The sequence below is a fragment of the Salvelinus namaycush genome, chromosome 2 (genome assembly GCF_016432855.1).
Source record: "Salvelinus namaycush isolate Seneca chromosome 2, SaNama_1.0, whole genome shotgun sequence".
In the NCBI taxonomy this organism is placed as follows: Eukaryota; Metazoa; Chordata; class Actinopteri; order Salmoniformes; family Salmonidae; genus Salvelinus; species Salvelinus namaycush.
Window position 1 is genome coordinate 7,079,609 of NC_052308.1, and position 288,358 is coordinate 7,367,966.

General features: G+C 43.3%; 9 protein-coding genes and 2 long non-coding RNA genes across 17 annotated transcripts; 1 reads left to right on the plus strand and 10 right to left on the minus strand.

Annotated features, from left to right (window-relative positions):
• Nucleotides 1–46,886: 46,886 nt before the first annotated feature.
• Nucleotides 46,887–48,385, minus strand: LOC120058374 (zinc finger and SCAN domain-containing protein 22-like). The gene is made up of 2 exons (XM_039006999.1): nt 48,145–48,385; nt 46,887–47,896 (listed from the first exon to the last, which is right to left on the minus strand). Exons 1-2 carry the CDS (start codon nt 48,317–48,319, stop codon nt 46,950–46,952), a joined length of 1,122 nt encoding a protein of 373 aa, XP_038862927.1. The 5' UTR covers nt 48,320–48,385; the 3' UTR covers nt 46,887–46,949.
• A 9,662-nt stretch (nt 48,386–58,047) lies between these two features.
• On the minus strand, nt 58,048–59,977 carry LOC120058367 (zinc finger and SCAN domain-containing protein 22-like). Its single transcript, XM_039006986.1, has 2 exons — nt 59,739–59,977; nt 58,048–59,475 (listed from the first exon to the last, which is right to left on the minus strand). The coding sequence occupies exons 1-2, from the start codon at nt 59,911–59,913 to the stop codon at nt 58,529–58,531; spliced, it is 1,122 nt and encodes a 373-aa protein (XP_038862914.1). The 5' UTR covers nt 59,914–59,977; the 3' UTR covers nt 58,048–58,528.
• Nucleotides 59,978–60,294: 317 nt separating this feature from the next.
• On the minus strand, nt 60,295–70,709 carry LOC120058351. Of its 3 annotated transcripts, XM_039006964.1 has the most exons (13): nt 70,353–70,709; nt 69,434–69,828; nt 67,919–68,123; nt 67,430–67,543; nt 67,256–67,309; nt 67,021–67,144; nt 66,849–66,910; nt 63,522–63,570; nt 63,323–63,384; nt 62,924–63,123; nt 62,753–62,817; nt 62,583–62,680; nt 60,295–62,388 (listed from the first exon to the last, which is right to left on the minus strand). In XM_039006964.1, exons 1-13 carry the CDS (start codon nt 70,519–70,521, stop codon nt 62,195–62,197), a joined length of 1,791 nt encoding a protein of 596 aa, XP_038862892.1. In that variant the 5' UTR covers nt 70,522–70,709; the 3' UTR covers nt 60,295–62,194. The 3 variants fall into 3 exon arrangements, with proteins under 3 accessions (XP_038862892.1, XP_038862901.1, XP_038862883.1); XM_039006973.1 differs by lacking the exon at nt 67,256–67,309; XM_039006955.1 differs by having other exon boundaries at nt 67,021–67,309.
• Nucleotides 70,710–81,391: 10,682 nt separating this feature from the next.
• Nucleotides 81,392–87,943, minus strand: LOC120058389. Of its 2 annotated transcripts, XR_005478006.1 has the most exons (4): nt 87,507–87,943; nt 85,900–86,163; nt 83,985–85,151; nt 81,392–83,237 (listed from the first exon to the last, which is right to left on the minus strand). It is a non-coding gene; the product is annotated as an uncharacterized LOC120058389 (long non-coding RNA). The 2 variants fall into 2 exon arrangements; XR_005478005.1 differs by lacking the exon at nt 81,392–83,237 and having other exon boundaries at nt 83,246–85,151.
• A 3,679-nt stretch (nt 87,944–91,622) lies between these two features.
• On the minus strand, nt 91,623–94,165 carry LOC120058383 (zinc finger protein 112-like). The gene is made up of 2 exons (XM_039007012.1): nt 93,897–94,165; nt 91,623–93,473 (listed from the first exon to the last, which is right to left on the minus strand). The coding sequence occupies exons 1-2, from the start codon at nt 94,075–94,077 to the stop codon at nt 92,557–92,559; spliced, it is 1,098 nt and encodes a 365-aa protein (XP_038862940.1). The 5' UTR covers nt 94,078–94,165; the 3' UTR covers nt 91,623–92,556.
• Nucleotides 94,166–94,335: 170 nt separating this feature from the next.
• Nucleotides 94,336–96,528, minus strand: LOC120058399. The gene is made up of 2 exons (XR_005478007.1): nt 96,083–96,528; nt 94,336–95,867 (listed from the first exon to the last, which is right to left on the minus strand). It is a non-coding gene; the product is annotated as an uncharacterized LOC120058399 (long non-coding RNA).
• Nucleotides 96,529–99,256: 2,728 nt separating this feature from the next.
• On the minus strand, nt 99,257–115,075 carry LOC120020250. The gene is made up of 4 exons (XM_038963793.1): nt 113,639–115,075; nt 112,624–113,256; nt 99,499–99,855; nt 99,257–99,274 (listed from the first exon to the last, which is right to left on the minus strand). Exons 1-4 carry the CDS (start codon nt 114,236–114,238, stop codon nt 99,257–99,259), a joined length of 1,608 nt encoding a protein of 535 aa, XP_038819721.1. The 5' UTR covers nt 114,239–115,075.
• A 1,588-nt stretch (nt 115,076–116,663) lies between these two features.
• ccdc66 (coiled-coil domain containing 66) lies at nt 116,664–128,209 on the plus strand. 3 transcript variants are annotated; one of them, XM_039007051.1, is made up of 19 exons: nt 116,664–116,973; nt 117,219–117,280; nt 117,398–117,423; nt 117,533–117,929; nt 118,063–118,174; nt 118,286–118,392; nt 120,089–120,219; nt 120,310–120,417; nt 120,558–120,689; nt 120,855–121,078; nt 121,173–121,257; nt 121,460–121,621; nt 121,871–122,036; nt 123,487–123,606; nt 123,827–124,048; nt 124,134–124,497; nt 126,126–126,346; nt 126,541–126,662; nt 126,900–128,209. In XM_039007051.1, the coding sequence occupies exons 1-19, from the start codon at nt 116,963–116,965 to the stop codon at nt 126,972–126,974; spliced, it is 2,847 nt and encodes a 948-aa protein (XP_038862979.1). In that variant the 5' UTR covers nt 116,664–116,962; the 3' UTR covers nt 126,975–128,209. The 3 variants fall into 3 exon arrangements, with proteins under 3 accessions (XP_038862979.1, XP_038862970.1, XP_038862988.1); XM_039007042.1 differs by having other exon boundaries at nt 116,665–116,973; nt 123,824–124,048; XM_039007060.1 differs by lacking the exons at nt 120,310–120,417; nt 120,558–120,689 and having other exon boundaries at nt 116,666–116,973; nt 123,824–124,048.
• Nucleotides 128,210–128,288: 79 nt separating this feature from the next.
• On the minus strand, nt 128,289–154,838 carry LOC120058419. The gene is made up of 23 exons (XM_039007072.1): nt 154,447–154,838; nt 146,783–146,928; nt 146,592–146,684; nt 146,433–146,505; nt 146,041–146,132; nt 145,698–145,832; nt 145,355–145,485; nt 144,796–144,827; nt 144,514–144,619; nt 144,270–144,373; nt 142,087–142,190; nt 141,924–141,996; nt 141,579–141,847; nt 138,533–139,100; nt 137,979–138,292; nt 137,677–137,806; nt 134,039–136,518; nt 133,744–133,866; nt 132,342–132,501; nt 131,977–132,085; nt 131,174–131,352; nt 130,769–130,924; nt 128,289–130,510 (listed from the first exon to the last, which is right to left on the minus strand). Exons 1-23 carry the CDS (start codon nt 154,676–154,678, stop codon nt 129,288–129,290), a joined length of 7,032 nt encoding a protein of 2,343 aa, XP_038863000.1. The 5' UTR covers nt 154,679–154,838; the 3' UTR covers nt 128,289–129,287.
• Nucleotides 154,839–156,336: 1,498 nt separating this feature from the next.
• Nucleotides 156,337–219,427, minus strand: arhgef3 (Rho guanine nucleotide exchange factor (GEF) 3). 2 transcript variants are annotated; one of them, XM_039007093.1, is made up of 11 exons: nt 219,211–219,427; nt 211,887–211,946; nt 171,759–171,866; nt 170,737–170,913; nt 169,431–169,493; nt 168,570–168,666; nt 168,277–168,353; nt 164,801–165,058; nt 164,077–164,247; nt 160,002–160,188; nt 156,337–159,261 (listed from the first exon to the last, which is right to left on the minus strand). In XM_039007093.1, the coding sequence occupies exons 1-11, from the start codon at nt 219,241–219,243 to the stop codon at nt 158,834–158,836; spliced, it is 1,659 nt and encodes a 552-aa protein (XP_038863021.1). In that variant the 5' UTR covers nt 219,244–219,427; the 3' UTR covers nt 156,337–158,833. The 2 variants fall into 2 exon arrangements, with proteins under 2 accessions (XP_038863021.1, XP_038863012.1); XM_039007084.1 differs by lacking the exons at nt 211,887–211,946; nt 219,211–219,427 and adding an exon at nt 183,598–183,911.
• A 48,104-nt stretch (nt 219,428–267,531) lies between these two features.
• LOC120020257 (interleukin-17 receptor D-like) lies at nt 267,532–278,389 on the minus strand. Its single transcript, XM_038963807.1, has 10 exons — nt 278,269–278,389; nt 275,413–275,457; nt 275,011–275,162; nt 273,526–273,591; nt 273,309–273,363; nt 272,012–272,122; nt 271,602–271,786; nt 271,026–271,200; nt 268,796–269,665; nt 267,532–267,665 (listed from the first exon to the last, which is right to left on the minus strand). The coding sequence occupies exons 1-10, from the start codon at nt 278,384–278,386 to the stop codon at nt 267,532–267,534; spliced, it is 1,911 nt and encodes a 636-aa protein (XP_038819735.1). The 5' UTR covers nt 278,387–278,389.
• Between the last annotated feature and the right edge of the window lie 9,969 nt (nt 278,390–288,358).

Genomic DNA, 288,358 nt, shown 5'->3' on the forward strand with positions numbered 1-288,358 from the left:
ACACACACACACACACACACACACACACACACATTACCACACACACACACACACACACACACACATTACCACACACACACACACATTACCACACACACACACACACACACACACACACACACACACACATTACCACACACATTACCACACACATTACCACACACACACATTACCACACACACATAACCACACACATACATTAGCACACACAACCACACACACATTACCACACACACACAACCACACACACATTACCACACACACACATTACCACACACACATAACCACACACATTACCACACACACATTACCACACACACACACACACACACACACACACACACACACACACACACACACACACACACACACACACACACACACACACACACACACATTACCACACACCCACATAACCACACACATTACCACACCACACACATTACCACACACACGAAACCATACACACATTACCCCACACATTACCACACACACATTACCACACCACACACATTACCACACACACAACCACACACCCATCTCAACACACATAACCACACACACATAACCATACACACATTACCACACACAATACCAAACACACATTACCACACCACACACATTACCACACAAATCAAATCAAATGTATTTATATAGCCCTTCTTACATCAGCTGATATCTCAAAGTGCTGTACAGAAACCCAGCCTAAAACCCCAAACAGCAAGCAATGCAGGTGTAGAAGCACAGTGGCTAGGAAAAACTCCCTAGAAAGGCCAAAACCTAGGAAGAAACCTAGAGAGGAACCAGGCTATGAGGGGTGGCCAGTCCTCTTCTGGCTGTGCCGGGTGAAGATTATAACAGAACATGGCCAAGATGTTTAAATGTTCATAAATGACCAGCATGGTCAAATAATAATAATCACAGTAGTTGTCGAGGGTGCAGAAAGTCAGCACCTCAGGAGTAAATGTCAGTTGGCTTTTCATAGCCGATCATTCAGAGTATCTCTACCGCTCCTGCTGTCTCTAGAGAGTTGAAAACAGCAGGTCTGGGACAGGTAGCATGTCCGGTGAACAGGTCAGGGTTCCATAGCCGCAGGCAGAACAGTTGAAACTGGAGCAGCTGCACGGCCAGGTGGACTGGGGACTGTAAGGAGTCATCATGCCAGGTAGTCCTGAGGCATGGTCCTAGGGCTCAGGTCCTCCGAGAGAGAGACAGAGAGAAAGAAAGAATTAGAGAGAGCATACTTAAATTCACACAGGACACCGGATAAGACAGGAGAAGTACTCCAGATATAACAAACTGACCCTAGCCCCCGACACATAAACTACTGCAGCATAAACACTGGAGGCTGAGACAGGAGGGGTCAGGAGACACTGTGGCCCCATCTGATGATACCCCCACACAGGGCCAAACAGGAAGGATATAATCCCACCCACTTTGCTAAAGCACAGCCCCCACACCACTAGAGGGATATCTTCAACCACCAACGTACCATCCTGAGACAAGGCCGAGCATAGCCCACAAAGATCTCCGCCACGGCACAACCCAAGGGGGGGCGCCAACCCAGACAGGAAGATCACGTCAGTGACTCAACCCACTCAAGTGACGCACCCCTCCTAGGGACGGCATGGAAGAGCACCAGTAAGCCAGTGACTCAGCCCCTGTAATAGGGTTAGAGGCAGAGAATCACAGTGGAGACAGGGGAACCGGCCAGGCAGAGACAGCAAGGGCGGTTCGTTGCTCCAGAGCCTTTCCGTTCACCTTCACACTGCTGGGCCAGACTACACTCAATCATAGGACCTACTGAAGAGATGAGTCTTCAATAAAGACTTAAAGGTTGAGTCTGCGTCTCTCACATGGGTAGGCAGACCATTCCATAAAAATTGAGCTCTATAGGAGAAAGCCCTGCCTCCAGCTGTTTGCTTAGAAATTCTAGGGACAATTAGGAGGCCTGCGTCTTGTGACCATAGTGTACGTGTAGGTATGTATGGCAGGATCAAATCGGAAAGATAGGTAGGAGCAAGCCCATGTAATGCTTTGTAGGTTAGCAGTAAAACCTTGAAATCAGCCCTTGCCTTAACAGGAAGCCAGTGTAGGGAGGCTAGCACTGGAGTAATATGATCAAATTTTGGGGTTCTAGTCAGGATTCTAGCAGCCGTATTTAGCACTAACTGAAGTTTATTTGGTGCTTTATCCGGGTAGCCGGAAAGTAGAGGATTGCAGTAGTCTAACCTAGAAGTAACGAAAGCATGGATACATTTTTCTGCATCATTTTTGGACAGAAAGTTTCAGATTTTTGCAATGTTACGTAGATGGAAAAAAGCTGTCCTTGAAACAGTCTTGATATGTTCGTCAAAAGAGAGATCAGGGTCCAGAGTAACGCCGAGGTCCTTCATAGTTTTATTTGAGACGACTTTACAACCATCAAGATTAATTGTCAGATTCAACAGAAGATCTCTTTGTTTCTTGGGACCTAGAACAAGCATCTCTGTTTTGTCCGAGTTTAAAAGTAGAACGTTTGCAGCCATCCACTTCCTTATGTCTGAAACACAGGCTTCTAGCGAGGGCAATTTTGGGGCTTCACCATGTTTCATTGAAATGTACAGCTGTGTGTCATCCGCATAGCAGTGAAAGTTAACATTATGTTTTCGAATGACATCCCCAAGAGGTAAAATATATAGTGAAAACAATAGTGGTCCCAAAACGGAACCTTGAGGAACACCGAAATGTACAGTTGATTTGTCAGAGGACAAACCATTCACAGAGACAAACTGATATCTTTCCGACAGATAAGATCTAAACCAGGCCAGAACTTGTCTGTGTAGACCAATTTGGGTTTCCAATCTCTCCAAAAGAATGTGGTGATCGATGGTATACAAGGCAATACTAAGGTCTAGGAGCACAAGGACAGATGCAGAGCCTCGGTCTGACGCCAGTAAAAGGTCATTTACCACCTTCACAAGTGCAGTCTCAGTGCTATGATGGGGTCTAAAACCAGACTGAAGCATTTCGTATACATTGTTTGTCTTCAGGAGGGCAGTGAGTTGCTGCGCAACAGCTTTTTCAAAAATGTTTGAGAGGAATGGAAGTTTCGATATAGGCCGATAGTTTTTTATATTTTCTGGCTCAAGGTTTGGCTTTTTCAAGAGAGGCTTTATTACTGCCACTTTTAGTGAGTTTGGTACACATCCGGTGGATAGAGAGCCGTTTATTATGTTCAACATAGGAGGGCCGAGCACAGAAAGCAGCTCTTTCAGTAGTTTAGTTGGAATAGGGTCCAGTTTGCAGCTTGAAGGTTTAGAGGCCATGATTATTTTCATCATTGTGTCAAGAGATATAGTACTAAAACACTTAAGTGTCTCTCTTGATCCTAGGTCCTGGCAGAGTTGTGCAGACTCAGGACAGCTGAGCTTTGGAGGAATACGCAGATTTAAAGAGGAGTCCGTAATTTGCTTTCTAATGATCATGATCTTTTCCTCAAAGAAGTTCATGAATTTATTACTGCTGAAGTGAAAGCCATCCTCACTTGGGGAATGCTGATTTTTAGTTAGCTTTGCGACAGTATCAAAAATAAATTTCGGATTGTTCTTATTTTCCTCAATTAGGTTGGAAAAATAGGATGATCGAGCAGCAGTGAGGGCTCTTCAATACTGCACGGTACTGTCTTTCCAAGTCGGAAGACTTCCAGTTTGGTGTGGCGCCATTTCCGTTCCAATTTTCTGGAAGCTTGCTTCAGAGCTCGGGTATTTTCTGTATACCAGGGAGCTAGTTTCTTATGACAAATGTTTTTAGTTTTTAGGGGTGCAACTGCATCTAGGGTTTTGCGCAAGGTTAAATTGAGTTCCTCAGTTAGGTGGTTAACTGATTTTTGTCCTCTGATGTCCTTGGGTAGGCAGAGGGAGTCTAGAAGGGCATCAAGGAATCTTTGTGTTGTCTGAGAATTTATAGCACGACTTTTGATGCTCCTTGGTTGGGGTCTGAGCAGATTATTTGTTGCGATTGCAAACGTAATAAAATGGTGGTCCGATAGTCCAGGATTATGAGGAAAAACAATAAGATCTACAACATTTATTCCATGGGACAAAACTAGGTCCAGAGTATGACTGTGACAGTGAGTAGGTCCAGAGACATGTTGGACAAAACCCACTGATGCGATGATGGCTCCGAAAGCCTTTTGGAGTGGGTCTGTGGACTTTTCCATGTGAATATTAAAATCACCCAAAATGTGAATATTATCTGCTATGACTACAAGGTCCGATAGGAATTCAGGGAACTCAGTGAGGAACGCTGTATATGGCCCAGGAGGCCTGTAAACAGTAGCTATAAAAAGTGATTGAGTAGGCTGCATAGATTTCATGACTAGAAGCTCAAAAGACGAAAACGTCATTTTTTTTTTGTAAATTTAAATTTGCTATCGTAAATGTTAGCAACACCTCCGCCTTTGCGGGATGCACAGGGGATATGGTCACTAGTGTAACCAGGAGGTGAGGCCTCATTTAACACAGTAAATTCACACAACCACACACCCATCTCAACACACATTACCACACACACATAACCATACACACATAACCACACACACATAACCACACACACATTACCAGACACACATTACCACACACACACAACCACACACATTACCACACACACATAACCATACACACATTACCAAACACACACACACATAAGCTTACACACATTACCACACACACATAACCACACACACAACTATACACACATTACCACACACACATAACCATACACACATTACCACACCACACACACAAAACCATACACACATAACTATACACATTACCACACACACAACCACACACATTACCACACACACATAACCATACACACATTACCACACCACACACACACACATTTGTCAGATAATTTCATTACTATTAATAGATGTTTCAGAATTAGGTTACGTCATTCACTTTATTAATTTGTCATTACTTGACAATGAGTATGGATTCTCTCTACTACTCTCTGCTTGCCCAATCACCGTTAAAATACAGAGGTGAACATCATCCATTCTGAGGCTATCCAGGAAGCTAAATAAAAACCAAGGGACTGGACCATGATTGGACGATGATTAGATTAAAACATAAGAGACCTTACCCTCTCCTTCATCTCTGTCCATCAATAATTTATTCTCTCTCCTTTTCTCCTATCTCTCCTTTTCTCCTCTCTCTCCTTTTCTCCTATCTCTCCTTTTCTCCTCTCTCTCTAATTTTTCTCCTCTCTCTCCTTTTCTCCTCTCTCTCTCCTTTTCTCCTCTCTCTCTCCTTTTCTCCTCTCTCTCCTTTTCTCCTCTCTCTCTCCTTTTCTCCTCTCTCTCTCCTTTTCTCCTCTCTCTCCTTTTCTCCTCTCTCTCTCCTTTTCTCCTCTCTTTCTCCTTTTCTCCTCTCTCCTTTTCTCCTCTCTCTCTCCTTCATGTGTCCCTGATGTACCTCTCTTTCTTCCTCTCTCCTCTCCATGTCCCTTCTTTCTTCTTCTCCTGTCCATTCTCTATTCTTCATGGGATATCCCTTTCTCCCTCTCTCCTCTTATCCCTCTCTCTCTGTGTTCTTTGTTTCTTTCCCTCCCTCTCCCCCTCTCTCTCTCCTCTCCCCCTCTCTCTCTCCTCTCCCCATCTCTTTCTCCCATCCCCTCTCTCTCTGTGTTCTTTGTTTCTGCCCCTCCCTCTCTCTCTCCTCTCCCCACCTCTCCCTCCCTCTCTCCCCCTCCCTCCTCTCCCTTCCCCACTGTGACTTTGAGCCGACTCCTAGAATGAAGCCTTATTGAGATGCAGCTCAGAGAGAGTTATAGTGAGCCAGAATAAAGTGCTGTTTCCTTCCTACCGGGAGTTCCACTGAGGCTTGTTGCCTGAAAAAGACCTCCATGTTGAAAAGCAACACACAAACCGTTCCACCTAGAGGTCACACACACACACGCTTACACACACACCAGACACATACACTAACACACACTTGCACACACACCAGACACAAACACACACATTGCTAAATGTCAATTCTGGCTTGCTTTGCAAGGCCTTTCTAAAGCACTCCATGACAAATAATTTGCATGAACACAAGAATAGGGAAACACATTTGCATATAATTTCACAGAGAAATTCACAGAGACATATTACTCTTCACAGTCGCCAAGTCCAGAACAGACCGCTACAAATAGCCATGACCACGTGGAACTCTATTCCACATCAAGTAACTGATGCAAGCAGTAAAATTTGATTGAAAAAAAACCTGATAAAAATAGAACAACAGGACTGTGAACCAACACAATTATAGGCACAGACAAATTCATACACACACACGATAACATACACACTATACACACACACGATAACATACACACTATACACACACACGATAACATACACACTATACACACACACGATAACATACACACTATACACACACACGATAACATACACACGATAACATACACACTATACACACACACGATAACATACACACGATAACATACACACTATACACACACACGATAACATACACACTATACACACACACGATAACATACACACTATACACACACACGATAACATACACACTATATACACACACGATAACATACACACACACACACACACGATAACATACACACTATACACACACACGATAACATACACACTATACACATACACACAATAACATACACACACACACACACGATAACATACACACTATACACACACACGATAACATACACACTATACACATACACACAATAACATACACACACACACACACGATAACATACACACTATACACACACACAATAACATACACACTATACACACACACGATAATATACACACACATGATAACATACACACTATACACACACACAATAACATACACACGATAACATACACACTATACACACACACAATAACATACACACTATACACACACACAATAACATACACACTATACACACACACGATAACATACACACTATACACACACACTATACACACACACGATAACATACACACTATACACACACACGATAATATACACACACATGATAACATACACACTATACACACACACGATAACATACACACTATACACACACACGATAATATACACACACATGATAACATACACACTATACACACACACGATAACATACACACTATACACACACACGATAACATACACACTATACACACACGATAACATACACACTATACACACACATGATAACATACACACTATACACACACGTACACATGGATTTTGTGTTGTAGATATGTGTTAGTGGAGTAGGGGCCTGAGGGACCACACTTAGTGTGTTGTGAATTATGTAATGAATATACTGTAATGTTTTTAAAATTGTACAACTGCCTTAATTTTGCTGGACCCCAGGAAGAAGAGCTGCTGCCTTGGCAGGAACTAATGGGGATCCATAATAAACCTCAGGAAGAGTAGCTGCTGCCTTGGCAGGAGCTAATGGGGATCCATAATAAACCCCAGGAAGAATAGCTGCTGCCTTGGCAGGAACTAATGGAGATCCATAATAAACCCCAGGAAGAGTAGCTGTTGCCTTGGCATGAACTAATGGAGATCAATAATAAAAACAAATATTACACTGACAATGGCCACAGAACAACGCATAATGGCTCTGTGTATGATTAATAAGGCATCAGATGTGTCTTTGTGCAGTCCTTAGAGACACTCTCGTGCTATCAACTCATCTAAGGTAGACAGAGACTCTCCTCAATGTCACAGCATTGTGTGTGTGCATTTGTGTGTGTGTGTGTGTGTGTGTGTGTGTGTGTGTGTGTGTGTGTGTGTGTGTGTGTGTGTGTGTGTGTGTGTGTGTGTGTGTGTGTGTGTGTGTGTGTGTGTGTGTATTTTCGTGTGCATGCATTTATGTTTATGTGTGTTTACATTTCTGTTCGTGTGTGTGTGCATTTCTATGTGTGTGTGCATTTGTGTGTGTGTGTGTGTGTGTGTGTGTGTGTGCATTTGTGTGTGTGTGTGTGTGTGTGTGTGTGTGTGTGTGTGTGTGTGTGTGTGTGTGTGTGTGTGTGTGTGTGTGTGTGTGTGTGTGTATTTTCGTGTGCATGCATTTATGTTTATGTGTGTTTACATTTCTGTTCGTGTGTGTGTGCATTTGTGTGTGTGTGTGTGTGTGTGTGTGTGTGTGTGTGTGTGTGTGTGTGTGTGTGTGTGTGTGTTTGCCGCTTTACATCACCATTTCCATAAGTGCTCTAGTCAGTGTTCTAATCAGTGCTCTAGTCCGTGCTCGCTCTAGTCCGTGCTCGCTCCAGTCCGTGCTCCAGTCCGTGGTCTAGTCAGTGCTCTAGTCAGTGCTCTAGTCAGTGCGCTAGTCAGTGCTCTAGTCAGTGCTCTAGTCAGTGCTCTAATCAGTGCTCTAGTCAGTGCTCTAATCAGTGCTCTAGTCAGTGCTCTAGTCAGTGCTCTAGTCAGTGCGCTAGTCAGTGCTCTAGTCAGTGCTCTAGTCAGTGCTCTAATCAGTGTGTTAGTCAGTGTGTTAGTCAGTGCTCTAGTCAGTGCTCTAGTCAGTGCTCTAGTCAGTGCTCTAGTCAGTGCTCTAGTCAGTGCTCTAGTCAGTGCTCTAATCAGTGTGTTAGTCAGTCCTCTAGTCAGTGCTCTAGTCAGTGCTCTAATCAGTGCTCTAGTCAGTGCTCTAATCAGTGCTCTAGTCAGTGCTCTAGTCAGTGCTCTAGTCAGTGCTCTAATCAGTGCTCTAATCAGTGCTCTAGTCAGTGCTCTAATCAGTGCTCTAATCAGTGTGTTAGTCAGTGCTCTAGTCAGTGCTCTAGTCAGTGTGTTAGTCAGTGCTCTAGTCAGTGTGTTAGTCAGTGCTCTAGTCCGTGCTCTAGTCAGTGCTCTAGTCAGTGCTCTAGTCAGTGCGTTAGTCAGTGCTCTAATCAGTGCTCTAGTCAGTGCTCTAGTCAGTGCATTAGTCAGTGCAAAAAACAACACAGTGGTAATATTCATTCTCCTTTACAAGTAAAACAATTGGCCTTTGCTTCTCTTCTCTTGTGGTAAGAGGATGACATTTTTATCACAACATTGGTTTTATCGCTCTGACGGTGGAGCTGAGAGACCCAAACGCCAGCCAGCTTCCAGTCATGCGCCATTTGACACAAAATGGCCGCTGGCGGTGTGGTGCCTCAGCTCAGAGTAGCCCAGTCATGTTTCCTGTGTTCTGCCGTAATGTGGCAGGCTGATTTATGACGCTGTTCATGAGAAGTGCAGGGTAGGAGGTTAGACTGTTACAGATGGATGTGGACAGTAAATGTATTTTGGTGTTAACAGTTTTGTTGTTGTTTGTTTGTTTATTTGTTTGTCTCTAGGTGCCGTGAGCTATCGTCAGTCTGATTTTGTATATTTTTTAATTCAACAGTCTCCTCGGGTTGAGGGTCAGCGTGGCGGATGTGTTGTTGCCTACCCTCATCACCTGGGAACGTCCCGTCAGGAAGTGCAGGATCCAGTTGCAGAGGGAGGTGCTCTGTCCCACGGTCCTTAGCTTAGTGATGAGCTTGGAGGGCACTAGGGTGTTGAATGGTGGGCTGTTTTCAATGAACAGCATTCTCACATAGGTGGTCCTTCTGTGGACCTGTTGGAGCGGTATGAGAATTGGAGTGGGTCCACAGTGTCTGGGATGATGGTGTTGATGTTAGCCATGACCAGCCTTTCAAAACTTTTCATGGCTACAGATGTGTGTGCTACGGGGCGATAGTCATTTAAACAGATTACCTTTGCCGTTTTTCGGCACAGGGACTATGGTGGTCTGCTTGAAACATGTAGGTATTACAGACTGGGTCATGCAGAGGTTGAAAATGTCAATGAAGACACTTGCCAGCTGGTTGACGCATGCTCGGGGTACGTGTCCTGGTAATCCTTCTGGCCTTGCGGCCTTCTGAATGTTAACCTGTTTAAATGTCTTACTCGCATTGGCTATGGTGAGTGTGATCACACAGTTGTCCAGAACAGCTGGTGCTCTCATGGATGGTTCAGTGCTGCTTGCCTTGAAGCAAGCATAGAAGACATTTACCTCATCTGGTGGATCGCGTCACTGGGCAGCTCGTGGCTGGGTTTCCTTTTGTAATTCATGATCGTTTGCAAGCCCTGCCACATCCGACAGAGCTGTCAGACAGAGTGTCAGAGTTGGTGTAGTAGGATTCGAGCTTAGTCTTGTATTGACGCTTTGCCTGTTTGATGGTTCGTCGGGGGGCGTAGCGGGATTTCTTATAAGCATCCAGGTTAGTGTCCTGCTCCTTGAAAGCAGCAGCTCTAGCCTTCTGCTCAGTGCAGATGTTGCCTGTAATCCATGGCTTCTGGTTTGGATATGTACATATGGTCAGTGTGGGGATAACGTCGCCAATGCACTTATTAATGAAGCCAGTGACTGATGGCCACGAGGATCGCTGCCTCTGGATGAGCATTTTCTTGTTTGCTTATGGCCCAATACAGCTCATTGAGTGTGGTCTTAGTGCCAGCATCGGTTAGTGGTGGTAAATAATCATCTACGAAAAATTTGGATGAAAACTCTCTTGGTAAATAGTATGGTCTATAGCTTATCATGAGGTATTCTAACTCAGGCGAGCAGAGCCTCGAGACTTCCTTAATATCAGATATCGCACACTAGCTGTTGTTAACAAAAAGTCACACACCACCCCCCTTCAGCTTACAAGATACAGCAGTTCTGTCCTGCCAATGCATTGAAAAACGAGCTAGAATGTTATCCATGTCCTTGTTAGGCAAGTTTCCATCTTGAACATCTTCAAAGATATGTGAAAATCTATGAGACACCATGTTTCACCATATTCCCTTCAGATGTGCATCATGCACTAGTTGCGTAGGCCCTGATTCCATCCTTGTCGCTGAAGTTCAGTGTTATAGCACGATTTAAATTGAAAAGGGATTTCCGATTGAACCGACATATGCACCGTTTACCATGAATGCAGTCTCTGCTAACGTGGGAACATTGCCTTTACATTTTCATCTCGCTGTAGCGCAGCTCTTCGGTGCTACGGATTAAATTGAGCCCTTAGTCATGTCAACACACATTCATGATTCAGAGGGGTTGGGTTAAATGCGGAAGACACATTTCAGTTGAAGGCATTCAGCTGTACAACTGACTAGGTATCCCCCGTTCCCTTTATTAGGGAGAACATTAACGCTATGATATCAGCCCAGAGGGTTATCTTGTTGCTCTTGGCTTCAGTTTACAGCTAAATGTAGTAAAATGGATCCAACAGCTGTTTGTTTGGAGCTGCTCTGGATTTCCTGTCAATCTCGATTCCCTTCCCTGCCTCCCCCAACACACAAACCTACCACGTAGCGCTTCCCCAAAGGGGAAGGCTTGAGTCCTGTAAAAGGAGAACAAAATCAATATTGAATGTGACTCCTCCATTATACAGGCCATATACCATTGCTTCAATACACCACCACACACATACAGTACAACCCAACAGATCAATTTAGGACAGTAACAAGGGTTCAAGTCATCGAATTGCTGAGCACCTTGAAGGATGAAGAATGGATGGAGGAATGGAGGGTGGGAGTTATGAATGTGTTCATTAGTATTCCATTGGGGTACCAGAATTGTTGCTCAATCAGAAAGGGGAACTAACAAAGAGTCACTGACAACAACCCAAACAAAACAGGTGGGGTTTTAGGAGGGGTTCTGAAAGTTGCATAGCAAAAACAACTGGGACCTAAAAGACTAACGAGATGGACAAGCCAGCACAGGTGTAACACATACTGACTAACGAGGTGACACCAATAGATGCGCCCAATGCGCTAAAAGTCCAACCTCAAAACATAAATGGAAAAAACAAAACCTGCAATACCAGTCTACTGGTGCATCATTACAGAAAAGTTTAGCGATCAGGTCTGGTCAAATTAAATAATTACTTCACAATCAGATATTACGTTAACTGATCACACTCGTGCGCACACATACACTTTTCTACCACAAGTCGCCACAACTGTAACAGCAAGATGAAGTCTGTGTCTGTCACAATGACTAATGTGTTCTAATCAGTGTTGTATTATTGTAGACCCTTAACAGATGAGTTAATGTGTCTCAGCATGAAGCTTTCTGTCGTCTCCTTCCCTTTACTAACAGCTGATGTGTGTGTTTTGGTCCTGACTGACTAGTGGGAGATGAAACCTCTGGGTGCCAATTAGCCATGAATGATTGTCCTGGATGCTGATGATGCACAATTCCCCTGGGACATTTATTTTTGTATTTCACCTTTATTTAACCAGGTAGGCCAGTTGAGAACAAGTTCTCATTTACAACTGCGACCTGGCCAAGATAAAGCAAAGCAGTGTGACAAAAACAACAACACAGTTACACATAAACAAACGTACAGTCGATAACACAATAGAAAAATCTATGTACAGTGTGTGCAAAGAGGTGAAATAATTACAATTTAGCATTAACACTGGAGTGATAGACGTGCAGATGATGATGTGCAAGTAGAGATACTGGGGTGCAAAAGAAGAAGAAGATAAATAACAATATGGGGATGAGGTAGTTGGGTGTGCTATTTACAGATTGGCTATGTACAGGTACAGTGATCGGTAAGCTGCTCTGACAGCTGATGCTTAAAGTTAGAGAGGGAGATATAAGTCTCCAGCTTCAGTGATTTTTGCAATTTGTTCCAGTCAATGGCAGCAGAGAACTGGAAGGAGAGGCGGACAAAGGCTTTGGGGATGTGAAATATACCTGCTGGAGCACGTGCTGCGGGTGGGTGTTGCTATGGTGACCAGTGAGCTGAGATAAGGCAGAGCTTCACCTAGCAAAGACTTATAGAGGACGTGGAGCCAGTGGGTTTGGCGACGAATATGTAGCGAGGGCCAGCCAACGACAACATACAGGTTGCAGTGGTTGGTAGTATATGGAGCTTTGGTAACAAAACGGATGGCACTGTGATAGACTACATCCAGTATGCTGAGTAGAGTGTTGGAGGCTATCGCCAAAGTCAAGAATCGGTAGGATAGTCAGTTTTACGAGGGTACGTTTGGCAGCATGAGTGAAGGAGGATTTGCTGCGAAATAGGAAGCCGATTCTAGATTTAATTTGCAAGATCTCTCTCTCTTTTTCCTCATCTCTCTATTTCTAGCTCTATCTGTCCTTCCTCATCTCTCTATTTCTAGCTCTATCTGTCCTTCCTCATCTCTCTATTTCTAGCTATATCTGTCCTTCCTCATCTCTCTCTCATATATATATATACAAATGTACAAAACATTAAGAACACTTTCCTATTATTGACACTTTACAAGGTGTTGAAAGTGTTCCACAGGGACGCTGGCCCATGTTGACTCCAATGCTTCCCATAGTTGTGTCAAGTTAGCAAGATGTCCTTTGCGTGGTGGACCATTCTTCATACAGACTGTTGAGCGTGAAGAACCCAGCAGCGTTGCAGTTCTTGACACAAACTGGTGCGCCTGGCACCTACTAACATACACAGTTCAAAGGCACTTAAATATTTTGTATTGCCCATTCACCCTCTGAATGGCACACATTCACAACCCATGTCTTAAAGGAAAGGTTCACCCATTTTAAACGTTATATTTTAGTGCATCTCTGAGTGATGTTCTATCGATTCCCAGCGTCATTTCATGTTTTCATGTGAGTTATTTATGTTCCAGCAGGCAGAAACCCGTGATAAAGTCGCTCTCACTACACTCTCACTATTAGGATTATCATTTTTTTTTTAGCTCGCGAAAACGTCTATAATACACGTCAGATTTTAATACTGGCCGATGTCATAAGTCGGGAGGATGTCTTCTCTCGAATGATCCATTGATCATATATATTTTTTGTTGTTGATATTCCTACCTCCATAAATGTGTAATTTAACAGAGGGTCTAGCACATTTTTTCCTATTTGTGTGCCTCTTTAGTCCAGGGTGCATTGCAAGGTGCCTTTGCCAGAGATATTACAGAAAGGAGATAGGAATCCAATGAAGGAAGAAACGTTTATTGCCCCACCCCAGCATACTGCCGACCAATCGTGTTTACGTTGTCATGCTGCGTCACGTGGCTGCTAAGCTAATCGTCACGCAATCCCTTCTCAAAGTCAATGTATATGTTGAGGAACGTGCCTATTTTCCTCGAAAGTACGTAATGTCACAATTCCAAACATATACGATATTACAGCTAACAAGATAATTATCTCAAATCTCGGAAAATAAGTGTTGTACTTCTTGTTGACGACATTTTTGAGCTAGCGCCCAATAGACTCCAATTCACTCCTTGAGGGAGAGCGCTCCTTGTCCCAGAATCAGCCAGAATGCAAAGCACCTCCATTGCCGTTTTCCATCTCTTCAAAAGTATTGCCGTTTTCCATCTCTTCAAAAGTATATCTGCCGTTGCGAATGTTAGACTACGCTCTGTGAGACACATCGATCTGCAGGTTGAACATGGTGAGATTGTAAAATCCTACATTGATAGTGCAGTTTGTTTAGGTGATTTTACAGCTAACTAGCTACGTTACATGCTGAAATTGCCTTTAATGTTATTGTGTGTAGCTACGTTTGCTAGCTACCTAGCTAGCCCATAGAGAGAGCATTGCATTGTGGGTTTTGTAGTCTGCTTGATCTCTAACAATTTTCCACAACGATTTTCCATGTTCCTACCAACCTTATTATAACGTCAAAATGAAACATTTGTTCACAAAAAAAGTTGTCTCACATATTAGTGTTATTTAACACTGTACATTAAAGATATTAGTGGTTTTTGGTAGATTTTTCCATGAATTGTCTTTAGGCTTAAAAAGCAGTGGTGTAAAATAATGAAGTAAAAATACTTTAAAGTACTTCTTAAGTAGTTTTTGGGGGGGTACCTGTACTTTACTATTTGTCGAACTGCTTTGCTTTATCTTGGCCAGGTCGCAATTGTAAATGAGAACTTGTTCTCAACTTGCCTACCTGGTTAAATAAAGGTTAAATAAAAATAAATAAAAACTACATTCCTAAATAAAATAATTTACTTTTTACTTCATACATTTTCCCTGACACCCAAAAGTACTCGTTACATTTTGAATGCTGAGCAGGACAGAAAATTGTCACATCACACACTTATCAAGAGAACATCCCTGGTCATCCCTACTACCTCTGATCTGGCGGACTCAGTAAACATAAATGCTTCATTTGTAAAATATGTCTAAGTGTTGGAGTGTGCCCCTGGCTATCTGTAAATTTAAAAAACAAGAAAATTGTGCTGTCTGGTTTGCTTAATATAAGGAATTTGAAATTATTTATACATTTACTTTTGTTTCTTAAGTATATTTAAAACTGAATACTTTTAGACTTTTACTCAAGTAGTATTTTACTGGGTGACTTTCACTTTTACTTCAGTCATTTTCTATTAAGGTATCTTAAAAATACTTCCTTAACCTGTCACCTCCACTGATTTAAGTGGATTTAACAAGAGACATCAATAAGGGATCATAGACTGACTGAAACCTATGTCATGGACAGATCAGGTGTTCCAAATGTTTTGTTCACTGTCTATAGATATATGTTTCTCTCTTACATACAGTTGGCCTAAACACTTAGTCGGAAGTTTACATACACCATAGCCAAATACATTTCTCATACTCAGTTTTTCACAATTTCTGACATTTAATCCTAGTAAAAATCCCCTGTTTTATGTCAGTTTTTTTAACCTTTATTTAACTAGGCAAGTTAGTTAAGAACAAATTCTTATTTTCAATGACGACCTAGGAACAGTGGGTTAACTGCCTTGTTCAGGGGCAGAATGGAAGATTTTTATCTTGTCAGCTCGGGGATTCGATCTTGCAAACTTCCGGTTACTAGTCCAACGCTCTAACCACTTGGCTACCTGCTGCCCCACAGTTAGGATCATCACTTTATTTTAAGAATGTGAAATGTCAGAATAATAGCAGAGAGGATTATTTATTTCAGATTTTATTTATTGCATCACATTCCCAGTGGGTCAGAAGTTTACATACACTCAATTAGTATTTGGTAGCATTGCCTTTAAATGGTTTAACTTGGGTCAAATGTTTCGGGTAGCCTTCCACAAGCTTTCCACAATAAGTTGGGTGAAATTTGGCCCATTCCTCCTGACAGAGCTGGTGTAACTGAGTCAGGTTTGTAGGCCTCCTTGCTCGCACAAGCTTTTTCAGTTCTGCCCACAAATTTTCTATAGGATTGAGGTCAGGGCTTTGTGATGGCCACTCCAATACCTTGACTTTGTTGTCCTTAAGCCATTTTGCCACAACTTTGTAAGTATGCTTGGGGTCATTGTCCATTTGGAAGACCCATTTGCGACCAAGCTTTAACTTCCTGACTGATGTCTTGAGATGTTGCTTCAATATATCCACATAATTTTCCTCCTCATGATGCCATCTATTTTGTGAAGTGCACCAGTCCTTCCTGCAGCAAAGCACCCCCACAACATGATGCTGCCACCCCCATGCTTCACGGTTGGGATGGTGATCTTCGGCTTGCAAGCCTCCCCATTTTTCCTCCAAACATAACCATGGTCATTATGGCCAAACAGTTCTATTTTTGTTTCATCAGACCAGAGGACATTTCTCCAAAAAGTACGATCTTTGTCCCCATGTGCAGTTGCAAACCGTAGTCTGGCTTTTTTTATGGTGGTTTTGAAGCAGTGGCTTCTTCCTTGCTGAGCGGCCTTTCAGGTTATGTCGATATAGGACTCGTTTTACTGTGGATATAGATACTTTTGTACCGGTTTCCTCCAGCATCTTCACAAGGTCCTTTGCTGTTGTTCTGGGATTGATTTGCACTTTTCGCACCAAAGTACATTCATCTCTAGGAGACAGAACACATCTCCTTCCTGAGCAGTATGATGGCTGCGTGGTCCCATGGTATTTTATACTTGCGTACTATTGTTTGTACAGATGAACGTGGTACCTTCAGGCGTTTGGAAATTGCTCCAAAGGATGAACCAGACTTGTGGTGATCTACAATTTTTTTCTGAGGTCTTGGCTGATTTCTTTTGATTTTCCCATGATGTCAAGCAAAGAGGCACTGAGTTTGAAGGTAGGCCTTGAAATACATCCCCAGGTACACCTCCAATTGACTCAAATAATTTCAATTAGCCTAACAGAAGCTTCTAAAGCCATGACATCATTTTCTGGAATTTTCCAAGCTGTTTAAAGGCACAGTCAACTGAGTGTATGTAAACTTCTGACCCACTGGAATTGTGATACAGTGAATTATAAGTGAAATAATCTGTCTGTAAACAATTGTTGGAAAAATGACTTGTGTCATGCACAAAGTAGATGTCCTAACCGACTTGCCAAAACTATAGTTTGTTAACAAGAAATGTGTGGAGTGGTTGAAAAACAAGTTTTAATGACTCCAACCTAAGTGTATGTAAACTTCCGACTTCAACTGTATACACACACACTCTTACTGAAAACCATAAATAACTGGCCAGACATATTTGAGACTGACTTTGTGTATAGGGCTCAATGATTACACTGACAGCCTGTCAGGTGAATTCCCCTATCGTAGTGGAATGCCAACATAACTTAGGGAGATTTATGTGCATACATTACAGTACCTGTGAGTAACGTTAACTAATTCATAAGCATAGAGCTGTCATGAATAAAGAAATACCTGACAACTCTATTTTCTGTCAGTGTGATGATGAAGGGCTCCCAAGTGGCTCAGTGGCCTAAAGCACTACAGACACTGGTTAGATTCCAGGCTGTATCACAACCGGCCGTGATTAGGAGTCCCATAGGGTGGTGCACAATTGTCCCAGCGTTGTCCGGCTAAGGGTTTGGCCGGGTTAGGCCGTCATTGTAAATAAGATAGCATTGCCTTGGCATTTAAAGATTATGGGCTCTGCTCCAAATAGAAACTTGGGAACACTTGTCTTCGAGCAAGCTGGAAAACCCAGTCTTAAACTCAATTGCCCCTAAGTGGATAGATAATTGTTATTGAATCTAATTCAAACTTGGCTAAGCGGTTTTCCTGCTCTTGAGCAGAGCAATGGCTTTCTGTCACAGACAGCGATGCATTATTTTACTTATTATAAGCAGTCTTAATAGAAACTGGCCACTTGAGACAGCCTTTATTTATTGATGTAAAAAGGCCACGAGTGCATTAATGAGGTCTAAACAGAGAAGGTTTTACAGAAGGTTATTGACATACTAATAGTCTTCAGCAGTGCTACAGTATACCACTGACTATGAAACATGATCTCTAACTTACCAGTATATTGTGAACACCCTGCTGTCTGAGTACATTCCATATCTAAGTGTAAAACTGTGAGACGTGTAAACCCACTAAGTGAGCCACGTTGAAGATAAACATCTTTCAGGCCAAGAAAAGACCTGGCTGTAACTTCCCGTTAATGTCTCACGTGGAAGTTGAGACAAGGTTTTTAAAGAATGAACAAGAGGGTCTATGGAGACATGACTGTCTGAAGACAAAAGGATCATTTAGTAAAATTATCTCCCCCATATCCAGAGTCTCTCCCTGTATGCCTTCATTTGGGGCTCAGGGGCCTGGAGTAGAGTAGAGTCTCTAGTACTCCCACAGTGAATACTTCAGATGTTTTTGTGTGAGGCGGAACATATGGTGGATTTTTATTTGTCGGTAATGATTCTTATCAATTTTATAGAAAATAAACAACCCTTTCTGTTGTAGTATATTATAAACAAACACAAATGATTTACGGGAAAGAAAGTTTTTAAAAGGATTAGAATATTTTAGAGTTCATACCATAAACAGATGCGAACTTGTCCTCATGAGTCATTGTATAACTTCAAACATTCTGTCTTGCGTGCGTGTGTACACACACACACACACACACACACACACACACACACACACACACACACACACACACACACACACACACACACACACACACACACACACACACACACACACACACACACACACAGTGCCTGACTGACCTCTCATTCTCCATGCCACACCCCAGTGCCCCTGGCTGTTAGCCCTGGCAGACCTGTCTACTTGGCAGACATGTTTTGGGGGAGGCTAGAAGCCTTGAAACCAGATTGCCCAAAGTTACCAAGGTAAGGTTGTTGTCTCCTTGGGCACATGTACACTACCATTCAAAAGTTTGATGTCACAATGTCTACACTGTATTTCCAATCAATTTGATGTTATTTTAATGGACAAAAAATGTTGCTTTTCTTTCAAAAACAAGGACATTTCTAAGTGACCCCAAACTTTTGAAATCTTAAAATCAAAAATGTTCTGGCCTTACTGCTATTAGCCCAAACAAACGCTTTGAATGACAGATTAACTACATGGAACAATAGTCCCAAAAACAAATCTAAAGGAAATGTATTCTGTCCTATATCTGAGAGATATAATAAAGATCAGGATGGTATTTCTTAGATGTATTTAACCCCATATTTTTGGCACTAAACAGTCTCCATATACACACTACTGGTCTAAGGTTTTACAACACCTACTCATTCAAGGGTTTTTCTTTATTTTGACTATTTTCTACATTGTAGAATAATAGTGAAGACATCAAAACTATGAAATAACACATATGGAATCATGTAGTAACCAAAAAAGTGTTAAACAAATCAAAATATATTTTATATTTGAGATTTTTCAAAGTAGCCACCCTTTGCCTTGATGACATCTTTGCACACTCTTGGCATTCTCTCAACCAGCTTCATCTGGAATGCTTTTCCAACAGTCTTGAAGGAGTTCCCACATATGCTGAGCACTCATTGGCTGCTTTTCCTTCACTCTGCGGTCCGACTCACCCCAAACCATCTCAATTAGGTTGAGGTCGGGGGATTGTGGAGGCCAGGTCATCTGATGCAGCACTCCATCACTCTCCTTCTTGATAAAATAGCTCTTACACAGCCTGGAGGTGTGTTGGGTCATTGTCCTGTTGAAAAGCAAATGATAGTCCCACTAAGCCCAAACCAGATGGGATTGCCGTCATTGAAAATAGGAATTTGTTCTTAACTGACTTGCCTAGTAAAATAAAGGCAAAGGTTGGCTATTTGAAGAATATAAAATATATTTAATTTGCTAAACACTTTTTTGGTTACTAAATTATTCCATATGTGTTATTTCAGAGTTTTGATGTCTTCACTATTATTCTACAATGTAAAAAATAAAGAAAAACCCTTGAATGAGTAGGTGTTCTAAAACTTTTGACCGGTAGTGTGGGGCGGCAGGTAACCTAGTGGTAAAAGTGTTGGACGAATTACTGAAAGGTTGCAAGATTGAATCCCTGAGCTGACAAGGTAAAAATCTGTCGTTCTGCCCCTGAACAACGCAGTTAACCCACTGTTCCTAGGCCATCATTGAAAATAAGAATTTGTTCTTAACTAACTTGCCTAGTTAAATAAAGGTCAAATAAATAAATAGTGTACTTCCATTAATCTTTTAAACTGGTACCGGGGGACCTTCAGACGAGTCTTGTGAGGCCTGTGGGCTTCCTAGAGCAAAACAACCGACATGTATGTGTCCGTGAGAGTCTTTTCTTTCCATAGAGGGGATAAAGTTTGTTAGCCAAACCATTCGAATGCTACAGATGATTTTGTGAGAAGACCGATTTTCAGGATGTCTCATGGTCTGACAAACACCACTCGAGCTCTGTCACCTTTCACCTCAGATGCTGAAGTGTGACATTGGCGGATGTTGTGGATTGAGGCCCATCCGATGCAAAAAAAAAAATGTATATCTAGCTTAGACTGACAGATTTTTATGGGATTTGTTTTATTATGCTAATTAGATTGTCATGGGGGCGCAGATATCGACTCTAGGGGGTTAAATCAGGTTACAGACTAATAAACTAGGTCTAAGACCCATAGACATAGCAAGTGCAACAATATTAGCAGGCTAGTTATTGGTTTGGTATCAGATGCTCTATGGACGCTTTGACTCTCTTTTCTCTAGCTGACATTTTGACAGGTTTCTCTCAGAAAAGCGTCTCAAACCCCAACCTTTCTGGTAAAGCTAATATCAACAAAAACGTATCCTGTTCTCTTCTGTTTTTAGTATTGACAAATAGCTCTAATGTTAGCTCTTGTGAATCACTCATACCAAAGCTTATAGATTGCCACTGTAATGAATAGCACTACATCATAATAGGCCCATCATCAGTTCTTTCTCTCTTATGGTAATAGCCCTCATTTTGATTCCAATGTAAAAAGCCTAATGATATCCTCTAAGTAGTCTGGAGCTCCTGTGAAAGTAGATGACTCATCTCAGAGGATGTATTCCATTCTAAATAAGCCTGGGTTTAAGTGTCATCGTTGAAATTGGTAGAATTACAACAATTCAATGAATTAGTAGTTTCAATTACCGACTTGAGGACACCTGAACTGCCGAGACAGAAACACAGGGAGAGAGAGAGACACACAGACAGAGAGAAAATGTTAGAGACAAACACCAGTGTATTAGATGACCCGTACACCACCCACACAGTGAGAGTTCTATCGATCGTATCAGTGTTAATGTGTTAATGGATTTTTGAACGTCTCCGGATTGCTTTCCCTTCCGCTCCTCCTGGTCCGTCGGTCCGCCTCACACATCACTTCACCACACATCCCAGGTATTGCTGCCTGTCAAACCACCTGACAAGGATGCATCACTAATGAAGTTTTAGGAACCTACTTTACATAAATAATATATTGCATAGAACTTACAATAGAAGGCGTTTCTTTGTGTTTAACTAAGTAGGACTTAAATAATTTCTGTAATTAGAACCCCTAATTGATTATTCCGTGTGTGTGTGTGTGTGTGTGTGTGTGTGTGTGTGTGTGTGTGTGTGTGTGTGTGTGTGTGTGTGTGTGTGTGTGTGTGTGTGTGTGTGTGTGTGTGTGTGTGTGTGTGTGTGTGTGTGTGTGTGTGTGTGTGTGTTGTTGATCCAGAGCGCTTGTGGCCTCATTAGGATCAAAGCATTGTTAGATGGTGATTGTTTTTATGAACTCTGTCTCTAATGAGAGAGACCCACTGTCCAGTAAACCCAGTCTGCTCCTTCTATGCTTCCCTCCATCCCTCCGCTTTCTCTTATCCTTCTTTCTTTTTCCCGCTGTCTTTATCTGTCACTTTTCCTCACACTTGGTCCCTGTCTGGCGTCGACCTTTCTCCCAACATCTCTTCAAACATTTCTCTCTCTCTCTCCCGCATTCTCTCTCTCTCTCACTCCCTCTCTCACTCTTCTTGTGTGGGATGTCCTCATTAAATCCTGGCCTTCTGTTTTTGATTGATTTCCATGTCCTTATAGACAAACACACACACACACACACACACACATTCTAAAAGTGCTGCACACATTTTCCAGTACAGCAAAGGATACAGCCTGTCCCTCAACATCAGCAAAACCAAGAAGCTGATCGTAGACTACAGGAAACGGGGAGGAGCACGCCCCTATTGTCTTCGACTGGGCTGCAGGTTCCTCAGCGTCAACCTGACATGGTCCAATCCAGTGGCGGTCGGTGCTGTTTAAGATGAGGGAGGACAATGATTGTTTTCATGAGCATGGCCTTATTTCTATTACAGCATATTGGATGACTGCCATTTATATTCCATTCACCCAGTTCAATGTAACATCGATAGGTTTAGGTTACTACATGATACTCAAATGTTCCCTCTACCCATCATGAGGTTGCAACAACCTAGCCTATGAATGAAAGTTTACAACAGAGGTGCACAGGTTGAGAGACATTTGAGTAATCAAGGTGACAGACGGACACATTTATTACCACCTTCCACAGTCTTGCCTGCATCTAGCTGATCTAGGGTGTAATCACTAGTCCAACAGTTGCAAACGAGAGTTTCTTTATGGACAAATTCAGGTATGTTTATCCCCGTTTTGTTCCGTTTTAAGAAACGTTTTTCAACAGAATCAAAAGCTTACCTTGACTTGGAAGAGTTCCAGTGATAGATAGCCATAGCCAGCTAGCTAACATAGCATCCCTCTCTGTTTGAGATGGGTGTTTGAGTAAGCCAAACTAGCTAGCTGCATTCGCTAACTAAGTGAAAGTTTTAAAAAAATACAACAAAATATTGCTCTCTCTCTCTCGCGTCTCCTTGATTTTTTAATTAATTAATTAGTTAAAAACTGTTCAACTATTGTCTTTATCTCGCTTTGAGTCAACTACTCACCACATTTTATACACTGCAGTGCTAGCTAGCTGTAGCTTTTGCTTTCAGTACTAGATTAATTATCTGATCCTTTGATTGGGTGGGCAACATGTCAGTTACACCATGGTGCTACCCTACAGAGTACTGTTGAGGCTACTGTAGACCTTCATTGCCAAACAGTGTGTTTTAATCAATTATTTGGGGACGTGAATATATTTAGTATAGTTTTATCTAAAAAGGATCACTTTTAATGGTTCACTATTTTTATTTTTATGAAATTCACTGAGGAGGATGGTCCTCCTCTGATGAGCCTCCACTGGTCCAATCACAGCACCACCTTGGTGAAGAAGGCGCAGCAGCGCCTCTTCAACCTCAGGCTCCTGAAGAAATTCTGCATGGGCCCTCGGATCCTAAAGTTCTACAGCTGCACAATTGAGAGCATCTTGACCGGCTGCATCACCGCCTGGTACGACAACTACACCGCCCTCAACCGGAAGGCTCTATAGAGGGGGGTGCGAACTGCCCAATACATAACTGGGGGCGAGGTTCCTGCCCTCCAGGACATCTACACCAGGCTGTGTCTGAGGAAGATCGTCAAGGACTCAAGCCACGGACTGTTCACTCTGTTACCATCTGGCATCGGTATCGAAGTATCGGGTCTCGGACCAACAGGCTTCTACCACAAGGACATCAGACTACTGAAAAGCTCAAACTAGCTGTCTCCCTGCACAGACCTGCGCCTTAGAGACTATCCAAACCATATAAATGATTTGCACCGACTACCCACACATCCAACCCTTTACAGACAAACACCCATAAACACACACACGGTCTTGTACACACACACACTCAGAACCCGTGCACATACACACACACACACGCTGCGGTTGTATTATATAGTATTACTCCACTACCCACTCTATACTTGTTCATCCAGTCCATTATAACTATGAGGACTATCTCTTCTATTATTTCTGTAGCTTCACTGTTATTATTGATTAATGATTAATGTACTGCATTGTTGAGGAAGCTTAACACATCAGCATTTCACTGCACCTTTTGTACCTGCTGTAAACTGTGTAATGTGACGAAGACATTTGATTTGCTTTGTGTGTCCACTGCAACCAGAGAAACAGTCAACTTAAGGCTCTAGACCAGGCTTCTCAACCTGGTGGTGATTTTATTTGATTTATTTTTGGACATCATAAAATACTGTAAAAACACCAGCAAATCAGCTCTAAGTGATTGTAATTAGGGAAATATGTTCCAAAGTATTCACACACACAATAGAGAGGTTGGTTGGACCTCTTTAAAGTCATGTAGATCACATCATTACACACTTTTTGTTTACAAAGCCCTGCTGTAAATAAGTGATCGTTAACAAATGTAAGCAAGGTTTGAAATGATTATGTTTTAGTCAAATATGATATCTGTTTGGATTTCTTGCGGTCAATTTGCAGTCTACAAAATATTTGTAATTATGTTCCGGCCAATTGACCATCTGCTCAAGAAGAAAATAAATGTCCCGCGGCTGAATCAAGATGATCCCAGGTCTAGACGTTACTGCGGTGAGAGAATTTACTTGGGTATAATTTCCTCCAGCCTTAAATAATTTAATCTGGAATAAAAAAAAGTGTGTTCCGTTAACTCTAATCAAGACTAGTTCTGCCCAAAAAAACAAGCAGCTAAAGTTGCGTCAATGAAATATGGAGATCAAGTAAAAGTTCAATTCTCATCTGAACATTTTGTAGGTCTTCACAATGCCAGAGCAAACTATCACAGAAGATATCTCCATCGCCCCGATGACTGTGTTGTCCCGTCTCCCTAGAGGGTGTCGTGGTTCTCCCAATGCTGTGCCATAGAGCACTGCAGCCCTGTGAATCCTCTACCCACTGTGTCCGTCTGTGGGAGGAAACACACACACTCGCACACTCACACACTGATTTCCCTGTCCTCCACAGAGACAGAGTAAGCTGTGGAAATATGAGTCTGAGTGTAATCCAAGAAAAGTACAGTCTCTGGGAGAATGTATGGTGTCCACACTGCCAGGCCAGGATCACATTAAAAGGCTGCTATAAATTATGGAGGGAGATAAATGGCTAAGAGAAGGGTAGGAGGTGTGGTATGGAGAGAGGGAGGGAGAGAGAGAGGCAGATATGTGAACGCTTCCCTGGACACGGAGGGAGAAGATGGAGAGAGACAGGTGCAAGGAGAGTTGGAGAGATAAAGTTGGAGAGAAGGAAGATAGAGGGTAGAGTTGGTAAGATAAGAGTAGAGGGTAGAGTTGGTAAGATGAGAGTAGAGGGTAGAGTTGGTAAGATGAGAGTAGAGGGTAGAGTTGGTAAGATAAGAGTAGAGGGTAGAGTTGGTAAGATGAGAGTAGATGGTAGAGTTGGTAAAATGGGATTAGAGGGTAGAGTTGGTAGGATGAGAGTAGATGGTAGAGTTGGTAAGATAAGACTAAATGGTAGAGTTGGTAAGATAAGAGTAGAGGGTAGAGTTGGTAAGATAAGAGTAGAGGGTAGAGTTAATTGGTAAGATGAGAGTAGATAGTAGAGTTGGTAAGATAGGAGTAGATGGTAGAGTTGGTAAGATGAGGGTAGAGGGTAGAGTTGGTAAGATGAGGGTAGAGTGTAGAGTTGGTAAGATAAGAGTAGATGGTAGAGTTGGTAAGATGAGAGTAGAGGGTAGAGTTGGTAAGATGAGGGTAGAGTGTAGAGTTGGTAAGATGAGAGTAGAGGGTAGAGTTGGTAAGATGAGGGTAGAGTTGGTAAGATAAGAGTAGAGGGTAGAGTTGGTAAGATGAGAGTGGAGGGTAGAGTTGGTAAGATGAGAGTGGAGGGTAGAATTGGTAAGTAGAGGGTAGAGGGTAGAGTTGGTAAGATGAGGGTAGAGGGTAGAGTTGGTAAGATGAGGGTAGAGTTGGTAAGATGAGGGTAGAGGGTAGAGTTGGTAAGATGAGGGTAGAGGGTAGAGTTGGTAAGATGAGGGTAGATGGTAGAGTTGGTAAGATGAGAGTAGAGGGTAGAATTGGTAAGATAAGAGTAGAGGGTAGAGTTGGTAAGATAAGAGTAGAGGGTAGAGTTGGTAAGATGAGAGTAGAGGGTAGAATTGGTAAGTAGAGGGTAGAGTTGGTAAGATGGGAGTAGAGGGTAGAGTTGGTAAGATGAGAGTAGAGGGTAGAATTGGTAAGTAGAGGGTAGAGTTGGTAAGATGGGAGTAGGGTAGAGTTGGTAAGATGGGAGTAGGGTAGAGTTGGTAAGATGAGAGTAGAGGGTAGAATTGGTAAGATAAGAGTAGAGGGTAGAGTTGGTACGATGAGAGTAGAGGGTAGAGTTGGTAAGATGAGAGTAGAGGGTAGAATTGGTAAGTAGAGGGTAGAGTTGGTAAGATGGGAGTAGAGGGTAGAGTTGGTAAGATGAGAGTAGAGGGTAGAATTGGTAAGTAGAGGGTAGAGTTGGTACGATGAGAGTAGAGGGTAGAGTTGGTAAGATGAGAGTAGAGGGTAGAATTGGTAAGTAGAGGGTAGAGTTGGTAAGATGGGAGTAGGGTAGAGTTGGTAAGATGGGAGTAGGGTAGAGTTGGTAAGATGGGAGTAGGGTAGAGTTGGTAAGATGAGAGTAGAGGGTAGAGTTGGTAAGATGAGAGTAGAGGGTAGAGTTGGTAAGATGAGAGTAGAGGGTAGAATTGGTAAGATGAGGGTAGAGGGTAGAGTTGGTAAGATGAGGGTAGATGGTAGAGATGGTAAGATGAGAGTAGAGTTGGTAAGATAAGAGTAGAGGGTAGAGTTGGTAAGATGAGAGTAGAGGGTAGAGTTGGTAAGATGAGAGTAGAGGGTAGAGTTGGTAAGATAAGAGTAGATGGTAGAGTTGGTAAGATGAGAGTAGAGTTGGTAAGATAAGAGTAGAGGGTAGAGTTGGTAAGATGAGAGTAGAGTTGGTAAGATGAGAGTAGAGGGTAGAGTTGGTAAGATGAGAGTAGAGGGTAGAGTTGGTAAGATGAGAGGGTAGAGTTGGTAAGATGAGAGTAGAGGGTAGAGTTGGTAAGATGAGGGTAGAGGGTAGAGTTGGTAAGATGAGAGTAGAGGGTAGAGTTGGTAAGTTGTGGGTAGAGGGTAGAGTTGGTAAGATAAGGGTAGAGGGTAGAGTTGGTAAGATAAGGGTAGAGGGTAGAGTTGGTAAGATGAGGGTAGAGGGTAGAGTTGGTAAGATGAGGGTAGAGTTGGTAAGATGAGAGTAAAGGGTAGAGTTGGTAAGATGAGGGTAGAGTTGGTAAGATAAGAGTAGAGGGTAGAATTGGTAAGATGAGGGTAGAGTTGGTAAGATAAGAGTAGAGGGTAGAATTGGTAAGATGAGAGTAGAGGGTAGAGTTGGTAAGATGAGAGTAGAGGGTAGAATTGGTAAGATAAGAGTAGAGGGTAGAGTTGGTAAGATAAGAGTAGAGGGTAGAGTTGGTAAGATGAGAGTAGAGGGTAGAGTTGGTAAGATGAGAGTAGAGGGTAGAATTGGTAAGATGAGAGTAGAGGGTAGAATTGGTAAGATGAGGGTAGAGGGTAGAGTTGGTAAGATGAGGGTAGAGGGTAGAGTTGGTAAGATGAGGGTAGAGGGTAGAGTTGGTAAGATGAGGGTAGAGGGTAGAGTTGGTAAGATGAGGGTAGAGGGTAGAGTTGGTAAGATGAGAGTAGAGGGTAGAGTTGGTAAGATGAGGGTAGAGGGTAGAGTTGGTAAGATGAGGGTAGAGGGTAGAGTTGGTAAGATGAGGGTAGAGGGTAGAGTTGGTAACATGAGGGTAGAGGGTAGAGTTGGTAAGATGAGAGTAGAGGGTAGAGTTGGTAAGATGAGGGTAGAGGGTAGAGTTGGTAAGATGAGGGTAGAGGGTAGAGTTGGTAAGATGAGGGTAGAGGGTAGAATTGGTAAGATGAGGGTAGAGGGTAGAGTTGGTAAGATGAGGGTAGAGGGTAGAGTTGGTAAGATGAGAGTAGAGGGTAGAGTTGGTAAGATGAGGGTAGAGGGTAGAGTTGGTAAGATGAGGGTAGAGGGTAGAGTTGGTAAGATGAGAGTAGAGGGTAGAGTTGGTAAGATGAGGGTAGAGTTGGTAAGATGAGAGTAAAGGGTAGAGTTGGTAAGATGAGGGTAGAGTTGGTAAGATAAGAGTAGAGGGTAGAATTGGTAAGATGAGGGTAGAGTTGGTAAGATAAGAGTAGAGGGTAGAATTGGTAAGATGAGAGTAGAGGGTAGAATTGGTAAGATGAGAGTAGAGGGTAGAGTTGGTAAGATGAGAGTAGAGGGTAGAATTGGTAAGATAAGAGTAGAGGGTAGAGTTGGTAAAATGAGGGTAGAGTTGGTAAGATAAGAGTAGAGGGTAGAATTGGTAAGATGAGGGTAGAGTTGGTAAGATAAGAGTAGAGGGTAGAATTGGTAAGATGAGAGTAGAGGGTAGAGTTGGTAAGATGAGAGTAGAGGGTAGAGTTGGTAAGATAAGAGTAGAGGGTAGAGTTGGTAAGATAAGAGTAGAGGGTAGAGTTGGTAAGATAAGAGTAGAGGGTAGAGTTGGTAAGATAAGAGTAGAGGGTAGAGTTGGTAAGATGAGAGTAGAGGGTAGAGTTGGTAAGATGAGAGTAGAGGGTAGAGTTGGTAAGATGAGAGTAGAGGGTAGAGTTGGTAAGATGAGAGTAGAGGGTAGAGTTGGTAAGATGAGAGTAGATGGTAGAGTTGGTAAGATAAGAGGGTAGAGGGTAGAGTTGGTAAGATGAGAGTAGATGGTAGAGTTGGTAAGATAAGAGGGTAGAGGGTAGAGTTGGTAAGATAAGAGTAGAGGGTAGAGTTGGTAAGATAAGAGTAGAGGGTAGAGTTGGTAAGATAAGAGTAGAGGGTAGAGTTGGTAAGATGAGAGTAGAGGGTAGAGTTGGTAAGATGAGAGTAGAGGGTAGAGTTGGTAAGATGAGAGTAGAGGGTAGAGTTGGTAAGATAAGAGTAGAGGGTAGAGTTGGTAAGATAAGAGGGTAGAGGGTAGAGTTGGTAAGATAAGAGTAGAGGGTAGAGTTGGTAAGATAAGAGGGTAGAGGGTAGAGTTGGTAAGATGAGAGTAGAGGGTAGAGTTGGTAAGATGAGAGGGTAGAAAGTGAACCAAGGGCATGTAGGGAAGGAGATGGGACATGGAGAGAAATAAAGGCCTCGGTTCAAACAGATCCATTATTAACCGGTGATAGTAGGCAAAGCAGATGTTTTGGCAGTGTTGGATGTGGAACTTCGTTGGAGCCGCCAAATAGGTGAGCAACTGCCAAGAAGCCAAACCCGCCTATCTCCTGTTAGAAGTTCAGAACAAGAAAGTTTAGACTATATAGAAATAATTACGCTCAAATTGAAAAATCATTCATCTAAATAATGATGATCACTATCATCCTATTTGCGGTGTAGATTACATCTCACATTCCAGTGTTCAAACTTTTAAACAAGGCTGCATGGGATTTCTGTTAATGCGACTCCTGTGCAGCCAATGGCAATGTCCGCTATAGGGGTAATGCCGGGAGCTACTTGTGAATCTGACAGCTCTAAAGATGCATGCACACAGGTAATTGCCATACATACATTTTATGCAGTCATCACAATCCATGCGCCACCTCCCAACAAAAAGAATCATACTACTCATTAACAACTTCTTTGGTGTTTTGCGTCTGAAACTGCACAGCAAAGCAACACACAAGTTGGAAAATCCAACGCATGCGATACACTGCATGCGGTGCCACACACACAGCAACCTAGTCCGGCAGATGAGTCGCAGCTGTGTGGATTGCCTCCCAATGAGAGTAGAGGGTAGAGTTGGTATGGACTTCTGTCAGAACACATACAGTTTGATGCAAACGGTCTGCAGGAAATGAAAAGCAGTTCCACCCCTGACACCGCCAAAACAACCGCTATGCTGATGTCAGCTAAAGCAGATCTGATTGAATCGAGCTCAAAGAAGAAAGAGGAGATGATAGGCAACATGGAGTAGGCTGTATAGAGGAGAAGAGATGAGGCAGAATTACAGAGGGGAAGAGGAGACTATAGATTGGATAGAGACTCAGGGGAAGAGGAGACTATAGATTGGATAGAGACTCAGGGGAAGAGGAGACTATAGATTGGATAGAGACTCAGGGGAAGAGGAGACTATAAATTGGATAGAGACTCAGGGGAAGAGGAGACTATAAATTGAGTTTTGATCGAAGGTGCACTGTTGTGTTTGGAGCTTTTTTAGGTACACACTTAGAAAAAAAGGGTTCCAAAATGGTTCTTCAACTGTCCCCATAGGAGAACCATTTTTGGTTCCAGGTAGAACCCTTTTTGGTTGCCGCTAGAACTCTTTTGGGTTCCATGTAGAACCCTCTGTGACAGTTTTCTCCCTCAAAAACAGACTCGTTTGGGTTCCATGTAGAACCCTCTGTGGCAGTTTCTCCCTTAAAAACAGACTATTTTGGGTTCCATGTAGAACCCTCTGTGACAGTTTTCTCCCTTAAAAACAGACTCTTTTGGGTTCCATGTAGAACCCTCTGTGACAGTTTTCTCCCTCAAAAACAGACTCTTTTGGGTTCCATGTAGAACCCTCTGTGACAGTTTTCTCCCTTAAAAACAGACTACATTCTTAGGCAACCTATTAGTAGTTTCTACTCAAAGCATGGCTGTCTCCAGGGGTTATGTCTTGTGCTTTCACCAAGTGTCACAGCAAATGTAATGGCACTGTCAAGCCTTTTCTCTTCTGACCAAAAACAAAAGTCATTCCTTTGACAGAATTGCAACTTGCTGAATTTTCTTGACGTCTCAGTTTCCTAAAAAAAAAAAAAAAGCAACTGCCTGTACTTTTTTTTGGCGTAATGTTCTCTAATGTTATAATTAATTTCCCCTAATCCCAATAGTGGATTATACAAGAGATGAAAGATCTGAATTCAACAGTATTACAGTATTAGAGTAAACCCACAGGGAGCACTGGTTGGTATTACACAAGCACTGGTTGCATATACTGTACTGTACAGAGAGGGAGAGGAGAATGGGAAATACAGAAGGCTGGGATTTAAAGATTGTTAGAGCAAGCCTATGAATGCTTATAGAAAGTGATTACCTACAGCAGAGACTTACAATGAATATACAAAACATTAACAACACCTGCTCTTTCCATGACATAGACTGACCAGGTGAATCCAAGTGAAAGCTATGATCCCTTCTTGATGTCACTTGTTAAATTCACTTCAATCTGTGTAGATGAAGGGGAGGAGACATGTTAAAGAATCATTTTTATGCCTTGAGACAATTGAGACATGTATGTGTGCCATTCTGAGGGTGAATGGGCAAGACAAAAGATTGAAGTGCCTTTGAACGGGGTATGGTAGTAGGTGCCAGACGCACTGGTTTGTGTCAAGAACTGCAACGCTGTTGGGTTTTTCACACTCAACAGTTTCCTGTGTATCAAGAATAGTCCACTACCCAAAGGACATCCAGCCAACTTCACACAACTGTGGGAAGCATTGGAGTCAACATGGGCCAGCATCCCTGTGGAACGCTTTCGACACCTTGTAGAGTCCATGCCCTGACGAATTGAGGCTGTTCTGAGGGCAAAATGGAGGGTACAGTTCAATATTAAGAAGGTGTCCTTAACGTTTGGTATACTCAGTGTATATATTTACTTTATTAGTGTTGTTAGAAGATTGAGTTTCTTAAGATTGTCATTCTGCACACGATGAGGCTCAGGAGGCAAACAAAAAGCAATCATCTTCGGTCAAATTCACAATTAATTAATTGTTATTTATTACACAATGTTAGAGACAAATTATGAAGCAAATGTTAAAATGTATTTTCAGCTCAACAAACCTGAGATACTTCAGTGACACCACAGAACTTCAGATGCTTGTTTAGATGCTTGTCCCTCTCTTTTCAGATATACAGCCCTCGTAATATCACCATATATAGCTCTCATAATGTCACCACAACTGGGATTTATAAACCATTCCCAGTGGGAACATTATGCATTCCATCTCAGCCAGACATAAATATTATTCAAGGGCTTTTTTTTAGGACACCGTATTATATTACAGCCTTAATATCTGAGCTTTACCGATCTACTGAAGAGCAACACACACCTTGTGACAATTCATCGTGAAAAAAAGTTCTGGGCTTTGAAAAGTTTCTGTTTGAAAAGTTAGGCTTTGAAATGTGAAAGTATTGTATAACTCCAAAGACCCACAACAAGAAACCACACACGATTGATGATGATGATGATGATGGGTGACAAAGCGCGCTGTAGAAAAGGGCTCTCAAATAACATTATGAAAACATTATGAAAAGTCATTGCCGATCATAACAAAATGAGTTTTTACACTATAGCCGTCTACAGCAAAGTACTTTCAATAAATAACTGGTAATGATGAACATACATGACAGGCCTTGTAGTATTTAGATTGGTTGGACAAGCCAGTACTTTCCCACTGTCAGAATACTATGATGATCAGCAGTAACTCATACTATCTATCTACAGCCAGGATTTCTCCCAAATGACACCCTATGGGCCCTGGTCAAAAGTAGTGGATTGTATAGTGAATGCCATTTGGAACGCAGACTCCTTCTTGGTGTTGGTTAACATATCATATTAATGACTTACACTACAAAACATGAACTAACCCCAGTGGTGGGAAAAGTACCCAATTGTTTAACTTGAGTTAAAGTAAAGATATCTCATTAGAAAAAAACTCAAAAGTCACCCAGTAAAATACTACTTGAGTAAAAGTCAAGAATATTTAAAACCAAATACTTGTAAAGTATCAAAATTAAATGTAATTGCTAAAATATACTTAAGTGTCAAAAGTAAAAGTATAAATAATTTCAAATTCCTTATATTAGTCAAACCAGACCCATTTTCTTGTTTTTTATTTTACTGACGAATAGCCAGGGGCACACTCCAACACTCCACCACTCCAACACTCCACCACTCCAACACTCCACCACTCCAACACTCCACCACTCCAACACTCCACCACTCCAACACTCCACCACTCCAACACTCCACCACTCCAACACTCCAACATTATTTACAAACAAATCATTTGTGTTTAGTGAGTCGGCCAGATCAGAGGCAGTAGGGATGACCAGGTATGTTCTCTTGATTCGTTTTCCTGTCCTGCTAAGCATTGAAAATGTAACAAGTACTTTTGGGTGTCAGGGAAAATGTATGGAGTAAAAAGTACATTACTTCACTATATTCCTAAAGGAAATAAAGTAAAAGTTGTCAAAAATATAAATAGTAAAGTAAAGTACAGATACCCACAAAAAACGACTTGAAAGTATTTTTACTGAAGTATTTGACACCACTGACTAACCCTAATTCCACTAAGCATCATGCACAGAGTGTTCACATAGGAAGTGTAACTGAATCTATTATACCTGAAGCAGACCTGAACAACTAACCAACCGTGTAGAAGGAGAAAGATACTGAATTCTCCTCCTGATCAGAAGCTGGCCACCCATGAAGGAACAAAGGGAGGGGGGATAAACCCATGGAGAAAGAGAGGGAGGGGGGATAAACCCATAGAGAAAGAGAGGGAGGGGGATAAACCCATGGAGAAAGAGAGGGAGGGGGATAAACCCATGGAGAAAGAGAGGGAGGGGGATAAACCCATAGAGAAAGAGAGGGAGGGGGATAAACCCTGGAAAAGAGAGGGAGGGGATAAACCCATGGAGAAAAGAGGAAGGGGGATAAACCCATGGAGAAAGAGAGGGAGGGGGATAACACAATAGAGAAAGAGAGGGAGGGGGGATAAACCCATGGAGAAAGAGAGGGAGGGGGGATAAACCCAAGAGAAAGAGAGGGAGGGGGGATAAACCCATAGAGAAAGAGAGGGAGGGGGATAATCCCATAGAGAAAGAGAGGGAGGGGGGATAAACCCATGGAGAAAGAGAGGGAGGGGGATAAACCCATAGAGAAAGAGAGGGAGGATAAACCCATGGAGAAAGAGAGGGAGGGGGGATAAACCCATGGAGAAAGAGAGGGAGGGGGGATAAACCCATAGAGAAAGAGAGGGAGGGGGATAAACCCATAGAGAGAGAGAGGGAGGGGGGATAAACCCATGGAGAAAGAGAGGGGGGATAAACCCATGGAGAAAGAGAGGAAGGAGGGATAAACCCATGGAGAAAGAGAGGGAGGGGGATAAACCCATAGAGAAAGAGAGGGAGGGGGATAAACCCATGGAGAAAGAGAGGGAGGGGGATAAACCCATGGAGAAAGAGAGGAAGGGGGGATAAACCCATGGAGAATGAGAGGGGGGATAAACCCATAGAGAAAGAGAGGGAGGGGGGATAAACCCATGGAGAAAGAGAGGGAAGGGGGATAAACCCATGGAGAAAAGAGGAAGGGAGGATAAACCCATGGAGAAAGAGAGGGAGGGGGGATAAACCCATGGAGAAAGAGAGGGAGGGGGATAAACCCATAGAGAAAGAGAGGAAGGAGGGATAAACCCATGGAGAAAAAGAGGAAGGGAGGATAAACCCATAGAGAAAGAGAGGGAGGGGGATAAACCCATGGAGAAAGAGAGGGAGGGGGGATAAACCCATAGAGAAAGAGAGGAAGGAGGAATAAACCCATGGAGAAAGAGAGGGAGGGGGGATAAACCCATAGAGAAAGAGAGGGAGGGGGATAAACCCATGGAGAAAGAGAGGGAGGGGGGATAAACCCATGGAGAAAGAGAGGGAGGGGGGATAAACCCATAGAGAAAGAGAGGGAGGGGGATAAACCCATGGAGAAAGAGAGGGAGGGGGATAAACCCATGGAGAAAAAGAGGAAGGGGGGATAAACCCATGGAGAAAGAGAGGGAGGGGGGATAAACACATAGAGAAAGAGAGGGAGGGGGGATAAACCCATGGAGAAAGAGAGGGAGGGGGGATAAACCCATAGAGAAAGAGAGGGAGGGGGGATAAACCCATAGAGAAAGAGAGGGAGGGGGATAATCCCATAGAGAAAGAGAGGGAGGGGGGATAAACCCATGGAGAAAGAGAGGGAGGGGGGATAAACCCATAGAGAAAGAGAGGGAGGGGGATAAACCCATGGAGAAAGAGAGGGAGGGGGGATAAACCCATAGAGAAAGAGAGGGAGGGGGATAAACCCATAGAGAGAGAGAGGGAGGGGGGATAAACCCATAGAGAAAGAGAGGAAGGGGGGATAAACCCATGGAGAAAGAGAGGGAGGGGGGATAAACCCATGGAGAAAGAGAGGGAGGGGGGATAAACCCATAGAGAAAGAGAGGGAGGGGGGATAAACCCATGGAGAAAGAAAGGGGGGATAAACCCATGGAGAAAGAGAGGGAGGGGGGATAAACCCATGGAGAAAGAAAGGGGGGATAGACCCATAGAGAAAGCGAGGGAGGGGGATAAACCCATGGAGAAAGAGAGGGAGGAGGGATAAACCCATAGAGAAAGAGAGGGAGGGGGATAAACCCATGGAGAAAGAGAGGGAGGGGGGATAAACCCATAGAGAAAGAGAGGGAGGGGGAATAAACCCATGGAGAATGAGAGGGGGGATAAACCCATAGAGAAAGAGAGGGAAGGGGGATAAACCCATGGAGAAAGAGAGGGAAGGGGGATAAACCCATGGAGAAAGAGAGGGAGGGGGGATAAACCCATAGAGAAAGAGAGGGAGGGGGGATAAACCCATGGAGAAAGAGAGGGAAGGGGGATAAACCCATGGAGAAAGAGAGGGAAGGGGGATAAACCCATGGAGAAAGAGAGGGAGGGGGATAAACCCATGGAGAAAGAGAGGGGGGATAAACCCATGGAGAAAGAGAGGGAGGGGGGATAAACCCATAGAGAAAGAGAGGGAGGGGGGATAAACCCATGGAGAAAGAGAGGGGGGATAAACCCATAGAGAAAGAGAGGGAAGGGGGATAAACCCATAGAGAAAGAGAGGGAGGGGGATAAACCCATGGAGAAAGAGAGGGGGGATAAACCCATGGAGAAAGAGAGGGAGGGGGGTTAAACCCATGGAGAAAGAGAGGGAGGGGGAATAAACCCATGGAGAAAGAGAGGGAGGGGGGATAAACCCGTAGAGAAAGAGAGGGAGGGGGATAAACCAATGGAGAAAGAGAGGGAAGGGGGATAAACCCATGGAGAAAGAGAGGGAAGGGGGATAAACCCATGGAGAAAGAGAGGGAGGGGGGATAAACCCATAGAGAAAGAGAGGGAGGGGGATAAACCCATGGAGAAAGAGAGGGAGGGGTTATACACCCATAGAGAAAGAGTGGAAGGGGGGATAAACCCATGGAGAAAGAGAGGGAGGGGGGATAAACCCATGGAGAAAGAGAGGGAGGGGGGATAAACCCATGGAGAAAGAGAGGGAGGGGGGATAAACCCATGGAGAAAGAAAGGGGGGATAAACCCATGGAGAAAGAGAGGGAGGGGGGATAAACCCATAGAGAAAGAGAGGGAGGGGGGATAAACCCATAGAGAAAGAGAGGGAGGGGGATAAACCCATGGAGAAAGAGAGGGAGGGGGATAAACCCATAGAGAAAGAGAGGAAGGGGGGATAAACCCATGGAGAAAGAGAGGGAGGGGGGATAAACCCATGGAGAAAGAGAGGGAGGGGGGATAAACCCATAGAGAAAGAGAGGGAGGGGGATAAACCCATGGAGAAAGAGAGGGAGGGGGATAAACCCATAGAGAAAGAGAGGAAGGAGGGATAAACCCATGGAGAAAAAGAGGAAGGGAGGATAAACCCATGGAGAAAGAGAGGGAGGGGGGATAAACCCATGGAGAAAAAGAGGAAGGGAGGATAAACCCATAGAGAAAGAGACGAAGGAGGGATAAACCCATGGAGAAAAAGAGGAAGGGAGGATAAACCCATGGAGAAAGAGAGGGAGGGGGGATAAACCCATGGAGAAAGAGAGGGAGGGGGATAAACCCATAGAGAAAGAGAAGGAGGGGGGATAAACCCATGGAGAAAGAGAGGGAAGGGGGATAATCCCATGGAGAAAGAGAGGAAGGGGGGATAAACCCATAGAGAAAGAGAGGGAGGGGGGATAAACCCATGGAGAAAAAGAGGAAGGGAGGATAAACCCATGGAGAAAGAGAGGGAAGGGGGATAAACCCATGGAGAAAGAGAGGGAGGAGGATAAACCCATAGAGAAAGAGAGGGAGGGGGAATAAACCCATGGAGAAAGAGAGGGAGGGGGATAAACCCATGGAGAAAGAGAGGGAGGAGGATAAACCCATGGAGAAAGAGAGGGAAGGGGGATAAACCCATGGAGAAAGAGAGGGAGGGGGGATAAACCCATGGAGAAAGAGAGGGAGGAGGATAAACCCATGGAGAAAGAGAGGGAAGGGGGATACACCCATGGAGAAAGAGAGGGAGGAGGATAAACCCATGGAGAAAGAGAGGGAAGGGGGATAAACCCATGGAGAAAGAGAGGGAGGGGGGATAAACCCATAGAGAAAGAGAGGGAGGGGGATAAACCCATGGAGAAAGAGAGGGAGGGGGATAAACCCATAGAGAAAGAGAGGGAGGGGGAATAAACCCATGGAGAATGAGAGGGGGGATAAACCCATGGAGAATGAGAGGGGGGATAAACCCATGGAGAAAAAGAGGAAGGGAGGATAAACCCATGGAGAAAGAGAGGGAGGGGGGATAAACCCATAGAGAAAGAGAGGGAGGGGGATAAACCCATGGAGAAAGAGAGGGAGGGGGATAAACCCATAGAGAAAGAGAGGGAGGGGGAATAAACCCATGGAGAATGAGAGGGGGGATAAACCCATGGAGAATGAGAGGGGGGATAAACCCATGGAGAAAAAGAGGAAGGGAGGATAAACCCATGGAGAAAGAGAGGGAGGGGGGATAAACCCATGGAGAAAGAGAGGGAAGGGGGATAAACCCATAGAGAAAGAGAGGGAGGGGAGATAAACCCATAGAGAAAGAGAGGGAGGGGGAATAAACCCATGGAGAATGAGAGGGGGGATAAACCCATAGAGAAAGAGAGGGAGGGGGGATAAACCCATGGAGAAAGAGAGGGAAGGGGGATAAACCCATGGAGAAAAAGAGGAAGGGAGGATAAACCCATGGAGAAAGAGAGGGAGGGGGGATAAACCCATGGAGAAAGAGAGGGAGGGGGATAAACCCATAGAGAAAGAGAGGAAGGAGGGATAAACCCATGGAGAAAAAGAGGAAGGGAGGATAAACCCATAGAGAAAGAGAGGGAGGGGAGATAAACCCATGGAGAAAGAGAGGGAGGGGGATAAACCCATGGAGAAAGAGAGGGAGGGGGATAAACCCATAGAGAAAGAGAGGAAGGAGGGATAAACCCATGGAGAAAGAGAGGGAGGGGGGATAAACCCATAGAGAAAGAGAGGGAGGGGGATAAACCCATGGAGAAAGAGAGGGAGGGGGGATAAACCCATGGAGAAAGAGAGGGGGGATAAACCCATGGAGAAAGAGAGGAAGGAGGGATAAACCCATGGAGAAAGAGAGGGAGGGGGGATAAACCCATAGAGAAAGAGAGGGAGGGGGATAAACCCATGGAGAAAGAGAGGGAGGGGGATAAACCCATGGAGAAAGAGAGGAAGGGGGATAAACCCATGGAGAAAGAGAGGGAGGGGGGATAAACCCATAGAGAAAGAGAGGGAGGGGGGATAAACCCATGGAGAAAGAGAGGGAGGGGGGATAAACCCATAGAGAAAGAGAGGGAGGGGGGATAAACCCATAGAGAAAGAGAGGGAGGGGGATAATCCCATAGAGAAAGAGAGGGAGGGGGGATAAACCCATGGAGAAAGAGAGGGAGGGGGGATAAACCCATAGAGAAAGAGAGGGAGGGGGATAAACCCATGCAGAAAGAGAGGGAGGGGGGATAAACCCATGGAGAAAGAAAGGGGGGATGAACCCATGGAGAAAGAGACGTAGTGGGGGATAAACCCATGGAGAAAGAGAGGGAGGGGGGATAAACCCATGGAGAAAGAGAGGGGGGATAAACCCATGGAGAAAGAGAGGGAGGGGGGATAAACCCATGGAGAAAGAGAGGGGAGATAAACCCATGGAGAAAGAGAGGGGGGATAAACCCATGGAGAAAGAGAGGAAGGAGGGATAAACCCATGGAGAAAGAGAGGGGGGATAAACCCATGGAGAAAGAGAGGTAGTGGGGGATAAATCAATCAGTGTGTTGGCCCCCCACGGGCGCTGGTGTGTGGAGAAATAAAACACATCGTGACAGAGTCAGACAGAGTCGGCAGATCTGATGTGACTGGCCACCATGTTGAGTAAGGAGAAATAAAGATGCAGTGGGTTTTAACCACGGAGGCTCACACACTGCGGGTTTTGGATGGACAGCTATCTCTCTGGCTTTGGTTCTCTGTGTGTGTGTGTGTGTGTGTGTGTGTGTGTGTGTGTGTGTGTGTGTGTGTGTGTGTGTGTGTGTGTGTGTGTGTGTGTGTGTGTGTGTGTGTGTGTGTGTGTGTGTGTGTGTGTGTGTACACATGACAGAAGGCAGAATAATAGAAACATTTCAATTCATTAATTAAATCAAATTCCAATTCCATTGAAAAGCATTGTAGAGTATTGGAATGTCTGTGTATTTCCTGAATTGGACCCAACATTGCTAAAAGACCAACAGAATATACTTCCCCACATCATAACAGGAGCACAATGTCCTGTTTCCCGTTTGGTATTCTGTTTGCTTCTTGTTGTTCTGAAAAACCAATCAACCTTACATCCAGCAATTATTTATCCACATTAAACTTCACATAAGAGTAAAAACATATCACTGGCTCTTATCTTCTATTGAGGTGAAATATTGTACTAAGAACAAAGAACAGAAGCCTCACTACATTAAACAGGTGTACTGTACATGGTCTTGTGTCCATTCAATTAGCAGATTATTTTCTATCTGGACTGAGTATACTAACACAGACAAAAATAATTTGTGTGCTGCTCCATGCAGCTTGGTGCACCTCAGTAAGTCAAACTGCAGTGGGCTTTGAGCTGCTGCTGTGAGTCAGAAAGACCAAGACAGACAGACACAATGAGTACTCAATAACCATTACTCTGTTCTCTCTGTTCTCTATGTTCTCTCTGTTCTCTGTGTTCTCTCTGTTCTCTATGTTCTCTGTGTTCTCTCTGCTCTCTATGTTCTCTCTGCTCTCTATGTTCTCTATGTTCTCTCTGTTCTCTATGTTCTCTCTGTTCTCTCTGTTCTCTCTGTTCTCTCTGTTCTCTATGTTCTCTCTGTTCTCTCTGCTCTCTCTGTTCTCTGTGTTCTCTCTGCTCTCTATGTTCTCTATGTTCTCTATGTTCTCTCTGTTCTCTATGTTCTCTCTGTTCTCTCTGCTCTCTCTGCTCTCTCTGTTCTCTGTGTTCTCTCTGCTCTCTATGTTCTCTCTGTTCTCTGTGTTCTCTCTGCTCTCTATGTTCTCTCTGTTCTCTATGTTCTCTCTGTTCTCTATGTTCTCTCTGTTCTCTCTGCTCTCTCTGTTCTCTGTGTTCTCTCTGCTCTCTATGTTCTCTATGTTCTCTCTGTTCTCTATGTTCTCTATGTTCTCTCTGTTCTCTATTTTCTCTCTGTTCTCATTGTTTTCTCTGCTCTCTCTGCTCTCTATGTTCTCTCTGTTCTCTATGTTCTCTCTGTTCTCTATGTTCTCTCTGTTCTCTCTGCTCTCTCTGTTCTCTGTGTTCTCTCTGCTCTCTATGTTCTCTATGTTCTCTCTGCTCTCTCTGCTCTCTATGTTCTCTCTGTTCTCTATGTTCTCTCTGTTCTCATTGTTTTCTCTGCTCTCTCTGTTCTCTATGTTCTCTCTGTTCTCTGGTGGTAAAGGAGATATGAACTCTCCAGGGGCAGTTAAGCTCTCTTCCTTTCTCTCTTTGTTATTTGTTATATTTTTCTGCCTTCTGTCATTTACACACACGCACGCACGCGCGCGCGCGCGCGCACGCACACACACACACACACACACACACACACACACACACACACACACACACACACACACACACACACACACACAATTTAAAGGTGAAATAAATAATTCTCTCTACAATTATTCTGACATTATTCTGACTCTTAAAATAAAGTGGTGATCCTAACTGACCGAAGACAGGGAATTTTTACTAGGATTAAATGTCAGGAATTGTGAAAAACTGAGTTTAAATGTATTTGGCTAAGGTGTATGTTAATTCCCGACTTCAACTGTATTTGAAATTATTTCAAATACTATTTGAACCCATGTCTGCAGCTCACAGCACACAGTCAGCTCCCAACCTACACAGCTGCAGCTGACCACATAATACCATCAGATTTATACCTGACTCTAACTGAAAGGCTATAAACTGACTGTTACAAAATGTTTCAGTTTGTTCTGGATAGAATCTGGGGGGTGGAACTGAAAAGACATCTGTAGGGACAGTATTTTCATTTGTGTTCAGGTTCCTTCAAAGCTATCGGAAGGCAGGATAAAGTCATGTCATTTTTCTTGCACACCCTTCTCCTTTCCAGCCTCCCCCTTCCTATCCTCCCTCACCTCCTTCCTATCCTCCCTCACCTCCTTCTTCCTATCCTCCCTCACCTCCCCCTTCCCATCCTCCCTCACCTCCTCCTTCCTATCCTCCCTCACCTCCTTCTTCCTATCCTCCCTCACCTCCCCCTTCCCATCCTCCCTCACCTCCCCCTTCCTATCCTCCCTCACCTCCTTCTTCCTATCCTCCCTCACCTCCCCCTTCCCATCCTCCCTCACCTCCCCTTCCTATCCTCCCTCACCTCCTTCTTCCTATCCTCCCTCACCTCCTCCTTCCTATCCTTCATCACCTCCTCCTCCTTCCTATCCTCCCTCACCTCCTACTTCCTATCCTCTCTCATCTCCTCCTTCCTATCCTCCCTCACCTCCTCCTTCCAATCCTCCCCCCACCCAGTAGCGGACTTACTATTAGGCAGAATAGGCAACTGCCTCAGGGCACACATCATCAAGGGGCCTTGTGAGCTGGGCATAATAAATAATAATACTAGTAATGTATATATTTTAATAATAATACTATTAATGTAGATATTTATGATAATTTCTTTGCTTGAGGACCCCCATACTGTCATGGGCTTGTGAATTGAAGGAACGTTGGCTGGTGCACAGTGCACTGTTCGGATGCTGGAATTATTTTGGATGAACGTGTGAATCTAACCTACTTTTTGAAGTGATTTGTTTGACAATCAGATGAAAACATCATGACTGGTTGTGTTCATGGCACATTAAAAGGTAACACATTTTACAGATTACATGTCAGTCTAATGGGGGCCCCATGCACAGACTGGCCTGTGCATGGGGCCTCCAAATCACTAAGTCCGCCCCTGCACCCACCTCTTCTCCCCAAGGTCACTGATTAGTCAATAACTCAGTGACATTTAATCCTTCCGCCAGACTCAATTATTTCACCATTATCAAAGCAGTTTGCTAATTCTCTAACAAATCAGCTTGGGAAAGGGTACGTTTTCCTACTGAAATACAGTAACTGCATTCCAATACAAGCCTCATTCATGTAAAATGAACATTCTAATGGTAGAATATCCATATACACTGATTGTACAAAACATTAGGAACACCTGCTCTTTCCATGACATAGATTGAAAGCTATGATCCCTTATTGATGTCACCTGTTAAATCCACTTCTATCAGTGTAGATGAAGGGGAGGAGACAGGTTAAAGATGGATGTTTAAACCTTGAGACATGGATTGTATGTGTGCCATTCAGAGGGTGAATGGGTAAGACAAAAGATTTCAATGCCTTTGAATAGGGTATGGTAGTAGGCGCCAGGCGCACTGGTTTGAGTGTGTCAAGAACTGCAACGTTGCTGGGTTTTTCACGCTCAACAGTTTCCAATGTGTTTCAAGAATGGTCCACCACCCAAAGGACATCCAGCCAACTGTGGGAAGCATTGGAGTCAACATAGGCCGGCATCCCTGTGAAACGCTTTCAATATCTTGTCCATGGCTAGATGAATTGAGACTGTTGTACACTTAATGTATCTACTGGCTAGGGGTCCTATTACACTGAATACAAAACTCTTAATAAACATATTAAACACATTTCAAATGTTTTATGTATGAAAGTCTGGGACTGAAACAGATGACATACTTACTTAGTCCTTTTCATTCTGGGCGGGACAAGAGACTGCAACAATCTTCTGCCATTTGAGTCTGTCTTGTGCTCTGTCCCATGAGAGACCCAGATATGATTTAGTTATTATTTGTAATAATGACAGACAGCTCAAAATCAAATCAACTAGGCAGAACTCAGGAGGGATGCCTGTGCTTTCCATTACAGTGATGATGAGGCTATCAACTAACATAGCGTAGCATGAGTACTCCCCCTCATTTGACGCTGCTGTCTGCACAGCGGCAGTTATCGTTCTGATTAGCTCTATCGAGGGGAGGGGGTGTAATGGCTCAGCTTTATGATTTCATAATGATAAATAATAACACTGGTTAATGGGGTGATGATTGTCTAGTTGAGACCCTTAACGTCAACTTGAAGTAGTACACTTATTTATTGCACGAAGAAACTGATGAACTAAGCACTGCCTTATTCAACTGTCATATATCCACAGCTGGCAATTTAACAATTCATGCAAGTGATGGAACAATGCTTGAAAGTGTTGATTGTTTGAAATATCTGGATTCGAGGCTAGATTCGGGAATTATCTTTTGGAAAGAATATAAGTTTGGGTTACTATACAGATCTAAGAATTGTTTTACTGTATGCATTAGAAAGACTTTAGTAACCCAACATCTGCTTCCTATCCTAAACTATGATGACATCATCTATCAAAACACAAACAAGACCTTACTTTGCCAGTTAGATGTAATTCATAACCAGCTTTGCAGATTCATTCTTGGATGCCGTTATAAGACATCATTGCACAATGTATGAATCACTAAATGGGCAGAAGACAACTACCAATTTATTTTTAAATGTATCATCTTACATTTCCCAGTATTTATTAAGGAACACCATGCTTTATAAGACTCACACTACTTCTTTCGACAAGAGCAGCAATTCAAAATTCCAAGGGAACATCATGAGGGTTGAAGTACGATCTTTCAGACACAAAAGGCCCAACTGACTGCATCCCACAGTGAATTTAAGAAATACATTTTTCAAATGTTAAGAACAAACTGTTTGTGTTTTTAACTAATAGAAACATCAAAATGTGGAGATGTTGGGAAATATGGCTACCAGCTCTCACAGTCTCACGTCAGAATTAGACGTTTATCCATGTTTCTCAATCGTCAAATTTCAAAGTTGTTCCGAATGTCAAATTTCAAAGTGTTTAATATTAAGTTAAGGCATTAACTCCAAATTATTAAGATTAGGCATTAACGCTCACTGTTGCCCGTAGTGGCCAGATTCCACGTCATCTCCCGACATCCTCAGATGTGGATAGATGTCAAATACTGACTGGCCTGGCTAAATATGTATGTATATATGTATTATAAGTACTTAGATTAATTAGTTGTATTAGTAGTGTTAGCGGTAGTTTTTATTAGTTGTAGGCCTATTAGTAGTTGTACAAAACTTTTTTATGCAGTTAATGTATGTTTTTTATTATTATTATAATTATTGAATTATTAGATAGTAGTTGCCTTGTTATTATCATTACTATGTATTGTCTGTTTTGTGTATTTTTCATTTGGACTTGAAAAGGAGAAATAATTCAAGTGTACCATCTAGTGTTCAAACATAGTATTACAACAACATTGGTGAGGATAGGTTGTCTCCAACAACAGACCCACTGATCACTCTAGCTTGTTGACCTGATGTGACCATTTGTTTTATTCAGTAACAGACATTCAGAAAGAAACATTCCAACACATACTTAATCAATATGACAGAGTTAGTTTATTTGCAGTGAGACCAAACAGCTCCAACTGGAATCATCAAGAGGAAAGAAAAGGGAATAACACCAAAATTAACATGATATTTCTCTCAAACATAGTTAGTGACACCTAACACATAGCATGTTATTGATCAGCTCTCTTAAATCAATTCAAATCAATGCAGATATATGGTGCCTCAGTTATGGGTGCGAAACACATCACACATTCTATAACAGTCTAGTCTTACAATTGCAGTACCTTCGGAATGTGTTCACAAACCCTTGACTTCTTCCACATTTTGTTGTGTTACAGCCTGAATTTAAAATGAATTAAACTGAGATTGTGTCACTGAACTACACACAATACCCCATAATGTCAAAGTGTAATTTTGCTTGTGTCATTTTATTTTTTGTTAGTAGTAAAAAGTTAAACGCTGAAATGTCTCGAGTTTATGGCAAGCCTAAAAAGGTTCAGGAGTAAAAATGTGCTTAACAAATCGCATAATAAGTTGCATGGACTCATTCCGTGTTCAATAATAGTTGTTAACATGATTTTGGAGTGACTACCTCATCTCTGTACCCCACAGATACAATTATCTGTAAAGTCCCTCAATCGAGTAGTGAATTTCAAGCACAAAGGGAGGTTTTTCAAAGCCTCACAAAGAAGGTCACCTATTGGTAGATGGGTAATAAATAAAAAAGCAGACATTGAATATCCCTTTGAACATAGCGAAGTTATTAATTACACTTTGGTGGTGTATCAATACACCCAGTCACTACAAAGATACAGGTGTCCTTTCTAACTCAGTTGCCGGAGAGGAAGGAAAGGGCTCAGAGATTTCACCATGAAGCCAATGGTGACTTTGAAACAGTTAGTTTAATGGCTGTGATAGGAAAAAACTGAGGATAGATCAACAAGTTACTCCATAATACTAACCTAAATGACAGAATGAAAAGAAGGAAACCTGTACAGAATAAAAATATTCAAAAATATTTCTGTTTGCAACAAGCACTTAAGTAATACTGCAAAACATTTGGCAAAGAAATTAACTTTTTGTCCTGAAAACAAAGCATTACGTTTGGGGTAAATCCAACACAACACATAGCGGAGTACCACGCTTCATATTTTCTGGCTGCATCATGTTATGGGTATGCTTGTCATCAGCAAGGGAAATTTTGGGGATAAAAAGAAACAGAAAACAGCTATAATCACAGGCCAAATCCTTTTCAACAGACACTGGGAGACAAATTCACCTTTCAGCAGGACAATAACATAAAACACAAGGCCAAATCTACACTAGAGTTGCTTACCAATACCACATTGAATGTTCCTGAGTGGCCTAGTTACAGTTTTGACTTGAACCTGCTTGAAAATCTATGGCAAGACTTGGACATGGCTGTCTAGCAATGATAAACAATCAACTTGACAGAGCTTGAATATTTTTTTAAATAATAAAATAAACAAATACTATCAAATCCAGGTGTGCAAACTCTGAGAGACTTACCCAGAAAAAAACTCACAGCTATAATCGCCACCAAAGGTGCTTCTGTAAAGTATTGACTCAGGGGTGTGAATACTTGTGTAAAATAGATATTTCTGTATTTCATTTTCAATACATTTCAAAAATATATTTTCACTTTGTCATTATGGGGTATTGTGTGTACATGGGGGAGATTTAAAAAAATATTTAATCCATTTTGAATTCAGGCTGTAACAACAAAATGTGGAATTAGTCAAGGGGTATGAATACTTTGAGGCACTGTTACTGTAGAATTAGTAGCACTGAAAATAAGAAATATATTTATTTATTTCTCTTCCCAAATGCTGGGCACTTTGAGAACAGAAGGCTCTGTCTATCTAGCCTCGTAATTACCAGACTGATTCTGTGGTAGCGAACCAGATCAGGCAGCTTGCGAGGTTACGGTTTATCCACTCATGGACTCTTTCCACTCCAAGTTATCATTATTCTACCTCCCTTGGATGTGAGTTCTGAGGTGTCTCTTGATCTGGCTGGACTGACTGAATCCTTTCCCACAGACAGGACAGGAGTAGGGTTTCTCCCCCGTGTGTACCCTCAGGTGGGCCTTCAGGTGGGCTGACTGGTTGAAGCGTTTACCACACACGTAGCAGCGGTAAGGTCTCTCTCCTGTGTGAATCCGCTGGTGTTCCCTGAACTTCCCTGAGTAGCTGAAGCTCTTGCCACACACACCACAATGAAAGGGCTTTTCCTTAGTGTGAGAACGCTGGTGGACCTTGAGGTAACTGGTAGAGGTGAATGACTTCCAACAGACTGTGCACATGATTTGCCTGTGACTAGTGTCACCACTGTCTGGTACTGTGTGGGATGGCATGTGTGCCTCCAGTTGGGATAGCTCACAGAACACGGCTCCACACTGAGTACATGAGTGTGTCTGTGTATCCTCCTCTGGTCTCCTTTCTAGATCTCTCAGAACAATAGGAACACTTTCCGTGTTCTCAGTGTTCTGACTTTGTGTTCTAGAAGAGTCTGGACTTACTTCAGAGACGGGCTGAGACTGAGGGGAGTCACTGGTTGGTTCTGATAGTGATACTCCATAGCCATCAGGTTCTGTTTTGATCTGTCCAGTTGTGTTGGTCAGTAGAGACTCCCTCACACGGTTCTCCACAGTTTTGGTTCTGGAAAGATGTGAAGGCTGAGGTCGGTCCTTATAATTTTTCACACAGGGAGGAGTAAATATGGAGTCTTCTTTGGTATCAGACTCCGGTACTTGATGCTGCTCTTCCTCTTGACTGGTCCCGAGTTCACCATGTTCCTCTTTAATCTGTGTGGGCTCTGCGTCCTCCTGGCCCAGACTGAGCCTCCACTCCTGGTCACAGTGCTGTTGTTCAGGGGGAGTTTGCGGCTCTGAGACCCAAGAGAGAATGGACTGAGGCGCTGGGGGAAAGAAGACAAATTAAAATTGAGATCAATGAAAGTAATGACAGTTGTTGACGCTTGATTGACAAGACCACCACTGCGTTCGCTTAGTGTAGTTTGTTCTGGGAATGGCATAGGTAGCTATGTGTCTATCTCTGCCATACAGAGTCAAATTCTGTAGAATACAATGTAACACGTTTCTAACTATGTAGATAACTCGTGCAGATGAGAAGAAAGTACAGTCGTTTAGCAAGCTTGCTACATACCCGGCGGTAGGACCGGTGTGATCAAGTGTCGTTTAAGGTATTGGTTTTCTCTCTTTGTCCGGGATATTTCTTCCTGGTACTCGGAGATCGTGTCTGCGACAACTCTTAGTATCTCCTCAGCAGCTTGCATGAGACGCTCAGTTAGATACACATTCAGATATTGGAATTTAGTCATTGTTGGACGATTTAAGCTGGCAAAAGATCTTCCCAAAAATCCACGTAGAACTTGTTGTCAAACATAAACGCTGTACTGCACGGACGTGACGTCAGCGCGCTAGGCACATGTGGGCGGGTTCATCATAGAAATGTACTGAACATAGAATGGATCTTCAATCTATATCGATTTCTAGATCTTCAAACAAACGGAAAATATTTTATGCATCACAATACATCACCTTAATTTTCAATGCCTTTGATATACAATAATCTAATATTAGTCTTCTATATACCGGTACAGTATACAGCAGATAATAAATCAAACAGTTACTGTAAATCGAGGCATGCATTTTTATTTTATACCAGAAGTCAAATCTTTGTACAGTATAACCTCCACATAAATGTTAGGGTGAAAAAAAAGGTTGTATTTATTAATTATTATATGTGCACTTTAGTGGACAGTACGACCAGGGCGGACATATTGATTTGGAGGCCCAGGCAGAGGCCAGTCTGCAGACATTTGGATCATCTACATTTTAAAAAGACTAATAAATTCATGTAATAAAACACCTTCACACTAAATCCATTATTATTTTAGACGGGTCTTAAGAAACAAAATGTAGTCTATTTCAGAAGAACTGAATTGCATACTCTGAGTTGTCCTTATGTTATCAGGGGTGGGCAATTCCAGTCCTGGGGGCCTGATTGGTGTCACAGCCCCAGCTAACACACCTGACTCCAATAATCAACTAATCATGATCTTCAGTTTAGAATGCAATTTGATTAATCAGCTGTGTTTGCTAGGGATGGAGAAAAAGCCCCCAAGGAGCTGATCTGGCTATGCCATATGGCTGTGGGCTACACTAGTTCATTTAGCAAACAAGATTTGCTTAGGATTCCGTGGCATTATTTTACATTATTTTATAGTATGAAGAATACAATTGAACAAAGCTGAATAAAATAGAAAGGATATTTTCTCCAAACGATTTGAGGTGCACACATGCAGCTATTCTGTGTTGAGCAGTTAACAAAGAAACAGGTACTCCTTTTTAATACATTGTAAGGCTGCATGATGAGACTAATGATGATTAGAAAACAGTCGCTTGAAAGGCATGAGCTCTGTTTTTTGTGTGCAGGCTGTACACACCTCATCAGTCTCTCATTCACAATTTGAGAAGCACTTGATAATGCATCGAATTTCCGGTGGCATCCCCTTTGTGTGGCCAAAATGCACCCTTAAAAAATCCATGCCTTTTGCAACCCTTCTCCCTGAGTGCTGCCTGCTCCGAAGCACTTCTCACTCACATGGCTGTCCATCACGTGATCTGGTCTTTATCACAGGCTACAAGTGAGGACAGACACAACGGCTTATCCAATTCCTCTTTTAATAGAGGCCATCACTCCACTTTCTCGTGTAATTTCATAGCATATAGAAATGTTGCGCAACAGGAGCTCATGGGCTCTTGTGAAGTGTTTGATTACATTTGCATTGACGTCAGAGTGATTAGAGGGACAATAGAGTGCTGAGTACCGGGCAGTTAGCTATCTTGGTAGACTACTAATGACCGTCAGAGCTTGAAGATGCCTAATTACTTTGACTAAACGGTCATGTGGAATTTGACTTCATGACTCGTGACCGCAGGTGTGGCAGTAATACAGTCACTGCAACAGCCCTAGGTGGACTCCAATCAAGTTGTAGAAACATCTGAAGCATGATCAATGAAAACAGGACGCACCTGAACTCAATTTCAAGTCTCATAGCAAAGGGTCTGAATGCTTATGTAAATAAGGTATTTCTGTTTTTAATACATTTGCAAACAATTCTAAACACCTGTTTTCGCTTTCTCATTATGCGGTATTGTGTGTAGATTGATATTTGTCTTTTTCTTTAATCCATTTTAGAATAAGGCTAAACCGTAACAAACTGTGGGGAAGGGGAAGGGGGCTGAATACTTTCCAAATGCACTGTATGTACAGTTGAAGTCGGAAGTTTACATGCACTTAGGTTGGAGTCATTGAAACTCAACCACTCCACAAATTTCTTGTTAACAAACTATAATTTTGGCAAGTCGGTTAGCACATCTACTTTGTTCATGACACGAGTCATTTTTCCAACAATTGTTTACAGACAGATTATTTAACTTATGATTCACTGTATCACAATTCCAGTGGGTAAGAAGTTTACATACACTCAGTTGACTGCATTTAAACAGCTTGAAAAATTCCAGAAAATTATGTCATGGCTTTAGAAGCTTCTGATAGGCTAATTGAAATTATTTGAGTCAATTGGAGGTGTACCTGGGGATGTATTTCAAGGCCTACCTTCAAACTCAGTGCCTCTTTGCTTGACATCATGGGAAAATCTAAAGAAATCAACCAAGACCTCAGAAAAATAATTGTAGACCTCCACAAGTCTGGTTCATCCTTGGGAGCAATTTCCAAACGCCTGAAGGTACCACGTTCATCTGTACAAACAATAGTACGCAAGTATAAACATCATGGGACCACGCAGCCGTCATACTGCTCAGGAAGGAGACGCGTTCTGTCTCCTAGCGATGAACGTACTTTGGCGCGAAAAGTGCAAATCAATCCCAGAACAACAGCAAAGGACCTTGCGAAGATTCTGGAGGAAACCGGTACAAAAGTATCTATATCCACAGTAAAACGAGTCCTATATTGATATAACCTGAAAGGCTGCTCAGCAATTTTTCTGCAGGTACCGGGTTACCTTCAGACGAGTCCCGTGAAAGTTGTGGGGGTCGTAGAGCAAAACCGAGAACAACCCCGTGTTCATGAGGGTCTCATCTTTCCATAGGGGCGTCATATTAGTGTGTAGCGGCGTTCGGACGCTACAGAAGTTTTCGTGAGAAGACCGATTTTCGGGATGTCTCCTGATCTGAGAAACACTGCTGTAGCTCTGCCACCTTCTACAGGTTGTCACTAGTACCACAGCCACAAAGTCAACATTGGCTATGTCGAAAAAATGCATCTGCAGCGGAAGGGGTCGTTACCACAGCCACAAAGTCATAAGTATGGCTAAACCCTGCATAGTTCTACAATGTCTCTTCTGAAAGTTAGATTTTAAAGCTAAACCTAACTTTAACCACACGGCTAACCTTATGCCTAACCCTAACCTTAGCTCATTTTTGTTTTCATGAAAAAAAATATCTCTAATTTAAACAGAGATTTTGATGGGGATTATTTTCTATATTTGTTTTATGCCTCGAGCGTAGCACGGGGGGCCTCATGCGCAAAATTCGTATTATTTAAAAACAATTGCCCATCTCTCATGAGGCCCCTTAATGTGAGGCCTGAGGCAATTGCCTCTTCTGTCGAATGATAAGTCCACCAGTGATTAAGACTCAGTTGATAGTAAATATGTTACGTTTAATATTACAGTGAATGGGTACAGTAGGTGTAAAACATAGATGGCACATCCTTTATGAACAAGCTCTTATTAAGGTCTTACTAAATGTGGGGAAAAAATATTACACTGCTCTGAAAACTCAAACTCCTCCTGAGATATTTACTTACTAGAAACTATTTGAATATCAAACTCACAAAAATTATAATTATACAATTACACACACATGTACCTTTCTCTCTTCCATAAAAGGTACTAATTTTGATGGCAGACAGTTTGGAGAGAAAAAACAGGAAGAGAAAGTTTGGTCAAACACTCATTGAAAAGCCCAGAATGTCCTCTCAACGGTACAACAGGACTTAACCCAGTGGCATGTCACCTCAGAGATACGGACAAAAAACAACTGTCCATTAGATTGGATAAAAATGAATTGCTGGGTCTCTCAGGAGGATAAAATACAGTCTGTCAAAAATTGCTAGCTCAAGGCAAAATTGCTAGTCTCTTTGGCCATGACAAGGAGTGAGTGTTTAGCTAACACTTAGCTAAATTTTAACATTCTGTCATAAAAAATTATAAATGAGTGACTATAGTAAGTGCCAACCCATAACAGGGTTGATGATTTCTTAAATCAGGCATAAATCCACTTGTGACAGTGGGAATGGAAGGGAGTGGCAATTGAATGCAAGCATTACAACAACAAAAATACATTGTTAAAACATTTCTACTCTGTCTATCTATGGGTAACAGGGTTGACGTGTTATGCTTGACACGCTCAGTTTTCCACCACAAAATGGCTGATTTATTTTTTGAAGTAGAACCAGCTCTCGTGCTTTTACTCTATGATTTGACTATTAGATGTTCAATGTTTATTTTGATAACAAATATTTAAAAAGCAATAGTTTCACCATATTAAAATGAGAGTTCAGTTCAGACGGAAATATATCACTAATTTCATGAACAAAATGATCTTCAGACATGATTTTGTCAAAGCAACAAAATAACTAGGACTTTACAATGATGGTGAAAACGTGGGGATTAAGTGGGTTAAAATCTTCCTAGTAGTGTTGACAGAGGGACATGTCAAAATGCTGAATTTAGGCACTTTCGCAAGCCTTTATATAAAAATTATGAGGTCTATATTAAAGGTCACTACATTTAATATAATAGGCTTTTAAAATTCAATATTGGAGCACAGTTTATACTTAAATATCAAAGGGAAAAGCAACTATTTTGATTGAACAACCCAGGTGTTAGCATAGATGACATGGAAGTCTGTTTAAGCTGTTAATGCTCTGGTTCTTCTTTCAATAAATATGCTTTTTTTATTGAATTCCATTGTCCTCCAAGTGTTGCTGAATCTCCTCTCTCCTTCAGTTTGCTCCTCAATTCATGTGCCTTGGTAGGAAAGCGAGGCAGTGATCCCTTCCCTTTGCACTGTGTCTGCTCTCTTGCCAAATCCTTATGGAATTGCCATGTTAAGCTTGACAATGATAGCAATGGACTTGGCAAGAGCACAAACAGATTTGGGACCATAACATCTCTCTCTCTCTCCCTCCCAGAGCTGGAGGGTTGATCGATGCAGAGAAAAAGGGTTAGACAGTAACAGTGTGTATGGCTGAGATATGAGGTGATGACATCAGACTAGTGTGAAGTGTGTGGGTTTCCTATCTGAGGGAGGGAGGGGGGGGGGGGGGGGGGATACAGGGAGTGACAAGAGAGAGAGACAAAGGCAGAAAAATAGAACAAATAACAAAGAGAGAAATGAAGAGAGCTTAACCGCCCCTGGAGAATTCATATCTCCTTTACCACCAGAGAACCTGGATAATGAGAGTAAATGAGTCAATGTTTTCACCTACCACAGACAGGGTTTACCACAGAATACTGTGGCCACATAACACTTGACAGTAAAACCTAGCACTGTCTCATCTTCTACATCCAACCAGGATGGGGGTCAATTCCATTTCAATTCATTAATTAAATCAAATTACAATTCCATTGAAAAGCATTGTAGAGTATTGGAATGTCTGTGTATTTCCTGAATTGGACCCAACATTGCTAAAAGACCAACAGAATATACTTCCCCACATCATAACAGGAGCACAATGTCCTGTTTCCCGTTTGGTATTCTGTTTGCTTCTTGTTGTTCTGAAAAACCAATCAATATACAAAGGGGGTAAAAACAGTGATGCAATACGTTACAGCCAGCAATATAGTAGACACATAACACTTCACAGTAAAACCTATCACTGGCTCTTACTTTCTATCCAAGTAAAAAATACTAACAATACAGACACAGAATATTTACTACATTATAACATGTTTGCATGGTCTTGTGTCCAAAATACAGATGCTGTCAAATACTGTATATTGGCACCCTTGCATGACTCACTATTTCTTCTCAAATAAATGTAAATTTAAAATACTTTTGATGTTTACATGTACACAGGATCAAGAAAAAAAATGACCTGAAAAAAAATGACCTGGACAATTATTCTTGTTTACTGTGTAATGTATCTCCCCTGTGGTAAATTGCAGGTGCCTACAAAGTAAAAATAGGCCATCAACCAGTTTTGAAAGAAAAAACAACAACATTCCGCTCCATTGTAAAGTGCAAGGTTGCCAATATAAAACAAAACCAGTATACCTTACATTCAGTCTGCAGCTCCATGGAGCTTGGTGCACCTCAGTGCAGTGGGCTACGGCCTATACTACTGCTGTGGAGGCTGGGGGCAAAGGTCAGAAAGACCAGGACAGACAGACACAATGAGTACTCACTAACTATTACCCTGCTCTCTGTTCTCTCTCTGATATCTATGTTCTCTCTGCTCTCTCTGTTCTCCGTAGGAGTCACTGGTCAAGCAGAAATTGTTGGACTGTGGCATCACCTTTTATTTCAATATACCTCTTTATTTAGGATGAAAGCATGACGTTGAAATAATGATGTTAATTCAAACATACCATTTTCCTATCAACTATCTAATCAAATCTAAACTTCAACAATTTCAACCACCCAATTGAATATAGGATGAAAAATATTGTTAATGTTTCCATGTACAATTTTCCACGCAATTTCAACGTATACATAGTTCTGATGATTTATGTTGAAATTAGATTGTAACAACTTGTTAGTCAGGTTAAGTCAATGTATTTAAGCTGAAGTTTTACCCTAATTTCAATGTTTACAATGCTGGTTGAAATGAGATGAAAACAGTACTGGTTGATGACTTTATTCAAATCCAATGTATTTCCCACATTGATTCCATGTCACAATACGTTGCCAAATAACATTGAAACAGAAATGAATCACCCAGTGCATGCCCAGTGGGTTAGTCCTTCTCTGTTTTACAACACCGTGATAAACAGTTCCTGAAACTTTTCCCTTCTCTTCCCTGCAGGTATATGATGAGTATCTCCAGTGTAAGGGAGGCCCTAGAGGACATGGTGGGAGTCAAGGAGAGGAGTTACAGCCAGTTGACAACCTCCCTCACCGCGCCGCGCCTCCTTCTGCCGCTCAGATCCAATATCTTTTACAGGGTTCGTGTGTGAGGCCCTTCATCCTACGCACAGTGCACAGCACACCAGACCTGGGTTCAAATACTATTTGAAATCTTTTACGGTACGATACCATATACTTTATTGTCCATTTACAGGTGTAGGATATTAATTTGATCACTCTTCCCACTTGGCAAAAGCTGGTCGAATGAACGTTGTTTCAACGTAATTCCAACCAAAAAATGTTCATGTGATAACGTTGAATCAACGTGGAAAAACTGAGTCATCAACGTAATGGAATTTTGCCTTTCCCCCCCCCCCCAACTTTTAACCTAAATCCAATGACGTGGTGATTTTTTTGTTGTTGATTTCACATTGAATTCAGGTTAGATAACAACTCAACCAAATGTAAATCAAAAGGACATGTTGAACTGAAATCTGTGCCCAGTGGGTTTTGTTGCTGAGAATTTACCTGCACCACACAATGCAGATGAGCTTTGTGATTTACATAAGTTCACTGAAAACCCACAATAACATATGGTTATATTAACAGCATTGCACTTTTCATGTAGTGTACTTTTGGCCAGCCAATAGTCTAACTACCAATCAAGCAATGGACTAAATGTTCAAATCCTGTTGCTGCAGGATTATTTTGTGACAATTTACTGTAGGTCAAATTAAGATCTTACATCTGTACATGGAAATTAATTTTGTGAAGTCAGTATACAAATACACAAACACAACACACTGTAATACAGGCAGTACGGAAAACTGGAAAGTTCGTACACAAGTCACACACATTCAAATTCTCTGCGGCCTACTGTCTGACTGTCTATTGGGCCTGCATCTGTCCTATGTCCCACTTCAGCAGCCTGATGGCTGCCAGAATGAAACTTGCCCTGCTCCTATTCTTGCTGAACAGTGGGACTTTATATCTCCTTCCTGAGGGCAGCAGCTCAAAACATTGGGCAAGATTGTGTCTGGGGTCCTCTATGATGCACGTGGCCTTGTCCTTTGCACATTTATCATGGATAATGAATTACTTCTTTGAGCATTTGTTTTTATTGTTCCATTGCACTAGGCAAGCTCAATGAAACACAGCTAAATGATTTGAAATTATTTCAAATACAATTTGAATCCATGTCATGTCAGCTCCCAACCTACACAGCTGCAGCTGACCACATAATACCATCAGATTTATACCTAACTCTAACTGAAAGGCTATAAACTGACTGTTACAAAATGTTTCAGTTTGTTCTGGATGGAATCTGGGGGCTGGAACTGAAAAGACATCTGTAAGTCCAGTATTTTCATTTCAGGTTCCTTCAAAGCTATCGGAAGGCAGGATAAAATCATGTCATTTTTCTTACACAACCTTCTCCTTTCCAACCTCCTCCTTCCTATCCTCCCTCACCTCCTCCTCCTTCCTATCCTCCCTCACCTCCTCCTCCTTCCTATCCTCCCTCACCTCCTCCTCTTTCCTATCCTCCCTCACCTCCTCCTCCTTCCTATCCTCCCTCACCTCCTCCTCCTTCCTATCCTCCCTCACCTCCTCCTCTTTCCTATCCTCCCTCACCTCTTCCTCCTCTTTCCTATCCTCCCTCACCTCTTCCTCCTCTTTCCTATCCTCCCTCACCTCTTCCTCCTTCCTATCCTTCCTCACCTCTTCCTTCCTATCCTTCCTCACCTCCTCCTCCTCCTCCTTCCTATCCTCCCTCACCTCATTCTTCCTATCCTCCCTCACCTCTTCCTCCTTCCTATCCTCCCTCACCACCTCCTCCTCTGTTCTATCCTCCCTCACCTCCTTGTCATCTTCTTTCACCTCCTCCTTCCCATCCTCTCCCCCAGGTCACTCATTTGTCAATAACTCGTGACATTTAATAATTATTTCACCATTCTCAAAGCAGTTTGCAGACTCTGGAACAAATCAGCTAGTGAAAAGGTAAGCTGTTCTTCTGAAATAACTGAATTCCAATACAAGGAACATTCTAATGGTAGAATATCCATGTATCTGATGGCTAGAGGTCCTGTTACACTGAATACATATTTCAAATGTTTTATGTATGTAAGTCTGGGACTGAAACAGATTACTTACTTAGTCTTTTTCATTCTGGGCGGGACAAGAGACTGCAACAATCTTCTGCCATTTGAGTCTGTCTTGTGCCCTGTCCCATGAGAGACCCAGATATGATTTAGTTATTATTTGTAATAATGACAGACAGCTCAAAATCAAATCAACTAGGCTGAACTCAGGAGGGATGCCTGTACTTTCCATTACAGGGATGATGAGGCTATCAACTAACATAGCGTAGCATGAATACTCCCCCTCATTTGACGCTGCTGTCTGCACAGCGGCAGTTATCGTTCTGATTAGCTCTATCGAGGGGAGGGGGTATAATGGCTCAGCTTTATGATGGCATAATGATAAATAATAACACTGGTTAATGGGGTGAAGATTCATGGTGATTGCCCCCCTGCAATGTCAAAGTTGAGACCCCTTGAAGTAAACTTATTTCTTGCACAAAGAAACTAATGAGCTAGGTAAGCACTGCCTTATTCAACTATGGCTCTATCATATATGTCTAATATAGGAGGGACCCTACTAAAACCCTGTAATGTATATGTATAAACTTCAAAATAAGTTGGGTTCTACATTTTACGCTATGCTGCTAGGCAGGACCTACAAGGAAAATAATATTTAACATTGTAACACTTTTGTGGAGAAATAATTCAAGTGTACCATCTAGTGTTCAAACATAGTATTACAACAACATTGGTGAGGACAGGTTGTCTGACAATAGACCCACTGATCACTCTAGCTACTTGACCTGATGTGACCACTTGTTTTATTCAGTAAAAGACATTCAGAAAGAAATGTTCCCACACATACTTAATCAATATGACTGAGTTAGTTTATTTGCAAGAAGACCAATCATCTCCAACTGGAATCATCAAGAGGAAATCAAGGGAGATAAAGAGAAATATAATGTTAATTTTGGTGTTAACATAGTGTCACCTAGCAATACAGGGGATGAGCCCAGTCTTTTCATAGCATGTTATAAAGCAGCTCTCTTAAATAAATTCAGATATACGGTGCCTCAGTTATGGGTCCGAAACACATCACACATTCTATAATCCTCTAGTCTTACAATTAAATGTGAAATTTGTAGCACTGAAAATAAAAATGTCTATCTCTTTCTCTTCCCAAATGCTGGGCACTTTGAGAACAGAAGGCTCTGTCTATCTAGCCTCGTAATTACCAGACTGATTCTGTGGTAGCGAACCATTGAATGTAAGCTTGTGAGATCAGGCGGCTTGCAAGGTTACTGTTTATCCACTCATGGACTCTTTCCACTACAAGTTATCATTATTCTACCTCCCTTGGATGTGAGTTCTGAGGTGTCCCTTGATCTGTCCAGACTGACTGAATCCTTTCCCACAGACAGGACAGGAGTAGGGTTTCTCCCCCGTGTGTACCCTCAGGTGGGCCTTCAGGTGGGCTGACTGGTTGAAGCGTTTACCACACACGTAGCAGCGGTAAGGTCTCTCTCCTGTGTGAATCCGCTGGTGTTCCCTGAACTTCCCTGAGTAGCTGAAGCTCTTGCCACACACACCACAATGAAAGGGCTTTTCCTTAGTGTGAGAACGCTGGTGGACCTTGAGGTAACTGGTAGAGGTGAATGACTTCCAACAGACTGTGCACATGATTTGCCTGTGACTTGTTTCACCACTGTGTGGTACTGTGTGGGATGGCATGTGTGCCTCCAGTTGGGATAGCTCACAGAACACGGCTCCACACTGAGTACATGAGTGTGTCTGTGTATCCTCCTCTGGTCTCCTTTCTAGATCTCTCAGAACAATAGGAACACTTTCCGTGTTCTCAGTGTTCTGACTTTGTGTTCTAGAAGAGTCTGGACTTACTTCAGAGACGGGCTGAGACTGAGGGGAGTCACTGGTTGGTTCTGATAGTGATACTCCATAGCCATCAGGTTCTGTTTTGATCTGTCCAGTTGTGTTGGTCAGTAGAGACTCCCTCACACTGTTCTCCACAGTTTTGGTTCTGGAAAGATGTGAAGGCTGAGGTCGGTCCTTATAATTTTTCACACAGGGAAGAGTAAATATGGAGTCTTCTTTGGTATCAGACTCCGGTACTTGAAGCTGCTCTTCCTCTTGACTGGTCCCGAGTTCACCATGTTCCTCTTTAATCTGTGTGGTCTCAAGGTCCTCCTGGCCAATACTGGGGCTCGACTCCTGCTCACAGTACTGCTGCTCAGGTGGACTTTGCTGCTCCGAGACACAAGACAGTATGGGCTGAGGGGCTGAGTGGAAAAGACGACAACAGACATCATGTAATGACAGTAATGACAGCCTCCAAGGAATCATGAGACAGACTTTCATCAAGTAAATGACAAGAGACCAAGCCTACACTTTGGCTCGTGAAACGGGATGCTGTCTTCCCTATAGAGTACATTGTCAAATACAATTCGGGTGGGTTCTTTAACACACTAGTTAGCTAGCTAAGCAATATAAGGCCTAAATAAAATGGGAACTACACTAGCTAGTTCGCTAGCTTGCTACATACCCAGCGATAGAACTGGTGTGTTCAGTTGTCGTTTCAGGTATTTGTTCTCTCTCTTTGTCCGGGCTATTTCTTCCTGGTACTCGGAGATTGTGTCTGCGACAACTCTTAGTATTTCCCCAGCAGCTTGCATGAGACGCTCAGTCAGATACACATTCAGATATTGTAATTTAGTCATCGTTGGACGATTTTAGGGGCAAAAGATCTTCCAGAAATCCAGGTAGAGCTTGTTGTCAAACATGCACGTTGCACTCTACGGAAATGACGTCAGCGCGCCAGACACGTATCGGCGCGTCTACCATAGAAATGGAAGACCGTACACTATCTTTTATCTTTATCGATTTCTATGAGCAGAATATGCATCACATCTTCAAACAAAGGGAGTATATCTTATCTCAGTAAACATTAATAAATATGCAGCAAACTACATAACTTTCAGTTGTAATCTCTTTGATATACAATCATGTTATAGTCTACTTTACTATCCATTATACTGCCTGCACACATTTTTCCCTTTCACCAAATATATTTCAACCACATACCACACGGTGACTAACTCAAGGCATGCATTTTATTTAGAACCAGAAGTCAAGGCTTTGTACATTATAAAATACTACTTCCCATCATTCATTCCAAAAATTCATTTTCATCATAACTTAAACAGATAACGTAATCCTAAATTCAATATTTAATATTAAATTGTTAAATTCAAAAAGGCAACTAATGATGATATATACAGTGCATGTATAATAAATGTGAAACGTAAAAGCGGAAGGTGGCTGAGGGTACATCAGGCCTACAGTAAAGTTGGTGTTAGCCTGGATGCCATGCCAGTCTGTCTGCTCTCTTGCAATGTTCTTATGGAATTATCATGTTCGGCTTGACAATGATAGCAATCGACTTGGCAAGAACACAAACTGATCTGGGACCAGGCAGTACCTGTTTCAGTCCGTTTGGTACAGTATTCATTTTGGCACTATTTTTTAGATTTAGTCTAATCTTAGTCAGTTTGACTAAAATATAATTAAGTCTCACTCACACTTTTGTTATTTGAATAATGATTTTGTATAGTTTTTTTTGTCAACTAAATGCCCTTTAGTCACATCACATTTGTATTGCCTCATTAACCTATAGTAAACATAAATCACAGACTTCCATGTGCACAAACATACATAGCCTTGTCCTACAAACATTTTTCTGCAAAACATCCTATTGTCTTCCCAACAGCAGAAATATGATAAACATATTTAAGAATTAACTGGCCATGTAAATTCCTAATTCAGCCTACATAGATATTACACATTACATAAAAAACAAACAGACACAGAAGCGCAGGGAGGGATGGTGGGAGGAGAGAAAGTGAGCGAGCGAGGCACTATCACGTATTGACACAGTAATATGGGTTGCAACTCCGTCACATCATTGTTCTCACCGTTCCCCAGACGCCACACTGATGTCAGGAAGTAGAAGGGGGGTTAATGACCATTTCGCCCAGTGATGTAGTCAAGTCATTAAACCTCAAATCCCAATCGAGTCCCAAGTCCTCAAGTCCGAGTCACGAGTCCCTATGGCTGAACTCCCAAGACCCAGTGCTCGAGTCCTGGTCCTAGTATTATGAGTCATATCTTTTGAATGGTAATCTCTCAAGCCATTTTCTCTGAGGAAAAGAGGGAGTCTTGGCTACGTTGACTACAGAACCTGGCTATGAAATGCAGTGGGGAAAGTGGGAGGGTTGAGCGAGACTACAAATATCAAAGACAGCCTACTTTTCTAAACTCAAGGGAGCTAGACTGTTGTTTTACTATTAAACTCAATGCTGCTATTGTTTTTCATTTCATAAAGCAGCTTGTGTTTCTTAACCAGGCAAAGGGTAGCTAACCAGAAGGCTGGTGGTGACTGGTTAGCTACGAGGAAGCAAGAGAGTCGCCTGAGCGATGTGTATAATCAAAGGCAGAGTGGAGCTGGTCTGTCCACACTCATTGCTTGCTCCCCCCCAGCTCACCAGGTGATGTGTAGGCTGTGTGTGCCAGGTGTGGCAAGTCCTTCCCACTGCTAATATTAATTGTGCTTATCACTGAAAAGCTCTCAATCTCTCCAAAAACTATTGTCCAGTCCACTTATCTGATTTTAGTCAGATCATTTATTCTCGTCCAGTTTTAGTCAACTGGAATGAAAAATCATTTTAGTTTAGTTCTTCTTTTCTGGGTCTATTTATTCAGTTATAGTCTTGTCAATTGCCACTGAAAAATAGGTGTTTGCCGAATATTTTAGTCACTCTTTTTGTTGACGAAATGAACACGGGTTTGGTGCCTACTAGTGAATACGACCCAGGTAGAGTAGGAAGGTAGCCTGGGTACCAGTCTGTGCTATCATCCCACTCCTTGGCATGACAATGAGTGGCAAGGAGAATAATAGTACAAACAGACTGGTAAGCAGGCTTGAAGGAAGGTGTCCAGGCATTAATAGTCTTGCTCCTGTTTGATGTTGATGTGTTGCTGGATGTGTTGCTGTCTCTGGGTATGGGGGACCTGGGGTGACTGTCTGGGGGGTCTGCCTCCTCCTCCACGTCGGTCTGGGGCATACTTCAGTACGTTGGCCATCAGGTGCATCACAGCAGACTCTGTGGCGTACGGGTGGGTGATCATGATGCTGTCTGAAAGGTTCAGAGAGGAGAGAACACAAGATCAGTGGACATTCAATCGCATTAAAACGGGGCATCAACAAGGAATATATGTAATACTTCTGCAGTAAAATGATCATCGATCACCACCATCATCATCATCGTGGTCTGACAAAGACTTTCAGATCGAAACATTGCAATTAACTATTGAGTCGGGTAACTCTTACCAATAATGATTTTGCTAAGGGAGTGTGTGAGAAAACTCTTCTTGGTTCCTTTCCTTCCTTTCATGTTGAAGGTACTCATCAGTTCATTGGTCATCAGCCTAAAAAGAGAACAGAGTCAGTATTTCAGCATTCCAAAAGTGTGTGTGTGTGTGTGTGTGTCCAGTACCAACCTCTCCATCACCCTGGTGACATTTTCCCTCAAGGTGTTCCCACCGATCCTGCTCAGGAACTGTTTCTGAGAAACATATAAAGGCAACTACTTATTTTGTGTACATTGGGGTTCCAACAACACTGTCATTGTAATGCTAGCTTATCACTCAATGCGCTGCAGATCCACGTACCATCTGGGCAGCTACCTCAGGAGGCTCTAGAACTTTCTCCAGGTTGGCCATGTCCTCGTAGGTTCTGCACACGTCAAAATGGAAATCTGTTCCAGAACCCCTAGAACCACCCCAGTGTTCTAGAACTCCCACCCTTCCTCCTAGATCCCACACTGACTGTCTGATGTCCACCAGCAGACCCAGGACCTGCTCCTGGAACTCTGGAGATGGAAGTCACAATGTGTTACAATGGAATCTTTATTGGTTCCCAGATTCAAATTAAACCTACACCTGGATTGAAATGCATGCTAATGGAGATGGCTTTTAAATCCTGAAATAGGTGTAATCTGGGTCCGTGAAACAGGCCATTATGCATTTCTGTGTGACTGACAAGATTGATTAAATAAAGAGAATACTCACGGTCATTTGGAAGAGGAAAACTTTGGGTTGAATTCAGCAGGTTTCCCATCATATCCTGTCCACTAAAAACACACAAAACATTTTTCAAAGGGAGGACATCTAATTCCACAGCACTTACATCAGAGTGTGTTCTTACTTCCTATCCATCTGCCTTGGCATTAGTAGTGCAAAGGTTACATTGTTCAGCTGCAGCACATACCTTAGGAATGTTCCCTCTCTGGACTGAGAGGTTGGAAAAACAGCATCCCCTAAAAAAAGAAAGAGTGGAAATACCAAGAAAGTAATTCACATACAGTAGGTTTATGTATTCTCTTCCAACTATATACAATTGAGTAAAACTTGTAACGTATTAATATATATTATTAAGAGTATTAAAACCCTCCTATCTATGTATTACGGCCATTGAAATGTTAGCTATTAACAATAATATCAGTGGGGTTAGAAAAAACAAAAGGTGTCATTGTACGCTGATGACCCTCCATTTGCCCTTTCAAGCCAATGTTGAGATGTCTAGGGTTTCTTTTGGAATATTCAGATTTTAAATGTGCAGTTTTAACCAGCCTCGTGTTTTTGGAAAATCTTCTAGAAAATGTCAATTAAAAAATATCCAACTTATAAGAAAGGGTTACTGTGAAATGTATTATATAGATTCTTGCAAGATGAATGTTCTCATTAAAAAAGGATTTAATGTATAACTTTAATTATCCTACGTGTTTTGCTTATCATAAGAATTGTTGTTTTAATAATTCTTGTGTGACTCCCACTTTGTAAATAGGAATTGTGGAGTTATGTCACACAGCTAACAAAAATATATGGAAATGTCTGCTCTACCAAAAATTACAACCAACTAATTGCAGAATTACCACAAAAATGTAAGAGGAAAGTGGAAGGGGGAAAAAGTAGAGAACTTGTCTGCCGGCCCTGCATTAAAGACAATAATTGGTTAAAGAAAATCGAGATAAATAAAAAAGTATACCAGTTTCATTTAAGGACGAACAATTTTACAGCTGTGCCATATAGATTGCAAAATAGTTGGGAAGAGATTTGACGTATCAATTTATGAACTGATACACAAAATGACGCCGGATTCAAAACTTAGAATTTTTATATTTCAATTATACAAAATTCTTGCAACCAATAGAATGTTATTTATATTGGGGATACAACCTTCCAGCTCTGCAGATTTTGCTGCGAAGAGACAGAATCATTAGACCATTTGTTTTAGTACTGTCCATATGTAGCTTGTTGATGGTCGCAGGTCCAGCAATGGCTGAAGAATTGCAACATTTACCTGGCGCTAACTATGCAGATAGCACTACTGGGTGATCTGAAAAGTCATAATCAATCGATCAATAATATAATAATACTTTTAGCAAAAAAAAGTATTTTTAATTTACAATCTGTAGAAATTATAAGAATAGAAAGGTTCAAAACTTTTGTGAAACATCACAGCACAGTTGAAAAATATATGGGGGGAAAAAATCCAATATGGATGGTGTTAAGAGATAGATGGGAGGGGTTGAATGGAGCTGAAGGTTGGGACTAATAACAAATAATAACAAGATAACTAATGTCAAACATACTGTGTCCGTAAAACGCATATAAATTCTGAACTTTAGTGAAAGAAATAGATGAGAGGTTGAGGTTAGAGGAAGGACAGGAGTAAAAACAAACAACATATAACTATTGTAAAATAAACCTGTGCCCATAAAATGTATATAGTATGTATAAGCTGGAAGTAGAAGACTAAGCGTTAGGGGAGGGGTGGTAGAGTTAGAAAGTAATAAAGGAAAATATATTTTTAAAGGTGTATATACAGTACGAGTCAAAAGTTTGGACACACCCACTCAAGGGTTTTTCTTTATTTTTACTATTTTCTACATTGTAGAATAATAGTGAAGACATCAAAACTATGACATCACACATATGGTATCATGTAGTAACCAAAAAAAGTGTTGAACAAATCAAAATATAGATTATATTTTAGATTCTTCAAAGTAGCCACCCTTTGCCTTGATGACAGCTTTGCACACTCTTGGCATTCTCTCCACCAGCTTTAATGAGGAATGCTTTTCTGACATTCTTGAAGGAGTTCCCACATACTGAGCACTTGTTGGCTACATTTTCCTTCACTCTGCGGTCCATCTCATCCCAAACCATCTCAATTGGGTTGAGGTCAGGTGATTGTGGAGGCCAGTTCATCTGATGCAGCACTCAATCACTCTCCTTGGTCAAATAGCCCTTACACAGCCTGGGGGTGTGTTTTGGGTCATTGTACTGTTGAAAAATAAATGATAGTTCCACTAAGCGCAAACCAGATGGGATGACGTATCACTGCAGAATGCTGTGGTAGACATGCTAGGTAAGTGTGCCTTGAATTCTAAATAAATCACAGACAGTTTCACCAGCAAAGCAGCCCCACACCATCACACCTCCTCCTCCATGTTTCACGGCGGGAACCACACATGCGGAGATCATCTGTTCACCTACTCTGCGTCTTACAAAGACACGGCGGTTGGAACCAAAAATCTCAAATTTGGACTCATCAGACCAAAGGACATATTTCCACCGGTCTAATGTCCATTGCTCGTGTTTCTTGGCCCACGAGAGTCTCTTCTTATTGGTGTCTTTCAGTAGTGGTTTCTTTGCAGAAATTCAACCATGAAGGCCTGATTCTCCTCTGAACAGTTGATGTTGAGATGTGTCTGTTTCTTGAACTCTGTGAAGCATTCATTTGGGCTGCAATTTCTGAGGGTGGAAACTCTAATGAATTTACCCTCTTCAGCAGAGGTAACTCTGGGTCTTCCTTTCCTGTGGCGGTCCTCATGAGACCCAGTTTCATCATAGCACTTGATGGGTTTTGCGACTGCACTTAAAGAATGTCTTAAAGTAATGATGGACTGTTGTTCCTCTTTGCTTATTTGAGCCGTTCTTGCCATAATATGGACTTGGTATATTACCAAATAGGGCTATCTTCTGTATACCACCCCTACCTTGTCACAACACAACGGATTGTCTCAAACGCATTAGAAAGGAAAGAAATTCCACAAATGTACATTTAACATGGCACACCTGTTAATTGAAATGCATTCCAGGTGACTACCTCATGAAGCTGGTTGAGAGAATGCCAAGAGTGTGCAAAGCTGTCATCAACACAAAGGGTGGCTACTTTGATGAATCTCAAATATATTTGGATTTGTTTAACACTTTTTTGGTTACTACATGATGTGTTATTTCATAGTTTTGATGCCTTCACAATTATTCTACAATGTAGGAAATAGTAAAAATAAAGAAAAACCCTTGAATGAGTAGGTGTCCAAAGTTTTGACTGGTACTTTACGTATATGTATTTATGTGCAAAAAAATATATTGGGGATTGGATGTGATGTAGCTTCCATCAATGTAATTGTCTGCAATCTATCTGCAATATTAAAGCTGATCTACCTCCTAAAAAAACATATAATAAAATAATCCTCCTATGGGCAACATTCACACAGGACCATTAGACAGCCTTTGTTTCTCTTACATGCGTCAGAAGAGTGTGGTCCCTCTATGAGGTAGCTCTCCTTGTTGAGTGCGTCGTCAAGGCTGTAATAACAACAAAAGAGGCTGATCAGAACACATACAATGCCTCAAACTGACATAGAACACTTGTGTGACAAACCAATGGGAACACTGGTAGATGTAGTGAAACTTGCCCTCTGAGCTCAGACGGATCCAGCTGAGGTTCTGCTTCTAGAGCTCCAGAACTCTCCTCCAGGGTTCCAGATTTCGTCATCACTCTCCTCTTCAGAGGAGGAGAGTTTGATGATCCTGACACACCTTTGGATAAACAGGCAATGAGTACAGCTACAGAATTGTGTTCCATACATATGGCTAGTTTAGTGAAAGTACAACACGGTGGCCCAAAACATTCTCTAAGGATTCTGTCACCTGTGTGTATCCTTCCATCTCCACTGGGTCCTCCTTGAGGTATCTGATCAGTGCCTTTTGTAAAAGTTGATTGAAATCAAATGTTCGTCAAACACACTGTTCTACAGAAGCAATCCTAATTTATCAATGTCTATGTTAAGGCTGTCTCACACTGACTGGTAACGTGCCCCTCACCCGTCCTCCTCTTCCTCCTCCTCCTCTTCTTCTTCTGCGTGTTGGGCTCACTGTCTCCGTTGTCAGTGAGCTCATCACTGGACCTACTGTAGCCTTCACACTCTTCCAGAGATTCTGAAACCATACAGGGTAGCTAGAACTCAGATTCAGGCTACAGCAAAATTAAGGCAGTTCTATACAATTAAAAACATTACGTTACACAACAGATTTCTCAACACATTAAGAGTGTAGCTGCAGCTTCCCTGAGAGCATTCTGAGAATTGGTAGTTTGGCACAAATAAAGTTAAAGAGGGATATGGGATCATAAAACAGTTATTATTTAAGTCACTGAGGTGACACACTACAAGGAGCTTATTTACATTTCACATGTATTACTGCACTTGATTTTCTGAGAACTTTAGGGGAAGTTCTTTAATAAGGTATTTAAACATCAAACATAACCACTAAAAACTCAACATCGTGTATGTGGTAGGTAAGATGCTTCAGTACCTGAGAATAGTTTGACCTTAACAAGGTCATACGTCGTCCAATTGGCTCCTGGCTTGTGTCTCTCTTTCAGAGCTTTCCTCCCATTGGCTGGAGGCCACAGGACCTTCCTGCCCACCACCCAGGTACTGGGAACCACACCCTCCACCTCCTCCTGGCCTTCCCTCCACACCGCACAGCACCAGAAGTCATCTGTGTTTTCATAGTCCTGGAACCCACATAGGAAGAAAAGATAAACATGCACTCTTTTATGTTTATTATAGTTGTTACCAATGGTTTTTCATTTTCAGGTAGAACATCACATAATTCAGGCAGTTGAGGGGGTATGAGACCAGAGTAGTTGTTTGTTGACAACATCCTGTTCCCAGGATAGATTCTATGTTCTATTGTTCTACAAAGTTCTAGAGTTCTACATACTGAGCTCGACTAAATTAATATTTTAAGTCATCCGACTTAGCTGATTTTCAGCAGTTATGAAGCTGTCCCGCTTTGGAGGGTTGCTTCTTTCCGTTGAATCACCAGCTTCGCTCATTCACCCAACTTTTCACCTTCTAACATCTTCTTGACATCTAATGTTTTGAGGGACGACAATCATCCAAACCTCCACTAAATAAAAACGAAAAATCTGATGGTTTGTTTCAAGAATTCTGACATTTATTTACCAAAATACACAACACAACAATGTCCAAAACATCCCATTTACATCCAACTGCCCAATAACTATTTTCACCAAAATCACATGTTGGTTTCATGCTTTAAAAATACAATAAGTAGTTTGGATGTTTATGTCCATTGACTTCCAAAATGTATTACAGAAAATTCTGTTTCAGTACTTGTAGGCGTAACAATGTAAAAATACCTTTTGACAATTGCTTTACATAGACAATGCCATTGAGGTAAAATGCTTGATTAGACACATTATTATAAATAGCTAGTCTAAACTCGTAAATAGCTAGCCTAAACATTTTCAAATCATTTCCTACACTGAAATGGATTTGAAATGGAGTTATAACCCCTATCTTGTACATTTCCACTTAAACATCTACCGCATCTCCCTCATAGGCCCGGTAGGAACGGCCTGTCCCTAGAATGTGTTACAAGGTGTCTTTTCACCTTGTTGGACTGACTGAAGCTCTTCCCACAGACGGGACAACTGAACGGTTTCTCACCTGTGTGGACTCTCAGGTGTACCGTCAGGTGTGCGGTCTGATTGAACCGTTTTCTACAGATATGGCACTGATAGGGCTTCTCCCCTGTGTGAATCCTCTGGTGACCTTTCAATCTTCCCGACGAGCTAAAGGACTTACCACACAAGCCGCAGAGAAATGGCTTCTCTTTCATGTGCATTTGCATGTGTGCGTTTAAATGGCCCATATGTCTACAGGGTTTCCCACACACCTTGCAACACAATGCTGTGTTGTGGTGATTTTGAAGGGACTGTTCCATGTGTAGCGGTATCTGTAGCGCCTCAAACCCTGACAGTAGTCCTTCACCACCTTCCACCCCCATCATACTTACACTGTTCTCACTCTGTGCTGCCGAAAGGTCAAGGTTCACTGACGAAGAGAATGTATTGGGGTCACTTGACGGATCAAATGGACAAACACCCAGTCCTTCAGTCTCTGTTTTGATTGGTTTGGATGTTGATGAGCTGGACAGAGAGCCTCCCTCTCTACTCTCCCCGGTGTGAGTTTGGAACTGACTGAGTGAGGTGTGTTGAGGTGGGTTCTGATCATAGTCATCGTTTCCATTGGAAGGAGTGAATCTAGACTGAGAGTCCGGTCCTCTAAACTGATTTTCCTCCTTTCTGGTCCTTCCCTCCTGTCTCTCCATAGTCTGCCTTGGCTCTGGTTCCTGCTTTTGCCCAATGCCTCCCTCCTCCTCAGATTCTACAGGAGCAAAGGGCTCTCGGTCTGAAAGTCAAGAAGGGAAAATGTAGTGTTGTTAGCAAAGCACCTTTACTTGAGCTACCACACAGTTCTGAGTTTGAGTAGCTAGCTATTGAGGAACAGAATACACAGAATGTACTGACAACTATGTTCTTTTCAAGGAACATTTTTCGTAGCCGGTTAGGAGAGCATTTTCCCTAAACCTTTTCTTAACCTTAACCTCAGTCTCCTAACCTGCTACGAAAAAGTCACTTCCGTATCGACGTGGCGTGAAAAGTGTTTCTCGATTTTCTAGGCATGAATGCTAACGTTAGCTAGCCGTCTCTCTGACTGCACTGCAGAAAACAAAGATACAGTAGCTACATTAGCTAACACGCCAAGCTAGCCACTGGCATATGACACAGTCATAGTTGGTTAGCGAAAACAAAGCACATTCATAACGGCATATTTCAGAACAAATACATAGCTAGCTACATAATGTGTGCTCATTATCCTCGTTAGTACAGTTTGCTATTCAAATAACGTAGTTAGCTAGCTACATTACTAACCTGGCCATGGAATCCCAAACTTGCGTCTCAATTGATCATTCTCTCTCTTTCCCTGGATTATTTCTTCCTGGTATTCTAATATTGTCTCTTCCACTTGCTTATATATCTCTTGGGCGGCTAACATCAACCGTTCGGTCAAAAATACATTTAGAAACTGTAATTTGGTCATTTTGAGGGTCGATGGCAACCGGGGCACATCCACCCTAAATAAACACAATAAACCAAACGGTTTTTGAGAATGTGACGCTTTCTGGTGACGCAATCAGAAAATGACTCGCGGTTACAGTATGTACACCTGCCGCGTTCAAAAACAACTGGGAACTCGAAAATCTGGGAAAAATCGTTGTGAATGGTCATACAGCTCAAGAATCCCAGTCACAAACTCGGGCATCTTTCTAGAGCTCCGCCTTCCCGACTTGAAAATCAACGACGTCATGATTTGAACTGGGTTTTTTTCTCCTGAATTCCCAGTTGTCTTGAAAGTGTAACCGGTGTGAAATGGCTAGCTAGTTAGCGGGTGCGTGCTAATAGAGTTTCAATTGGTGACGTCACTCGCTCTGAGACCTTGAAGTAGTTGTTCCCCTTGCTCTGCAAGGGCCGCGGCTTTTGTGGAACTATGGGTAACGATGCTTCGTGGGAGGCAGTTGTTGATGTGTGCAGAGGAGCCCTGGAAGGGGCGAGGAGAGGGACGAAAGCAATACTGTTACATTGGTGTCGTGACCCGGATCACTGGTTGCTGTGGAAAAGGAGGAGGTCAAAAGGGGGGTAACTGTCACCGGTGTGACATGGCTAGCTTGTTAGCGGGGTGTGCGCTAATAGAGTTTCAATTGGTGACGTCACTCGCTCTGAGACCTTGAAGTAGTTGTTCCCCTTGCTCTGCAAGGCTTTTGTGGAATGATGGGTAACGATGCTTCGTGGGAGGCAGCTGCCGATGTGTGCAGAGGGTCCCTGGTTCGAGCCCTGGAAGGGGCGAGGAGAGGGACGGAAGAAATACTGTTACAAAAGCACCATAACTAGAGAAACTAGGGCAGCTAAAATCAAATAATTGTATCATCTGAGACAAATCAATCAACATATGGATTAAAATAGTTGATTAATTGACACATCTATTCCAGCATGTACACTGAACAAAAATATATTTTTTTTTTGTGAGTGTAGTAAATCAGTCAATTTACATAAATTCATTAGGCCAAAATCTATGGATTTCACATGAATTGGCACATGAATTGGCACACCATGGGTGTGCCTGGGAGGGCATAGGCCCACCCACTGGGAAGCCAGGCCCAGCCAGTCAGACTGAGTTTTTCCCACAAAAGGGCTTTATTACAGACAGAAATAGTCCTCAGTTTCATCAGCTGTCCGGCTGGCTGGTCTCAGACGATCCCGCAGGTGAAGAAGCTGGATGTGGAGATCCTGGGCTGGCGGGGTTACACGTGGTCTGTGGTTGTGAGGCCGGTTGGGCATACTGGCTTTACTGCTAACCTACAAAGCATTACATGGGCTTGCTCCTACCTATATTTCCGATTTGGTCCTGCCGTACATACCTACATGTACTCTATTGTCACAAGACGCAGTGTCCTAACTGTCCCTAGAATTTCTAAGCAAACAGCTGGAGGCAGGGCTTTCTCTTATAGAGCTCCATTTTTATGGAATGGTTTGCTTATGCATGTGAGAGACGCAGACTCGGTCTCGACCTTTAAGTCTTTATTGAAGACTCATCTCTTCAGTAGGTCCTATGATTGAGTGTAGTCTGGCCCAGGGGTGTGAAGGTGAACGGAAAGGCACTGGAGCGACAAACCACCCTTGCTGTCTCTGCCTGGCCGGTTCCCCTCTCTCCACTGGGATTCTCTGCCTCTAACCCTATTACGGGGGCTGAGTCACTGGCTTACTGGTGCTCTTCCATGCCGTCCCTAGGAGGGGTGCGTCACTTGAGTGGATTGAGTCACTGACGTGATCTTCCTGTCCGGGTTGGCGCCCCCCTCGGGTTCGTGCCGTGGGGGAGATCTTCGTGGGCTATACTTGGTCTTGTCTCAGGGTAGTAGGTTGGTGGTTGAAGATATCCCTCTAGTGGTGTGGGGTCTGTGCATTGGCAAAGTGGGTGGGGTTATATCCTGCCTGGTTGGCTCTGTCCCCGGACAGGGCCACAGTCTCTCCCGACCCCTCCTGGAGGAGGACCTGAGCCCTAGGACCATGCCTCAGGACTACCTGGCCTGATGACTCCTTGCTGTCCCCAGTCCACCTGGTCATGCTGCTGCTCCAGTTTCAACTGTTCTGCCTGCGGCTATGGAACCCTGACCTGTTCACTGGACGTGCAACCTTGTCCCGGACCTGCTGTTTTGGACTCTCTCTCTACCGCACCTGCTGTCTCTAACTCTGAATGATCGGCTATGAAAAGCCAACTGACATTTACTCCTGAGGTGCTGACCTGTTGCACCCTCTACAACCACTGTGATTATTATTATCTGACCCTGCTGGTCATCTATGAATGTTTGAACATCTTGGCCATGTTCTGTTATAATCTCCACCCGGCACAGCCCGAAGAGGACTGGCCACCCCTCAGAGCCTGGTTCCTCTCTAGGTTTCTTCCTAGGTTCCTGCCTTTCTAGGGAGTTTTTCCTAGCCACAGTGCTTCTACACCTGCATTACTTGTTGTTTGGGGTTTTAGAGGCTGGGTTTCTGTACAGCACTTTGTGACATTGGCTGATGTAAAAAGAGCTCTATAAATACATTTGATTGATTGATACTGCCAAATTCTCTAAAACGACTTTTAAGGCGGCTTATGGGAGAAATTAACATTCAATTCTCTGTCAACAGCTCTGGTGGACATTCCGGCAGTCAGCATGCCAATTGCACATTTCCTCAAAACTTGAGACATGTGGCATTGTGTTGTGTTAGGAAATTGCACATTTGTGCAACTTGTGCCCACTTGTGTAAGGATCATGCTGTTTAATCAGCTTCTTGATATGCCACATCTGTCAGGTGGATGGAATATCTTGGCAAAGGAAAAATGCTCACTAACAGATGTAAACAAATTTGTGCACAAAGTCTGAGAGATATAAGCTTTTTTGTGCGTATGGAACATTTCGTGGATCTTTTATTTCGGCTCATGAAATATGGGACCAACACTTTACATGTTGGGTTTATATTTTTGTTCAGTATATGTGGAAGGCATACCATAGAGATATGTGGTAGGCCTACCATAGAGATGTAGGTCCTCGACTTCGGCGATGTCATCTACAAAATAGCTTCCAATACTCTACTCAGCAAACTGGATGCAGTTTATCACAGTGCCATCCGTTTTGTTACTAAAGCACCTTATACCACCCACCACTGCGACCTGTATGCTCTAGTCGGCTGGCCCTCGCTACATGTTCGTCGTCAGACCCACTGGCTCCAGGTCATCTACAAGGCTATGCTAGGTAAAGCGCCGCCTTATCTCAGTTCACTGGTCACGATGGCAACACCCACCCGTAGCACGCGCTCCAGCAGGTGTATCTCACTGATCATCCCTAAAGCCAAAACCTAATTTGGCCGCCTTTCCTTCCAGTTCTCTGCTGCCCGCGACTGGAACGAATTGCAAAAATCTCTGAAGTTGGAGACTTTTATCTCCCTCAACAACTTTAAACATCTGCTATCTGAGCAGCTAACCGATCGCTGCAGCTGTACATAGTCCATCGGTATATAGCCCACCCAATTTACCTACCTCATCCCCATACTGTTTTTATTTATTTACTTTTCTGCTCTTTTGCACACCAGTATCTCTACTTGCACATGATCATCTGATGATTTATCACCACAGTGTTAATCTGCTAAATTGTAATTATTCGCTCCTATGGCCTATTTATTGCCCACCTCCTCATGCCTTTTGCACACATTGTATATAGATTCTCTTTTTTTTCTTTTTTTTCTCCTACTATGTTATTGACTTGTTTATTGTTTACTCCATGTGTAACTCTGTGTTGTTGTCTGTTCACACTGCTATGCTTTATCTTGGCCAGGTCGCAGTTGCAAATGAGAACTTGTTCTCAACTAGTCTACCTGGTTAAATAAAGGTGAAATAAAAAAATAAATAAAATAAATGTGTGGAAGGCCTACCATAGAGATGTGTGGTAGACCTACCATAGAGATGTGTGGAAGTCATACCATAGAGATGTGTGGAAGGCCTACCATAGAGATGTGTGGTAGACCTACCATAGAGATGTGTGGTAGGCCTACCATAGAGATGTGTGGTAGACCTACCATAGAGATGTGTGGAAGTCATACCATAGTGATGTGTGGAAGGCCTACCATAGAGATGTGTGGTAGACCTACCATAGAGATGTGTGGTAGACCTACCATAGAGATGTGTGGAAGGCCTACAACAGAGATGTGTGGAAGGTCTACAACAGAGATGTGTGGAAGGTATACAACAGAGATGTGTGGAAGGTCTACAACAGAGATGTGTGGAAGTCATACCATAGAGATGTGTGGAAGGCCTACTCAAACTCTGAATCCCAAATAAACCCCTGGCACTAGATGTAGATCGGAGAGGATTGGATAGATCAGAGAAGATTGGATAGATCGGATGGGATTGGATATGTGCGGGTAACACATTCATAGATGCTAACTAACTTTAGCGACTATTGAAGGTGCTATATTCTTCTGGCCGGGGGAGTTTTGTGAAGCAAGAACGTGCTCTGAACGTTAAAACACATTGCTTGGTTGTGGAAACATAAGGAACGTATTTTTCATATCAGCAAGATATCATTTTCCAAAAATCTGAAGGTTAAATTACTACACACCTTTATAGGGTTGTCACACGGTCATATGTCCATGTTACAGTGCCTGTTTACAGACAGAAGACCGAGGCGTAGGCCTACCTGTGCTAATTAGCTATTTACGTCTCAGAACACCTGTGTGGAAACGGAAGACGGACGACAAACATGTTGTCACTGAAAAAGTAGGCTGCAACTGTATTAAAATCAGATAAAACAGTGTACAGTAAGTGTATATTTTGCATTTGTGAAATTATTTTGATGTGATATGAAAGTAGAGGGCTTAATGTTTCTAGAACCGTACCATGTTTAGATGGAGTATTTGGCTGTTTTGGCTGCCAGAGCCAATTAGCCTCTAACCTGAACATAAGGTCCTTGGACTATAAGGAGTAACATTATGTAGGCTCATTTAGTCGATTAATGGGCTAAGGTGCAGGTAGCGCCATCTTGATTTGATTGGGGATTCAGCTTCTCTGCGGTGACTACTGTGGCTTCTCTGCGGTGACTACTGTGGTTTCTCTGTGGTGGTTACTGTGGCTTATCTGTGGTGGTTACTGTGGCTTCTCTGCGGTGACTACTGTGGTTTCTCTGTGGTGGTTACTGTGGCTTATCTGTGGTGGTTACTGTGGCTTCTCTGCGGTGACTACTGTGGCTTCTCTGCGGTGACTACTGTGGTTTCTCTGCGGTGACTACTGTGGCTTCTCTGCGGTGACTACTGTGGTTTCTCTGCGGTGACTACTGTGGCTTCTCTGCGGTGACTACTGTGGTTTCTCTGCGGTGGTTACTGTGGCTTCTCTGCGGTGACTACTGTGGTTTCTCTGCGGTGACTACTGTGGCTTCTCTGCGGTGACTACTGTGGTTTCTCTGTGGTGGTTACTGTGGCTTATCTGTGGTGGTTACTGTGGCTTCTCTGCGGTGACTGCTGTTGCTTCTCTGCAGTGGTTATTGTGGCTTCTCTGCAGTGGTTACTGTGGCTTCTCTGCGGTGGCTACTGTGGCTTCTCTGTGGTGGCTACTGCGGCTTCTCTGCAGTGACTACTGTAGCTTCTCTGTGGTGGCTACAGTTTACCTCTAGGTTCAGGAAAGTTAATTTGTGTTCCAACAAACTAGGCTTTAATTTGAACCGCTGTCAGATAATAATGCACACTAGCACTATTCAATCTAGAGAGCTGAGCTGTGCTTTTTAGGTGTATGGAGGAGGAAACAAAACAATTGACAAGGTAATCAATTACTAGTTTATTAAAAAATAACATTTAATACACAATGATACAACACTGTACAGTAATGTGTGTGGGAGCAACGGTGTCCCAGAATAGACTGTGGGAAAGATACTGGAGGGATGCCAGTCGAGTTAGATGGCCTACTCTTGTAGCCTCAGTCCTGTTAGGTGATAAAGGCCCTGTCTTGTAACAACCCCAAGCCCCTATTGCCCAAGACACTTGGCCTAAGTGATTGGGGCTACAAGGTGTAGAAAGCGTTCCACAGGAATATTGGCCCATGTTGACTCTAATGCTTCCACAGTTGTGTTAAGTTGGCTCAATGTCCTTTGGACTGGTGTACCATTTTTGATACACACGGGAAACTGTTGAGTGTGAAAAACCCTGGAGCTTTGCAGTTCAAAGACACTTACATATTTTGTCTTGCCCATTCACCCTCTGAATGGCACACATACACAATCCATGTCTCAATTGTCTCAAGGCTTAAAAATCCTTATTTAGTCTGTCTCCTCCCATTAATCTTCACTGATTGAAGTGTATTTAACAAGTGACATCAATACGGGATCCTAGCTTTCACCTGGTCGTCATGGAAATAGCAGTTGTTCTTAATGTTTGATATACTCCGTGTAGACAGTGTCTTCAGAAGGTGTTCACACCCCTTGGCATTTTCCACATTTTGTTGTTACAGCCTGAATTTAAAATCGATTAAATTGAGATGCTGTGTCACTGGCCTACACACAATACCCAACAATGTCAAAGTGGAATTATGTATTTTGAAATTTTGACAAATAAATATGAAATTAAAAGCTTAAATGTCTTGAGTCAGTAAGTATTCAAACCCTTTGTTATGTCAAATGAGTTCAGGAGAAAAAATGTGCTTAACAAGTCATATAATAAGTTGCATGGACTCACCATGTGTGCAATAATAGTGTTTAACATGATTATTTAATGCCTGCCTTATCTCTGTACCCCACACATACAATTGTCTGTAAGGTTCCTCGGTCGAGCAGTGAATTTCCAATGCCTCGCAAAGAACGGCACCTATTGGTAGATGGGTAAAAAAAATAAAAAGCTGACATTGAATATCCCTTTGAGCATGGTAAAGTTATTAATTACACTTTGGTGGTGTATCAATACCAGTCACTACAAAGAGACAGGCGTCCTTCCTAACTCAGTTGCTGGAGAGTAAGGAAACCGCTCAGGGATTTCACCATGAGGCCAGTGGTGACTTTAAAACTGTCACAGAGTTTAATGGGTGAGATAAGAAAAAACTGAGGTTGGATCAACAACATTGTAGTTACTCCACCATACTAACCTAAATGACAGATTGAAAAGAAGGAAGCCTGTACAGAAAAAAAAATATTCCAAAACATGCATCCTGTTTGCAATAAGACACACAAAGTAAAACTGCAAAAAATGTGGCAAAGAAATTCACTTTACATCCTGAATACAAAGCGTTACATTTGGGGCAGGTCCAACACAACACATCACTGAGTACCACTCTTCATATTTGTAAGCATGGTGGTGGCTGCATCATGTTATGGGTATGCTTGTCTTCAGCAAGGAGTAGGGAGTTTAGGACAAAAATAAATGGAATGGGGCTAAGCACAGGCAAAATCCTTGAAGAAAACCTGGTTCAGTCTGCTTTCCATCAGGCACTGGGAGACAAATTCACATTTCAGCAGGACAATAACCTAAAAGACAAGGCCAAATCTACACTGGAGTTGCTTACTAAGACAGTAAATCTTCCTGAGTGGCCGAGTTACAGTTGAGTTAAATCTGCTTGAAAATCTATGGCAAGACTTGAAAACAACCAACATGTGTATTTAGCCAAGTTATTGGCATTGTGGATTTGTTCCTTGTGTTATTATTTTTCTATTATGTCTCTTTTTCTCTTTGCAATTTTGGGACGGGACTGAGCATAAGTAAGCATTTCACTGTTAGTCTACACCTGTTTTTATGAAGCATGACAACATTTAAAACTTTTGATATAAACTTCTAAGGGACAGACTTAGATTTAGAAGTTTCAAGTTAAGTTTTTATTGTAATGTGCACAAGTACAGTGAAATGCAGTAATCAATATCAGTAGTACTTTAAAAAATAAAGTAAAGTAGAACAAAAACATGACAAATAGAAATAAAAACATAAGAAAGTAAATAAGCTATATCATGTAATAACTTGCTGGTAAACGTAATAAAATATTGACCGGTAAACGTAATTACTTTTCCCGCTAAATGGAATGTTATTACATTAACTGGTGAGTAAACACTTTGTGAATGTAATAACTTCAACCAATCATGTAATAACATACCAAAATCAATGTTTTATGTACTACTTCCCTCAATTTGATGCACATACCACCACCCACTGCCAATTACAACATAAACTCCTGCACATCATACTGGAATACTCATACAATACACTCACAGCATCCATTGAAATGTACACACATGCAGTCATACACACACGGGTAACACTTTACTTTATTAATCAAGCTTATTATTATGTTATCTGGTGGTTATTACATTTTCAACCGATCATGTAATAACCAAGATCAATGTCTTCATGTGTTATTTCCCTTACTTTGATGGACATGGAATAGTTTTTAAAAAAAGGGCAAAACCCATCAATCTGGCACTCCAGGCTCAAGCAAACACTCAAAGAATTTTGAACAATTTCAAATCTGGATGACAGATCTGGAAGACAGATCTGGCTGGAACCAGTGCAATTGGTGTCATTTTAACATGTTGAGTAAACTTGTCTGAAACCTGAAGACTGGCATTAGCTCCATAATCTAGAACCTTGGCTTCAGCTCAGCAGAGGCTATCAAAGTATTGTGCTGTGCAGAACTAACCCAGCAACCATCCAAGCTCAATTCATCCAGATTGTTCTACTATAAAATAATTGATAATAATGTAATGAAAACAGAACCTTTTGTTTTGAAGATTACATATGATTGATGTTTAATCTGGTATGATGTTATGATGACTGAAACATTAATGAAGGGGATTGTGAATGATGTCATAATGGTGTTATCAATGGAAATGTATTCTTCCTTTGGTGTTGCCAAAAGCACACATACTGGTATATATATATATATATATATACCCAGGACCCACACATACAGACTCAACCTGCATTACAAACACACATGCACACACACAGGCATGTGACAACACACACACACACACACACACATTCAGGCAACATTTTATTTCAAAATAAAAGTCTTATTGTATAACGGAAACATGTTTTTTTGTTGTCACCCTAGCCAACTCTATGAAACACCAAACACAGAACAGGCTTGTAGCAGAACAGGGTCAGCCTTGCCCTTGTAGCAGTTAAGGGGTGAAGTGTCTTAGTCATGGTCACCAAGGCAGAATGGGATAGCACCTGAAAAGTGATGTAGGTGTTATGCAACTTATTAATAAACTAAAGATTTGTGTAAACTCCCTGTGCTAATGCCTACGTAAAATCTGAGCATGGTAACAGTCTTGTGGCCTGCAGTAGACCTATGTTAGACACCAGTCTGTCCCATTGGTGCTCTGACCTGGATAGGTATCTATAAAGGAGGTGAAATGGGTGGAGGAGTGTAACCAAGGTAGTTCTGTAAACCATGCTATATTTGAGGCTATACGTTGTTTTACTCCACACGCCAAACAATCTTTTATTACGATGTTGTAACGGCTGTCGAAGTCGTTCTCCTCCTCAGACGAGGAGGAGCATGGATCGGACCAACACGCAGAGTGGAAAGTGGTCATATTTTAATTAACGTAAACTGAACACTTACACATACAAAAACAACAAACGTGACAAAACCGAAAACAGTCCCGTGTGGCACGAACACTGACACGAGATACAAACACCCACAAAACACACGTGAATCCCAGGCTGCCTAAGTATGATTCTCAATCAGGGACAACGATTGACAGCTGTCTCTGATTGAGAATCATACCCGGCCGAACACAGAAAATAACACATCGACAACCCACCCCAACTCACGCCCTGACCAACTAAATAAATACAAGAAAAAGGAAAAACAGGTCAGGAACGTGACAGATGTGGTAAGATCAAGCTCTGAAAGCATATGAAACATAGAATAAATAAGTTATATTGTTGAATAACATTCAGAAACAGAGTTACCTTTATTCACAAAGTACATTTAAATATATCTGGAATTTGATTTGATGAAACGGTGAATATAGATGATATACAGACAGAATGTATCAACAAAGAATTGACGAATCCGCACAATATAAACAGCAAAACCTCACAGGTGGTGAGGACATGTTAAATAATAATTCCCATCAAGTGACGTCCCCGGGACCAAACGGGAACTAGACAAAAATCTCCAGGGGAACATGACAACATCTCAAGAAAGTCCTAAAAACATCCACGGGGACATCCCCGGGAACAAACGGGAACTAGACAAAATCCTCCAGGGGAACATTTCATGATGTCCCGGGGACATCCTAACTCATTACTATTCACAGGGAACTATTGGAGATGACATGTTTAATACATGTTTAATACTAGGACCATTATATATATATATATATATATATATATATATATATATACAGCATCTAAAGTGCTTTTAATTCCAGGAAAAGCCTTGATCTGGGTCCGACAAAAACGTCTGTTTCACTTCCAAACAATGGGCCACCAACAGATCTTTGCTATAGTGAATATAAAGGTAACTGCAAAATTAAAGGAAACGCCAACATAAAATATCTTAATAGGGCGTTGGGCCAGCACGAGCCAGAACAGCTTTAATGCACATTGGCATAGATTTTACAAGTGTCTGGAACTATATTGGAGGGATGCGACACCATACTTCCACAAGAAAATCCATAATTTGGTGTTTTGTCGATGGTGGTGGAAAATGCTGCCTCAGGCGCTGGTCCAGAATCTCCCATAAGTGTTCAATTGGGTTGAGATCTGGTGACTGAGACAGCCATGGCATATGGTTTACATCGTTTTCATGCTCATCAAACCATTGACTGAACACTCGTGCTCTGTGGATGGGGGCATTGCCATGGTAGCCAAAATAATGGCCTGCCCAGCATTTTTCACATGACCCTAAGCATGATTGGATGTTAATTGGGTAATTAACTCAGGAACCACACCTGTGTGGAAGCACCTGCTTTCAATATACTTTGTATCGCTCATTTACTAAAGTATTTCCATTAAATTGAATAAAATTGTATTGGTCACATACACATGTTATTGCGGGTGTAGCGAAATGGTTGTATTCCTAGCTCCAACAGTGCTGTAATATCCCAAAGTTGCTTAGGAGCTAGAAGCAGAGCTGCCATGGCTCTCGGCACCATCTTTAATTATTTTAGCAGTTACCTGTATGTGCAGCAGCGCCTAGCTCAGGACCAACCCTCGTGAACAAGCAATACAGTTATAATGAACAAAAATATAAACGCAACATGTAAAGTGTTGGTCCCATGTTTCCATACGCACAAAAAGTTAACTTCTCTCAAATTTTTAGCACAAATTTGCAAAGCATTAGTGTGTATTTCTCCTTTGCCAAGAAAATCCATCCAGCTGACAGGTGTGGCATATCAATAAGCTGATTAAACAGCCAGTTGGATGTTATGCCAAATTCTCTAAAACGACGTTGGAGGCAGCTTATGGTAGAGAAATTAACATAACATTTTCTGGCAACAGCTCTGGTGGACATTCCCTCAAAACATGTGACATCTGTAGCACTGTGTTGTGTGACAAAACTGCCAATTTTACAGTGGCCTTTTATTGTCCCCAGCACAAGGTGCACCTGTGTAATGATCATGCTCTTTAATAAGCTTCTTGATATGCCACACCATATTTTTGTTCAGTATAATTCAGAAAGACTAGCAACTAACTCATAAAATGTTGTGTTTTTTTCCACAAAAACTCCATTCAGTGAAATGTACAAAAAGAAAATGGACACACTAAATTGACTATAATGCAATACAAAACCTATTGCATGAGAGACAGAGAGACTATGGCATGGAGAAGCGTTACTCAGAAAACATTCTCTAAGAAAGTCGTAGAATCCCTAGCTCTTTGAGAGAAAGAGAAAAAGAAAATCACAAGCCTAGGTGCCTTCACGGCTGTGGGTCTGGAGATGACGTTTGATTTTGTCGGAGCGGCTGATGCACTTGCCACACACAGGACAACTGAATAGTTTCTCTCCTGTGTGGACACTCGGATGCACTTTCAGGTGTGCGGTCTGATTGAACCGTTTCCTACAGATATGGCACTAATAGGGCTTCTCCCCTATGTGAATCCTCTGGTGACCTTTCAACCTCCCCGACGAGCTAAAACACTTACCACAAACCCCGCAGAGAAATGCCTTCTCTTTCATGTGCATTCGCACATGTGCGTTTAAATGGCCCATATGTCTACAGGGTTTCCCACACACCTTGCAACACAACGCTGTGTTGTGGTTGTGTATTTGATGGGAATTTGAATGTTCCGAATGTAGCGGTATGTGTAGCGCCTCAAACCCTGACAGTAGTCCTTCACCACCTTCTACCGCCTTCATACTTACACTATTCTCAATCTGTGCTGCCCAGAGGTCAAGGTTCACTGAAGAGAATGCATTTGGGGTCACTTGACAGATCCAACAGATAAACACCCAGTCCTTCAGTCTCTGTTTTGATTGGATGTTGAGCTGGATAGAGAGCCTCCCCCTCTACTAACCTCGGTGTGAGTTTGGAACTGACTGAGTGAGGTGATTTCTGATCATAGCCATCGCTTCCATTGGAAGGAGAGACATCTAGACAGAGTCTAGTCCTCTAAGTTACTTTTTCTCCTTCCTGGTCCTTCCCTCCTGTTTCTCCATAGTTTGCCTGGGTTCTGGTTCCTGCTTCAACCCAATGGCTCCCTCCTCAAGTTCTATTAGAGCAGAGGACTCTCGGTCTAAAAATCAAGAGGGGACAGTGTTATGTTACAAGTAGGGGTGTAACAGTTCACCAAACCCACAGGTCGGTATGTATTGGTATGTATTGAGGTCACAGTTCGGTTCGGTTTCGGGACAGTGGGAAAATGAAATACCAACAATTACTGTAGATCATTTTTGTTTATTTGGCAAAAGACACAAAAATAAAAAGCCCCCTTTTTGTGGTCCAAGTCCAGCTTCTGTGACAGCATTCACAATGTTCCTGGCATTGTCTATTGTGACAGGGATTGTTATATTGGGCCTCTCAAGTAGAGGTCTTCACGGGTCCAAAAAGTTGTTCCTGTTCTGAAATGGCCCTGGGGCTTTCCTACCCATACCCGTTATACATACATTTTTCAATATAAATATATGTTTCCGAACGGACCCGAGGACAACTAGACCAGTTCCATAAATACCTGGTCGGATCCAGACCCGATACGAGTGAGGGAAGCAGCAGAAAAGTCAATTTGTGAATTTATAAACCAGAGCTGATAAAGCGTGAGGGAGAGAGAAGTGCCGCTCTAGGCGGAGGAGGGGCCTTGGTGTGTGTACTGTGAGTGAGTGACACGGAACAAGGAGGGAGGGAGGAACAGCAACCAACCATTCCAAGCTAGCCCAAAGGTCAGCAGGTGGCGATGTTGATCTAGTATTGATGGTTTCATCTTACCATCCAACGCAATGTATGCACCCGGCTAAATAAATCGTATTCCCCGAGGACTGGTTCGTACCTAAAACATTCTCCATTCAGGCTGCAAAGGCGTCAGTTTCCTCCTTAACTAGGTTTAATGGCGAGGAGCCAGACAATCACTTTCATCCACAGGGTACTTAGAGCGATGAAAGACACTTTCACTCGACATCTTCAGAGTCTTCACCTTCACAGTAATTCCATGTTTGCTTCACGCATTATATAATCCTGTAAAATAAAGTACATTTTGTACATGCTCTCTTGTTTTCTCGATCTTTAAATTTGTAAAATGTTGCATTAGATAGACATTTTAGGTTGACCTGATGAAAAATGATTCAGATCTCTTTTGGTTTTGTTGGTCATACTTGCTGTAGTCTGATCCTTTTGGAGCAGACTATGATCTATTAATGTTTAGGGTATTTCATGTTCATACATTACCAAAATTAGGGGGCAGGGAGGAAACTTGCCAGAAGTGAATTTGGGTAGTACAGTAGTAGCTAGCTTGCTAGAATGTATGGGTGATTCACATCATTGCCCTACTATGTCAATTTCAGTGGGTAAGGAAATGTTCAGCCTATAATTAGCTAACTAGTTCATTTATAACTAATACATTGATTTGATATGCTAGCTGATTTCGAGTTGATAGCAAGCAAGTTAAAGTTATTAGCTGGCTGGCTTTCTATGGGTTGAACAATTCTAGCTAACGTTAGCAATGCTAGTTAACTTTAGTTGCTACTTGCTTGCCACAAGATTGTAACGTTTAACAGGTTGTAGTTGTCGAATATGCCACTCGTTTTTTTGTAGAAGGGTTGTTACGTTTTGAAAATATGTGTGATGATTTATTCATGACGTTAGCGGCAAACGATGTCCGAACTCCAAAGGTTTGGACTAGCTAGCCTCTGTGTGTGTTTGCTAATTCCGCAAGAGCTGGGGCGGACATATGTAAAACAATAGATCATGATTTATTTCATTTGAAAAAGGGATATACAACCAGCGTAGGATGCCGCCTTGAAGTCTGAGGACACAGCCCCTTCATTATCTTCGCTTCGTGAGACACATCAAAAGCCGTTCCAGACTCTCAAGTCAAGGACATAGAGAGGTTGGTGTTAGCAAGACTAGCACGTGAGAGCAGCATCCTGGAAAGACACTCGACCAGCTGGTGTGAGGAAGTAATCCTTGTGGTTGTTGTGCACACCAAGGCGAGAAGAACCTTTGAATAATATATGCGTTTCCATTAGTATTGAACAGGAACATGAAGGCTATCAAATATATACTGTGTAACAACTGTGTAGCCTATGCTTTGGATATAGGCCCCCCATCCTCTTATTGGGATGCCAGATCACTTATGTGGAGGCATATAATTACAAGTAAATATTGGTATAATTTTCACAACACATTTACACTGAGTGTACAAAACATTAGGAACACCTTCCTAATATTGAGTTGCACCCCCCTTTTGCCCTCAGAACAGCCTCAATTCACCCGTGCATGGACTCTACAAGGTGTCAAAAGCTTTCCACAGGGATGTTGGCCCATGTTGACTCTAATGCTTCTCAGGTGTGTCAAGTTGGCTGGGTGTCCTTTGGGTGGTGGACCATTTTTTATACACAGGAAACTGTTGAGCTTGAAAAACCCAGCAGCGTTGCAGTTCTTGACACACTAAAACCTGTGCGCCTGGCACCTACTACCATACCCCGTTCAAAGACACTTTTTTGTATTTTGTCTTGCCCATTCACCCTCTGAATGGCACACATTCACAATCCATGTCTCAAGGCTTAAAAATCCTTCTTTAACCTGTCTCCTCCCCTTCATCTACACTGATTGAAGTGGATGTAACAAGTGGCTTCAATAAGGGATCATAGCTTCACCTGGATTTGCTTGGTCTGTCATGGAAAGAGAAGGTATTCCTAATGTTTTGTACACTCAGTGTATAGTCACATGCATTTAGCATATCTTACCTGGATATGGTTGCATCAGGTTTACCCCCAGAGGGAATGCCTCGTCTCCCACGAAGACATATGGCCTCGGTGTTTGTGTCTCCGGCAAGCACTCTGAACTTGCTTCTCCCTCCCGACCATATGCGCCCACGTTGATCATGGTGAAGCGGTACTTTGCATCGCAGACTGCAATCAGAATAATTGAGAAACATCCCTTGTAGTTGTAGTACTCGCTGGCCGAGTTTTCCGGAGCTCAGATCCGAATATATTTTCTATCGACAGCTCCTGTATAAAACAAATAATTCTAATGATCCGAATACTTTTAGGGATAGGCAACAAAATCCTCCTTCGGGACATGCCTGATAACCTGGCACACTTCCGTGACAATGCACAAGCGGTAAAAGATTCCTAGTTTCGAAGCAATACTTTTCTGTGTGCTGCCACTCGTCTAAAACCCAGATTCTGGTTCATGGACGAACATTCCATTTGATCCCTTGTTTGTTTTTATTTATCCTCCTGAGTAGTAAGCGCAGTTCAAGCTCCTCCAATTTGTAGAGACATGTGTGCTTCTGAAGCTAGTTAAATCCTTAAGTAGCGTTTAAGTGTTATTGTTTATTAGTTTACTCCAATTAGGGGAAGGGTGGTAGTGATTGCGAGGAATAATACAGGAAAATGTATGTGTGTATATGTATGCATGTGTAACAGTATAACTTTACGGCGTCCCCTCGCCCCGACCCGGGCGCGGACCAGGGACCCTGGGACACATCAACAACGGTCGCCCACGAAGCATCGTTACCCATCGCTCCACAAAGGCCGCGGCCCTTGCAGAGCAAGGGGAACCACTACTTCAAGTCTCAGAGCAAGTGACGTCACCGACTGAAAGGCTGCTAGCGCGCACCACCGCTACCTAGCTAGCAATTTCACATCGTTACATTCACCCCCCTTTCGATGGGGGGTTGGAAATGATGCAGAGAATTACATTGATGGAAGCTACAATCTATCAGCAATATTAAAGCTGATCCACCCTCTAAAATGTTTTAATAAAATAAAAAATAAATAAACAATAATAAGACATGGGAGAGATGACGAATTTTGGCAGAGATTTATTTATAGACTAATACACTTGAAACAAATAGCCAATCCGAAAACTACAGACATTCCTAGTGCCTCCCCCGCGATCAAACCGACATTTAAAAAAATTATGAAACGCAGCCTAAAGTGATAAGAAATTTCAACTAGTAAGCAAGTCGTAGCAATGAAGGAGTGAGTGCGCGTTCACGCGAAGAGAGTGGGTGGTGGGGTTATTCTGGCAGGGGGGAGATTTTCGGCACCAGATACTTCACATTTATACATCAGGTGAAATATGTCTCATTTTTCTGTGGTGGAACGCAACTGCGATGTGAGCAAAAGTACGCATTGCTCCAAAAAATCCGACTCCGCCCATGCTCACACGTCGATCGACGGAGTGACGTCGGTACAGACCATTATACTACACGTCATACCCATCGTCGACGTCTAAACGCAGATACGGGGACAGGTTAGCTAGCTAACATTAATTCATATTTCAAATAAGATATCTACAGAAGACCTGAGGACGTTATTCTCGCTAGCTGTCTACTGTTACTAACCTGGCCATGGAATCCCATTTCCGTGCAGCTTGCATCTCAGTTGATCATTCGCTCTTTCCCTGTATTATTTATGTCTCATATCTATTGGGCAGCTAACATCAACCGTTCGGTCAAATATACATTTAGAAACTGTAACTTCGTCATGTCGAGGGTCGCTGGCAGGGCACAACAAACCAAATAGTTTGTAAAATAAGAACGAATGTGACACAATCAGAAAAAGTTAGTTACCGTAAGTACTTAAGAACATGGGGCAGCTGAAATCAAATAATTGTATCATCCATCCGAGACGAATCAATCAGCATATGAAAAAAAATGTTTTGATACACCGACACATTTATTCCAGCATGTGCGTTGTACTTATACCCTGAATCCCAAAATCAACCCCTAGCCCCTCAACGTTTTATCTTAATCTCTTCATTCAAAGACTCAATCATGGACACTTACTGACAGTTGTGGCTGCTTTGTGTGATGTATTGTTGTCTCTACCTTCTTGACCTTTGTGCTGTTGACTTTGCCCAGTAATGTTTGTACCATGTTTTTGTGCTGCTACCATGCTGTGTTGTCATGTTTTGCTGCCTTATGTTGTCTTAGGTCTCTCTTTATGTAGTGTTGTGTCTGTCTCGTTGTGATGTGTGGTTTGTCCTATATTTATATAGTATTTAAAAAAAAAAAAAAAATCCCAGTCCCTGCAGGAGGCCTTTTGGTACAATCTAAGATAAATGCCCTCAATCTCATACAAATTATCAAGGAACCTACCAGGTACAACCCTAAATCTGTAACCATGGCACCCTCTTAGATATCATCCTGACCAACTTGCCCTCTAAATACATCTCTGCTGTCTTCAACCAGGATCTCAGCGATCACTGCCTCATTGCCTGCGTGCGTAATGGGTCCGCGGTCAAACGACCACCCCTCATCACTGTCAAATGCTCCCTAAAAGACTTCAGCGAGCAGGCCTTTCTAATCAACAAGGCCCAGGTATCCTGGAACACTTCTCAGATAGTGTTCAGTGTGTCAAATCGGAGGGCCTCTGTATATATCAATGATGTCGCTCTTGCTGCTGGTGATTCTCTGATCCACCTCTACGCAGACGACACCATTCTGTATACATCTGGCCCTTCTTTGTACACTGTGCTAACAAACCTCCAAACGAGCTTCAACGCCATACAACACTCCTTCCGTGGCCTCCAACTGCTTTTAAATGCTAGTAAAACTAAGTGAATGCTCTTCAACCGATTGCTGTCCGCACCCTCCTGCCCGACTACCATCACTACTCTGGACGGTTCTGACCTAGAATATGTGGACAACTACAAATAGCTAGGTGTCTGGTTAGACGGTAAACTCTCCTTCCAGACTGACATTAAGCATCTCCAATCCAAAATTAAATCTAGAATCTGCTTCCTATTTCACAACTAAGGCTCCTTCACTCATGTCACCAAACATAACCTTGTAGAACTGACTATCCTACCGATCCTTGACTTCGGCGATGTTATTTACAAAATAGCCCACAACACTCTACTCAGCAAACTGCATGTAGTCCATCCTAGTGCCATCTGTTTTATCACCAAAGCCCCATATACTACCCACCACTGCGACCTGTATGCACTCGTTGGCTGGCCCTCACTACACATCCGTCGCCAAACCCACTGGCTCCAGGTCATCTATAAGTCTTCGCTAGGTAAAGCGCCGCATTATCTCAGCTCACTGGTCACCATAGCAACACCCATCCGTAGCACACTCATCCCCAAAGCCAACACTTATTTTGGCTGCCTTTCCTTACAGTTCTCTGCTGCCAATGACTGGAACGAATTGCAAAAATCTCTGATATATCTCCCTCTCCAATTAAGCATCGGCTGTCAGAGCAGCTTACCAATCACTGTACCTGTACACAGACAATCTGTAAATAGTACACCCGACTACCTCATCCCCATATTATTACTTACCCTCTTGCACCCATCACTCCAGTATTAATTGTAATTATTTTCACCTCTAGGGCCTATTTATTGCCTACCTCCCTACTCTTCCACATTTGCACACACTGTACATATATTTTTCTTTTGTGTTATTGACTGTACGTTTGTTTATGTGTAACTGTGTTGTTTTTGTCACACTGCTTTGCTTTCTTGGCCGGGTCGCAGTTGTAAATGAGAACTTGTTCTCAACTGGCCTATCTGGTTAAATAAAGGTGAAATATAAATACATTTAAAAAGGCTGTCATTGTAAATAAGAATTTGTTCTTACTGAGTTGCCTAGTTAAAGATTACATGAAAATAAAAACCGTAGATAGGTGTGGGTAGTTTATCTTGATTTGAGATTTAGGGACTCTGCTGTGTCGGTGAAGTTGTTTAACTGTACATTTAGGTTCAGTCGGAGTTCATTTGAACGGCTAATAATCATGCAAACAAGCATCTTATTCTAGTGCCGGCCATCTCTCGGCTAGTATGCCTATATATGGAGAAATGAACAAAGGCAGCGTAGTCAGTTACTAGTTTATTAAAAAATAACATTTAGTACACAATGATACAACACTGTACAGTAATGTGTGTGGGAGCAGCGGTGTCCCAGAATAGACTGTGGGAAAGAGACTGGAGGGATGTCGGTTGAGTTAGACGGCCTACTGTAGTAGCCTCAGTCCTGAGAGGTGATAAAGGCCCTGTCTTGTGACAACCCCAAGACCCTATTGCCCAAGACACTTGGCCTAAGTGATGGGGCTGTGGTTTGTATCTGGTATGGGCCACAGGCCTACTGCTTGTTCATGAGCATTGGTCTCAGCTCGGCATTTAATACTCCTGGATTAAATGCTTTCACAATATACACTAAAGTGCTTTTTATTCCAGGAGAAACTTTGATCTGGGTCTGAAAAAATTTATTTTACACTTCCAAACAACTGGCCACCATTACTAGATATTTAGTATAGTGAATATGTGTGCAGCAGCACCTAGCTCTGGACCAATCGTCTTGAAACAAGCATCACAGACACATACATGGTAAAATACTGTATGACTCAGCTGAGGAATCGGTCTTTCTCTGCACCGTGTTGGTTAAATACTGTAGTTGTGCAGGTCATAGGACACATCAACCCTATCTGCATCAGAGGTGGGGGATAGATAGTGGTCATACACAGAATGATCATCACCAAGGTCAAATTTATCTTGCAGAATAGCAGTCTCAATGTTGACTCCTCTGTGATAATATTATGTTTTTATTGTATCAGTTACAAGTTGACTGAAATTCAGGTGGCAGTGTACAGTTCTGCAACCGTGACTAATGCCTTGACCAGACCGACAGCGCCATTGCATATCATTTTGCGTTGCGCCGCAAACACACAAAACGTGTATCTCTACCATACAATTTGATGCATACGTTGGACATATCCAACACATGCACCGTTCTATTGGAAATGTATGTACACTGAACAAAAATATAAAAAAGTAACATAAAGTATTAGTCCCATGCTTCATTAGCGGAAATAAAAGATGCCAGAAATGTTTCATACGCACAAAAAGCGTATTTCTCTCAAATGTTTTGCACAAATTTGTTTACATCCCTGTTATTGAGCATTTTTTGTTTACCAAGATAATCCATCCACCTGACAGGTGTGGAATATCATCAAGCTGATCATGACACAGGTGCACCCTGTGCTGGGGACAATAAAAGGCCACTCTAAAATGTGCAGTTTTGTCACACAACAGAATGCCACAGACATCTCAAGTTGAGGGAGGGGCATGCTGACTGCAGGAATGTCCACCAAAGCTGTTGCCAGAGAATTTTATGTTAATTTCTCTACCATAAGCTGCCGCCAAAGTTGTTTTAGAGAATTTGGCAGTACGTCCAACCGGCCTCAGAACCACAGATCAAGTGTAACCACGCCAGCCCTGAAGCTCCACATCCGACTTCTTCACTTGCTGGATTGTCTGTGACCAGCCACCCGGACAGCTGATTAAACTAAGGGATATGTGTGTCTATAATAAAGCACCTTTGTAGGAAAAACTCATTCTGACTGGCTGGCCCTGGCTCCCCAGTGGGTGGGCCTATGCCCAACCATGGCTGTGCCCCTGCCCATTCACGGGAAATCCATAGATTAGGGCCTAATGAATTTATTTCAATTGACTGATTTCATAATATAAACTCAGTAAAATAGTTGAAATTGTTGAGTTTATATTTTTGTTCAGAATACTTCTGGTGTGCCAAAATGCAATGACGCTGTTGGTGTGATTGAGGGAGAGGCAATGCTTCTTTAACATTGGGTATATCAGGGAGGCTTTAGGTGGCTAACCGTACAGAAACATAGCCCTGCCTGCTGTATTCTATTGCTAACCGTAATGCCCACCCCTGACCTCACCCGAACTAACAATGGCTAATATGTCTACTTTATATCCATATTTGGAAACTCAAAGAATGGACAACTGTTTATAAACAATGGCCATACGGTTAGCCAGTGTTCATAAAAAACACAAAAACAGCTTACGAATTTCAGTCAGGTGATTCAGGAAATCAGATTTCAGGGTGTCAGAAGAAGCTGTGATATACTTTATCAAAAATAAATAAAATTCTAAAAACAACCATTGCTTTTAGAAACTTGAAATTGGTGTAAATTGGCCCTGTGCAAATCGTCTGGGGCAAGACCACGTTTTGGAACGCTGCATTGTTGCAATCCTGAATGCACTCCGTTCAAGGCGCATAGCGGAAGACTTCATTATCATCATGCTATCAAGCTTATTACTAAAATACTAAATAATTAGGAAATACTAGCTAATAACTCAAGTACAAAAAGAAAAAAATGGACACATACTAAATTGACTATATACTGCAATACAAATCCTATTGCATGAGAGATAGACTATGGCATGGAGAGAACTGTTACTTAGGAGAGATAAAACATTCTAAGAAAGTCACAGAATAGCTGAGAGAGAGAGAGAGTGAGAAAAAACAAGCCTCGTCTTAGTGGCAGCAATTTTAGCTTTTTAAAAATGTCCCATAATCAGCAATTCATATCCCGAGACTCCGTCATTCATTAACAACAACCACCAGCGGTGGCGTCTCCCTCATCTCACTGCCCCGAGAAGTAGGTGCCCTCGCGGCTGTGGGTCTGGAGGTGACGTTTGATTTTGTCAGAGCGGCTGAAACACTTGCCACACACGGGGCAGCTGTAGGGTTTCTCTCCTGTGTGGATACGCATGTGGACCTTCAGATGGGCCATCTGGGTAAATCCTTTTCCACAGCTCTGGCAGCGGTACGGCTTCTCTCCAGTGTGACTCCTGGCATGCTCCTGGAGCCTGCCGGAGGAGCTGCAGCACTTACCACACACCCCGCAGCGATACGGCTTTTCTCGGGTGTGCACCTGGACGTGGACATGCAGGTGTCCAACGTGGCTGAACGTCTCCCCGCACACCCTGCAGCAGAACGACGACACGTGCACCTGGAGAGGAGATTTTCCACACTCTGCGGCCGCGGTGGAATTAGCGCCCTGGTTGCCTAAGTGGGAGCCCTGACCTCTGCTCCCGCCGGCTCGTCCTTTAGACGCCGACATCTGCCCTCCGTTCTCCACCCCGATGATGTCAATGTTCTCGTTGGAGCAGTTGGGGTTAACTGTGGCCAGGGGCTGCGGGCCGCTGTTGGATGAAGACGACGATGAGCCTCTGTGGGACCCTTCTGATTTGACGTGTCTGGATGAGCTTCTGGGACCAGGCTCCCTCTCTCTGTTCTCCACCGATGGGTTCTGGGGCAGGTTGGAGGACTGGGGAGGGTCCTGGGGGTATTCGTTGCTGACACGGGGAGGGGTGAACATGGACTCTGGGGTGCTGCAGGAGCCGTGGCCGCGAAGCTGTTCGTCCCCCTGGCTGTACCTGAGCTCCCGTTTCTCCTTGACCAGGATGGGGATGCGCTCCTCATGGCCCATACTGGGGCTCCATTCCCGGCGGGGATGCTCACCATCCTCCTCCTCCAATAGTGCCATGGACTGACGGTCTGGATGGAAGAGTGGGAGGGACGTGGCAGTCAGATATGATTTACGATCGCGGAAAAATACGATAAACTACATTTATATAACGTTATCACAGAAACCCGATTTCAGAAATTAAATCAGCAAGACAGATGCCTGAAAATCTGAGTCTAAAACGCAACAACTAGCTAGCTAAGGAACAAAGGTGGCTAACTAGCTAGCTGAGTTAGCTAGCGCTTACATTATTAGCTAATGTTAGCCTTCTGAAAAACATGAGCTACCTGGCTACTTCTCGAAGCGTTAATACAGGGTGTAAAATATATATATGAAAAAATCAAGGGCCCTTTCGCTAGTTACGCAGTTATGCATGCATACAACAACACTTTAGTGACCAATTTGGTTTCCTAGCGTGCGGCTTCCGTGCTAATTTTAGCATGGTAGCTACTAACCTGGCCATATTTCAATCCCAGCGTCTCGAAGCCTACGTCTCAGATGGTCGTTCTCCCTCTCCCTGAGCGCAATCTCTTCTTGGTATTCCAAAATCGTGTCTTCGACAGATTTATAGATCTCCTGGGCAGCGAGCATAAGCCGCTCGGTCAAAAATACATTTAAAAACTGCAATTTAGTCATTTTCGGGTGTCGTAGCTAGCTACAAGAGCTCTCGCTATCATCCAAAATGGACCTAAAAGATGCTCTCGCTGATCACGTGATAAGGAATGCCCGCTGTTACCGTAATAATAGGAAAACGTGAGGCCCTAAATATGATAGGGCCAAACCCAAACATCATGTTCAGCTCTCAAGGAATGCTGAAAATGAATGCATTGTACACGTTAATCCATATTCTTCATTACTGTGCAGGGTGTTCTTATGGAAGACAGCACAACAGTAAAGATTTTGAAATGGTTTATATAGGTTAAAAAGGGCTTGTTAATTTTGGGGCACCTACCACAGGCTACAAAAGTGAATACCAATGAGTGAGCTTTGAGTGGTATACCCAGGTGAATTTTGAATACAAAATACAGCCAACTACTTATGCAGTGCCTGGAAAAGTGTTTACCATCTTCCACACATTGAAATAACATATGAATCCTCTCATGATTTGTGTGTGTGTGTATCTAGAACACACCATCTGACTTGAGACTGTTTTGTATAGACTGGTGCAATTAACCAATGTGCACTTTATCAGGGGTCGACTGAATTGGCTTTTTAGCTGAGCAAAAAAGCATCTTACCATGCAAGACCTGTCCAGCAATTAGAGCCAAAATATGATACAAGTTAGAGGTTGGAGCCTGTAAAAGAAAACAGGCTGTTTTACATCTTTAATGTAGTTTATGATTTGAGACAACAATACAGGGAAGAAAGGGAGGAGAAATGATGTACACCACAGGAGGGTGGTGGCACCTTAATTGGGGAGGACGGGCTCGTGGTAATGGCTGGAGGGGAATTTGAGGATTGGTATTAATTACATCAAACACAATGTTTGATGCCATTCCATTCACCCCGGTCCAGACTTATATGAGCCGTTCTCCCCTCAGCCTCCACTGACATACACCTGAGTGTAGGGGTTGGGGAGATGTGTGTCTTACACACAACTTAATTTATTTTTGCTGTCTTTTTCCCACATAACCTTTTCATCATCATCCCACCTAGCTATCTGAAGATGAATGCATTAACTGTAAGTCGCTCTGGCTAAGAGCGTCTTCTAAATGACTAAAATGTAAATATGAATGTAAATCCATATACTGTATGCTATATATTTTTTTGTCACACACCCTTGACATCTTTGTGTTTCCTCTGCATGTGTACTTTGAGGTTCGACCTCTGGTTGAAACAGTGACCACAGACATTACAGAGGTAGGGTCTCTCGCCGGTGTGTATTAGCTGGTGTGTTTTTAACTTGCTGGCGGTAAGAAAACACTTTCCACACAACGTACAGCAGTGGGGTTTTTCCTGCGTGTGAGCCATGCGTGTGTGCTGTTTCAAACGACTCATGTAACGGAAAGTCTTCCCACAGTCTTTACAAATAAACAATTTCTTTACAACCTGAATGACCAGAGGCGATATCTGATGAGATAAGACGACGGCTTGGTTCTGTGCGATTTGGAAGGGCTGTGCGGGCTGAGCCAGGAGAAGGGGTATGGGTAAGGAGGGTAAGGGCTTGGGCTGGATCTGGGGTAATGTTTTGGATGGGCCAAGATCATTGTCTTTGCTGCAACAGTGAGTGGTGGGTGTAGGCATCAATTCTGTTGTTCCAGTCTCTTGAAGCTGCTCTTCCCCCTGACTGGTCCTTGCTTCTTGCTTCTTGCCCTCAGTTTGTGAAACCTCCTTCCCCAGACTGGGGCTCGACTCCTGCTCACAATGCTGCTGCAGCTTTGGGGGAGCTACTGCTACAGAGACAATGCGGGTGATCTGTCGTAGACCTGCAGTTATGGATGGTTGACAAAATAACATCTCAGACACTCCCCTTGTTGGTAAAAAAAAACAATTCTATAGCGGACGTGCGTGCACTGCACATGTCACAACTCCCCCTAAACACAAGTACAGTAGATAGTTCACACCCTGATATATGCTCTTTTAGATAGAAATATGGCTTCAATTCCCAATAATGAAAGGTGCATTATTAGGTTCTACAAACCTCGTTTTACGTTCACTTTTCTCGGTCTGTTAGCATTTAACTGCTTCCGTAGAAATTCATTCTCTCTCTTTACGTAAGTGATCTCTGCTTGGTATTCTGCAAACGTTTCTTCTACCATTTTATATATATCCTGTGCAGCTGACGTTAATCGTTCAGTGAGAAACAAACTTAGCAACTCCAATTTGGCCATTATTGCGAAATGAAACGCACACTAGCAGCCAGCTAACGTTAGCTAGTTGTTTACGATTGAAAGTCTTCTTCTACGGTTCAGGGGGCACCCAACAACAATCAAGTTGGCGCATTATCGCCACCTTCTGGGACTGGAGTGAAACAAAGATAACAACAGCAAAGACAACAGTTTCTTTGAGACCAAGTCGACTATCTAAACTCAGCAAAAAAAGAAACATCCCGTTTTCAGGACACTTGTCTTTCAAAGATAATTCGTAAAAATCCAAATAACTTCACACTGTTTCCCATGCTTGTTCAATGAACAATAAACAATTAATGAACATGCGCCTGTGGAACGGTCATTTAGACACTAACAGCTTACAGATGGTAGGCAATTAAGGTCACAGTTATGAAAACTTAGGAGACTAAAGAGGCCTTTCTACTGACTCTGAAAAACACCAAACGAAAGATGCCCAGGGTCCCTGTTCAGCTGCGTGAACGTGCCTTAGGCATGCTGCAAGGAGGCATGAGGACTACAGATGTGGCCAGGGCAATAAATTGCAATGTCCGTACTGTGATACGCCTAAGACAGCTATACAGGGAGACTGGACGGACAGCTGATCATCCTCGCATTGGCAGACCATGTGTAACAACACCTGCACAGGATTGGTACATCCGAACATCACACCTGTGGGACAGGTACAGGATGGCAACAACTGCCCGAGTTACACCAGGAACGCACAATCCCTCCATCAGTGTCCGCAATAGGCTGAGAGAGGCTGGACTGAGGGCTTGTAGACCTGTTGTAAAGGCAGGTCCTGACCAAACATCACCGGCAACAACATCACCGTCGCTGGACCAGACAGGACTGGCAAAAAGTGCTCTTCACTGACGAGTAGCGGTTTTGTCTCACCAGGGGTGATGGTCAGATTCGCGTTTATCGTCGAAGGAATGAGCGTTACACCGAAGCCTGTACTCTGGAGAGGGATCGATTTGGAGGGTCCGTCATGGTCTGGGGCGGTGTGTCACAGCATCATCGGACTGAGCTTGTTGTCATTGCAGGCAATCTCAACCCTGTGCATTACAGGGAAGACTTCCACCTCCCTCATGTGGTACCCTTCCTGCAGGCTCATCCTGACATGACCCTCCAACATGACAATGCCACCAGCCATACTGCTCGTTCTGTGCGTGATTTCCTGCAAGACAGGAATGTCAGTGTTCTGCCATGGCCAGCGAAGAACCCCGATCTCAATCCCATTGAGCACGCCTGGGACCTGTTGGATCGGCGGGTGAGGGCTAGGGCCATTTCCCCAGAAATGTCCGGGAACCTTCCTTTGGTGGAAGAGCGGGGTAACATCTCACAGCAAGAACTGGCCAATCTGGTGCAGTCCATGAGGAAGAGATGCACTACAGTACTTAATGCAGCTGGTGGCCACACCAGACACTGACTGTTACTTTTGATTTTGACCCCCCCTTTGTTCAGGTACACATTATTCCATTTCTGTTAGTCACATCTGTGGAACTTGTTCAGTTTGTCGCAGTTGTTAAATCTTATGTTCATACAAATATTTACACATGTTAAGTTTGCTGAAAATAAACACAGTTGACAGTGAGGATGTTTCTTTTTTTGCTGAGTTTAGTATGCGCGCTATATGATCTCAAAATGCCTTTAGAAAAAAAACGTTCAGTTCTCATACATCTTAAGGTTTAACCAACAGTAAGACTACATGGAGGAGAAAAACCTATTCAGTGAATATGCATTCTCATTATTATGAGAAGTGTGTCCCTTCTGTGGCTGAAAAACAGTACAAAATATTTTATTGTGTTATCCTCTGGAAGCTACAATACTTTTTAACCAAAACATAAAGAAATGAATCAATCTGTAACTGTGAGACTAACACATTTTAGGGACCAGTCGGCAGTCTCATAACAATTTGGGACAGACAAGTTGACCACATGCTGCCGACTCCTCTTTGTGAAAATGACATGTACTGTGGAATGGTTTTAGCGATGTTTTCAAACTGCTAATTCACAATGTATTTAAACAAGAGAAGTGACTTTAGGGGCATGTCTTTGTCTTCTAAAAGGTGTCAGAACAGGCCACTTTTCCAACTTCTAAGGCAGGTTGTGGGTTCTTCCTTTAGTAAATGTTCATATGTGTTGTGAGGGGGATCTAAGCTATGGTGTCTCTCCATTGGACCAGCATTTTAGAGATCCTACTCCGACAAAGCCTTTTCTGCACTGTCTGGTCTCTCTGCACTCTGTGGACTCTCTACTGCGTGAGCCATTCTGTGAGTTTTCATGTGAGTCTTGCGGGATGAGGACTGACTGAAGCATCTGCCACAGACGTTGCAGCGATACGGTTTCTCTCCAGTGTGAGTTAGTAGGTGACATTTTAAAGCACCTAACAATCTAAAGCATTTCCCACACTCTCTGCACTTATACGGTTTCTCTCCTGTGTGAGTCCTCATGTGCCCTTTAAGAGTATTCTTCTCCCTGAAGCACATGCCACAATCTTCACACTGATACGGTTTCTCTCCAGTGTGAGTTAACTGGTGGAGTTTAACTTGTCTTTCTCCCGAGAAGCCTTTTCTGCACAAATGGCATTTATACGGCTTATCTCGTCCCTCTATGTGAAAGGACGTATGATGCTCTTTAAGGGCCTTGCCATGTCGGAAGGTTTTCCCACACATTTCGCACAGATGTGGCTTTTCCACATAGTGATAAATACTTATATGATATTTCAGCTCAGAATTCTTAGGGAAACATTTGCCACAAATATGACAAAAAGTTTTCATTAGACTGTGAGTTTGCAGGTGAACCGCCATGTTCTCTGCAGGCTCAAGGACCTTCCCACACAAACCACACAAACGGTTTTGCTCCGCTAAGTGCATCTGAACATGTCTTATCAAATGACGCGTGAAGTCAAATGATTGCCCACACACCTGGCAAGAACAAGGAACGTTGTAGTTGTGCAACGTAGTGCTTTCCACACCTTTGACTTCCTCACTTTGAGCTGCAGGGCTTTGCACATAGGGAAGTGTAAATATCATCAGGGGGACATTCTGTTTAGACAACATAACAGTTTGGTTCTGTGCTGTTTGGAAGGGTTGGGCCAGGAGAAAGGTTGTGGGGAAGGGCTGAGGCGGGGGTTTGGGCTGAGGCTTGGGCTGGGCTTGATGTTGGGGCTGAGGCTGGGCCTGAGGCTGAGGCTGGGGCTGAGGCTGAGGCTGGGGCTGAGGCTGGGCCTGATGTTGGGGCTGATGTTGGGGCTGATGTTGGGGCTGATGTTGGGGCTGATGTTGGGGCTGATGTTGGGGCTGATGTTGGGGCTGAGGCTGGGCCTGATGTTGGGGCTGAGGCTGGGCCTGATGTTGAGGCTGAGGCTGGGCCTGATGTTGGGGCTGAGGCTGGGGTTTGGGCAGAGGTTTGGGCTTGGCCTGGCATTTGGATGGGCCCTGACCATGGTTTTTGCTCCTAAAGAGAGGAGTGCATGTGACTGTGGGTGTTGTGGACTCTGTCGTTCCAGAGTCTGGAAGCTGCTCTTCCCCCAGACTGGTCCTTGGTTCCTGCTGCTTCTCAGTCGCTGTGGGCTCTGGGTCCTCCTGCTCCATTAAGGCAAGGATAAGAAAATCATTACTCAATAATATTTCAATATTTTTGAAATCTATAACTCTGACAGCACTTCCCTCTACTCTGCCATGAAATGACTGAATAAAAACCACCATGTGCCCTTCCTTGAGTCAATCCCACAAAGGGATGAGCACATTGGGGATAACATGTATATCACAACCAGGACGCAACCTACTGTGCCTTCTGAAAGTATTCACACACCTTGACTTCTTCCACATTTTGTTGTGTTACAGCCTGAATTTAAAATTGATTAAATTGAGATTTGTCATCACTGGCCTACACACAATATCCCATAATGTCAAAGTGGAATTGTTTTTTTATTTTTTTTTACAAATCAATTAAAAGCTGAACTGTCTTGAGTCAATAAGTATTCAACCCCTTTGTTTTGGCAAACCTAAAGTGCAGGAGTAACAATTTAAGTCACATAAGTTACATGGACTCACTGTGTGCAATAATGTTTAACATGATTTTTGAATGACTACCTCATCCCTGTACCCCACACATACAATTATCTATAAAGGTCCCTCAGTCGAGCAGTACATTTCAAACACAGACTCAACCACAAAGAGGTTTTACAAATCCTGGCAAAGGGCACCCATTGGTAGATGGGTAGAAATCCATTTGAGCATAGAAAAGTTATTAATTACCCTTTGCATGGTGTATCAATACACAGTCATTAAAGATACAGGTGTCCTTCCTTAACTCAAGTTGCCGGAGAGAAAGGAAACCGCTCAAGGATTTTAGCATGAAGCCAATGGTTACTTTAAAACAGTTAGAGTTTAATGGCTGTGACAGGATAAAAATAAAAAGATGGATCAACAACATTGCAGTTACTCCACAATACTAATCTAATGAGGGCTGACCCCAATTATTCAACTGGTCAATACACTGTTGGTCAAGAAGCAAGAAGTAGCAAATATATATATATATATATATACATACACACACAAAAATCTCTGAAACTGGAAACACTTATCTCCCTCACTATAAGCACCAGCTATCAGAGCAGCTCACAGATTACTGCACCTGTACATAGCCCATCTATAAATTAGCCCAAACAACTACCTCTTTCCCAACTGTATTTATTTATTTTGCACCCCATTATTTCTATCTCTACTTTGCACATTCTTCCACTGCAAATCAACCATTCCAGTGTTTTACTTGCTATATTGTATTTACTTCGCCACCATGGCCTTTTTTTGCCTTCACCTCCCTTATCTCACCTCACTTGCTCACATTGTATATAGACTTATTTTTCTACTGTATTATTGACTGTGTGTTTGTTTTACTCCATGTGTAACTCTGTGTTGTTGTATGTGTCGAACTGCTTTGCTTTATCTTGGCCAGGTCGCAATTGTAAATGAGAACTTGTTCTCAACTTGCCTACCTGGTTAAATAAAGGTGAAATAGATAAAAAAAATAAAAAAAATAAACACACACACACACATACACACAGTTGAAGTCGAAAGTTTACATACACTTAGGTTGGAGTCATTAAAACTAGTTTTTCAACCACTCCACAAATTTCTTGTTAACAAACTATAGTTTTGGCAAGTCGGTTAGGACATCCACTTTGTGCATGACACAAGTCATTTTTCCAACAATTGTTTACAGACAGATTATTTCACTGTAGAGGTCGAACGATTATGATTTTTCAACGCCGATACCGATTATTGGAGGACAAAAAAAGCCGATACCGATTAATCGGCCGATTTATATTTAAAAACTTTTTTTTATTATATATATATATATCACACACACACACATTTTTGTAATAATGACAACTGCAACAATACTGAATGAACAATGAACACTTATTTTAACTTAATATAATACATAAATACACACACACACACACACACACACACACACACACACACACACACACACACACAGCTCTGAAGTGACAATGATACTGAAGAGTCTGCTTAGGAGACAAATACTCTCAACTGTTTGAATAAAAATAGAGTTTAAGTTACCTGTGATGAATGTTGAAAACAAAAACTGTCATTTCTATATGCAGGAAATCCTATTTTAATAATGGGTATGGTAAGAATTGACGACCAAAGTGCGAGTCATAATTCCCATGACACCTTCTAGCAAAATCTGAAAAGCGGTTCCATGATTTATTCCATAGGATATTTTTTAGATTCACTTAAAATAAGGTCTGTGTTTCGTGTAGGCTTACACCACCTGGCCAATTTTATAACTGTGTAGATATCCATAGGACAAGGTAACTCTGATCAATATTGGCTAAATGTAAGCGAAGATCATTTTTTTTGTAGAGTGGATTTATGAAAATATGTTACGTTACCTTATCCTAGTGAGATTTACACGGGTATCAAAACGTCGAGGCGGTTAAAGCCTGCACGAAACAAAGACCTTATTTGAAGTAGATCAAGACATTCTCTATGGAAGACATGAACGGTAAAATAACGAAGGAACCCCTGTCAAGTTCAGCCGCAAGTTATTACAGGAATTATAACGCGTCGACTATTTCTCTCTAAACCATATACCTTTGACTAATCCGGAAACTATCACCTCGAAAACAAAACGTTTATTCCGTTCCGTATTTTATCTAACGGGTGGCATCCATGAGTCTAAATATTCCTGTTACATTGCACAACCTTCAATGTTATGTCATAATTACGTAAAATTCTGGCAAATTAGTTCGCAAAGAGCCAGGCGGCCCAAACTGTTGCATATACCCTGACTCTGCGTGCAATGAACGCAAGAGAAATGACACAATTTCACCTGGTTAATATTGCCTGCTAACCTGGATTTCTTTTAGCTACATTTACATTTACATTTAAGTCATTTAGCAGACGCTCTTATCCAGAGCGACTTACAAATTGGTGCATTCACCTTATGATATCCAGTGGAACAACCACTTTACAATAGTGCATCTAACTCAATATGCTAAATATGCAGGTTTAAAAATATATACTTGTGTATTGATTTTAAGAAAGGCATTGATGTTTATGGTTAAGTACATATTGGAGCAATGACAGTCATTGATTGATAGTTTTTTTTACCTTAGCTTACTGCATTCGCGGCACAGACAGGCTCCTCGTGGAGTGCAATGTAATCAGTGTTAGAGCATTGGACTAGTTAACTGTAAGGTTGCAAGATTGGATCCCCCGAGCTGACAAGGTTATAAGAATGTGTTCTTAACTGACTTGCCTAGTTAAATAAAGATTAAATAAAAAGGTGTAAAAAAAATAACAATAATAATAAAAAAATAGGCAAATCGGCGCCAAAAAATACCGATTTACGATTGTTATGAAAACCTGAAATCGGCCCCGATTAATCGGAATGGCGACCTCTAATTCACTGTATCACAATTCCAGTGGGTCAGAAGTTAACATACACTAAGTTGACTGCCTTTAAACAGCTTGGAAAATTCCAGAAAATGTCATGGCTTTAGAAGCTTCTGATAAGTGATGTCAATTAGAGTGAGTCAAATGGAGGTGTACCTTTGGATGAATTTCAAGGCCTACCTTCAAACTCAGTGCCTCCTTGCTTGACATTATGGGAAAATCAAAAGAAATCAGCCAAGACCTTTTGTAGACCTCCACAAGTCTGGTTCATCCTTGGGAGCAATTTCCAAACGCCTGAAGGTACCACGTTCATCTGTACAAACAATATTACGCACGTATAAACACCATGGGACCACGCAGCCGTCATACCGCACAGGAAGGAGACGCGTTCTGTCTCCTATAGATGAACGTACTTTGGTGCGAAAAGTGCAAATCAATCCCAGAACAACAGCAAAGGACCTTGAGAAAATGCTAGAGGAAACCGGTACAAAAGTATCATATCCACAGTAAAACGAGTCCTATATTGATATAACCTGAAAGGCTGCTCAGCAAGGAAGAAGCCACTGCTCCAAAACCGCCATAAAAAAAGCCAGACTACGGTTTGCAACTGCACATGGAGACAAAGATCGTACTTTTTGGAGAAATGTCCTCTGCTCTGATGAAACAAATATTGAACTGTTTGGTCATAACGACCATCGTTATGTTTGCAGGAAAAAGGGGGAGGCTTGCAAGCCGAAGAACACCATCCCAACCGTGAAGCACGGGGGTTGCAGCATCATGTTGTGGGGGTGCTTTGTTGCAGGAGGGACTGGTGCACTTCACAAAATAGATGGCATCATGAGGAAGTAAAATTATGTGGATGTATTGAAGCAACATCTCAAGTCATCAGTCAGGAAGTTAAAGCTTGGTCGCAAATGAGTCTTCCAAATGGACAATGACCCCAAGCATACTTCCAAAGTTGTGGCAAAATGGCTTAAGGACAACAAAGTCAAGGTATTGAAGTGGCCATCACAAAGCCCTGACCTCAATCCTATAGAACATTTGTGGGCAGACCTGTAAAAGCGTGTGGGAGCAAGGGGGCCTACAAACCTGACTCAGTTACATCTGCTCTGTCGGGAGGAATGGGCCCAAATTCACCCAACTTATTGTGGGAAGCTTGTGGAAGGCTACCCGAAACATTTGACCCAAGTTAAACAATTTAAAGGCAATGCTACCAGATACTGGGAATTTTTACTAGGATTAAATGTCAGGAATTGTGAAAAACTGAGTATAAATGTATTTGGCTATGGTGTATGTAAACTTCCGACTTCAACTGTATATGTGTGTGTATATATATACAGTGGGGAGAACAAGTATTTGATACACTGCCGATTTTGCAGGTTTTCCTACTTACAAAGCATGTAGAGGTCTGTCATTTTTATCATAGATACACTTCAACTGTGAGAGACGGAATCTAAAACAAAAATCCAGAAAATCACATTGTATGATTTTTAAGTAATTAATTTGCATTCTATTGCATGACATAAGTATTTGATCACCTACCAACCAGTAAGAATTCCAGCTCTCACAGACCTGTTAGCTTTTCTTTAAAGAAGCCCTCCTGTTCTCCACTCATTACCTGTATTAACTGCACCTGTTTGAACTCGTTACCTGTATAAAAGACACCTGTCCACACACTCAAACAGACTCCACCCTCTCCACAATGGCCAAGAACAGAGAGCTGTGTAAGGACATCAGGGATAAAATTGTAGACCTGCACAAGGCTGGGATGGGCTACAGGACAATAGGCAAGCAGCTTGGTGAGAAGGCAACAACTGTTGGCGCAATTATTAGAAAATGGAAGAAGTTCAAGATGACGGTCAATCACCCTCGGTCTGGGGCTCCATGCAAGATCTCACCTCGTGGGGCATTAATGATCATGAGGAAGGTGAGGGATCAGCCCAGAACTACACGGCAGGACCTGGTCAATGACCTGAAGAGAGCTGGGACCACAGTCTCAAAGAAAACCATTAGTAACACACTACGCCGTCATGGATTAAAATCCTGCAGCGCACGCAAGGTCCCCCTGCTCAAGCCAGCGCATGTTCAGGCCCGTCTGAAGTTTGCCAATGACCATCTGGATCATCCAGAGGAGGAATGGGAGAAGGTCATGTGGTCTGATGAGACAAAAATTTAGCTTTTTGGTCTAAACTCCACTCGCCGTGTTTGGAGGAAGAAGAAGGATGAGTATAACCCCAAGAACACCATCCCAACCGTGAAGCATGGAGGTGGAAACATCATTCTTTGGGGATGCTTTTCTGCAAAGGGGACAGGACGACTGCACCGTATTGAGGGGAGGATGGATGGGGCCATGTATCGTGAGATCTTGGCCAACAACCTCCTTCCCTCAGTAAGAGCATTGAAGATGGGTCGTGGCTGGGTCTTCCAGCATGACAACGACCCGAAACACACAACCAGGGCAACTAAGGAGTGGCTCCGTAAGAAGCATCTCAAGGTCCTGGAGTGGCCTAGCCAGTCTCCAGACCTGAACCCAATAGGAAATCTTTGGAGGGAGCTGAAAGTCCGTATTGCCCAGCGACAGCCCCGAAACCTGAAGGATCTGGAGAAGGTCTGTATGGAGGAGTGGGCCAAAATCCCTGCTGCAGTGTGTGCAAACCTAGTCAAGAACTACAGGAAACGTATGATCTCTGTAATTGCAAACAAAGGTTTCTGTACCAAATATTAAGTTCTGCTTTTCTGATGTATCAAATACTTATGTCATGCAATAAAATGCAAATTAATTACTTAATCATACAATGTGATTTTCTGGATTTTTGTTTTAGATTCCGTCTCTCACAGTTGAAGTGTGATAAATGATAAAAATTACAGACCTCTACATGCTTTGTAAGTAGGAAAACCTGCAAAATCGGCAGTGTATCAAATACTTGTTCTCCCCACTATATATATATATATATATATATATACAAAGACAAAGCAAAAACAGGTATTTAGACATTTTTTGTAATTTATAAAATAAAAAACCACTTTTACATCAGTTTTCAGACCCTTTACTCAATACTTTGTTGAAGCACCTTTGGCAGCGATTACAGCCTAGAGTATTTTTCGGTATGACGCTACAAGTTTGGCACACCTGTATTTGGGGAGTTTCTCCCATTCTTCTCTGCAGATCCTCTCAAGCTATGTCAGGTTGGATGGGGAGCGTTGCTGCACAGCTATTTTCAGGTCTCTCCAGAGATGTTCGATCGGGTTCAAGTCTGGGCTCTGGCTGGGCCACTCAGGGACATACAGACACTTGTTCTGAAGCAACTCCTGCGTTGTCTTGGCTGTGTGCTTACGGTCGTTGTCCTGTTGGAAGGTGAACCTTCGCCCCAGTCTGAGGTCCTGAGTGCTCTGGAGCAGGTTTTCATCAAGGATCTGTACTTCACTTCGTTCATCTTTGCCTTGAACCTGAATAGTCTCCCAGTCCCTGCCGCTGAAAAACATCCCCACCGCATGATGCTGCCACCACCATGCTTCACCATAGGGATGGTACCAGGTTTTCTCCAGACTTGATGCTTGGCATTCAGGCCAAAGATTTCAATGTTGGTTTCATCAGACCAGAGAATCTTGTTTCTCATAGTCAGTCTTTAGGTGCCTTTTGGCAAACTCCAAGCGGGTTGTCATGTGCCTTTTACTGAGGAGTGGCATCCGTCTGGCCACTCTACCATAGAGGCCTGATTGGTGGAGTGCTGCAGAGATGGGAGAACGTTCCAGAAGGACAACCATCTCCACAGAAGAACTTCTGAGCTCTGTCAGAGTGACCATCGAGTTCTTGGTCACCTCCCTGACCAAGGCCCTTCTCCCCCGATTGCTCAGTTTGGCCGGGTGGCCAGCTCTAGTCTTGGTGGTTCCAAACTTCTTCCATTTAAGAATGATGGAAGCCACTGTGTTCTTGGGGACCTTCAATGCTGCAGACATTGTTTGGTACCCTTCCCCAAATCTGTCCCTCGACACATTCCTGTCTTGGAGCTCAACAGACAATTCCTTCGACCTCATGGCTTGGTTTTTGCTCTGACATGCTCTGTCAACTGTGCAACCTCATCTGAAGGATGATCAATGGAAACAGGATGCACCTGAGCTAAATTTCGAGTCTCATAGCAAAGGGTCTGATTACTTAAATAAGGTATGTTTTTTATTTTTAATACATTTGCAAAATTGTATAAACCCTCACTCTGTCATAATGAGGTATTGTGTGTAGATTGCAGATTTTTTATTTTATTTAATCCATTTTAGAATAAGGCCGTAACGTAACAAAATATGGAAAAAGTCAAGGGGTCAGAATACTTCCCGAAGGCACTGTATATATGGCACACAAGACACCGGTCTTATTTGCGCCCATCTCAGTGGACTAATCCATTTCCGAGTCCGCGGGGATGGCACAGACCAAGAAGTAGGAATGTGGCTGCACAATGCATGTCTCTCGCTCCAGAATGCGCTCTCTCCTGACAATTTGTGCACATTGTTTCATAACTTCATTGTGAATTGTTTGCATTTGATTGTTAGTGTCTATCAATTCCCATTACATATATCACCAGTCATTTTTTTTTTTTTTACAGTCGTACATTTACGGTTAATTCCTAATCTACAAATGTTTGTTTGGTTACGGTAATGTCTGTTAATGCATTCAATACATTATTATTCCAGTTTTTTACCGTTCTCGTTGCACAACTTAGGCTACACTTGTGAGAAACAACTTTTGGTTTATTTTTTTCCATTTACGAGTTGTCAATTTCGTAATTGTCTTTTCTTTGGAGCGCTCCTGTCAATGTTGAGTAAGGACGCGCACCTGATTACACATAGAAGTAGGCCTATAGGCTACCTGATTACACATAGAAGTAGGCCTACAGGCTACCTGATTACACTTAGTAGTAGGCCTACAGGCTACCTGATTACACATAGAAGTAGGCCTACAGGCTACCTGATTACACATAGAAGTAGGCCTACAGGCTACCTGATTACACATAGAAGTAGGCCTACAGGCTACCTGCTTACACATAGAAGTAGGCCTACAGGCTACCTGATTACACATAGAAGTAGGCCTACAGGCTACCTGATTACATATAGAAGTAGGCCTAAAGGCTACCTGGACTGCATGCAAATGTAGGCACAGAAATGTGCCCATTTGGGGATCTGATAGTATATCTGATTTTATAATAATGACCTGTGGAGCTTCTCAAAGTAATGTTTTCATTACCTCAAACAGCAAGCAAACTAAGTCTGTTTTTACATCCCATTGAGAATTATAATACTTCCTCAATGTGTTTGAAAAATCTTTCCAGCTCTCTTCCTTTTGATAACCACTCAGCGTGAAAGGGAAAAATGTCATGCTCTGGTCCAGTGGAAATGTAAAATAGGTCTAGCTGATTACTTCTTATGCGTAAATAGCCTACAGCTGTGTCTGTCCCGAACTAACTGACACAGGAAACGGAGGGCCCAAAAGATTTAATAAAATGTTGCAAGGAGCTTCAGGCCAGAACCAAGTTAATACTTGATACAATGTTTCAAGTTCATTGCAGACAGGAGATGCATAGCCAATGTGATTTACAGGATATTTATCAGGATATTTTCTACCTGTAGGCTGCAATGTTTTTATTTGTTGGCTTTATAGGCTATTTTTACATAGTTGGTAATGACAATATTAGTTACTTTTTAGGATTTTATCATTTTAATTTTGATATAATTTTGATTAACCACATGACAATGACATTATTATAAATTAAATGAAACTGTTCCTTGAAAATTTGCATAAGAAAACCATAAATGGCACGCAGATCGGTAGAAATGATAAGGTAAATTGGCATTCCACATGAGAACGTTTGCCGACTCCTTGTGTAGCCCATTACCGGCAACTTCAGGAGAGTAAAGACACCTCGCGTAGCCTATTACCAGAGTCATTTGTGTCTTATTTAATCAAACATTGAGCTTAAAGCATCAGACAAGTTCAACGCATATAGTTGATTTGATTAAAACATCTATGTCTATGTATATGTATATAGAAGAATACACTTCTTTTTTAAAGAACAGACAACTTTCGGTCGACCCAATGCTTTTTGTTGGGGATAGCCCTAAACCTAATTGACAGAGTGAAAAGAAGGAAGCCTGTACAGTATAAAAATATATTAATTTCAAACATGCATCCTGTTTGCAACAAGGCACTAAAGTAATACTGCAAAAAAAGTTAAATCAATGAACATCCCTATTCAAGACAAAAAGTTAAATGGTTAACCGTCAAAAATATATTTGACCGGTCATGCTTATCAGTCTATAGGTTAATTAGCATAATGCTGTAGAGTTAAATTGACTCGTGTGTATGTTAGTCATCATTTATCTGATTTATCAAACGCGCACAGCATACAGAGCCTAGTTTGATGAGCGGAATAGCCCATCACCTGTTAGACAGCGAGAGAGCACCTCCTCAAAAAGCTGGTTTTGGAGTGAAACTATCTTTTATAAACCCAGTCATTGCGCAACAAATAATTCTAAACGCAATCGCGTGGTAAAAACACTGTTTTGATGGCCACGATTAAAAAGAGCTACCAATTTTTACTTCTCAACCTCAAATCGTAATTCAAGCGCACCTCCCATTCGCAATTCGAGTGCATAGGCTATAGTCAAAGGTCAGGCAGGCTATCAGCGCGTCACTCACCACTTTAGAACGTGAGGCAGTATAATTGTTTGAAACCTGAACAATTTACTTTACTTCAAATAATGAGCCATGTCTTACCTTGCTTCAAAGTAGCCAAGCAGAAATCCAACCATTATTTTAAAAAGACTTCCTCATATCATTAAAGAATTTTTCTACAGTCTATTGGTTTTCATATCAACTTTCTTTTGTTGTCCAGAAGCCAAAGGGCACAATCCTAGTCATATTAGTAACCCATTCTAGTTGTTGCTATTAGATTCCCCCTCTCTCTAAATTCAAGATTTTCATAATTTCATCTCTGTCGCATATGGAACAGCTCACATCAGGTGAACTGTTTTCCCGCAAAATTGTATTTTTGGCAAAAATGTTTGAAAATGAAGTTTTAATAGTTGCTTCGTTACAGCAGTTGCATGTTCAATAATAAGCTATAGGCTTGCGATGGTTATGTTTTCATTAAGCTCTTAATGAAAAATGTACATTCCTCGTATGCATGCATAGTATTTTCTGTTGGTCATGTCACTGTATGGAATTTATTTTACCGTTTGTTGACCGGTTAATGAGGGTCGGGTTAGTCGGCAGCAAAATGTACATCCCTAGTACAAAGTGTTATGTTTAGGACAAAACCAATACATCACATTACAGAGTACCACTCCATATTTTCAAGTATAGTGGTGGCTGCATCATGTTATGAGTTTTTCAGGATAAAAAACACATAATGGAGCTAAGCACAGGCAAAATCCTAGAGGAAAACCTGGTTTAGTCTACTTTCCATCAGACACTGGGAGATTAATTCACCTTTCAGCAGGACAGTAACTGAAAACGTAAGGCCAAATTTACACTGGAGTTGCTTACTAAGACAGTAAATCTTCCTGAGTGGCAGAGTTACAGTTTTGACTTAAATCTGCTTGAAAATCTATGGCAAGTCCTGAAAATGGTTGGTCAGCAATGATCAACAACCTATTTGACAGAGCTTGCTGTCTCTGCCTGGCCGGTTCCCCTCTCTCCACTGGGATTCTCCGCCTCTAACCCTATTACAGGGGCTGAGTCACTGGCTTACTGGTGCTCTTTCATGCCGTCCCTAGGAGGGGTGCGTCACTTGAGTGGGTTGAGTTACTGAAGTGATCTTCCTGTCTGGGTTGGCGCCCCCCCTTGGTTTGTGCTGTGGTGGAGATCTTTGTGGGCTATACTCGGCCTTGTCTCAGGATTGTAAGTTGGTGGCTGAAGATATCCCTCTAGTGGTGCGGGGGCTGTGCTTTGGCAAAGTGGGTGGGGTTATATCCTTCCTGTTTGGCCCTGTCCGGGGGTATCATCGGATGGGGCCACAGTGTCTCCTGACCCCTCCTGTCTCAGCCTCCAGTATTTATGCTGCAGTAGTTTATGTGTCGGGGGGCTAGGGTCAGTTGGTTATACCTGGAGTACTTCTCCTGTCTTATCCAGTGTCCTGTGTGAATTTAAGTATGCTCTCTCTAATTCTCTCGTTCTCTCTTTCTTTCTCTCTCTCTGAGAACCTGAGCCCTAGGACCATACGTCACGGCAAACCGGGCATGATGACTCCTTGCTGTCCCCAGTCCACCTGGCCTTGCTGCTGTTCCAGTTTCAACTGCTCTGCCTGCGGTTATGGAACCCCTACCTGTCCCAGACCTGCTGCTTTCAACTCTTAATGATCGGCTATGAAAAGCCAACTGACTTTTATTCCTGATTATTATTTGACCATGCTTGTCATTTATGAACATTTTGAAAATCTTGGCTCTCTCTAGTTCTCTCCTTCTCTCTTTCTTTCTCTCTCTCGGAGGACCTGAGCCCTAGGACCATACGTCAGGACTACCGGGCATGATGACTCCTTGCTGTCCCCAGTCCACCTGGCCTTGCTGCTATTCCAGTTTCAACTGTTCTGCCTGCGGTTATGGAACCGCCACCTGTCCCAGACCTGCTGTTTTCAACTCTTAATGATCGGCTATGAAAAGCCAACTGAAAATTATTCATGATTATTATTTGACCATGCTTGTCACTTATGAACATTTTGAACATCTTGGCATAGTTCTGTTATAATCTCCACCCGGCACAGCCAGAAGAGGACTGGCCACCCCTCATAGTCTGGTTCCTCTCTAGGTTTCTTCCTAGGTTTTGGCCTTTCTAGGGAGTTTTTCCTAGCCACCGTGCTTCTACACCTGCATTGCTTGCTGTTTGGGGTTTTAGGCTGGGTTTCTGTACAGCACTTCGAGATATTAGCTGATGTACGAAGGGCTATATAAAATAAACTTGATTGAGCTTGAAGAATTTTGAAAATAATAAAATGGGCAAATGTTGCACTTTCCAGGTGTGAAAAGGTGATTCTAACATGTATTGACTCAGGGGTTGGATCCTTCTCTAATCAAGAAATTGTTTTATTTTTCACTAAATGTTTTACAAATGTTAGAAGTTTTCTTCCACTTTGACATCTGAGTATTTTGTGTAGATCATTGACAAAAATGACATTTAAATACATTTTAATCCCACTTTGTAGCAACAAAATATGGAAAAAGTCAAGGTGTGAACACTTTCTGGAGACACTGTATAATCACAACCGAGGTTGGGGGCAACTCCTTGTCCATTCAGAAAGTAAATCAAATTGCAATTCCAATTGTTCAACCTAGAAAAGCACTGAAGACAATTGGAATTTCAGTCTAGGCCTAGTTCCCGAATTGACTGAAATTTAAATGAAATTGACTCCAACCATGATAGAAACAAATACTACACACCTGTCTGTCAGTATTTTCTGTGGATCTTCTTGGTGCTACTGAGTCGTAGTTGTGGTCTTCACCTGCAGAGGGAGTCCTGGTTACTTCTTCAGATGCCCTGACTCTTCTCAACAGATGAAGCATGCTTTGCTTAGTAACACAGACACCAAGTCTGGCAAACCTATTGAAGCACTTTTTCTTCTGAGCCTGGTGCATGATAAGCGAGTTCCGATACATGGGTGCACTCATCCTGCCGCAACGTACCTTGAGAAGAGTGGCTCCAGCCATGCCTATGGCGAAGTTCTTTCTCTGTGTACGTTCTTTGGTCATGGCAGAAACCCATGTAGATGTGCTTGCGGACTCCAGAAACCTAAGGAACGTGGGTGCGGTTGTCTTCCATTCAGTAAAAACAGTGTCCCATCTGAAGGCTTCCAGAGAGGATGAACTGGTCTGTCTAAGTATGGAGTTGAATGGAACGCTAGTGAGCTCTTTGCATTCTTTGACGACTTGATTCAAAACCTCTTTAGTGACAAGGGAAGCCAAATCAGGAATATCCATGATTGCCTTTGCTGCGCTGAAGAATTGTCCATTCAAAATGTTATCCACAAGTTTCTCCATGGGTCCAGTAAGGATGTATTTAGTTGGCACACTCACCTAAAATTAGAAGAGGGAAATGTCAATACCAATCAATAAAAATTTAACTTTTAAATGGCCCAGCAAGCATTTTCACCTGATACTTTCAACCAAACTATCAAAATTCTGTTATTTTTAATGGAAGGAGGTGAGAAGACTGAACGATTTGACGGTTGAATAAAGTTAAACTTTATAGGTTATACATGATCACCGCATTGCTGTCAGAAATAGGATCATGGCACTACTGTGGTGCCATTGGAGGGGTGCAGGACTTCAGAAACGAAGGTACACTAGCGACCTTAAACACCTACCTAGACACTTAAAGATGTTTAGAACCTTTAACACTACCCCCGACTTCTCTCCGAACATACAGCAGGTATTAAAGGTGACAACACGTGTTTACCTGGCTTAGCTTCGAAGAAGCGTCATCATCATCGCCAGACTGTCGATCCGGCTCCATATCATCTTCCAGGTATACTGAGATTTCTGCAGGCTCAGGTTTGATGTTATCGTTGTTGGGATCTGGTGTGGCGTCTTCGTCCGCGTTCTCGCTCTTTGGCACAACTACTAACGTTACGGTCAAATCTCGCGGGGTAACTTTACACGCGTCTGTCATTCTCTCTTGGGGAAAGGGGGTGATACTAATCTCACCTTGTTGGGCGTCCCGAGTTCGCCATGCGAGAGAGTGACTCTCCCTCTGCTTCTGAGCACTTTCTCGAAATATACTGCCAATTTTCTCCACATCGCAAAAGCTTTTGTAGTACCTTTTGAGAAGTTTACGACACGTTTCGCAAATGATCTGTGGTAAAGCATCGTCCTGAGAAATTGGTCCAGTGAGGTCCTCCAATGCTGTGGTGTAGTCAAATGGTTTCAAACATTGACCTTCGAACTGACTGAAGAGACTGTGCACGTATATTCTATTGGAAATGTTTTCCCCGCAAGCACGACATACACCGACACAACAGGTTCTCTTTGGTCTCATCATGCTAGCTAGTATTAGCATGTATTAGCGTCACAGAACAGTATCTTTGCTAGCATGGTCCAAAAGGTTGTTTTTTCGTTTGTTGTTACATGTTCATGTGTCATCCGAATTAGTCCCCTCCTCATTCGTGTGATTGGGAAACACAAATGTACACGTTACTCAGGTGTGCTCGTTTCACCATCGTACAGCAACGAAAGCGGAGTTCACAGTTGTGACTAGATAGAATGCAGCTACGGACGGAAGTTACTTTATGTAGCAGGTTATGATAGAATTTTAGCTAACCCTTTCCCTAACCTAATTTTCCTAAACTGCTACGTTCATTCACCTAGGAGAACATACGCAGCAGGTTATGATAATACTTGTAGCAGGTTAAGATTAGGTAAAATGCAACAACAACAAAAAATAAGTTTGACGTAAATTTGACAAAAGCTGGATCCCTTCTAGACATGACCCACTTTTGTCTATCGTTACGACCGGAAGGGACATTTTGAAGCAGGTTAGAAGAGCATTTTCGCTAACCTAATTAACCCAACCGGCTACGCGAATTATCCAAACATGATACGGAAGTTCTCCTAACCTGCTACGAAAAAGTAACTTATGTCTGTAGCTTTATGTGTGTACACCATCGAGATTCCTTTAAAAAAAACATGACACTTCCGGAAGTGACTTTAACCTAGTAGGTTATGAGCATGTACACAGCAGGTAACGTAAGTAACTTAGCATGCTATGAGAATTAGGTTAAAGTTAGCGAAAATGCTTCCCTAACCTGCTACGAAAAGTCACTTCCAGTCGTAGCTGTATCCAAAGTGGGTTTTTACATTTGACACATTTATTCTCCTAACCTGCTAGGAAAAGTTAATTCTGACAAAAACTGAATCCCTGCTAGCCATAACTGTCGAAGTGACGTGTTTTATGTTGGGAGAACATTATGTTGCAAGATAGCCGAGTGACCGCCAGGGCAATGGATATACACGTCCTCAATGCAGGCAATATCAGGCGGGACTATTTTATCTTAACTGACTTGCCTAGTTAAATAAAGAACAAATTCTTATTTTCATTGATAGGCGCAGTTAACCCACTGTTAAAGATAAAATAGTCCCGCCTGATATTGCCTGCATTGAGGACGTGTATATCCATTGCTTGTTCAGGGGTACCTTGTCAGCTCGGGGATTTTCTTGCAACCTTTCGGTTACTAGTCCAACACTCTAACCACTAGGCTACGCTGCCGCCCATATTCTAATATTAACTTATGTTTAAACGACTAGCACACAGCCCAGACACCAATGCATACCCCATAAAACATGCCACCAGAGGTTCACAATCCCCAAGACAAGAACAGTCTATGGGAGGTGCACAGTACTACATAGAGCAATGACTACATGGAACTCTATTCCACATCAGGTAACTAATACAAGCAGTAGAATCAGATTTAAAAAACAGATAAAAATACACCTTATGGAACAGCAGGGACTGTGAAGCAACACCAACATGATAACATACGCACTACAAATGTATGTTGTGTTGTAGATATGTGGTAGTGGAGTAGGGGCCTGAGAGCACACACTTGGTGTGACATCTGTTATGAATGTAATTGTAATGTTTTTAAAATTGTAGAACTGCCTTAATTTTGCCGGACACCAGATATGCACGTGAACGTGTTATGTCACGTGCACAAGCACAGTGAAATGCCTTTCTTGCAAGCTCCAATAATGCAGTAATCAATATCCATGTAGCACTAAAAATAACACAAGTTAGAACAAAAACACGATGAATAGAAATAAGAACACAAGAAAGTAAGAAGCTATATACAGGGTCAGCTCCAATTCCATATTTACAACTGGAGTGATAGAAGTAGGTATGTATTTTTGTATAAAAATAAAAAATGTAACTAGGCAAGTCAGTTAAGAACAAATTCTTATTTACAATGACGGTCTACCGGGGAACTGCCTTGTTCAGGGGCAGAACGGCATATGTTTACCTATAAGGTGACAAGGCATCAGGATATATGATAAACAGCGTAGCAGCTGCGTAAATTATGATTGTATACGAGTGTGTTTGCGTGTGTGTAGAGTCAATATGAAGATGTTTGCATGTTATGTGTGTGTTGGAGTGTCAGTGCAGTGTGTGGAGTCATGTGAGTGAGCATCTTTATATATAACATATTTGGTGTACGTAGGGACAGTGCAAAAATAAAAACAACATACACAACTAAGTCGTTTTTCTCAGTTTTCTCAATGCGTTTGTAACAGCCTAAATATTATGAAACGTCAATTCGATCAAATAAGCCTAACGTAATAAGACACTATCTCATAGACCATGCAATTTTTTTTGATCTCATTCGGACATATTTTGGGCGGGGTAAATCCTCTCGCTTCGCCTCTTCCTCGCTTGTCCCGTATACCATCTAGCCAAAACCCGAGTTTAAGCACAGGGGTTTACCACCGTAATGTCGGAAACGTAAAGTTAACCTATTTAGCAAGACGTATTCTGATTCGCTGATCAATACAAACCTGTGAGTGATAAGCCAATCATTTATGTTCTCATTGGTCGTTGACAGCAACCAACATACACAATCAGAGCTATTAGAAAATCTCTGACACAATAAACATATCAAGAGATCAATGTTGAGCTAGCAGTTTGTGGAAACTGGACAATTATTACCTAGCAATGTTTCTCACCAAATAACTTTGCTAACCAAGATTTATGTATATCGTTCAGCCAGTTCAATGACAACTGTCAGCTAAAATGAATCTGGGGTGAGTCATGATTGTTCCTTTCACCAGTCGTGTTTAAAGTTAGCTAGCTTAGCTAACGTTAACTAGCGAGCTTTGCAGTTGGTGACGTTAGCTAGATAGTTAGTTGAAGCTGTAAACCAGCCATCAAAGTTTGGAAAGATAATTTGGCTAGCATAACACTAATGTTAGATCTATATCTGCCTTATGTAGCAAGCTAGCTACCTAACGTTAGATCTATAGCTATTACCTTTTGTTTTGGTGAACAGGGATGGTCTGATGTTCGAACTTGAAAATGGAAAGCCCAGGCTAATTCTAACCAATCATCATGGTAGGTATCATACCATTCAGTTAAACTTTAAGATATCATTATACATTACCATGTGCTTCAAAGGAATCAAAGCCGATTTTAATTTGAGTTGTCATTTATGTTTTGCCATGATTGTAGGTGTCGATACAAAGAATCCAAATAAGGTAAGAGTTATCTGCTATCTAACAACCTTTACTTTTTGCACCTACGGTCATAAATGCATGAACTAACTTTCCTTGTCGTTTTACTTTCCTTTTTATGATTTAATGTTAGATACTCTCTCGAACCAGACCACAAAATGCTCTCAACTCAAAGAAGTTTCCTGAACCAGTATCCGAGGAGCCTCTGAGAGTACAGAGGAAACGTGCAGAGAGGAGGAAGGCAGTCCCTATTACCCACACTGTGCCAGTCAAGAATGACACTCCAATGGTTGCATCCAATCATACAAAACCGAAGGCCAAGGGCAGCACTGACCACAATACCAAAGTCTTGGCCAAAGTGTCTTCAGCTAAAGGACATGGGCAGATAGCCACTGATAGACCTCCAAAGTCCACTGTGAAGGACAGCTTGGTCTGTTTGACCAATGAGCAGCTCCAACAGATCCTCAGCACAATCAACAACTCAACCATTCTCTCACAGGATCAGGATGTACACAGCCAGCCTCAAACAGGTTAGAGTGAGATGTTTACAATAATCCCAATTCAAGTGCAATTGGCTCTGTTAAATGAACTTGATGATGAAATTGAAGATGTACCACTACCATCTATGATGCATGTAGCTAACAGTGTCTGCATATTCCCAAGGAAATGAAGGGAACTCTAAAGAGGATTGCCTGTTGAATGGAACGGGGAGAGAAGGAAGTGCTGCACATGTTAGTGGGAATGGAAACTCACAGGGAAAAAGGGAGGATGAAAGGTAATCTACTAGGAGCACATTGTAGCCTATTTGACCACTTGACAGACACCTCTAAAATGTAAAATCGCAATTATGTTATATATTTAACATACTTTCTTTTCTACTGGACAGGTGGGTGATTTGTGGTCAACCGTCTGGCCTGTTCAGTTCTCTGGGAGAAAGCGAGATGGACAAAGAAGCACTGGAGGCCAAGAGGACACAATGGAGGAAAGAACTAGGTACCAACTAGTGATGGGTGAAATTGATCCAGTTACATATCAGGATATTATTTTTGACAATATAGTGTATCATTTTGACAATCGCAATATTATTTTTGAGCTAGTTGGCTGTACCTGCACCAAAAAATACATGCACTAAGTATTTTCTTCATAGCTTATTCTCCATCTTTTTAAATATGGAACCAATTTGTTTTCAGCACTTTTATTTCCATAACTCGGGCTTCCGAGTGGCGCAGCCGTCTAAGGCACTGCATCTCAGTGCAAGAGGCATCACTACAGTCCCTGGTTCGAATCCAGACTGTATCACATCCGGCCGTGATTGGGAGTCCCATAGGACGGCGCACAATTGGCCCAGCGTCGTCCGGGTTTGGCAGGGGTAGGCCGTCATTGTAAATAAGAATTTGGTCTTAACTGACTTGCCTAGTTAAATAAAGGTTCAATTAAAAAATAAAAATTCTCATGGCTCTTTTGTCCGTCTGCAGCAGACATATGGTGAGCAATATGTTTGGAACATCGAATCGCAATACATATACACTGAACAAAAATATAAATGCATCATGTGTTGGTTCCATTTTTTTCATGAGCTGAAATAAAAGATCCCAGAAAATGTCCATACGCACAAAAACCTTATTTCTCTTAAATTTTGTGCACAAATTTGTTTACATCCTTTTTAGTGAGCATTTCTCCTTTGCCAAGATAATCCATCCACCTGGACAGTTGTGGCATATCAAGAAGCTGATTAAACGGCATGATCATTACACAATGCACCTTGTGCTGGGGACAATAAAATGCCACTCAAGTGCAGTTTTGTCACAGAACACAATGCCACAGATGTTTAAGTTTTGAGGGGGTGTGCAATTGTCATGTTGACTACAGGAATATCCACCAGGGCTGTTGCCAGAGAATTGACTGTTCATTTCTCTACCAAAAGCCGCCTACAACATTGTTTTAGAGAATGTGGCATCCAACTGGCCCCACAACCGCAGACCATGTGGTATCACTCCAGCGCTGAACCTCCACATCCGGCTTCTTCACCTGCGGGATCGTCGGAGGGGGGTGGAGGGGGGTGCTGAGGAATATTTATTACTGTAAAAAGCCCTTTTGTGGGGAAAAACTCATTCAGATTGGCTGGGCATGGCTCCCAAGTGGGTGGACCTGGCTCCCACATGAGTGAGCCTATGCCCACCCATGACTGCGCCCCTGCCCAGTCATAGATTAGGGCCTAATGAATTTATTTAAATTGACTGATTTCCTTCTATGAAGTGTATCTCAGTGAAATCTTTGAAGTTGTTTCATGTTGCCTTTATATTTTTGTTCAGTATAGAATCGTAAGAAACGCAATACTTATCATGGTGGCACCTAAGTATCGTGGTCTAGTATTGCACAGTACCACAGCACACCATACAGCAAGGGGCTGGTTTCACTTTCAGTACAGCCTTTAAAAAAAACAATTCGTAACATATCATACAAATTACACATTATTTTACATATTATACAAAATGGATGAGGTAGTGCACCATTTTCTGGGACCCATTTTGGCTCCTGAGCATTACTTTTAACTACTGGCTTACATTATACAAGACCTCTGGAGCATCAATTTAATTGATTGATTGGTGGTGTCTGGGTATTGTGGTGTGCTACAGCTTATCAGACATTAATGAAGTGATTTGATTGGCTTGCTCTCTGTCTGGTTAAGACGAACAGATGGCTCTGAAGAAACAGCAGAAAGACCTGAGCAGACCAGATGTCACGGCAGACTATGGCCCAAGGGGAAGGCTGACCATCACATCCAAACCTGCTCCTGGAGATGGTCACATACACACCAGGGTAGGCAATGGATATTTTTCTGCAAATAGTTTTCACTGTCAATGTCTAAGAAAATATGTTTGTTGACAAGCTTCTGTGGTCTCTGGCCAGATGCTAGGAGAACCCGGTCGGGAGGACACAGACACACTGTGCTCCACTCAGAGCTACAGCAGTCACAGAGACCTCCCTTCTGCCATCAGATCTGCATTCGTAGTGGGGGTGGAGTACCATTCACTACCATAATGTACAAAACACACATTTACTATTAGAGTTACAGGGAACAGCCACAGGCCATCTCAACTGAAGGTTACAACAGAGTGCTGTTGTAAAGCTGATGTTTTTGTGGTTGTGATGTCCAGGAGGCCACCCCAGTAGAACATGCCTTCAGCGCTCAGAAGAAGGAGCATCATAGGAGGTGGCTGCAGGATCTGGACCGGCAGAGGGAGGAGGACAAGCTGCGACACCGGCAGGAGAAACAGTATCTCAGCCAAGTAACAGGCTGTTTTAATTGTTTAGTTGAATCGGGTTTGTTAGAATCGGGTTTGTTAGTGCCAGGTTAGAATTAAAATGTTTACCCCTGTAGGTTCCCAGGACTTGAATTGAAAGCATTGCTCAATAGTGTGTTTCCACTAATCCACCCCCTCCCTCTCTCCCAGGCTGAGGACCATGAGCGCTGGGCCATGCACTTTGACTCCCCCCAGATGAGAGTCCCTCTCCAGGCCCCCGTGGCTGCACAGAGGGGCGAGTCAGAGCCTCCCAGTCACCAGAGGACCCATTTTGGAGCCTTGTCTGTGGCCTGGGACGGAGCCAGCACCTACGGAGGGGACAGTCTTGGGAGAGCCAGCGTCGACATTACTGGAGGCTTCCCACAGAAGGCAATGTAAGCCATCCAGTACAAGAGTTTTCCCCTAACCATCTGATCTGATTGGGAACAATTATTAATTATATTCTATGATGTATATTACTTTGTTCAGCCATCTCCGTACCATGACGGCCCTACTGGACCCAGCCCAGATCGAGGAGAGAGAGAGGAAGAGAGTGAAACAGCTGGAGCATCAGGTATGAGTGGGATAACGGTAGAAGACCAAGTCCTTTAATCTAATGTTTAATCTTACGCAATGTTCTATGATGGACCCCAGGAATATTATTTGATGTCATGGCGTCAGCTAATGGGGATCCTAATAAAATTCAAATTCTCTTGGCCATTGAGACTCTAAGATGATTGACAGTATTGTGGATTGGTTGTCCCATCCTGTTCCAGCGTGCCATCGAGGCTCAGGTGGAGGAGAGGAGGAGGCAGCGTGAGGCGGAGGAGGCCGTTCGCCTAGCTGTGGAGCAGGAGGAGGAGAGGAGGGTGGCGCAGGAGAGAGAGCTGCTACAGAAACAGTACCAGCTCGACACTCAGAGAAAGAGACACACAGAGGTCAGAGCACACGGACGTTGCGCTTCTGAACTTAGAGCTCATTGGGGATCTCTGCCAGTATATCAGCTTTAATGAAAGAGATGACTAGAAATCACAAATTAAGTTCTTTCCATTTGTTTTCGAATTTTGAATTGTATTATAAGTTTTAGCCTACTCCTGTTGTGTTTGTCATGCCAAGCATGCATTACATTAACTGACAACAGACTGTGTTTGTTGGGGTCTTTGTAACACTTGTGGTGGTCCTTGCAGGAGCAGCACAGTCGTAAGCAGGAGGAGCTATACCTGAGTGTTCAGCGGGCCCAGGAGGAGGCCCTGAAGGACAAGCACCAGCAGAGGATCAGAGAGCTGGCCAGGAAGGGACACGACGTCTCCAAGCTGCAACACTCTCTGGAGGGGGAACCTGGCTCCTCACGGGGTGATTACAGTTACAGGGTGTCCGCAGGGCCTTAAAAATTCTGAAACTCATTTATCTGATTAAAAGGCCTTAATAAGTATTAAAATGTCTTTCCATTCAGTTTTCAAAGGTCTTACAAAATGCAACGTAGATGACTACAGTGTTTCCGTTATATTGTGCCTGCTTAATTGTTACCACGCGGCAAAAAAATATATATTTTGGTTCTAAAACCATTATTGGGTCAACAGTATTATGCATTAACCTGCTTCCTGCAATGAAAGTATCTGCCCAGGCCCTGTTTCGCTGTTGGCTCTCTCTCCCCCCTTTACACACGGAGTGAAGAGAGAGATGCATTCTGATAAGCACAAGTATACTGACAGTTGAGCAACGTTTCGAGATTTAATTGCAGGAAAAACAACTACCCTTAATGTTGTTAAAAAATAAGATAGTCTCAGCTATAATCTAAATCATTTCTCAAGTGTCAATATAGAGTTAATTACACCTTTTACAAACCGTGTGTAATTGAGATGATGTGCCAGCAGAACGGTGTAGAGCAAAGCCCTTTAAGGTGAATAGACCTACATCACCTAGTATAGGCCTATCAATGGGACGTTTTTGTAGGACTTTACATTTACTGTAAGGTCAATTGTATGGCTATCTAGAAACAATATCTTTAGTTAGCAATCTAGCAAATGTTTTGTGTTCCCACTTCCTTATGTGTTAAATGATGTAGCTATAGGCTTAGCCCAGGGCTCTCCAACCTGTTCCTGGTGATAGACAGTCCTGTAGGTTTCTGCTCCAACCCTAATCTAGCACACCTGATTCTAATAATTAGCTGGCTGATAAGCTGAATGAGGTTCGTTACAACTGGGGTTGGAGTGAAAACCTACAGGAGGGTAGCTCTCCAGGAACGGGTTTGGAAAACCCTGGCCTAGGACAATATGCACCAAAAACATGCAGTTAAATTGATCTCTAAAGAGAAAAACATATCTGACTATTCTGGATCCTATTTTGAAATGTTGCACGTCAAAATATCCAACTTTCTCTGAACATGTTAGATGAAATGGTGTATGTTATATGTATGTTATAATGTTCTAGCATATTGCATCCAAAAGAGCTACGGGGTGTTGAGATTTGTTCCAGATTCTACAAATCAACTGCTCAACAGGAACTTGTTAAACTGACCCTGGTGTGTTTTGTACAGTGCTGGATCAAAAGCCTGCCCACCCAGTGGCATAGCTCTCCAGGGGAGTTGACCACATGTGCTTTATACAGTAACAGTGTTTTATATTTGACAAAGCTTTCTGGTTTCCTGGACAGGACTATATAACTAGTCCTGGACTAAACTTTTTCAATAGATTCTCCATTGAACATGGTGTTCAGTACAGGAGTAGCAGGGCACGGGTAACCCTGGGGTTTTATTCTTGGTATTTGATGAAAGCAAAGCAGGTTTTGATTGTTCTGTCTTTAGTCTTTAACACCAGCTCAGGACCATACCACTACCAGACAGGGACAGGAAGGGAGATGGACACCCTGAGAGAAGAGACTTGCAGCACCACCTCCCTTAGGAAGGACATGGCAGTGAAGACTGGTAACATACATTACACTATTCCTCCTAGCATGTTACAGTTTGGGTGTGGCTAACTGAATTAAGACGTTTTATTTTGAGTGTTTATCTGAATTAGTGTCATGTACCGTGTACTATACAGGCATGTATCTACTACTCACCAAATCCCTGTTGTAAATAGGCATTCTAAAATGCCTCCCTGTGTGGTGTTCTCTCTGTGTCTGCATATTGGTGAACCCAGCAGTCAGGCCGGGCTGCACGTACACAGTGGAGGCTCTAGGTAATCGAAGCCAGGCGGTGCAGACCCCAGACATCCCTGTAGAGTACAGACCTCCTCCTCCCAACGCCAAGAGGTACAGGTGGGAGGCCAGGAAGGAGGCACAGCTGGCCCAGAGGAACCCTCCTGGCCCCAGGGCGGGGAAGGAGAACATTTGGCTGAACGACCTGGGAGGAGGAGTAGGAGAAGGTGCTGTGTATTGTTTTTTTTACTATGTTTATAAGTGAGAAACTAATTTCCTCCTGGGGATTAATAAAGTACAATCTCATCTCAGGTGCAGGAGACCTGTATGAGGCCTTTGCCCGGACAGACCAAGGCCAGGACCAGAGACACAGGGGAGGAGGTCGTAGGCCAGAGTGGAACACTCAGAGACCCAGTAAACCCTATGTCCCGGCATCAGAGCGCTACCCTGCAGGGCTACAACACACCAGGCAGGAGAGTCGCCTCCGCAGGCAGATGGATCTCATGACCATGATGGAGAGGAACACCAGAACCCCTCACCCCCCTGACCCCGAACCTGACCTCAGGCCTGCTGACCCCTCTCCACCACACGCAAACTACCCTGCTAGCACTGCACAGGGCAGGATAAAAAATGGCATCACAGGTGTGACACACGCCATGGCTGTTCACACTGGAAGGTGAGTAGAAGTAAAGGCAGTAGTGTTACATCTGTAGCCTGATTAAATCAGACTGTTGGAGGTGAAATCATTTTCAACATTCCGTCTGGTTAAACAAGGTTATCACATTCCGTCTGGTTAAACGGGGCTACCACATTCCGTCTGGTTAAACGAGGTTACCACATTCCGTCTGGTTAAACAAGGTTACCACATTCCGTCTGGTTAAACGGGGTTACCACATTCCGTCTGGTTAAACAAGGTTACCACATTCCGTCTGGTTAAACGGGGCTACCACATTCCGTCTGGTTAAACGGGGTTACCACATTCCGTCTGGTTAAACAAGGTTACCACGTTCCGTCTGGTTAAACGGGGCTACCACATTCCGTCTGGTTAAACGAGGTTACCACATTCCGTCTGGTTAAACAAGGTTACCACATTCCGTCTGGTTAAACGGGGTTACCACATTCCGTCTGGTTAAACAAGGTTACCACATTCCGTCTGGTTAAACGGGGCTACCACATTCCGTCTGGTTAAACAAGGTTACCACATTCCGTCTGGTTAAACGGGGTTACCACATTCCGTCTGGTTAAACAAGGTTACCACATTCCGTCTGGTTAAACGGGGCTACCACATTCCGTCTGGTTAAACAAGGTTACCACATTCCGTCTGGTTAAACGGGGTTACCACATTCCGTCTGGTTAAACAAGGTTACCACATTCCGTCTGGTTAAACGGGGCTACCACATTCCGTCTGGTTAAACGGGGCTACCACATTCCGTCTGGTTAAACGAGGTTACCACATTCCGTCTGGTTAAACGAGGTTACCACGTTCCGTCTGGTTAAACGGGGCTACCACGTTCCGTCTGGTTAAACGGGGCTACCACATTCCGTCTGGTTAAACAGGGTTACCACATTCCGTCTGGTTAAACGGGGCTACCACATTCCGTCTGGTTAAACGAGGTTACCACATTCCGTCTGGTTAAACAAGGTTACCACATTCCGTCTGGTTAAACGGGGTTACCACATTCCGTCTGGTTAAACGGGGCTACCACATTCCGTCTGGTTAAACGGGGTTACCACATTCCGTCTGGTTAAACAAGGTTACCACGTTCCGTCTGGTTAAACGGGGCTACCACGTTCCGTCTGGTTAAACGGGGCTACCACATTCCGTCTGGTTAAACAGGGTTACCACGTTCCGTCTGGTTAAACGGGGCTACCACATTCCGTCTGGTTAAACGAGGTTACCACATTCCGTCTGGTTAAACGGGGTTACCACGTTCCGTCTGGTTAAACGGGGTTACCACGTTCCGTCTGGTTAAACGGGGCTACCACATTCCGTCTGGTTAAACGGGGCTACCACATTCCGTCTGGTTAAACGGGGCTACCACATTCCGTCTGGTTAAACGGGGCTACCACATTCCGTCTGGTTAAACGAGGTTACCACATTCCGTCTGGTTAAACAAGGTTACCACATTCCGTCTGGTTAAACGGGGCTACCACATTCCGTCTGGTTAAACGGGGCTACCACATTCCGTCTGGTTAAACGGGGCTACCACATTCCGTCTGGTTAAACGGGGTTACCACATTCCGTCTGGTTAAACGGGGCTACCACATTGTCAGATGTAACAGCATGATGTCTTGCGCCTCCAGAGTGCCCCCCAGATCCCCTCCAGTTCCTGCTATCAAACACCGCCTTCAGAACCAGTCCCGTGGCTCCCGCCTCCCTACACAGGCCCATGGTTCGCTCCAGGACACAGACCGCTCCCCTCCCCCCTCTGAGTACATCCCCTATCTGAGGACCGACGAGGTGTACCACATGGATCCCCGTGCCCCCATCTCCAGACCCTCCACAAATCCACAGACACACACAGGTCAGAGGTCATTTTAACTTTTCTGAACCATGCTGCGTTTCTGCTCTCAACACCGTAACTTTATCATGTTATTGTGGAGCCAAAGGCAAATTTACAATAATATACAGAGTTATTGTGCATAGGGATCATCTCAGATGTATTCTGGGTATTGTCAGATGTATTTTGTGTATAGCGCTAGTTTCATATTCTGACAGATGGTGTCCAGTGCAGGCCCATTAGCCCTCCCCACCAGAAGGACCCTCTGCTCCACCCAGAGCTGCTTAGGAACACAGAGAGACAGCAGGCCATACTGAAGAGCCTCTCAAAGCTACGGCAGGTATCTGTATTACACCTATGTGTCTATTACACACAGTCACATTCTCTACCCTTCTGCTCAGTGCGCTCCCGGTCACTCTAAAAGTAAAAAGCCAGTCCATTCCTTTTTAAAGCCACGAGGGGGACTAAATGAGTGTACACTTCAGGGAGATGAGTAGAGAATCTGAAAGTAGGCGGAGGAAAGAACATTAGTTTCACTTCTTTCATTCCTGCTCACAAGCACTGTGTTTGATTCCAGGGTTTGTTGCAGAAGCAGAAAGAGCTGGAGACAGGACTGAACCCTTTAATGATTGTTACTGAGGACCACCACTGACCTCAACACGTGACCCACAGCCTCACGTCTAAAGGCACATAGACCTAGTAAACACTCAGGTTGTACAATTGACAAAGGTTTGTGATAGCATTGTTGTGCAGACAAACTGGGATATCCATTGTATCATTGTGTTGAATGTGCTGTATCACCGCAGTGTGCACTAGGCCATTCTGAACTGGAACCTACTTACAGCACTTTACCATTTATTATTGAACCGACATCTTAGTTTGTGAAGAGTATTTAAATTTTAAGCAAATGTTGTCACTTTACTGACCACATGGGTTTGACGAGTATTGTAGGTATTATATAGAATGTAATGGCCTGTGTGTGAGTGGCTATGATTGTAGTGTTGGTATTTGTGATCACTTGATATGTAGTGGTGCTTTTGCAGCCATAGAATAGAGTACGACAGTATGAGTCATAATACCCATAAAGCCTAGCGGTCAAACAGGGAAATGGGTCCATACGGGATTTTAGAAACAGTTCAAAAGGGCTGTGTTTCGTGTAGTCTTACCCTGGCGTGACGTTTTGATAACCATGTAAAACTCTCAGACAAGGACTTTATCAATATATTCTCCTGTATTTACCCCCCAAAATGAAATGCTAATTAGCTGCCATAAGAGTACAAAAGCCATGATGATCTGGACCAGACTGCCCAAGTAAGAATCTTTGGTTAACTGTCAGCTAAAAGTAGTAATGAATAAATTGGCTACATTTGGACAATTCTGTGAACTGTCTTGAATTGACAATACCGGTTAGCAAAAAAGTGTGAGCAGGAGCTTGGGAATATATTAAATTATTTTTATATCACAATAGAATCACATGATATAAAATGATGATGATAGGGGGGGTAAATGTATAAGACACTGTAACTGGTAATATGTTCCAAGTCAGAGCGATTTGTCTACATTGATGCTAACTAGCTTCTTTTTTTTTTTTAAGTCCCCTTGTCCAAGAGAGATTTACAGTTAAACGTCATGGCAGGGTAAACCTACACAAAACACAGCCCTTATTTTAAGTGTTTCTAAAATCTCCTATGGGGAAAAGGAACAGTGGAAAAACGATTGGAACCACTTTCTTGTTTGAAATAGGTTTTATGGGTATTCTGACACTTCCACTGTGAGGCTGTTACTAGTTTATTTACAAGCTTTGAAGGGACTTTCATCTAATGACCATGTGTATCAATTGTTATTTAAAATGTACTGTGTTGTGTGAATAAACGTTTTTTAAATATACAATTATTTAAAGGTACATTTGTCCGGATTAAGTCAGTGCTAGTAGAAATAGTTTGACAAAACAGAGCCAATAAAGCCATAGTTTTGACAAGCATGTTTTAATACAAACAAAGTTGTACAAAATAACATTAAGATAAAACCACTGGTTTTCTGTACAAGGCCACATGGCTACAGTATACTTCTTTACAAAACCAAAAAAGGTACAAGGATATTAACTTAGGCCTAGATTCAATCAGATCAAGCGTAGCATAGCGGATGGTTTTGGTGGTGTTGAAGGTCAAACTGAGGCATCAAATCGGTGAGCAGCTGCTCTTGCGATAATTGTCACTCAGCCACACCTGGGCCACTCCCATTAGACGTTCAGAATAAGGAAGTGTAGGCTATATAGAAATAATGAGGCTCTAATTGAACAATCCTGAAACTAAATAATGAGGGTCTCTATCATCTAACGGACATATAATGTAGACTACATTTCACTGTTCAAACTTATAAGGCTGCATGGGGTTTCCCTTAATGCAACACCGTTCAGCCAACGGTAATGTCCACTAGGTATAATGCCAGGAGCCGCTAGTGGATTTGACAGCTCTGCTGTTCCATCTCCGACACCGCCGAAACAACCGCTACGCAGATGTCGGCTAAAGCGGATCTGATTGAATACTGCCCCTAAACAAACAAGTAATAACAAAAAGTTTTTCCTAGAAAATACAAATATAATTGTTTGGTTTGACAAGATCTGACAGGTTAGTGAGTAGTAGTATCATCAGCAGGCAGCACCAGCCAGGCCACAGCTGGCTTTACCATCTGGTGGGGGGAAAAAGTTATTTCCTGTCAAGTGAAGTGCTTCTTTAGGATCATAAATGAAGATTCACTAGTGGGGACAGGAGGGTTCAGTAAGAAATGTAATGTGTAGAACAGATTTGACTATCGGTCAAGTAGGTAGTCGTGCTAGTTTCTCTCTATCCATTGGGGCACAGCAGAAAACAAAAATGAACATCCAGGTATATCCTCCCTGTTTCACTCAGTGTTTTCAGATTGATACCTACTGAACATAACTCGTGTTTGTTCACTAGACCGTTCGTCACCGCTTCCAAGGGCCATTCCCACGCCCCTGGTTAGCAGTCTGGTTACTACCCCAGGGGTGATGAGGATTCCCCATCAGTCGTGGAGGGAAGGTGTGGCGCCCCAGCCCCATGTTTTGCTGCTGAAGGCCCCATAGACAGGACTCTGACACCCCTGCCTGGCCCATCCTAGCCCAGCCAATGGCATTAGGCATCAATGGTCTAATACCCCCCTGTCCTGCAGGTCCTTCCAGCCTATTCAACATGGGCCGTTGGAATATGCTCATGCCATGGTTGTGCAGATTGAGGTTACTGTTAAGGAACAGTGTATTAGGCATGGGTAACAAGCCGTTTCTCTGCTGCTGTCTGGCTGCCTGTGCCAGTCTGTCTGTAGCTGCCGCTATGTAATCCCCACCACCAACTGGCCGGGGGGCTGCTGCCCTGGGACCCGGAGGACCAGGGAGGGGGCTGCTAGGGGCTTTGTCAGTCATTCCTCCTCCCCCCTGGAGGCTGCCTTCTACTGGGCTGGGTTTAGTGTTCTCCCCCTGGGACCTTGTAGGCTCAGGACCTGGGGGGTCGTTAGTGTTGCTGGGTGTGGCCCCTGACTCCCCATGGCCCTCAGTGACAATGCCAGCTAGAGGACCCTGGTGGCTGCTGAAAGCGTTCAGTCTGCCCTGGGAGCCACACAAAGACATGTCACTGGTTACCTCAGCACCACCAGTTACACTCAGACCCAGCTTAGAGTGGAGGGAGGAGAGGGTAGCTTCTTTAGCCTGCCGTGTGGGGGTCAGTCCCACTTCCTTCTGGATCCCAGCAGGGGACTGGCTGGAGCGGAGAGGGACAGGACCAAGGAGAGAGACAGGGGAAGGGGTGAAACCAGGGGTAGGAGTGAGGAGACCAGGGGTGAGGAAACCAACTCCAGAGTCCCCTACACCCCCTGGTGAGTCTGTACCCAGGCCAGGAATCCTTGGTCCTGGTGGGGACTCTGGTCTCTCCCCATCCACCTCTGGAGGTGCCATCTGTGAGCGAGCAGCCTTATCAGCCTTGAACTGAGAGATGGCTTCCTTCAGGGCCTGGAAGTTGAGCTCCATGGGTGTCCCCGCGTCAGGAACAAGCTGGTCGGGAAGGGGAGGAAGGAAGTCGTCCTCATTCAGCGGAGTGGACAGGCGGTCCACCAGGCGATCTGGGGAGGAGGGGGAGTCCAGAAGGATCGGTTCCTCCAGCACATGCTTTTCCTCTCGGACTGTGGATGGAAAATAAAAAAGGTTAACAGTGTTATGGGTCAATTGGAATAAACATTGGGAAGGGCAGAATTGTTCTGTGCTCTAGAGATCCTGTTTAGATGCCTCTTGTTACCTTCAAACAATATGATCCTGTGATATGCTATTGGCCAACAGCATTGCCTGACCATGTGACCTGACCAGAACAAACTCTGGGCCCTAGTTACAGGCTATGGTCAGTGGAAAAACTCCCGTTCCTAAATATGACCCATATTAACTACCTGTGGTAGCTGCAGCTATGAGGTCTACTGAGGTAGACCGCTTGTCTCTGATGTCATGGAAACCAACTAGGCCACCGAAGTTGTGCATGATGTCGTTGATGTTGGCGATGACGATGCCAGTACTGGAGTAGTGGGAAAACATCTCGAAGTGGCTCTCTGGAACAGCAAAACAAAGAGAAGCGTTAGTTTAGCGTGTGTGTGTTACCTGTGAGGAAGATGATGTGTCGTTGTGTTACCTGTGAGGAAGATGATGTGTTGTTGTGTTACCTGTGAGGAAGATGATGTGTCGTTGCTGAATGTGCTGTACCTGCAGCTTGATCAAAGTCTAGGTTGTGTGTGTTACCTGTGAGGAAGATGATGTGTCGTTGTGTTACCTGTGAGGAAGATGATGTGTCGTTGTGTTACCTGTGAGGAAGATGATGTGTCGTTGCTGAATGTGCTGTGCCTGCAGTTTGAGAAGACAGTCCAGATCGGGGGCGGGGCGAGATGGAGCGTCACACTCATGGTATGGCAGGAACTCCACAATGTTTTTTTTCTGGTACGTGGTCAGCAGGTTCAAGATCTTCCTGGCTTCACTTTTAAACCTGATGGGGACAGAGATGAGGAGAATGAGTTTAATCAAACCTGAGAAGTTAGAAAACAAATCCCAATTTTCCCCTGTCACTTTGAACAGAATTTCTACTTATTGCATTTAAGGCCAATCAGCAGTTGAAACAAAGCGTCCTCCCGCCACTGTTTTGGGAAAAAGCTGAGGGATGGGCCTGGAGAAATGTTATCACTCAAATTCATAGATAGGTCTGAACATCCATGACATCAACATTATTGTTTTAACCAGGTTGAGGCTACCCAGTTTGCATTTCTTTTGTTTACAAACACTGAAGTAAAACAAACTTATATTTTAGGTTCTGATGAGGTACGTCAGTTGAACTAAGCTCATACGGCATTTAAGTTATATTCTTCCAAGAATCAATGGGTACATATAAATTAATTATAAGTCCAAAAATGTATGCAGCAACTGCTGATTGCCCCTTTAAGTCATTCTGGATAAGTGCGTCCTCTGCTTAATGTCAAATGTAGTTAAATCTTAGTTTAGAGTTTTGCGCATACTAGTTTCACTAACGCAACAAAAACTGCCTTCCAGTTTGTTCATAATATAATGATTTTATGCTGGAGCTATTGAACGTTGACCATTTCAAAAGCACCAGTACCTGGACTGTTCCTTGAGTTTCTTCTGGGTCTTCCAGTGGACCCTCCACCTCCACAGGCTCTCTGCTGAGTTCTGTTGGTCCAGGAACATCAGAATCACCCGCAGACGCTCTACAACAACATGTCACTCAGTTACTGAATGTAAAAACCCCTGCTGGTCAACAATAAAACAACAGGCTGTTGGGGCCATGTACCAGTCCCAGACAAACGTTGTGAGTGTCCACTTGGCTCAACGTCTACCCAAAAGCATTAGTGCAAGCCTGCTGTCTTCTGAGTCCCCTTAACCTTTGTGGTTTTCTTCATGTTAGTATGCTGCTGTTGAGCCGCTGTTGTCACAACAGCTGTCCCACTAAAACTCAAGACTCACCGTGCGTGATGTAGTCAGGGTTGAGGACAAACTCGTCTGAGACAACGAATCCCCCAGAGACAAACAGCTCGTTGTAGGTGTGGTTCTTCACATCGTCCAGACTGTCTACTCCAGCGAAGATCACCGACGGCTGTCTCTTCAACCGCACCAGCGCCGGGATCTGACCAACATAACGCCACCTTATTAGAGCGGAACGGCCTTGACACTTTATTAAGAACACCTTAGAGCCATTACTGATGTTATAACCTGCCGTTACTGATGTTATGACCTGCCGTTACTGATGTTATGACCTGCCGTTACTGATGATATGACCTGCCGTTACTGATGTTACGACCTGATGTTATAACCTGCCGTTACTGATGTTATAACCTGCCGTTACTGATGATATGACCTGCCGTTACTGATGTTACGACCTGATGTTATAACCTGCCGTTACTGATGTTATAACCTGCCGTTACTGATGTTATGACCTGCCCTTACTGATGTTATAACCTGCCGTTACTGATGTTATGACCTGCCCTTACTGATGTTATGACCTGCCCTTACTGATGTTATGACCTGCCCTTACTGATGTTATGACCTGCCCTTACTGATGTTATGACCTGCCCTTACTGATGTTATGACCTGCCCTTACTGATGTTATGACCTGCCCTTACTGATGTTATGACCTGCCCTTACTGATGTTACGACCTGCCCTTACTGATGTTACGACCTGCCCTTACTGATGTTACGACCTGCCCTTACTGATGTTATGACCTGCCCTTACTGATGTTATGACCTGCCCTTACTGATGTTATGACCTGCCCTTACTGATGTTACGACCTGCCGTTACTGATGTTACGACCTGATGTTATAACCTGCCGTTACTGATGTTATGACCTGCCGTTACTGATGTTATAACCTGCCCTTACTGATGTTATAACCTGCCCTTACTGATGTTATGACCTGCCCTTACTGATGTTATGACCTGCCCTTACTGATGTTATAACCTGCCGTTACAGCCTGCCGTTACTGATGTTACGACCTGATGTTATAACCTGCCGTTACTGATGTTATAACCTGCCCTTACTGATGTTATAACCTGCCGTTACTGATGTTATGACCTGCCGTTACTGATGTTATGACCTGCCGTTACTGATGTTATGACCTGCCGTTACTGATGTTATGACCTGCCGTTACAGCCTGCCGTTACTGATGTTACGACCTGATGTTATGACCTGCCGTTATGACCTGCCGTTACTGATGTTATGACCTGGCAATGGCAGAACAGTAGGTCAACTTTCTTTCATTAAACCAAAGATGCCAAGCATGTTAGTTACCAGGTCCATGTTCAGAAAGGCACAATGTTGTGTGATATATATTACATAGAAATATCATGATATTTAATATTATTGTAGTGTACCTTGTGAATGTGCGCTGCAATGTCCTTGTTCTGGATGAGAACCATTAGTTTGTCCATCCGGTTCTCTCTCTCCAGGAAACTCACAGGACTGCGTTCTACGTTACCCAACCTCTGGAGGTACTCCTAGTGGGATGAGAGAGAAACAAGGTCAGTTTCATACATTGACACTACTACAATACATACACATTTAAACATGGAGAGAGATCTTGGTGTGTATTTATAAAGCTCACCCCAGACACCATTAAATCATTCAAATGTATTTCTCTTTTTACATGATCAGTTGCTTTACAATAACCTTGATGTGATGGGAGACCTCCCTCTCCCTCTCCTGTGTGTGGATGTAGAACTGGACAGAATTCTTCTGGACATCCTTTATAATCTCCACCAGGTTACTGAACAACTCAGGCTTCAGCTGGCTGATCAGACTACTGATGGCTGATGGGGAGGCGGGACCTGGCGCCGGGACAGGCTCTACCACTGGCCCGCCCACCCCTGACAAACTGTCAATCATCTGAGTGTGAGGAGGAGGTGGAGCCTCCACGGTGTCTGCTGTCTTTTGTCTTTTGCTGTCTTTTGCTTCAAACATGGCACTTGTTTGCGGCGTGCACTTTGCTCGTAGCCCTCGGACATCCAACTCAGTGTTCTGTGTTGTGGTTGTCCACTTATTTGCTTTTGACATATCACTTGGCTTGCAGGTTCCCAGTCTCCCGCCTGAGTCAGGGTTCTGTGTTGAAGTTGTCCATTGACTGTCCAGTGGTTGGAGGGGCAGGGGGGCTAGACTGGAGCTGAGTTGAGGTAGTCCCGTCTGTGTCTGGGGTGGGTTGTTGTAGAGAGTAGGAGAATAGGCCGTGCAGGGAAACGATGAAGAGGGAATCATTGTGCTATTATTATTATTACTATTAAAATGAGACACAGGTAGAGAACTGTAAGAGTTTGAGCTATCAGGACCAGGGGCAAACAGGCCAGGAGAGTGACGACTTGGGACAGACTGAGACACAGCAAGGCTAAGGCCAGGAGCAGGAAATAGGCGGTGGCTGGGGACAGACTGAGACACAGCAAGGCCAGGAGCAGGAAATAGGCGGTGGCTGGGGACAGACTGAGACACAGCAAGGCCAGGAGCAGGAGAGAAGCGGTGGCTGGGGACAGACTGGGACACAGCAAGGCCAGGAGCAGGAGAGAAGCGGTGGCTGGGGACAGACTGAGACACAGCAAGGCTAAGGCCAGGAGCAGGGGCAGGAGAGAGACGATTTGGGACAGACTGAGACACAGCAAGGCCAGGAGCAGGGGCAGGAGAGAGGCGGTGGCTGGGGACAGGCTGAGACACAGCAAGGCCAGGAGCAGGAGAGAAGCGGTGGCTGGGGACAGACTGAGACACAGCAAGGCCAGGAGCAGGAGAGAAGTGGTGGCTGGGGACAGACTGAGACACAGCAAGGCCAGGAGCAGGAGAGAGGCGGTGGCTGGGGACAGGCTGAGACACAGGGCCACAGAAAGAATGGTTCCAGTATGTAGTGGTAGAGTGGTTAGCATGGTGGCGGTTAGTGATAGATGAGACCAGGGCAGGGTGGGTGGCTAACGTGCTGGGAATCCATTGGTCCTGTACGTCTATGATGGTGCCCATGCGGTCTCGGAGCGAGGTGACGTAGGCCTGCATGGGAGGCGACGAGTTGTAGAAGGAGACGTACTCTGAGAAGTGCAGGAGCGGATGCACCGGGAGCTGCTGTGAAGCATTCTGGGTATGGAGAAGCGATGAGCTGTAGTGGACACTCTCTCTGAGCAGGAGGATCTGCATCTCTGTGGAGAAGTCACTGAACTGCTGGTCCAGGATACTTTCCACTCCGGTCAGAACGGCTCTCTGGACAGGAGGATTTTGAATGGGAGGAGGATTCTGGATGGGAGGAATGGAGGAGGATGGTCTGGGTGACACCTGCCCTGTCTGTTTCAACTCTGTCTCCACATTTTCGTTCTCCTCCTCCACTAATTCCCCTTCCTCCAGCTGCTCTTCCACCCCATCTAGCACTTCCATCAGGTCTTCCTCATCCTTCTCATCTCCCTCCTCCACTTTCTCTGTCACCGGTTCCTCATCCACCACTTCCATCACATCTTCCTTCTCCTCTTTCACTTCCTCCATCACCTGTTCCTCTACCTCTTTAACCTCCTCTACCTCTTTAACCTCCTCCTCCTGTTCAACCTCCATTGTGTTTGGGTCTTCAGCTGCCACAACAGTTGGTATATATTTTCCTGTACTGCCTTCAGCTTGTTCCTGACCAGCCTCTATGGGGCTAGGGTTAGTATGGGTTGGTTCTTCAGCTGGCCCTGGCTCAGGGGATGGGCTGCTGCTTTTCTCTGGGAGGCTGGTGCTCTCTGGAGTAACAGGGACCAGAAGGAGGCTCTGGTTTGTCTCGTCTGTGGTTGTCTTTTCGTTGTTGGTTATTTCTGTGGGGTCACAGGGGGTTTCAGCTAATTGCTCATCATCCTCTATGGGACTGGGGTAGGGACTGGAGCAGGGACTAGGGTAGGGACTGGGGTAGGGACTGGGACAGGGACTGGGACAGGGACTGGGCTCTAGGGGAGGACTGGGGCTGGGCTCTGGGGGCTCCTCTAGGGGAGGACTGGGGCTAGGCTCTGGGGGCTCCTCTAGGGTAGGGGTGACGTTTCTTTCCCTTCGCTCCGGAACACAGTGGGGGTAGCTGCTGGTTGCCATGGGGATCTGGGGTACGAAGCGCGGGTCCTGAGGGTTGTCCTTCTCTCTCTGGCAGTACTTCTTCCACTTCAGCCCTACACAGGAGGAAAAGGTATTAGTAAATATCATAATAGTTTCACATATCAGCTTCTCACAGAAATGTAAATAAGTATTTCTTTATACATATAAAAAAGAAATGCCCCCCATCTTAAGTCTTCCTGGTATTTTCTTATTGTGGTACGTGAGTGATGGTGCAGAGAAAGTAGGATAGTCAGATTCGCTGCTAGCTACTGCTCCTCACAGGTAGCCTATGGAAGAGTGACTGCACCAGCGGCCCATCAGACGGCGACAGGTTTAGCGGCCCATCAGACGGCGACAGGTTTAGCGGCCCATCAGACGGCGACAGGTTTAGCGGCCCATCAGACGGCGACAGGTTTAGCGGCCCATCAGACGGCGACAGGTTTAGCGGCCCAGGTTTAGAATTTACTTTCTGTATCTATAGATAGCTAACGCCAGAGTCTTACGGAGTTTGAATTCAAAATATCCCAAAATAGTATTTTGACTGACTTCGTATAATTTTAGGCCAGCCTACTCTGTAGTTTGTTGCTATAATAATGTCAGTGGTGTAGCCTATATGACAATCACATTTGGCAATATACTATTTGTAATATAGGCCTAATGAGCTTAACACAGATTTTAGATTTCATTTGATTGAAAATAAGTCGCTATTATAGGCCATTTGATAGGCTACAATAAACGCAGACAAAGGTTGAGCCGATGTCCGTGCCCGTTACGGGCGGATTCGGATTGGTTGGGAAGGTCATCGAGCATGTGGCGAAAGAGGAAGGTTGCGGTCGAGGGCAATCACAGGACCTTCCTTTCCTCCGAAGAGGTCGACCTTGTGTAAGTGATGTCACATGAACCTGGTATCTCCAAGCAGAGCTGGTCTGAGGCTTGCCTATATAGAGCTGCCATGATCCCATACTGTACATGCCCGAGAAACACCAAGTCTGTTCTACATAGCATACGCTGCATGTACAAACCATTAGGAACACCTTCCTAATATTGAGTAGCACCCCCTTTTGCCCTCAGAACAGGCTCAATTGTTGTATCTCCGCATGTGACAGGCTTGGATGTAGAGGGGCCTGGGGAAGAGCTGCGCATTGCAAGACTCTGGATTATCCAACCAGGCTTGGTCATGCTCGACACCCCCCGTCAGGCAATACAGAGGGAACGTGATAGTCCATCCTTACCTGTAATGGGGATGAGGACCCATGGAATCTGCTCCTCCCCCTGACATTGCGAGTGCGATCTCCTGGGCATTTCACCATTGGAACTGGGGCTGAAGCCTTCCAGACTGCTCATACTGCCTGCTGCCTGCTCCTACAGAGAGACACATGATAATACAATGGCATGTACACATAGGACACACCCATATTGCACTTGGATTTACAGTAATTGAATTCATACCGATAGCTCCTAAGTAATTAAGTAATTGGAAGCATATCAGAGAAGGGGATATCCTCTTTGAAGTGATGCCAGGTGAGTTCAGTACCTCCAAGTAGTCAGCCTTGTCCTGCAGGCCCCCAGAAGGTCGTTTCCTCAGGTCAATGTCCTGATTGGGCGGCAGACCGAGCTTGATCATCCTATCAAAAAGCAGAGCTTCAGTTTGCTCCGCCCCCTCTCTTGACCCTCCCCCTCTGCCCTCAGAACCCTGTGGCTGTTGCCCTGCAGCGTTCTTCAGGCTGGTTAACATTTTCAGTAACTTGACAGCAGCCTCTGATCCGTCTCTCCTCAGGTCCACATCTCTCAGTCCCACACTGTGGAGCATCAGAGAGGACAGACAGGACGGGTTCTGGCCCCCTTCAGCTAGAGGGAGGAAGTGAGAGAACAGAAAATAGATTGGGATCAACTCAAGATGTAATGTATCCGTTTTGGTAGGAGTCAGGAAGTTGTCCACCTGAGAGCCTAGACCGACGAGAAGTTTGATATCAACATGCTTTAATTATGACCATTTGACCCGTCAAGGGAAAACTCATGGACCCATGTTATAGTGCCACAGTATTGAAGCAATTCAAAGGCACCACCCCTCAGTAAGGCCTACCATACCTGGTCTGCTGTCCACTCTGCCCCTCTCCTGTGAGGCCTTTTTCAGGTACTTCAGAGTCCTCTCTGCAGTCTCCCTCTCCAGCTTCCTCTTCAGCCCACGGGGGTCCAACAGGCCTGCCCCCTCCTTCGCTCCTCCCTGCGCCTCTCCTCTCTTCCTCACATCCCCCTCTGCATTCTTCCGACACTTCAGTATCAAGTTGATCAGCTCCTTCACCTTCTGAGGGTTGGAGTCAGTGCGAGACTGAAACGGAGAGAGGTTCACCTGGACCGCCGGAGGCTGGGCAGCAGTGGGACCATTAGGCTTGACCTCTGACCCTACCACTGGCTTGTCCCCGCTGGCCCTTCTACCACCCTCCCAATCAGTCACAGGGCTGATGTCATCAGGCACGACACAGTAACTCTCCATCATCTCCTTGGCTCGGGCCACGGGCATGGTGTAGAGGTTAGGGCTGTAGACGTAGGAGCGCAGGTAGCCCTCCATGTTGAGCTTGTGGTGTTTTGGAGCCGGGAACAGCTTCCCCCGGTCATCCAGCTTGGTGTCGTACTCAGTCATGGGAACGTGGCGGAGCTAGAGAGGAGAGATGATGCAGTACTTTACCGTCTGCTTGCATGGAAAATCACTAGCTCCATGTCATACAGAAAGGTTGACAGTATAACAAACCCAATAGATCATCAATGACATGCACCTTATGGCTGGCTTTAGACGATATGGGGAAAACTTTGACTCCAGACAGAAATCTACTCAAAACAAATATATTTAAGGAAGCACCAGTGAATCGATCTATATAAAAAAAAAAAGCAGATGCTAAACTACAGGACTGTTTTTCTATCACAGACTGGAATATGTTCCGGGATTCTTCCGATGGCATTCAGTCACTGGCTTCATCAATGAATGCATCGATGATGTCGTCTGCACAGTGACCGTACGTACATACCCCAACCAGAATCCATGGATTACAGGCAACATCCTCACTGAGTTAAAGGGTATAGATGCCGCTTTCAAGGAGCGGGACTCTAACCCAGAAGCTTATAAGAAATCCCGCTCTGCCTTTCGACGAACCATCAAACAGGCGAAGCGTCAATACAGGACTAAGATCGAATCGTACTACACCGGCTCCGACGCTCATAGGATGTGGAAGGGCTTGCAAACTATTACAGACTACAAAAGGAAGCACAGCCGAGAGCTGCCCAGTGACACGAGCCTACCAGACGAGCTAAATAACTTCTATGCTTGCTTCGAGGCAAGTAACACTGAAACATGCATGAGAGCACCAGCTGTTCTGGACGACTGTGTGATCACGCTCTCTGCAGCCGATGTGAGTAAGACCTTTAAACAGGTCAACATTCACAAAGCCGCCGGGCCAGACGGATTTCCAGGACGTGTACTCCAAGCATGCGCTGACCAACTGGCAAGTGTCTTCACTGACATTTTCATCCTCTCCCTGAGTCTGTAATACCAACATGTTACATGTTATAAGCAGACCACCATAGTCCCTGTGCCCAAGAACACTAAGGTAACCTGCCTAAATGACTACCGACCCGTAGCACTCACGTCTGTAGCCATGAAATGCTTTGAAAGGCTGGTCATGGCTCACATCAACACCATCATCCCAAAAACCCTAGACCCACTCCAATTTGTATACCGCACCAATAGATCCACAGATGATGCAATCTCTACTGCACTCCACACTGCCCTTTCCCAACTGGACAAAAGGAACACCTATATGAGAATTCTGTTCACTGACTACAGCTCAGCACTCAACACCATAGTGCCCTCAAAGCTCATCACTAAGCTAAGGACCCAGAGACCTGACCGTGTGGTGCAATGACAACAACCTCTCCCTCAATGTGATAAAGACAAAGGAGATGATTGTGGACTACAGGAAATTCTCATCGACGGGGCTGTAGTGGTGCAGGTTGAGAGCTTCAAGTTCCTTGGCGTCCACATCCCCAACAAACTAACATGGTCCAAACACACCAAGACAGTCGTGAAGAGGGCACGACAAAACCTATTCCCCCTCAGGAGACTGAAAAGATTTGGTCTGGGTCCTCAGATACTCAAAATGTTCTACAGCTGCACCATCGAGAGCATCCTGACTGGTTGCATCGCTGCCTGGTATGGCAACTGTTCAGCCTCCGACCCCAAGGCACTACAGAGGGTAGTGCGTATGGCCCAGTACATCAATAGGGCAAAGCTTCCTGCCATCCAGGACCTCTATACCAGGCGGTGTCAGAGGAATGCCCTGACAATTGTCAAAGACTCCAGCCACCCTAGTCATAGACTGTTCTCTCTGCTACCACACAGCAAGCGGTACCGGAGCGCCAAGTCTAGGTCCAAGAGGCTTCTAAACAGCTTCTACCCCCAAGTCATAAGACTCCTGAACAGCTAATCAAATGGCTACCCAGACTACTTGCATTGCCTGCCCCCCCCCCCCCACACGCTGCTGCTACTCTATTATCTATGCATAACCACTTTAATAACTCTACCTATATGTACATAATTACCTCAACGCCGGTGCCCCATGTACATTGACTCTGTACCGGTAACCCCTATATATATCCTCGCTATTGTTATTTACTGCTGCTCTTTAATTATTGGTTTTTCTTATCTTACTTTTTTTGTGTTGGTATTTTCTTAACTGCATTGTTGGTTAAGGGCTTGTAAGTAAGCATATCACATTTCACTGTATTCGGCGCATGTGTGGTATATGGCCAATATACCATGGCTAAGGGCTGTTCTGATGCGCAACGCGGAGTTCCTGGATACCACCCTTAGCCGTGTTATATTGACCATATACCACAAACCCGAGGTGCCTTATTGCTATTATAAACTGGTTACCAAAGTAATTAGAGCAGTAAAAATAAATGTTTTGTCATACCCATGGTATGCGGTCTGATATACCATGGCTGTCAGCCAATCAGCATTCAGGGCTCGAACCACCCAGTTTATAATGTCCAATATACCACGGGTTTCAGCCAATCAGCATCCAGGACGCAGACTACCTGGTTTATAATAGCATATTATTATCATGTCACGCATTTATACCTTTCCATCATGAAGTCCACTTAGGTAGTCCCTGGCCTGGTGCTCGACCCCGGCCGAGAGGTCAGCAGGTGGGTTGCAGCGCACCTTGACCAGGGCATGATGCAGGGCCGGGACAAAGCTTTTAAGCTTGGGCATCACAGTGTCACGGGAGAATGACGACTGCAAAGGCTCCTGGGTAGCTGGACAATTTGTACTGTATTTTGTCACATCCCTCGACTCTTGAAAAACGAAGAGTGCTTGAAGGCCTCTTTTCCACCCATCTCTTCTTTCTGAAAAACACAATCATTACTAGAGCAATTACATTCTTCACAGTTTTAGCACATAAGACTTTATACTCTGACCTACCAGTTGGAGCAGCCATCTGAACTGAAGACAGGAGGAAGAGGAATCCTTTGTCAGCCAACGCGTGGACAAGCACCTGCACATAGAAGAGGTGTTAGAACAGGCCGGGAGCAAAAGCATGCAATCCCAGTGGCTCTCCAGGAGGAGGTGCTGGACCTGGACCTACCAGTCTCTGTGTCTCCAGGCCTTGTAGCAGTGCTGCCAGACGGTCACCTGACTTGCTCTTCTCCACTACCTCCAGCAGACTGCAGTAGGTTCCATTCTTCAACACTACAATACCAACACACAGACATTACAGAAGAGACGTTAGAAGTTTATTTTTATATTTTTTTATATAGCCCTTCGTAATTCAGCTAATATCTCGAAGTGCTGTACAGAAACCCAGCCTAAAACCCCAAACAGCAAGCAATGCAGGTGTAGAAGCACGGTGGCTAGGAAAAACTCCCTAGAAAGGCCAAAACCTAGGAAGAAACCTAGAGAGGAACCAGGCTATGAGGGGTGGCCAGTCCTCTTCTGGCTGTGCCGGGTGGAGATTATAACAGAACATGGCCAAGATGTTCAAAATGTTCATAAATGACAAGCATGGTCAAATAATAGAAGCCCTGTGAATAGCAGCGGGTCTTCTTCAAAATTGCTGGTTGGTTATGGCAGGAACAGCAGAGTATTCAAGACACATGACAATTCCATTGTGAAATCTAAACCACACAATTAGAAAGACAACCGGTACTGATGTTGTACAACATGGGGCGGCAGGTAGCCTAGTGGTTAGAGCGTTAGACTTGCAACCGAAAGTGCAAGATCGAATCCCAGAGCTGACATGGTAAAAATCTGTCATTCTGCCCCTGAACAAGGCAGTTAACCCACTGTTCCTAGGCCGTCATTGTAAATACGAATTTGTTCTTAACTGACTTGCCTGGTTAAATAAAGGTCAAATAAAATAAAAACATGGAAGCATAGATCAGTTTGCACTCTAACTTTTCATAATGTACACTACCGGTCAAACGTTTGGGGTCACTTAGAAATGTCCTTGTTTTCCATGAAAACATACATGAAATGAGTTGCAAAATGAATAGGAAATATAGTCAAGACATTGATTTAAATAAGTGTCTTTCAAGCTTTGCTTTCGTCAAAGAATCGTCCATTTGCAGCAACTACAGCCTTGCAGACCTTTGGCATTCTAGTTGGCAATTTGTTGAGGTAATCTGAAGTGATTTCACCCCATGCTTCCTGAAGCACCTCCCACAAGTTGGATTGGCTTGATGGGCACTTCTTACTTACCATACGGTCAAGCTGCCCCCACAAAAGCTCAATAGGTTTGAGATCCTGTGACTGTGCTGGCCACTCCATTATAGACATAATACCAGCTGACTGCTTCTTCCCTAAATAGCTCTTGCATAGTATGGAGCTGTGCTTTGGGTCATTGTTCTATTGTAGGAGGAAATTGGCTCCAATGAAGCACCGTCCACAGGGTATGGCATGGCGTTGCAAAATGGAGTGATAGCCTTCCTTCTTCAAGATCCCTTTTACCCTGTACAAATCTCCCACTTTACCACCACTAAAGCACCCCCAGACCATCACATTGCCTCCACCACGCTTGACAGATGGCGTCAAGCACTCCTCCAGCACCTTTTCATTTTTTCTGCGTCTCACAAATGTTCTTCTTTGTGATCCGAACTCCTCAAACTGTCTGTCCACAACACTTTTTTCCAATCTTTCTCTGTCCAGTGTCTGTGTTCTTTTCCTTTTATTGGCCAGTCTGAGACATGGCTTTTTCTTTGCAACTCTGCCTAGAAGGCCAGCATCCCGGTGTCGCCTCTTCACTGTTGACGTTGAGACTGGTGTTTTGCGGGTACTATTTAATGAACCTGTAGTTGAGGACTTGTGAGGCGCGTGTTTCTCAAACTAGACACTAATGTACTTGTCCTCTTGCTCAGTTGTGCACCAGAGCTTCCCACTCCTCTTTCTATTCTGGTTAGAAACAGTTTACGCTGTTCTGTGAAGGGAGGAGTAGACAGCGTTGTACGAGATCTTCAGTTTCTTGGCAATTCCTCACATGGAATAGCCTTCATTTCTCAGAACAAGAATAGACTGACGAGTTTCAGAAGAAAGTTATTTGTTTCTGGCCATTTTGAGCCTGTAATCGAACGCACAAATGCTGATGCTCCAGATACTCAACTAGTCTAAAGAAGGCCAGTTTTATTGCTTCTTTAATCAGTACAACAGTTGTCAAAAACAAGGACATTTCTAAGTGCCCCTAAACTTTTGAACGGTAGTGTGTATATCACTTGATCTCCAGCACCTGCTTAAAACCAGTGTGTGTGTGTAATGTGTTCCTCCTGTAATGTGTACCTTCGTGGCTGCCTGCGTACAGGTTCCAGGAGAACAGAGCTGAGGGGATCATCTGATTCACCTGGTCTATACACATCACCTGACCCAGCTCCAGCTTCTCAGGCCTAGAAACAGACACACAAAGACACAGGTTCATTTACTAACATTCAATCCTCTTCACATGGACATCTTTAGATATAATGGGGCTGAAAAGCAAACGTTAAAAATAAAAACATTGATTTGTAAAGGAGGTCCCAGGACTCACAGTTTGAAAGGCAGGAAGGGGGGGGAGAAGGAGCAGAAGGAGACCAGGGACACTGTTCTACCCTCATTCACCAGCTCTCCACTCCACACTGTGTATTTACTCCTGCCTGTAGACAAAGAGACATGACAGTCATACAGCCACAAAACAAATAGCACAAACACAGTGACTGGACTTACTTTATTAAGTCGCTCTGGATAAGAGCACTGCTCAATGACTACAATTTAAACAACCCTCCGTATTTTTTGCGCTCTTCATGAATTAGTCTCAAAAGATATGGATTACCTGTACTTCCTTCAGACGTTTGGCTGTTTGACCTGATAGCGAAAGAAAACAACAATTTACCTAACATTGTCACATATACACCTGTATTAGGACACAGCCTGTCGTTTCCAATGGGAACAAATGAGTCATAGTGGGCAGAACAAGCAAGGCGGTGGGCAGAGCCAGGTACGAGCTAGCGAGATCCTATTGGCCCATTCTAGCATGGAGCTACATATTTCCGTTAGGGAACACCTACTCTGAAGTGCGCGTGTGCAATAACTACATTTGCCTTTAAACTCCTTGTAAATAACGCTATTTAAAAAAAAAACTTTGGCAAAGGGTAAAGTCTACAAAACTGAATCCACTCTGTTCGTAACAGAGATCAATGGATGGAGATCAAATGTTTCATCGATGAGAAAATTTGCAGAACGTCGGCCAAAATTCATCTCCTCCCACTGTGCCGGCCACTGTGCTTCCTCTCACTACCATATATGGTAGTGAGTGGAAACGCTAAGCGGACGCTTCACATTTATACATCTGGTGAAATATCTTGCTCATTGTTCTATCTGTGCTGGCGTACCTCAGGGGAGCCATGGGCTTGGCTTGAAGAGGAGCATCTTTGCCTTTGAACTGGAAAGAGACCACTGCATAGGGACACACGTGCCTCGGCCGAGGCTTCAGCTCATCAAAGTCATACTCATAGAAGTATTGCTGTGGGGGGAAAGAGTAGACAAACAGGACAGAATGGGACTTCCAGTATGACGACTTAAACACAAGAAACCTTAAATGCCGCAGTTGCATATTCAGTTTGATTTTACAGATGTTTCTGTTTTCCAAACAAACACAATATCAGTAAGTCACCGGTATAACACATCTACTGAGGCCCGTCCTCTACACACAATGTTGTTAGTACCAGTATTTACCTGAGTAAGTTCGTATGCTCTATAGGAGGTGAGAGATGTCACTTTGCTGGCGTTCTTGGAGAAATGGCTGTCAAACTTGGGAGTGGGGTCCAGAAGGTTCTTTGACATGTTCTCATAGATGCTCTTCACTTTACCCTGTGTGTGTGTGTGTGTGTGTGTGTGTGTGTGTGTGTGTGTGTGTGTGTGTGTGTGTGTGTGTGTGTGTGTGTATGTGTGTGTGTGTGTATGTGTGAGAGAGAGAGAGAGCACTTTCATTTATATGTTGAAAATGTCCTTGAATTTTCCCTGACCACGTAAGGACGAGAGAACTTTTGAGAGAAACAACAACGGTAGTTTTTGTTACCTTGATGACCTTGAATATGATGATCTCTCCCATGACTCCAGGGTTAAAAGGATTAATCTGCAGTAGGTCTGAGTTTTTAGACAGATAAACACCTGAAAGACAGAAACAGTCTTAATCCTCCTTATAACCATTTTACCACAGATGGAACAATGAGACATATTTCACTGGATGTATAAAGGTGAAAGGTGAGAGGAAGCCCATTGGCCGGCAGTGGGAGAAGATGGTCTCTTAATTATAAAAATCTTTGGTTTTACTATCCCTTTTTTTTTTATGTTCTACAATTAGCCTCACTTCAGTTTAGAAATATCTATATAACACAAACTTCAATAACTACATTTGCCAACACTTCGTCAGATTTAAATAGCTCAAAAGTGGATGGACAACGACCTTACCCTTGGCGGGGTTCCCCAGAGCTGTGATCCAGCTGTGCCCCACAAGCAGGCCCTTCTCACAGATCCATGGCAGCTATAACCAGGGGTATAACAGTATTATTATACGTAATATGTATACTCAATCGTACATAGAAATGTGTAAATGCCATAGGTGCTTACCTTGGTGGCGTCAGCCATCAGGAAACAGTGGGTCTCCTCCAGTTCCTTCTCCGTCCTCCCATCCTGCTTCAGCTCTCTCCTTTTCTCTACAAACTGTCAATCAAACAATGATAAAAAATATGAAAAAACATCTGCGCTGCAGATTAAATGGCATTTCTGGATGATGTCAGCCGGCCTAAAGCATTGCTTACGTCCTTCTCCAGCAGCTCGCTGTGGACCAGTCTTGGCTTGGTGTACATGAACATCCCGTTGGAGCTGGCTTCTCTGTAGTTGGATGACAGGATGGTCAAGATGTCTTCAAACTCCCGGGACTCTGACGACACATATTGGAACAAGGCTGTTGGAGACAAGAGACAGTCAGGTTGGTCAGTTCAACAGTCTGTCTATCCCAATCACAATTTATTTGTCCCGTGACAAAATAATGCAGAAATCTAGAATCAAGCACTAAATAATGCAGAAATCTAGAATCAAGCACTGAATAATGCAGAAATCTAGAATCAAGCACTAAATAATGCAGAAATCTAGAATCAAGCACTGAATAATGCAGAAATCTAGAATCAAGCACTGAATAATGCAGAAATCTAGAATCAAGCACTAAATAATGCAGAAATCTAGAATCAAGCACTGAATAATGCAGAAATCTAGAATCAAGCACTGAATAATGCAGAAATCTAGAATCAAGCACTGAATAATGCAGAAATCTAGAATCAAGCACTGAATAATGCAGAAATCTAGAATCAAGCACTAAATAATGCAGAAATCTAGAATCAAGCACTGAATAATGCAGAAATCTAGAATCAAGCACTGAATAATGCAGAAATCTAGAATCAAGCACTGAATAATGCAGAAATCTAGAATCAAGCACTGAATAATGCAGAAATCTAGAATCAAGCACAAAACAATGCAGAAATCTAGAATCAAGCACTGAATAATGCAGAAATCTAGAATCAAGCACAAAATAATGCAGAAATCTAGAATCAAGCACTAAATAATGCAGAAATCTAGAATCAAGCACTGAATAATGCAGAAATCTAGAATCAAGCACTAAATAATGCAGAAATCTAGAATCAAGCACTGAATAATGCAGAAATCTAGAATCAAGCACTAAATAGTGTCCTACACATACACAGAGGTTGAATTTTTATTTTTTGCCACTTGTCGTTTCGACAAATACGACTGATTTAAAAAAAAACTTTACCTGAAAGCTCAAGTCATATGGGAGATATTTTTCAATTAGGCTGTTCAAGGAATATATTTTACAGTTGTCAGAATGACATGACCAATGTTGAATAGAGGGGAATCCCAGCTTTTCAACAGTGTCAGTAATTTCTCAGCTCCCAATATTGGGCTCTGGAGATGCGGTTTACAACCCGAGTAGGCTAAGCATCGTTTTTTTAACACACCCGTTCATCAATTGCGTGTCGCCATTTGCGGTTACGCCGATGGAAAGTTTAGGAAATCGGACATGACAATTAGATTAATACATGATAATGGCTAAATAGTTAACTACCGAGAACTAGCCAGCAGGGGTGCAACTTTCACTGGGGACATTAGCATTTTTGTCCCCCCCCAGTTTTAGCATTGGAATATGATACAAAACGAGGCAACGGTGTGCTTCAGGACCATGTGGACGCCTCCGAGAGGTCGGGTAGGCTGTTTGGAGTGTTTATCCGACTGGATAAAAAAAAAATGTTATGTCCCCCCCACTTCTAAAACCAAAGTTGCGCCCCTGCAATCCAGCATACACAATATGTGTTGAATTGGCTATCTAGCTAGTAGGCCTATAAATTAATTACAGCGGACTACCTAATCTCGCTCCCTCCTCTGGCACACTCACGTTTGCACACACGCAGCTGATGAGCACACCATGATTTCCCCAGGATTTTCATGACTGTACAAAGTCTGTTTGCTGACCAAAAATGTGCTATAACTTTGCAAATAATTCACTAATTAACAAGCAATATCAACAAATGTGAGCAGGCGGCTACAATTTGCTCTCAATAGTGCATCTTGCAACCGGGGATAACTGAAAGACCGCTCTGCAATCCTACTCTGATACGCTCTGCAGAAATTGTGATAACAGCAGGGCAACTCCATGGTAAGAGTGACACCGAGACTCAGACTTTTCATTTAAAGTTGGATGGCCAAACAAAAATCAATGATTGCAAAGTAAAACAAACAATACAACTCTATGTACAATGACTACTTTTAACAATTTACACTGAACATTTTACAAAAACATGTTTACTTGAAGAACAGTGTAGCTGTTCAACACCATCATCCTAGAAACCCTAGACCCACTCCAATTTGCATACCGCCCCAATAGAGCCACAGATTATGCAATCTCTATTGCACTCCACACTGCCCTTTCCCACCTGGACAAAAGGAACACCTACGTGAAAATGCTATTCATTGACTACAGTTTAGCATTCAACACCATAGTGCCCTCAAAGCTCATCACTAAGCTAAGGACCCTGGGACTAAACAACTCCCTCTGCAACTGGATCCTGGACTTCCTGACGAGCCGCCCCCAGGTGGTAAGGGTAGGTAAGAACACATCCGCCACGCTGATCCTCAACACAGGGGCCCCTCAGGGGTGCGTGCTCAGCCCCCTCCTGTACTCCCTGTTCACTCATGACTGCACGGCCAGGCACGACTCCAACACCATCATTACATTTGCCGATGACACAACAGTGGTAGGCCTGATCACCGACAACAACGACAGCCTATAGGGAGATCAGAGACCTGGACGTGTGGTGCCAGGACTATGATTGTGGACCACAGGAAAGAGGACCGAGCACGCCCCCATTCTCAATGATGGGGCTGCAGTGCAGCAAGTTCCTTGGTGTCCATACCACCAACAAACTAACATAGTCCAAGCACACCAAGACAATAGTGAAGAGGGCACGACTGAGTCTCCCCCTCAGGAGACTGAAAAGATTTGGCCTGGGTCCTCAGATCCTCAAAAAGGTTCTACAGCTGCACCATCGAAAGTATCCTGACTGGTTGCATCACTGCCTGGTATAGCAACTGTTCAGCCTCCGACCGCAAGGCACTACAGAGGGTAGTGCGAACGGCCCAGTACATCCTGGGGCCAAGCTTCCTGCCATCCAGGACCTCTATACCAGGTGGTGTCAGAGGAAGGCCCTGAAAATGGTCAAAGACTCCAGCCACCCAAGTCATAGACTGTTCTCTCTGCTACCACACGGCAAGCGGTACCGGAGCACAAACTACAAGAGGCTTCTAAACAGCTTCTACACCCAAGCCATAAGACTCCTGAACATCTAGTCAAATGGCTACCCAGACTATTCACATCCCCTCTCCACACCACTGCCACTCTGTTAATTATCTATGCATAGTAACTTTAATGAACTCTACCTACATGTACATACTACCTCAACTAACCGGTGCCCCCGCACATTGACTCTGTACCGGCACCCCCCTGTATATATTGTTATTTTTTACTGCTCCTCTTTAATTACTTGCATCTCTTATTCTTATCCATATTTTTTTTAAACTGCACTGTCGGTTAGGGGCTCATAAGTAAGCATTTCACTGTTAGGTCTACACCTGTTGTATTCGGTGCATGTGACTAATAACATTTGTGATCGTTCATAGAATCATAAAGCCTTCACTTTCAAATCACAACAAAATAATTTCACAAATGCAAAATTTACACTTACTGTAGGCTGTTTCAACCTGCTTTAATACAGTTGCAGCTGACAGTATTTTTTAGTTACGACACGTTCCCGGCTTCCTTCTTCCAATACACACACAGGTGTTCGGAGCATGATTTGCTAATTAGGACAGGTGTTCCCTCTGTTTTCTGTCTGTCTTCATCCAATGACTTACAGTGCATTCAGAAAGTATGAAGACTTTTCCCACATTTTGTTACGTTACAGCCTTATTCAAAAATGGATTACATTGTTTTTTTTCTCTCATCAATCTACACACAGTACCCCCCCAAAAGTTTTTTTTAAACAAATTTTTGCAAATGTATAAAAAATAAACTGAAATATCACATTTACATAAGTATTCAGACCCTTTACTCAGTACTTTGTTGAAGCACCTTTGGCAGCAACTACAGCCTTGAGTCTTCTTGGCTATGACGCTACAAGCTTGGCAAACCTGTATTTGGGGAGTTTCTCCCATTGTTCTTTGCAGATCCTCTCAAGCTGTCAGGTTGGATGGGGAGCGTTGCTGCACAGCTATTTTCAGGTCCCTCCATTGATGTTTGATCAGGTTAAAAGTCCGGGCTCTGGCTGGGTCACTCAAGGACATTTGTCCCAAAGCCACCCCTGCATTGTTTTGGTTGTGTGCTTAGTAGGGATGCAACGGTACACAGTATGTTAACGAACCGTTCGGTACGCCACCTATGGTTCAATACGCACACATGAACTGCGGAATTATGGTATGCCTGTCATTTTCCTATAATTTCCAAACTTGCTTATTGCGCTGCAGACTACACACACGTTGTACATTCAGATCCACAAAACCAGACGTGCAGCTTGTGGCCGTTAGAGGGCTGACAAACTTTACTCCACAGCAATGTCTCAAAATGTAGTGACCGCAACCCTCCCCCTTAAACAACTAATGTACAATTTGCAATAACATCTCAGGAGGAAACCTCCCTAAAGGGACTCCATGAAGAGGGGAAACTAAAAACAAATATTCTCTCAGCTCCAACGTAACAATGGCGAGCGAGACAGAGAGAAGCAAATTTTAAGAGGCACCGACGTCTTTCAAATCCGCTGATTGGGTACATTTTGGATTCAGCATTCAACACGATGACGAGGGTAAGAAGACCATAAACAAACAAAGTACAGTGTGCAAGCATTGCTTTGCCACTGTCGGCTACTCGAGTGGAAACACTTCTAACGTGTCATTTACGTGGCCCTCACCCGGCCGTATCCCTTGCAGGTGGAGCTGGAGCAAGGAGAGTCCACTTGTTAGCGAAAAAACAATCTCTCGCTGCTGCCTTCCAACAACAATTTGTGACATATTCCGAAAAACAAAGAAATAACAAAAGCAGTGGCCTTATTCATAGCCAAAGATTTGCAGCCCTATACCGACTGGGGATTTCGTCACTTGATGATTTTTTTTTTACCGCGTTACAATGTCCCCTCCCGCACACATTTCAGCAGCAAACTAATTCCCAAGCTCTATGAAACATCAGAGAGAAATTGAAAATGAATTGACACAGACACCCTATATAGCTCTCTCCACTGATAGTTGGACCTCCAGAGCAACTCAAAGCTACCTCACACTGTGACGGTTCACTATGTACTGGATTGGGAGATGAAGAGCTACATGTTGTCAAAGCTAAGAAGCACTTCATTTTCATGTTTTTCTCCCCTTGATTTCATACAGTAGAGACAGAAACCAGGCCTAGTCAGTCATGCTGCCATTTTTCTGAATGGAAAGTGTGTCTATGGGCAAAATAAAGAGTTCATTATTTAAAGGGTGATGTGTTTACATTTTTTTCTTAAATATAAAGATACCGGCCTCCCGGGTGGCGCAGTGGTCTAGGGCACTGCATCGCAGCGCTAGCTGTGCCACCAGAGACTCTGGGTTCGCGCCCAGGCTCTGTCGCAGCCGGCCGCGACCGGGAGGTCCGTGGGGCGACGCACAATTGGCCTAGCGTCGTCCGGGTTAGGGAGGGTTTGGCCGGTAGGGATATCCTTGTCTCATCGCGCACCAGTGACTCCTGTGGCGGGCCGGGCGCAGTGCGCGCTAACCAAGGTAGCCAGGTGCACGGTGTTTCCTCCGACACATTGGTGCTCCATTGGTTGGAGGCGCGCTGTGTTAAGAAGCAGTGCGGCTTGGTTGGGTTGTGTTTTTCGGAGGACGCATGGATTTCGACCTTCGTCTCTCCCGAGCCCGTACGAGTTGTAGCGATGAGACAAGATAGTAATTACTAACAATTGGATACCACGAAAAGGGGGTAAAATTAAAAAAATTAAATATAAAGATACCGGAACAGTACGGTTACCATGGCCCACAAACCGTGATACATACCGAACAGTGGGCCCATTGTACCGTTGCATCCCTAGTGCTTTGGGTCATTGTCCTGTTGGAAGGTGAACCTTCGCCCCAGCCTGAGGTCCTGAGTGCTCTGGAGCAGGTTTTCATCAAGGATCTCTGTACTTTGCGCTGTTCATCTTTCCCGACTAGTCTCCCAGGCCCTGCCGCTGAAACATATCCACACAGCAAAATGCTGCCACCACCATACTTCACCAGGTTTCCTCCAGCATCACGTCTGTAGGAAACCTGGCACCATCCCTACGGTGAAGTATGGTGGTGGCAGCATCTTGCTGTGTGGACGTGATGCTGGAGGAAACCTGGCTTCTCTTGATTTCATCAGACCAGAGAATCTTGTTTCTCATGGTCTGAGTCCTTTAGGTGCTTTTTGATCAACTAAGCGGGCTCTCATGTGCCTTTTATTGAGGAGTGGCTTCCGTCTGGCCACTTTACCATACAGGCCTGATTGGTGGAGTGCTGCAGAGATGGTTGTCCTTCTGGAATGTTCTCCCATCTCCACAGAGGAACTCCGGAGCTCTGTCAGAGTGACCATTGGGTTCTTGGCCACCTCCCCGATTAAGCCCTTTCTCCCCCGATTGCTCAGTCTGGCCGGGCGGCCAGCTCTAGGAAGAGTCTTGGTGATTCCAAACGTCTTCGATTTAAGAATGATGGAGGCCAGTGTTCATGGGGACCTTCAATGCTGCAGACATTTTTTGGTACCCTTCCCCAGAGCTGTCCCTTGACACAATCGTGTCTCGGAACACTGCAGACAATTCCTTTGAATTTGCTTGGTTTTTGCTCTGAAATGGCCTTTCAACTGTAGGACCTAGACAGGTGTGTGTATTACCAAATCATGTCCAATCAATTGAATTCACCACAGGTGGACTCCAATCAAGTTGTAGAAACATTGCAAAGATGATCAATGAAACAGGATGCACCTGAGCTCAATTTCGAGTTTTTATAGATTTGCTACATTTTCTAAAGCTGTTTTAGCTTTGTCATTATGGGGTATTGTGTGTAGATTGATGAGGAAAACAAATATTTTAATAAATGTTATAATAAAAACAGTAACGTAACAAATGTGGATAAGGGGTCAAGGGGTCTGAATACTTTCCGAATGTAATGGAACAAAGATTATCAAGGGCTAGAAATTGCCCAGCAATAAAAACGCACCCAGAGTACACTTTTCAGAGTATCAAATCTATATTACTCTGGTCCAACAATTTTTTCTGTCAATAACATACACAACGACATACTGATTGATTGGGGCTCGAGAGATGGCACCTCTACATAAATTGTATCCTGTTGTCTAGGACTTCTTCCCTGTATTTAGGATCCAAAGTCATTTCTGTCGGGAAGGGACAACCATGGACAACCACGACAACCATGGAACGTGGGTGTGTCCAAACAAAGACTACTAGCTTGCTAACGTTACCTGCTGAAACGGTGTGTAAGATGTAGGCTAACAGCATGCACATTTCAAAAAAGACATCTAACTAACACAACTCACGTAGTGCCCACCTCCACTCCAATGGCTACCTAGCTAAAGTAGCTACCTGACCGGGTAAACCATGTTTCACTTTCAGGTGCAATAAAAGCAGGTGACTTTAGCGAAGAACATGCTAAGTTAACAAGCTAACGTTACCTTCTAGTTATTTGCTGAACGGGGTCAAATTCAATGATCAGACAGATGGAGTACAGTTTGTTTACAAGTAGCTAGCTAGCGTTGCTAGCATAGCTAGCATGCAGTAACGTTAGCATTATTTAAATGTAGGAAAACATCAGCTAGCTAGCTAGCATATACGGCGAATTTAGCTATTGAGAAAGTAGCTACCTCTCTTTTCTTTGTTCTTTCTCGGTATTTGAAAGTTCAAGCGGTCCCCCGCTTTTGGAATATATTGCGTAGAAGACACTCCAGCTCTCGGTCTAGTCTCGGTACCACCAGCTTGCTCGGTACCAGAATGCTCGCCATCTTGACTTGGTGTAACGTAACTCTCGGGTGGGATGTAATATTTCACTGAGCTGTATTTCGATGCAGGGACGCTGCCACCACTGTGGCTCTCCATCTTAGATAAACACTTATTTGACAAAAAATGCAATAGACACTGATCTTTCTTGTTAAATCGGCTGAGAGTGTTATTTCCCCACACACTCAGAGCGCAGACTCTCCAACCACATCTCCGCCATGCTGCTTCACTGACGTTTTCGACGCACGGACTACCTTGCTCCCTACACCACCACGGCTGATGCTGCCGGATCAGGCAATCGATGCATTGGGTTTTATGCGAAGGGTTTTAGCGCCACCTGCGGGTATATGAACGAACGGCATGATGGCTCACTTTATATTACCTTTTACATGTGAGATATACGAAGTCATTATACAAGAGTAGCTTGTTTTATTTAATTGTATATATTTTTTTATTTGTGTTTCCGAAATATTCACAAGCACTGTATCCTTCCACCTATTCACTGACTAAAATAACCAGCTCTTGAATGACATGCTATTTGTTCTGTTGGCCTGATGCACAGATGGCCAAAAGAAACCTGAGCTGGCATGAGGCGAGGCCCTTGGGAGACAAGGTACGCCAATGCCTGTAAACCCACCCATAAGGCTTTCTCTCTGGGGAACAGGGGCATTGTGTCTAGCCTGGTCCCAGATCTGTTTGTGCTCTTGGCCTGACAATTCCATAAGGAGTTGTAAAGAAAGCAAAAACAAACTGACATCCAAGCTAACGTGTGTCTGTCTTCTCCTTGGTCTGATTGCATGTGATTGCATCATGACAAAGGGCAATTAAACCAACCATTTAACCAAGGCTCAGGGGACGTACACCAACACACCTGTCTGATTAGGCCTTTTTCACCTCGCCTTCTAAGAGGGCCCCAGCCACTACTATTGGCTAAGAGAGGCCCCATGAGGAGGGGTAATCAGCATTTCTAACAGTTGGGCCGTTAAGGGTGTTCCATGCCATGCCGGTAAAATTCACTCTCTTTGTGTATGATGTTTACCAATATAGTTGTGAGACATTTTACTTTATTGTAAGTTCACACAAAAAATCCTCTAATCTTATACATTGTTGTAATTCTTTCTAAATATTGAATTTAACTGTACTGTATACAATAATATTAATATGTATATATGAATAGTGTGTAAATAGTTTAAAAAAAATGTCACTTGGTGTCTTTCCTATATATATTATTGTTTATTTTTTTACTCTTATTGTTTATTGATTTATTTTTATTTAATGTAATATCTTATGTTGTTGTCCAGTACTGTTCTGTACATTGTCATGTATTTGTATGTTTTAAGTGGACCCCGCAGGAAGAGAAGCTGCTGCATGTGCAGTAGCTAATGGGGACTAAACTCTAATTATATTGTAGTAATACATTGTATGACCCTGTAAAACAATACATTTCATTGCACCTATCCAGTGTATGTGACAATAAAACATTTATATGTTGTATTATTTTGACGAACATGTTGTTACATAGAGGGATTCAAAGGTAGTAATCACAACTGCAGTATCTTGTCATGAGTCTAGCAAGCATCTGCTAAGGTATTGATGTACTGTAATTTATTGTAAAAATCTTATCAGTGAAATAGCAATTGCATTGTATAGCTAGAAATGGACTTTCTTGAACACAGCTACATGTGAAAAATGATAAGTCATTACATGGAATATAGGTTAATATCACAACAGACCATAATAAACATGACAAATATGGCTTGGTTCATATCTTTTATTTGGTACAGTCTAAATTCCATTTGGTTATACATGTTCATGTCAATCTTTTTCAGTCAGTTCATATATCATATTTCAATATAGTCTCTTTACCTTTCAAGTGCATGTGTCTGAAGGTTTACATAGCCTACAGCCACATAAGTAGCTAGTTCTGAAACCCTTCTTTTCCAGTCTAGTTCCTTAGGCCCTTCCCATATCTCCCTGTACAACCATAATTCTCACCTCTAGTCTCCAGCATGAACCAAACAAAAGCATATAACATTTATTCATAGAAAAAAATTACTATAAATAGACATCCTAAAGAATACATTTCAATACATTTCTTTAAAAAACAAAAGAACAAAATAATATACTGTATTTTGGATATTTCTTTTAGTGATTACTTGGTCAAACTGATTCATTTTTTAACACGTGACATTCTGTACAAATGAAAGAGAACATGAGGCCCCACAAGTAAACTTCCACAAGATTATAATTACCCGACACGTACACATTTTTGGCAACGATTTAGCAGTCCTAGTTTACCAGTTCAACACCGAGAGCACCCAGGACAGAGGACTGGTCTGAGTTTACCTATATGACACATGCGACTACTTCTTTAAACAATACAAAAGTCTCAGCATCGCTTTTTACACAAATGTCCAGTGAGTAAAGAACTTTTTGGGTGATTAAAAACCTGACACTACTAAAACACACTAAAAGTAAATAATTTAATACTGTTTTTAATACAAAGCTTCTCTGTAAGACATTGATACAGTCAATGACTCTTAACACCACTGAGAATCTTGCTTCCTCCAGGAAGGGCTGTTTACTTGCTGTAAAATGCTTCTGTTCCCACTTCCTACTTGTGGAAAAATAGGTGGTCCTATCATTTTTTTCAAACTCATATTCATTTAAAATTAAAATTAAATGTCACATGCGCAGAATACAACAGGTGTAGACTACTGTGAATGCTTACTTATGAGCCCTTTTCCACCAATGCAGAATTGAACTTTAGACAGGATATAAAAAATAAACACCCAATAGATTAATCAAACCAGCTTGACCCACCAATAATAACAGCTCTCCCCTCTGAGTGATGTGTTTATACTAGGTTACATTACCAAGAGGCCAGTTCTAGATGCCAATTGCTGACCTCTGGAACGCCATAGATCTGGAACGCCATAGTTCTGGAACATCGTAGTTCTGGAACGCCATAGTTCTGGAACATCATAGTTCTGGAACATCATAGTTCTGGAACGCCATAGTTCTGGAACATCGTAGTTCTGGAACGCCATAGTTCTGGAACATCATAGTTCTGGAACATCATAGTTCTGGAACGCCATAGTTCTGGAACATCGTAGTTCTGGAACATCGTAGTTCTGGAACATCGTAGTTCTGGAACATCATAGTTCTGGAACATCGTAGTTCTGGAACGCCATAGTTCTGGAACATCGTAGTTCTGGAACATCGTAGTTCTGGAACATCGTAGTTCTGGAACGCCATAATTCTGGAACATCATAGTTCTGGAACATCATAGTTCTGGAACATCATAGTTCTGGAACATCGTAGTTCTGGAACATCGTAGTTCTGGAACATCGTAGTTCTGGAACGCCATAGTTCTGGAACATCGTAGTTCTGGAACATCGTAGTTCTGGAACGCCATAGTTCTGGAACGCCATAGTTCTGGAACGCCATAGTTCTGGAACATCATAGTTCTGGAACATCGTAGTTCTGGAACATCGTAGTTCTGGAACATCATAGTTCTGGAACATCATAGTTCTGGAACATCATAGTTCTGGAACATCATAGTTCTGGCCAAGATGTGGGAAGAATCTGTAGCAAACAACTCTGCCCCATTAACACTGTTGTAACCCATCCTTAACAAAATAAACTCTAACCCCATGTCAAGTCCTAACAACAACAACATAACATCATATTGATTGTCTTTGAAAACATTCTTCTGGTCATTTTGACTGGGTCAATTATTGCAAACACAACAGGTTCTCTAGATTCCTACATACAATATATTCTATATATATAAAAAGAATATCATCCATGTATTCTCTTCGCTCTGGGAGACCACAGTAGTAGTGCAGTGGGATAAGGGGTGATGGCAGTGTTTCTAGTTGTGGTGAGAAGGTGATGAGAGGAAGCTGTCTGTAGGGTAGGAGGACTCCGCCCACAGCAGAGGTCAAGAGACAGAGCAGGAGCAACAACAACAATACTGTCCTGAGGTCCCAGTCATGGCTGCCTTCCTCTCCATGTAGACATCCATAGTAGACCTGCCAGTCACAGCTAAGACACATGGATACCACTGCTATAGACTACACCACTGTCTCATAGAAAGAAAGTTAAGAGAAAAACAACAAATGAAAAAAAGGGGTAGAGAAAAGAAGTGCTCTACAATATCCACCCACTGTGTTGCCTCCCTTCCGTATATAAAGAACATCGCCATGTTACCACCAATACTGCCCAGGTGTAGCCTTGACACCCCAGTGGTCACACTTCTGCTGGCCTGCTGCTGCTACTAGAGTCTGTTAAGTCCATCTGGGCTGAGCCAGGCCAGCCTGTGGTGGAGTCAGAAGCCTCGGTCGTGTCCATGTCCATGCTACAATCTGGAGAGTCTACAGACGAGTCACTGTCACTGTGGTCCATGCTCTCTGGCTGGGGGGCCAGTGCTCCTGAGAGGGGAGGTGTTGTAGGACTCAGAGGTCTCTGGGGGCTGAGTAGGCTTGGACGGGGGTCTGGGTCACTGCTACTGGTTCCCACCCCTACAGGAATCACCACCCCCACGGCCGACTCAGCGGCTCCTTTGGCCTGGCGGATGCAGTTGAGCCACTGCTGTTTGTTGAAGGCATCGCTGGCTTGGAACGAGTGGGACTGGAGCTGGCCGCCACTATGAAACGACACTCTGAAGAAGTTTTTGGCTGATGTGGGAAAGGAGAGGAGAGATGAAGTTAGATACAGGCCGATTCCAAGTTAATGACCACATTATTAATAGGATAAGGGTGTCAAGCTCCAGTTATTATTAATAGGATAAGGGTGTCAAGCTCCAGTTATTATTAATAGGATAGGGGTGTCAAGCTCCAGTTATTATTAATAGGATAGGGGTGTCAAGCTCCAGTTATTATTAATAGGATAGGGGTGTCAAGCTCCAGTTATTATTAATAGGATAGGGGTGTCAAGCTCCAGTTATTATTAATAGGATAGGGGTGTCAAGCTCCAGTTATTATTAATAGGATAGGGGTGTCAAGCTCCAGTTATTTTGAATAGGATAGGGGTGTCAAGCTCCAGTTATTATTAATAGGATAGGGGTGTCAAGCTCCAGTTATTATTAATAGGATAGGAGTGTCAAGCTCCAGTTATTATTAATAGGATAAGGGTGTCAAGCTCCAGTTATTTTTAATAGGATAGGAGTGTCAAGCTCCAGTTATTATTAATAGGATAGGGGTGTCAAGCTCCAGTTATTATTAATAGGATAGGGGTGTCAAGCTCCAGTTATTATTAATAGGATAGGGGTGTCAAGCTCCAGTTATTATTAATAGGATAGGGGTGTCAAGCTCCAGTTATCGGCAGCCACAGTCGTTATCCACTAGGGATAAACCATAGAGATCCTATAATTCATATTCCAGTGTTTTATATGTAATTCTATGGATTAAACACTCACTCCTCTCATTGTTGCTGAAGGCCCCTCTGATGGAGCCCCCCAGACGGATCTCCCCGTCCTGCAGGTCCTCCCACTGCAGCTCTCTGACTGGGATAGGCTGGCGGTACAGCTGGTAGTGCAGCTGCTCGCTGTGGGTGATGGCCCTGGTTATGACCAGCACGTCCTGGAACAGGAACACATGCAGCTTCTGGAGAACGAGGGGAAAGGAAGGTGTAAGGGTCTGCTGCTTTTTCCTCATTTAAAACATATTTATCCAGATTACTCAATGGGATCTCATTAGAATATATTTATCAAGGGAGCCCTGGAGGCAGCAGTAAGCAATAACAAAAAATGCAATACACCATAACACAATACAATTCATAGCTACATTGGAAATAAGGTCATTGGACCAAACAGGGCCAGATATTTCAGCAGCAGGCCAACTACTCCCAGAAAATCTCCTCAGACTAGAAAATAGTACGAACAACACCAGCATGGGTGGCATCTTTACTGTAAACACACTCCAGTTTACACGCTCTATTTCATACACAACTCTCAGAGATACTTTGGCACATTTCTTTCCTTTCCATGTGATGAATGGCTTCATGGAGCTGCCACTGCATGATACATAAAGAGAACATCTTCAACTTTTATTTCAAGTTCAGAACTGGAGTAGGAAGGAATGATGTGTTCCTGTAACACTTCCACTGTTTCATTTAAGAGGACCAGTGTTTAGTAAACACTGGAAGACTTTTAAGGGAGTAGAGACAAAGAAGTTATATAATGTTGTAACAGACTTCAGCAGAGATGTGATGTAGAGGCATCCAGGGTGTGTTGAGTAAGAATACAGTGAACCCTGACGATAGAACACCCACTAACAATACTCCATCAAACAGGGATTTGTCTTCTCTCAACATTTCCATTTTCCCTTAAAAACAACTCTTTACCTTTCTGAGATACTGTTATAAGATGGTATAAGAACGAGTCTAATATAGAACACAAGCCGGTCATGGTTGACCATATAGGAACAGAACATCTGTGGCGGATGTGAGTACAGGCTCTGTGTGTCTGAATGAAGACCCTCACGTTTCAATGGGCTGGTTTAGGTGAAACCAGCGTGACAAGATGAAACAAGAGAAACTTTCATATGGTTGTATTTCTCTCTCTGTGTCAGAGTTCCTCCTTAAATAACAACACTTTACCACAGATAGACAGAGACAAAGGCATGTTAGGCGACTGTGAGTCACACTGACCCGACCTCACCTTGATTCTAACGACCTGTAGCCTTCTATTCTTCTCAAATTAACAGTTGATAAAACAAAAATGGCCAATAGAAAAATAGCTAAATGAATGTGCAGATCTTTAGTGTAATGGCTTTAGTCATTTTTCCGTATAATACATGTGGATTTATTGGTTGATTGTTATAACACAATATGGTAATGTTTCACTGTTTTTCCCCACCAGACTTGAAAGGCTGTGTGTGCCTCCGGTTGGGTCGGTCATGGTGAGCTAGCGTAGCACAGCCTGATTAATAGCCTTCTGTCTCTCCTTTCCTGGGATTACTCCCTCTCTCTCTCCTTCCCTCTTTCCCCCTCCCTCTCTCTCCGTCCCTCTCCACACCACCACTACCCTGTTATTACTGCTGGGTTGAAGCAGGAGCGATGGTGGGAACTGAACCGTATCAAAACCCAAACCACCAGTATGCTACTACTACCACCCCATGATGGATCGGGATATAAACAACGTCTAACATCTAACAACACGTGACCAGGTGCTTCCAATTTGTACCATGCGGTACAAACATGGTGAACAAAACCCAAATTAAAGGCTTTGGTTGAAGGGAGGAGATGAAACAAATGTTCCGGCCCCTCTCTCTGACTGACAGTCCACAACGTTAAGTTTTTTCCTCACTTCGGCACCCAGAGTCCAATCATCTCCTCAGGAAGTCACCAGATAATGTTTTTTCCTCACTTCGGCACCCAGAGCCCAATCATCTCCTCAGGAAGTCACCAGATAATGTTTTTTCCTCACTTCGGCACCCAGAGCCCAATCATCTCCTCAGGAAGTCACCAGATAATGTTTTTTCCTCACTTCGGCACCCAGAGCCCAATCATCTCCTCAGGATGTCACCAGATAATGTTTTTTCCTCACTTCGGCACCCAGAGCCCAATCATCTCCTCAGGATGTCACCAGATAATGTTTTTTCCTCACTTCGGCACCCAGAGCCCAATCATCTCCTCAGGATGTCACCAGATAATGTTTTTTCCTCACTTCGGCACCCAGAGCCCAATCATCTCCTCAGGAAGTCACCAGATAATGTTTTTTTCTCACTTCGGCACCCAGAGCCCAATCATCTCCTCAGGATGTCACCAGATAATGTTTTTTCCTCACTTCGGCACCCAGAGCCCAATCATCTCCTCAGGATGTCACCAGATAATGTTTTTTCCTCACTTCGGCACCCAGAGCCCAATCATCTCCTCAGGATGTCACCAGATAATGTTTTTTCCTCACTTCGGCACCCAGAGCCCAATCATCTCCTCAGGATGTCACCAGATAATGTTTTTTCCTCACTTCGGCACCCAGAGCCCAATCATCTCCTCAGGATGTCACCAGATAATGTTTTTTCCTCACTTCGGCACCCAGAGCCCAATCATCTCCTCAGGATGTCACCAGATAATGTTTTTTCCTCACTTCGGCACCCAGAGCCCAATCATCTCCTCAGGATGTCACCAGATAATGTTTTTTCCTCACTTCGGCACCCAGAGCCCAATCATCTCCTCAGGATGTCACCAGATAATGTTTTTTCCTCACTTCGGCACCCAGAGCCCAATCATCTCCTCAGGAAGTCACCAGATAATGTTTTTTCCTCACTTCGGCACCCAGAGCCCAATCATCTCCTCAGGATGTCACCAGATAATGTTTTTTCCTCACTTCGGCACCCAGAGCCCAATCATCTCCTCAGGAAGTCACCAGATAATGTTTTTTCCTCACTTCGGCACCCAGAGCCCAATCATCTCCTCAGGAAGTCACCAGATAATGTTTTTTCCTCACTTCGGCACCCAGAGCCCAATCATCTCCTCAGGATGTCACCAGATAATGTTTTTTTCTAAACACACACTATGCACATGTGTTTCTTTCTTATATATTTTCACCTTTATTTAAGTACGCAAGTCAGTTAAGAACAAATTTTTATTTACAATGACGGCCTACCTCAGCCAAACCCTAAACCGGACAAAGTCTAGGCCAATTATGCACCGCCCTAAGGGACTGCCAAACACAGCCAGGTGTGATACAGCCTGGAATCGAACCAGGGTCTGTGGTGACGCCTCTAGCACTGAGATGCAGTGCCTTAGACCGCTGCGCCACTCGGGAGCCACACGTGTTGTAAGCCTATGTTAGAGTGTGTCCTAGGCATGTTTAAGGACATTGCCCTCTGGCTTGGCGATGGGTTAGCTTACACCTTCTCTCTGCTCTCCCCGGCCGCCCTGCGCCTGCCTGTGGTTGTTATGTAATTTATGTAACAGTGTTGACGGAACAGAGTGATTGACTGGATGTTTCAGAAATCGGTCTTCTTGTCCTTGACCTCAGAAACCTCTTGTCCCTCAGCAGGAAAGATGCCCCAGCGAGGGCCTACAGGTGAACCAATGCTCTCAGAGCTGACCCCTGACCCCAGTAGACGTATTGATATGTGGTGACAGAGTGAGGTGCTTTAGGGGTCATGGTCAAAGGGTTTGCTCGTACCATCACAGGTCTGTGTGGATTTAGAGGTCATTCATATCTCTGTACGGTACAAACGTAAAACTGTGCCTCATTCAATGCCAAACAAATATCCTCAGCGTTGACCTTACTTACATCAGAAGGCGTACCTAGCAGTAGAGTGTTAGTATGCATTTGAACTCCCTGTCATCAGATGTTGCCATGCCGTTTTACCGCTAAAGAGCTGCTACACTGAGTCGTGTTTGCATTGTGTTTGCATGACGAAAGCTACCTGTTATTGTAGTTTTTTAAAATTTTTATAGCTGTGTGGTGTAGCAGGTCTGCTGTGTGTTACACTCCAACGCGTTAATAGTGATCGATGCTAGGCAGCTCTACTCACAGCACCCCTGTTGTTCTTCAGTTCCCCGTGACAGCTGAGGATGCGGGAGCTGTCAATGAGCAGGTCTCTCTGGCTGTCTTCCAGGTAGAGGAGGCGCTCCTTGTAGAAACGACACTCTGACTCGCCCGTCTGGGTGTTGATCTCAGCCACGATGCTCTGGATCATGTTGATCTGGTGACAAGAAGAGGGAATGAAAAGTGTGCTTTAAGTTTTTGTGTGTGTGTGTGGGGGGGGTAGTGTTAGTGGGGGTTGTGTGTGTGTGTGTGGGGGGGGGGGGGGGGGGGTAGTGTTAGTGGGGGTTGTGTGTATGTGTGGGGGGTGTTAGTGGGGTGTTGTGTGTGTGTGGGGGTGTTAGTGGGGGGTTGTTGTGTGTGTGGGGGGGGGGGGTGTTAGTGGGGGGTTTGTGTGTGTGGGGGGGTGGGGGTGTTAGTGGGGGGTTGTTGTGTGTGTGTGGGGGGGGGGGGTGTTAGTGGGGGGTTTGTGTGTGTGGGGGGGGTGGGGGTGTTAGTGGGGGGTTGTGTGTGTGTGGGGGGGGTGGGGGTGTTAGTGGGGGGTTGTGTGTGTGGGGGGGGGTGGTGGTGTTAGTGGGGGGTTTGTGTGTGTGGAGGTGTTAGTGGGGGGTTGTGTGTGTGTGTGTGTGGGGGGGGGGGGGTTGTGGGTGGGGGAGTGTTAGTGCAGGGTTGTGTGTGTTTATGCATTCATGTCTATCACCAAATCCACTCACTGCCTCATCCAGGTGTTGACGGTCCGGATGGTCGTTAGGTGTGTGTTTGAGGATCTCCCTGAGCAGCAGAGGGTATTTGACCAGCCGGCTCCTGGGTATATCCAGGAAGTTCCACAGGTCTAGCTTCCTGCTAAAGGGCGACTCCAGGCAGCGCTGCAGGAAGTCATGCACCCGGTGGTCCTGCTTCTTATGGTCCAGCAGAGCTTTGGCTGCCACCTGGTTACTGCAGTATGAGTTGTAGGAGTCCAGGCATGGTAACTGGTGGAGGGGGAGGGAGGGGGAGAGAGTGAGAGGGGGGGAGAGAGAGAGGGAGGGAGAGAGAGGTCAGTAATTGAGTTTCACCTTCAGTCAAGTTAATATTTATTGCAGGATCTCTTATGCAGTGTGCATGTTCCATAATTCTTTTTGAGGTCGGAGGAAAAATGTATCACGGTTTTCGATATCTGATCAAATATTTCAGTTGTGCTCAGTTTTTATTTGCCGACTTTATTACTTTTCATTCCTTAAAGTCATCATCTCATCTTGCTCAGGCAGTAACAGCCAGCCAGACAACTTTATCTCTGTTCTCCCTATACTGTACTGTCTTTAGTCATCCTATTTAGCTAGGCTAGCCTGCCTATTTAGCTAGGCTAGCCTTCCTATTGGCTAGCCTGTGATCACACTCTCCGTAGCCGATGTGAGTAAGACCCTTAAACAGGTCAACATTCACAAGGCCGCAGGGCCAGACGGATTACCAGGACTTGTAGTCAGAGCATGTGCTGACCAACTGGCAGGTGTCTTCACTGACATGTTCTACCTGTCCCTGACCCAGTCTGTAATACCTACATGTTTCAAGCAGACCACTATAGTCCCTGTGCCCAAGAACGCCAAAGTAACCTGTCTAAATGACTATGTACCCGTAGCACTCACGTCTGTGGCTATGAAGTGTTTTGAAAGGCTGGTCATGGCTCACATCAACACCATCATCCCAGAAACCCTAGACCCACTTCAATTCGCATACCGCCCCAACAGATCCACAGATGATGCAATCTCTATTACCCTCCACACTGCCCTTTCCCACCTGGACAAAAGGAACACCTATGTAAGAATGCTGTTCATTGACTACAGCTCAGCGTTCAACTCCATAGTGCCCTCAAAGCTCATCACTAAGCTAAGGACCCTGGGACTAAACACCTCCCTCTGCAGTGGGATCCTGGACTTCCTGACGGGCCGCCCCCAGGTGGTGAGGGTAGGTAACAACACATCTGCCACACTGATCCTCAACACGGAGGCCCCTTAGGGGTGCGTGCTTAGTCCCCTCCTGTACTCCCTGTTCACCCACAACTGCGTGGCCAAGCATACTCCAACACCATCATTAAGTTTGCCGACGACACAATGGTGGTAGGCCTGATTACCAACAACAATGAGACAGCCTATAGGGAGGAGGTCAGAGACCTGGCCGTGTGGTACCACGTGATCAAGACAAAGGAGATGATCGTGGACTACAGGAAAAGGAGGCCCGAGCACGCCCCCATTCACATCGACGGGGCTGTAGTGGAGCAGGTTGAGAGGTTCAAGTTCCTTGGTGTCCACATCCCCAACAAACTATCATGGTTGCAAGACAGCTGTAAAGAGGGCACAACAACGCCTATTCCCCCTCATTGCCATCCAGGAACTCTATACCAGGCAGTGCCAGAGGAAAGCCCTACAAATTATCAAAGACTCCAGCCACCGTAGTCATAGGATGTTCTCTTTTTCTGCAAGGCAAGCGGTACAGGAGTACATGGTCCAGGTTCAGAAGGCTCCTTAACAGCTTCTACCCCCAAGCCATAAGACTGCAGAACAGCTAAATGGCTACCCGGACTATTTGCATTTACACCCCCCCCCCCCCCCCCCCCCCCCCCCCTTTACCCTGACCTACATGTACATAGTACCTCAATTACCTCGACTAACCGGTGCCCCCGTACATTGACTCTGTACCAGTACCCCCTGTATATAACCTCGCTATTGTTATTTACTGCTGCTCTTTAATTATTTGTTACTTTTATTTCATGCTTATTTTTTTTTGTATTTTCATAAAACTGCATTGTTGGTTAAGGGCTTGTAAGTAAGCATTTCACTGTAAGGTCTACTACACCTGTGACAAATAACATTTGATTTGATTTGGGTTCTAGCTCTGTGTAGGTCTACCATACAACAAGTCTCTTCATCTTTAAATGGACCACCAGATCTATTCAATATATATTGTACCTGGTCTACATCCCATTGACACTATAGGAATGTCACTGGGCTGGTGCAGTCAGAGCCAGAACGATGTCACAGTGTTAATGTAACCGATAGATAAATGAAGGCCATCTACCATGGAAATGAAGTGGAATTGGGAAATATGTACTCTATTATGCAACCACATTGACATATTTCTGCAGTGGAACGGAGTTCAGAGGAGAGGTGGAACTAGGGCAAGTAAACAGCTGAGAAGCAGAGGCTCTCCGCGTTCCTGTCAAGCATGCATTGTTTTCCTCCATAACTACCTAGTGTAAACAGGAAGTAGGGATGGAGGGATGGTAGAGGAGCTGCTCAGCATCCTTACACTAACAAACAGCCCTGGACACACTAACACACTTCACAACACAGCAGAACTAGCCTGGTTCCAGCTCACTGTCCAGCTAAAGTGTTACTGCACGTATTGTGAGGAAGTTAAGATTGCATGTTAGTTAAGAGCTTTGATTTCAACCTCCACACAGGGTAACCTGACTTCACACCAATAGAAGTTTCTCTGGGTCAACAACAGCTACTGTTGTTGTGTAAACCCCAGAGGTCAACTGACAGAGCTCTGAGTACACACACACACACACACACACACACACACACACACACACACACACACACACACACACACACACACACACACACACACACACACACACACACACAGACACACAGACACACACAGACACACAGAGAGAAAGAGATAATTGGGAATCAAAAAAGAACTAGGCCAAAAGTTCCTTAAGACACAGGGGATGAATCTGTTTTTATAAGATAGCTCCATTATGGAAAACAAACATCTCAGGCTGCCTCGTAAACTAGCTGTTTTGGTGTTCTGGATGGCTGAAGTCCTTCCTCAGAAAAGTTTCAAGTAAATTGATGCTGTAGAAAGAATGTGACACAAAAATCATGCTAATCCTGAGCAGGACATTTGACATGCCTGTCAACCTGATTAATAGACTAAACTGGATCTCTGTAACAACCCTCTTCTCTACTTTGTTACAGAAGTACATGTGGTTGGTTGTTAGATACTCCCACCTTGGGCATGTGTAGTATGAACATACAACTGCCTGATTTCTCGCAAAGTAAAAATCGTAATTAAAACTATTAAAACAATTAGATAATAAAGTTAATCTATCCGTTTTTCCTGTTTAGGTCATATAGCCAGGAAACCCTCACCACCCTATATTATTACAACAGAATTATAACATCAGGCGGAATGGTCTTACCCAGTCCACTAGAATGTGTCCCACAGTTTCTGTAGAGCCGTCTGGTTTCCTGGCCTCTCGCAGTCGACTCAGTAGATCTGAGGGATGAGAGGGAGGAAGGTCTCAGCCTCTGTCTAACGGCTCTTTTAGGTGTAAGAACTACGTGCGTGCGTGCGTGCGTGCGTGCGTGTGTGTTTGTGTGTGTGTGTGTGGATGTGTGCCTGCGTGACTCTGTGTGTGCGTGATTCTGTGTGTGATGGCTTCTGTGTTTGTGTGAGGTTTCCCTATGGTTCTACACAAGCTTCCATTCTCACCTTCATGCAACGGAATAAGGGAGTCCAGGGTTCCGAAGATCTGGGTGAGTTCACGCTCCGTCATAATGGACAGCTTCAGCATGGGGTCATGGTACGCCTGCAGGTACAGAGAGAGGAGAACGCTTCAATGAAAACAGTAACAATGAAACCAAACTGGATTTATCCCCTTATATTACCCATGTGCTTCATTAAAACACGCTTTAGAAGCATTGAAAGCATTGAAATCAAGCGTGTGCTCTAAAGATGGAAAAACCCTTGGGGTTTTGGCATGTTAATTGGTAGCTTGTGGTGTGGACATCTACAAGTGGTTGACCCAGATAAGTTACTTGAGCCAAGCGTAGATGGATCATATAAACTACACACCCAATATAAGTTTTAAAAAAACATTTTCCAAAACAGCACTAAGAAAGGTAACTGACGTCAAATGGGACATGTCCAGAAGATATTAAATATATTTTCAGAAACAGTATTGGACATAAATAACCTAAACATCTGTTGGTGTCTTGTACGTCCCATTCAGAACATGTGGACATTCACAGAACACGTAGCTTAATGGTCATTCACAGAAAGTGCTGTGTGAGTAACAAAGTCTTGGGAGAAACCACACACACACACACACACACACACACACACACACACACACACACACACACACACACACACACACACACACACACACACACACACACACACACACACACACACACACACACACACACACACACACACACACACACACACATTGTGGGAGCACAGGGGAAACCGGAGACTGGCTGATCACCAGGGTAAAATAACTTAGCTGTGATAGGCTCAATGAAAAGGAAAAAGGGAAATGATCTTGATTGAATAAGCAGCTGGTACCTTCTTGGCCAGCTTCAAATCCTCAATGAGATCCCGCTCGCCCTGAGAAAGCTCAAAGATGGCCTGCAAACACACAGAGGAAGTAAAGACAACGAGAGAACGGTGAAACAAGGGTCCTCGTTTAGTCAAACATCTCAGAAAAACAACAAGTCATCAGCTATTTTACCACCATGAACAAATAAATAACATTGAAAACATATAAACATCATTTCTTTCTTTCTGTCTTTTTAGAAGAAGGAGTTACATGTATGAAATAACAAATGGCAGACTGACAAATCTAAAGGTCTTTGCAGAAAGATGAGCTTTCAACACTTCGCCTCTCTAAAGCCACAAGACTTCTGTTGTGCACACAGAGAGAAAAGCATAGGACCGCGTTGACCCCTAAACATGCAATACTTCCCAGCGGACAGCTGGGTTCTGTTGTGAACCCCCTATCCCATATCCCCTGTCCTTTGATGTCTACTCTGTGTGGCCTGAGAGGAGGAGGCCTCATTTCAGTGGAGGGAGGGGTGGGCATGTTTCAGACAGGCCTTCTAATTTTAACTGTTAAAACTGTGAAGTGATATAGCACTCGATCCCCTCTGTGACTGAGTTTAAGACTGGGAGAGAGAGAGAGGGAGAGAGAGAGAGAGAGAGAGAGAGAGAGAGAGAGAGAGACAGAGAGCAGAGAGAGAGGGGAAAGAGGGTGAGCTAGAGAGAGGGGGGGAGAGAGGGAGAGCTAGAGAGAGGGGAGAGCTATAGAAAGAGAGTGAGAGGAGGGAGAGATAAAGGGAGGGGGGAGAGCGAGAGAGGGAGAGAGAGAGAGGGGAGAGCGAAAGACAGAGGGGCATGAGGGAGCGATAGAGAGAGGGGTAAGAGAGAGCAAAAGACAGAGAGAGGGGAGAGAGAGAGCGAAAGACAGAGGGGTGAGAGAAAAATAAGCAGCTGGGATGTTATTGGAGCCCCTCCCTCCACTCCTGACCCTGTTGCTCCTCTGTAAGACGGCTGTGGTTTTCCCATCAGTGCTTATCAGGCAGGATCCATAGACTAGGGAATCTCTCTTTCTGGCTTTGGGTTTTGCCATGGGCACTTAATCTAAGCATATTTCATTCTAGAAGATGTACATCCATGTTATAACCATGCTATTCTAAGAGTTTAAACACACACACAACCTCCAATGTAATGTTAGTTAAACTCCTTGAAATCAAAGCCAGACGAAAACCTTCTGGTCTAAAAGTTGCATTAAACTATACAGGAGCAGTGAGCAGGTATTTTCTATCATTTTGTAACAGTGTTCTCCCATGGTAACTCTGAGGAAAACCATTACCTCCTGGCGTTTGATTTCCTTAGAGGACAGCATCTGGTGTCCGAGCCGCACGTCAAAGGTCTCGCTCCACAGCTTGCTGTCTCGCCGCTTGGTGTTGGCAGGCGGGGCCGGCCGCGTCCATGGTCGAGGAGGCATGAGCGTCTCGGTCCGACTCTCACTGCGGAAGCTGATGGAACGCTGCGGAATAGAAAGAGGCACAAAGATGAGAAAAATTCCCCTTCACAGGACACCGTCACAGGACACCGTCACAGGACACCGTCACAGGACACCAACCTAGAAGGGTATGAAAAGACAATACAAACACATAGTTGTCTTATGTCTGATATCTGAATGTTACTGTAATGTTGTGTGTAGATGATCTTGTCTGCTATTCTAGTCAAACCCAGTGTGAAGATAGTGAGGTCAGGTTTGAGGTCAAAGCCCTTCATATGTGTACCATAAGGGATGCGTCCTAATTTGCACCCTGTAGCGCACTGGTCAAAAGTAGTGCGATTTGGGACGTAATCGTAGAGGACACGTACCAATGATTATCAGGCGTGAACGTTCCCACCTTTCAATCACTGAGCCTCGTGTTGCATAATAACACTGGTGCGTCTTATCAACACCAGCCAGAACAAAACATATCACAACACGTTACGGCATGACATCACACACAGGTCAGAGGAGGGCTGGCGTACTTAGTGGAAAGTGATTGATTTCTCCTTAGAACATAATCGATTAGCTGGATATGGCTGGGCTTTCTGCGACGGCCAAACACATCATCAGCTAAGTTACTTAGTATCATGATCATGATGAGATGATAATGAGACCTTATAAGAGGGTCATATATGCTTATGACAAGCGTTACAATGCATTATAACCACCGGATAATGCATTAAACCTCTAGGTTGTATTTGTAAGGTGTTATTAACGACATTATTGTAATTAAGCATTTAGTCACTCTTTATATGTACCTGCAGTGGTTGTCCTCTGTAGTCATATTTGTCAGCATAGCTATCTTATGATGTGGTGTACTGTTGTACCTGCAGTGTTTGTCCTATGCGCTTCAGAGGAGCAGTCTTGACTGGAGGTATGAGGTTGGCCAGCGAGGTGACGCGGGACAGGGGCTTCACCCGCTTGTTACTGGGCTCCTAGAATACAGTAGACACAGAGAGACAACTTGTTGTGAACACACAGTCAGATACAAACATTAACAGCACATAGAGGAAAGAAACATCCCATAAATGTCAGGATAGATGAAGACAAGATGAGGGTGTAGACTGGTGTGTGAGGCAGATCAAAGAAGAAGAGGAGCCTTAGGATGCCCTTCCATTCATTCTGCATCACTCCATCAGGATAACAGAAGAAGAGATCCAAACTCCAGAGGTTGCCGTCAGTCAGAATCATCAGGGGGAAAACAGGCTGACAGAAAGAGAATATCTGCAACCTGCAAACCCTCAGCATTATTAATACTCTATTCTCCCATCCCCTCCCCTGCTCTCTCCCCTCCCCTGCTCTCTCCTCTCTCCTGCTCTCTCCCCTCCCCTGCTCTCTCCCCTCTCCTGCTCTCTCCCCTCTCCTGCTCTCTCCCCTCTCCTGCTCTCTCCCCTCCCCTGCTCTCTCCCCTCCCCTGCTCTCTCCTGCTCTTTGCTCTCTCCTGCTCTCTCCCCTCCCCTGCTCTCTCCCCTCCCCTGCTCTCTCCCCTCCCCTGCTCTCTCCCCTCCCCTGCTCTCTCCCCTCTCCTGCTCTCTCCCCTCTCCTGCTCTCTCCTGCTCTTTGCTCTCTCCTGCTCTTTGCTCTCTCCTGCTCTCTCCCCTCCCCTGCTCTCTCCCCTCTCCTGCTCTCTCCCCTCTCCTGCGCTCTCCCCTCTCCTGCTCTCTCCCCTCTCCTGCTCTCTCCCCTCTCCTGCTCTCTCCTCTCTCCTGCTCTCTCCCCTCTCCTGCTCTCTCCTGCTCTTTGCTCTCTCCTGCTCTTTGCTCTCTCCTGCTCTCTCCTCTCTCCTGCTCTCTCCCCTCTCCTGCTCTCTCCCCTCTCCTGCTCTCTCCCCTCTCCTGCTCTCTCCCCTCTCCTGCTCTCTCCCCTCTCCTGCTCTCTCCTCTCTCCTCTTTCCTGCTCTCTCCCCTCTCGTTGTCGGTGCCTTTGCAGAGGCGCCCAGTGACGTCACTGCAGCTATTTGATCAGTATTCTGGGAAAACAGTACTTTCAGACCGAGTACTCCCTCTTCACAATTCACACTCGCCTGCTTCACACATTCACATGCACACACACACACACACACACACCACACACACACACACACAGGACAGACAGACAGTTGTGGTTCTGCAGTAAAAAGCAGGGCCAGTAAATAATCCACAGTTCCTTATAGAGAAGTGAGTGACAGTACAAATCAGACTGTACAAATGCTGTCAATTTTAACAGTATCTACCATCTACTCACAACGGGATCCATTCCCTATTTAATCAAAGCCTACTTGCTTCCTTAGGTTGTATCCCAAATAGCACCCTATTCCTCTATAAAGTGCACTACTTTTGACCAGGTCCCCATATGGCTCTGGTCTAAAGTAGTGCACTATATAGGTCAGTGTTTCCCAACCCTGGTCCTCCAGAACCCCCAACAGTTTGTATTGTAACCCTGGTCTTCCAGAACCCCCAACAGATTGTATTGTAACCCTGGTCCTCCAGAACCCCCAACATATTGTATTGTAACCCTGGTCCTCCAGAACCCCCAACAGATTGTATTGTAACCCTGGTCCTCCAGAACCCCCAACAGATTGTATTGTAACCCTGGTCCTCCAGAACCCCCAACAGATTGTATTGTAACCCTGGTCTTCCAGAACCCCCAACAGTTTGTATTGTAACCCTGGTCCTCCAGAACCCCCAACATATTGTATTGTAACCCTGGTCCTCCAGAACCCCCAACAGATTGTATTGTAACCCTGGTCCTCCAGAACCCCCAACAGATTGTATTGTAACCCTGGTCCTCCAGAACCCCCAACAGTTTGTATTGTAACCCTGGTCCTCCAGAACCCCCAACAGTTTGTATTGTAACCCTGGTCCTCCAGAACCCCCAACAGATTGTATTGTAACCCTGGTCCTCCAGAACCCCCAACTGATTGTATTGTAACCCTGGTCCTCCAGAACCCCCAACAGATTGTATTGTAACCCTGGTCCTCCAGAACCCCCAACAGATTTTATTGTAACCCTGGTCCTCCAGAACCCCCAACAGTTTGTATTGTAACCCTGGTCCTCCAGAACCCCCAACAGTTTGTATTGTAACCCTGGTCCTCCAGAACCCCCAACAGATTGTATTGTAACCCTGGTCCTCCAGAACCCCCAACAGATTGTATTGTAACCCTGGTCCTCAGAACCCCCAACAGATTGTATTGTAACCCTGGTCCTCCAGAACCCCCAACAGATTGTATTGTAACCCTGGTCCTCCAGAACCCCCAACAGATTGTATTGTAACCCTGGTCCTCCAGAACCCCTGGTCCTCCAGAACCCCCAACAGATTGTATTGTAACCCTGGACAAATACACCTGATTGAAACAAATGATGTTGTTTCAATACTACTTATGCAACAACAGACTGGCTGAATTTAGCTCTAGGACCTCAAGGCTCTGCTACTCTGACATAAAACACTTTACACAATCTGTTCTGCTGTTTTAAATTGACTTGCCAATCAATGTCATTATCAACAGCAGCAGCTCCCTCAGTCATTTAGTACATCCCCTGTCTCACTGAGAGGCTCTGATCTCTACAGGGGAGATATATAGTACAGAGGTAGTAGAGACTGATCTCTACAGGGCAGATAGATAGTACACAGGTAGAGACTGATCTCTACAGGGCAGATAGATAGTACAGAGGTAGTAGAGGTATGACGAAAGACATATCAGACTATAGGAGAAGTTACTTCACCTGTTATCTGTTTACCACTTCATCAACTGATTAGATACAATAGTGTATCGCTCTTTCAAACGTTGTCTTCCTTTGTGTGTTTGACCTCATGAACCCTGAATGTCTTTCTTACACTGTCTTTTCCAATGTCTATTTTTCTTTCCTTTCCTTTTATTATATCTTTCGACTTGCACAAACAGACAAATTCAGACACATGGTTTGGTTGTTCTAAAAAAGAACAGGTGTATAAACAAACCTTGCATAATTATCTAGGTCTCTCATATGCAAAGCTGCAGGAAGTAGGGGTTCTGAGTGTGCTGCAGCACCCCCTGAAAAATAAGAATAAAAACATGATATTAATACAAATATATTTCACAAAAGGAGTGCACTGAGCTTTTACTAGTCCTGTATTAGCAGACCGATATAGCCGTCTGTAGCGCTGGCAAAATGCCCCCCCCCCCCCCCCCCCCCCCACCTTCAAACATCTTCCCGCGGCTATGTTCATATGAAGCCCGAGCTGAGAAATCTCCTAATAATATCCTTCAACACCTGTTGGAACTGTAGATTATGTTCCTATACTGGCCTGATCAAACTGGCCCACAGGAGTTATGTTCATCACATCTGAACATGAGAGCAGCAATACAGCACCACACGCACACACACACGCACACGCACACACACACACACACCAAGAGTGAGACTAGGCCGTGGCGTGGGGCCCACAGCTCAATATGTCCTGATGTTGGTCTGAACATGCCTCCAAGCTGCCTGTCCTGGATTGGAACTAGTAAATCAATGCACATAGTGGTTTTACATATTGGGTAATTACATGGTGGTGGAACACCAGATTTACAACACTGTAACACACTTCATTGTGTACTTGTATCTCTTGTGCCTGTGATAATGCAAATAATTAGGGGGGAAAAATCCAGCAGCAATGAGGAGAAGTGTTTTGTGGCAACTTTCATTTCTTTTTCAAAACAACTTGTCTGTCTACCACGTCAACAAAAAAGCAGTCATCGATTCCCAGCGTTAGTGTCACAAAGATCTCACAGAAAAGAGCTGTGTGTGTGTGTGTGTGTGTGTGTGTGTGTGTGTGTAGGGGATGGGGTGGGACTATACCACGCTACAGAAGTGATTTGTTTATAAGCGTCAACATTTATTTTAGATACTCTCACCTCCTCATTTCTCACATAAACAAAAGCAAACATTCAACCTTGTTTAGCTGTAGGTCTATATTTCCTCCCAACTACGCACCACACTGCTACAACTACTACTCAAATCTGACTCAAACCTCCAGCCAATTTCCTCCGAACTACGTACCGCACTGCTACAACTACTACTCAAATCTGACTCAAACCTCCAGCCAATTTCCTCCGAACTACGTACCGCACTGCTACAACTACTACTCAAATCTGACTCAAACCTCCAGCCAATTTCCTCCGAACTACGTACCGCACTGCTACAACTACTACTCAAATCTGACTCAAACCTCCAGCCAATTTCCTCCGAACTACGCACCACACTGCTACAACTACTACTCAAATCTGACTCAAACCTCCAGCCAATTTCCTCCGAACTAACCACCGCACTGCTACAACTACTACTCAAATCTGACTCAAACCTCCAGCCAATTTCCTCCGAACTACGTACCGCACTGCTACAACTACTACTCAAATCTGACTCAAACCTCCAGCCAATTTCCTCCGAACTACGTACCGCACTGCTACAACTACTACTCAAATCTGACTCAAACCTCCAGCCAATTTCCTCCGAACTACGCACCACACTGCTACAACTACTACTCAAATCTGACTCAAACCTCCAGCCAATTTCCTCCGAACTACGTACCGCACTGCTACAACTACTACTCAAATCTGACTCAAACCTCCAGCCAATTTCCTCCGAACTACGTACCGCACTGCTACAACTACTACTCAAATCTGACTCAAACCTCCAGCCAATTTCCTCCGAACTACGTACCGCACTGCTACAACTACTACTCAAATCTGACTCAAACCTCCAGCCAATTTCCTCCGAACTACGTACCGCACTGCTACAACTACTACTCAAATCTGACTCAAACCTCCAGCCAATTTCCTCCGAACTACGTACCGCACTGCTACAACTACTACTCAAATCTGACTCAAACCTCCAGCCAATTTCCTCCGAACTACGCACCGCACTGCTACAACTACTACTCAAATCTGACTCAAACCTCCAGCCAATTTCCTCCGAACTACGTACCGCACTGCTACAACTACTACTCAAATCTGACTCAAACCTCCAGCCAATTTCCTCCGAACTACGTACCGCACTGCTACAACTACTACTCAAATCTGACTCAAACCTCCAGCCAATTTCCTCCGAACTACGTACCGCACTGCTACAACTACTACTCAAATCTGACTCAAACCTCCAGCCAATTTCCTCCGAACTACGTACCGCACTGCTACAACTACTACTCAAATCTGACTCAAACCTCCAGCCAATTTCCTCCGAACTACGCACCACACTGCTACAACTACTACTCAAATCTGACTCAAACCTCCAGCCAATTTCCTCCGAACTACGTACCGCACTGCTACAACTACTACTCAAATCTGACTCAAACCTCCAGCCAATTTCCTCCCAACTACGTACCGCACTGCTACAACTACTACTCAAATCTGACTCAAACCTCCAGCCAATTTCCTCCGAACTACGTACCGCACTGCTACAACTACTACTCAAATCTGACTCAAACCTCCAGCCAATTTCCTCCGAACTACGTACCGCACTGCTACAACTACTACTCAAATCTGACTCAAACCTCCAGCCACTTTAATCATTCAAAATTGGATGTTATAAATATATCACTAGTCACTTTAAACAATCCCACTTTATATAATGTTTACATACCCTACATTACTCATCTCAGATGTATATACTGTACTTTATACCATCTACCGCATCCTGCCAATGCCGTTCGGACATCGCTCATCCATATATTTATATGTACATATTCGTATTCATTCCTTTACACTTGTGTGTAAAAGGTTGTTGTTGTGAAATTGTTAGATTACTTGTTAGATATTACTGCACGGTCGGAACTAGAAGCACAAGCGTTTCACTACACACGCATTAACATCTGCTAACCATGTGTATGTGACCAATAAAATTTTATTTGATTTACCAAAATTGAAAGAATTATGATGAGAAAATGTGTTAGGTATTTAGGCACTTAAAAATACTTTAATCAGAATTTTTCAGCTGATAAACTTGCTTATTGAAACGTCAATAAAACACAACAAAAAAACAGATTTCAGTCAGGACACCTAGTTCTTCTCAGTCAGATGAGTCAGTGACTAATAGGTTGGCACTAATCGCAGCTTATGTTCTGTTCATAGTTCATACAATCAGTAAAGCACTGCTTGTGCTGGCTGGACTCCTATCTCCCTGTCACAGACAAAGCTGACATCCTGTCTGGCTGGCAAACTAACGCTATCCAGACGTGGCTGCCAGGTTCCCGGGCCTCGTTGTGCCTACAAACGCTTGTCACTGTAGTGGTACCCTGGATGGTACGACCTTTGAACCTTTAGTTATACGTACATAATTGTACCCTTGCAGTATATACCTTAAAAGAGACAATAGTATACCGTAGGGGACAAGATGGTACAGGTACAAAACCATTCCATTGGAAAATGTTTTAAAAATTTGCCTTTTTAGGGTAGCACTGTTGAGTGTAAAACATTATTTGCATATTTCCCAGGGTGCCTTGCAAGCAAAATGTTTAGTTACCAGTACCACCCATTACTGTGTTTGCTAGTGACATGGTCGTTGCATTCAACAGCTTTCAGTCCTGTAGCCTTTCTGCGAAGTGAGTGCCTAAGAGGATATTTTATCATTGAAATTAAACTCTTTATCACAATATATTACATATATAAGGCCTTACCTTCACAGTCTAGCTTTACCCAGTGATCTGAAACTTATTGGGCAAATCACATTATGCTGGCTTGCAAAGTGATATGTAATTCCTACAGGAAGCCAGGCAGAGTTAGGATTTTTAATTTTTTTAATGACAAGCAACCTGCATTTACAATGACTGCCAAGGTAGGGAAAAGTGATAAAGGAGACTACCTAAACTATCTGAATAAAGTCCCACGTGGCTCAGTTGGTAGTGCACGACACTTGCAACGCCAAGGTTGTGGGGTCAATTCCCACAGGGGACCACTACAAAGTATGAACATGTATACGCTCACTACTGTATGTTGCTCTAGATAAGAGTGTCTCCTAAAATGTAAGTAACGGGTGCATTAAGTCCAACTACTAACAGATTAGTTTACAAATGTGCTATTTATCTTTGTGTGGCACAAGATAAATCAATGTGTATGCAAAAACACACATATTGAAACAAACAATTCAAAAACTCCAGGTGCAATGGAGAATGCTGGGAAATTGAAAATGATGGATGTGGTTTGAGAGAGTGTCATGATTGTACCTTTATATTCAAAATTTTGGTTACAAAAATGCACCATTAATACTAGATTATCTGCACATGTACCCTAAAAGATACCGAACACTACCATGTGGGGCAATTCCACGATAACAGAGAGATGCTGAGACTCAGATTTTTCACTTTAAAATGTATGTCAAACAAAAACCAATGATTGCAAAGTTAAACAAACCATACAAATCCATACACAAGGACGACTTCTAACAACTTCCAAAACCGTCATTCTGTTACCAAACTTTGCATCTGCACTGTTCTTCAAATAAATGTGTTTTTGTAAAATGTTCAGTGGAAATTGTTAAAAGTTGAAAGTCGTCCTTGTGCATAGAGTTGTATGGCTTGTTTAACGTTGCAATCGTTGGTTTTTATTTGAGTCTCAGCATCATTCTCTTACCAAGGAATTGCCCATATGTACCTCTAAAAATATATTATGTCTAAATAGATATTTTTGTACCCGCGGGAACAATACTGTACTCTAACCACACCCTTTTTTTCTGAGAATGTAGTGCCTCCTTGATGACTGACTGGATGACTGATTTCAGCTGGAAACCTGTAGAACTCCCACCTCGCCAAATAGAGATTACGGGCATTTCCATGTAAAAGGACCCATGAGAAGTAGATAGGAGCATGTTGAATTGGGTGTCAAATGAAAGCTAAGACTATATTTTTTTCAGAAATTAAGGCATGTATACATTTTAACAATTTTCCATCCTAAAATAATTAGGACCAATCAAAGGCTTTGATTTCTGGTCAAACAGATGGAAAAGGGGTCTTACACAACATATATCAGGAAAAAAAAGTATTGAAAAGGTAAAAGAAATACAACGAAAGACATTAACCTCTCTCCAGTTGGGTTACTGACACATACCATGACGCCTACTCTCTTTTCATTTACTTACAGTAAAGCATCCTCACCTACTGAGCACCGACCGACACCGGACATCCATGGACTTTGAAAAGTAGTTCAAATTTGGTCAGTCCGCCCTGGCCGAACCAAATCTGAACCAATCATAGACGTCTATGTTTCAACAGTTTGGACAGCACAGTACAGTAGAGCACAGTAGTGTACACAATTGTACAGTAAAGTAAAGAAAAGTACAGTATATTCATTCCATACTGATTCATTTCTGTATAGTACAGATCAGGGACCCATGATGTAATTCTGTTACTGGATGTAAATCCACTTCACCTTCAATAACCAAAATAAAATGTTCTCAAACTCAAGGTGTGATGTCACAGCTGACACCCCATTCTTTCTGCCTGCAGACATCTTTCAATCTTCATTCGGAGCAGATACTTAACAGAGTTTTAGGAAAACGCGGTCGTATAAAAAAACTGAGGGAGATTTTACCGTTACCAAACATTTCATCTGCACAGTTCTTCCAGTAAAAGTTTTAAAAAATTATGTGTAAATTATTCAAAGTAGTACTTGTGCATAGATTTGTATGGTTTGTTAAACCTTGAAATAAATGTTTTTTGTTTGGCGTACATTTTAAAGTGAAAAATCTCAGTCAAAGCGTAATTCCGTTACTGTGGAATTGCCCTTTCATATCTGAGCATGGCAGCCCCCACTTCCATCCTCACCCCCACCTCCACCCTGCCACCCCACCCCACCTCCATTCCATTGTTATTGGCCGATTAACCTAGCTGAGTCACTGCTGCATCTCTGTCCTGCTCTGTTCTCTAGAGACAAATATATGTTTTATTTCTGATTGTGTGAATAATCTGATGCTGATTGAAAATGTTAAAGTGTGAAAGCAGATCTCCCGATGATTCATTTAAAAATGGATTGTACGTGGGAATTGTGTCATAGAATAAACATTGGTTGTTGTTTTATCTGGGGCGGCTGGTAGCCTAGTGGTTAAGAGTGTTGGGACAATAACTGAAAGGGTTGCTGGTTTGAATCCATGAGCTGACTAGGTGAAAAAGCTGTTGATGTGCCCTTGAGCAAGGCACTTAACCCTATTTGCTCTGGATAAGAGCATCTGCTAAATGACTGAAATGTAAAATTTGTTATTAAGTAACTAAGAACAAATGCTCAATGTAAAGTATCGAAATAAATGGGACTTCTCTTGCAATTTCCAGGTTTGTCAGAAATCCTGTATGTAACATTCAGAATCCTGTTATGACAACCATGAATAAAAGAGTTACAGTATGTAACATTTTTCAACATGAAAGAGTACTACCATACTCAGGGTCAGCTAGAGATGTTGCCAGGAAGTACTGGTGGGTCAATAAGTAATATTCCCATGGCCCAGAGTGTGACTTAGAAGGCAGGGAGAGAGAAACACATGTTGTTGAAAGTAATGGTTTTAGAAGATTTAGGTTGGTAAGAACAACATGGAAGAACAGGACTGCAGGTAACTGATCCTACAGAGGAAAAAGGCTGTGAGGCTGGGAGGGGACGAGAGCAGCGAGGTGAGGTGGTGACTCACTGGGAAAGCTATATAAGAGCTGATCTGTGTGTGTGTTAATGATCAGCTACCCCGGACAGATGGCTTGTCTTCCACATTCAACTCTCTTCTCTCCTCCCTTTCCTCACAGTCTTGTCTTTATTTCTTGTGCTTTCCTCCCTCCCTCCCTCTTCCCAGAACCTTCAGAGTCTGACCAGACACTGTGTGACTCCCATGTCAGAGGCTGCTGACACAGGGCTCCACAGTAGCTTAGCTGTTCTTCTGAGCTTCCTGTTAGAATGAGCAATAGGAACACTCATGTGTGGTGGGGGGTCCCAGTCCCCGTCCCCGTCCCTGCCTCCGACCCAACATTGCCACAGGGGTGTTCTCTCTACTGTTATAAAGGCCAGGGTATTAGTAGTCCTTCCGTGAAAACATGACTGTTCCTCTCTACAGTATTGACCAGATAGGACTCCTTGACTTTTCAAAGACAAAGACTTGGGGGCAGACAGCTTGAATTAGTACTGTATCGTCATGCTGCATTGACTCATTGTATCAGAGTCAGACCGTCTTTTATACAGGAAGGCACTTAACCCTAATTGCTCCTGTAAGTCGTTCTGGATAAATGACTGTTAAATGACTAAAATGTCAAATGTCAAATGAAACAAACACTTCAGTCAAAGTTTCATATGGCCAGAAATGGTAGCATTCACCATCATAATAACACAAGTAGTAATTCAACATCCACCTCGTAATCTGCAGTGTAAATGTGGAATGAGCACATTATGTTCTCTCATAGTACCTGGATTAACACACCAGACAGAATAGACTTTTCCATTCCCAACTTAGTTATTTTATATTATTTTTTAATTGGTCCTGGTAGCTAGAATAGAATAGCAGCTTACTCTGACTTAGAGCACTCACTTCAGTCCTATCCCAATAAATCATTCATCCTAACAGCTGTATTCATGAGATGTTGGCTACTGTCCAATGACACGTCGCTGTGACCTCCACACAGCTAGCAAGATCAAACATCTTCCCTGTCACTCTACCATCAATCAGCTGTGAATTGTGAATGTCTAAGCTCTCCAGTTCAACGTCACAACATCGCTATGCTGCTTCTCTTATGTTCTCTGGTGCAACAACAAACCTTCGGCCATAGATGAGAAAGAAACCATTTATTCAAGTCTACGATCGTCATCTTGTAACAGATCCCGTGATGTGTGTGTGATGTTTGAAAGGGTGCCGCTCCGTTCTCTTCTCATGCCCCCAAGGTAGTTCATACTGTATATCTGTGAAGAAAGCTTAGCACAGCTTTTGACTGACTCATCTGTGACAGAACAGCTAAAGAGACTTGAATAAAAGGCCACCATGTTCACCAGTACAAAACGCTGAAGGTACAAAACAAAGTAGATGAAATAACTATGTGAAATTGGCTTGGTTAAGTTGAGAAGTTAAAATGAAGAGACAAACCACACCACAGCACAGCAGAGCACAGCAGAGCACAGCAGAGCAGAGGAAACATCAGCTGTGCAATGCCTGAGACTTCTGCTCTGATGTGAATGGTTTGAACCCTGGTCTTCTACCTGCCGTGACTGTGTTAACCTGCTGAGCTAAAGTCTAGAGTAGACATTAGACAACCGGTCTCAGGCAAAGGTTTTACGCAAGACTCATTTAACTTCCTCAAACTACTGTTGGGTAAACATTTACATAATAGGACCTCATCAATGTATTTATTTACAAAATAATACTCTATACTTTAAAAGCAATAATAACACTACCAACAATGTGATTCACGTTGAAAATAGTTGTGCAATCATCAGTACAAATGTGGCAGTAAATGTCCTCAAATGCTTCAGCCGATACTATTTTGTCAACATTCCATAAGTGATTGCATTCAACTTTTGCCACATTGTTTGGTTAAATATCCACAACAACCCAGTCTGCACATCACTCACTGTCAGTGTTGCCTCCACTTAGTGCATGCATGCATGCCCAACTTATTTAGAGAAAACTAAATTTGCGGTGTGGAAACTGCAATAAATGAACGCAATTTATGAGAGTTATATCGCATATTAGACTCCCTACATTATCTACATACCTCCACTTCTTTAGCCGGATGGATGTTGCTGCTGACTGTCTGCACCTCCGGAGAGCAGTTCGCCCTCTTCACAACGAGGTAATACTGGTAATCCTTGGCCACCACCATGCTGTCACTTTCCCCGGCCAGGGAGCTTGTGAATGCGGCAGGGTAGCTACAGACACGGTCTAGTCTTCCAGCAGCTACTGTGCTCGCCTGGGCTGCTGTGAAAACCGCGACTGCCAGTAAGTAGCGAGACCCTCTGTTTTAGTAGACAAAAAAAACGATCCTGCGGTGCGCTCTCGGCGTGTATTGGTATCTCACGGGAAACGAAAGCGAGCGAACGCGCTGCGCACTGGAGAGAAATACCCCTTCACCACATTCACCACATTCACCACACATTCGACTTGCAGAATGTGTGCACATTGTGTATTATTAGGGGCAGTTCGAAATGTACTGGGGGGGGTAAAATAAAATGCACCCCCATCCCCAGCATTTAACATATGACCCTCCCCTTCAAAAGTAAAAAATGAATTGCACAACCTCCACCCTCATACTTATAGAATTAACTCAAATGTTCTCATAAAACTCATAATGTTTGCGACAACAAATAACAAAAACTGTAGCGAGCCTGTGTTTATAAGCGTGGATATTATCATAGGACTACTTGGGAGAATGATGACCCGCCACAGACAGCACAGCACATCTCAGAATCAGAACTTAAAATACAGCCAGACTGGTCTGCTTCTGTGTCTTTCTAGACCTTAGAAACTGTCGAGAGTATACCCACGACTGATCCAAGTGGATCCAAATGGAATGAAATATTCAAATCACATGGCTTTTGTGCGGTTATTCAATGGATATTTTCCATGCAGTTTACAGCCTAGAGTAGAATTCTACTCACTTGAAAACAATTATGCAATGATTTATTGCATTGTGGTGTTGTAGGATAGTCTAGGTAGAATACTGGTATTGTCCCTAAACAGGATATATAGGGGATATTTTTGAGCTGCGTGTCTCATGTCTTCCCTGTTCTTTCATGAACAATGGCACAGCTGGCCTCTGCTTATATTGAACATTGGTGCAGCTTTGAATTATTTTATGTGTGGTATGATACTAGTTAGCCTATTACAGATCTGGACAAACGATCCATCTAGCACTACTGTCACTACGAATGGTGGTTAGATGGCAGGATAGACAGTCTACACTATATGGTCCTGTGGTATAGTTAGTGCGCGGATAAGCGTAGTGCATAAGGGAAGTACCAAAACACATTGATATAGGGGAGGCACATGCACGGAGATCAGGAAATCTGTCAAGGATGGAAGAAATCATGTAGTAAAACCTGCAAAAGTGCGAATGTAAACCAGGGAAAAAATGCACTACCTTCCCCTGTGCCCAAAAAACCCCACACAACGCTGCCCAAAGCAAAGCAAAAAAAGTTTGATAACCCTCCCCTATTTTGGGAACCCCCTCACCCACCAACACAGTACATTTCAAACTGTCCCGTATTCTTCCTAAAGCACTGCAGGTCCTGTGATTGGCTCATTAAACTTTTATTTTTCTATTGGTACCATTTTAAGTTTCAAGGTCACACGGACAAATACAGTGAAATGCCTTTCTTGCAAACTCAAAACTCAACAATGCAATAATCAATTTGAAACATATCCTCTGTTAGGATAGACTCTCATGCCATGCATACCTCTCCCAACCTTGTTTTAATAACCTCTGTGTGTTCTGTGCAGTATGGAAAAGCCATATTATTCTATTTAAAGTTAATCAGAAAAGACCTTGGAACATAAACCCTGAGTCCTGACTCTGACTGCTCCACCTGGGGTGCATGTTGTGCATGTTGTGTTTTATGATTTGGTCAAATTATAGAAATAAAAGCAGAGAAAGCACTGCCTTTCCTGCTGCTGATCTAGTGGCCTCATGGATGGGTGGAATACTATTACTATTATATTAATGAACATTACTTGAAAAACATTACTTGAAAATCTGGTATTTCTATGTAAAACGGTTTTGTTATATTTCAGTCTTCTTCGATGTATATAAAGTGTGACATTGGGATGCAAACTCAAAATTCACCTCTATATCTGACATGGTGCAGGTGTCTTCTTTTTTTTACACCCATAACCATGTGTGTGAGGTGTATACTTTAGTTTGAAAGTAGATTTGTTTAAGACTACCAAGAAACACCCTGATTTAGCCCACTGCTGTAAAAGGTCCATTAAATCCCCAGCAGCTCCCTGTGCACAGTGCAGACTCCTGTTTCAGAAAGCAAAGGTGGGGGGCCTTGCATGTTGTGTTTTATGATTTGTTTAAGTAATAGTTCTCCACAGCAGCGGTTCCCAAATCCAGTTTCAGACCAGCAGGAAATTGATCCCACTTTTAAGAGTCTTTGTTCTGGACGGGCTGAGAAGTTCCTGGCTTTGTGTTTTCCTATAAGACCAGGGATGTGTGTAGGCTAGGGCCTAGGCCAGGGGGAGGAAAGTGTGTTGTGTGTGTGTATGTGTATGTGTGTGTGTGTGTGTGTGTGTGTGTGTGTGTGTGTGTGTGTGTGTGTGTGTGTGTGTGTGTGTGTGTGTGTGTGTGTGTGTGTGTGTGTGTGTGTGTGTGGACCAGCCTAGCCCCTGCCAGTCCTCTCCCCTCACACTCGAGCCAAGCTACTGCCTGGCTGTAAACAAACACTGGCTTTCACATTGTCACTCAGTGAAGTGTCACTCAAACCTAACGGCCCCCTGGCCCGCATGTTTCAAGACACTGGAGGCCTTAGTTCCAGTTCTATCCACGGTGCCAACAATCATACAATAGAAAATAGAGTTGGTCTATCCTGACCTGGCTGGGAACTGTATTATAGGTCCAACTAACTCACTAACCCCTGGATTATGTCTGGGTCCAACCTGTTTGTTCCAAGATATATTATAGTTTCCTGTTGTTCAGTAATAAATAAATAGGTCAATGGATATTACAGGTGTACGTTGACTGACACAAATACAAACAGGATATAGGTGATATAGCCCAACTGAAAGCCCAACTGAAAGGATACAACCATAATCAAAAGTGATTTTGTATGGTATATGGAAGTGTTCGGTTTGGCTTATGAATGTGTAATGATGTCCTTAGTCCATAAGAGAAATATAACCACCATTATAATTATGTAGATACTCTTCAAATAAAGTATTACGGATACAACTAATATACTATTCATGTCATGCCAATGTATAGTGACCCAGTCGGATCTGCAGTTGTTCTATCTATTGGAAATCCACATGGGGACTTCTAATTAGTGTACTACTATGCTGATAATTTAAAAAACTTTTTTAGTAATTTAGCAGACGCTCAACTTACAGGAGCAATTAGGGTTAAGTGCCTTGCTCAAGGGCACATCGACATATTTTTCACCTAATCAGATCGGGGGTTTGAACCAGCAACCTTGCGGTTACTGGCCCAACCTCTTAACCACAACCATCTGGCAGCAGTTGGCATCACTGTGAGCATGGTGTTGAAGTAAACATCATGAATAAAATAGAATATAACTTTATTTTCCAATCTGAGGATGAACATTTTTCGTGGCATCACCAAACAGGATGAAAAGAAAACACCTAGAGAGTAGAACGACATAACGTGCCATGCGACAGTTTCCTCACATTTACAACAACTATGCACGTCAACTTCTCGTCAATCTATTTTTGCGCTACTTTTTGTGTCATTTCTTGCTTATCCATTTTCCAATCTGTGTGTTTAAAAAAATAAACGTATAGACGACGGCCCTATTCTGGTGCACACCCGGATGACAGGAAATTCTGCATCAACACCTAAACATGACACCTCGCAATAGACTCACCACAGAATGACATCCTTTGTTCTGGTAAAGAGAGATGAGATGAGAGGAGAATGATGAGTGGACAGAAAGATAAACAGTGATGTTTTTTTAAATGGGCTGGGGGGGGGGGGGGGGGGGGGTTGTGTTTGTATGTGTGTGTGTGTGTGTGTGTGTGTGTGTGTGTGAGTGTGTTTGTGTGTCAGGGTTCAGATGTCAGGACTGCTACGCGGGTCAACGACTCTGTAAAGTCAAAATAGAATCTATCCAGCTCCCAGTATCACGTGTGAACTTTCAACTTCAATATGGACAATCACTAAACAAATCAGGTTAGGTCAACACAGCAAATCAATAAATTACATTGAATACATTTTTTTTGTGATTTTAATGTTTGTTGTTGTCATTCATTTATGTGTGATATCTAAGAGACATAAGAGATGTATTTTTGTTCCCACTCGTTTCAGGTGCCCCAGGCCCTACGCTGACACACATCTGCCCTCAGCTGATGTGCCTCAGCCCATTCTTATCAAGAAAAGAACATGAATCTTACATTAATGTTGCATTTGTTTTATATACTTATTTAGTTATTTAGAAATTTAGAAATTCCATGTGCCTTAAAAAGAAGAGTGAATAACGGTAATGAATAACGGTAATGAATAGCGGTAATGACGTATGATAATGGCAGTCAGTAGATGAAATAATACATGTTATCCAATAGCTTACCTCTTCGTCTGAATTAAGAAACATGAGTTACATATTTCAAGACTATTTTTAGCAAGTGGTGTTTTTTTCCCTTCGTAGCCCTGTCCACTTACAGCCCCCGTCATTCCGTATACGGGTTGAAAATTGACCATTTTGTCATTGACAAGCGCCTAAATTGGAACGCAGTGGCTGTACAGTAACATGCTATACATGACGTCAGAGCTCAGGGTCTCCGCTTCACCCCCTAATTGGGATACCTTTGCACATTTGTTGTTGTCTGAGTGAGGGAAATGCTGTAAGTCAAGAGGAGTCGATGTGTTCTGAAAGATGAGACATTGAGGATTATAATAAATAAATAACACCCATCAGTCCAAGTGTTTAAATTGTGCAGCATTAAGCAATAACAATAACGGTCTGGCTGCAGCAGTTGTGATGTGTGTGTAGCATGAATATATGTGTGTCTGTGTGGGTGTGTGTGGATGAGGGTATATCTGTGTGGGCAGGTGGGTGGGTGTGGATGAGTGTATATCTGTGTGGGTGAGTGAGTGAGTGCATGTGTGCTAAGGTGCTGAGAGTCAGTGCAGGTGGTCAGTCCAGTTCATGTGTTCAGCAGTCTGATGGCTTGTAGATATAAACTATCTCTGAGACTGAGTTGCTATCAGACCTGCTGCCCGACGGTAAAGGAGTCATTTAACACAACGTTTATGATCGTTGTGTTAGATCCACAGTTAAAAGATGACATGCGCTATACCCCGGGTTGTCCTGAACACAATGAGCCTGTGTCGAATTGTGAAGAGAATTAGCTGCGGAAGACTCACCTGAATGCACTCATGACTCTATTCTATGGGCAACAAAATTACAATCTGTTTGTCTGAAGTGACTTTTGAAAGCTTAACACTGTAAGATCATATTTTATAACATAGCTAGCCATGTCGGCAATAGAATAAACGTTCAAATTATGCCCACATGGCCCAGATTGCGATTTAAATAGTCATATTTTTGGATTGCTTAAACAACAACAGTAATTATGTGACGTTGGGGACGCAGGACTGTGTTACAAACCAAAAAACTAGAAGTGTCCTTGATTCAGTCCCTCAACGGCACAGCTAGGAGTGCTCAAAAAAAGCACCTTTTAGTTGAAGGCTCTTTCCTTGAGTCATAAAAGTGCATTGAAATCACTTAGGAACTGTGCACATTTTGGAGAGGTGTGTGGCCACTTGGAGATACCAGTTAGACCTCTCACTCAAACCCTTGTAATCATTTTCTTATCTTGCACCTATTCCAAAATGTCGATGAATATTCTTATTATGTTACTGAATGTATCCGGAGTATTTTCAGACTTAGTTATTGACAAATGCTGTAAAAAGTTCAGTAAATGTAAAATGCACATCAAATCAACAGTGTAATGTTTGGATTCAGTCTTGTGTCAGGTGATCTGTTGTGTCCTCACCTAAGGTCTGATAATTTCCCCACAATCTCTAAAGTGTTTTCTTTCAATTGTTACCATGGTCATACAGTATGTTTTTTTATAGTTCTTCTGTAAAAAAAACATTCACATTCAGCCCTATCCATATAGTTCAGTAAGTCAGACAGGCAGTCAGTCTTTCAGGCAGTCAGGCAATCAGCCTGTCTGCCAGTCTGTCAGGCAGGCAGTCAGTCAAGTAAGGCAGGGAGTCAGTCAGTCTGTCCTGTCAGTCAGCGACTCAGTCAGTCAGTCAGTCCTTTTCTGTTCTGTCAGTCAGATAGTGAGTCAGTGAGTCAGTCAGTGAGTCAGTCAGTCAGTCAGTCAGTCAGTCAGTCAGTCAGTCAGTCAGTCAGTCAGTCAGTCAGTCAGTCAGTCAGTGAGTCAGTCAGTGAGTCAGTCAGTCAGTCAGTGAGTCAGTCAGTGAGTCAGTCAGTCAGTCAGTCAGTCAGTGAGTCAGTCAGTCAGTCAGTGAGTCAGTCAGTCAGTCAGTTAGTCAGTGAGTCAGTCAGTGAGTCAGTGAGTCAGTGAGTCAGTGAGTCAGTCAGTCAGTCAGTCAGTCAGTGAGTCATCATGTTATCATTGAGAAAGGAACATCTCTTCTGATCTGATGGTATTACTGAAGATAGACTATTAAGACGTGGCGTTCATGATAACCTTCCACCCACCAGAAAGATACAATTGATTATCAAATCCTCTCCTCTGGCAGTTCTGTAGGTCCATATCAGTCAGAGCAGCTTGTGTTAGCTCTTCACACCCCATCCCTTGTCTGTACAAAAACATGCCTTCTGCCCCTGAGGTATTCATCTGGAAGTGACTTTCAAACAACACTGAATGAGGGAACATAAGCATGCTTCTTCACTTTGATAATTTAAAAAAAATAGAAAGTATTGGAAACCAGATAGACGTCATTTCTAACCTGTCCAACCCAATATTCTATTATTATTAGTGATAGGGGGAAAATCGCTACAATAACATATCGCAATATTATTTTGGACTCCCAAGTATGTTGTTGTTTTTCTAGCTAGCATTAGCTAACGTTAGTTGGCTTTACCGGCGCCAAAACGTTGATATTTTTAGCTTGTTCTCCATCTTCTTTTTAAATAGTGAGCCAACATGTTTCCAACACTTTTATTTCCATGCCTTGTCTCCCTGCAGCAGACACATCATGAGCAATATGTTTGGAACATCAAATTGCAATAAAATTGATGTATCGAATCGCAATACATATAGAATCGTAAGAATAGCAATACATATCGTATCGGCACCTAAGTATCGTGATAATATCATATCGTGAGGTTCCTGGCAATTCACAGCCCTATTTTCTATCCTGAGTCATGAACACTGAGGGAGCTCAGCTCAGTGAAGCCTGTCTGACATGGCTGAATAATGGTGTTAGCCTGGTGAAGAGTTTGTCTGGCAGGCTGAGTAATGGTGTTAGACTGGTGAAGAGTTTCTCTGGCAGGCTGAGTAATGGTGTTAGCCTGATGAAGAGTTTGTCTGACATGGCTGAATAATGGTGTTAGCCTGGTGAAGAGTTTGTCTGACATGGCTGAGTAATGGTGTTAGCCTGGTGAAGAGTTTGTCTGGCAGGCTGAGTAATGGTGTTAGCCTGGTGAAGAGTTTCTCTGGCAGGCTGAGTAATGGTGTTAGCATGATGAGGAGTTTGTCTGACATGGCTGAATAATGGTGTTAGCCTGGTGAATAGTTTGTCTGGCAGGCTGAATAATGGTGTTAGCCTGGTGAAGAGTTTGTCTGGCAGGCTGAATAATGGTGTTAGCCTGATGAAGAGTTTGTCTGACATGGCTAAATAATGGTGTTAGCCTGATGAAAAGTTTGTCTGCCAGGCTGAATAATGGTGTTAGCCTGATGAAGAGTTTGTCTGGCAGGCTGAGTAATGGTGTTAGCCTGGTGAAGAGTTTGTCTGGCAGGCTGAATAATGGTGTTAGCCTGGTGAAGAGTTTGTCTGGCAGGCTGAATAATGGTGTTAGCCTGGTGAAGAGTTTGTCTGGCAGGCTGAGTAATGGTGTTAGCCTGGTGAAGAGTTTGTCGGGCAGGCTGAGTAATGGTGTTAGCCTGATGAAGAGTTTGTCTGGCAGGCTGAATAATGGTGTTAGCCTGGTGAAGAGTTTGTCTGGCAGGCTGAATAATGGTGTTAGCCTGGTGAAGAGTTTGTCTGGCAGGCTGAGTAATGGTGTTAGCCTGGTGAAGAGTTTGTCTGGCAGGCTGAGTAATGGTGTTAGCCTGGTGAAGAGTTTGTCGGGCAGGCTGAGTAATGGTGTTAGCCTGGTGAAAAGTTTGTCTGGCAGGCTGAGTAATGGTGTTAGCCTGGTGAATAGTTTGTCTGGCAGGCTGAGTAATGGTGTTAGCCTGGTGAAGAGTTTGTCTGGCAGGCTGAGTAATGGTGTTAGCCTGGTGAATAGTTTGTCGGGCAGGCTGAGTAATGGTGTTAGCCTGATGAAGAGTTTGTCTGGCAGGCTGAATAATGGTGTTAGCCTGGTGAAGAGTTTGTCTGGCAGGCTGAATAATGGTGTTAGCCTGGTGAAGAGTTTGTCTGGCAGGCTGAGTAATGGTGTTAGCCTGGTGAAGAGTTTGTCTGGCAGGCTGAGTAATGGTGTTAGCCTGGTGAAGAGTTTGTCGGGCAGGCTGAGTAATGGTGTTAGCCTGGTGAAAAGTTTGTCTGGCAGGCTGAGTAATGGTGTTAGCCTGGTGAATAGTTTGTCTGGCAGGCTGAGTAATGGTGTTAGCCTGGTGAAGAGTTTGTCTGGCAGGCTGAGTAATGGTGTTAGCCTGGTGAATAGTTTGTCTGGCAGGCTAAGTAATGCTGTTAGCCTGGTAAAGAGTTTGCTGGCAGGCTAAGTAATGCTGTTGCATGATGAAGAGCAGAATGAAGCAGTCGATTGAACATCCTCCATATTAAACATTGGGCTGATGCTCTGTTGAGTAGAGATGAGAGACTGAGTTAATTAACTAGGGACTCACAGTCCCGTGGTGTTGAGATAGAAGTGTGTGTGTGTGTGTGTGTGTGTGTGTGTGTGTGTGTGTGTGTGTGTGTGTGTGTGTGTGTGTGTGTGTGTGTGTGTGTGTGTGTGTGTGTGTGTGTGTGTGTGTGTGTGTGTGTGTGTGTGTGTGTATTTAGATGGCACTGTGTGGGTGTTATTGGGGGTGACAGGAAGACTAATTTAATTTAACCATATAAAGCAGTGGTCACCAACAAATCGATCTCAAAGGCATTCGTAGTCGATCACCAAACATTTCTGTAAAAAATAACAAAGATAAAGCCTTGTGTTCCTTTTATATATATTTTTTGATTCAGCAGCCCTAGCGCAGGGAAGCCAAAGTGCTCACATTTGGAACCATTTCATGTGTCTGAAAGTAGAACTCTGTATACCCAGCAGGCACAGAGAGCAAATCAAGTGCACCTATAGGCCTAACGCTGGCCAATCAGATAGCGCAGATCACCGTGTCTGCACAGATTCCTCACACCATAGACTGTAAAAAGAAGTCTTGAGCGCACAGCAAAGTTGATACTGAGATTTCAAAACTTTTAAAACCATGACTAGAGAGAGACTCAATGAATACAGCAAAGAACTGCTATTTTTATAAGTATGTTTCTGTTTAAGTTGTTATTCAGCACTGTAAATACTTTGTCCAACACTTTTATAAGCTATAAAATGTGTATTCTCCCTACTTCCACTAACGCTACAACCAGCACTGCAGCTGTAATGAATGAGTAGCAAAGTGTTTCCATAAGCTTGTGTTGATATTATTAGAGGTTTGTGGGGGGGGGGTTTACGTCGAAGAATATTTCACTTTCTCTGGCCAAAGGAGTAACAATATGAATTGGTGCATGAGGCAGAAATAATGCAGTGTGACTTGAGTTTTGCCACCAGCTGGAGAAAAGACTGTGTCCCCTTCTCTCAGCGGAGGGATGGTGAGTTGGTTGTGAGGCAGCCTCACCGCTGCTCTCTGCCTCCCTCCCTTCAGACTGATCATCAGATGCAGGCCATCAGTCCAGTAAAATGAAAAAAAAGCAAACAATTTTGCTCACAACAAATGATCTATTACCAGTGTGATTATACCTACATTTTTTTAAATATAATTTCAAAATGGTCTGAGAAGAACACCATAGGCAGGGCAATTCAAGCATAGCCAATATGCAGTGACAATTTATTGGGCCTATAGCCTACTGCACAAACCTCATTGCTACAGAACTGTTTTTAATTGGTTACTGTTGCATAGGCTTATGTTTTTTAAGATCATGTTTAAGTAAAAAAAATTAGAGTGGAAGATCTCGGCTTACGTTTAGACCAAAATTGAAATTGACTCAGAAAGTAATCTTGACTCAGAAAGTAATCTTGACTCAGAAAAGGTTGGTGGCCACTGATATAAAGGATGCTTCATTCTCCATTAATTTAATTAGAGGCAACGTATTGCCGTATGTGTGTGTGTGTGTGTGTGTGCGTACATGCGTGTGTGTGTGTGTGTGTGTGTGTGTGTGTGTGTGTGTGTGTGTGTGTAGGCAGGCTTGGTGTTATACAAACAAGACTTACACCAGGAGAGCAGCTATCTGTCAGACTGTCCAATTACAGTCAGTTTCATCCAGTGTGTTTATTTACCGTAGTGCAAATGACAGGACTGACTGACTGGCTGACTGGGCATTCTCTCTGTTCTGTCTGTCCTTGTCTAACAGCCCGCTATTTTACTATCCATGTGGCATATGACTTCAATTCAATACAATACCACTAAATGACTACTGTACAATGCCCACCCTGCTGACACCCTCTCATCACAGAAGTCATCATTATGCTTGGGTGATTGCTGTCGCTCTGTAACAGTTTAATTTTTACCCTTTCATTAAGTCAACATCCCTTCAGCGTTGTAGCCGTGTACATATTTGCTTCTCTATAGCCCATCTAGGGCATGATATTTGTTAACCTCTATGGAATCGGTGTCCCACCCGTGGGACGGTTGATCTAACGGGTCCGATCCTTAAAAGATCCTTAATGTTATATGTGAAGGAATTCCAAACTGTGTGTGAGCTGAGGACAGGAAGGCAGTTTGTGTGTGGATAAACAAGTTCCTCAAACCAGCTGTGTTTCACATTTCACATACTGTTCTGCTCAAGACAGATAATCACAGCCTTGTGTTTGACATATTACAAGCTACCTGTTTTGAAACTGACAATACATTACGTAAAATGTGAAAAAACTAAATGACATAGGGACATTAAAGCTAAACATACTGTTCCAGTAAAAGCTGGTTGAAAAATAAGTGACTATGATTAGTAATTCATAGTAATAGTAATTAATAATAGGGAGGTTGGGTCTCTCTTTGACTACAAAATATAATAATTGTTCCAGAGGCTGAGAAACTCACTGGTCTGAACTAAAGGCCTGGGTCAAATTAATTTGTGCAGATCGTAGAAAAACGTTTTGCAACAGAACATTAAAAGAAGCGTTTCTTATTGGTACAGGGAGTCTTTCCCTGTTAGTCTGTTTTCTTATGTTGGTGACTAATACATATGACACTGTTGTGATAAAAAAGGAGGGTCCTGACTGCGAGCCCTCCTTTCTAACGGCGTAAATAATGACTCCAAACACTTTATTTTCATAAGACTTTTACATGAACTAGTTACAATATTGTAACCAAAGAATGACCATCTCATCAATGGAACACTTTCCAGGCTCTTTAGTATCACAGTACTTATGCAGATATAATTTAATATTTAGTTCTGGCAGTGTACATATAATCATAAAAAAGCAAAAATTAACATTACCTGGAATGAAATTCACTCTCACAGGTGGCCAAAAATAACTTACTCAAAGCCTTGCCTCCAATAGGCCACGACTCCAAATCTTCTGATAGGCTGCCGCTGCTATATTGCACCCACAGCTATCCAATTTGAATGCGCATCGGTTGTGGAAAGCAATTTAGAAGCTTTCATTGAATAAAAAAATCACATTGATCTATCAAAGTTGTTATTTGATTTCAGATAAATTGAATAGAATAGGTTGAATGAACCAAAGCGTAATTTTGGATCATACCAATCATAAAAATCACTTCAGATGAACAACTGTCCCACTTTTTACAGTGCACACGCACACACGCACACACACGCACGCACACACGCACACACACGCACGCACACACGCACATGCGCACACATACGCACGCACACGCGCACACAAATGCGCACACACACACGCACACACACACACACGCACACACATGTACACACACATGTACACACACACGCACATAGAATGTTTAATAGTATGTGACATTTAGAAAATCGAGTATGGTTTAAATGCCAGGATGATACTCATTTCGGCTCTTCATTCATGTCACTGAACCCTCTGGAACTTTCATTGCGCACACCTGTCCCCTATTCCCACTGATTGTATGTGTATATACAGTATATGCCCTTTGTTCACCATGGTCTTGTTGATTATTGTTCCATTGTTCCGTTGGAGCGTGTGAGTACCTGTGCTGTGTGTTTTGAGCTTTCGTGCCCTTGTGGATTGCGCAGATGATTACGGGTCTCGTCCCGTGTGTTAATCATCGTGCGCATGTGTTATTTATTCGAGGTACTCCTCGCTCTTTTGTTTTGGGTTTCTACCCTGTGTTAAGTTATGTGTTTGTTTGGTCCTCGTCCCCGTGCCTTTACACGGCACGCCGTAATTTGAGCTTAATAAAAATCCCTATTACGCATTCCTGCGCCTGTCTCTCAACCCATTTATACCAGCGTGACAGAATAATCTAACATTAAGGGAGACAGACGATGCTGCGACTGGTCCGTCCGGCGCCACCGCAACTTCGGCAACTGCAACTGGGCCGTCCGATGTCATCACAACGGGTCCGTCCGACGAAGCCACAACTGGCCCGTCCGACACCGCCACAACCGGTCCGTCCGACACCACTGCTACTGGTCCGTCCGATGCTGCCGCAACTTTGGCAGCGGCAACTGGCCCGTCCAATGACGATGCAACATTGGCAGCTGCATCGGGTCCTGATCGACCCGCACTGCGTTCCTGTGATCGTCCTCGAGGCCGGTGTCATTGCGCTGCTGGTGCAGCGTGTCAGGGGGGGGGGGGGGGTACTGTCACGGATCCCTCCGGAACTTTCATTACGCACACCTGTCCCCTGTTCCCACTTATTAGTACTTGTATAAGTGTGCCCATTGGTTTCGATTGGGCTGTCAATTATTGTTCCAATGTCCGTTAGTGCGTGTGAGTACCTGTGCTGTGTGTTTTGGCTTTCGTGCCCTTGTGGATTGCGCAGATGATTACGTGTCTCGTCCCGTGTGTTAATCACTGTGCGCATGTGTATTTACTCCACTGATTCATGTCTACTTTACTTGACTGACTTCATCACGAAAGAGATTGATGAGGGAAATCTCTGTGGAATGGTACTGCTTGACCTACAGAAGGCCTTTGATACAGTTAACCACTGTCTCCTAATCTTCAAACTGGAGGCACTGGGGTTAAGCAGAATCCCTCTAGGCTGGGTAAAGTCCTATTTATCAGGAAAGGAGAAAGTAGTAGAGGTTAATGGTTCACTTAAATTAATTCCAGGTGATTACCCCATGAAGCTGGTTGAGAGAATGCCAAGAGTGTGCAAAGCTCTCATCAAGGCAAAAGGTGGCTACTTTGAAGAATCTCAAATATAAAATATATTTTTATTTGATGAACACTTTTTTAGTTATGTGTTATTTCATGGTTTTGATGTGTTCACTATTATTCTACAATGTAGAAAATAATAAAAACTAAGAAAAACCCTGGAATGAGTAGGTGTCCACACTTTTGACTGGTACTGTATATATATACTGTATATATTTTATTTTGCTGCCTCCTGGGGCCCGCCACAGGCCTGGGCCCAGGGGCTTCAGCCCCAGTAAACCCCTGCATTAATCCAGCCCTGATTATAGGCTACTGTGAGCCAGGCTCTCAAGGTTTGAAGTGGGAACATACTTAAACAATTATAGGCTATTTTCTGAACGCTACTGTGGAAGGTAAGACTGGGCATTTGGCTCAGGGGTAGAGACCACACACAGTAATTCTTTCATTCCAGATTTTCCTAGAGCAAATCGATGATCTCTCATGAAAAATAACAGAAATTAGAAGTGTTCATTCTCAGACCACATCGCAACACATGCCATATGCAATATCTTGTTGCCAACAGAATATAAATGACAAAATGAGCTTGAGTGACAGCACACCTTTGCTTCGATGGGGCTTGAAACCGTTTGGGTGACTAAGCTGTTGCAGCCACCCCAACCTCCCTTTCCAGATGACGAAACGTATTAGGTACTATGTGTCTTTAAAGGGCCATAAAAAAAAGGCAAAACATTTCTTTGATGTTAGAAATGAAACGTAACCGTGACACTTCATACATATTAAGCCTCAGATCTACATTACAGAGGAGGGAGGCCTCTTTCTACCTCAGCACTGGAAATCTATGTTTGTGTTATTTAAGTGTTCAATGTTCCCTTGAACGTCAATTTCCCTTCGTGGAAAGAAAGTGGGCCATGCTGGGTATAAATTGAAACGCTATTGCCTGGGCTTACTAACCCACCAACCTCCACACAGACAGAGAGACCAGAGTAACAGTGTCTAATTTCTAATGTTGCGACAATCTGTGAATATCATTTTGAATTAATGGGATCGCGCAAGCTCCGTTTTCATCAACTAACCGTAAAGGTCTCTGTGACATTTTACTAACAATGGATTATGAATTGATACGCAAAACAACGCCGGATTCAAAACTTCGAATTTTTCAATTTAAATTACTGTACAAAATTCTTGCAACTAATAGAATGTTATATATATGGGGTATACAATCTTCCCAGCTCTGCAGATTCTGTTGTGAGGAGGCAGAGTCATTAGATCATTTATTTTGGTATTGTCCATATGTAGCTCGTTTTTGGTCACAGGTCCAGGAATGGCTGAAGAATTGCAACATTTGCCTAGAACTAACGCTACAGATAGCAATACTGGGGGATTTGAAAAGCCATAGTCAATCAATCAATAATATAATAATTATTTTAGCAAAAATGTTTATTTTTAATTTACAATCTGTAGAAGCTATGAGAATAGGAAGGTTCAAATCTTTTGTGAAGCATCACAGCACAGTTGAAAAATATATGGCAAATAAAAATCCGAAATGGATGATGTTGGAAGATAGATGGGAAGGGTTGAGTGGAACTGAAGGGTGGGACTAATAACAAGATAAACAATGTAGGGCATACGGGATCTGTGAAATGTGTATAGGTGCGGAGCTTTTGTGAAATAGCACAGTTACAAGTGGAAATAAAATTGGATGGACAACAGAAAGAGAGGAAGGACTAAGAACAAACAAGAGAGAACTATTATAAAGTAGTCTGTGTCTGTAAAATAGGTATAAGATGTATAAATTGAAGGTAAAAGCAGAAGTGTTTATTAGTTTACTCCAATTGGGGGAGCGGTGGTAGGGTTGCGGGGAATAATAATAAAGGTATATTCTTTAAAAAAGTATGTATGTCTATATAGGTATGTGTATGTATATATGTATATATGTATGCATGCGTGTATGGATATATATATTTACCCCAAAAAATATGGGGGATTGGAAATGATGCAGACAATTACATTGGAAGCAACATTCTTTCCGCAATATTAAGCTGATCCACCCCCAAAGAAAAAAAATAAAAATAAAAAAAAAATAAAAAAAAATAACAATGGAACACTGACAATTTCAGAGAGGAAATGTGAAAAGGAACATTTATGACGGCGAGAAAGAAAACTTGATGAATCATAACAGGGCATTTCTGTTTTGTCAGTCTGACCTAATTTAAATAAGCTAAGCCCTCTGTGAACCCAAATGTCACTTTCAACAAGTTGATATAAGCTACCTTTGGAGGTGTACAATATTAGTGAATAAAAAAAGGCAAATCTAAATAGTACAGGTATCAGTCCTATATCAACTCTGCTGTTTCTCACTGGTTAAATACAATACATATGTTGTTATGATTTTGACAATTGTAATAGTGCTCTGTAACCATCTCTGCATACTGGAGAAGAGAGATGGATAGAGATGTTGGATCTTACTTCGAGCCAGTTTGCTTCAGCAGGAAAATTGTCCTGCAGCAACAGGAAATGTGAATTATTATGTGCAATTATAATGAATGGACATTTTTTGTAGGGGTTAATACATTTTTCGTTAGGGATAATCAAGTCTGACATTTTAAAGTGGAAATTACACTAAAACCTTGAATACACTACAAGTTTGCATTTCCTGCTGCGCAGGAACATTCCTGCAACATCAGGATGACCAAATTAAGATACGGCATCTGTAGTGACTCTAAGCAAAGGAATGAATGAATTAGCTCATCAGAAGATATATAGGTGAAGGACAGAGTTGCTTGTTGATATAGCTCAGCAGCTCAGCTCAGTAAAGTGGCGTTCAAAGATTCCGTATAAAAGCCAGTTCTCCCTTTGCTGTGGTGAGGTATCAAACAACCTGTCAGAATTTGGGTCAGGAGATGGTGGCGTTATCAGGCAGTAGAGTACTAGGCAGTAGAGTACTAGGCAGTAGGGTACTAGGCAGTAGAGTACTAGGCAGTAGAGTACTAGGCAGTAGAGTACTAGGCAGTAGGGTACTAGGCAGTAGAGTACTAGGCAGTAGAGTACTAGGCAGTAGGGTACTAGGCAGTAGGGTACAAGGCAGTAGGGTACTAGGCAGTAGAGTACTAGGCAGTAGGGTACTAGGCAGTAGAGTACTAGGCAGTAGGGTACAAGGCAGTAGGGTACTAGGCAGTAGAGTACTAGGCAGTAGAGTACTAGGCAGTAGGGTACTAGGCAGTAGAGTACTAGGCAGTAGAGTACTAGGCAGTAGGGTACAAGGCAGTAGGGTACTAGGCAGTAGAGTACTAGGCAGTAGGGTACTAGGCAGTAGGGTACAGGCAGTAGGGTACAAGGCAGTAGGGTACAGGCAGAATCCACTATCGGAACCATAGCTGAGAAATAATCCACTATCAGAACCATAACTGATAAATAATCCACTATCAGAACCAATGCTGATAAATAATCCACTATCAGAACCATAGCTGATAAATAATCCACTATCAGAACCAAAGCTGATAAATAATCCACTATCAGAACCATAGCTGATAAATAATCCACTATCAGAACCATAGCTGATAAATAATCCACTATCAGAACCATAGCTGAGAAATAATCCACTATCAGAACCATAACTGATAAATAATCCACTATCAGAACCAATGCTGATAAATAATCCACTATCAGAACCATAGCTGATAAATAATCCACTATCAGAACCAAAGCTGATAAATAATCCACTATCAGAACCATAGCTGATAAATAATCCACTATCAGAACCATAGCTGATAAATAATCCACTATCAGAACCATAGCTGAGAAATAATCCACTCTCAGAACCATAGCTGATAAATAATCCACTATCAGAACCATAGCTGAGAAATAATCCACTCCCAGAACCATAGCTGATAAATAATCCACTATCAGAACCATAGTTGATAAAGAATCCACTATCAGAACCATAGCTGATAAATAATCCACTATTAGAACTCAAACCGAGTTTGACAACCTGTTGCACCAGGGTAGATAACACAGACTCTTGAAAGCTCAAACATCTGAAAATCATACTAAAAGCACACACACAGTATATCAGCTTATAGTTTGTCTAGATGATAGACAGAGAGGGAAAGAAAGAAAGAAAGAAAGAAAGAAAGAAAGAAAGAAAGAAAGAAAGAAAGAAAGAAAGAAAGAAAGAGAGGCAGCTAACCAGCTACCACAAACACAGAGCTGCCACTGAGGAATCTGAGTCGTACATTAACAGGAAGTGATTTCAGATAAAACTGGACTGTTGACCAAAAGACCACACTGTCCATCATGCTGTTCCACTGGTCAGACGGGTCTGAGGGAACGTGTGATTAGTCACTTTCAAATACAGACAAAAATCCCACAAATGTACCTTGTTTTGGCTTGTTTTTACGTCAGTCTGTTACATTATTTTCAAGAGGCATTTCCAAGTAAAAAACATGGTATTTTAAACAAGGGGCTGTTTGAAAGGGGGTCAAATAAGCATTGGCAATTATTTTTTGACAGGTAACATAGCACATCTTCTGTCTGAAATAAGTGTGTGTGTGTGTGTGTGTGTGTGTGTGTGTGTGTGTGTGTGTGTGTGTGTGTGTGTGTGTGTGTGTGTGTGTGTGTGTGTGTGTGTGTGTGTGTGTGTGTGTGTGTGTGTGTGTGTGTGTATGAGTACTTTATGATGACTGGGAACAACCTCCTGCTGTAACAGGCCTCAGTCAGTGTTTTCACTGTGGAGAACTAGCAGTCTGATCCCCTGGGGCAAGATGAGCAACACACACAGTTCTCGCACGCTATGCAGGCCCAGGAATGCTGTTTGCCTGGCACTCTGCTTTTATAACCTTCAATTTCCCGGCAAATCACCAGAGACCAGATAGGTAGAAGCATACAGCTGGTCTCCCCTGAAGCAGCTAGTTAGCCAGCTAACCCAGGGTTGAGCTAAACACACAGCTGGCCTCCCCCGAAACAGCTAGTTAGCCAGCTAACCCAGGGTTGACCTAAACGCACAGCTGGCCTCCCCCGAAACAGCTAGTTAGCCAGCTAACCCAGGGTTGACCTAAACGCACAGCTGGCCTCCCCCGAAACAGCTAGTTAGCCAGCTAATCATACCAGGTTGTGTTACACAATAGCAACGGAACATTTCTTAATTCATAATTTTTTTGACGGGAACAGTTCAGGTGATCACTCCCCGTTTTGCTCAGTTTTCTTCCATGTTGTAGCTACAGCACACAACCCTGTACATGACCTGAGTACCTACAGACCCCCTCACCTCCCTCCCCTCTCTCTCTTCCCCCTCTCTATCTCTCTCCCTCTCGGGTCTCGCCCTCACTGAGGAGTTCCCTTAACAGGACCCCCCATACAGACAGTCAACAGGAAAGAGGCCCCAGCTATTGCTAGTTGTGTCCTCTAGGACAACTGATAACTGTCTTCTAGGACTACTGATAACTGTCTTCTAGGACTACTGATAACTGTGTCCTCTAGGACAACTGATAACTGTCTTCTAGGACTACTGATAACTGTCTTCTAGGACTACTGATAACTGTCTTCTAGGACTACTGATAACTGTGTCTTCTAGGACAACTGATAACTGTGTCCTCTAGGACTACTGATAACTGTGTCCTCTAAGACAACTGATAACTGTGTCCTCTAGGACTACTGATAACTGTGTCCTCTAGGACTACTGATAACTGTGTCCTCTGGGACTACTGATAACTGTGTCCTCTAGGACAACTGATAACTGTGTCCTCTAGGACTACTGATAACTGTGTCCTCTGGGACTACTGATAACTGTGTCCTCTAGGACAACTGATAACTGTGTCCTCTAGGACTACTGATAACTGTGTCCTCTAGGACTACTGATAACTGTGTCCTCTAGGACTACTGATAACTGTGTCCTCTAGGACAACTGATAACTGTGTCCTCTAGGACTACTGATAACTGTGTCCTCTAGGACTACTGATAACTGTGTCTTCTAGGACTACTGATAACTGTGTATTCTAGGACTACTGATAACTGTGTATTCTAGGACTACTGATAACTGTGTATTCTAGGACTACTGATAACTGTCCTCTAAGACAACTGATAACTGTGTCCTCTAGGACAACTGATAACTGTGTCCTCTAGGACTACTGATAACTGTGTCCTCTAGGACTACCGATAACTGTGTCCTTTAGGACTACTGATAACTGTGTCCTCTAGGACTACTGATAACTGTGTCCTCTAGGACAACTGATAACTGTGTCCTCTAGGACTACTGATAACTGTGTCCTCTAGGACTACTGATAACTGTGTCTTCTAGGACTACTGATAACTGTGTCCTCTAGGACTCCTGATAACTGTGTCTTCTAGGACTACTGATAACTGTCTTCTAGGACTACTGATAACTGTCTTCTCGGACTACTGATAACTGTGTCCTCTAGGACTACTGATAACTGTGTATTCTAGGACTGCTGATAACTGTGTCCTTTAGGACAACTGATAACTGTGTCCTCTAGGACTACTGATAACTGTGTCCTCTAGGACAACTGATAACTGTGTCCTCTAGGACAACTGATAACTGTGTCCTCTAGGACTACTGATAACTGTGTCCTCTAGGACAACTGATAACTGTGTCCTCTAGGACTACTGATAACTGTGTCCTCTAGGACAACTGATAACTGTGTCATCTAGGACTACTGATAACTGTGTCCTCTAGGACAACTGATAACTGTGTCATCTAGGACTACTGATAACTGTGTCCTCTAGGACTACTGATAACTGTGTCCTTGTCACGACTTCTGCCGAAGTCGTTGCCTCTCCTTGTTCGGGCGGTGTTCGGCGGTCGACGTCACCGGTCTTCTAGCCATCATCGATCCATTTTTCATTTTCCATTGGTTTTGTCTTGTCTTCCCACACACCTGTTTTCAATCCCATCCATTACCTCTTGTGTATTTAACCCTCTGTTTCCCCTCATGTCTTTGTCAGAGATTGTTTTATGTCAAGTGTTGTTTCTTGGTGTATAGGTGCGCGACGGGTCCTCGTAACCATGTTTATTTTATGTATGTACATTTTCGTGTTTGGAGCATGTTAAGTGGACATTTATTAAAAGTCTCCATTTAAACTCCGTTTAACTCTCCTGCGCCTGACTTCCCTGCCACCTATACACACGACTCTGACAGTCCTCTAGGACTACTGACAACTGTGTCCTTTAGGACTGCTGATGTTTATGTGAATCTATCAACAAATTCTCTACATAGAACAACTATCCAATGACCACGTAATAATCCCACTGTCCATGTGCTGTGTTTTTTTTATTGGGTGCATATTGTGAATAATATCCATGCCAGACATGAACTACATCTAATTGACAAATGATTTGGTTCACTGCAGCTCAGTGTTATGTACCTAAGTAGTACCTGCAATACTACAAACCAGCCTGAACCATGTCTTCAGGACTATATTAGGCTGCATTGTAGGAAGAGAAGGGGGTAGAGCCCATGGCAAGGTTATTTATACAATGCCAACTGATGTCAGGCTTCCTGTCCGCCAGGATAGAGCAGTGGTCTCTATTCTCTGGCCCGAGGAACACAGGAAGGTAAACCCCTGACTCACCTGTCCTGAAATATACTGGTGACCCTCTGACAAACAGGCTACAGCCCTAACACTGGCCTATAATAAACAGACAGACAGACAGACAGACAGACAGACAGACAGACAGACAGACAGACAGACAGACAGACAGACAGACAGACAGACAGACAGACAGACAGACAGACAGACAGACAGACAGACACAGACGCACACACACACACTGATTGATCACTTCACTTGTCAGTCCTGGCAGGACGTTGTTGGGGCAAAACACGGACCGATGTTTGTCTTAAGGGGTCCATCCTCAAGTCTCCACTGAGTTGGTTTTAAGGCCATTGTTTTGGCTTGTTGTTTTTACTTCAGTCTGTTACATCATTTTCAAGAGGCATTTCCAGGCAAAAAGGAATTGACATGGATATATTTTATCCCCAGCTCACAGACGCAAGCACATTGTTCACAGTTTTCAATTGTTTGTTATTAAAAATCTCGGAACAATGTTTATTAGCCTCGCTTTGCCAGGGTTCAGAAAGAACCTGGTCTGTTTGACCAAGAGAAACCTGGGAAATGTTGACTATTTGCCTGCTGTATCTATCTGAGTTAGTTCAGAGGAAATAGTGCCACGTGTGGGATCATCACCACAGAGACGGTTCTGAGTCCTCTGACCCCACCACAAACATCAGATACAAATCTGACACATCTTCCACTGAACAATATGCAGGATATGATCAAAGCTTAGCTCTTCATGAGAGACTGAGGATGTGACCTGTTAGCCATAAACCTGGTTGGTCCAGTTGACCACTACTCAGTTACCCATAGCTCTGACACAATCATATGTTATGGGATCAGAATGCATGTCTGTGTTCTGGTGTTTGTTTCTGTTTGTCTGTATCATATCCACAACTGCTCTTTGTTGAATGAATGAATGAATGAATGACTGACTGACTGACTGACTGACTGACTGACTGACTGACTGACTGACTGACTGACTGAATGAGTGAGTGAGTGAGTGAGTGAGTGAGTGAGTGAGTGAGTGAGTGAGTGAGTGAGTGAGTGAGTGAGTGAGTGAGTGAGTGAGTGAGTGAGTGAGTGAGTGAGTGAGTGAGTGAGTGAGTGAGTGAGTGAGTGAATGAATGAATGAATGGGTTAATGGATAGAAGAATGAATGAATAAATAATCAAGGCATCTTCTGTATTACAAAGCTGCAGAGGCCGTCTATCAGAGGCTGTCTATTTTCTCACAAGAGTGAATGGCTCATCCCATACAATTGAAGCTGCTGACGCAAATGCAAAATGAAAAACCAATCGAGCTCATATTGAATTCAAACAAACATGACTAGACAGGAGACAACAGATGCCAATTGTTGTCTGTCCCGATAAAAACATGACAAACATACTGGGGGACTGCAATGCATAATAATGACTACCTTTTCCTGCCTTCTCTCTAGAAAGGCCCTTGCTACAGTGACAGTGACATGTCACATCATTGTAAAAGAATATTCCGACACACTGCTGTAGTGACAGTGATGTGAGAGTGTTAGTCAGCGAAAACTGAAAGCTGTTGTACTGTAATGTTTATTACTGACTCTGGTTCTAACAGCACATATGGATATGAGCAATGTTCTCTGATGTTTTGTTCCCTTTTTAAAATTATTATTATTAGAGTTATTTGGAGCTAATAGAGTTATTTGGCTGTCCCCATAAGATAACCCTTTGAAGAACCCTTTTTGGTTCCAGGTAGAACCCTTTTGGTTCCCGGTAGAACCCTTTTGGAGAGGGTTCTACAGTATATGGAACTCAAAACGGTTCTACTTGGAACCGAAAAGGGTTTTACCTGGAACCAAAATATTGCATACAAATCTCTATTTAATCCAAGTAGGAGATCATGTCTGTGCTCTGCCACTTGTTGGGCTGAAGTTTTGTTTACATTTAGTGAGGTGTTGTGTAATTTTACGTGATACCAAGGGAGTCTGTTACAGAGGGCTTGGGCCAACTTGGATAGAGTATACACTATGGCACAGTTAATGGCAGAGAGTGTTAGTGTAAAATGGTCTAGACAGTTAATGACAGAGAGTGTTAGTGTAAAATGGTCTAGACAGTTGATGACAGAGAGTGTTCGTGTAAAATGGTCTAGACAGTTATTAATGACAGAGAGTGTTAGTGTAAAATGGTCTAGACAGTTAATGACAGAGAGTGTTAGTGTAAAATGGTCTAGACAGTTAATGACAGAGAGTGTTAGTGTAAAATGGTCTAGACAGTTAATGACAGAGAGTGTTCGTGTAAAATGGTCTAGACAGTTAATGACAGAGAGTGTTCGTGTAAAATGGTCTAGACAGTTAATGACAGAGAGTGTTAGTGTAAAATGGTCTAGACAGTTGATGACAGAGAGTGTTAGTGTAAAATGGTCTAGACAGTTGATGACAGAGAGTGTTCGTGTAAAATGGTCTAGACAGTTGATGACAGAGAGTGTTAGTGTAAAATGGTCTAGACAGTTAATGACAGAGAGTGTTAGTGTAAAATGGTCTAGACAGTTAATGACAGAGAGTGTTAGTGTAAAATGGTCTAGACAGTTAATGACAGAGAGTGTTAGTGTAAAATGGTCTAGACAGTTAATGACAGAGAGTGTTAGTGTAAAATGGTCTAGACAGTTAATGACAGAGAGTGTTAGTGTAAAATGGTCTAGACAGTTAATGACAGAGAGTGTTCGTGTAAAATGGTCTAGACAGTTAATGACAGAGAGTGTTCGTGTAAAATGGTCTCGACAGTTGTTTATTCCTCTCTGTCCTGTTAAATATTCCGCTCTCTGCACTCCTGTATCCAGCCCAATACACACACACACACACACACACACACACACACACACACACACACACACACACACACACACACACACACACACACACACACACACACACACACACACACACACACACACACACCACACCACACCACACCACACCACACCACACCACACCACACCACACAGGGGTAGATAAATAAACTTGATTTACAGCCCAGAACAACTTTCTCACATGAAACCAATTACTCTTAAAGCAACATTTCTAAAAGGTTCAACTTCATATTAATCTCCAACACCACCCCAACATCAACATACACTATATATACAAAGGTATGTGGACACCCCTTCAAATTAGTGGATTCGGGCTATTTCAGCCACACCCGTTGCTGACATAAAATCGAGCACATAGCCATGCAATCTCCATAAACAAACATTGGCAGTAGAATGGCCTTACTGAAGAGATCAGTGACTTTCAACGTGGCACCGTCATAGGATGCCACCTTTCCAAGAAGTCAGTTCGTAAAATTTCTGCTCTGCTAGAACTGCCCTGGGCAACTGTAAGTGCTGTTATTGTGAAGTGGAAACATCTAGGAGCAGCAACGGCTCAGCCACGAAGTGGTAGGCCACACAAGCTCACAGAACGGGCCCGCCGAGTGCTGAAGTGAGTAAAAGTCGTCTGTCCTCGGTTGCAACACTCACTACCTAGTTCCAAACTGCCTCTGGAAGCAACGTCAGCACAATAACTGTTAATTGGGAGCTTCATGAAATGGGTTTCCATGGCCGAGCAGCCGCACACAAGCCTAAGATCACCATGCGCAATCCCAACCATCGACTGGAGTGGTGTAAAGCGCACCGCCATTGGACTCTGGAGCAGTGGAAACGCGTTCTCTGGAGTGATGAATTACGCTTCACCATCTGGCAGTCTGACGGACGTGTATGGGTTTGGCGGATGCCAGGCGAACGCTACCTGTCCCAATGAATAGTGGAATATTGGTCTGTGGTTGTTTTTCATGGTTCGAACTAGGCTCCTTAGTTCCAATGACATTCTAGACAATTCTGTGCTTCAAACTTTGTGGTAATAGTTTGTGAAAGGCCCTTTCCTGTTTCAGCATGACAATGCCCCCATGCACAAAGCAAGGTCCATACAGAAATGGTTTGCTGAGATCGGTGTTGAAGAACTTGACTGGCCTGCACAAAGCCCTTACCAATACCTCAACCCCAGGCCTAATTGGTCAACATCAGTCCCCAACCTCACTAATGCTCTTGTGGATGAATGGAAGAAAGTCCCTGCAGCAATGTTCCAACATCTAGTGGAAAGCCTTCCCAGAAGAGTGGAGGCTGTTATAGCAGCAAAGGGGGCACCAACTCCATATTAATACCCAGGATTTTGGAATGAGATGTTCGACGAGCAGGTGTCCATATACTTTTGGTCATGTAGTGTATGTGAAAATGGCACGTTTATATATTTTGTAGTAAAGAAGATAGAGGGAGATGTGTTTCCAATGACATCATCTGTGTGCTTCATGTGATTTTAAGCATTTATGAGGAGGCAATGCCTACTAATTGACTACTAATTGGTTGACGATGTCATTGGAAACACTTATCGTCCTCTATCTTTTTTACTACAGAACACATAAACACGCCATTTTCACATACTGTATGTTGATGTTGTGGTGCTGGAGATGATGAATATGACGTTTCCCTTTAAGATGCCATGTTTAGCTCAGAATAAAGGGATTGTATTTGGTCCTGATTGAATACTTTAATCGTCTCATTAGTCTTGTTGTGTGGTTGTGTCCTGTGGTGAGTGGGCAGCCAGTTCCAAGAATCAATGCCATTAATGTATTAGTCCTCAAATCCAGATGAAACTATTCTCATGCTGGATTAGACAGATTTAGACAGAATACTAAATTGTGCTGAGTTGTTACTACAGGTGGCCCCCAGATTAACCTTGATTTCTGGCTGTCTCACGTTCATTCCAATAGCCGAGTGAAAACCAGACTTGGTAGTGTGGCAAAACAAGATTAGGGTCAAATCAACAACTAAGACATTTGCCATTTTCCTCAAAGAGTGGTTGAATACCTTTCACATATCTAGCTATGATCTGGAATACACAGATCTACAGAACAAGATCACTGACATGTGCTGTTGTTGAACCCTGCAAATAAAGTTTGTAGCAAAGATCTACATGTTGTATCAATTTGGGGAAGCATCAATTCGGGGAAGCATCAATTCGGGGAAGCATCAATTCGGGGAAGCATCAAGCTTATCCATTTAATCAACATCATTTTTTGTTACAATATATAGACTCCTATAAATAGAGAGGAGCGTCCTATGTGGAATACACGTCGCTTTGGTTTAGAAGCATCAAATCAAATTGTATTACACATATTTAGCAGATGTTATTGCGAGTGTTGCGAAATGCTTGTGTTCCTAGCTCCAGCAGTGCACACATCCCATCTGGCCCTGCTATCGTTAACGAGTGTACAGCCTATTACGACAATCCACAGCATGTTGTTGTTACTGCAGATTTACCGTTGAGTCGCCTGATAGCGATCAATAGGTTCCTCAGCAGAAGGAACAGCAGTGGGAAACAATAGTTGGCCTCCTTTCCCAGTGGTCCCCTGCCAGCGGAGCCTTGTCGATACGAGACCGGGCCATTGTGTGAGCCGACCAGGCCAGTCAGTCAGTCACACTGCTGAACACAGGCCAAACAGGCACGTGGCACCACATCACCTCCCTCCCCTTACCCCTGGCTGTAGTACTGGTCCTAGATCTAGCCCTGCCCTGGCTCAAGCTCTGGTCCTGCCCGGTCTTTCCCGGTCCTGCCCGGTCCTGCCCGGTCCTGCACTCTGCTTGGCATGGACTCCAGTCAAACTAACACGGGGCTAGATGACATTACACATGACATGGCCTGGCCGTAACTCCTACAATAATAGTTTAGTACTTATCATTGATGTGCTCTTGAATAAAAATGTATGAATTCAAAAATAAAACCTTAATAATAGTAGGTACTGTAGGTAAGGAATGTGTTGACTAGAATAATGAAAACAAGTTTGACTGTCTATAGCTAAAGATAATAACACAATGAAGTGTTTACAAGATAATCCAAAAATAGATTGGATCTATTAGAAACCGTTTGTATCTAAAAAATAAACAATTCATTCCATGGAGAAATGTTTCCTATTTCTGTCTGACTTTACCGTTTTAAAATGATATAACTCAGGTTGTAAAGGGGGGAGTGCTGTTTTAAAAACAATGGTCGGACAAAGACAGTAAAATCACAATGCTCTGCATTCAAACACATCAGTTCCACCTCACATCTGACCTCATCCATCTGTCTTCGCCAGTTCTGGACCTGTCAATCAACTGACACCCCACCCAGATACACTCACAGCTTCCATTATCACCCAGATCTGCTGCCTCTACACTTTAAAGAGGAGCTAAGTAGAAACACACGTTGAAGCAGATTCCACATGGTTGGTTTTGTGTTTGGACACGCTCAATGTATTCTGTGGAAACAGCCAACACAAGTTCAAGGCATATACTGTACTGTAACTTATCACTGATACCATGAAGCATTTTTTCCTGACACCACCCAAAACTATTTTGTTCTTTGACTGAGCTACACACAGTCTGGAGTGTCAAGGTTTCTTCAGTCTTGTCTTTGAAAGTACAGCTCTGGAGCAATTGACGTTGTTGTTGTGGTTGTATGCTGTTAGCTAAGAATTTGGACTTGGCTGCCAATTAATGTCCATGTCAAAACAGCCAAAGCGCCAATAGCATTGTACGGTACTTCAGCATTTTAGCATTGGCCCAACCAAGGAGAACAAAATGTTGACAGTCGGTTTTTATAAATACCCAGCTATTACTTCTGTATTCCCTAAAGGGTCTAGGTAGCACGGACCTTAGGAGATAGAAATAGGCCTGGAAATGGCCTGACCTTTAGGGAAGCAGAGAGTCTCGTAATGACCAGAGAGAAAAGCAAGTTGTTGTCTGCATCACACAGATCATAGAGAAAAAGAGAGAGGGAGAGAGAGAAAGAGAGAGAGAGAGGGAGAGAGAGAGAGAAAGAGAGGGGGGGTTGGGGGAGAGACAGAGAGTTCTCCCTCCTGAACAGTGTTGTTCAATCACCCATTATCACCAATTTAGAATATCACTTATCGGTAAGGGGAGGAGAGACGGGAGCTGGGGAGCTACCGTACAAAGGAAAGAACTGAGGGACCATAAGTCAAAGATGGTGGTTAAGATGGTCCTAACAAGTTCATGTCAGAGAGATAGCGATAGAGTGGAAAGGAGGGGCGAAGACAAAGCCAGTGTTCTGAGATGAATCTGTACTCACGTTGATGTCCAGGCTGCACAGGCTGAGAGAGTCCACATCCCTCATCTGTTTCCTCTTCTTCTGTAAACACACAATAACAACACAAAGGGTGAGTTTTAGGGAGAACATTGAAGTTAAGTAACATGAGAGCAACTGAATTAAAGTAATTTACTACCTCACACGGTTGCTAAGCTGCAGGTTGACCTGTGAAAACCAAAAGAGGTTTCTAACCTTTAGGGTCTTTCATGATTGATAAAGGTTAAATGAAGGTATGGAGGCTATGAGGCCAGTGAGAAGAAGAGGTACAGCCTCTTTCTATATGGAGGCTATGAGGCCAGTGAGAAGAAGAGGTACAGCCTCTTTCTATATGGAGGCTATGAGGCCAGTGAGAAGAAGAGGTACAGCCTCTTTCTATATGGAGGCTATGAGGCCAGTGAGAAGAAGAGGTACAGCCTCTTTCTATATGGAGGCTATGAGGCCAGTGAGAAGAAGAGGTACAGCCTCTTTCTATATGGAGGCTATGAGGCCAGTGAGAAGAAGAGGTACAGCCTCTTTCTATATGGAGGCTATGAGGCCAGTGAGAAGAAGAGGTACAGCCTCTTTCTATATGGAGGCTATGAGGCCAGTGAGAAGAAGAGGTACAGCCTCTTCCTATATTTTTCATACTCCGATTCAGAGTTTCGATAGGAATGAAACATGCATGTGCCTAAGGCTAACAGAAATCCAGCATACAGTAAGCCAATCACTGGTGCACTTAATAGTTGGCTCTACCCCAAGCATTTTAGTAGATAAACTAGGCTACTATATTTACAGGCCTAGCAGCAGTTAGTCTAAATGGATTCCATCCGCTGTTTCCTTCTACTTGGCATTGTATTCTTCACAGGCTGTAGTGTGTTATTATTGTTGCCGTATAACAGTTTAATTTCCATGACAACAAGTGTTCTCCAGCTTGGCTACCAGGGCTTCTCTGAGGTCAGGGAGAGCAGTTGAACAATGTATGTAATGGAACACAGGAAGCACAGAGAGAAAGATTAATTATGTATGTGAACTCAGTACAACACGGTACACACTCAGGTTGTACAACTGATGTATATTTGGCCTGAAACAATGGAGTTTGTCTACACAAAAATCTCTCCACAAAGCTTGTGTATTGTCTCCACAACGTCTCCACAGACGCACACACATTGTCTGGAGCTGAGCTGAACACACTAATGACACATCCTTCCTACTTTAAACAGAACATCACAACACAGTCCAACGGATCTTCTCCAGCTGAACAATGGGGAACATGGAGCACAACGCAGACAGGTGTGTTGTTTGGAGCGTGTTACATACTGTATGGAAGCCTTATGCAAATAGTCTTGGTAGCACAGACGTATCTGAACACTTTACAGTGGGCTACAAAAGTATTGGGACCGTGATCATTTTGTTGTTGTTTTGGCTCTGTAATCCAGCACTTTGGATTTGAAATGATACAATGACTATGAGGTTAGTTCAGTAAAAAATTACGGCACTTTTTGTACGTAGTCCCCCATTTTAGGGGACCAAAAGTATTGGGACAATTTCATGTGTATTAAAGTAGTCAAAATGTAGCATTTGGTCCCATGTTCCTAGCGCGCAATGACTACATCAGGCTTGTGACTCCACAAACTTGTTGGATGCATTTGCTGTTTGTTTTGGTTGTGTTTCAGATTATTTTGTGCCCAATAGAAATTGATTTAATTTTGGAGTCACTTTTATTGTAAATAACAATAGAATATGTTTCTAAACACCTCTACATTAATGTGGATGCTACCATGATTACGGATAGTCCTGAATGGATCGTGAATAATGATGAGTGAGAATGTATGTTACACATGATGAAAAACCTTTTCTTAACAGGAAATGACTGGCGCCCTTAGTTCTACCGTAGTTTCTGGAGGAAACATCTTCCGGTAAACTGACTACTCTAGGTCATCATTATTTGAAATCTTATTAAGCATTCAGAGAAACACAACTGGTTCGACTGAAAGGAATCCAGTCATAGTTCATGGAACTGAAAGATTCACTTCCAATTAATAGTGAAACTTTACAGAGAGCTTTATCTTACAATTAACATTTCTTCATTAACATTTGAGTGACAGATCTATATTGAAGATATTGGTATGTATACAGTTAGTTTACAGAGACATTCTGACATGGATAGTATGATGAAGCCTGGAGTCAACAACTCAGCAGCATCACCCCTTGTCACCATTTCCATCACCACCCCCTGCCCTTCTCCATCACCAACCCACTTCCCTTCTCTATCACCACCCCCTTCCCTTCTCTATCACCAACCCACTTCCCTTCTCTATCACAAACCCCCTGCCCTTCTCCATCACCAACCCACTTCCCTTCTCTATCACCAACCCCCTGCCCTTCTCCATCACCACCCCCTTCCCTTCTCCATCACCACCCCCTTCCCTTCTCCATCACCACCCACTTCCCTTCTCCATCACCACCCCCTTCCCTTCTCCATCACCACCCCCTTCCCTTCTCTATCACCAACCCACTTCCCTATCACCAACCCCCTGCCCTTCTCTATCACCAACCCCCTGCCCTTCTCCATCACCACCCCCTTCCCTTCTCTATCACCAACCCCTTCCCTTCTCTATCACCAACCCCCTTCCCTTCTCCATCACCACCCCCTTCCCTTCTCTATCACCAACCCCTGCCCTTCTCTATCACCAACCCCTTCCCTTCTCTATCACCAACCCCCTTCCCTTCTCCATCACCACCCCCTTCCCTTCTCCATCACCACCCCCTTCCCTTCTCTATCACCAACCCACTTCCCTTCTCTATCACCAACCCCCTGCCCTTCTCTATCACCAACCCCCTGCCCTTCTCCATCACCACCCCCTTCCCTTCTCTATCACCAACCCCTTCCCTTCTCTATCACCAACCCCCTGCCCTTCTCCATCACCACCCCCTTCCCTTCTCCATCACCACCCCCTTCCCTTCTCTATCACCAACCCACTTCCCTTCTCTATCACCAACCCCCTTCCCTTCTCCATCACCAACCCCTTCCCTTCTCCATCACCACCCCCTGCCCTTCTCCATCACCACCCCCTTCCCTTCTCCATCACCACCCCCTTCCCTTCTCCATCACCAACCCCTTCCCTTCTCCATCACCACCCCCTGCCCTTCTCTATCACCAACCCACTTCCCTTCTCTATCACCAACCCACTTCCCTTCTCTATCACCAACCCACTTCCCTTCTCTATCACCAACCCCCTGCCCTTCTCCATCACCACCCACTTCCCTTCTCCATCACCACCCCCTTCCCTTCTCTATCACCAACCCACTTCCCTTCTCTATCACCAACCCCCTGCCCTTCTCCATCACCACCCCCTTCCCTTCTCCATCACCACCCCCTTCCCTTCTCTATCACCACCCCCTGCCCTTCTCTATCACCACCCCCTTCCCTTCTCTATCACCACCCCCTTCCCTTCTCCATCACCAACCCCCTTCCCTTCTCCATCACCAACCCCCTTCCCTTCTCCATTACCACCCCCTTCCCTTCTCCATCACCACCCCCTTCCCTTCTCTATCACCAACCCCTTCCCTTCTCTATCACCACCCCCTTCCCTTCTCCATCACCACCCCCTTCCCTTCTCCATCACCACCCCCTTCCCTTCTCCATCACCACCCCCTTCCCTTCTCTATCACCACCCCCTTCCCTTCTCCATCACCACCCCCTTCCCTTCTCCATCACCACCCCCTTCCCTTCTCCATCACCACCCCCTTCCCTTCTCCATCACCACCCCCTTCCCTTCTCCATCACCACCCCCTTCCCTTCTCCATCACCACCCGCTTCCCTTCTCCATCACCACCCCCTTCCCTTCTCCATCACCAACCCCCTTCCCTTCTCCATCACCAACCCCCTGCCCTTCTCCATCACCAACCCCCTTCCCTGCTCCATCACCAACCACTTCCCTTCTCCATCACCACCCGCTTCCCTTCTCCATCACCACCCCCTTCCCTTCTCCATCACCAACCCCCTTCCCTGCTCCATCACCAACCACTTCCCTTCTCCATCACCAACCACTTCCCTTCTCCATCACCACCCCCTTCCCTTCTCTATCACCAACCCCTGCCCTTCTCTATCACCAACCCCTTCCCTTCTCTATCACCACCACCTTCCCTTCTCCATCACCACCCGCTTCCCTTCTCCATCACCACCCCCTTCCCTTCTCCATCACCAACCCCCTTCCCTTCTCCATCACCACCCCCTTCCCTTCTCCATCACCAACCCCCTTCCCTTCTCCATCACCACCCGCTTCCCTTCTCCATCACCACCCCCTTCCCTTCTCCATCACCAACCCCCTTCCCTTCTCCATCACCAACCCCCTTCCCTTCTCCATCACCAACCCCCTGCCCTTCTCCATCACCAACCCTCTGCCCTTCTCCATCACCAACCCCTTTCCCTTCTCCATCACCAACCCCCTTCCCTTCTCCATCACCCACTCCCTGCCCTTCTCCATCACCAACCCCCTGCCCTTCTCCATCACCAACCCCCTGCCCTTCTCCATCACCAACCCCCTGCCCTTCTCCATCACCACCCCCTTCCCTTCTCTATCACCACCCCCTTCCCTTCTCTATCACCAACCCACTTCCCTTCTCCATCACCAACCCCCTGCCCTTCTCCATCACCAACCCCTTTCCCTTCTCCATCACCAACCCCCTGCCCTTCTCCATCACCAATCCCCTGCCCTTCTCCATCACCAACCCCTTCCCTTCTCCATCACCAACCCCCTGCCCTTCGCCATCACCAACCCTCTGCCCTTCTCCATCACCAACCCCTTTCCCTTCTCCATCACCAACCCCCTTCCCTTCTCCATCACCCACTCCCTGCCCTTCTCCATCACCAACCCCCTGCCCTTCTCCATCACCAACCCCCTGCCCTTCTCCATCACCAACCCCTTTCCCTTCTCCATCACCAACCCCCTGCCCTTCTCCATCACCAACCCCCTGCCCTTCTCCATCACCAACCCCTTTCCCTTCTCCATCACCAACCCCCTGCCCTTCTCCATCACCAACCCTCTGCCCTTCTCCATCACCAACCCCTTTCCCTTCTCCATCACCAACCCCCTGCCCTTCTCCATCACCAACCCCCTGCCCTTCTCCATCACCAACCCCCTGCCCTTCTCCATCACCAACCCCTTTCCCTTCTCCATCACCAACCCCCTGCCCTTCTCCATCACCAACCCCCTGCCCTTCTCATCACCAACCCCTTTCCCTTCTCCATCACCAACCCCCTTCCCTTCTCCATCACCCCTTCCCTTTTCCAGTGCAACTTCCCAAGCCCTATAACCCCCAGCCCCCATCTCGTAGACCAACACCAGGTAAAAAATTAAAAAAATTATTCCCGTAGAAAGAATCATACATAAAGAACATGTTAGCTTAGTGTCAAAACGTTTCACTAGTTTATATTCACTCAGCCTAGTTCACATTAAGGCACGTCTTTGCTCTAGAGGCACAGCAGGTGGAGCCGGTCCAGGGAACATGTAACACTTTGTGTAAAGAGTGACAGGTGACGAGTCTTCCCCTCCACACACACACACACACGCACACGCACACACCTTATCATACAGATCATTGAGTGCATGGGGACACAACAGATGGTGACTAGCTCTCTGTTTGACTATACAGTGAAACTACCTCTGTTTCCTCCAGACCAGAGAATGTTGTGAAGACCTGTTCATCTCACTAATATGTGACAGGTCTGTCCTAAAAGGTAGTACGTAGTGTGTGATTGGACAATGCACATTTTGTTTTGCATAACCTACTAATAGAACATTACAGATGATGTTCAACATTGAATAAAGAATATTACACATTATTAGACAATAATTATTTTGGCAGTTTATGCATTACCTTAGCTAAGCAGGATCAAGTACTACTAACATTGCCTGATTATTGGCTTCCAACAGGTTATGCAATTCAACTATCGCTTAACTTGTAATGCAGGCTGAAACAGAAAAATATAAAAGACATGGTCATTTCAGGGCTGGTAGGACTCTCACTATAACTCTCCTCCAGAGCAGGGTTGGTAGGACTCTCACTATAACTCTCCTCCAGAGCAGGGTTGGTAGGACTCTCTCACTATAACTATCCTCCAGAGCAGGGTTGGTAGGACTCTCTCACTATAACTCTCCTCCAGAGCAGGGTTGGTAGGACTCTCTCACTATAACTATCCTCCAGAGCAGGGTTGGTAGGACTCTCACTATAACTCTCCTCCAGAGCAGGGTTGGTAGGACTCTCACTATAACTCTCCTCCAGAGCAGGGTTGGTAGGACTCTCTCACTATAACTATCCTCCAGAGCAGCGCTGGTAGGACTCTCTCACTATAACTCTCCTCCAGAGCAGGGTTGGTAGGACTCTCTCACTATAACTCTCCTCCAGAGCAGGGTTGGTAGGACTCTCACTATAACTCTCCTCCAGAGCAGGGTTGGTAGGACTCTCACTATAACTCTCCTCCAGAGCAGGGTTGGTAGGACTCTCACTATAACTCTCCTCCAGAGCAGGGTTGGTAGGACTCTCTCACTATAACTATCCTCCAGAGCAGGGTTGGTAGGACTCTCACTATAACTATCCTCCAGAGCAGGGTTGGTAGGACTCTCACTATAACTCTCCTCCAGAGCAGGGTTGGTAGGACTCTCACTATAACTCTCCTCCAGAGCAGGGTTGGTAGGACTCTCTCACTATAACTCTCCTCCAGAGCAGGGTTGGTAGGACTCTCACTATAACTATCCTCCAGAGCAGGGTTGGTAGGACTCTCACTATAACTCTCCTCCAGAGCAGGGTTGGTAGGACTCTCACTATAACTCTCCTCCAGAGCAGGGTTGGTAGGACTCTCTCACTATAACTCTCCTCCAGAGCAGGGTTGGTAGGACTCTCTCACTATAACTATCCTCCAGAGCAGGGTTGGTAGGACTCTCTCACTATAACTCTCCTCCAGAGCAGGGTTGGTAGGACTCTCACTATAACTCTCCTCCAGAGCAGGGTTGGTAGGACTCTCTCACTATAACTATCCTCCAGAGCAGGGTTGGTAGGACTCTCTCACTATAACTATCCTCCAGAGCAGGGTTGGTAGGACTCTCTCACTATAACTCTCCTCCAGAGCAGGGTTGGTAGGACTCTCTCACTATAACTCTCCTCCAGAGCAGGGTTGGTAGGACTCTCTCACTATAACTCTCCTCCAGAGCAGGGTTGGTAGGACTCTCTCACTATAACTCTCCTCCAGAGCAGCGCTGGTAGGACTCTCATTATAACTATCCTCCAGAGCAGGGTTGGTACCTATAAGACCTCTCCTCTTACTCACCTTCTGATGCACAAACAGACAACACCCCATCATGAGGGACCCCTGAGCCGGTTTGCTCCCCAGAGTCACGTTAACGGTTTCCTTTCCCACCGAGGGCCACTGCTAGCCCAGATCCAGCCCGTTCTTCAGATAGCCCAGGTCACACAGACTCAGATCTAGTCTGCTCCTCTGCTAGCCCAGGAAACAAGGGTCTCACATCCAGCTTGCTCTTCACACACAGGGTCCACAGAGGTGTGTATGTGCCTGTGTCTGTTTGAGTGCGTGATAGAGAGAGAGCCCCATGCGTGAGCGACAGCCAGACGAGGCCGAGTCGCGCTGCTTCACAACAGGATGTAGCGAGAGGAGTAACTGAGCTGATGCTATATCGGGCCTGACGAGTCACAAAGGCCGACAGATCACACAGACCACACACCACCCTCCTGCCCTGCTACCTCTCGGCCTGGCAGACAATGCAGTCTCTGGCCACAGATAACGAGAGCAATATTAGGGGTGCAGTGCTATTGCACTCTCTTCATAACCATTAGGTTCTGTGGCCCACTTCTCACACCCATTACTGAGGTCAATAAAGAACTGGCAGTACTACATGCCTTAAAAGCTTTATTTCCAATGAAAAAAATCCATGCTGTTGGAAATGTGTGACAGTGTGAAATACTGTGTTAACCATCACATACTGTGTTAACCAATGTTTATCACATTCAATGTGATCATCTTACTCCATATCAAATCCAATGTATTTCCCCTATGGGAATCAATAAATGTTTTATTCAATCACTCGTCATTCCAGCCCTGGTGACACAGATAACCTGATAACAACATTGCCCATATTTGGGAAAGAAACAACTGTGCAGTGGATGGTAAAGTATTTAGTTAACTGCCTACAATACAGTAGGTGTATGACAGGATGTTGTTCACCTAACAGAGTGTTGCTTGTGAGAACAGGAAGCTAACAGGAAACTAACAGGAATCTAAGACGCTACAGTGAGTCACATCTTCCTGGAAGCATTTCCTGTATTTCCTGAATGCGAGGTGGTGGGGGGGGGGGGGGGGGGGGGACCATAACAGATAGCTAAGACTGAAGTCCTCAAGACAACAGTGGTTGGGACTATACCTTTAACCTTAATAAAGAAAGTATGTCCGCAAAACATGCTCCTGTGTAACTGTGTATTACTTAAGTACGTGTGGATTACATAAACCATCTTGAGACAAGATAAAACAAGGACATGTACAGCTGATTTATAGCCTACAGTTTGTAGCAGTAAAGAGTGACTTCCTCAAAATACCTGCTTGCTGCAGCCAGATACATTAAGGGTGACACTACGCATCAAGTTCAGTAGTAATCATCTGACAATAACTCATGTTATAAAATACATGTCTGAAATATGCCCCTGAAGGTGCAGTTTCATCCACTTTGAAGTGTTTTACGAACTGCAGTACAAGTTCTATTTAAATAACCTCAACTGTAATTAGCATTAATGATGTCGCCGCATTGACCTACTGTTACTTTATGCTTCAATCCAAAATGTTTTATTTAATTCATTTGTTTTATGTTTCATAAGTTGAAAACGTTCTTGTGTTGATCGATATTCTGCATTCATTAGAATTAAATGCTTCAATCCCATTCCTGTCTGAAAACCTCAATCAAGGTGTTTGCTGATCAATATGAGATTTTGTAGATTTTTGAGCTAATGCTATAGCCGACAAAGTGTATAGGCTAGACCACAACATTAGATAACCTCACTGGAAACGACATGTTATCATGTTGTCCTAGTCTTGTGGTCCGAGATTACAAGAATACTTTCGAGATTTGCCGCAAGTTACTCTAAAGGTTAGGAGAAGGACAAACAACAGGTCCACACAGTTCAACTGTAGTGAATACACACACACACACACACACACACCTACACACCTACACACACACACACACACACACACACACACACACACACACACACACACACACACACACACACACACACACACACACACACACACACACACACACACACACACACAGCTAGTAATTATCCAGGTACAGGGTGCAAAGGATTTCAGAAAGTGCCAGGTAGAGTCTGACTCTTGACTAGTGGCTGCCAACTCCAGACTGAACACGTCGCCCAGGTGGAATTCCACATGGGGAAAGAAATCCTCAGAGAAAAATAGATCACTGCACCCAGTTAACTCCGGTTGAAACGTTGCAATGATGTACAGTACCAGTCAAAAGTTTGGACACACCTACTCATTCAGGGTTTTTTCTTAATTTGTGCTATTTTCTGCGTTGTAGAATAATAGTGAAGACATCAAAACTTTGAAATAACATATATGGAATCATGTAGTAACAAAACAAGTGTTAAACAAATCAAAATATATTTTATATTTGAGAGTCTTCAAAGTAGCCACCCTTTGTCTTGATGACAGCTTTGCACACTCTTGGCACTTGTTGACTGCTTTTCCTTCACTCTGCGGTCCAACTCATCCCAAACCATCTCAATTGGGTTGAGTTTGGGTGATTGTGGAGGCCAGGTCTTCTGATCCAACACTCCATCACTCTCCTTCTTGGGCAAATAGCCCTTACACAGCCTGGAGGTGTGTTTTGGGTCATTGTCCTGTTGAAAAACAAATGACAGTCCCAACTGTATCGCTGCAGAATGCTGTGGTAGCCATGCTGGATAAGTGTGGCTTGAATTCTAAATAAATCACAGACAGTGTCACCAGCAAAGCAGCCCCACACCATCACACCTCCTCCTCCATGTTTCACGGTGGGAACCACACATGCGGAGATCATACGTTCACCTACTCTGTGTCTCACAAAGACACGGCGGTTGCTACCAAAAATCACTAATTTGGACTCATCAAACCAAAGTATAGATTTCCACCGGTCTAATGTCCATTGCTCCTGTTTCTTGGCCCAACCAAGTTTCTTCTTCTTATTGGTGTCCTTTAGTAGTGGTTTCTTTGCAGCAATTTGACCATGAAGGCCTGATTCACACAGTCTCCTCTGAACAGTTGATGTTGAGATGTGTCTGTTACTTGAACTCTGTGAAGCATTTATTTGGGCTGCAATTTCTGAGGCTGGTAACTCTAATAAACTTATCCTCTGCAGCAGAGGTAACTCTGGGTCCTTCAGCATTTCACTACACTCGCAATAACATCTGCTAACCATGTGTATGTGACCAATAAAATTTGATTTGGGTCTTTCTTTCTTGTGGCAGTCCTCATGAGAACCAGTTTCATCATAGCGCTTGATGGTTTTTGCGACTGCACTTTAAGAAACTTTCAAAGTTCTTGATATTTTCCAGAATGACTGACCTTCATGTCTTCAAGTAATGATGGACTGTAATTTCTCTTTGTTTATTTGAGCTGTTCTTGCCATAATATGGACTTGGTCTTTTACCGAATAGAGCTATCTTCTGTATACCACCCCTACCTTGTCACAACACAACTGATTGGCTCAAACGCATTAAGAAGGAAAGAAATTGCACAAATTAACTTTTAACCAGGCACACCTGTTAATTGAAATGCATTCCAGGTGACTACCTCATGAAGCTGGTTGAGAGAATGCCAAGAGTGTGCAAAGCTGTCATCAAGGCAAAGGATGGCTACTTTGAAGAATCTCAAATGTAAAATATATTAAGATTTGTTAAAAAATGTTGGTTACTACATGATTCCATATGTGTTATTTCATAGTTTAGATATCCTCACTATTATTCTACAATGTAGAAATGAGTAAAAATAAGGAAAAGCCCTTGAATGAGTAGGCATGTCCAAACTTTTGACTGTTTATGGTAGCATTCATGTAACGGGTTTCGTCCTCTTCGTCTGACGAGGACGGAGAGGACGATGATAATGACGAGGACGAAGAGGACGATGATAATGATCATAATGATAATTTCATAAATCAAAACGAACACTGAACGAAAAAAAAAAAAGTACAAACAACCCGAAACAGTCCCGTATGGTGAAAACACTAACACAGGATACAACCACCCACAAAACACAAAGGAAAACAGGCTACCTAAATATGGCTCCCAATCAGAGACAATGACTGACACCTGCCTCTGATTGGGAACCATACTAGGCCAAACACAGAAATAGACAACCTAGACATACAACATAGAATGCCCACCCACATCACACCCTGACCAACCAAAACATAGAAACATACAAAGCAATCTATGGTCAGGGCGTGACAATTCAATAGTCTTTATTACACTCATAGGAACAGGGCAAACCAATGTGTCAGACGAACAAAGTTCCGATAACACTAAAATGAGAGGAAAAATTTAACAAATTATACAAACTCAGCAATTTATGCGGAAATGGTGCAACCTTTAGCCAGAACAGGTTTCTTTAGAACTCAGGGTCAGTTTAAATGGTGGAGGAGAGAGTTGGTGAGTACAGCAGTGAACATAAATGGCACCCTATTCTCTAGTGCACTATGTAGGGAATAGGGGTGCCATTTGGGACCGCAGTCGTAGCCTCTAAACCAGATCTCCAGGTTGAAGGAACAGAACGTTCATAGCCTGGAGATAAATACATATGATTAATAAACCTTGAAACTTGATACAGTCATGTGTTGGGACAAAGAAGATAGCAACACTTCATAATGATTTATTGTAACTCATTGTATTATGAATAATCATGAATAGTCATTTGTATTTAGTGTATGAACTATGCACTACTAATACATTTGGATGGAAATGTGTTATGTGGCTAACAAATCGGAAAACAAGTCCGAGTGAGTTGATGAGTGGAAAACGGCATCATCTTCCCTCCAACTCTCCCTGCTATGAAATAACAGACAGACAGAAAGAGGGAGGTAGGAGACAGGGAGGTAGGGAGGACTACTCCCATGTGCTGTGCTGTTCTGTACCAGGAGCCAGGAAAGACTGAAATAAAACATACCCTGTCAGCCAGTCTCTATGGAGGTACATAGTCAACCACTTACACAGCTGTCTTCATCCCACCCTGTGTCTTCAAGTGAGGATACTTACAGTATACCATGATGATGTACCTTCTTCAGATCACGAGACATTGTAGGGGCTAATGGTACTGTGAGAGTGAACAGGACATTTAATTAGCAAAAAATACACCAATGGGGGCTATACGCCGAAAGAAGTTGGTTTTTAAAGAAAAAAAACCAATGTCAATTAACTGTCCTCCAAAGCCTCCCCCTCCCCCACAAATGTTCACCGTCAAAGTGAAAGATTTTACTAGCTTAAAATTGCTAATAGTTTTTTTCTATCGCTTAGGTGCAATTTACACAAGTATGTGTTACATTTTCCAACGCTTAGTACAAAGCTCCAAACAGATCATCAAAAAGGCAGTTGTTTCAAAACTCAAAGCACATTTTCTATTGACTAAGTACAACACACACAATCATCCATTCCCTTTTTCACCACTAACTGCTTTTCACATTGTAATGCTCACATTACTTTGGTTATGATTTTCTTCTCTTTTGTTAAATACATTTGACTATTACTTAATAAGACTGCTCTTAATTTAAAATCACATAACCATTTGGTAAACCTCTGGATTTTAAACTGGTTTGTCTACTACAGATTTTGAGAACTACATAATGAAAATGTATGTTTGTAAATGATAAACATATAAAGTATGATATGATACTGTATGTATGTACTACTAGGACTATTATGATTTGTTTTTGTATCTGATATTGACGAGATCGGAATGTAATGCATCCGCTATACAGTAAACATGTATCAAACATGAAGTTGCTCTGGTCTTTCTGATGGGGGGGGGGGGGGGGGGGTCACAGTGCTTCACTAGAGTTGCATTGGCCAATACAGTACTGTAATAGCATAATATATGCCATTTACGTAGCAGGTGTTTTTGTCCAAAGTGGCAACAGTGAGTCCACATACAGTATTTTTGTATATTACCCCAGTGAGAATAGAACCCACCACTCTGGTGTTGCTAGTTCCATGCTCTTAATAACTTAGCCACACAGGACAACTACAATACATAATTACAATACAATACTGTAAATTACAATACATGATGAAAATACAGGCGGAAGGTACAGGATCGTCATCCCCATGAGCGTACCACTCTCCTTCAGGCCATGGATGAGGCATGCAATGACATCAATCCAGACCAAAGTCAGGCTTGGATTCTCCATGCCAAAAGGTTTTTCACTAAGGGGACATGAAAAATGAGGACATTTACTGCCATGTTGATGAGACCCAATGGCCAAATTCTCAAGCCAGGCTCGATGCTAACTAGCGCCTGCTGAACATTGTGTTTCTGTCATTCATTTCATTCGTTTCATTTGACTACAATACACCAACCTTATGTTGTATATATATCTAAACAATACATTTATTTTTTGCATCAATAATTGGAAAGATGTCTTCAATGATCACACCTTTGATCACAAATGGGATAGACATAAACATTTTTGATGGGTCAATTTTGATGAGTTGTGCAAGTGTATTGCCTGATTTGAAAACAATACAATGTTCTGTCATTTGCAGTATTTTAGCATACATTGAAAGGGCAATTTTGAAACATGTATGTTGCATGTTTTGCTATTGGATGAACTGGTTGCCTCGACAACGACTTTGAGAAGATATCATTATGTTGTGTTTTGGTGATCACTGTTCTCATGGTATTTCACAGTACATGTATATTTTGGATAAAGTGTTGTGTGGTGAAAGATGTCTCCAAACAAAATGAATGCACAATAAAATATACATGTTACAAGTGTTACCAGTTTGGACTTTTGTACTAAGAGTTTTGAAAATTCACCACATACCACAAAAAAAGTATACTATGTGGATGGCCAGCCTGGTCTCATAGACTCAAACGTAACATAGTAAACGTAAATCCGAGACACTCGAAACATGTAAATCAAAGTAAGTAGTGGATAATTATTACAAAGGAGGTTTTGAGAGTCTGTAGTGAGAGTCACTGGCATCATGAAGAACCAGACCAGACCAGACAGAGAAGCTCATTCCTCCACTATGATTCAGCTTATTTAAACAGCTATATAGCTAACTACTGCTGGCAGAAGGAAAGCAGCTGTTCCTGTTACAGTGTTTTAGATAGGATACCTTATCGTAATCTCTCGTCAGGACTTTTGCTTGAGATAGATACAGCATCGCTCAGAGTAGTGGCTAATGCTTTTGTATTCCATTCACACTCAACTTGGCTGTGACCCCGCAGCCAGCCTCGAGCGAGGAAAAACACAACGACAAATTGGTCAGCTTGGTGTGTGTGTGTGTTTTCTCGTGTGTGTGCTGAAGACAAAAGGTTTTGATGGGGAGATGTTGACGTTGTGCTGCCCGTTAGGAGCTGACGGAAACAACCTCTGCAGCAGGTCCAGGTTCATGCACGCACGCATGCACGCTCACACACACACACACACACACACACACACACACACACACACACACACACACACACACACACACACACACACACACACACACACACACACACACACACACACACACACACACATCCAGACATAGGGGTGGCCTGCCCTGTTGAAATTACACAATGACAAGCAAAAGGGAAACCAAGCCCTTTTCAGTTCAGTTGATAAAGTGTTTTGTTGTTGGTTCCAAAAAAATATTGTCAGTGAATAGTAATGCCAAATAACTTTGTTATTTGTTTACATCCCTGTTGGTGAGCATTTCTCCTTTGCTAAGATAATCCATCCACCTCGACAGTGGTGGCATATCAAGAAGCTGATTAATCAACATGATCATTACACAGGTGCACCTTGTGCTGGGGACAATAAAATGTTTTGTCACACAACACAATGCCACAGACGTCTGAAGTTTTGAGGGAGCGTGCAATTGGCATGCTGACTGCAGGAATATCCACCAGAGCTGAGAATTTTATGTTAATTTCTCTACCCTAAGCTGCCTACAATGTCATTTTAGAGAATTTAGCAGTATGCCCAATACCCGCACAATCACAGACCACGTGTAACCACGCCAGCCCAGGACCTCCACATCTGGCATCTTCACCTGCGGGATCATCTGAGACCAGCCACCTGGACAGCTGATGAAACTGTGGGTTTGCACAACTGAAGAATTTCTGCACAAACTGTCAGAAACCGTCTCAGGGATGCCCATCTGCGTGCTCATCGTTCACACCAGGGTCTTGACCTGACTGCAGTTTGGCGTCGTAACCAACTTCAATGGGTTACTGCTCACCTTTGATGACCACTGACACGCTGGAGAAGTGTACTCTTCATGGATGAATCCCGGTATCCACTGTACCTGGCAGATGGCAGACAGCGTGTATGGCGTTGTGTGGGTAGCGCTTTGCTGATGTCAACATTGTGAACAGTGTCCCCCATGGTGGCGGTGGTGTTATGGTATGGGCAGGCATAAGCTACGGACAACGAACAGAATTGCATTTTATCAATGGCAATTTGAATGCACAGAGATACCGTGATGAGATCCTGAGGCCCATTGCCGTGCCATTCATCTGCCACCATCACATCATGTTTCAGCATGATAATGTAAGGCCCCATGTTGCAAGGATCTGTACACAATTCCTGGAAGCTGTAAATGTCCCAGTTCTTCCATGGCCTACATACTCACCAGACATGTCACCAATTGAGCATGTTTGAGATGCTCTGGATTGATGTGTACAACAGCTTATTCCAGTTCCTACCAATATCCAGCAACTTCCCACAGCCATTGAAGAGGAGTGGGACAACATTCCACAGGCCACAATCAACAGCCTGATCAACTCTATGCGAAGGAGATGAGGCAAAAGGAGGTCACACCAGATACTGACTCATTTTCTGATCCACGCCCCTACCTTTTTTTTTATGGTATCTGTGACCAACAGATATAGCATATCTGTATTCCCAGTCATGTGAAATCCATGTTAGAAATAGCAACTCTCGGCCACTGTTGACCATGTAAATTGACTGATTTCCTTATATGAACTGTGACTCAGTAAAATCTTTTAAATTGTTGCATGTTGCATTCATATTCTTGTTAAATGTAACTAGCTAGATGTTTCCTATATTAATACCTTTAATTCTTTAGAAACAAACAGCACATTTCGACAGAAGAAAAAGCCAGAAGCAGTTGTTTTGGAACATTCTCCAGAGTGCAGACGATAGATTGGTTGCTGTAAATGGTCTGGCTGTGTGTGTCTAAAGCATTGTATTTGGGCAAACTCCTTTTTTGGAAACCTGTTCCGTGTTCTGCCTCCTCCGCAACACACGCTCCCATTCCCAGACAAACCAACCTTCTATCCTTACAAGACACTGTGCTTTCCTGGCACAATCACTGACAATAAGGTTTCAATCTAATACCATCAAGCATCCACTCACTGCCAATGTAAACCAGTCACTGTTGTGACAGTGTTAATCACACAAACACAAATAAAAACGTCATGCAATCAAAAGTAACCGCAAGGAAATACAGCAAAAGCAGTGTGCCGGTCTGTGCTTGGAAGCCATTCCAAAGGATCCCAGAATGTTATAGGTCCACTTGACTCCAGCAGGGTTGTGTTCTTTTCATGTTACATGAATGATATATTAAGAAACACGTAAGAAGTCAGTAATTACTGAAGAAAATAAGTAATAACGTGTGTTTGATATCTATATCTGGAGTTGCCTTGGCTCCAGCTGAAATATCTGGAATATATACAACTTTAAAGTCTTGAAGTGCACCACAACATTCAGACGCTTCAGACCCAAATAAAGGCATTTGCCAAAACGTGTTGGTTTTACAATAAAATACTGTATTTCAAACAAACTTTCATCTTCAACAACATTTTGATGCAGCAGAGTAGACTGACAGTGTTGTGATCTAACCTAAGAAAGGAAGTCAGGCCAGGGCTCTGTTTTCCTCTCCAGCAACTGAATCAGTCCAGGATTCCAGTACTCATCTCTGGGTGTGAGATGCCAGCGATGTGCCAGCCCCTGGCCTTGTTTGTGTTGGCTGTTCCAACCACCAGACTCACTGTCTGCTCGCCCAACCGACCCTGTCTCTGTCACAGCGTTAGCGTCAGAGCAATGTGCAGGAGGGGGAACTGAGCTGAGGCCAAAAGTCATGGACAGGATAGGCAGCACAGAACAGGATCTGTTTACATTGATTGACAGGAGTCCTCCAGCTACTAGGACCTCAAATAGACAGGCTCTCTGACCTGAGCTAACTGATCTACAGCCACAGCGTGAACATGGTAAAGCTGAAGTCACATCCAAAGAGGCTAAAATTTTAATATTCTAAATATATTCCAAATATATAAGGCTTTGAATATATTCCAACTAGAAGGCTCTGGTCCTGTCTACCATATCTTACCATGCAATAACTGCTCTGATATCAGGACATTGTGTTCTGAAACTTTACGTTCATTTTGTCACACGTCTTTGTTTTCTCCCTGCCTCAAGGTACTTGTAGGTACCTGTAGCTGCAACAAATTCAAGACACTCAAAAACCAAACAGCTAGTTGTTCATTCCTCTGCCATCCAGTGGCAGGTTTGCTATGAAATACAATCAGCCATCAAACTCATCAAACATGAATCAAATCCAGTATGTTCAAGCAAACTGGATTGTTAAGTGAGACCATAGTGAAAGTAAAAAAAGTGTCCAAAACAGCACCCTATTCCCCACATAGGGCACTACTTTTGCCGAGAGCCCCTATGGGCAGGCACAGCCAGTCTTTCAGCCTAGCTCCAGACAAACATAGAGGGGAGAGACAAACAGGACATCCTGGGTAAAGATCTGCATGTGAAAATGCCATTTTCCTTAATTGAAAATAAACAAACAAAAATGTGGTTTTCATTTCCTGAGGAGGGATCAGAGATCCATTGTAATCAGAATGATCGTAATCAATACAGAGGAGTATGAATGGCAGTGTTAACACACGCACACACGCACGCACGCACACACACACACACACACACACACACACACACACACACACACACACACACACACACACACACACACACACACACACACACACACACACACACACACACACACACACACACACACACACACCAAACACACAGCCCTATTCGGATGCTGACTAACAATAGACATGACATTGTAAACCACTTACCCCTCTGAACATCCAGCTGTCAGGTGAGGGAAGCAGAGAGAAGCAGCTCTTTTTTTGCAGCGTCGGCCTGATGGAAGAGGGGAGAGGAGGAGATGGAGAGGAGGAGAGGAGGGGATGGGAGGGGAGGAGGAGAGGGAGAGAGAGAGAGGAAGAGAGGAGAGGAGGAGAGAAGGAGAGGAGGAGAGGGGATGAAGAGAGGAGAGGAGGAGAAGAGGAGAGGAGATAAAGAGAGGAGAGGAGAGGAGGAGGAGGAGGAGATGAAGAGAGGAGAGGAGATGAAGAGAGGAGAGGCGAGGAGAGGAGAGGAGGAGGAGGAGAGGAGGAGATGAAGAGAGGAGAGGCGAGGAGAGGAGGAGAGGAGGAGGAGAGGAGATGAAGAGAGGAGATAAAGAGAGGAGATGAGGAGAGGAGGAGGAGAGGAGAAGATGAAGAGAGGAGAGGCGAGGCGAGGAGAGGAGGAGAGGAGAGGAGGAGATGAAGAGAGGAGAGGAGAGGAGGAGAGGAGGAGAGGGAGAGGACAACAAAGACAAGCAGTGTAAATGTCAGTCCATTAAACCACATATAGGTATAAAAAAGACACTAAAGAAGCTCCGGCCCAGCTAGCCTCTAATCACATCCAGTCAGGCACTCAGAGACCAGACAGATGACATCACCCCACAGTTAATATTAATGGGGATGAACCTGGTAGTGGTGGTGTGACCCTTTGAACTTCCAGAAGCAGCTGATGGACCCTAAACACACACAAGCACACACGCAAGCATGCACACACATACACAGGCACGCACGCAAGCATGAATACACACACGCACACACACACATGCACACACACACACTCACGCACTCACACACTCACGCATGCACAGACACAAACTCACAGACAGACAGTGACTGACACCCAGATCCATAAACACAAACACTCTAAAGCCTTTATGGCCTTAATGGCTAATGGAGGGGGGAGAAGTGGTGTTGTCCGGAGAGTTTGAAGATGGGCAACGGTTCACTGGTGATTCAGGACACTTCAAAGCCTGACGATGGTGATGGTCAGAGCCATGTATCTACATGGATCTGGTGATGGTGTGTTTAAAGTGCACTAAAGAGTTCAAAGCTGCAAAGCCATGTTTGAGTCACAGGCGGTAGGAATGACTGAGAGACAGCGTGGTTTAGTGCTACAGGGTTACAGCAGGCCTTGATGTCTGGGAAGGAAGTTTAAAGTAGGCTATGTGGATAGCCAGCCTGGTCTCATAGACTAGACGTAACATAGTGGACACTCAATCATGGACACTCTTACTGGCAGTTGTGGCTGCTTTGTGCGATGTATTGTTGTCTCTACCTTCTTGCCCTTTGTGTTGTTGTAAATGAGAACTTGTTCTCAACTGGCCTATCTGGTTAAATAAAGGTGAAATAAAAATAAATAACTAAAGGTTGTCTGTGCCCAATAATGTTTGTACCATGTTTTGTGCTGCTACCATGTTGTGGTGCTGCCATGTTCTGTTGCAGCCATGCTGTGTTGTCATGTGTTGCTGCCTTGCTATGTTGTTGTAGGTCTCTCTTTATGTAGTGTTGTGTTGTTTCTCTCTTGTTGTGTTGTGTGTTTTGTCCTATATTATAAAATTAAATAATAATTTAGCAAATCAAATCGAATTTTATTAGTCACATGCACCAAATACAACAGGTGTAGTAGACCTTACAGTGAAATGCTTACTTACAAGCCCTTAACCAACAACGCAGTTTAAAAAAATATGAATAAGAAATAAAAGTAACAAGTAATTAAAGAGCAACAGGAAAATAACAATAGTGAGACTATATACAGGGGGGGTACCGGTACAGAGTCAATGTGGAGACTATATAGAGGGGGGCACCGGTACAGAGTCAACGTGGAGACTATATAGAGGGGGGTACCGGTACAGAGTCAACGTGCGGGGGCACCGGTTAGTCGAGGTAATTGAGGTAATATGTACATGTAGGTAGAGTTAGTAAAGTGACTATAGATGGATGATAACAACAGAGAGTAGCAGCGGTGTAAACGGAGGGGGGGGGGGCAATAAAAATAGTCTGGTAACCATTTGATTAGATGTTCAGGAGTCTTATGGCTTGGGGGTAGAAGCTGTTTAGAAGCCTCTTGGACCTAGACTTGGCGCTCCGGTACGGTTTTAGGGCCTTCCTCTGACACCGCCTGGTATAGAGGTCCTGGATGGCAGGAAGCATTGCCACAGTGATGTACTGGGCCGTATGCACTACCCTCTGTAGTGCCTTGCAGTCGGAGGCTGAGCAGTTGCCATACCAGGCAGTGATGCAACCAGTCAGGATGCTCTCGATGGTGCAGCTGTAGAACCTTATGAGGATCTGAGGACCCATACCAAATGTTTTCAGTCTCCTGAGGGGGAATAGGTTTTGTCGTGCCCTCTTCACGACTGTCTTGGTGTGTTTGGACCATGTTAGTTTGTTGGTGATATAGACGCCAAGGAACTTGAAGCTCTCAACCTGGTCCACTACAGCCCCGTCAATGAAAATGGGGGCGTGCTCAATCCTTTTTTTCTTGTAGTCCACAATCATCCCATTTGTATTTGTCACGTTGAGGGAGAGGTTGTTGTCTTGGAATCTCACGGACAGGTCTCTGACCTCCTCCCCATAGGCTGTCTCGTCGTTGTCGGTGATCAGGCCTTACACATCCTGGTAATCCGTCTGGCCCTGCGGCCTTGTGAATGATGATCTGTTTAAAGGTCTTACTCACATCGCCTGCGGAGAGCGTGATCACACAGTCTTCCTGAACAGCTGGTGCTCTCATGCATGTTTCAGTGTTATTTGCCTCGAAGCGAGGATAGAAGTAGTTTAGCTCATCTGGTAGGCTCGTGTCACTGGGCAGCTCTCGGCTGTGCTTCCCTTTGTAGTCTGTAATGGTTTGCAAGCCCTGCCACATCCAACGAGCGTCAGAGCCAGTGTAGTACGATTCGATCTTAGTCCTGTATTGATGCTTGCCTGTTTGATGGTTCATCGGAGGGAATAGTGCGATTTCTTATAAACTTCCGGGTTAGAGTCCCGCTCCTTGAAAGCGGCAGCTCTAGCCTTTAGCTCAGTGCGGATGTTGCCTGTAATCTATGGCTTCTGGTATGTACGTACGGTCACTGTGGGGATGACATCATCGATGCACTTATTGATGAAGCCAATGACTGATGTGGTGTACTCCTCAATGCCATCAGAGGAATCCTGGAACATATTCCAGTCTGTGCTAGCAAAACAGTCCTGTAGCTTAGCATCTGCTTCATCTGACCACTTTTTTATTGATCGAGTCACTGGTGCTTCCTGCTTTCATTTTTGCTTGTAAGCAGGAATCAGGAGGATAGAATTATGGTCAGATTTACCAAATGGAGGGCGAGGGAGAGCTTTGTATGTGTCTCTGTGTGTGAAGTGAAGGTGGTCCTGAGTTTGTTTCCCTCTGGTTGCACATTTAACATGCTGATAGAAATTAGGTAAGACCGATTTAAGTTTCCCTGCATTAAAATCCCCGGCCACTAGGAGCGCCGCCTCTGGGTGAGCATTTTCCTGTTTGCCTATGGCGGAATACAGCTCATTTAGTGCGGTCTTAGTGCCAGCATCAGTCTGTGGTGGTATGTAGACAGCTATGAAAAATACAGATGAACACTCTCTAGGTAGATAGTGTGGTCCACAGCTTTTTATGAGATACTCTACCTCAGGCGAGCAAAACCTCGAGACTTCCTTAGATATCGTGCACCAGCTGTTATTTACAAAAATATGTTGTCCCCCGCCCATTATCTTACCAGACGCCGCTGTTCTATCCTGCCGATACAGCGTATAACCAGCCAGCTGTATGTTGATAATGTCGTCGTTCAGCCACGACTCTGTGAAGCATATTACATTTTTTAATGTCCCGTTGGTAGTTTAATCTTCCGCGTAAGTCATCGATTTTATTTTCCAAAGACTGCACGTTTGCTAGCAGAATGGAATGCAGTGGGGGTTTATTTGATCGCCTACGAATTCTCAAAAGGCCTCATTTTCTTCGCCTTCTCTTCACGCAAATGACGGGGATCTGGGCTCCCAGGAAAGCAGTATGTCATTCACGTCGGGTTCGTCGGACTCCTTAAAGGGAAAAAAAAGTATTCTGCCAGTTCGTGGTAAGCAATCGCAGTTCTGATGTCCAGAAGATATTTTCGGTCATAAGAGACGGTAGTAGTAACCTTATGTACAAAAATAAGTTAAAAAACAAGTTACAAACAACGCAAAGAAACAAACAAAACAACAAACAAAACAACATAATTGGATAGGAACATGTAAAACGTCAGTCTTCTTCTCCAGCGCCAGCAGGAGGCCTTTTGATAGGCCGTCATTGTAAATAAGAATTTGTTCTTAACTGACTTGCCTAGTTAAATAAAGGTTAAATATACACTACCGTTCAAACGTTTGGGGTCACTTAGAAATGTCCTTGTTTTTGAAAGAAAATCATTTTTTTTTGTCCATTAAAATAACATCAAATTGATCAGAAATACAGTGTAGACATTGTTAATTTTGTAAATGACTATTGTAGCTGGAAACGGCTGATTTTGTATGGAATATCTACGTAGGCGTACAGAGGCCCATTATCAGCAACCATCACTCCTGTGTTCCAATGGCACGTTGTGTTAGCTAATCCAAGTTTATCATTTTAAAAGGCTAATTGATCATTAGAAAACCATTTTGCAATTATGTTAGCACTGCTGAAATCTGTTGTTCTGATTAAAGAAGCAATAAAACTGGCCTTCTTTAGACTAGTTGAGTATCTGAAGCATCAGCATTTGTGTGTTTAATTACAGGCTCAAAATGGCTAGAAACAAAGTACTTTCATCTGAAACTTGTCAGTCTATTCTTGTTCTGAGAAATTAAGGCTATTCCATGCGAGAAATTGACAAGAAACTGAAGATCTCGTACGCTGTGTACTACTCCCTTCACAGAACAGCACAAACTGGCTCTTACCAGAATAGAAAGAGGAGTGGGAAGCCCCGGTGCACAACTGAGCAAGAGGACAAGTACATTAGAGTGTCTAGTTTGAGAAACAGATGCCTCACAAGTCCTCAACTTGCAGCTTCATTAAATAGTACCCGCAAAACACCAGTCTCAACGTCAACAGTGAAGAGGCGACTCCTGGATGCTGGCCTTCTAGGTAGAGTTGCAAAGAAAAAGCCATATCTCAGACTGGCCAATAAAATGAAAAGATTAAGATGGGCAAAAGAACACAGACACTGGACAGAGGAACTCTACCTATAAAGCCAGCATCCCAGAGTCGCCTCTTCACTGTTGACGTTGTGACTGGTGTTTTGCGGGTACTATTAGCTAGCTAAAAATGTTCAAATTTCATATAATTTTGTACGTTTTGCAAATTTATAATTTATAATACGAATTGTAATTCTTTCTGTTACAGTCTCTCTTTTCTGAACATGAAAACCAAGACACAAACCCCTGTGGAGAGATGTTCCCACAGCCTAAACTAAACATGATCAGATGTGTTCCACCCCACATGAAAAAATACTACAGTTTACTATAGAATACTACAGTACTTACTATAGAATTTTGTAGTAAACTGTAGTACACTGTATAATACTATACTACACACTTTAGTATACCTCGATCATGTGTAGTAGTTACTACAGAATTTTTAAATACACTGTAGAATACTATAGTAAATATATCATACAAAATGGGTGATGGACATCTACAAATTAATACATACCATACGAAGCATGACGTGTCATACTAAATGGAGTGTGAAGGATTTACGTACAGAATAATACAAAATGCTCTGAGACCAGGTTGGGATGTCCTAAAGAGCTGACTTAATTCAAACCTCTAGTAGTTTCTCGTGACATAAATGTTCACTGGCCAGCGCACATGAGATTTGGTTCTGAGTGCAGAGATAAGTCCATACGTGGCCAGTCAGTAGATCTCAATTTCGGGTCAGGAAGGGTTGAATCAATGGTAGAAAGTCTGTCAGTCTGTCAGTCTGTCAGTCTGTCAGTCTGTCAGTAGCCACTGTGTTACTAGCACACTAACAACTGTGGGTCTTGGATCATCTGAAAGGTCAGAGTTAGATAAATGTCTTCAGGCCTGAGTCTGTCAACAAGTTGAGGACACATCAGTAGAGAAGACTGTCCTCCGTCTGTGAACACCAAGCATGCTCCACATACTGTACCAACATCTTTCTCTCAAAATGTTTCCCTCAGCCTGTAGGTCTGACCTGTAGCTATTGACAGTCACTGTCACGCCCTGACCTTAGAGATCCTTATTATTCTCTATGTTTGGTTAGGTCAGGGTGTGACTCGGGTGGGAAAATCTATGTTTTCTATTTATTTTTTTTATTTTTTTATTTTACCCCCTTTTCTCCCCAATTTTCGTGGTATCCAATCGCTAGTAATTACTATCTTGTCTCATCGCTACAACTCCCGTACGGGCTCGGGAGAGACGAAGGTCGAAAGTCATGCGTCCTCCGAAGCACAACCCAACCAAGCCGCACTGCTTCTTAACACAGCGCGCCTCCAACCCGGAAGCCAGCCGCACCAATGTGTCGGAGGAAACACCGTGCACCCGCCCCCCTTGGTTAGCGCGCACTGCGCCCGACCCACCACAGGAGTCGCTGGAGCGCGATGAGACAAGGATATCCCTACCGGCCAAACCCTCCCTAACCCGGACGACGCTAGGCCAATTGTGCGTCGCCCCACGGACCACCCGGTCGCGACAGAGCCTGGGCGCGAACCCAGAGACTCTGGTGGCACAGCTAGCGCTGTGATGCAGTGCCCTAGACCACTGCGCCACCCGGGAGGCCTATGTTTTCTATTTCTTTGTGTTTTTGGCTGAGTATGGTTCCCAATCAGAGGCAGCTGTCTATCGTTGTCTCTGATTGGGGATCATATATAAGTTGTCATTTTCCTTTTGGGTTTTGTGGGATCTTGTTTTCTGTTTCGTGTCTGTACCTGACAGAACTGTGCGCTTTCGTTTTCACTTTGGTTATTTTGTTTGAGTGTTTATAAAAATAAAAAAAATCATGAACACTTTCCACGCTGCACTTTGGTCCACTCCTTTCGACGAGAGCCGTAACAGTCAACCTGCCATCCTCCTCAATAAACTAATCTGAGAACCAGGCTCAACCATTCATTACTGCACACCTTAGAGAAATATAGGTTAGGAAACTCAGGAAGAACATGAACCCACTGTTTGACAGTAATAATCTTCCACTCAGTATCGCTGATTAGATTTGTGCTTTGTTTTCCTAAGGTTAACTTAATTATAAGATAAATATAAAATCTAAATGTGATGTCAGTGCATATTAATGTGATCTAAATGTAACAGTATATTATCCTAAATTATTTTCTAACTCCCTGGATGAAGGATTGGTGCTGGGAGATTCTTTGCACGGTTTTCATGATGCCTCTGTTTCTCATCACACAGAGCAGTACATCAAATCAAATCACATTTTATTGGTCACATACACATGGTTAGCAGATGTTATTGCGAGTGTAGCGAAATGCTTGTAAGAAATAAAACAGAAAAATAAATACTGCAAAGTTTCCTAAGGACTAGAAGCGAGGACTCTCTAAGGACTCTGATGGCGCCATCTTTAAGGGCGCTGACTCCCTGTGTAGGTACAGCTGAGAATGGTCGATGCAACTTTACATACATTGAGAATAATAAAGAATGCAATCAGTGAAGACGAGTTATCCTATTTATTCAGGTAGTTTATAGAGAGAGATACACTACATGACCAAAAGTATGTAGAACATTCCAAAATCATCGGCAGTAATACGGAGTTGGTCCCCCCCTTTGCTGCTATAACAGCCTCCACTCTTCTGGGAAGTCTTTCCACTAGATGTTGGAACATTGCTGCGGGAACTTGCTTCCATCAAGCCACAAGAGCATTAGTGAGGTCAGGCACTGATGTTGGGCGATTAGGCGTGGCTCATAGTCGGCGTTCCAATTCATCCCAACGGTGTTCGATGGGGTTGAGGTTAGGGCTCTGTGCAGGCCAGTAAAATTCTTTCACACCAATCTTGCCAAACCATTTTTGTATGCACCTCGCTTTGTGCATGGGGTCATTGTCATGCTGAAACAGGAAGGGGCCTTCCCCAAACTGTTGCCACAAAGTTGGAAGCACAGAATAATCTATAATGTCATTGTATGCTGTAGCGTTAAGATTTCCCTTCACTGGAACTAAAGGGCCCAGCCCAAACCATGAAAAACAGCCCCAGACCATTATTCCTCCTCCACCAAACTTTACAGTTGGCACTATGCCCTTTTAACCACTCCAGCCGATGCTTGGCATTGCGCATGGTGATCTTAGGCTTGTATGCGGCTGCTCAGCCATGGAATCCCATTTCATGACGCTCCCAACGAACAGTTATTGTGCTGACGTTGCTTCCAGAGGCAGTTTGGAACTCGGTAGTGGGTGTTGCAACCGAGGACAGACAATTTTTACGCGCTACATACTTCCATCACTCGGCAGTCCCGTTCTGTGAGCTTGTGTGGCCTACCACTTCGCGGCTGAGCTGTTGTTGCTCCTAGACGATTCCACTTCAAAATAACAGCACTTACAGTTGACCAGGGCATCTCTAGCAGGGCAGAAATTTGACGAACTGACTTGTTGGAAAGGTAGCATCCTATGACGGTAACCCGTTGAAATTCACTGAGCACTCCAGTAAGTCCATTCTACTGCCAATATTTACCTATGGGGATTGCATGGCTGTGTGCTCGATTTTATACACCTGTCAGCAACGAATCCACTAATTTGAAGGGGTGTCCACATACTTTTGTATATACAGAGCCTTCAGAAAGTATTCATACCTTTTGACTTATTCCAAATGTGTGTTACAGCCTGAATTCAAAATGGATTAAATATATTTTTTTTCTCACCCATCTACACACAATACCCCATAATGTCAAAGTAAAAACATTTTTATACATTTTTGCAAATGTATTGAAATGAAATACAGAAACATCTTATTTACATAAGTATTCACACCCTGGAGTCAATACTTTGTAGAAGCACCTTTGGCAGCGATTACAGCTGTGAGTCTTTCTGGGTAAGTCTCTAAGAGCTTTCCACATTTGGTTAATGCAACATTTGCCCATCATTCTTTTCAAAATTCTTCAAACTCTGTCAAATGAGTTGTTGATCATTGCTAGACAAAAAATGTCAGGTCTTGCCATAGAGTTTCAAGCAGATTTAAGTCAAAACTGTAACTGAAGAGTCACTGTCTTCTTGGTAAACAACTCTAGTGTAGATTTGGCCTTATGTTTTAGGTTATTGTCCTGCTGAAAAGTGAATTCATCTCCCAGTGTGGTGGAAAGCAGACTGAACCAGGTTTTCCTCTAGGATTTTGCTTATGCTTAGCTCCATTCTGTTTCTTTTTTATCCTGAAAAACTCCCCAGTCATTAACGATTAAAAGCATACCCATAACATGATGCAGCCACCACTATGCTTGAAAATATCGAGTGGTACTCAGTAATGTGTTGTATTGGATTTGCCCAATTTTTTTTATTTTTTAATATTTTTATTTCACCTTTATTTAACCAGGTAGGCCAGTTGAGAACAAGTTCTCATTTACAACTGCGACCTGGCCAAGATAAAGCAAAGCAGTGCGACAAAAACAACAACACAGAGTTACACATGGGATAAACAAACGTACAGTCAATAACACAATAGAAAAATCTGTATACAGTGTGTGCAAATGAAGTAAGGAGGTAAGGCAATAAAGATGACCTGGAGCCAGTGGGAGCCATCGAGAGCATACAGGTCACAGTGGTGGGTAGTATATGGGGCTTTGGTGACAAATGGATGGCACTGTGATAGACTGCATCCAATTTGCTGAGTAGAGTGTTGGAGGCAATTTTGTAAATGTCATCGCCGAAGTCAAGGATCGGTAGGATAGTCAGTTTTACGAGGGTATGTTTGGCAGCATGAGTGAAGGAGGTTTTGTTGCGAAATAGGAAACCGATTCTAGATTTAATTTTGGATTGGAGATGCTTAATATGAGTCTGGAAGGAGAGTTTACAGTCTAGCCAGACACCTAGGGACTTATAGTTGTCCACATATTCTAAGTCAGAACTGCCCAGAGTAGTGATGCTAGTCGGGCGGGCGGGTGCGGGCACCAATCGGTTGAAGATTATGCACTTAGTTTTACTAGCATTTAAGAGCAGTTGGAGGCCACGGAAGGAGTGTTGTATGGTATTGAAGCTCGTTTGGAGTTTTGTTAACACAGTGTCCAAAGAAGGGCCAGAGGTTTACAGAATGGTGTCGCCTGCGTAGAGGTGGATCAAATAATCACCCGCAGCAAGAGCGACATCATTGATATATACAGAGAAAAGAGTCAGCCCGAGAATTGAACCATGTGGCACCCCCATAGAGACTGCCAGAGGTCCGGACAACAGGCCCTCCGATTTGACACACTGAACTCTATCTGAGATGTAGTTAATGAACCAGGTGAGGCAGTCATTAGAGAAACCAAGGCTGTTGAGTCTTTTGATAAGAATATGGTGTTGAAAGCCTTGGCCAGGTCGATGAAGACGGCTGCACAGTACTGTCTTTTATCAACGGCGGTTATGATATCGTTTAGGACCTTGAGCGTGGCTGAGGTGCACCCGTGACCAGCTCGGAAACCAGATTGCATAGCGGTGTAACGGCAGTCGTAATCCTCCTCCTCGGACGAGGAGAGGCGAGACGGATCGGACCAATACGCAGAGTGGTTAGTTTCCATAGTGATTTAATAATTAACAAAAACAATATGCGATACAAAATAACTACCGTGACAGTCCTGTGTGGCGGAACACTGACACAAGAACAAACACCCACAAAACACACGTGAAACCCCGGCTGCCTTAGTATGATTCTCAATCAGGGACAACGATTGACAGCTGCCTCTGATTGAGAATCATACCAGGCCGAACACAAAACCCCAACATAGAAAAAAACACATAGACAGCCCACCCCAACTCACGCCCTGACCAACTAAATAAATACAAGAAAAAGGAAAAACAGGTCAGGAACGTGACAAGCGGAGAAGGTACGGTGGGATTCGAAATGGTCGGTGATCTGTTCGTTAACTTGGCTTTCGAAGACTTTAGAAAGGCAGGGCAGGATGGATATAGATCTGTAACAGTTTGGGTCTAGAGTGTCTCCTCCTTTGAAGAGTGGGATGACAGTGGCCGCTTTCCAATCTTTAGGAATCTCAGACGATACGAAAGAGAGGTTGAACAGACTAGTAATAGGGGTTGCAACAATGGCGGCGGATAATTTTAGGAAGAGAGGGTCCAGATTGTCTAGCCCAGCTGATTTAAGGGATCCAGATTTTGCAGCTCTTTCAGAATATCAGCTGTCTGGATTTGGTGAAGTAGAAGCGGGGGGGAGGGGGGGGGGGGGGCAGTTGCTGCGGGGGGTGCAGAGCTGTTGGCCGGGGTAGGGGTAGCCAGGTGGAAAGCATGGCTAGTCGTAGAGAAATGCTTGTTGAAATTCTCGATTATCGTGGATTTATCGGTGGTGACAGTGTTTCCTAGCCTCAGTGCAGTGGGCAGCTGGGAGGAGGTGCTCTTATTCTCCATGGAGTTTACAGTGTCCCAAAACCTTTTGGAATTAGTGCTGCAGGATGCAAATTTCTGTTTGAAAAAGCTGTGTATATTTGTTCCTGACTTCCCTGAAAAGTTGCATATTGCGGGGACTATTCGATGCTAGTGCAGTACGCCACAGGATGTTTTTGTGCTGGTCAAGGGCAGTCAAGTCCAGAGTGAACCAAGGGCTATATCTGTTTTTAGTTCTACATTGTTTGAAAGGGGCATGCTTATTTAAGATGGTGAGGAAAGCACTTTTAAAGAACACCTAACAGTACAAACTCTGACGATAGATGTGAGGCAATCAATTCACATATGGTATCCGGGGCACAGCTGGGAGCTGAAGGGGTCTATAACAAGCAGCAACAGTGAGAGATTTATTTCTGGAGAGATGGATTTTTAAAAGTAGAAGCTCGAACTGTTTGGGCATAGACCTGGATAGTAGATTGCAACTCTGCCCCCTTTAGCAGTTCTATCTTGACGGAAAATGTTGTAGTTGGGGATGGAAATTTCAGGATTTTTGGTGGCCTTCCTGTTGATTGGGAGAGCTAAGACCACAACGGGTAAGACAACAATGGGTAAACGGCTAAGACAACAACAACGGGTAAATGGTGATGAATGGACAGAGAGGGTCAGTTAGCTACACACAGGGCCTGAGTTTGAGGCTGGGGCTGACAGATAAACAAAATTAAGTAACATGTTAATGAACAGTCCAGCAGGCATCAGCTGTGTAGCCGAGTGATCAGAAGGTCCAATGAGCAGCAATAGATGAAACAGGGAGCCGCTCGGTAGTCGTTACTACGCTAGGCGAGCGGGAGACACGGCGTTCAGAAAGCTAGCGGGCCGGGGCTAGCAGATGGGTCTTCACCGACATCCACGACGCAGAGGCCGGTTGAGAGCACATCGGCCGAATTACGTCAGCAGACCAGTCGTGATGGATCGGCGGGGCTCCGTGTCGACAAAGGGTCCAGGCCAATTGGCAAGAGAGGTATTGTAGTTGGTGTACTTCTTTGGCTAGATGGGCCTAGCTCGAGGCTATCTCGAGGCTAACTGGTGCTTGCTTTTGGACAAGGACGTTAGCCACAATAGCCACTCAGTAGCAGCTAGCTAGCTGCGATGATCCGGTGTAATGGTCCAGAGCTTGCGGCAGGAATCCGGTGATGTAGTGGAACAAAGCAGTCCGATATGCTCAGGGCTGATATCACGCTGTGCAGACTGGCAGGTATTATCCCGGCTAAAGCGACTGGTGTCTGAGCTAAAGGTAAAGACCGCTAGCAGTGGCTAACAATGACTAAATAGCTAGTAGCTAATTAGCTGGCTAGCTACTGATGGAGGTTCCAGTTATAAGGTCTAAAAAATAGCAGATCCGTACCACATTGGGCGAGGTGGGTTACAGGAAGGTATATTTAATTTGAAAATGGAAAAAAAGAGATTGAAATATATTGAAACATATACAAAAAAAATTAAATAAACAGAATATTTACACGGGACAAAACAATACACTTCTTACACGCCATCTTGGATTAGAGAACACTTTGAACACTTAAACACACTTTGTATTCAGGACAAAAAGTTAATTGCTTTGCCACATTTTTTGCGCTATTACTTTAGTCCCTGGTTGCAATCAGGATGCATGTTCTGGAATATTTTCATTCTGTACAGGATTCCTTCTTTTTACCCTGTCAATTAGGTTAGTATTGTAGAGTAACTACAATGTTGTTGATCCATCCTCAGTTCTCCTATCACAGCCATTAAACTCTGTGACAGTTTTAAAGTCACCACTGGCCTCATGGTGAAATCCCTGAGCCGTTTCCTTCCTCTCCAGCAACTGAGTTAGGAATAAAAAAATAAAAAAAATAAAAAAAACTTTATTTAACTAGGTAAGTAAGTTAAGAACAAATTCTTATTTTCAATGACAGCCTAGGACCAGTGGTTAACTGCCTTGTTCAGGGGGCAGAACAACAGATTTTTAAAAAATACTACAGTTTACTATAGAATACTACAGTACTTACTATAGAATTTTGTAGTAAACTGTAGTACACTGTATAATACTATACTACACACTTTAGTATACCTCGATCATGTGTAGTAGTTATTACAGAATTTTGTAATATACTGTAGAATACTATAGTAAATACTACAGTATTGTCCACTAAAAAAACACTGTGTAATATCTGCAAAAACATACTACACTTTAACTACAGTATTTGTGCGTATTCCCTATCCATTCCCCACCCCCATATGCCAATTTGTGCCACCTATAGGTGAGAATACTACAATAATGTCTGCAAAAACACCACCATAAATACTACAGTATATACTACGGTTCTTTACTACAGTATTTATACTATAGTTAACTGTAAATACTACAGTAAACTACAGTAAATACTACAGTAAACTACAGTAAATACTACAGTAAATACTACAGTATTCACTTTAGTCCACAAAAACAATAGAGTGAATATTACAGTAAAGTCCGCAAAATCACTACAGTGAATACTGTAGTATTTATACCATAGTATACTATAGTATTTTTTCATGTGGGACCCTTGTCCTGTCTTATCCGCTGAGTTCTTTTCCCACAGTTCTAGAGGTCCTAGAGGTCAGAGGTTATAGCAGAGGAGCTATGATAAGACCACTCTAACCTGAGATCACAGACCAGACAGGCTCTCTGACACCAGGTATTGATGATAAATCACATCTTCTCGCTGATAGTGAGACAGGAGATGCCCCGTCACCCATCATCGCAGTCAGGCTGAAATCCCCTCAGGCAATGACCCAGCCCACACTGATCAATGGCCCAGCCCACACTGATCAACGACCCAGAACACACTGATCAATGACCCAGAACACACTGATCAATGACCCAGACCACACTGATTAATGCCAACTTAAAAAATACATACAGCAGGAGAGATGATGAGTGTGGATTTTCTTTATCCATTATATAAAAATACTACAGCCCATTAATGTGATCTCCTTGGTGCAACGAGTAGGAATGGACAATCTTATCAACAACGGGCCGTTGAGAGGGCAGGTCTTTTCTCTGTCTAAAGCGGAAACACACCTGATTCAGCTAATCAACCAAACACACCCTACTCCCATCATCCATACACACCCTACTGTACTCCCATAGCCCCCTTCCATGCACCCTACTGTACTCCCCGTCCATGCACCCTACTGTACACCCCTTCCATGCACCCTACTGTACTCTCCTAGTCCTCTTCCATGCACCCTACCGTACTCTCCTAGTCCTTGTTCATGCACCTTACTGTACACCCCTTCCATGCACCCTACTGTACTCCCCTTACATGCACCCTACTGTACTCCCCTTCCATACACCCTACTGTACTCCCATAGGCCCCTTCCATACACCCTACTGTACTCCCCTAGTCCTGTTCCATATACCTTACTGTACACCCCTTCCATGCACCCTACTGTACTCCCCTTACATGCACCCTACTGTACACCCCTTCCATGCACCCTACTGTACTCCCATAGGCCCCTTCCATACACCCTACTGTACTCCCCTAGTCCCCTTCCATGTACCCTCCTGTACTCCCCTTCCATGTACCCTACTGTACTCCCCTAGTCCCCGTCCATGCACCCTACTGTACTCCCATAGGCCCCTTCCATACACTCTACTGTACTCCCCTAGTCCCCTTCCATGTACCCTCCTGTACTCCCCTTCCATGTACCCTACTGTACTCCCCTAGTCCCCTTCCATGCACACTACTGTACTCCCCTAGTCCTCTTCCATGTACCCTCCTGTACTCCCCTTCCATGTACCCTACTGTACTCCCCTAGTCCCCTTCCATGCACACTACTGTACTCCCCTAGTCCTCTTCCATATACCCTACTGTACTCCCATAGTCCCCTTAAATGTACACTACTGTACTCCCCTAGTCCCCTGGGTTTATATTACACAAATAAATGTGCTATATGTAATCCTTTAAAAGCAAAATAAAGGAAAGCTCCATAACTAAAGATGAGCAAATGTCAGGTGAACCAAACACAGTTTTCAATGATAACTTTATTTGCTGAATCAGGTGTGTTTCCGCTTTAGACAGAGAAAAGACCTGCCCTCTCAACAGCCCGTTGTTGATAAGACTGTCCATTCCTACTCGTTGCACGTAACTGCTTTGACTAGCTGGACAAAAAGGCCTGCACCCACACAGGCCCTTGCAGGATAAGATCGCCGCCCACATTTCCTTTAGTAGGGAAGCAACAGGTTGAAAAACATCTCTCTAAATCCCGCCAAATTGGCATCCATACACAATAAAAATACAATAAAGATATCATGAAACAATACAAGGCATCTGAGCTTGGAGTCATGGTCCTCCTGATGTGCTAGTGTACTGCAATAGACCCCTCTCAGTCCCCTAGGAGACGGCTGAGCTAGCAACTGAGCAGGAAATTACCATAAATGGCCTGGGGTCTAATGAGCCCACTGCCAACTCAACAGGCTCTATCTGTGACTCACTATTCTCTCTTAGGACAGTTCTAGAAATATGCTTCCATGCACCCTACTGTACTCCCCTTCCATGCACCCTACTGTACTTCCATAGTCCCCTTCCATGCACCCTACTGTACTCCCATAGTCCCCTTCCATGCACCCTACATCACTCCCATAGTCCCCTTCCATGCACCCTACTGCACTCCCCTTCCATGCACCCTACTGTACTCCCATAGTCCCCTTCCATGCACCCTACTGCACTCCCATAGTCCCCTTCCATACACCCTACATCACTCCCATAGTCCCCTTCCATGCACCCTACTGCACTCCCCTTTCATGCACCCTACTGCACTCCCCTTCCATGCACCCTACTGTACTCCCATAGTCCCCTTCCATGCACACTACTGCACTCCCCTTCCATGCACCCTACTGTACTCCCATAGTCCCCTTCCATGCACCCTACTGTACTCCCATAGTCCCATCCATGCACTCTACATCACTCCCATAGTCCCATCCATGCACTCTACATCACTCCCATAGTCCCCTTCCATGCACTCTACTGCACTCCCATAGTCCCCTTCCATGCACTCTACATCACTCCCATAGTCCCCTTCCATGCACACTACTGAACTCCCCATCCATGCACTCTACTGTACTCCCATAGTCCCCTTCCATGCACCCTACTGTACTCCCCTAGTCCCCTTCCATGCACTCTACTGTACTCCCATAGTCCCCTTCCATGCACCCTACTGTACTCCCATAGTCCCATCCATGCACACTACTGCACTCCCATAGTCCCCTTCCATGCACTCTACTGCACTCCCATAGTCCCCTTCCATGTACACTACTGCACTCCCATAGTCCCCTTCCATGCACTCTACTGTACTCCCATAGTCCCATCCATGCACCCTACTGTACTCCCATAGTCCCATCCATGCACACTACTGCACTCCCATAGTCCCCTTCCATGCACTCTACTGCACTCCCATAGTCCCCTTCCATGCACTCTACTGCACTCCCATAGTCCCCTTCCATGTACACTACTGCACTCCCCTAGTCCCCTTCCATGTACACTACTGTACTCCCCTAGTCCCCTTCCATGTACACTACTGTACTCCCCTAGTCCCCTTCCATGTACACTACTGCACTCCCCTAGTCCCCTTCCATGCACCCTACTGTACTCCCCTAGTCCCCTTCCATGCACTCTACTGTACTCCCATAGTCCCCTTCCATGCACCCTACTGTACTCCCATAGTCCCATCCATGCACTCTACATCACTCCCATAGTCCCATCCATGCACTCTACATCACTCCCATAGTCCCCTTCCATGCACTCTACTGCACTCCCATAGTCCCCTTCCATGCACACTACTGCACTCCCCTAGTCCCCTTCCATGTACACTACTGTACTCCCGTTCCATGCACCCTACTGTACTCCCCTTCCATGCACCCTACTGTACTCCACTTCCATGCACCCTACTGTACTCCCATAGGCCCCTTCCATACTCCAATAGTCCCCTTCCATGCACCCTACTGCACTCCCCTTTCATGCACCCGACTGTACTCCCCTAGTCCCCTTCCATGCACCCTACTGCACTTCCCTTCCATGCACCCTACTGTACTCCCATAGTCCCCTTCCATGCACCCTACTGCACTCCCATAGTCCCCTTCCATACACCCTACTGTACTCACACAGTCCCCTTCCATGCACCCTACTGCACTCCCCTTTCATGCACCCTACTGCACTCCCCTTCCATGCACCCTACTGTACTCCCATAGTCCCCTTCCATAGACCCTACTGCACTCCCCTTCCATGCACCCTACTGTACTCCCATAGTCCCATCCATGCACTCTACTGCACTCCCATAGTCCCCTTCCATGCACACTACTGCACTCCCCTAGTCCCCTTCCATGCACACTACTGCACTCCCCTAGTCCCCTTCCATGTACACTACTGTACTCCCGTTCCATGCACCCTACTGTACTCCCCTTCCATGCACCCTACTGTACTCCACTTCCATGCACCCTTCCATACTCCCCTAGTCCCCTTCCATGTCCCCTCCTGTACTCCCCTTCCATGTACCCTACTGTACTCCCCTAGTCCCCTTCCATGCACACTACTGTACTCCCTTTCCATGCACACTACTGTACTCCCCTACTCCTCTTCCATATACCCTACTGTACTCCCATAGTCCCCTTAAATGTACACTACTGTACTCCCCTAGTCCCCTGGGTTTATATTAGAGGTCGACCGATTAATCGGAAGGGCCGATTACTTAGGACCGATTTCAAGTTTTCATAACAATCGGAAATCGTTATTTATTTTTTTACACTTTTATTTAATCTTTATTTAACTAGGCAAGTCAGTTAAGAACACATTCTTATTTTCAATGACGGCCTAGGAACGTTCTGCAGAACGACAGATTTTTAACCTTGTCAGCTCGGGGGATCCAATCTTGCAACCTTACAGTTAACTAGTCCAATGCTCTAACACCTGATTACGTTGCACTCCACGAGGAGCCTGCCTGTTACGCGAATGCAGTAAGCTAAGGTAAGTTGCTAGCTAGTATTAAACTTATCTTATAAAAGACAATCAATCAATGACTGTCATTGCTCCAATGTGTACTTAACCATAAACATCAATGCCTTTCTTAAAATCAATACACAAGTATATATTTTTAAACCTGCATATTTAGCTAAAAGAAATCCAGGTTAGCAGGCAATATTAACCAGGTGAAATTGTGTCATTTCTCTTGCGTTCATTGCATGCAGAGTCAGGGTATATGCAACAGTTTGGGCCGCCTGGCTCTTTGCGAACTAATTTGCCAGAATTTTACGTAATTATGACAACATTGAAGGTTGTGCAATGTAACAGGAATATTTAGACTCATGGATGCCACCCGTTAGATAAAATACGGAACGGAATAAACGTTTTGTTTTCGAGGTGATAGTTTCCGGATTCGTCAAAGGTATATGGTTTAGAGAGAAATAGTCGACGCGTTATAATTCCTGTAATAACTTGCGGCTGAACTTGAAAGGTTAAAACGTTATTTTACCGTTCATGTCTTCCATAGAGAATGTCTTGATCTACTTCAAATAAGGTCTGTGTTTCGCGGAGGAGCAGACTGACAGGGGACCATGCAGACAAGCTCTGCTTTCTGCACTACAACCTAAAACTTCTTAACTGGGAATATTGAAGACCCATGAAAGCTAGTGGGTCGTTTTAACATATGTTCTCTTGTTATTTGAGACTAAATTGATTTTATTTATGTATTATATTAAGTTAAAATAAAAGTGTTCATTGTTCATTCAGTATTGTTGCAATTGTCATTATTACAAAAATGTGTGTGTGTATGATATATATATATAAAAAATATTTAAAAAATAAATCGGCCGATTAAATCGGTATTGGCTTTTTTTTGTCCTCCAATAATCGGTATCGGTATCGGCGTTGAAAAATCATAATCGGTCGACCTCTAGTTTATATTACACAAATAAATGTGCTATATGTAATCCTTTAAAAGCAAAATAAAGGAAAGCTCCATAACTAAAGATGAGCAAATGTCAGGCAAAATCTGAGCGTTTGCCAAAACAGCACTTCAGTATGCAAAATAATGACATTTAAAAAGGCTTTTAGATAAAATGATGAAAGTACAATGAGTCCTGGAAATGGATGGCCAGGAGCCTGATGAGAATAGGGTGACAGTTTCCATCTGTTTAGAAAGAGCAGATGATACAGCCATGTTCCCTACAGTATAATGGTTGAGCCTCTATGGTCAAAACAAACCTCTGGGGCCATCTGGTGGTCAAAAGGTGCACAACATCAACCATTGTTTAGTCTACACTGAAAGGTAATGCAGTTGTGATTTAGTAGGGTCAGGAGTTTTCCCTGTTCATCACGGCCCAGTTTTTCAAAAGTTGTCTGATTGGATTAAATGCATAGGATATGAGAATCGGCATATCATTGACTTGAATGGGGACACCCGTTCTATATCTATCCATTTTTAAATGTTTTAATAAACGAGGCAAATCAGTTAAGAACAAGTTCTTATTTACAATGAAGGCCTACCCCTGCCAAACCCGGACAATTCTGGGCCAATTGTGCACCGGGACTCCTTATAACAGCCGGATGTGATTCAGCTTGGATTCATACCAGGGACTGTAGTGACACCTCTTTCACGGAGATGCAGTGCCTTAGACCACTGCACCACTCAAGAGCCCTATCTGTTAACCAAAATCCGATCAGATAACTTTAGAAAAACTGGGCGCAGGAGTTTTTTCCTCAACAGGTGACCAGACTTGGAAGAACTCCCCATGCCCAGTAAAAGCATATGTCGAGAGCTGAATGTTCACTATAAAACAAAACTAACCCACAAGGCACAAGTGACTGTCAGGTTTCAAAAGCCAATCTAGGAAAACATACTTCTTAGATTTTAGGTGATATGTTTACTATGATTGAACCATCCTCATTTTTGGGAGATATACGGCATGAAAACTATGATTAGATGGGAACGTGATGCAAGGCGAATCTGTGTGCAGACTAATTACTGAGAACATTAACCGTCATCTTTTAATTACAAGGTTTCATCATGTAAAAAAAAACCTATGAGCCCACTGTAAACACCCTGTAAATACTACCACATGACAAGGTCAGCACACGCAGGAGGGTCTGCATTTCCAGATTACCACATGACTAAAACAGAGGTGGTTCGGTGAACCATGCTCGTCTTACCTAAGACTTGAAAACGTGCAACCTCAGGCAACTGCTAGAGAGAGAACAGACTAGAAGACTTGTGTTTCAGTCTAAAGATTCTCATGCAGATTGAAACTCTCCGTCCTCTGAATCTGTATATTGGACATCGAAAACACCATAAATTCAACATAGAAAACTGTTTTTCCTCTATCCTCTGTGTTGGACATGAACTTGGAGGTGCTACATTTCGGGGGACTTCCCTAACTCTCTCTCGCTCTCTAAACTGGAGCTCCATCACCTGGCCATCAGGCCATGAGGAAACTATCTAGGAGCAACTGTCAACTTGGCTTCATCACTTCTGTCTGACTTAAAAACTGCTAAAAGCTTCCATTGCCAGGAGTTAGCAGTTGAGAGATATATATCTGTCTGCTGAGTACTGCTGTAATTTTAAAGATGGTGTGGGAAAATGAGGCTATAGGGAACATTTGAAAGTTTAATTTGAACACCACCCTGATGAAGGATGTTACTAAGAGAAAGATACATATATAGAGGTAGAGATTAGTGGGGAGAGAAATAGAGAGAGAGAGAGAGAGAGAGGGAGGGGCACTGTGAGACAATCCTCTGTTTCCTGACCTCTCTCACTGTACCTGGAACTGGAAAGGAAAGCCTGCTGACCCCCCCACTCACATCTGTTTCCTGAGCACTGGGTACGTTGCAAGAACATTCCGGTGTCCAGTTTTCTGAAGGTTAGGAGAATATTCCATCAACGTCCCACCAAGCGTGCACAGGACATGGTTGTTCTCAGAATGTAAGATATTAATATTCTAGACACGTTTCATGAGAACGTTACAAGAACATTTCTGTGCATCAGTTGTCAGGACGTCGCCTGTTGGTTCCAAAGAATTGTTCTCCCTCCCCCAAAAAATGCTAACACACATCACGCCTTGTTACTGTTGCCAAGGCTCTTTTTGTCTGTTGGCAAGGGATACTCACACACAGTGCTTTTAACTTGCATATTTGACAAACATGATTACATTGTGCATGTTCATTCATACAGTAATTATTATTCAAAAAGTTTTCACCTGGGATTTAAACTCACGACCTCTTGGTTCATGGCATTCCGCTCCTCCTGATACGCCACCATGGCTGTGTCAGTTATCAATTAATTTGACTATCCTCTCATCATTGATTTGATTTACTTAGTTCAACAATGTTTAAGAGCTTTCTGTATAGTTGTCTAATTTTGGTGGGGCATATTAACAATTTTTACTCATGAATCACTATGTGTGTACTTTTAATAACAGAACTGAGATTTACTTCAAAGTGGATTCACCCTGTTGCTCCCAAGTGGCGCAGTGGTCTTAAGTGCTTGAGGTGTCACTACAGACATTCTGGTTCAAATCCTGGCTGTAGCACAACTGGCTGTGATTGGGAGTCCCATAGGGCAGTGCACAGTTGGCCCATTGTTGTCTGGGGTTGGCTGGTGTAGGCTGTCATTGTAAATAAGAATTTGTCCTTAACTGACTTGCCTAGTTAAATAAAGGTTACACATACACCTATCAAGTTATTTATGATCTACACATGTGCCTAGGTAGGAGGGGTTAGGTTTCCTCTGGACAGGGCCTAACTATACTGACCCAATAAGCACATGCCCTAGAGACAGGGGTGCAACTTTGGTTTTAGAAGTGGGGGGACATAATTTGTTATATATAAAAAAAATCCAGTCGGATAAACACTCCAAACAGCCAACCCAACCGCTCGGAGGCGTCCACATGGTCCTAAAGCACACCATTGCCTCATTTTGTATCACATTTCAATGATAAAACTGGGGGGGACAAAAATGCAATTTCAGAATGTGGGGAGGGGCATGTCCCCACCGTCCCCAGTGAAACTTGCGCCCCTGCCTAGAGATATCCCTTATTGAGACAGTGGTTAGGGCGTTCGACATTGGCAACAGTCACAAGACGTGATGAGTAAGGAATTTGTCTTTGGACATACAAATGTTTTTGCAACGTTCTCATGAAACATGTCTAGAACATTCATATCTTATGTTCTGAGAACATGGCAACCATGTCCTGTGTATGTTTGGTGGGATGTTGATGGAATATTCTCCTAACCCACAGAAAACTGGACAGGTGCAACGTCCCATAAAACACTTCTAGAACATTAATGTTGTATAGTCTAGATAAGTTCCATTTGACATTAAGGGAATGTTAACACCAAAACACGCTAAAAAGGTTCTCCAAAGGTTTTTACTAACATAGATAGAACGTTCCCCTAACTAATGGAAAACTGGACACTCAAGCATTAGGGGAACATTACGGTAACATTACAAAAACGTTCTCTCTCCATAGAATTGTTAGCTGGGTAGTCAGCACTGAACTCAGGTCTGTAGCATGTGCTTATGTTTAGCAAACTTCCACAATGATAGTCAGAAGGGCTAATCATAAACACATCTAGAACCAGGCTATCATCTTCAATCTAGATATTACACTAAGATCATATACTCTGCCTGTATCTATTTAAATGGCAATTCTGTAACCTGTAAGCCCACATCGGATCACCCTGTATCTATTTAAATGGCTGTTCTGTATCTACACTGAACAAAAATATAAAAGCAACATGTAAAGTGTTGGTCCCATGTTTTATGAGCTGAAATAAAAGATCACAGAAATGTTCCATATGCACAAAATGCTTATTTCTCTCAAATGTTGAAGTTTACATCCCTGTTAGTGAGCATTTCTCCTTTGCCAAGATAATCCATCCACCTGACAGGTGTGGCATATCAAGAAGCTGATTAAACAGCATGATCCTTACAAAGGTGCACCTTGTGCTGGGGACAATAAAATGCCACTCTAAAATGTGCAGTTTTGTCACAACACAATGTCTCAAGCTTTGAGGGAGCGTGCAATTGTCATGCTGACTGCAGGAATGTCCAGAGCTGTTGCCAGAGAATTGAATGTTAATTTCTCTACCATAAGCCACCTCCAACGTTGTTTTAGAGAATTTGGCAGTATGTCCAACCGGCCTCACAACCACAGACCACGTGTTACCACACCAGCCCAGGACCTCCACATCCGGCTTCTTCACCTGCGGGATCGGCTGAGACCAGCCACCCGGACAGCTGATGAAACTGAGGAGTATTTCTGTCTGTAATAAAGCTCTTTTGTGGGGAAAAACAAATTCTGATTGGCTGGGCCTGGATCCCTAGTGAGTGGGTTTGGCTCCCAAGTGGGTGGGCTTACGCCCTCAGGGGCCCACCCATGGCATCACCCCTGCCCAATCATGTGAAATCCATAGACTAGGGCCTAATGAATTTATTTAAATTGACTGATTTTCTTATATGAACTGTAGCTCAATAAAATTGTTGAAATTGTTGCACATCGTGTTTATATTTTTGTTCAGTATATATAAATGGCTATTCTGTATAGGCCGGGCATCGGATCACCCTGTATCTATTTAAATGACTATTCTGTATAGGCCGGCACCGGATCACCCTGTATCTATTAAATGGCTATTCTGTATAGGCCCACATCGGATCACCCTGTATCTATTTAAATGGCTATTCTGTATAGGCCCACATCGGATCACCCTGTGTCTATTTAAATGGCTATTCTGTATAGGCCCACATCGGATCACCCTGTATCTATTTAAATGGCTATTCTGTATAGGCCCACATCGGATCACCCTGTGTCTATTTAAATGGCTATTCTGTAGAGGCCCACATCGGATCACCCTGTATCTATTAAATGGCTATTCTGTATAGGCCCACATCGGATCACCCTGTATCTATTTAAATGGCTATTCTGTATAGGCCCACATCGGATCACCCTGTGTCTATTTAAATGGCTATTCTGTATAGGCCCACATCGGATCACCCTGTGTCTATTTAAATGGCTATTCTGTATAGGCCTACATCGGATCACCCTGTATCAACCACACCTTCATTTTATTCATCCCTATCAACTGTAGAGGTCCAACTTATCAACTAGTGATAAAGGTCTGGCAGAGGAACTGGACACTCAGGTGACATGTAATCAATCCCCTGCGGTGGAGTTTGATTGGTTCACAATGGGTGGTGCCCGGTCTGCCCACCAATACCATGAGAGAACAGAGAGTAACAACCAGAGGAGAGTGCAATGCGGAGCTGGTAAGAATTAACACGTGCACACACACATGAACACACGCACGCACACACTACCTGAAACAGTAAGTCCTTATCTCTCACTCTCTGATAACAGCTGGTGTCTCCTCTCCTAGCACCTAGTAACTACTGCTGTGTGTGCACAACTTTCTCACACACACCATATCCTATCAGTAGGCTGGCTGAGACTTTACAGCATTACAGCATCACTGTGAGTGGATGGTAAATACATGATGTTAACCAGGTCAGTTCTCTGTAGTCAACTACTGTACCCAACTACCCCCATCATCAACCATGATATGTAGATATTACTATATACTTTATTACTAGAGTACCATATAATATACTACATTACTATAGTACCTTATAATATATTGCTATAGTACTATATAATATACGATATTACCATAGCACTATATAATATACTATATTACTATAATACTATATAATATACTATATTACTATATACTATAAAATAAACTATATTACTGCTTTGGCAGAGCCTATTAAACTCAAATAATCGTCTCAAAACGTGATCCAGCTGAGTGAATACACACACAGCTGTTTACCAGTGTGCTAACCAAGGAGACAAGCAAAACACACAAGGAAGCACAGATAACACAGTTTCAAGTTCCTAGTCTATTAAATACATATAAAGGTTAAAGAGAGACTGCACTTCCTGATTTGGCCTGGTTTTAGATTTGGTTCATTCAAACGTGAGTTGGTTTTGGGGTGTGGCTTGATGTTGGTGTCTCTTGTTTGTGTTCAACGGTGGGTTGAGTTAGACAAATTATTTTGACAATTAGCTTTAGCCGGCTGGTGTGCGACCTTGGAAAAATGTATTTAAATATATTTTTGTTTGCGAAAGTTATTTTGCAACAAAGCCTCCTTCACTCATGCTGCCAAACTTACCCTCGTAAAACTGACTATCCTACTGATCCTTGACTTCAGCGATGTCATTTACAAAATAGCCTCCGATACTCTACTCAGCAAATTGGATGCAGTCTATCACAGTGCAATCCGTTTTGTCACCAAAGACCCATATACTACCCACCACTGCGACCTGTATGCTCTCGTTGGCTGGCCCTCACTACATATCCATCACCAAACCCACTGGCTTCAGGTCATCTATAAGTCTTTGCTAGGTAAAGCCCGCCTTATCTCAGCTCACTGGTCACCATAGCAACACCCACCCGTAGCACGCAACCCAGCAGGCATATTGCACTGGTCATCCCCAAAGCCAACACTTCCTTCACCCGCCTTTCCTTCCAGTTCTCTGCTGCCAATGATTGGAACGAATTGCAAAAATCTCCCTCTCTAATTAAGCATCAGCTGTCAGAGCAGTTTACCAATCACTGTACCTGTACACAGCCAATCTGTAAATAGTACACCCAACTACCTCATCCCCATATTATTACTTACACTCTTGCTCTTTTGCACCCCAGTATCTCTACTTGCACATCATCATCTGCACATCTATCACTCCAGTATTAATGCTAAATTTGAATTATTTTCACCTCTAGGGCCTATTTATTGCCTACCTCCCTACTCTTCCACATTTGCACACACTGTACATAGATTTTTACATTTTTCTTTTATTTTGTGTTATTGACTGTACGTTTGTTTATGTGTAACTCTGTGTTGTTGTTTTTGTCACACTGCTTTGCTTTATCTTGGCCAGGTCGCAGTTGTAAATGACAACTTGTTCTCAACTGGCTTACCTGGTTAAATAAAGGTGAAATAAAATAGTTAGGGACTGTCAATAAATTGCACAATGTAAATGAGACAATATTTTTTATGTTGCACACCTTTTAGTACTCTCATTAAATGTTTTCAATATTTGTAAATTAATTTCTACAATTTATAGCTGGTTTGAGGTTTTTAAGTCAATGACATTTGGAGCTACAGGAATTGTACTATATTGTTCCATGTACATTGTGTAAATTACAGATGGTCCCTAACTAGCCCTATATGGATATCCAATGTCAACCTAAATCTAACACAGCATTATGATTGTGTCACGTGCAGCTGCACTATAAATTAACGATTACTTGTGTGCTGTCAACTGTCGGCATGTGGGAAGGATTGAAACAAACCCAACATTAATTTATGTTGTGATGCAGTCACGACCACAAGTCTCACAAAACTCAGTGTTGGATGAGACTGACGTTCTGACTGAAATTATCCTATTTACACTGTAGTCAATTTTGACAGTAGATAAATGTTTCTGACTCATATCGATGCCATATAGACTGTTTTCTAAATTAGCCGTTGGTTTTTAGGGGCAGTTGCTCTTTAAATTAATAATATAACTTTCTAGTTGCAGGAGAGAGAGTTCTCACAGATATGGACACTGCAGGGCAAAGGCAGATATGGAGACATCTGTATTCAACATGGTGACAGCACATGTACTGTAGTAATGTACCATAGTGGGCATGGAGGGACAGATTAACACTGCCCACAGCTCCCCTCTTTAACTGCTAGGAGGGCCAGCCCATGATATATCATTGAAGCACCACAATGTTTTCTCAGAACTCCCTCTGCCTCCATTTTCCTATGGGAACACAGTATTGACTCACATATGGTTCAAGCCCAAAGGACAACCCCAATTCGAAAGAGCTAACACATAGTGATATAATAATATATCAATACCATAGTAATACATAGTAAATAAGACACTTATCAACTGAAGAAATGCATAGTATACAACATGCTGTGTACTAGCTGTCCATTTTATGGGCAGAATGAATCTCTTCCCAGTGGTGGAAAAAGTACCCAATATTCATACTTGTGTAAAAGTAAAGATGTGTTAATAGAAAATGATTCAAGTAAAAATGAAATTCACCCAGTAAAATACTACTTGAGCAAAAATCTAAAAGTATCTGGTTTAAAACATAGTTAAAATATCAAAAGTAAAAGCTATAAATCATTTCAAATTCCTTATTAAGCAAACCAGAAATATGGATAGCCTTGGGCACACTCCAACACTGACATCATTTACAAATGGAGCATTCGTGTTTAGTGAGACCACCAGATCAGAGGCCCGAGTGGCACAGTGGTCTAAGGCACTGCATTTCAGTGCTAGAGGCGTCATGACAGACCCTGGTTTGACCCCGGGCTGTATCACAACCGGCCGTGATCGGGAGTCCCATAGGGCGGCGCACAATTTGCCCAGCGTCGTCCGGGTTAAGGAAGGGTTTGGCCAGGTTAGGCCGTCATTGTAAAATTAGAATTTGTTCTTAACTGACTTACCTAGTTAAATTTAAAAAAATGCTCTCTTGATAAGTGCGTGAATTTGACGATTTTCCTGTCCTGCTAAGCATTCTAAATGTACTTTTGGGCATCCAGGAAAATGTAAGGAGTAAAAAGTATATATTTTCCTTAGGAATGTAGAGGAGTAAAAGTAAAAGCTGCCAAAAATATAAATAGCAAAGTACAGATATCCCAAAAAACGACTTAAGTAGTACTTTAAAGTATTTTTACGTAGTTACTTTACATCACTGTCTCTTCCTCATTTAAGACTATAGGGCGTAAGATAACCTTGCCTCTTTGACTGTTAGAATTTTCACTATCATCTAAACCTCAACTAGAGAAGAAGAGGTGTAACAGTAACCGTAAAAATAATCTCCTCGTCTTTCCCCTGAAGAATAGCTTTGTCCACTAGAACATTTTTAGACTTTTGGGGGGGAAATTAATAAATATATAGAGATTGTTTGTAAAGAGAAGAGTAGAGTGGAATATTACAAAACGTTATTAGGAGGGATAAAGTTCCCACGCTACTAAATACACTGCTACCCTCTGCCCTGAGAGAGAGCGGGAGAGGGGGTAGAGAGGGAGGGAGAGGGGGTAGAGAGAGAAGGAGAGAGGGTAGAGAGGCAGGGAGAAAGGGAGAGATGGTAGATAGGGAGGGAGATAGGGAGGGAGAGAGGGAGGGTAGAGAGGGAGGGAGAAAGGGTAGAGTCGGAGGCAGGGAAATGGTTGGGAGTGGCAACCATGAAAGCTGGAAGCTTCCAACAACTTTCCAGTCCTCTGGAGGAGCTTTCCAGCAGCACTCTGTCTGTGATTCCCACCGCCACTCTGCAATCAGGCCTGCACAAAATCTACCATTACCTCACTGGCCATGCTGAACTCAGTGAGTGTGTGAACTCATGTGTGTGAGGAAGAGATAGGAAACTTTCTAATCGACACTGTGGCAAATAGACAAATATAGAGAAAAACCATATACAGTAGGTAGTGACTGACTGAACTGAGGGAAGCCTGACAGTGAGAAACTACTAACATAGGCAGAAAACACAGGGAAGGGCTCTCGTTGGCCATGAATGTGTGAAAGGGAGAAAAAGAGAGAGAGGGACAGATAGAGAGGGATAGAGAGAGAAAGAGAGACAGATAGAGAGGGATAGAGAGAGAAAGTGAGATGATAGATAGAAAGAGAAACAGAGAGAGAGAGAGTGAGAGAGAGAGAGATAGATGATGAATAGAAAGAGAGAGAAAGAGGACGTGGAGAGAGGGTAGAGATAGCCCCAACCTCAGAGGAGCAATGCGGCCGTCAGTCCATGTCAAAAGATGATTTATTCTAACACATTGAAAGGGGATTAGGTTGGGGATTAGGGGTGAGCATGCTGGTCCTCTGGTACTCTCCCTTGCCCTCTCTCCCTCATCAAAAGTAGTGCACTATGTACAGTAGGGAATAGTGTGCCAATTGGTACACATGCTTGGGTTCACATTCAAAACTCTGACCTGTTCAGTTCACCCCATGTGTTCACATCCAAAACTCTGACCTGTTCAGTTCAATCCATGTGTTCACAGACAAAAACCTGATTTGCCAGCTCCCACATACCACACAAATCCTGGTATGCACAAGCCTGAGACACTGTGTAGACAACCAGGGTACTACTACAACTCAACTGAGGCCTCAATAGTTGAGTCCTTAACACCTGCTGATTAAAAAGATGCGACATGTGAAAATGAAAGCCGGCCGCCTCGTCTGTCATCATGGCTTTTGACTGAATGTTGAAATGTAGATGTTTATAATACCAACTGAGCGTAGCCAGTGAAATATTCCTATTTCTCAATCAAAAACAACATCTTGTATGTATGGCCGAGATGGATGAGAACACTCAAACAGTTCCTTTATAGCTCCTTTCTGTCAACATGTGACAATAGTCCTATGTACATGGGTGAGAGAGAATAGAACAGAAACAATACTAAGAAGTGGAACAAATGAAACTGTGAAGAAGAAGAAGAATCCAAACTGCCAGGCAGTAGCTGGGATTCCTGAAAGTTGCGACAATACCGGCCACAAAGAGACAGCAGCATTCCGACACCTTGATGATGTTTGCTCTCCTAAAGACCATGAATGGGAGGCCAAAGATGTGACAAAACATTACAAGTACCAGAGGCCACCAGTGTCTGACCCTGAGGACTGACTCTGCTGGTAGACAGAAAGGCACACACAGTAAATCACAGACAACTGGGGAAATTTGAGCCATCAGCTACAGTAGAATTAGAAGTAGGCTCCTACAGTTGGCCATTTGAACTCTTAGTGACCTCATTATGAGCCCATTCTGACATCACTCGGGTCGATATGTGAGAGATTGAATATAAAAAGGACAAAATTGTCTTGGCAATGCTTTCCTGAATTGACAAATGAAGCTATGTTTATGTGGGATGTGGGATAAAGGTTGCAAAATTAAAAACTTCATCATCATCATCTTCACCCCTATCCACCACCACCACACAAACTGAGTTAAAATATAGGCTGCAGTTGGTCATAGGAATTACCTACTGACTATACTCTACAATGTCATGCAAAGAAGATTATTACGCAATGTCACTCAGGTTCAGGTTTACATCATAAAGTTCATGATTTAGATCCTGTTAACAGTTTATTTAGCCTACATTCTACCCCATACAGTGTATCCCATACAATGTAGCTCAAGAAAAATAACAAATAAATCACAACATGTTTGTAGTTGGTGTTGACTGCATTTATGGAAATTATGGCAAGTCTGATTGGTTGAGTTTGAGTTATAATCGAAAGACATCTTACCCTGAAACGTCTTTGTTTCCATCGCTTGTTTGCATGTGATTAGAGTTCTTCCACTGTAATGTATTCCAAAAAAACTAAAACGTTTTTCGAACGAGGAAACAAGTAATATATAATCGTCTCGTCATACATAGACTGTCAACTCCAAACAGTCCCGATTAAAAAATAATAAACTACTTTTTCCGCGTATAATAAAACAGGTCGTCAATGACAAACTTTCACTTTGAATCACCAATATTTACATACATAACGTATCGCCCTTGAAATAGTCTAGCTTTGTTTTTAACCATCAAGTGTTACGCTTCTTTTTTTCTGTGCCTACGGTTGTTTCACGCATTGATGCCTCACGGAACACAGATTATGGTCCACGGTGGAGTTGTATCGCTGCTCCAAGCACCGCCCATAAACAGTGTATGTTTGTGTGTGTGACCGAAGTGTTTGTTTTTTTACAGTGAGATAATACAGTACAGTGGACACCATGGAAAATTACATTCGTAAATAAAAGCCTACAGGAAGTGTAGTCATCGGTGTGATTTCTAATCCGCTCTTTACACCAATTGTCTCTTTTGAATAGTACATTATATTCACCACTGGAAGCTAATATACACCATCTAAAAAATAAGATTATTAACGGTTAATACACTTTCCATATTGCTACTGAATTTAAGCGTGACTGTCAGTCCTAATGAAAGCCATCATGTTTATAATAGACAAACATGTGACTTAATGTGTAGGTTGGAGGAAATATGACTATGCATAGCTTTTACAAAGGTTTACTTCTATCCCAAACATTACGACACCACATGTGACAGTTACTGAAACATGCAATAATAGGATACATTGTATCATAACTGCCGGTGTGTATCTTGACCTGGACCTTGGATTTACAATACACGTGCAAGTGTACTTGGCCCAGAGCTACAGTCACCTCTGCCGAGTCCCGGCTTTAACAAAGGGAATATCCATTTTAACTCCTCCTCCACATTTACTGGTTCGGTTGAACAGTGCAGAAGAAATAACCTCCACCGACAGTTGTTTTTCATCTTTTCAAGACCGGTATGTAGGGTAGGGATCATCAACTACATTCAGCCACCGGACGATTTTTTCTTGCGCCGATTGTCGGGGAGCCGGAAGATAATTATAAATAATATGTAGACTGCAAATTGACCGCAAGAGGACCAAACATATCTACTATTTGACGCCCAAAAATATTTCTAACCGTGCTGACATTTTTCAAAGAAAAAATGTATAAATAATACACATACATACACACAAACACACATTTGAATCTTGAATGTTTTGTTTTTCTCATTTACCCTCTGCATGGCACACAAGCCATGTCTCAATTGTCTCAAGGCTTGAAAATCCTTCTTTAACCTGTCTTTCCCCTTCATCTACACTGACATCAATAAGGGATCATAGCTTTGACGTGGATTCACGTAGCCAGTCTATGTCATGGAAAGAGCAGGTGTTCCTAATGTTTTCTACACTCAGTGTAATATACATATATATTTATTGCTCAGAAAACTTGAAGTGCCAAATGAAACCACAGCGTGCTGCCAGTTGGGGAACCCTGATTTAGGGGATCTAGTTTCAGCCGTTTCTTTAACGTCTGCTACCTAAGCCTATATGTATTGTACAGGGAAATCAGTTGCTCACTCAATTGGTCCACCACTTCAAATAGCACTTCAACTGGGAACATATCAAATATACGTCTCTGTTTCCAAATAAAGAGTGTAAATGATATGGTAACCGATTGTGTTCTTCATGTTTAGTTTTTGAGCAGCAAAAAACATTTAGTTTTGTGGAGCCATCATTCCAAGTCCCATCTCCTTGACCTGGTTGTCCGAGGCTAGAATCAAAGTTTTCAATAATAGAAAAAAACAACTTTATTTCAATGTATGTTTATTTCCTACATTAGAGTACTATAAAACAGTACACTGTATGTATATAATGTAGAAAAAAACGAAGAATCTAAAAACTATACAAAACTGGAATAAAATAGATTTTATGTAACTACTTTTGCATATTTACAAAGCTCTAAAAATGACTGGCACTAAAACCCTTGACCGTTTACACGTTTTGTTATGTTACAGCCTTATTCTAAAATTGATTAAATTGTTTTTTTCCCCTCATAAAATCTACACACAATACCCCATAATGCCAAAGCAAAAATAGTTTTTTAGAAAATGGTCCAAATGTATATTTAAAAAAAAATGGAAATATCACATTTATGTAGGTATTCAGAACCTTTACTCAGTACTTTGTTGAAACACCTTTGGCAGCGATTACAGCCTCGAGTCTTCTTGGGTATGACGCTACAAGCTTGGCACACCTGTATTTGGGGAGTTTCTCCCATTCTCCTCTGCAGATCCTCTCAAGCCCTGTCAGGTTGGATGGGGAGTGTCGCTGCACAGGTATTTTCAGGTCTCTCCAGAGATGTTTGATCAGTGCTGCAGATAAGGTTGTCCTTCTGTAAATTTCTCCCATCTCCACAGATTAACTCTGGAGCTCTGTCAGAGTGACCATTGGGTTCTTGGTCATCTCCCCGACCAAGGCAGATCCCTGACCAAAGCAGAGTGACCATCTCCCTGACCCCCGATTGCTCAGTTTGGCCAGGCAGCCAGCTCTAAGAAGACTCTTGGCGGTTCAAAACTGCTTCCATTTAAGAATGATGGAGGCCACTGTGTTCTTGGGGACCTTCAATACTTCCCCAGGTCTGTGCCTTGACACAATCCTGTCTCAGAGCTCTATGGACAATTCCTTCGACCTCATGGCTTTGTTTTAGCTCTGACATGCACTGTCAACTGTGGGACCTTATGTAGACAGGTGTGTGCCTTTCCACATCATGTCCAAGCAATTGAAATTACCACAGGTGGACTCCAATGAAGTTGTAGAAACATCTCAAGGATGATCAATGGAAACAGGACGCACCTCAGCTCAATTTCAAATCTTATAGCAAAGGGGCTGAATACTTGTGTAAATAAGGTATTTCTGTTTTTTATTTTCTGTACATTTCTAAAAACCTGTTTTCACTTTGTCATTACGGGGTATTGTGTGTAGATTGATGACCACATTTGTTAATTTAATCTATTTTAGAATACGGCTGTAACGTTAACAAAATGGGGGAAAAGTCAAGGGGTCTGAATACTTTCAGAATGCGCTGTATACTGAAGACCCCATAAGGCTGAATTCGATTTTTCTCTTTAAGAGTTGAATAACAGTATATTTTCTAAGTTTCAAATAAAGGCATTTATTTTATGAAATTGCTCCTAAAATGGACACCCCTGTCCACTCCTCTGATTGAGACAAAAAAAATGCAGAACTGCTGGTGTCAAATATATGATCAAAGAGTGTGGGTACTCCTGGGGCGGTGACCATATTACCGCAACCCCGGCTTTCTCCAAGCTCTGATGCTGCTGATGGTCATTAGTAGTCTACCAAGATAGCTAACTGCCCGGTACTCAGCACTCTATTGTCCATCTAATCACTCTGACAAATGCAAATGTTATCAAAAATGTAATCAAACATTTCATGAGAGCCCATGAGCTCCTGTTGCGCAACATTTCTATAGGCTATGCAATTGCGAGAGAAAACAGAGGAGGATCCCATCAGCTTTCTATAGGCTAGGCCTACTATATTTATTTCTCATTATCGTTTATTTTGCTTATCTTTACAACAGGAGTATAACCTACCTGGCTGGCATGAAAATAAACCACACGGGAAAAGTGTCCTCCATTTGCTATTTAAGTGCATAGATGACATGTATTTTTCCCCTGCTGACCCTGTTTCGAGACAGGTGCATGATAATGATCCATTCTAAATCAAAACAAATTTCAGACATAATATTTAGTATATGTAAAGACAAGATTAAATCAAGGATAGTCTGATGGGTGACAATATTAGCCTATCACTAATATTGATAGGCTAATATTGCAGGAAACAATCCCTTTTTTTTGTGACTTTTTCTAATCATAGTTACACACCTCATGTAGCCTAGCCCATAGGTCTATATGTTTTGATAAGGTTTGTATCACATCTAAAGTGGCCAAATAATTTCTTAAAATGAAGCACATTAATCTGCTTTACAAGAGGTGTAAAGCCTAACTGGCATACATAAGCAGCGCGTGAGTTTCAAGTTCGGGGAAGAACATTTTCAGCATAAAAATGCACCTTTATAATAAAATCATTACATGCATAATAGCATTTGAAAGTCACTTTTGATAATGGTGTTTTCCCGCTAATGGAACATTCCGCTTATAGCCTACTGCCATGTGCGCATTGCTGCGCTTATAATGTGAAGAAATAGCCTAATAGTTTATCACATTTTAAGCTAAACGTTCTGATCTGTTGCATCAGTCTCATCGCGTAAAAAAAGCTTTTTTGATGCTAGTGGTTGTATTAATTTGGGATCTATCGCATCCCACAACTGTCCCAGACTATGTTTGGAATATTTATTTCTCACACAGAATAGAATAAGTCAACTGTTGTACTATGGGGGATAGTAGATTGACATAGGCTAGTGCTTTTGCTGTTCTTTAGGCTTACTCATATTGTTTGTTGACAAAAAATAAATGTGGAACGTTCTTCCAATATGTTCAATATGTACCTCTGAATTGGATAAGGAGTTGCAGTTGCATCCCCGATGTGCCTGTCTTCACTTGTAGCCTGTGAGAAAGACCTGAGCCATGTGAGTGAGGGGTGCTTCGAAGCATGTAGCAATCAGGGAGAAAGGAACAACGGGTACTGGCCGCAAAACGCACAACATTTTTTTTTTAGGGTGCATCGGCCACACAAAGGGGATACCCCTGGGAAATTCAAGGCATTGTCAAGCGCTTGTCAAATTGTGAATGAGAGACTGATGAAGTGTGTAGGCTACAGCCTGCGCAAAAAAAAACTAAGCAGAGCACATGCCTTTCAAGTACCTTTTTTCAAATCATCATTAGTCTCATCATGCAGCCTTACAATGTATTAAAAATCAAAACATATAGCCCAACGTTTGTAGAACAACTAAAGTTACATTAACAACTCTAAATGAAGCATATAGGAATACCTATTTGTTTGTTAACCGCTCAAAACACAATAGCACATGTTCACTCCCTCAAATCGTTTGGAGAAAACATCCTCTCTATTTTATTCAGCTTTGTTCAATTGTATTCTTCATAATATAAAATAATGCCACGGAATTCTAACCAAATTTTGTCTGCTAAATTAACTATTGTAGCCCACAGCCGTTTTGCATACCCAGATCAGGACCTAACATAAGGACAACTCAGAATATGCTCTTCAGTTCTTCTGAAATAGACTACATTTTCTTCATATCATGTTTCTTTAGACCTGTCTAAAATAAATAATGGATTTATTGTGAAGGTGTAGGCTTTATTACATGGATTTATTAGACTTTTTAAAATGTAGATGTTCCAAAGGTCTGCATCAGTGGCTTGTAGGCAATGTGTGGAAACCAGGAGATGCTAAATGTGTTTATGTTAATTGACGGTCAATTACCGTGAGACCGACAGTTATTTGCTTGACAAACACTGGCTGACGAAATGTCATGACCGCCACAGCCCTAGGTACTCCCAATTTATCTGATCTCTTATACAAGAGTTGTCAAACCTTTTCTATTAGTAAAACAAATTGGTGTGAAAACTACATTAAAAAAACAAGTAAAAGTGTTTTGATGCACCTTGTATCCTTAAAAAGTAATTTCATAATTTTCAATAAATGAAAATGAAGTAACAAACCAACGTTCTCCCACTCAAAAGAGCATGGTCATCACCACTGGCTCACGGAACTGTCCCAGTTAGAAACACACTACATCTGGTGTTGAAGTCGCAGAGTTTTTGTTCAAGCCAAGCACTAACACACCTAATTCAAGTAATCAAGGGTTGATGATTATTAGAGGAGTTGAAGCAGATGTGTTAGTGAACTAGTAACCTGGTATGGGATGTTTTAAAGGGAAGATCTGGCCTAGTCTAAAATAAACACCTTTAGACCACTAACAAATACAGGACAGCGCTGCAAAACAACATAGAACCATTTGATTAAATAACACCTTGCCTTCACACAACTTAGAACATTCACAAAACCCTCTGTGTTCTAAAACAATGACATCATCATTCCTCAGTGTTCTATCAGCCACAAGTCCACAGAGATTCCAAAGCGGATGACATCACTGACATCCATGGGCTTGGTTACCGTACACTGTTCATTTGGGATCCAATGTTTTAGATAGCTAGTACAACTCAGGATGATGGTCTGTATCAAGGCAGTGTCATTGAAGGCAGTAAAGTGTCTTTATGCGTGTCCAGGTAATGTAAAGTTGTTGTTCCGTTCACTACAAGGGAGCAACAGGAACAGGAGGGAGCCCCAGTCCTTCAGACTGCTTTAGATGTTGTTGGTGGAGCTCAGCTTTACAGATGGTTGCCATGGCGCAGCGCAGAGAGCTGACAGCAGGTGGCTCCTCATCACCTGGAGACACACAAGATGAAGAGATATTCAGCAACTTCTGGAGGCACAACAAACATAATTCAACACAAATGACGTCACTTTAGCAACAGGCCATGGGCCAGATGTAAAATACAGTACTTTAAAATACTATTTATTAGTAGCACAGCTGTTTCAACTAATCAAGGGCTTGATGATTAGTTGAACATGTTGATTCAGGTGTACTAGTGGAACAGAGAAAGGGGTGGGAAGTAGTGACTTTTTTCCATTTCCACCCCTGAATACTCCTAGTCGGTATTAGATAGAACGTCACGGCCTCCACCCGCCTGTGGGGAAAACAACCTGTGGTTACCTAGGTTACTCCATTGGCTCACAGCAAAAACTTTTTTCAAACACACTTTTTTTGTTGTCTTCTTGTTTCAGTCAATTACAAAACTATATTTAAGAAAAGTCCAACATGTCAAAAGATTACTTTTCAACACTGCCTGCTCCCGAGTGTTCTCACTACTTATAAAAACATAATATTGCCCCTTTTCATGACGGTGCTAGCAGCCACGTGAGTGAGTGAGGCTCCATTTCCCTACTTGGGAGCGATGCGAACCATAGGTCAGGATTTTTGACCTGGTTACATATACACTGAACAACAAAGCAGCTTTTCAGCATGTTTTGTTTTTTCTTTAATATAAAAAAATAAAATCGACAAAGAAGTTGGATCTTTTACAATGGAGGCCAATGGGAAAGAATGTTTGTTTTCCCCAATTTGTGGGCGTGGGAGGGAGGAACTGATTCTTATGAATATGGACACGGTGTATAAAACAATTCTGTGAAACGACCAGGAGTCCCTCAGGAGTGGATTGAGAAACTCTGTTATGATGTCAGTCTGACTGACTCATAAGACTGAATCATCTCTGATTCAAATTACATGACTCATTGTCAATCTGACCCATGGTTCATTATCAGTCCTGCTGTATTTGAATGTGAAAATGTCATACAACATAATTTTAGGCATTTTTAGGCAATGGGCCTTAAATCTGACTCATTCACAATCTGATTTATGATTCATGACCACATATGGAAGTTATGGTTCATGACTATTTGTATGTGAAAATGTCATACAACATCCTTTTAGGCCTTTTTAGTCTTTGGTCTCTTACCCAGTCCGGAAGAAGATGATTCGCTTTCGGCCAGAGAGGAGGAGTCAGCCTGGTCAGGTGACAGGCCCTCCATGAGGGGGATGGACAGCTCAGAGGAAGGCACTGATGAATCATAGATCCCCGAGTCCCTGGGCATCTCTGGAGGACTGGCCGAGCCGTCCCCAGCCTGGGGAGGGACCACAGGCCTCAGAGACCCCAGACCCAGAGGACCCAGACCAGATGAGGCCCCAGACAGCCCCCCGATCTCCCCCTGAGAGAGGCTGGAGCCGGGCCCAGGCCCCACAGGTCTGTCCAGGGAGCAGTGGGCCAGACTGAGGTTGGGTGGGAGAGACGTGAGCAGCACATTCCTCTTCAGAGTACTCTCACTTTCTGATGGCAACTTAAACAGAACCTCATTGAGCACCAGCCCAGAGTCAAACTTCCCCATGTGAGGTGATGATGATGAAGACGTTCCGGCAGCATCACGCTGCTTCGGAGGCGGGGCTGGGGGGGCAGGCATCAGCTGCCTCTCGAACCAATCAGGCTCCAGAGAAATGTGCTGGTGCATGTTACAGATGGCTACGTATAGAGACCGCCCCGACTTGCTCCGGAAGTAGTTCCTCTTGCTGATGTTGAGAGGCTGCTGTTCACGCTCTGGTAAACTGAGCTGTCGAGAGTGGAGGAGGCTGAACATCTGAGGGAGCTGATCCATGAGCTTGAACTTGGGAGCCAGGCTCAGCATGGTGGGGACATCGCTCTCGTGGGAGTAGTCGAAGTAGATGGCCATGAAACGAGACAGGTCCTGGTCTTTCTGGCACCCCTCGCGAAGCTTCTCTGCGATCATTGCCACGGCAACGATGAAGAGCTCTGCTCCATTCGCTGCTGCAGCTGCTGCTCCACCACCTGCTCCAAAACAAACCCAAAGGACATAAGTCAGTGACTTTGTGGTATCCTTACATTTTGGTAATTTAGCAGGAGTTCTTATCTAGAGCATTGTTGGGGGTAATGCGTTACATATAACCCGTTAGAGTCTTCAGATAACTTTTTTGTGGTAACGAGTAACCTAATACATTAGTTTGTCAATTTAAGAAATCAGTTACTTTAACAATATTATTTCCCTTTTTCTTTGTTGACGCAAATTAAAAATGTAAATTCCTCCATCCTAGGCTACATTATTCGCACGCTTCCCGTTACAGCATGAACATTGTGGCGGGTAGCTGGCATGGTAGCTGGTAGACAGCTAGCGAGATGGCAGAGACAGTAGCCTTTATTGTGGAAGTATTCACATTACTTTGAATTGGTAGAAGAAAAGGACAGATGTTACTTGACTGACGATACTTGCACGATTCACACGTAAACACAGGATCATCGGGTTCAGGTGAGTGCCCCAATTACTGTCTGGTAATAATAACACCTTAGTTAGGTGATCAAGTTATCCACAGTTGATAAGAACGGACATTTCTCCAGCTCCGTCTTCACGATAAATATAAAGAAAAGGGCACTACAATTACACAATGTGATCGTATAGTTTAAGATCTCTCTGGCCAGTTTGTATCTGTGTGTAAAACTCTTTTTACTGGGCCAGGTGGTTATATATGTATTTACTCATGTGTACATAATTCAACAAAATCATTTATATTAAGTATTGTAAAGGATATATTGCATCTGTCATTATTACTTGAGTTGGTATAGCCCAGAGTTAGAATAGGCTACTGGCAGTAAACTATAATGCAGCCCATTTAAAGGTGGTGTGCGCCCTCTACTGGGCATAAAATGAATGACCAACACGCGCGAGGTATCTTCAGAGGGTTTTTTGTATTTGGTAACGCAAAAGTAATGTAATAAGTTACTTTCCATAAAAGTAACATTCCCCAACACTGATCCAGAGCGATTTACATTCAGGGCATTTAACTAAGGTATGTAAAACAGGTAGAGCCAGGTGGCCTAGCTGTTAAGAGCGAATCCCTGAGCCTGCGAAGTGAACACTTTTGAGACAAGGTAGTTAACCCCCAACAACAACTGCTCCCTGGGCGCCGATGACGTGGCACAAGGCATCCCCCCCGCACCTCTCTGATTCAGAGGGGTTGGGTTAAATGCAGAAGACACATTTCGGTTGAATGCATTCAGTTGAGCAACTGACTAGGTATCACCCTTTCCCTAAAACAACCACAACTTGCAATGAAATGTATGAACCGGCTGTATATTATTTTTTGTTCAACTGTAAAATAAATGAAATCTATCAATCAAACACCTCCAGGGCAAGTTCTGGCTGGTGATTTCCCTCTGCGGTTTTTCTTCTCTACGTAGTACTTGAGGCCCTTGGAGCAGACAGTGATGATGTAGTGAGCCTCATCTATCTGCCGGCTCAGCCAGGACATCTGGCCCTCCTTACAGATCTGCAGGTGCTCCCATAGGTCCAGAGTCACCTAAGACACAATACAGAGGATCAAAGAGGTATGAGGTGTTATAACAGGTGTAATAACATCACCTCTAGGAATAATTCAACCACAGACAGCAATAGTCAGGCAACGATTGCATATTCATATTCATATTATTATTATGGATTATTACTACAGAATACTAAACTATTCTTGAGTATGTACTGAGGTATTCCTCTACTACTAGTAGTAATTCGACTACTAGCCAGCAGGTGGCACACAACCCACATTCCAGACTTTCAAGCTTCTGCCATGTAGTCAGTTCACATTCAATTCCCTGGCCTGAGCCAACCCTTAGTTAACCCTTAATAGAGCTAAACTAAGGAGCTATAATCTAGATAAGGGGTCTTGTGCTCCAATGAGCATTATTTCTGAAGCGTAGTGCCTACCTCACAGCCACAGAAGTCCTGGAGGAAGAAGGCGAAGCTCTGTATGACAGCGAGGTGTTTGGGGCAGTCCTTAGTGGAGTAGCAGACAAACACCTTGGTCCGGGGCCAGGGCCTGTCTGCATTCAGAGCTGTGGTGTGAGACGATGACTCAGAGCTCTCCTCGTCCAGATGGGAGTAGATGTTCTCTGAATGGATGGATGGATAGATGGCATATTAATAAAATATTAATTCCATATAAAAGAGAGAAAGGAAATGCATTGACACAGTAGCACTGGCCTAATCTACTAAACGTCTCATAATGTAAGAAAATGTTGGAATACTTTAAAATTTAGACTTGGTAAACAGACAGAATGGAGACTGAATGTAAAATGAAGTGTAGTTATATGAAATCAATGATAAAAGGAACGTACCTTGTTGTTTCTTGCGGCACATGACGGTGAAGAGTGTAGCAAAGGCAGAAATGATGACCAGAGGAACAGTGATGGCCATGGCTCTGATAGGACCTGCCCACGGGGAGTGGGCTGAACATTATGGTAGAAATTAGAATAAACAAATTAGAATACATCTCATGAATCTGATAGGACCTGCCCACATGGAGTGGGCTGGACATTCTTTTTTATTTATCTGTTATTTTACCAGGTAAGTTGACTGAGAACACATTCCCATTTACAGCAACGACCTGGGGAATAGTTACAGAGGAGAGGAGGGGGATGAATGAGCCAATTGTAAACTGGGGATTATTAGGTGACCATGATGGTTTGAGGGCCAGATTGGGAATTTAGCCAGGACACCGGGGTTAACACCCCTACTCTTACAATAAGTGCCATGGGATCTTTAATGACCTCAGAGAGTCAGGACATCCGTTTAACGTCCCAGCCAAAAGACAGCACTCTACACAGGGCAGTGTCCCCAATCACTACCCTGGGGCATTGGGATATTTTTTAGACCAGAGGAAAGAGTGCTTCCTACTGTCCCTCCAACACCACTTCCAGCAGCATCTGGTCTCCCATCCAGGGACTGACCAGGACCAACCCCGCTTAGCTTCGGAAGCAAGCCAGCAGTGGTATGTAGGGTGGTATGCTGCTGGCTAGAAATTAGAATAAATAAATTAGAATACATCTCATGAATCTAATAGGACCTGCCCACGGGGAGTGGGCTGGACATTATGGTAGAAATTAGAATAAATAAATTAGAATACATCTCATGAATCTGATAGGACCTGCCCATGGGGAGTGGGCTGGACATTATGGTAGAAATTAGAATAAATAAATTAGAATACATCTCATGAATCTGATAGGACCTGCCCATGGGGAGTGGGCTGGACATTATGGTAGAAATTAGAATAAATAAATTAGAATACATCTCATCAGTCCCACTTAGTGCTTGTTTTCAATTCTACAAAGTGTACACAATACTTGAATACTTTCAGAGAACACTCTTAGGTGATAACAATGTCCTCCAGTCATCAATCAATCAAATGTATTTATAAAGCCCTTCTTATATCAGCTGATGTCACAAAGTGCTGTACAGAAACCCAGCCTAAAACCCCAAACAGCAAGCAATGCAGGTGTAGAAGAACGTCATCCGTGCTTATGTCATCCGTGCTTATGCAATGTAATGAGAGTCTAGTAAAAAGTTATTGGTCCACAGAGAAGTGTGAGGCTATGATGGTATCTAGTGTGTCAGTCCAGAGGCAAGGTAGCTCACCTTGGCTCACGTGGTACTGGGCCTGTCTCCTGGTGGTGTTGGTGTCATCTCGCAGCTGCAGGACAAAAGATGTCGGTAAATATGAGCTGCAGGGGTTCTTTATGGTTTAGAATAGTATATCCACAAGCTTTCTTAAGTGTGATTGTATAATAATCATAATATGCCATAGTCACAACCAGGAGAGAATACTGCAGTAGTGGGAGGTGAGAATCCTTACCTCAATCGCATAGGTTCCTGGTATCACATCTTGAAGAACACATGTTGTTTTGGGCAGATTTAACTCCTGGACAAAAAGAGAGTAAACAAGTGCATGATTATCAATGATCAACCATTTTCAACAGTAGCTACATTGTCCTCCTGAAGGGATGTGTGTACATGTTACCGACTAAATCAAATGCTGTTTCTGTGGTGATAATATCTTCACGTTGAATGTGTAACATAGCTGAGGAGTTTTCTGCATCTATGACTAGGGCTTTAGAATACTGACATGAAGATCGTTTCTTTCCACCTCATGTCCAAATAATCCCATTGTTGATGATATAAGCAGATCCTGTTTCAAACCACAGTGAGAGAAGGGACTTGATAGAACTAGCTAGGGGGGGGGGGGGGGGGGGGGGGGGGGCTTTGGCTTTTCTGCTTTCGTCATTGTTCACAGGCAGAACAACTGTAGGGCTGAGAGAGGACTTGACTGGAAGAAGAAGGGGGGAGATTATAGGTTTTATCTTTCTCTCTCCAACTAAAACAATGCAACCTGTTCTGGCAACATGAGAGAGAAAGACTCTACTCTCCTCCAGCTCTCCTCCAGCTCTCCTCCGGCCTTGGGTAATGACAATCTGTTCTGCTACTGGGAAAGTCTTCAGGACCTCAGAGTGGCTCTGACCAGACCTGGCACTCCAACAGGTTAAAGCATATGCTCAAATTATTTTAAATAAATGTCAAATGCTATTTGAATACAGGTCTGCCTCAAAGTTGTTCTTCCTGTCACTGACAGAGATAAATAAAAATAAAGAGAGAGACAGAGAGATAGAGAGAGAGAGTGAGAGAGAGCAACAGAGAGCGAAAGAGAGAGAGAGAGAGAGAGCGAGAGCGGAAAGTATGATAAGTCGATGGATGTCTCCCAGGAGGCCATAGATTGTCAGAGAGCGAGAGGCCCAGCAGGCAGAGGCCTGGTAGAGGAGCCCAAGGCAGCAGACACGTCAACACACCGTAACCATACTACATCCTCCTCAGTGTCTGGGAAACACATTAGCAGCAGTATTCATAAAAAGAGTCTTAGAGTAGGAGTGCTGATCTATGACCAGGTCCTCCCATTTCCATTTCCTGTATCCAGGCTGTATCACATCCGGCCGTGATTGGGAGTACCATAGGGCGGCGCACAATTGGCCCAGCGTCGTCCGGCTTTGGCCAGGGTAGGCCGTCATTGTAAATAAGAATTTGTTCTTAACTGACTTGCCTACTTAAATAAAGGTTAAAATTGTAAAATATAAAAATGTTTTTTAGGGTAGGCATAAGGCAAAACTGATCCTAGATCATCAGCACTTCTACTCTGATGAGCTTGATAAATGCAGGCTAAGATGCAGCTCATCATTGCTTAGTTATCACGGCTCATAAGAAAGGCCCTGAGATTTTCCTGACCACACGATCTAACCAGGAAAAGCCTTGAGGCTCTGGAGCATACTCATAACATAATTTCCTTCCTTACCGGTTTGCAGCGTTTGAGCCTGAAGGGTCCCTCCTGTCGTAGTTTGTAGTACAGGTAGTAAACGGTGAAGCCAAAGGTGGAAGGGGCGTGGTCAAAGACAACATGGAGGTTGGTGCCCCGCTGAGAGATGTTGAGGGTCTTGGGCTTCCAGACTGATCACAACCACCAGACAGAGAGAAAAGTATGTATGTGAGAAAATAGAGGTATGTCTATCGCATTGCAATTAATCACAATGCCTTACACTCAACTCCATTACTATGCAATTATAAGGACATTAGTAGGCTATTTACTATGTAAAATATGGTAATAGTATGTTGTTGATGTGTTAATAAAGTGTTGTTAATAGCATGATTACAGCATTACACAGGTATAAGAGCAAGTAGATGTACAATGGGAACTCACATGGTTTGCAGACGAGGTTGTCGGGTCCCAGAAGCACTTCACAGGCTGAGAACAAACACACAACAAAAACAATAAATTACAACAGGAGTCTTCATCAACAGTTACACTACTGTTACACTACAGTTACACTCACTACAGTTACACTAATGTTGCACGACTGTTGCACAAGTTACACGACTGTTACACCACAGTTACACGACTGTTGCACGACTGCCGCACGACTGCCGCACGACTGTTGCACAAGTTACACGACTGTTACACCACAGTTGCATGACTGTTACACCACAGTTGCATGACTGTTACACGACTGTTGCACTAGTTACATGACTGTTACACCACAGTTACACGACTGTTGCACGACTGTTGCACGACTGTTGCACCAGTTACATGAATGTTACACCACAGTTACACGACTGTTACACCACAGTTACACGACTGTTGCACGACTGTTGCACGACTGTTGCACTAGTTACATGACTTACACCAGTTACACGACTGCTGCACGACTGTTGCACTAGTTACATAACAGTTGCACGACTATTGCACTACAGTTGCATAACTGTTGCACTACAGTTGCACGACTGTTGCACTACAGTTGCACTACAGTTGCACGACTGTTACACTACAGTTGCACGACTGTTACACTACAGTTGCACGACTGTTACACTACAGTTGCACGACTGCCGCACGACTGTTGCACTACAGTTGCACGACTGTTACACTACCGTTGCACGATTGTTGCACTAGTTACACGACTGCTGCACGACTATTGCAGTAGTTACACGACTGTTACACTACTCATGCATGACAGTTACACTACTGTTGCACGAATGTTGCACGGCTGTTGCACGACTGTTGCAGTAGGTACACTACAGTTGCACGACTGTTACACTACAGTTGCACGACTGCCGCACGACTGTTGCACTACAGTTGCACGACTGTTACACTACAGTTGCACGACTGCCGCACGACTGTTGCACTACAGTTGCACGACTGCCGCACGACTGTTGCACGACCGCCGCACGACTGTTGCACTACAGTTGCACTACAGTTGCACGACTGCCGCACGACTGTTGCACTACAGTTGCACGACTGTTACACTACAGTTGCACGACTGCCGCATGACTGTTGCACGACTGCCGCACGACTGTTGCACGACTGCCGCACGACTGTTGCACGACTGCCGCACGACTGTTGCACGACTGCCGCACGACTGTTGCACTACAGTTGCACGACTGCCGCACGACTGTTGCACTACAGTTGCACGACTGTTACACTACAGTTGCACGACTGTTACACTACAGTTGCACGATTGTTGCACTAGTTACACGACTGCTGCACGACTATTGCAGTAGTTACACGACTGTTACACTACTCATGCATGACAGTTACACTACTGTTGCACGAATGTTGCACGGCTGTTGCACGACTGTTGCAGTAGGTACACGACTGTTACACTACAGTTGCACGACTTACACTACAGTTGCACGACTGCCGCACGACTGTTGCACTACAGTTGCACGACTGCCGCACGACTGTTACACTACAGTTGCACGACTGCCGCACGACTGTTGCACTACAGTTGCACGACTGTTACACTACAGTTGCACGACTGCCGCACGACTGTTACACTACAGTTGCACGACTGTTACACTACAGTTGCACGATTGTTGCACTAGTTACACGACTGCTGCACGACTATTGCAGTAGTTACACGACTGTTACACTACTCATGCATGACAGTTACACTACTGTTGCACGAATGTTGCACGGCTGTTGCACGACTGTTGCAGTAGGTACACGACTGTTACACTACTCTTGCATGACAGTTACACTACTGTTACACGACTGTTACACGACTATACCAATTCACAAGATCATCACTAGGGCTAGGAGTTTTTCCAAAATGAGGGCCTGAAGATTTGCCTCAGTCAGGTTATGTGGCCAAGTAAAACCACTGGCACTCCTGTCTTGATTCCACCTAAAGTTGCCTGTAGTGATTAAACTGTGTTTACGGTCTAGGGCATGCAGTTCCAGGAGTGTTTCTCTTACAGTTGCCTGTAGTGTTTAAACTGTGTTTACGGTCTAGGGCATGCAGTTCCAGGAGTGTTTCTCTTACAGTTGCCTGTAGTGTTTAAACTGTGTTTACGGTCTAGGGCATGCAGTTCCAGGAGTGTTTCTCTTACAGTTGCCTGTAGTGTTTAAACTGTGTTTACGGTCTAGGGCATGCAGTTCCAGGAGTGTTTCTCTTACAGTTGCCTGTAGTGTTTAAACTGTGTTTACGGTCTAGGGCATGCAGTTCCAGGAGTGTTTCTCTTACAGTTGCCTGTAGTGTTTAAACTGTGTTTACGGTCTAGGGCATGCAGTTCCAGGAGTGTTTCTCTTACAGTTGCCTGTAGTGTTTAAACTGTGTTTACGGTCTAGGGCATGCAGTTCCAGGAGTGTTTCTCTTACAGTTGCCTGTAGTGATTAAACTGTGTTTACGGTCTAGGGCATGCAGTTCCAGGAGTGTTTCTCTTACAGTTGCCTGTAGTGATTAAACTGTGTTTACGGTCTAGGGCATGCAGTTCCAGGAGTGTTTCTCTTACAGTTGCCTGTAGTGATTAAACTGTGTTTACGGTCTAGGGCATGCAGTTCCAGGAGTGTTTCTCTTACAGTTGCCTGTAGTGTTTAAACTGTGTTTACGGTCTAGGGCATGCAGTTCCAGGAGTGTTTCTCTTACAGTTGCCTGTAGTGTTTAAACTGTGTTTACGGTCTAGGGCATGCAGTTCCAGGAGTGTTTCTCTTACAGTTGCCTGTAGTGTTTAAACTGTGTTTACGGTCTAGGGCATGCAGTTCCAGGAGTGTTTCTCTTACAGTTGGTGCGCAGGAAGGACGGAGGGAAGAAGCTGTCATTCATGAAGGTGGGGAAAGGAACAATCCGAACCATGTAGTCCATCTCAAAGGCCAGGCCAGGGAAGGGCTGAGAGTTCATCTTCTATCAGGAAATAACAAGGTGAAGGTATACCTCAGTCAGCAAGCACTTACAAATAAATGATTACTTCGATTTATTATCAGCAGTCAAAATGGACGTGTTTCGGTCATCAAGTCTTGTAAGGGCTACAGCACCCAAATACTTACATCACTTGGAAAGTTGAGCTTGAGTTATTATGCATGTTATATTATACCAAGGTAGTTCACACACCTTCCAGGTGCACAAAGAAAATAAACCCTGTTGGCTGAGTCTGTGCTGTGACTTACCACATTGCTGTAAGAAAAGTTGAGCTGTCGTGGGTCTTTGAGGATCATGTGCTGACACTGCTTCCCCTCTGGGTCCTTGTCCTCCAGGTAAACTCTGAAGCCCTTCACATGCTCTATACCTAGACACAATAATATACACCTTCAATACCTGGACGCAACAACAAGTTCAACTTTATTTGACCCAGAGAGCAATTGGTTTCGCAGGAAAGGAGCATAAAAACAACATAAAATACACATGGATCACAACGACAAACAGTCCTAGTGAATACAATGAGCTAGTCCATCAAGTCCTAGTGGAATACAATGAGCTAGTCCATCAAGTCCTAGTGGAATACAATGAGCTAGTCCATCAAGTCCTAGTGGAATACAATGAGCTAGTCCATCAAGTCCTAGTGAATACAATGAGCTAGTCCATCAAGTCCAGGTGGAATACAATGAGCTAGTCCATCAAGTCCAGGTGGAATACAATGAGCTAGTCCATCAAGTCCTAGTGAATACAATAAGCTAGTCCATCAAGTCCTAGTGAATACAATGAGCTATTCCAAGTTATAGTGAATACAATGAGCTAGTCCATCAAGTCCTAGGGGAATACAATGAGCTAGTCCATAAAGTGCTAGTGGAATTCAATGAGCTAGTCCATAAAGTCCTAGTGAATACAAGGAGCTAGTCCATCAAGTCCTAGTGGAATACAATGAGCTAGTCCATCAAGTCCTAGTGGAATACAATAAGCTAGTCCATCAAGTCCTAGTGAATACAATGAGCTAGTCCATAAAGTCCTAGTGAATAAAATAAGCTAGTCCATCAAGTCCTAGTGAATACAATGAGCTAGTCCATCAAGTCCTAGTGAATACAATAAGCTAGTCCATCAAGTCCTAGTGAATACAATGAGCTAGTCCATAAAGTCCTAGTGAATACAATAAGCTAGTCCATCAAGTCCTAGTGGAATACAATGAGCTAGTCCAAGTTATAGTGAATACAATGAGCTAGTCCATCAAGTCCTAGGGGAATACAATGAGCTAGTCCATAAAGTGCTAGTGGAATTCAATGAGCTAGGCCATAAAGTGCTAGTGGAATTCAATGAGCTAGTCCATAAAGTGCTAGTGGAATTCAATGAGCTAGGCCATAAAGTGCTAGTGGAATTCAATGAGCTAGTCCATAAAGTGCTAGTGGAATTCAATGAGCTAGTCCATCAAGTCCTAGTGAATACAATGAGCTAGTCCATCAAGTCCTAGGGCTGACAGCCATCAATACTACTATACACAGTAGGCCTACTAGTGGTCTACTTTAGAGGCAGCACTAAGCAAGCCATAGTTGTCTAATAAGTTAAGTGCTCTGTATCTTGTCAACAATGTGCAACAAAAAACATCATCAACATCAACAACATATTACCATCATCCTCCTCATCAGCATCAACAACATATTACCATCATCCTCCTCAACATCAACAACATATTACCATCATCAACAACATATTACCATCATCCTCCTCATCAGCATCAACAACATATTACCATCATCCTCCTCATCAGCATCAACAACAGATTACCATCATCCTCCTCAACATCATCAACAACATATTACCATCATCCTCCTCATCAACATCAACAACATATTACCATCATCCTCCTCATCATCAACAACATATTACCATCATCCTCCTCATCAGCATCAACAACATATTACCATCATCCTCCTCATCAGCATCAACAACATATTACCATCATCCTCCTCATCAACATCAACAACATATTACCATCATCCTCCTCATCATCAACAACATATTACCATCATCCTCCTCAACATCATCAACAACATATTACCATCATCCTCCTCATCAACATCAACAACATATTACCATCATCCTCCTCATCAGCATCAACAACATATTACCATCATCCTCCTCATCAGCATCAACAACATATTACCATCATCCTCCTCAACATCATCAACAACATATTACCATCATCCTCCTCATCAGCATCAACAACATATTACCATCATCCTCCTCATCAGCATCAACAACATATTACCATCATCCTCCTCAACATCATCAACAACATATTACCATCATCCTCCTCATCAACATCAACAACATATTACCATCATCCTCCTCATTATCAACAACATATTACCATCATCCTCCTCAACATCATCAACAACATATTACCATCATCCTCCTCCTCAACATCATCAACAACATATTACCACCATCCTCCTCATTATCAACAACATATTACCATCATCCTCCTCATCAGCATCAACAACATATTACCATCATCCTCCTCATCAGCATCAACAACATATTACCATCATCCTCCTCATCAACAACATATTACCATCATCCTCCTCATCATCAACAACATATTACCATCATCCTCCTCAACATCATCAACAACATATTACCATCATCCTCCTCATCAACATCAACAACATATTACCATCATCCTCCTCATTATCAACAACATATTACCATCATCCTCCTCATCAGCATCAACAACATATTACCATCATCCTCCTCAACATCATCAACAACATATTACCATCATCCTCCTCATCAGCATCAACAACATATTACCATCATCCTCCTCATCAGCATCACCAACATATTACCATCATCCTCCTCAACAACATATTACCATCATCCTCCTCATCAGCATCAACAACATATTACCATCATCCTCCTCATCAGCATCAACAACATATTACCATCATCCTCCTCAACATCATCAACAACATATTACCATCATCCTCCTCAACATATTACCATCATCCTCCTCATCAGCATCAACAACATATTACCATCATCCTCCTCATCAGCATCAACAACATATTACCATCATCCTCCTCATCAGCATCAACAACATATTACCATCATCCTCCTCAACATCATCAACAACATATTACCATCATCCTCCTCAACATCATCAACAACATATTACCATCATCCTCCTCATCAGCATCAACAACATATTACCATCATCCTCCTCAACAACATATTACCATCATCCTCCTCAACATCATCAACAACATATTACCATCATCCTCCTCAACAACATCAACAACATATTACCATCATCCTCCTCATCAGCATCAACAACATATTACCATCATCCTCCTCAACATCATCAACAACATATTACCATCATCCTCCTCCTCAACATCATCAACAACATATTACCATCATCCTCCTCATCAGCATCAGCATCAACAACATATTACCATCATCCTCCTCATCAGCATCACCAACATATTACCATCATCCTCCTCAACAACATATTACCATCATCCTCCTCATCAGCATCAACAACATATTACCATCATCCTCCTCATCAGCATCAACAACATATTACCATCATCCTCCTCAACATCATCAACAACATATTACCATCATCCTCCTCAACATCATCAACAACATATTACCATCATCCTCCTCAACATATTACCATCATCCTCCTCATCAGCATCAACAACATATTACCATCATCCTCCTCAACAACATCAACAACATATTACCATCATCCTCCTCAACATCATCAACAACATATTACCATCATCCTCCTCAACATCATCAACAACATATTACCATCATCCTCCTCAACAACATATTACCATCATCCTCCTCAACATCATCAACAACATATTACCATCATCCTCCTCATCAGCATCAACAACATATTACCATCATCCTCCTCATCAGCATCAACAACATATTACCATCATCCTCCTCATCAGCATCAACAACATATTACCATCATCCTCCTCAACAACATATTACCATCATCCTCCTCAACATCATCAACAACATATTACCATCATCCTCCTCATCAGCATCAACAACATATTACCATCATCCTCCTCATCAGCATCAACAACATATTACCATCATCCTCCTCAACAACATATTACCATCATCCTCCTCAACATCATCAACAACATATTACCATCATCCTCCTCATCAGCATCAACAACATATTACCATCATCCTCCTCATCATCATCAACAACATATTACCATCATCCTCCTCATCAGCATCAACAACATATTACCATCATCCTCCTCAACAACATATTACCATCATCCTCCTCAACATCATCAACAACATATTACCATCATCCTCCTCAACAGCATCAACAACATATTACCATCATCCTCCTCCTCATCAGCATCAACAACATATTACCATCATCCTCCTCAACATCATCAACAACATATTACCATCATCCTCCTCAACAGCATCAACAACATATTACCATCATCCTCCTCAACATCATCAACAACATATTACCATCATCCTCCTCATCATCATCAACAACATATTACCACCATCCTCCTCAACATCATCAACAACATATTACCATCATCCTCCTCATCAACATCAACAACATATTACCATCATCCTCCTCAACAGCATCAACAACATATTACCATCATCCTCCTCAACATCATCAACAACATATTACCATCATCCTCCTCATCATCATCAACAACATATTACCACCATCCTCCTCAACATCATCAACAACATATTACCATCATCCTCCTCATCCTCATCAACAACATATTACCATCATCCTCCTCAACAACATCAACAACATATTACCATCATCCTCCTCATCAGCATCAACAACATATTACCATCATCCTCCTCATCAGCATCAACAACAGATTACCATCATCCTCCTCAACATCATCAACAACATATTACCATCATCCTCCTCAACATCATATTACCATCATCAACAACATATTACCATCATCCTCCTCATCAGCATCAACAACATATTACCATCATCCTCCTCATCAGCATCAACAACAGATTACCATCATCCTCCTCAACATCATCAACAACATATTACCATCAATCTCCTCATCAACATCAACAACATATTACCATCATCCTCCTCATCATCAACAACATATTACCATCATCCTCCTCAACATCATCAACAACATATTACCATCATCCTCCTCATCAACATCAACAACATATTACCATCATCCTCCTCATCATCATCAACAACATATTACCATCATCCTCCTCATCAGCATCAACAACATATTACCATCATCCTCCTCATCAGCATCAACAACATATTACCATCATCCTCCTCAACATCATCAACAACATATTACCATCATCCTCCTCATCAGCATCAACAACATATTACCATCATCCTCCTCAACATCATCAACAACATATTACCATCATCCTCCTCATCAGCATCAGCATCAACAACATATTACCATCATCCTCCTCATCAGCATCACCAACATATTACCATCATCCTCCTCATCAGCATCACCAACATATTACCATCATCCTCCTCAACAACATATTACCATCATCCTCCTCATCAGCATCAACAACATATTACCATCATCCTCCTCATCAGCATCAACAACATATTACCATCATCCTCCTCAACAACATATTACCATCATCCTCCTCAACAACATCAACAACATATTACCATCATCCTCCTCAACAACATATTACCATCATCCTCCTCAACAACATATTACCATCATCCTCCTCAACAACATCAACAACATATTACCATCATCCTCCTCAACAACATATTACCATCATCCTCCTCAACAACATATTACCATCATCCTCCTCATCAGCATCAACAACATATTACCATCATCCTCCTCAACATCATCAACAACATATTACCATCATCCTCCTCATCAGCATCAACAACATATTACCATCATCCTCCTCATCAGCATCAACAACATATTACCATCATCCTCCTCATCAACATCAACAACATATTACCATCATCCTCCTCATCAACAACATATTACCATCATCCTCCTCAACAACATCAACAACATATTACCATCATCCTCCTCATCAACATCAACAACATATTACCATCATCCTCCTCAACAACATCAACAACATATTACCATCATCCTCCTCATCAGCATCAACAACATATTACCATCATCCTCCTCAACAACATCAACAACATATTACCATCATCCTCCTCAACAGCATCAACAACATATTACCACCATCCTCCTCAACATCATCAACAACATATTACCATCATCCTCCTCAACAACATATTACCATCATCCTCCTCATCAGCATCAACAACATATTACCATCATCCTCCTCATCAGCATCAACAACATATTACCATCATCCTCCTCAACAACATCAACAACATATTACCATCATCCTCCTCAACAACATATTACCATCATCCTCCTCATCAGCATCAACAACATATTACCATCATCCTCCTCATCAGCATCAACAACATATCCATCATCCTCCTCAACAACATCAACAACATATTACCATCATCCTCCTCATCAGCATCAACAACATATTACCATCATCATCCTTAATCACCATATTACATCATCCTCCTCAACAACATATACAATCATTCAAACACAACATATTACCATCATCTCCTCATCAGCATCAACAAACATATTACCATCATCTCTCAACATCATCAACAACATATTACCATCATCCTCCTCATCAGCATCAACAAACATATACCATCACATCCTCATCATCATCAAACAACATATTACCATCATTCCTCCTACAACCGCATTCAACAACATATTTACCATCATCCTCCTAACAGCATCAACAACATATTAACATCATCCTCCTCATCAACATATTACCATCTCCTCCTCAACAACATATTACACACCATCATCCTCATCAGCATCAACACATATTACCATCATCCTCCTCAACAACATATTACCATATCCTCCTCATCCGCATCACAACATATACATCATCTCTCAACAACATATTACCAATCCTCCTCAACAACATATTACACCATCCTCCTCAACACATCAACAACATATTACCATCATCCTCCTCATCAGCATCAACAACATATTACCATCATCCTCCTCAGCATCAACAACATATTACCATCCTCATCCCAGCATCAACAACATATTACATCATCCTCCTCATCAGCATCAACAACATATTACCATCATCAACAACATTACCATCATCCTCCTCAACAACATCAACACATATTACCATCACCTCCTCATCAGCATCAACAACATATTACCATCATCCTCCTCAAACATCATCAACAACATATTACACCATCCTCCTCATCTCATCAACAACATATTACATCACATCCTCCTCATCAGCATCAACAACATATTACCATCATCCTCCTCATCAGCATCAACAACATATTACCATCATCCTCCTCATCATCATCAACAACATATTACCATCATCCTCCTCAACAACATCAACAACATATTACCATCATCCTCCTCATCAGCATCAACAACATATTACCACCATCTCCTCAACATCATCAACAACAATTACCATCATCCTCCTCATCATCAACAACAACATATACCCTCATCCTCCTCAACAACATCAACAACATATTCCACTATCCTCCTCATCAGCATCAACAACATATTACCCTCATCTCCTCAACATAACAACATATACCTCATCCTCCTCACACATCAACAACATATTACCATCATCCTCCTCAACACATCAACAACATATTACCATCATCCTCCTCAACAACACAACACATTTACCATCATCCTCCCCATCAGCATCAACAACATATTACCATCATCCTCCTCAACAACATCAACAACATATTACCATCAATCTCCTCAACAGCATCAACAACATATTACCATCATCCTCCTCAACATCATCAACAACATATTACCACCATCCTCCTCATCAGCATCAACAACATATTACCATCATCCTCCTCATCAGCATCAACAACATATTACCATCATCCCCCATCAAATCAACAACATATTACCATCATCCTCCTCATCCTCATCAACAACATATTACCATCATCCTCCTCATCCTCATCAACAACATATTACCATCATCCTCCTCATCCTCATCAACAACATATTACCATCATCCTCCTCAACATCATCAACAACATATTACCATCATCCTCCTCATCAGCATCAACAACATATTACCATCATCCTCCTCATCATCATCAACAACATATTACCATCATCCTCCTCCTCAACATCATCAACATATTACCATCATCCTCCTCAACATCATCAACAACATATTACCATCATCCTCCTCATCAGCATCAACAACATATTACCATCATCCTCCTCATCTCACAACAAACATATTACCAATCCTCCTCCTCAACATCATCAATATTACCATCATCCTCCTCAACATCATCAACAACATATTACCATCATCCTCCTCATCAGCATCAAAACATTTACCATCATCATCCTCATCCTCACACAACATTTACCATCACTCCATCTCATCAACAACATATTACCATCATCCTCCTCAACATCATCAACAACATATTACCATCATCCTCCTCATCAGCATCAACACATATTACCATCATCCTCCTCCTCATCATCAACAACATATTACCATCATCCTCCTCATCACATCAACAACATATTACCATCATCCTCCTCATCAGCATCAACAACATATTACCATCATCTCCTCCTCAGCATCAACAACAATTACCATCATCCTCCTCAACATCACAACAACATAACATCATCCTCCTACTCACTCAACAACATATTACCATCATCCTCCTCATCAGCATCAACAACATATACCAATCATCTCTCATCATCATCAACAAAATATTACCACATCCTCCTCAACATCATCAACAACATATACCATCATCCTCCTCATCCATCAACAACATATTACCATCATCTCCTCATCCTCATCAACAACATATTACCATCATCCTCTCATCCTCATCAACAACATATTACAACCTCCTCATCTCATCAAAACATATCACCTCATCCTCCAACATCATCAACAACATATTACCATCATCCTCCTCATCAGCATCAACAACATATACCATCATCCTCCTCATCATCAACAACATATTACCATCATCCTCCTCATCACATCAACAACATTATTCCATCATCCTCCTCACATCATCAACAACATATTACCATCATCCTCCTCAACAGCATCAACAACATATTACCATCATCCTCCTCATCAGCATCAACAACATATTACCATCATCCTCCTCATCAACATCAACAACATATTACCATCATCCTCCTCATCAGCATCAACAACATATTACCATCATCCTCCTCATCAACATCAACAACATATTACCATCATCCTCCTCAACAACATATTACCATCATCCTCCTCATCAACATCAACAACATATTACCATCATCCTCCTCATCAGCATCAACAACATATTACACATCCTCCTCATCAGCATCAACAACATATTACCCTCATCCTCCTCATCAACATCAACAACATATTACCATCATCCTCCTCAACAAACATATTCCCATCATCCTCCTCAACAGCATCAACAACATATACCATCATCCTCCTCATCAGCATCAACAACATATTACCATCATCCTCCTCATCAACATCAACAACATATTACCATCATCCTCCTCAACAGCATCAACAACATATTACCATCATCCTCCTCATCAACATCAACAACATATTACCATCATCCTCCTCAACAACATATTACCATCATCCTCCTCAACAACATATTACCACCATCCTCCTCAACAACATCAACAACATATTACCATCATCCTCCTCATCAACATCAACAACATATTACCATCATCCTCCTCATCATCAACAACATATTACCAT

Bases quoted from the DNA above. Each gene is read 5' to 3' on its own strand.
- LOC120058374 (XM_039006999.1), bottom strand. From the start codon at position 48,319: ATGACTAAATTCCAATATCTGAATGTGTATCTAACTGAGCGTCTCATG. The intron at 47,897-48,144 runs GTATGTAGCAAG...TCTTTCCCCCAG, and splicing joins CACACCGGTCCTACCGCCGG to CGCCTCAGTCCATTCTCTCT.
- LOC120058367 (XM_039006986.1), bottom strand. From the start codon at position 59,913: ATGACTAAATTACAATATCTGAATGTGTATCTGACTGAGCGTCTCATG. The intron at 59,476-59,738 runs GTATGTAGCAAG...TTTTCCACTCAG, and splicing joins CACACCAGTTCTATCGCTGG to CCCCTCAGCCCATACTGTCT.
- LOC120058351 (XM_039006955.1), bottom strand. From the start codon at position 70,521: ATGACCAAATTACAGTTTCTAAATGTATTTTTGACCGAACGGTTGATG. The intron at 67,544-67,918 runs GTACTGAAGCAT...GTATGGTTTCAG, and splicing joins TAAGGTCAAACTATTCTCAG to AATCTCTGGAAGAGTGTGAA. The intron at 66,911-67,020 runs GCAAGTTTCACT...TTGTTATTACAG, and splicing joins GATCCGTCTGAGCTCAGAGG to CCTTGACGACGCACTCAACA.
- LOC120058383 (XM_039007012.1), bottom strand. From the start codon at position 94,077: ATGACTAAATTGCAGTTTTTAAATGTATTTTTGACCGAGCGGCTTATG. The intron at 93,474-93,896 runs GTTAGTAGCTAC...TCTTCCATCCAG, and splicing joins TGGGATTGAAATATGGCCAG to ACCGTCAGTCCATGGCACTA.
- LOC120020250 (XM_038963793.1), bottom strand. From the start codon at position 114,238: ATGCTAATACTAGCTAGCATGATGAGACCAAAGAGAACCTGTTGTGTC. The intron at 113,257-113,638 runs GTAAACACGTGT...TTCTAATTTTAG, and splicing joins CTTCTTCGAAGCTAAGCCAG to GTGAGTGTGCCAACTAAATA. The intron at 99,856-112,623 runs GTGTGTAGTATT...TTAATGGAGCAG, and splicing joins CAGAAAATACTGACAGACAG to GAGGACCCAGAGCCCACAGC.
- ccdc66 (XM_039007042.1), top strand. The intron at 121,079-121,172 runs GTAAGCCATCCA...TACTTTGTTCAG, and splicing joins GGCTTCCCACAGAAGGCAAT to CCATCTCCGTACCATGACGG. The intron at 121,258-121,459 runs GTATGAGTGGGA...ATCCTGTTCCAG, and splicing joins TGAAACAGCTGGAGCATCAG to CGTGCCATCGAGGCTCAGGT.
- LOC120058419 (XM_039007072.1), bottom strand. From the start codon at position 154,678: ATGGAGAGCCACAGTGGTGGCAGCGTCCCTGCATCGAAATACAGCTCA. The intron at 141,848-141,923 runs GTAGGTCAGAGT...TGTGTTTTTCAG, and splicing joins TCAGATGGCTGCTCCAACTG to AAAGAAGAGATGGGTGGAAA. The intron at 133,867-134,038 runs GTTATTGTAAAG...TCATCCCACTAG, and splicing joins AGGTCTCCCATCACATCAAG to GAGTACCTCCAGAGGTTGGG.
- arhgef3 (XM_039007084.1), bottom strand. From the start codon at position 183,705: ATGGTGGTGGCCAAGGATTACCAGTATTACCTCGTTGTGAAGAGGGCG. The intron at 168,667-169,430 runs GTACCAGCTGCT...CTGTACCTGCAG, and splicing joins ATTTGAAGCTGGCCAAGAAG to GCGTACCATGACCCCATGCT. The intron at 159,262-160,001 runs GTGAGTGTTTAA...TTCCCACATCAG, and splicing joins CTTCAGCAACAATGAGAGGA to CCAAAAACTTCTTCAGAGTG.
- LOC120020257 (XM_038963807.1), bottom strand. From the start codon at position 278,386: ATGAACTCTCAGCCCTTCCCTGGCCTGGCCTTTGAGATGGACTACATG. The intron at 273,592-275,010 runs GTAAGGAAGGAA...CTTTTTGTCCAG, and splicing joins GGCTCAAACGCTGCAAACCG to GAGTTAAATCTGCCCAAAAC. The intron at 272,123-273,308 runs GTGAGCTACCTT...CATAATGTTCAG, and splicing joins CCAGTACCACGTGAGCCAAG to CCCACTCCCCGTGGGCAGGT.